The sequence below is a fragment of the Pseudomassariella vexata genome, assembly GCF_002105095.1.
Source record: "Pseudomassariella vexata strain CBS 129021 chromosome Unknown BCR38scaffold_29, whole genome shotgun sequence".
In the NCBI taxonomy this organism is placed as follows: domain Eukaryota; kingdom Fungi; phylum Ascomycota; class Sordariomycetes; order Amphisphaeriales; family Pseudomassariaceae; genus Pseudomassariella; species Pseudomassariella vexata.
The window spans coordinates 1-257,607 of record NW_024467984.1 but is presented as its reverse complement, the minus strand read 5'-3'; the positions used below and the strand labels follow the sequence as shown (position 1 = coordinate 257,607).

The 257,607-nt window shown below is 50.7% G+C and overlaps 75 protein-coding genes and 1 non-coding gene across 76 annotated transcripts; 45 read left to right on the top strand and 31 right to left on the bottom strand.

Moving 5' to 3' along the window:
* Positions 1-10,290: 10,290 nt before the first annotated feature.
* BCR38DRAFT_357276 (hydroxymethylglutaryl-CoA lyase) lies at positions 10,291-11,458 on the top strand (the record flags this gene model as incomplete). Its single annotated transcript, XM_040857092.1, has 2 exons — positions 10,291-10,560; positions 10,619-11,458. 2 exons carry the CDS (start codon positions 10,291-10,293, stop codon positions 11,456-11,458), a joined length of 1,110 nt encoding a protein of 369 aa, XP_040709509.1.
* Positions 11,459-13,486: 2,028 nt separating this feature from the next.
* Positions 13,487-15,177, top strand: BCR38DRAFT_357305 (P-loop containing nucleoside triphosphate hydrolase protein; the record flags this gene model as incomplete). Its single annotated transcript, XM_040857094.1, has 4 exons — positions 13,487-13,670; positions 13,730-13,947; positions 13,997-14,331; positions 14,382-15,177. 4 exons carry the CDS (start codon positions 13,487-13,489, stop codon positions 15,175-15,177), a joined length of 1,533 nt encoding a protein of 510 aa, XP_040709508.1.
* Positions 15,178-16,846: 1,669 nt separating this feature from the next.
* BCR38DRAFT_469844 (aldose 1-epimerase) lies at positions 16,847-18,445 on the top strand. The gene is made up of 2 exons (XM_040862821.1): positions 16,847-17,905; positions 17,967-18,445. Exons 1-2 carry the CDS (start codon positions 17,038-17,040, stop codon positions 18,338-18,340), a joined length of 1,242 nt encoding a protein of 413 aa, XP_040709507.1. The 5' UTR covers positions 16,847-17,037; the 3' UTR covers positions 18,341-18,445.
* Positions 18,446-18,627: 182 nt separating this feature from the next.
* BCR38DRAFT_403608 (diphthamide biosynthesis protein) lies at positions 18,628-20,298 on the top strand. The gene is made up of 2 exons (XM_040857800.1): positions 18,628-19,018; positions 19,073-20,298. The coding sequence occupies exons 1-2, from the start codon at positions 18,838-18,840 to the stop codon at positions 20,218-20,220; spliced, it is 1,329 nt and encodes a 442-aa protein (XP_040709506.1). The 5' UTR covers positions 18,628-18,837; the 3' UTR covers positions 20,221-20,298.
* Positions 20,299-23,128: 2,830 nt separating this feature from the next.
* Positions 23,129-23,671, top strand: BCR38DRAFT_491282 (uncharacterized protein; the record flags this gene model as incomplete). Its single annotated transcript, XM_040864642.1, has 1 exon — positions 23,129-23,671. The coding sequence occupies one exon, from the start codon at positions 23,129-23,131 to the stop codon at positions 23,669-23,671; it is 543 nt and encodes a 180-aa protein (XP_040709505.1).
* Positions 23,672-24,389: 718 nt separating this feature from the next.
* BCR38DRAFT_380561 (uncharacterized protein) lies at positions 24,390-25,078 on the top strand (the record flags this gene model as incomplete). The annotated part of the gene is made up of 2 exons (XM_040857401.1): positions 24,390-24,826; positions 24,876-25,078. The coding sequence occupies one exon, from the start codon at positions 24,390-24,392 to the stop codon at positions 24,798-24,800; it is 411 nt and encodes a 136-aa protein (XP_040709504.1). The 3' UTR covers positions 24,801-24,826; positions 24,876-25,078.
* A 1,416-nt stretch (positions 25,079-26,494) lies between these two features.
* Positions 26,495-28,677, bottom strand: BCR38DRAFT_462107 (major facilitator superfamily transporter; the record flags this gene model as incomplete). Its single annotated transcript, XM_040862603.1, has 6 exons — positions 26,495-26,579; positions 26,888-27,123; positions 27,186-27,929; positions 27,983-28,234; positions 28,292-28,533; positions 28,596-28,677. The coding sequence occupies 6 exons, from the start codon at positions 28,675-28,677 to the stop codon at positions 26,495-26,497; spliced, it is 1,641 nt and encodes a 546-aa protein (XP_040709503.1).
* Positions 28,678-33,931: 5,254 nt separating this feature from the next.
* On the top strand, positions 33,932-35,678 carry BCR38DRAFT_357215 (MFS transporter; the record flags this gene model as incomplete). Its single annotated transcript, XM_040857086.1, has 4 exons — positions 33,932-34,120; positions 34,173-34,533; positions 34,583-35,273; positions 35,327-35,678. The coding sequence occupies 4 exons, from the start codon at positions 33,932-33,934 to the stop codon at positions 35,676-35,678; spliced, it is 1,593 nt and encodes a 530-aa protein (XP_040709502.1).
* A 3,010-nt stretch (positions 35,679-38,688) lies between these two features.
* On the top strand, positions 38,689-39,452 carry BCR38DRAFT_415085 (uncharacterized protein; the record flags this gene model as incomplete). Its single annotated transcript, XM_040858998.1, has 3 exons — positions 38,689-38,859; positions 38,926-39,141; positions 39,246-39,452. The coding sequence occupies 3 exons, from the start codon at positions 38,689-38,691 to the stop codon at positions 39,450-39,452; spliced, it is 594 nt and encodes a 197-aa protein (XP_040709501.1).
* Positions 39,453-39,881: 429 nt separating this feature from the next.
* BCR38DRAFT_357152 (uncharacterized protein) lies at positions 39,882-41,179 on the top strand (the record flags this gene model as incomplete). The annotated part of the gene is made up of 2 exons (XM_040857081.1): positions 39,882-40,955; positions 41,054-41,179. 2 exons carry the CDS (start codon positions 39,882-39,884, stop codon positions 41,177-41,179), a joined length of 1,200 nt encoding a protein of 399 aa, XP_040709500.1.
* Positions 41,180-42,942: 1,763 nt separating this feature from the next.
* Positions 42,943-44,695, bottom strand: BCR38DRAFT_357270 (uncharacterized protein; the record flags this gene model as incomplete). The annotated part of the gene is made up of 2 exons (XM_040857091.1): positions 42,943-44,510; positions 44,560-44,695. 2 exons carry the CDS (start codon positions 44,693-44,695, stop codon positions 42,943-42,945), a joined length of 1,704 nt encoding a protein of 567 aa, XP_040709499.1.
* Positions 44,696-52,858: 8,163 nt separating this feature from the next.
* On the top strand, positions 52,859-53,545 carry BCR38DRAFT_127824 (uncharacterized protein). The gene is made up of 2 exons (XM_040853535.1): positions 52,859-53,400; positions 53,465-53,545. Exon 1 carries the CDS (start codon positions 53,012-53,014, stop codon positions 53,342-53,344), a length of 333 nt encoding a protein of 110 aa, XP_040709498.1. The 5' UTR covers positions 52,859-53,011; the 3' UTR covers positions 53,345-53,400; positions 53,465-53,545.
* Positions 53,546-55,393: 1,848 nt separating this feature from the next.
* Positions 55,394-57,371, top strand: BCR38DRAFT_452925 (uncharacterized protein). Its single transcript, XM_040861556.1, has one exon. The coding sequence runs from the start codon at positions 55,528-55,530 to the stop codon at positions 57,277-57,279; it is 1,752 nt and encodes a 583-aa protein (XP_040709497.1). The 5' UTR covers positions 55,394-55,527; the 3' UTR covers positions 57,280-57,371.
* A 6,325-nt stretch (positions 57,372-63,696) lies between these two features.
* Positions 63,697-65,708, top strand: BCR38DRAFT_127791 (family 31 glycosyltransferase). The gene has a single exon (XM_040853534.1). It carries the CDS (start codon positions 63,940-63,942, stop codon positions 65,590-65,592), a length of 1,653 nt encoding a protein of 550 aa, XP_040709496.1. The 5' UTR covers positions 63,697-63,939; the 3' UTR covers positions 65,593-65,708.
* Positions 65,709-67,056: 1,348 nt separating this feature from the next.
* BCR38DRAFT_491273 (BRO1-like domain-containing protein) lies at positions 67,057-69,772 on the top strand (the record flags this gene model as incomplete). The annotated part of the gene is made up of 2 exons (XM_040864641.1): positions 67,057-68,008; positions 68,070-69,772. 2 exons carry the CDS (start codon positions 67,057-67,059, stop codon positions 69,770-69,772), a joined length of 2,655 nt encoding a protein of 884 aa, XP_040709495.1.
* A 307-nt stretch (positions 69,773-70,079) lies between these two features.
* Positions 70,080-70,976, bottom strand: BCR38DRAFT_479247 (uncharacterized protein; the record flags this gene model as incomplete). The annotated part of the gene is made up of 3 exons (XM_040863139.1): positions 70,080-70,514; positions 70,595-70,748; positions 70,840-70,976. 3 exons carry the CDS (start codon positions 70,974-70,976, stop codon positions 70,176-70,178), a joined length of 630 nt encoding a protein of 209 aa, XP_040709494.1. The 3' UTR covers positions 70,080-70,175.
* An 849-nt stretch (positions 70,977-71,825) lies between these two features.
* On the top strand, positions 71,826-72,874 carry BCR38DRAFT_491272 (uncharacterized protein; the record flags this gene model as incomplete). Its single annotated transcript, XM_040864640.1, has 3 exons — positions 71,826-71,945; positions 72,003-72,486; positions 72,546-72,874. 3 exons carry the CDS (start codon positions 71,826-71,828, stop codon positions 72,872-72,874), a joined length of 933 nt encoding a protein of 310 aa, XP_040709493.1.
* A 982-nt stretch (positions 72,875-73,856) lies between these two features.
* BCR38DRAFT_452913 (flotillin domain-containing protein) lies at positions 73,857-76,389 on the bottom strand. The gene is made up of 4 exons (XM_040861555.1): positions 75,951-76,389; positions 75,322-75,808; positions 75,062-75,155; positions 73,857-74,931 (listed from the first exon to the last, which is right to left on the bottom strand). Exons 1-4 carry the CDS (start codon positions 76,077-76,079, stop codon positions 74,142-74,144), a joined length of 1,500 nt encoding a protein of 499 aa, XP_040709492.1. The 5' UTR covers positions 76,080-76,389; the 3' UTR covers positions 73,857-74,141.
* On the bottom strand, positions 76,361-76,878 carry BCR38DRAFT_452911 (uncharacterized protein). Its single transcript, XM_040861554.1, has 2 exons — positions 76,807-76,878; positions 76,361-76,748 (listed from the first exon to the last, which is right to left on the bottom strand). Exons 1-2 carry the CDS (start codon positions 76,846-76,848, stop codon positions 76,461-76,463), a joined length of 330 nt encoding a protein of 109 aa, XP_040709491.1. The 5' UTR covers positions 76,849-76,878; the 3' UTR covers positions 76,361-76,460.
* A 1,376-nt stretch (positions 76,879-78,254) lies between these two features.
* BCR38DRAFT_452909 (uncharacterized protein) lies at positions 78,255-79,843 on the top strand. The gene has a single exon (XM_040861553.1). The coding sequence runs from the start codon at positions 78,697-78,699 to the stop codon at positions 79,699-79,701; it is 1,005 nt and encodes a 334-aa protein (XP_040709490.1). The 5' UTR covers positions 78,255-78,696; the 3' UTR covers positions 79,702-79,843.
* Positions 79,844-82,026, bottom strand: BCR38DRAFT_452908 (uncharacterized protein). The gene has a single exon (XM_040861552.1). It carries the CDS (start codon positions 81,525-81,527, stop codon positions 80,271-80,273), a length of 1,257 nt encoding a protein of 418 aa, XP_040709489.1. The 5' UTR covers positions 81,528-82,026; the 3' UTR covers positions 79,844-80,270.
* A 148-nt stretch (positions 82,027-82,174) lies between these two features.
* On the top strand, positions 82,175-83,006 carry BCR38DRAFT_452906 (actin-related protein 2/3 complex subunit 3). The gene is made up of 2 exons (XM_040861551.1): positions 82,175-82,374; positions 82,485-83,006. The coding sequence occupies exons 1-2, from the start codon at positions 82,369-82,371 to the stop codon at positions 82,941-82,943; spliced, it is 465 nt and encodes a 154-aa protein (XP_040709488.1). The 5' UTR covers positions 82,175-82,368; the 3' UTR covers positions 82,944-83,006.
* Positions 83,007-83,147: 141 nt separating this feature from the next.
* Positions 83,148-85,522, bottom strand: BCR38DRAFT_127726 (Gcd10p family-domain-containing protein). The gene is made up of 2 exons (XM_040853533.1): positions 85,373-85,522; positions 83,148-85,267 (listed from the first exon to the last, which is right to left on the bottom strand). The coding sequence occupies exons 1-2, from the start codon at positions 85,456-85,458 to the stop codon at positions 83,353-83,355; spliced, it is 2,001 nt and encodes a 666-aa protein (XP_040709487.1). The 5' UTR covers positions 85,459-85,522; the 3' UTR covers positions 83,148-83,352.
* Positions 85,523-86,044: 522 nt separating this feature from the next.
* BCR38DRAFT_452902 (uncharacterized protein) lies at positions 86,045-86,378 on the bottom strand. The gene has a single exon (XM_040861550.1). The coding sequence runs from the start codon at positions 86,212-86,214 to the stop codon at positions 86,050-86,052; it is 165 nt and encodes a 54-aa protein (XP_040709486.1). The 5' UTR covers positions 86,215-86,378; the 3' UTR covers positions 86,045-86,049.
* Positions 86,379-87,212: 834 nt separating this feature from the next.
* Positions 87,213-89,135, top strand: BCR38DRAFT_357200 (endonuclease/exonuclease/phosphatase family protein; the record flags this gene model as incomplete). Its single annotated transcript, XM_040857085.1, has 2 exons — positions 87,213-88,718; positions 88,800-89,135. 2 exons carry the CDS (start codon positions 87,213-87,215, stop codon positions 89,133-89,135), a joined length of 1,842 nt encoding a protein of 613 aa, XP_040709485.1.
* Positions 89,136-89,257: 122 nt separating this feature from the next.
* Positions 89,258-89,576, top strand: BCR38DRAFT_452900 (uncharacterized protein; the record flags this gene model as incomplete). Its single annotated transcript, XM_040861549.1, has 1 exon — positions 89,258-89,576. A coding segment is annotated over one exon (221 nt), but the record flags the coding sequence as incomplete, so codon positions are not given.
* Positions 89,577-90,674: 1,098 nt separating this feature from the next.
* On the bottom strand, positions 90,675-92,702 carry BCR38DRAFT_415071 (T-complex protein 11; the record flags this gene model as incomplete). The annotated part of the gene is made up of 1 exon (XM_040858997.1): positions 90,675-92,702. One exon carries the CDS (start codon positions 92,700-92,702, stop codon positions 90,675-90,677), a length of 2,028 nt encoding a protein of 675 aa, XP_040709483.1.
* Positions 92,703-98,256: 5,554 nt separating this feature from the next.
* On the bottom strand, positions 98,257-98,848 carry BCR38DRAFT_127617 (uncharacterized protein). The gene is made up of 3 exons (XM_040853532.1): positions 98,644-98,848; positions 98,472-98,581; positions 98,257-98,411 (listed from the first exon to the last, which is right to left on the bottom strand). Exons 1-3 carry the CDS (start codon positions 98,644-98,646, stop codon positions 98,282-98,284), a joined length of 243 nt encoding a protein of 80 aa, XP_040709482.1. The 5' UTR covers positions 98,647-98,848; the 3' UTR covers positions 98,257-98,281.
* A 442-nt stretch (positions 98,849-99,290) lies between these two features.
* Positions 99,291-99,845, top strand: BCR38DRAFT_357315 (transcription initiation factor IID, 18kD subunit-domain-containing protein; the record flags this gene model as incomplete). Its single annotated transcript, XM_040857097.1, has 2 exons — positions 99,291-99,351; positions 99,412-99,845. 2 exons carry the CDS (start codon positions 99,291-99,293, stop codon positions 99,843-99,845), a joined length of 495 nt encoding a protein of 164 aa, XP_040709481.1.
* A 335-nt stretch (positions 99,846-100,180) lies between these two features.
* On the bottom strand, positions 100,181-102,007 carry BCR38DRAFT_127606 (uncharacterized protein). Its single transcript, XM_040853531.1, has 2 exons — positions 101,956-102,007; positions 100,181-101,899 (listed from the first exon to the last, which is right to left on the bottom strand). Exon 2 carries the CDS (start codon positions 101,860-101,862, stop codon positions 100,468-100,470), a length of 1,395 nt encoding a protein of 464 aa, XP_040709480.1. The 5' UTR covers positions 101,863-101,899; positions 101,956-102,007; the 3' UTR covers positions 100,181-100,467.
* A 3,158-nt stretch (positions 102,008-105,165) lies between these two features.
* Positions 105,166-107,252, top strand: BCR38DRAFT_127580 (TIP49 C-terminus-domain-containing protein). The gene is made up of 4 exons (XM_040853530.1): positions 105,166-105,508; positions 105,578-106,345; positions 106,398-106,729; positions 106,799-107,252. The coding sequence occupies exons 1-4, from the start codon at positions 105,365-105,367 to the stop codon at positions 106,929-106,931; spliced, it is 1,377 nt and encodes a 458-aa protein (XP_040709479.1). The 5' UTR covers positions 105,166-105,364; the 3' UTR covers positions 106,932-107,252.
* Positions 107,253-107,942: 690 nt separating this feature from the next.
* BCR38DRAFT_357179 (uncharacterized protein) lies at positions 107,943-110,295 on the top strand (the record flags this gene model as incomplete). Its single annotated transcript, XM_040857084.1, has 3 exons — positions 107,943-108,165; positions 108,386-109,163; positions 109,215-110,295. The coding sequence occupies 3 exons, from the start codon at positions 107,943-107,945 to the stop codon at positions 110,293-110,295; spliced, it is 2,082 nt and encodes a 693-aa protein (XP_040709478.1).
* Positions 110,296-111,111: 816 nt separating this feature from the next.
* BCR38DRAFT_491260 (CAP-Gly domain-containing protein) lies at positions 111,112-115,181 on the top strand (the record flags this gene model as incomplete). The annotated part of the gene is made up of 2 exons (XM_040864639.1): positions 111,112-111,522; positions 111,579-115,181. The coding sequence occupies 2 exons, from the start codon at positions 111,112-111,114 to the stop codon at positions 115,179-115,181; spliced, it is 4,014 nt and encodes a 1,337-aa protein (XP_040709477.1).
* Positions 115,182-115,471: 290 nt separating this feature from the next.
* On the bottom strand, positions 115,472-116,556 carry BCR38DRAFT_491259 (signal recognition particle, SRP19 subunit; the record flags this gene model as incomplete). Its single annotated transcript, XM_040864638.1, has 2 exons — positions 115,472-115,602; positions 115,659-116,556. 2 exons carry the CDS (start codon positions 116,554-116,556, stop codon positions 115,472-115,474), a joined length of 1,029 nt encoding a protein of 342 aa, XP_040709476.1.
* Positions 116,557-117,660: 1,104 nt separating this feature from the next.
* Positions 117,661-118,724, top strand: BCR38DRAFT_491258 (uncharacterized protein; the record flags this gene model as incomplete). Its single annotated transcript, XM_040864637.1, has 2 exons — positions 117,661-117,950; positions 118,340-118,724. The coding sequence occupies 2 exons, from the start codon at positions 117,661-117,663 to the stop codon at positions 118,722-118,724; spliced, it is 675 nt and encodes a 224-aa protein (XP_040709475.1).
* An 826-nt stretch (positions 118,725-119,550) lies between these two features.
* On the top strand, positions 119,551-120,971 carry BCR38DRAFT_357312 (uncharacterized protein; the record flags this gene model as incomplete). Its single annotated transcript, XM_040857095.1, has 2 exons — positions 119,551-120,561; positions 120,633-120,971. 2 exons carry the CDS (start codon positions 119,551-119,553, stop codon positions 120,969-120,971), a joined length of 1,350 nt encoding a protein of 449 aa, XP_040709474.1.
* Positions 120,972-124,229: 3,258 nt separating this feature from the next.
* Positions 124,230-125,926, top strand: BCR38DRAFT_529007 (putative UbiE/COQ5 family methyltransferase). Its single transcript, XM_040865440.1, has 4 exons — positions 124,230-124,951; positions 125,018-125,105; positions 125,210-125,418; positions 125,474-125,926. The coding sequence occupies exons 1-4, from the start codon at positions 124,571-124,573 to the stop codon at positions 125,663-125,665; spliced, it is 870 nt and encodes a 289-aa protein (XP_040709473.1). The 5' UTR covers positions 124,230-124,570; the 3' UTR covers positions 125,666-125,926.
* Positions 125,927-125,986: 60 nt separating this feature from the next.
* Positions 125,987-127,862, bottom strand: BCR38DRAFT_452878 (CDP-alcohol phosphatidyltransferase-domain-containing protein). Its single transcript, XM_040861548.1, has 3 exons — positions 127,307-127,862; positions 126,829-127,205; positions 125,987-126,767 (listed from the first exon to the last, which is right to left on the bottom strand). Exons 1-3 carry the CDS (start codon positions 127,509-127,511, stop codon positions 126,369-126,371), a joined length of 981 nt encoding a protein of 326 aa, XP_040709472.1. The 5' UTR covers positions 127,512-127,862; the 3' UTR covers positions 125,987-126,368.
* A 6,653-nt stretch (positions 127,863-134,515) lies between these two features.
* BCR38DRAFT_469826 (orotidine 5'-monophosphate decarboxylase) lies at positions 134,516-137,452 on the top strand (the record flags this gene model as incomplete). Its single annotated transcript, XM_040862820.1, has 2 exons — positions 134,516-134,539; positions 135,967-137,452. 2 exons carry the CDS (start codon positions 134,516-134,518, stop codon positions 137,065-137,067), a joined length of 1,125 nt encoding a protein of 374 aa, XP_040709471.1. The 3' UTR covers positions 137,068-137,452.
* Positions 137,453-137,867: 415 nt separating this feature from the next.
* BCR38DRAFT_357171 (uncharacterized protein) lies at positions 137,868-140,262 on the top strand (the record flags this gene model as incomplete). The annotated part of the gene is made up of 2 exons (XM_040857083.1): positions 137,868-138,770; positions 138,826-140,262. The coding sequence occupies 2 exons, from the start codon at positions 137,868-137,870 to the stop codon at positions 140,260-140,262; spliced, it is 2,340 nt and encodes a 779-aa protein (XP_040709470.1).
* Positions 140,263-140,731: 469 nt separating this feature from the next.
* Positions 140,732-141,327, top strand: BCR38DRAFT_127486 (uncharacterized protein). The gene has a single exon (XM_040853529.1). The coding sequence runs from the start codon at positions 140,829-140,831 to the stop codon at positions 141,234-141,236; it is 408 nt and encodes a 135-aa protein (XP_040709469.1). The 5' UTR covers positions 140,732-140,828; the 3' UTR covers positions 141,237-141,327.
* Positions 141,328-146,786: 5,459 nt separating this feature from the next.
* On the bottom strand, positions 146,787-147,558 carry BCR38DRAFT_127419 (uncharacterized protein). Its single transcript, XM_040853528.1, has one exon. It carries the CDS (start codon positions 147,300-147,302, stop codon positions 146,829-146,831), a length of 474 nt encoding a protein of 157 aa, XP_040709468.1. The 5' UTR covers positions 147,303-147,558; the 3' UTR covers positions 146,787-146,828.
* A 277-nt stretch (positions 147,559-147,835) lies between these two features.
* Positions 147,836-149,234, top strand: BCR38DRAFT_415059 (uncharacterized protein; the record flags this gene model as incomplete). Its single annotated transcript, XM_040858996.1, has 2 exons — positions 147,836-147,922; positions 147,978-149,234. The coding sequence occupies 2 exons, from the start codon at positions 147,836-147,838 to the stop codon at positions 149,232-149,234; spliced, it is 1,344 nt and encodes a 447-aa protein (XP_040709467.1).
* Positions 149,235-150,182: 948 nt separating this feature from the next.
* On the bottom strand, positions 150,183-152,790 carry BCR38DRAFT_127408 (Cupredoxin). Its single transcript, XM_040853527.1, has 6 exons — positions 152,618-152,790; positions 152,065-152,462; positions 151,521-152,015; positions 151,237-151,463; positions 150,814-151,169; positions 150,183-150,746 (listed from the first exon to the last, which is right to left on the bottom strand). Exons 2-6 carry the CDS (start codon positions 152,410-152,412, stop codon positions 150,277-150,279), a joined length of 1,896 nt encoding a protein of 631 aa, XP_040709466.1. The 5' UTR covers positions 152,413-152,462; positions 152,618-152,790; the 3' UTR covers positions 150,183-150,276.
* Positions 152,791-154,099: 1,309 nt separating this feature from the next.
* Positions 154,100-155,356, top strand: BCR38DRAFT_415057 (iron permease FTR1/Fip1/EfeU; the record flags this gene model as incomplete). Its single annotated transcript, XM_040858995.1, has 3 exons — positions 154,100-154,770; positions 154,823-155,021; positions 155,078-155,356. The coding sequence occupies 3 exons, from the start codon at positions 154,100-154,102 to the stop codon at positions 155,354-155,356; spliced, it is 1,149 nt and encodes a 382-aa protein (XP_040709465.1).
* A 563-nt stretch (positions 155,357-155,919) lies between these two features.
* Positions 155,920-157,369, top strand: BCR38DRAFT_357137 (uncharacterized protein; the record flags this gene model as incomplete). The annotated part of the gene is made up of 2 exons (XM_040857079.1): positions 155,920-156,718; positions 156,780-157,369. 2 exons carry the CDS (start codon positions 155,920-155,922, stop codon positions 157,367-157,369), a joined length of 1,389 nt encoding a protein of 462 aa, XP_040709464.1.
* Positions 157,370-158,696: 1,327 nt separating this feature from the next.
* On the top strand, positions 158,697-159,651 carry BCR38DRAFT_506393 (uncharacterized protein; the record flags this gene model as incomplete). The annotated part of the gene is made up of 1 exon (XM_040864940.1): positions 158,697-159,651. Exon 1 carries the CDS (start codon positions 158,713-158,715, stop codon positions 159,649-159,651), a length of 939 nt encoding a protein of 312 aa, XP_040709463.1. The 5' UTR covers positions 158,697-158,712.
* A 2,683-nt stretch (positions 159,652-162,334) lies between these two features.
* Positions 162,335-163,223, bottom strand: BCR38DRAFT_127327 (HSP20-like chaperone). The gene is made up of 2 exons (XM_040853526.1): positions 162,680-163,223; positions 162,335-162,626 (listed from the first exon to the last, which is right to left on the bottom strand). Exons 1-2 carry the CDS (start codon positions 163,092-163,094, stop codon positions 162,601-162,603), a joined length of 441 nt encoding a protein of 146 aa, XP_040709462.1. The 5' UTR covers positions 163,095-163,223; the 3' UTR covers positions 162,335-162,600.
* A 1,701-nt stretch (positions 163,224-164,924) lies between these two features.
* Positions 164,925-165,027, bottom strand: BCR38DRAFT_t377. Its single transcript has one exon. It is a non-coding gene; the product is annotated as a tRNA-Thr (tRNA).
* On the top strand, positions 165,011-166,355 carry BCR38DRAFT_452795 (Snf7-domain-containing protein). The gene is made up of 2 exons (XM_040861547.1): positions 165,011-165,425; positions 165,543-166,355. Exons 1-2 carry the CDS (start codon positions 165,378-165,380, stop codon positions 166,179-166,181), a joined length of 687 nt encoding a protein of 228 aa, XP_040709461.1. The 5' UTR covers positions 165,011-165,377; the 3' UTR covers positions 166,182-166,355.
* Positions 166,356-166,678: 323 nt separating this feature from the next.
* Positions 166,679-167,368, bottom strand: BCR38DRAFT_415052 (GPI-GlcNAc transferase complex, PIG-H component-domain-containing protein; the record flags this gene model as incomplete). The annotated part of the gene is made up of 1 exon (XM_040858994.1): positions 166,679-167,368. The coding sequence occupies one exon, from the start codon at positions 167,366-167,368 to the stop codon at positions 166,679-166,681; it is 690 nt and encodes a 229-aa protein (XP_040709460.1).
* Positions 167,369-168,496: 1,128 nt separating this feature from the next.
* Positions 168,497-169,259, top strand: BCR38DRAFT_127269 (uncharacterized protein). The gene has a single exon (XM_040853525.1). The coding sequence runs from the start codon at positions 168,674-168,676 to the stop codon at positions 169,070-169,072; it is 399 nt and encodes a 132-aa protein (XP_040709459.1). The 5' UTR covers positions 168,497-168,673; the 3' UTR covers positions 169,073-169,259.
* A 186-nt stretch (positions 169,260-169,445) lies between these two features.
* Positions 169,446-174,608, bottom strand: BCR38DRAFT_357144 (uncharacterized protein; the record flags this gene model as incomplete). Its single annotated transcript, XM_040857080.1, has 6 exons — positions 169,446-172,314; positions 172,379-173,635; positions 173,694-174,005; positions 174,064-174,190; positions 174,249-174,503; positions 174,557-174,608. The coding sequence occupies 6 exons, from the start codon at positions 174,606-174,608 to the stop codon at positions 169,446-169,448; spliced, it is 4,872 nt and encodes a 1,623-aa protein (XP_040709458.1).
* Positions 174,609-179,992: 5,384 nt separating this feature from the next.
* BCR38DRAFT_357264 (uncharacterized protein) lies at positions 179,993-180,496 on the bottom strand (the record flags this gene model as incomplete). The annotated part of the gene is made up of 1 exon (XM_040857090.1): positions 179,993-180,496. A coding segment is annotated over one exon (504 nt), but the record flags the coding sequence as incomplete, so codon positions are not given.
* An 8,481-nt stretch (positions 180,497-188,977) lies between these two features.
* BCR38DRAFT_357259 (phosphoribosyltransferase-like protein) lies at positions 188,978-190,325 on the bottom strand (the record flags this gene model as incomplete). The annotated part of the gene is made up of 2 exons (XM_040857089.1): positions 188,978-189,358; positions 189,408-190,325. 2 exons carry the CDS (start codon positions 190,323-190,325, stop codon positions 188,978-188,980), a joined length of 1,299 nt encoding a protein of 432 aa, XP_040709456.1.
* A 1,455-nt stretch (positions 190,326-191,780) lies between these two features.
* BCR38DRAFT_357169 (RNA polymerase III subunit C17) lies at positions 191,781-192,263 on the top strand (the record flags this gene model as incomplete). Its single annotated transcript, XM_040857082.1, has 2 exons — positions 191,781-191,894; positions 191,946-192,263. 2 exons carry the CDS (start codon positions 191,781-191,783, stop codon positions 192,261-192,263), a joined length of 432 nt encoding a protein of 143 aa, XP_040709455.1.
* Positions 192,264-192,317: 54 nt separating this feature from the next.
* Positions 192,318-193,264, bottom strand: BCR38DRAFT_127139 (P-loop containing nucleoside triphosphate hydrolase protein). The gene is made up of 4 exons (XM_040853524.1): positions 193,147-193,264; positions 192,996-193,089; positions 192,718-192,943; positions 192,318-192,654 (listed from the first exon to the last, which is right to left on the bottom strand). Exons 2-4 carry the CDS (start codon positions 193,061-193,063, stop codon positions 192,373-192,375), a joined length of 576 nt encoding a protein of 191 aa, XP_040709454.1. The 5' UTR covers positions 193,064-193,089; positions 193,147-193,264; the 3' UTR covers positions 192,318-192,372.
* A 288-nt stretch (positions 193,265-193,552) lies between these two features.
* BCR38DRAFT_462076 (pseudouridine synthase) lies at positions 193,553-195,220 on the top strand (the record flags this gene model as incomplete). Its single annotated transcript, XM_040862602.1, has 1 exon — positions 193,553-195,220. One exon carries the CDS (start codon positions 193,553-193,555, stop codon positions 195,218-195,220), a length of 1,668 nt encoding a protein of 555 aa, XP_040709453.1.
* Positions 195,221-197,215: 1,995 nt separating this feature from the next.
* On the bottom strand, positions 197,216-198,355 carry BCR38DRAFT_357294 (uncharacterized protein; the record flags this gene model as incomplete). The annotated part of the gene is made up of 1 exon (XM_040857093.1): positions 197,216-198,355. The coding sequence occupies one exon, from the start codon at positions 198,353-198,355 to the stop codon at positions 197,216-197,218; it is 1,140 nt and encodes a 379-aa protein (XP_040709452.1).
* Positions 198,356-199,370: 1,015 nt separating this feature from the next.
* On the top strand, positions 199,371-203,575 carry BCR38DRAFT_127127 (uncharacterized protein). Its single transcript, XM_040853523.1, has 2 exons — positions 199,371-199,421; positions 199,565-203,575. The coding sequence occupies exon 2, from the start codon at positions 199,638-199,640 to the stop codon at positions 203,247-203,249; it is 3,612 nt and encodes a 1,203-aa protein (XP_040709451.1). The 5' UTR covers positions 199,371-199,421; positions 199,565-199,637; the 3' UTR covers positions 203,250-203,575.
* Positions 203,576-204,225: 650 nt separating this feature from the next.
* BCR38DRAFT_127107 (Sds3-like-domain-containing protein) lies at positions 204,226-206,238 on the top strand. Its single transcript, XM_040853522.1, has one exon. The coding sequence runs from the start codon at positions 204,365-204,367 to the stop codon at positions 206,000-206,002; it is 1,638 nt and encodes a 545-aa protein (XP_040709450.1). The 5' UTR covers positions 204,226-204,364; the 3' UTR covers positions 206,003-206,238.
* Positions 206,239-206,473: 235 nt separating this feature from the next.
* Positions 206,474-207,328, bottom strand: BCR38DRAFT_462073 (uncharacterized protein; the record flags this gene model as incomplete). The annotated part of the gene is made up of 1 exon (XM_040862601.1): positions 206,474-207,328. One exon carries the CDS (start codon positions 207,326-207,328, stop codon positions 206,474-206,476), a length of 855 nt encoding a protein of 284 aa, XP_040709449.1.
* An 893-nt stretch (positions 207,329-208,221) lies between these two features.
* BCR38DRAFT_491232 (uncharacterized protein) lies at positions 208,222-213,336 on the top strand (the record flags this gene model as incomplete). The annotated part of the gene is made up of 1 exon (XM_040864636.1): positions 208,222-213,336. The coding sequence occupies one exon, from the start codon at positions 208,222-208,224 to the stop codon at positions 213,334-213,336; it is 5,115 nt and encodes a 1,704-aa protein (XP_040709448.1).
* Positions 213,337-213,812: 476 nt separating this feature from the next.
* BCR38DRAFT_491231 (uncharacterized protein) lies at positions 213,813-215,195 on the bottom strand (the record flags this gene model as incomplete). Its single annotated transcript, XM_040864635.1, has 3 exons — positions 213,813-214,819; positions 214,876-214,958; positions 215,017-215,195. The coding sequence occupies 3 exons, from the start codon at positions 215,193-215,195 to the stop codon at positions 213,813-213,815; spliced, it is 1,269 nt and encodes a 422-aa protein (XP_040709447.1).
* A 322-nt stretch (positions 215,196-215,517) lies between these two features.
* BCR38DRAFT_452763 (U3 small nucleolar RNA associated protein) lies at positions 215,518-217,955 on the top strand. Its single transcript, XM_040861546.1, has 9 exons — positions 215,518-215,817; positions 215,977-216,047; positions 216,106-216,223; positions 216,273-216,500; positions 216,563-216,667; positions 216,725-216,911; positions 216,973-217,078; positions 217,139-217,211; positions 217,298-217,955. Exons 1-9 carry the CDS (start codon positions 215,670-215,672, stop codon positions 217,594-217,596), a joined length of 1,335 nt encoding a protein of 444 aa, XP_040709446.1. The 5' UTR covers positions 215,518-215,669; the 3' UTR covers positions 217,597-217,955.
* A 75-nt stretch (positions 217,956-218,030) lies between these two features.
* Positions 218,031-219,579, bottom strand: BCR38DRAFT_357246 (regulator of G protein-like protein; the record flags this gene model as incomplete). Its single annotated transcript, XM_040857087.1, has 3 exons — positions 218,031-218,902; positions 218,965-219,358; positions 219,418-219,579. 3 exons carry the CDS (start codon positions 219,577-219,579, stop codon positions 218,031-218,033), a joined length of 1,428 nt encoding a protein of 475 aa, XP_040709445.1.
* A 1,011-nt stretch (positions 219,580-220,590) lies between these two features.
* On the bottom strand, positions 220,591-221,848 carry BCR38DRAFT_127061 (uncharacterized protein). Its single transcript, XM_040853521.1, has 2 exons — positions 221,428-221,848; positions 220,591-221,369 (listed from the first exon to the last, which is right to left on the bottom strand). Exons 1-2 carry the CDS (start codon positions 221,734-221,736, stop codon positions 220,845-220,847), a joined length of 834 nt encoding a protein of 277 aa, XP_040709444.1. The 5' UTR covers positions 221,737-221,848; the 3' UTR covers positions 220,591-220,844.
* A 2,377-nt stretch (positions 221,849-224,225) lies between these two features.
* Positions 224,226-225,585, top strand: BCR38DRAFT_491227 (Glucanosyltransferase-domain-containing protein; the record flags this gene model as incomplete). The annotated part of the gene is made up of 2 exons (XM_040864634.1): positions 224,226-224,373; positions 224,453-225,585. The coding sequence occupies 2 exons, from the start codon at positions 224,226-224,228 to the stop codon at positions 225,583-225,585; spliced, it is 1,281 nt and encodes a 426-aa protein (XP_040709443.1).
* A 1,263-nt stretch (positions 225,586-226,848) lies between these two features.
* On the bottom strand, positions 226,849-228,816 carry BCR38DRAFT_462068 (protein kinase; the record flags this gene model as incomplete). The annotated part of the gene is made up of 2 exons (XM_040862600.1): positions 226,849-226,880; positions 227,208-228,816. The coding sequence occupies 2 exons, from the start codon at positions 228,814-228,816 to the stop codon at positions 226,849-226,851; spliced, it is 1,641 nt and encodes a 546-aa protein (XP_040709442.1).
* Positions 228,817-231,546: 2,730 nt separating this feature from the next.
* On the bottom strand, positions 231,547-233,310 carry BCR38DRAFT_452751 (short-chain dehydrogenase). Its single transcript, XM_040861545.1, has one exon. The coding sequence runs from the start codon at positions 233,062-233,064 to the stop codon at positions 231,991-231,993; it is 1,074 nt and encodes a 357-aa protein (XP_040709441.1). The 5' UTR covers positions 233,065-233,310; the 3' UTR covers positions 231,547-231,990.
* A 597-nt stretch (positions 233,311-233,907) lies between these two features.
* On the bottom strand, positions 233,908-234,320 carry BCR38DRAFT_317410 (uncharacterized protein; the record flags this gene model as incomplete). The annotated part of the gene is given in 3 exon segments (XM_040854726.1): positions 233,908-233,960; positions 234,031-234,148; positions 234,165-234,320. Coding segments are annotated over 3 exon segments (327 nt in total), but the record flags the coding sequence as incomplete, so codon positions are not given.
* Positions 234,321-237,486: 3,166 nt separating this feature from the next.
* On the top strand, positions 237,487-239,063 carry BCR38DRAFT_357253 (Arabinosidase C; the record flags this gene model as incomplete). Its single annotated transcript, XM_040857088.1, has 2 exons — positions 237,487-237,593; positions 237,656-239,063. The coding sequence occupies 2 exons, from the start codon at positions 237,487-237,489 to the stop codon at positions 239,061-239,063; spliced, it is 1,515 nt and encodes a 504-aa protein (XP_040709439.1).
* A 710-nt stretch (positions 239,064-239,773) lies between these two features.
* BCR38DRAFT_491223 (WD domain-containing protein) lies at positions 239,774-242,150 on the bottom strand (the record flags this gene model as incomplete). Its single annotated transcript, XM_040864633.1, has 6 exons — positions 239,774-239,797; positions 239,850-240,281; positions 240,335-241,543; positions 241,695-241,858; positions 241,957-241,973; positions 242,104-242,150. 6 exons carry the CDS (start codon positions 242,148-242,150, stop codon positions 239,774-239,776), a joined length of 1,893 nt encoding a protein of 630 aa, XP_040709438.1.
* Positions 242,151-245,069: 2,919 nt separating this feature from the next.
* BCR38DRAFT_357314 (eukaryotic integral membrane protein-domain-containing protein) lies at positions 245,070-246,261 on the top strand (the record flags this gene model as incomplete). The annotated part of the gene is made up of 2 exons (XM_040857096.1): positions 245,070-245,446; positions 245,517-246,261. 2 exons carry the CDS (start codon positions 245,070-245,072, stop codon positions 246,259-246,261), a joined length of 1,122 nt encoding a protein of 373 aa, XP_040709437.1.
* A 5,186-nt stretch (positions 246,262-251,447) lies between these two features.
* BCR38DRAFT_491221 (uncharacterized protein) lies at positions 251,448-254,499 on the top strand (the record flags this gene model as incomplete). Its single annotated transcript, XM_040864632.1, has 8 exons — positions 251,448-251,592; positions 251,650-251,853; positions 251,913-251,995; positions 252,053-252,232; positions 252,290-252,382; positions 252,437-252,593; positions 252,653-252,897; positions 252,952-254,499. The coding sequence occupies 8 exons, from the start codon at positions 251,448-251,450 to the stop codon at positions 254,497-254,499; spliced, it is 2,655 nt and encodes an 884-aa protein (XP_040709436.1).
* A 2,549-nt stretch (positions 254,500-257,048) lies between these two features.
* Positions 257,049-257,503, top strand: BCR38DRAFT_403463 (translation protein; the record flags this gene model as incomplete). The annotated part of the gene is made up of 2 exons (XM_040857799.1): positions 257,049-257,140; positions 257,305-257,503. The coding sequence occupies 2 exons, from the start codon at positions 257,049-257,051 to the stop codon at positions 257,501-257,503; spliced, it is 291 nt and encodes a 96-aa protein (XP_040709435.1).
* Positions 257,504-257,607: the final 104 nt, after the last annotated feature.

The window sequence follows — 257,607 nt, the reverse complement described above, 5'->3', positions numbered from 1 at the left end:
ACGAGCTTGACCATCATTGACAACGACACTTACGCCAATAAGTGTTACCTTGCTTCATACCTAGGGATTCATACTAGCTGTAAATACCGTTACAGAAAATAAAGAGGATAGAGATTAATAAACTACTTTAGACCCCCTACCTGTATTCCTAGTAATGGCCAAAAATATACCTAAGACTTCTTTTTAAAGCTTAGAGCTAATAAAGATTTCCTAAAACTTTAGAATATTAATAAGAAAATACTAACGTGAATGTACACCGAGCTGGCCACTTTCATGCGCCAACGCGACCGGCCAACTTAATGTTTGATTTTCTCAACAACCAATTATGGCAAAGTCATACAACGAAGCAGACTTAATGCTAGCCCTTCAAGCTCTCAAAAATGACCAAAAACTTAGTCTCCGACAAGCGGCAAAAACGTACCAAGTCCCCCGAAGCACCCTCCAAACGCGTAAAAACGCGCCCGAGGCGCTGTGGTATTTGCAACGGGACTGGGCATAATGCGCGAACTTGTAACATGCATTGCCATCTTCTGGAGAAGGAAGATTCAGAGTAGTTTCAATTGATTTACCGCGTTGTGGTTTTACTATCAGTAAATTTCTATGCGAGGTTATGTAAGGGTGGCCAGCTCGGTGTACATTCACGTTACTGAAAGACGTAAGCCTTATTTACGCCAAGGCTTAGAGTAGAGGCCCCTTTAGCAAGTATCCAACCCTTATAGTGTCTCTATTAAGTTAAATAGACGGTAGTACTTTCTACTTACTCCTATTTGTGTACTTAATATGTTGAGGGACACACAATAGAAGTGATGTATTGTGGTGAGGAAAGAAAGCTAGGCTAGTGTTGTTGGTCTGGAAATAAGTAGTGGTGCTGCGCAGGTACCACCTCTGACACACCCCCCCAGGCCAATAGAGCTAGTCATCTAAAAAGAGCTACGTACACGTACAGAATATCCGTTTTTCATCAACTTGACTTCCAATTTTATATGCGTTTCTGCCACCTGACACCGCCTCAATCAGAATCACCAAGGACACGGCGTCAGACGGAGTTGACGGACGAATTTCAGATGATTCTCTTTCGTTAACGGCTTCGTGAGACCGTCTGCAATCATCTCTCCTGTTCTGGCGTATTGAATATCGAAATCTCCTCGTTGGACGCGATCTATGATCCACTTGTACCTTGTGTCAATATGTCTGGTTCTGGCTGCATTGTTTGGGTTAAGTACGATTGACTTGGCATTGAGACTGTCAGTCATGAGAAGAGTTGGAGTGTCTTGGGGAAACCCAAGTTGTTGTAGTAAGCGTAAGATCCAAACAGCGGATAAACCAGCTGGTGTGAGATTGATGAATTCAGCTTCGGTGCTTGAAATGACCACGAGGGTCTGCTTCTTGGACTTCCAATATATCGGACCACCGCAGAGGAATACAACATGAGCTCCTGTTGACGCTCGAGTAGCCAGGTCATCAGCGTGTGCCGCATCAGCCCAGACATTGAGTTTCAGATCATGAATGGGATACTTTCCGCCGAGAACAATACCGAGATTAGGCTGTCCTTTGAGATATCTCCAGAGATGTTGAAGCAAGTCCATATGAACCTTGGTTGGCTTGCTTTGCGCCTCAGAGAGTGCCTTGTTGGTGTTGGTCATATCTGGTCTGCTGCCAATACTGAGATAGTTGAGCGAGGCCGTCTGTTTGAGGTAGTTTGATTGGTCATCCAGCTGAATCTTAGGCCATACAGCTGGTATTTTGATATCTGATGGCCAGGGCACAGCAGAAGGTTTGAGGTCTAATTTGCCGAATTTGGTGAGAATCTTCATCGCATACTTCTCTTGTGAGATAAAAACCTTGTTTTCATCTTGATTTCTTGAAATCTGCATGCCGAGAAACTCTCGCACATCTCCCAGCTCCTTGAGGCGGAAATAAGCAGCGAGTTTCTGCTTAGCGATCGTAATGTCTGACTTGTGATGACCCGCAAGCAGAAGATCATCTACATAGACAAGTACCATAACTCCAGTCTTATCATTCTTGAAAAGACAGAGGTCGGCTTCGACAGGTTCATATCCAATCTCCTTCATTGCGGTAACAAGGGTATTGAACCACCAGATTGGTGCTCGCTTGAGACCGTAGAGAGCGGCTTTCAGGCGCCAAACGCGTCCACTGCCGTCATCATATCCTTCTGGTTGGCGAACATAGATGTCTGGAGTGTCCTGAGGCTTCTTAGCATTTAAGAAGGCTGTTACTACATCACAGTGCTCGGCGTGTAGACCTAGAGTGGCCATAAGAGCGAGAAACACTTTGAGAGATGTAAGGCTAGCGACTGCAGCATACATTTCTTCGACCGAAAAGCTGCTTGAGTCTTCGAAGTTCCCCATAGCTACAAGCCTCGCTCTGTTTCTCAAATGTTGATTGGTAACTGGATGGAACTTCTGGTCCGTTACCCACTTCGTCGGCAAGGCCTTCGCTCCAGGAGGGAGATCTGAAAGCTCAAAGACTTTACGAGATACCAGTTCGTTTATCTGATCGTCGAAAGCTGACTTCCAAGTCGGCCATTTCTCTTGCTTTCGAGCATCCTTGTATGACTTGGCTGAAGGGAAGTCTGATGCGGTTTTGGATTGATTCAAGAGTTTTTCAACCTTGATTGCAGACAGACATAGATGTGTGGAATCACTAATCTTGGCGTCGAGCTCAAGATAGCGAGTTTTGTTGATAGATTTGGAGAAATTGACCGAAGATAATGACAACTGGTCTGCCTTTCTCTTGTTGTATGTGCGTATGCCAGCGAGATGTCGATAATCTGCAACTGATCTGGCCGCAGCACGACGAGGGCGTGAATTTGAGGTTGTCGATGATTTAGGATTCGGTTCGGGATTCGGCTCAGGATTCGGCTCAGGACTCTGGGGACCTAAGGGATGTTCGGCATCGATGTCATCTAAATCAGTATCATCGGAATCGAAGCTTAATTCTTCGCGTGTTCGAGTCAATGGCGCTGGACTGGCCATCTGCTCAGGCCCAGGTGTGGGATAGAGTGGATCATTTTCAACTTCGCGCTGCATATTTCCTTTTGTCTCTTGATTTTCCCTATCATCGGCCGGTTGAGAGGATGGAAAAGTAGATGGTTGGGTTATTGTGTGCGTGACGACTCCGTAGTCAACGGGGTTAGCTATCAGATCAGAAAATTCAACGTCAGCATTCTCATCTTCGAATTCAACGATGAAGTCAGCGTCAGCGTCGTGATCTTGTTGCGTATCATCCAAAGTCTCCGCAAAACGAACGTCACGCACTCGCATCACGCGGTGCTTCTCGGGAACCCAGATCTTGTAGAGTTTGGTACGAAGGTCAGCATAGCCGACGAGCTTGCCCTTCCATGCCCTGTGCTCCACCTTGTCAGCTTTGGCAAGATCAGCTGGTGTTTTCTTGTGGACATAAGCTACAGCTCCGTATTTGATGAGATTGGAAATATTGCCATTAATGACCTGTGCTGTCATGTTGAGATAGAATCCAAGACGCTGGCGAGGTGACAGGCTGTCTTTTCCATTTGGTAGGAGATTATGTATCGTATCCGCTGTCTCTTCAGCCCACGGCCAGAGAAACTTGGGCAAGTTACCGCCGATGATGCCGCTACGAGCTGGTGTGATGAGAGTCTGGACTGAGCGCTCTGCTCTTCCATTTGGTTCGTGAGTGTTAGCAGGAGATCGATGCCATTGAATGCCCTTCTTGGTGACGAATGTGTCCATTTGCTTTGCATCGCCAAGAAATTCCTTGCCATTATCCGAGTGGAATATTTGGACTTTCAGACCAGTTTGAAGCTCGACCTGAGTAACGAAGGCAATGATCTCCGCATGTATATCACCCAATTTGCGAGTGAAGCGAGTCCACTGCATGTCAGTAAACCCATCTGTAAAGTGAACGCTGTAACGCCAGCCAGTAAGGCCTAGCGGTTGATGATGAATAGTGTCGAAATAGATGATCTCAAGTGGTCTACTCGGTTGAATAGCCGGATCTCTGTGGATGATTTGTTTTGCTTTCGAGAGCATACAAGTCTCGCAGGGTTTGATTGGTTTTGTGACTTTTAGACCAGCGGCTTCGCAGGCCTTTTTGACTGTCTTGTAGTTCGCATGCATAAGTCGCTCGTGCATCAATTGTATGTCAATTGTTGCTGAGAAGAGTGGAAGGTGCTCTGCGGGAGCTGTTGGCTTGCAGACGAGAGGAATAACCTTCACGTTTTTGAGCCAGTTGATCTTACCAAGTTCAACATTCGATTCCCGAATGCGAAGAGTTGATGTATGTCCATCTTCAATGATGCCATCTTCCCTCAGTAAGCCAGGGCTGATGATGTTAACTGGGGAAGATTCGTTATAGAGAACACTACCGATAGTCCAATTAACCTGTTTACTATCAGTTCTTTGAGGATGAATCTTAATGGTGCCAACAGCTGTGGCAGCAGCAACGCCACCATTAGCTGTGTCCATGTAGATTGGTTCAGGAAGTTGACGTAGTGAGGTAAACCACTTCAAATCATTGACTACGTGTCCTCCAGCACCAGAGTCATTGATGAAGCTGTCACGAGTCAGGTAATCTGTTCCATCACCATCAGTTGAGATTGTGTTGGCTGGCAAACACATTAGATTGCCGAAGAGACCCAGATTGGTTGGACGCTTCGCTACTGAATCTGGTTGAAGACAAAGTTGGCCAAGATTCGTATTGACATCAAGTGCGTCTTTTGAGGCATTTTCATTCGATGAAGGCTTCCAGTCTGGCATATTACGTTTGCGCCATTGTTCAGATGCCTTTTCTGGGAATTGTCGAAAACAGTCGCCGGTGTGGTGCAACTTGCAATAGTTACAGAGAGGCCAAGTGGTTGGATGTTTGCGTTTGCAAGTATTGCAGTGTTCCGTCTTGCCTTTCTTGTCTTGGTTGTCGTTTGTCTTTTCCTTCTCTTTATTTGCCTGTGAGCCTAGAGTTGAATTACCTTGGTTATTTTTGATCTGTAACATGATCTCGGGGTTGTGTGCTTCTTCATTTGCCTTGCGAGTGATCTCTTCTTGCATTTTCTTCCACGTCAAATTACCCTCTTCGAAAGATCTGGTAAGAAAACCATGGACCAAGGGATAACGTTGTTGAAATGCTTTGAGCGCGATCAGTGTCAGAGCTTTGTCGGACATGCCACATTGTAGGGCAGTGAGACGATTGATAAGATAGTTGAGTCGAGATGACCATTTCTCGAGCTTCTGGCCTTCAGGAATTTTCATAAGGCCAACGAGCTCATAGAACATTGCTGGTACATTGTTCTCGGACTCTTTGGGAATGGTTCTGAGAATCAAACTGTAGAGAACAGAGGGATCTTTTTCAGTAAGCATGTCCCATCCTGCTGATTCCAGCTTTTCATGAACCTTGACGATGCTTGAAGTAAGCAATGACATAGCGTGGATCTGCTTTTGCTTGTATCTGAGTTTCTCTTCAGAAGGCGCGCTTTCATGTGGTGCTGTTGATGTGCCATCGAGGAAGGCTTCGAGGCCAAAGTATTCGGCATGTTGAGTTACTTGCACTTGCCAGAGTTTGAGGTTCTTCTCGCCTTCCAGCTGAGGAATTGGCGCCAGCCGTACAGATGCTTCAGTCGCCATGATGCGATCGTGAAGTCACTGCGTTATCAGATGGACGCAATTTTGTGTGATGTTAAGTAGTGTTGAAGCTTGAGGCAGGCACGAAGTTTTTCGTGACCCACTTCAAGGTAATGACGTCGGATACGCGTTCCTTCCAACAAAGTGGAAAAACTGCAGAAATCAACGAATCCGAGGAAAGTGTGTAGTGATGAGCTGCAAGGCCAGAATCAATGATTTAGGCTCGTGCAGTCACTGTTCTCAATGCTGTTGTTGTGATCAAGCCGTGAAGTTGGAGAGTGACCACGCTGCTGCAGGTTGCAGCAGATTCGTGCACCTACCGTAGCGGACCTTCGAAGGCCAACTTCGCGAAATAAAGGTCGAATCAGATGCCGAAAATTGTGCAAATGATCGAAATGATGATGATGACGAATAATGCTTCAGAAATGCAATTATTCGTGATGCGCGTGAGCGTGAGGGCTCATAACCTGTTGAGGGACACACAATAGAAGTGATGTATTGTGGTGAGGAAAGAAAGCTAGGCTAGTGTTGTTGGTCTGGAAATAAGTAGTGGTGGCTGCGCAGGTACCACCTCTGACATAAACTTTCTCCTAGCCCCGTAACCTATTTCCCTGATGTCCGGCCTTACCCCGTTACACTATCCTCCGGACTTTGGTTATTAATACTAACCTTACCGGAGACACTAGTTAGACAACTGTCAGAGAACAGAATGCCATAGGCACCCGTGGGTGTCAGGACACTGAACGCAGGACACCGGTGGGCCGCCGGAGGGGTGTTTCGGACAAAAGACTCCCGAGTCATGATTACAATCTATGTGAAGCTTTGGGATGACGAGAGTCAAGATCCTTGGCATCGCCGACCCTGCTGTTATGCCGGGTCCAAGCGGCGGCCTAGCTATCTATATAAGGACCATCTCGAAGTAGGATAGGGAAGGAGTTGTCAGAGCCACAAGTGTCATCCGAGGCGGGCCGGCTTCCACCAGGTAGGAAGCCGTTTGTGGCGAATGAGGAGCCGGGAAGCCGTTTGTGGCGGCTAGAGAGCCGTTGAAGCCGTTTGCAACGGATAGGGAATCGCTTGGTTGCAGATAAGGAGCCGCTGTCCAAGATATTGGCCGAAGTCGGAGGAACACAGACATACGGAAGCAAACATCCAGAATCCAAGAGAGAACCTCGGCTGGCTATAAGTAAGGAGTCGAGACGAAGGAAGATAGAGAGGGCAGAGATCAATGCATCACCGTTGGCACCCCTGCCTGAGACCGCCAGTGACCACCCGGTATTACGTAGGAGGGACGCCCGTTACTCCCCATCACTCTGTACTATTGCCTTCGGCCTAGCCGTACCCTGACATCAGCGTGCCGATATGTGGGATTCGGCCTGATAGTATTGCTGTACGCAACTATATCCTGTTCGATTTCAATAGTTTAGCTAGATGTGGTAGCTATGCCAGTCTATAGTCGATGATTGGCTCCAATTATTTATTGTCCTTGGAAACGGGATTTCCTGCAGTTTGGGCTTCAGCCAGCTCAAAGAATCCCGGTGCATCCAAATGTGCTAGTCGAATCCCGGACGAGATGGACCATTACTCTATATAGCCTTTCACTCCCAGCTCTATGTTCTGATTGAGCCACTGATTTCTCGTGAGTGGCGAGGTCTGATGCTAAATCACGCGGGAGGTGCATGGTACCACACGCTTCTTATCCAGTTCTTCATCGACCCTGGCGCCAAGCCCAGTCCGTTATATGGGTTTAAATCTTCTACCATGACTTCGGCTAGGGTTTTCCTCCGGTTCTCCGGTTTTCCATAACGACCAATAAGTCTACATAATGAGATCCTCTACGATGGAGTCCCCACTTAGTTAGCTCACAGTAGAAGAAAACAAACTGTCACTCCTCTTCATCCATCTCACAGACGCCGGGGAAGATAAGCCCAGTCAAGGCCAGCATGCGGAGAGGGTCCCATTCACTGCTTGTGGAGTTCCTGACCAAGTCGTTGCGGTGCCTCAAGCCTACAATCAAGTAGCACTCATACGCGGGTGATTGGTGGACTAGCATGCGATGCCAGGAGGCATCGCTCGGCCGAAAGCTTCTCGGTTTGCTAGAAAGTGGTCGATAGGGAAAAGTGTTTCGTGGGCCAAAGCTAATCAGTCCCCTGGACAAGTGAGCAGCGGTAACGGCTCCTCCGCACTGAGGTGGAGATGTTGGAAGCAGAAGGGGGGACTATGTCCACTAATAGGGGGTCATGGTGGTTCTCGGCGGTAGGTTCGACCTAGAAGAAGAAAGCGCGCTAAATTCGAGTTGATCAGGCGTTGACATCGTGCCAAAATGTGTTAATTCGTTTGGCGGGTACGAGCCGACTGCGCAGGTCCAGATCTAATAGAATGGCTTCGAAGACCTCGAAGATTCAGAAAACGCAAGACTTGTTAGGCACCTCGACGAAGCTACGAAGATCATGAAAATTACGCGCTGTTCTTACTTCTGATGTGTTGATACTGAAGAGTTTATAGGAAGAACAAAAGATAGGAACTCAACAACAGGCAGAGCTGTCCATTTATATATATCCCCACCTTGGATCCTGCTATGAAACCTTTTAACATTCGCTTCATGCATAACGTGACAAGAGAACCAGTCCTGATGCAACGAGTAATCTCATGTTACGGCGACTTGAGATAGAATCAGTGTGTCCGAAAGAGTAAATCTTCTAATCTACTGAAACCATTCATCATATTAAGACGAGATCATGATTTAGATTAATTTTCGATTATGTTTTCCCGAAATGTTATGAAACCTCTCATTGGATAGTAGCATACAAATCCTGTTCGGGTTATGTGCTGTGTGCCAGAGCCATACTTTCCCCGGGCATATTTCAAAACGTCGTAGGTATTCTCAGTCTTGATCCCATAACCCAATGCGAACCCTCGGTCAACATTTCCTGATTTTAACAATGAGCTGTCATACGGGAATGCGGATCAATGTATGCCGCCCCTTGTGCTATCTCCTCTTCGCTTTCGTTATCGATCGTAGTCCAGCCAAGATCGCGACGAATTTGGGTTTGTCTAGCTTTTATGTCCAGTATTGAGTGTTGATGGGCTCCCTGCCGTTATCACTATCGCCGTGAGATGAAATCAGGAATCGTTCAAAGCATATTCGAGTCTGATTCCGCTACCTTCGCTAGGAAGTTGATCAACAGAATGCCGAGCTGTTGTTCAAGCCAGGCTCTGATATGATGGCTGGCAGACTTACAAAGCCATTAACTTATTTAGGAATGTCATCGAGTCGTTGGGGATGAGGTACGTGAAAGTGTCGACTAGGCTGTAAGAGAGACAACGACAAGGTTGGGAATAGCTTCAATTTAGCCCCAAGAGGGCAAGAGGGCTTGTCAAGGTTGTGTTTATGGGACCAAACCTTCGCAATCGGTCTGAAGATCTCAATAGTTATAAGGGTTCGTTAAGTGATCTGTTGGACAGGCTGCATGATCACGCTACAATTATTTGCCCTTCAACGTCATATTTTGCAGTCTATTTAACCGTATGTGGTTTTTTCGGTAAATATAAAAAGGCAAGCAGTCATTCATTCATTCACTTCAAACATTCTTAACAGCAACACCATTTGTAGCTTCTTCAGGCCCTGGCTGACTTAATATTGGTCCTCCTAACTCAACTCTAAATTATGTATGAAGAATAACATAGAAGCCAATATTTGCATCCACTTAACCGCATCGACCATCTTTTGGTATACCACCCCATTTTACAGAGTTCGACGGAACTGACTGTAGTACTTTATGCTCAACCAATATGTGTAAACAACCCTAATTTAAGAGCTCGAAGGCTGAAATACATTCTTTCGACTAACCCAAGCAGTCTTTCGAGAGAATGATTAATTTCTTGACTGCTCCTCTAATAGTATAGGCCGTAGTTGCTTATTTCGCTTATCCTAGGATGTTCGGATAGCTGATGTTTGATAAATACTTTATTCGGGTAAGGCCGATAGTCTAGTATACTTAATGTAACGTGAATGTACACCGAGCTGGCCACCCTTACATAACCTCGCATAGAAATTTTACGATAGTAAAACCACAACGCCGTAAATCAATTGAAACTACTCTGAATCTTCCTCTCCAGATGATGGCAATGGGATCTTACAAGTTCGCGCATTATGCCCAGTCCCGTTGCAAATACCACAGCGCCTCGGGCGCGTTTTTACGCGTTTGGAGGGTGCTTCGGGGGACTTGGTACGTTTTTGCCGCTTGTCGGAGACTAAGTTTTTGGTCATTTTTGAGAGCTTGAAGGGCTAGCATTAAGTCTGCTTCGTTGTATGACTTTGCCATGATTGGTTGTTGAGAAAATCAAAGATTAAGTTGGCCGGTCGCGTTGGCGCATGAAAATGGCCAGCTCGGTGTACATTCACGTTAAAACAAAGTGACTACATCAATAGTACTTGTCGCCTGGCCCCCAGTGTTATCACTAGCGGAGCCGATGGAAACCGCACATTATGCATATAAACAGTATTATCAAACTTATGCAATCGTGAGCTATAGAGCTACAAGGATCATGATCGAACCTCTTACGGTTCGACGCCGGTCGCCCTGTCGACTTCAAAGACAATTGCTTGCAATGACAAAAGGGCATTGCGTTCCCGCCCGGACGAGATGAGCACAAAATGGCGTCGCTACGACCAATGATGCCGCTGGCTCGCCAGCGACTTGCCTGCGCCCCTAGCATTCGGAACCAAGCCCTGCGAACATATGCGACAGCTTCAGCCGTCAGGAACCCCCACCCCATATCCAATAACCATGTAAGACTGGTGGAAGTTGGTCCAAGGGATGGATTGCAGAACGAAAAGAAGGCGATAACTCTGGCGACCAAGATCGAGTTGATTGAGAGATTGGCGAAGACGGGCTTGTCATCCATTGAGGCCGGGTCGTTCGTCTCGCCAAAATGGGTGCCGCAAGTATGCTCCTCTTCAGCAGACAATAAGATTCTGGGCGACTGACCGATGATGCAAACAGATGAACAATTCCAGCGAGATCTTAGAACACATTTTGAAGCAGAAAATACCATCACCGGTACCTATCACGTATTCCTTCCTGGCGCCCAATGCGAAAGGCCTCGAAAATGCCACGGCTCTACTCCAGCAGAACCCAGGCGCATACCTAACCGAAGCCGAATCACTTGCACGGACTGATACCTGCGGAAGACCGGGGATTGAGCTGGCGGTATTCGCTGCGGCCACTGAGACATTCTCCAAAAGAAATCTGAACTGTGACATCGCCACCTCGCTCGAGAAGTTCAGGGATGTTATTCAGGGCTCGAAAGAGATGGGCGTGCGAGTTCGAGCGTACATCTCGGTTGTTCTGGGCTGTCCCTTCGAAGGCTACGATGTCGATCCGCACAAAGTTGCGGAGATTGCTACGACTCTACTTGAGATGGGGGCTGATGAGATATCGCTTGGCGACACCACTGGCATGGGTACTGCTCCTCGTACAAAGGAGCTTCTGCGATGTATGTCGGCGGCAGGAATCCGCAACGAGGACATTGCCATGCATTTCCATGACACCTATGGCCAAGCTATCGTCAATACGGCCATCTCTCTAGAACACGGCATCAGAACGTTTGACAGCGCCGTTGGTGGGTTGGGAGGCTGCCCGTACAGTCCAGGGGCCACCGGAAATGTGGCCACGGAGAACATGGTCTACTTTTTGGAGAGCCTGGGTATGGAGACAGGCGTCGACTTGGACGGTGTGTCAGATATAGGTGCATGGATCACGGGAGAGATTGGCAAGCCGAATGACTCTGCAGTGGGCAAAGCTGTCCTAGGTGTGCGCAGGGCGGCATCGACACCGAAATAAGAGGTCAGAATCTTTTCCTCAATGTGTCACCGACTGGCAATAGTACTGTGCGAAATTCGAAGAGAACAGTATGTAAATCAGATTGCTTGTGTATATATGACATGTGAAAATAGCTATAACCACGCCGCATGTCATTGTCTGGGCTATCTACTTGACAGCGCAAATACGAACAATACATGCAGAGGTGAGGGGTCATGGGATTGGTCAGCTAATCCTCCTTTGCATGGGTCCAAGATGCTTCATACCAACAAAGGCGTAAGTCTTCTACGCTTTTGTCTACTTTGTTCGGTAGCGAAGCCCAACGACCTGCGCTGCCTACGACCAAAACGCCCCTTCACAGTGTCAATGGCTTGCTTTACGGGATTTTCCGCCAAAGATTTGAAAACTCTGGGTGTTCATGGCCAACCCCAACGAAGTCTGCCAGAGGCACCCAGAAGAGCAACATCATTGCTACCGTCCCCCAATAATCACACAAGCTTGTCGGAGTTCCCGCGTTGTTGCATTGAAGAGTGGTGGTTACATCTAACGAATTCACCCCGACCAAGACCGAGAACCCCGATTGCAGTGGACTTGATTCAACCATGAAGAACGATTTGCATTACGTTGACGCCACAGAACGGCACATTTCTGGGATACGAAGACAGCGTAACTAGGAACAGGGAGCGTAGTTACTTTGGCGGGGATGCGACTATCTGACGGCACCCAATTCTTGGGGTGAACATAGGGGTCAACTTGACGAGACAACTTCTCGTGTAGGACGCCACTGCGTCGGATTATCTCCTATTTTTACAACGCAGCGTCTCATGAAGTGCAAGATTTGAGACGGGCTACGGTTTCTGCGGTCGGAGTGCATCGATATTATCATGTCAGCGCCGTGTTTAGCCCGGAGCTTTACCACAGACTGGGAACTCGGTCTCGGTTACAATTTGTTCCGGGCAGAACCAACCTTGTTCATACCTCTAGAGGATGCCACAGAGGTCCAGATTGTTATCCAGATCCTCGGATGCGAGCCGGTGTCAGCGGGAAAACGAATTATTGTGAAGGCCAGGTTAAGGTCTACATTCTGTTTCTCTGCCGCATGTTGCGGGACTTGGTGAATTGTGTGATGTACGGTGATTGCGTTGCCGTAAGGAGGGATTTCGATAAAGCGCATGTGGAAGCTATTGAGGCGGTGATGGACGGTGGGAAGTGCATGTTTCGCGAAATCGCTGGGCCCGGGAGGTTTCAACTTGTCCGGCAAACATATTTCATATTTGAGGACGATTTGAAGGATTCTATCTGTAGAACTCAAGTCAAATGATATGTCTGGTCATGAGATAGACATATTGAAGTTGAGAATGACTGCCAAGCTGCAGTCTTATACTTGAAAGTTATTGCATCCGTTGACGTCTAATCTCATCTCTTGAGCACTGAGTAGACTGCAGGAATAGGATTGTTTGGGAATTACATCATGAAACCCGCTTAATTCAACTTCGCCATTTCCTGATTACTCGGTAGCTGCGTTGCTATAATAGAGGCCTAGTGGGTACCCTGAGGTTTATGTATATGTGCGGGTCTAGCCTTGGTGGCTCTTTCCTGTGGAACTGGTCTACGGGTGTGCATTTGTCTTGGTTTGGCTGCATGTCAGTTTCCCGAAAGTCTCCCGGTCATTCTGAAATCTTAGGAACCTATGTCTTCCAAATCTCAGTTCGCTCCATTATTAATTTTACATTTTGCGAAAATTTCACCTCTAAGATAAAAACTTAGCGTAGATATGTCGTCGTCCCAGGTAAGAGCAGAAGGATGTCATGTGATTTGCCGATTGCACTTGGCGGGGCCTTTATCGTAGCTGATTTCCCAAATCAGAAGTAGCGCGCTCAGGGCTTGGCCAAGCAATGTCAATGCTCTTTGGAGCCCCAAAGACCAGCTTCATACTAACATTCTAGCCTACGACATCTTGGAATTGCCGCAGCCGCCTCCTACGACGACACCAAAGAGCCTCGAGCTCCACCATCACTCCAAATACCTACAAATACACTAAGTGCAGCCATGGCGGACCCTCGAGAGTCGTCGTCATATTCCATCATACCCAGAATCCGATACAACACCGTCGGTGGTGTCAACGGACCTCTGGTCATTCTTGACAATGTCAAGTTCCCCCGATACAATGAGATCGTGACCCTCACTCTCCCTGATGGGACAGAGAGATCTGGGCAGGTCCTGGAGGCTCGAGGTACGACGTCTTCCTCTTGACGACGCTTAGTCTCACCCCGCTGATGAGGTATGATGCAGGCAACCGCGCCGTCGTGCAGGTGTTTGAAGGTACATCCGGTATCGATGTCAAGAAGACAAAGGTCGAGTTCACAGGAGAAAGTTTGAAGCTTGGTGTCTCAGAGGACATGTTGGGGCGTATCTTCGATGGATCAGGACGGGCCATTGACAAGGGCCCCAAGGTCTTGGCCGAGGACTACCTTGACATCAACGGCAGTCCCATTAACCCCTTCTCGAGAGTATGTGCCTTTTTAGCCCTCCTGTATTGCTGAGGCTGACTCCCTCTAGGTCTACCCCGAAGAAATGATCTCGACCGGTATCTCGACCATCGACACCATGAACTCGATTGCCCGTGGCCAAAAGATCCCCATCTTCTCTGCCGCCGGTCTACCACACAACGAAATCGCTGCCCAGATTTGCCGACAGGCCGGTCTCGTCAAGCAGCACCAGAAACAGGGTGTGACGAACAAGGGTGTACATGATAACCACGAGGAGAACTTCTCCATCGTCTTTGCCGCCATGGGTGTCAACTTGGAAACTGCGAGATTCTTCACTCGCGACTTTGAGGAGAACGGCAGTTTGGAGCGTGTTACGCTATTTCTCAACCTTGCAAACGACCCCACGTACGTTTTCTTCCTGCACTCGGTGATAGGATCCTGCTAACACCATTCAGTATCGAACGTATTATCACTCCTCGTCTCGCTCTTACCACCGCCGAGTACTATGCCTACCAGCTCGAGAAGCATGTGTTGGTTATCCTTACTGATCTGTCTGCCTACTGTGATGCTCTACGAGAAGTTTCGGCAGCACGAGAAGAAGTCCCTGGTCGGCGTGGTTTCCCCGGTTACATGTACACTGATTTGTCCACCATCTACGAACGAGCTGGCCGTGTCGAAGGAAGAAATGGCTCCATCACCCAGATTCCTATTCTGACCATGCCCAATGATGACATCACGCACCCCATCCCTGATTTGACGGGCTACATCACGGAGGGTCAAATCTTCGTCGACCGACAACTTCACAATCGTGGCATCTACCCGCCTGTCAATGTCCTTCCGTCGCTTTCTCGTCTCATGAAGTCTGCCATCGGTGAGGGCATGACCCGAAAGGACCACGGAGATGTATCGAACCAGCTGTACGCCAAGTACGCTATTGGACGTGATGCTGCAGCCATGAAGGCTGTCGTTGGTGAGGAGGCCTTGTCTGCTGAGGACAAGTTGTCCCTCGAATTCTTAGAAAAATTCGAGCGCAGCTTCGTCACTCAGGGTGCATACGAGTCGAGAACCATCATCGAATCTCTCGACCTGGCTTGGAGCCTGCTCAGAATCTACCCCAAGGAACTGCTGAACCGTATCCCCGCCAAGATCATCCAGGAGTTCTACCAAAGAAAGGGTAAGGAGGCTGAGAGTACAGCGAAGCCGAAGACGACACACCCGGAGGATCGAGAGGAGAACCTCATCGATGCGTAAAGGACAAACCATTGAGTATACGTTATTTCGTTGGCGAGACTGGTAGCAACAACCTTCTGATTACTGCAATGGGAGATAGTGAAGCAATTCTATACGTTGTTCCCTGTTAATATTGTTCGCTCGAGTATCCTTGTGAAGCAACAATTGACAAGTGCGATTATGATGATGTTCTGGTATTGCCTCCGTGTGACAACAGGGCCGAGGTGATATCACAAGGTGCCCAAGCCACAGCTGCTGGCCTTGTAGAGCCCTTGTGTTTCTATGGGCCCCCAACCTCGGTATTCATTGCACCTTTCGTCCTCTTTGTATTCATACAAACGGACTACACCCAACAAGGCGAAATCGCATGTATTATTCCATTAGTTGATCCATTGCCTGACGTCCAATGTCGAGACTCTCGGGTACATGGCTAGCTCCGGCGAAATCCACGGCTCTACACCACATGAGCCATCCACCTGCATATAACAACCTGCAATCGACAGCAATTCGGCTCAGCCTTGTTGCGGAAACATGTGTGTACCATGTTTTGTGCTCTTGCCAGGTGCGGGCACAAGCTCTGGATTGGTGTTCCGACTTGTAGACAAATACCGAACAATTTTCTCTCCACAAAAGTCAATGGGACAAACAATCCTGAGTGGGTGAATTACAGCCGTCTTGGTCTTCTCGCATCACAATTCCCCCGCCTGTCCCCAGCCACGCTGGTTTATTCCCAACCCGAGAAGATGGGGAAGCTCGAAGGATTCTGGGGTTGGGGTGAAGCCGCCAATTGGGTGTCATGGCTCTACCCCGCACTGGAGGGGATATCCCCCCGGTGCCAGTTTTACAGGGGCCCTTGCTCAGCTTCCATAGGCATGGGTTGGTGGGCGAATGTAACTTCTCCCGCTCCAATTACGGTGCTTGCTTGTTTGCGTGCCGAGTGTGACGACATGTTTGATTCGAAGTTCCCCTCGTCAGTCTTCGTTCTCGGGTTTCTCCGCATGGAAACAACACACGTCGACTCCTCCCTGGCTTTGACGCTTATTTCTTTTTTATTTATTTTTCTCGAATGACCCTCTGAACGTCTCTTCGTGGCCCTAGAAATACCATTGGACCCAAGCGGTGCATTATGGCACAGCGTAGGAATGCGTCGTTTCTTTATGTAAGGCACACGAACACGGTAGAGCTAATGTTCAATGACGATCGTCATTGTCTCACCTCAGCCGAGGACTCCTGAGATGAGGATTGTGACCAACGACAAATATCCGGGAAGACCGTCACATCCTGGCGACGAGCCATTGGGACCAGTGTTAGCTGCAGGGTTTACGCAACCGGTCATTTGGTCCCATCAAGCATTCGCCCTGCAAGCAAGGCATCGAGTGCGACTGATCATGGGAACCAGACGGTACAGTCGCACAGCACTTTGCGAGCGAATCAGCGCTTGGTTTTTAAGTGGAAGTCCTCCAAGTTCAAGCCGACCTTCTGTATCTGTCAAGTTACGCCAAATATTCTCCAATTTAAACCAAACACTCACCGACTATCGCTTGCTTACCAGATGCATATGATGTGTCTTTGTTATGTCGTTACCCCAACTTCGAACTTCGCGAAGCGGGGTAGCTTGCCGATCCACTTGTATCCATTTTCTAGACCTGTGAGCTTAAGCTAATATTATTTTCCGCATTCCCTTGTTTGCGGTTATGGCTGCTTATTTTCGTTGTCAAACTGTTCCAAGCTGTGGCTGACTAGGGGTTCTGCCCACGGTTCCTTCATATAAGTAGTGTCGTTGTTGCATGCAATCTTGGATATTTGCGATTCTCAGTGAATTATTTTAACTATCAAATACTGTTCTACTGCTCTAGCGCAACCGACCACACCTTCACTACAATGCGTGTGAAAGCTTGTCTTGCTGCATTGGGAACGTTTCTGCTCCCAATTACTGCCGCTCAGTCGTATGGAGGCACAGGAAGCAGCAATGCCTCCTCAAGTCTCGCCCCGGATGAGCATGGCTTCTACTGGATCTACAGCGAGGGGCTCGCCGCCGCCTTCATTCCTTATGGCGCGTCAATTGCCAAACTCCTGATCAACGATGCATGGGGGATTCAACGAGATATTGTTGCTGGCTTTGACAATGCCAGTTACTACGAAATCGACAAGCAGCACCCCCACTTCGGCAGTGTCCCGGGTCGATACGCCAACCGCATCAAGAACAGTACCTTCGAAATTGATGGAGTTTCATACAAAGTGAATGCCAACGAGAACCCCACAGCTGAGGCTCCGGATGGCGCAGATACTCTTCACGGTGGCCACAACGGTTGGGACTACCGGAACTTCACCGTCGTTGCTCATGCCAACGACAGCATCACATTCTCGATCGTCGACCCTGATGGCGAGCAAGGCTTCCCGGGAGAAGTGGTTTCATACGTCACTTACACCGTCCACGACTGGACTTGGGACTTCAAGATGGTGGCTCTTGCAACGACCAAGAAAACTCCCATCATGCTTAGCAGTCACACATACTGGAACCTCGATGGGTTTAGTAACAACGAGACCAACACGGCTCTGAATCACACCTTCTATATGCCCTACAGTGGTCAGCGAGTTGGGGTCGACAACATCCTTATTCCGACGGGGGACATCCTTGCCAACCAGCCAGGGTCTGTGAACGACTTCTGGAGCGGACCCAAACAAATTGGTGCCAGTTTTGGCAACCCAGAACTCGACGGCAATTGCGGCTTCAACTGTACAGGTTATGGTGCGTTCAACCCCCCTGTCCTAATATCATGAATCTCCTGCATGCTAACTTTCTGGACTAGACACTTGCTGGCTCGTCAACCGCGCCCAGAACGGCCCCTACGACTGGCGAACTGACGGCTTCGTCGCCCGCCTGCAGTCGGCCTGGTCAGGCATCCAAGTTGACGTATACTCCGACCAAGAAGCCTTCCAGATGTACTCTTGCAACGGACAGAACGGGTCCATGGCGCTCAAGACGAGTCAGGGCCTTGATGATAAGGAATATTTCCCGCGCATCATTCCCCAGTATGGCTGTGTCGTCATGGAGGTTGAAGACTGGATTGACGCCATCAATCAGCCGGAATGGGGACGCTCTAGCAAGCAAATTTACGAACCTGGTGGTGACCCGTATATCCTTCAGGCTAGTTATCGCTTTAGCCACAACACCACGGCATGAAGCTGCGTGAAGATTTGTACTGTGCGATGAACAACTTTTACAAATACCTTCCCGAGCTGAATATAGCTCCATAGTATCTAATTTAATGCAAAATTACTTGATTTAACAATCACTCTAACCTGCGTGTGGCTGTTGTTCTTTAAGCTCAATGTGAACATGATTGGAGTGTAACTGGGTTTCATTCGTGAGTAGCTTTGGTTCATGCTAACGTAATAACGGGGCTTATGCAAGCAACGGTCTTACTCCACCAATATGAATTTTTACCACCCAACAGCACAGCTTCACAGAGACAGACAACCTGACATCTGACATCCGAAGCCAGCACCCTTCAAATTACCCATTCAGATTCTCTGAAATACCCTTATCATAATCTCGACGCATTTTGCGCACCGCTCATAGCGAATAGGGCTCAGCGCAAATCGGACTACATTATTGGTCAGGGTCTCGATATTCGCGAAGCGGGGTGAAGAGCATCAGTCCGAGTGCCTTCAGCAGCCATGGAGGAAGACAGAGCACAGACAGATCTTGGGATTGCAGCCGACATAGAAGAGGCGCAAACACCCCCGTCACCGCCACTCTATAAACAGCCCAAAAAAAGGTTTGTAGGGCGAAGAGCAGCCAAGGCGGCGAGAGATGGTGCGGGTGGTCCGTCGGTCGAGGATAGCGGGGCGATTCAAGGTAGCTTCCCTCCCCCCTCGCGGATTGCATCATGAGATTTCTAAGGAGTCGCAGTCGCACAGCCACGGAGAGCACCCCGGCTCCTGAACTCAGTACCGCCTGAGATCTTGGAGGACCCAAGTCTCAAAGAGGCCATGACGCTGCTGCCGGCCAACTACTCGTTTGAAATTCCCAAGACCATACATCGCATCCGGTCGGCAGGCGCGAAGAAGGTTGCTCTGCAGATGCCAGAGGGCCTACTCATGTTTGCAACGACCGTTTCAGACATTCTCACGCAGTTTTGTCCCGGCATCGAGACGCTCATCATGGGAGATGTCACCTATGGTGCTTGCTGCATCGACGACTACACGGCGAGGGCACTGGGCTGCGATATCCTGATCCATTATGCTCACAGCTGCCTGATACCAGTCGACGTGACCAAGATCAAGACGCTGTATGTCTTCGTAGACATCAGCATAGACTCGTCGCATCTGTTGGCGACGCTGGAGCGCAACTTTGCGCCTCCCAAAACTATCGCCATGGTCGGGACGATCCAGTTCAATGCGACCATCCACGGAGTAAAGTCGACTCTAGAGAGGGCTGGCTTCAAAGTACTCGTCCCGCAGATTTCACCTCTGTCCAAGGGTGAGATTCTCGGATGCACGTCACCGCGCCTTCTCGACTCGGAAAATGTCGATCTGATCCTGTATCTTGGTGATGGCCGTTTCCACCTCGAAAGTATCATGATACACAACCCTTCGATACCGGCGTATCGCTATGATCCCTACTCACGGAAGCTGACAAAAGAGACTTATGGACATGAGGAGATGCAGTCTTTACGACGAGACGCCATCAGCACGGCGAAGGGTGCCAAGAAATGGGGCCTCATCTTGGGGTCGCTTGGGCGGCAGGGGAACCCCCACACGATGAGCTTGATAGAAAGCAAGTTGGAGAAAATGGGCATTCCTTGGGTTAACCTCCTATTAAGCGAGATATTCCCGGGGAAGCTAGCTCTGATGGATGATGTTGAATGTTGGGTACAGGTGGCCTGCCCGCGGCTGAGCATTGATTGGGGTTACGCGTTTCCGAGGCCGCTCTTGACTCCGTATGAGGCGCTCGTGGCTCTTGAAGAGCGTGAGGACTGGGGCAAGGGGCCATATCCTATGGATTACTATGCGAGGGAAGGTTTGGGGAGAACGAAGGTTATTCCCGTTGGTAGTTGAATACACATTTGAGTCGGCACAACCAGACCTGTCATACACAATTTCATTCATTCATGGATGCTTATTTTCGAATATGAGTGAATATTTCTTGTGTAGCTATCTTCTTTTATATCATCTTGATTATCTTATGATTCTGGAGTGACAACAGCATAAGCGATCTCAGTCTCGCAATTACATAGGGCATGCCTTCAGTCTGGGCAGGGTTTAAGGCTTTCCCATGCGCTCGCATTCTCGTCGAAGCTGCTTCTGGTCCACCATCACTCCATCAATATATTTATGTCTAAGAATGATCGAGTGCGAACCATGTAGGCCTCCCATTATTTCTGATTTACTCGAATCATATCTAGGGTTATGTTGGCGCGAGCAACTTGAGAAGGAACGGCGTCGTTGACAACTGTGAGTGATGGTGCCGTGGGCGGGTGCGATCTTTGTGACAGCACCGTGAAAGCTGATATTGGTCTTATGGGTGTTGGTAATGCCACGAGTTGTTATCCTGGTGCTTGCGAACGGGGGCCAGGGAAGATGCCTTGGGAGTGGTCGCGGGTGCGGAGAGAGGAACCCCGGCGCTGGCAGCGCGCTCGGTGAGCGTCTATTCAGGTTACTTTTATGGGCCAGACCATCGCGATCAGCCTCGAAAGGCCTCAAAAAGACAGGATCGTCGAAGTGGCCTATTGGACGGCCCGTATGATCGGCCCTCAGGGTCGTATTCGGAGTCTATTTAACCATAGGTCGTCTCCTTCATGGAATCAACATGGCAAGCAGCGACTCATTCTTCTATTTATAACAGCTCCTTGAGGATATCTGGTAGTGTTGGATGGAAATATCTAAGTAAGGCTTGCCGTCGTGTCTTGAAAAATCCATGTTGCTTGTGGTGTTGTCTGGTTGTAGATCGGTGTGAATCCTTGATTGCTGTGTGCAAATCAAGATTTCTGTGGTTTAGTGCTTGGAAGATGAAGATGGGTCCCATTGATTTAACTCTGAATGTAGGTGGGCTTGAATAATAAATGGTATTCAGTGTGGCAACCGAAGCTTCAATCAACTTCGGGTGAGCAATCTGCGCCGAAAAGGGTGAAGGGTCAACTCAGACTGGGGGATCTTTGTATAAAACACGATGCATCGGTTCTTGATAATAGCACATAATACCGTAACTCAACTAGACAAACATGATTGATTGAGTGTAACCAACCAGCCTTGTTATCCAATCAATTTCAACGACATTCTCATCAATATATCTGTTATAGCAGCTAGGGACACTAGAAAACAATTAGCAGAGCTGATAAAGAGATTTTGCAAGTTTAACTAATATTTATAATCTAACGTTTCCTTATGTAACAGGACAAAGAGCTCTGTATAAGTGAGCTTATAGGCTTCAGGGGGTTCTTAACTCGTGGAGCACGGCGTGAAATATATCGGTTAAAACGAGGCTTACAGCTTCGTATAATAGTAATTCGAGCTTAATTACGCTTTAATCGCCTATATAACTACTAGAGGGGCTTATACAAAGATCCCAAGATTTAGGAATAGTTCAACCTTGTACGGAATATATTGTCAGAGAACAGAATGCCATAGGCACCGGTGGGACACCGGTGGGGCTCTGGTGTAGGGACGTGCGAGTCATGACACGATATGGAAGTCTTGGTTTGCGGAACAATCGGAGAAACTAGTGCTCCGCGGCTCCGACGCCGGGTTCTAGCTATCTATGTAAGGGGCGGAGGCCCGGGAAGAAGATAGAGAGAGTAGAGATCAATGCATCATCGTGGGCACCCCTACCTGAGACCGCCAGTGACCACCCGGTGCTACGTAGGAGGGACGCCCGTTACTCCCCATCACTCTGTACTATTGCCTTCGGCCTAGCCGTACCCTGACACAGTGCGATCCCACAGTTATTAGCTCGAAGAGCTTATAAAGTACTATATTAGTTATATAATAAAACCTTTTTGAAGAAAATAAAGGTTTAACTGAAACAGCACTGAACCATGGCTACCGAGCCCTCTAGCCTATGCCTCCTAGATGGCATTCTAAATCACTGTGCCACTTAGAGGGAAAGAATTATCAACTACTTGCACAAGGGAAAGACCAAATGTCTTCAGTTCCCCTTAGACATACCTAATTGTAGGCGCGCGGAGGGTGTAGCCCTGGAATAACCTTTACAGCTTGTATGTACTGATACAGTCGGCACCATAGCCGGTATAAGCTTATAGTGGGCCACAGTCCGGTTCGACTTTTAGGCTTGAAGTTGCAATCTGGGCTAAGACGATGATTATCAGCCCGGCGCAACAACTGGTACCATGGGCGACTTTCAACTATGCATCTTTGGAGAGTTTGTTTAATAGTTCGCGCCAAACACACCAATCTATTGGAAAACCCAATGCTGCATGGAATGAGTCTAAATGGACATAATGCCAGTCGCACTTTTGACGCAGCTTGGCCACTTCTGAACTATGTTTCTATGTACGTATCAATTATGATGCAATGAGCCCAAAGTGCTGGGACCGATACCAAAGTTAGCCTACTCCTGTATTCACGCCACAAGATAGCTGAGCCATACAGAGAACCCGATGCCGACAGATGAAGGTGTCGGGATCAGATGGTCCCAAACGTACACTTCAGAAAGACAAATTCGGTTTGGCCCAAGGAGAACTTGACCCTGGTGTGAGACACGTCATCACTGAAATGGTCCGCGAAGCATATTGATGAAAACAAGTTTATGTGTCTAGATTAGTCGAGCACCCTTAAACTAATTTGTATATAAGATATATGATGCTCTACGCATTTCAAGAGACGTTCGTCGGCCACACACGCCAACAATTAACAACCGCAACGCTTCAAAACAATACACCTAATTCGAAACATTTGGGCATCTCTCTTATCAGTGTGACTCAGTCGTAACTACATTACAACCGCAACTATGGGTCTTATTTCTAGTGCGTGTTTCAAATATTTCACCTTCGTCACTCTTTCCTCCATCCCGGAATACAAATTTACTGACAATATTGTCCAAACAGAGTTCGAGCAGAAGGTCGACGAGAAGGTACACGGCAAGCAGCACGAACGAGAAAGACAAGAGAAAGAGATGCGTGAACAGAAAAAACGCGATGAAGAGAGACGGTATCACGACAGGCGCGAGGATGAGAAACGTGACGATGAACGTCGGTATCAACAAAGACGTGATGAAGAAAGACGTGAGCAGGAGAAGCGTGACGAGGAGAGGAAACAACAAGAGGCAAAGCACGAACAGGAGAAACGTGACGAGGAGCGGAAAGAACAGGCAAAGCATGAACAGGAGAAGCATGATGAGCAGCATCAGCAAACGTCCACGAGTGACGGACAGGGTTTTAACAGAGGTATGAGAGGCGGTATGGGTGGTATGAGGGGTGGAATGAGGGGAGGTATGCGTGGGGGGATGATGGGAGGTATGAGAGGTGGTATGGGTGGTCCGGGTGGTTTCTAAGCCATTTAAGAGAACTATTTGTGGGAACTGATCTGTGGGAACTGATTTTGCTACATTTAGAATATTCAGTTTGGTTATCAACGTTTACGTCGTCAGGGCACATAGGAGACAATATTGGGCAAATTAAGCGGAGCCATTCCAACTCTGTGAATTCCACGTTTATACTGAATGCCAAGGTTGCCCACTCTTTGTTATCCCAACTTTTACGTACCTATTGGATCAATATGCTTCTTAACCTGCCTTACGCTATTCCTACAGTGAGAATCAGCAGGTCCCATCACCTTAGCTCCATTCACGCACGCAGCTCAGCACCCACACTAGCCAAGTGTATTGGTATTTGTTGCGGCTCTTGCAACGCTACTGCATAGAACATCCTTCTTCATCAAAACCGAGTTATAAAAAGAACACAAATAGAATTGCACTAGGCATCTGGTTTCAGGAGTCCATCAGGGGGACATCGTAGCAGTCGGCGGAAATAACGAAACTTGAAACCGTCCGAATCGGGGTCAGGTTGTGGCCACCATACCCAAATTCGTGATGATTGGCCAGCATAGGCGGCATCTGATCCCATAAATGCCCATGACATCACCGAAGTATTATTAGATGAACATCACCAACATCCATTGCGTTACATTCGGGGCTAGCTTTTCTCTTCCATACGAAATCAATAACCTTCACACTCGAATCGCACGTATTATCTATCTACACATTCCACAAGATGGGCATCCCCTATTCCAAGGAAATCAACCATGCATTCGACCAAGTCACGCCACTGGTAGCCGCGGGGTTTGAAGTTCTCCAAACGACGAAAAATATCGCCATCTTGCTGGCTTGCGTCCAAGTCTTCACCACCATCATCCTGGGCTTGATCCTAGTCGCTTTGATGGGTGTTATTTTCACGGTCAATCCGGATCTTGACTATGAGCGACAGCAGCTGGTGACACCAATGATGCAGTGGCTGGCTAGCTGGATATTCAAATATGGGCGCATTGCTAGCTGGTTTCTCAGGGTCTTCCTCGTCGTTGGAATTGCAAGCTTGGGCTTGTTTCTAGGGCAAGGCTCAATGGCCGGCTCGAAACCCCCGTCGTCTGGCGAGGAAGATCCTGGTGAAACACCGGAGAACAAGTAGTATGTAATTGATGGAAAGGGACGAGAGTAAGTACAATTGCACTGGCGATGAATTCAACTGGGTAAAAAGATACAGATATTCTTGTTGTCGGCACTGAGGGAGAAAATGCCCTCAATAATTTCACGAGGAAGCTTTGTTGACTTGGCTCGGTTAGGCAATGAAGACTGGTATGATTTATTACGTGGTATCTTTTCTAAGATACTAGGTTTCATGAGAGAAAGAGAGCGAGTCGAACGAGAGAAAATTTGGACATTAAACTTGCTATCAGAATATACGGTGTGTATGCTGTGGAGGAGAACTCAAAGATCTTCCCCCTTTACTTTGTAATTTTCTTGAGCGAATATGAGTTGGGGTTTATTATAGGATAATCTTCTGACAACGATATTTTCGAAATTCAACCAATGAATCAATACAATCGCATAAATGTACAAGCGGTAGAGCCTAAACCGAGTCCTAACCCTGATACTTTCCATGTAAGTCAGGGAGTGTAAGAAATCTTAACCAATTTATTAGGGAAAAACGCCGCAGCCCTGGAACTCTTCAACAAATACTTATACAGTAAAAACAGAAGATATTTCTAGAAATTGTAACTTGAGCTGTAAGTAGAAAAGTTCGGTTTATTTGTAGGATGTCTCGTTATTTCTTTAGTTTAACGTTTATAAGAAGTCAAATATTAAATAATAGCCTAGTTTACTTCGTTTATCATTATTAAGAATAGTCTTCAGCTTAAAAGGAAAAGATTGCGATAATATTTAAATATTTAAATATTTAACCTATTTAATACGAAAAGAGTACTTTGATAGCTCTTATTTCTGTTTAGATAACCTATAACGAAGTTGACCAATTTATCTAAGGTTCGTAATATTTACCTGAGCGAAAGGGTGGGATGCTATGGTAGCCATTTCCGGCGAACCCTACTGTCTACCCTTCTGTTAACTGTTTATAACGGAACCAAACCAAGGCCCCCCTAGCTTAAACCCTCTATGTATTTGGATTTATCCCTTTGCATTTTCCACGGCGCAGCAAGCACTTAACCTCTACATGTCATGAGTAACGTATCTTAAAGTGCCAACCCTGGTTACAATAATTCAGCCCGAATAGTCAACCTCTAACGTGAACGTACACCGAGCTGGCTACCCTTACATAACCTCGCATAGAAATTTTACGATAGTAAAACCACAACGCCGTAAACCAGTTGAAACTACTCTGAATCTTCCTCTCCAGAAGATGGCAATGCGATGTTACAAGTTCGCGCATTATGCCCAGTCCCGTTGCAAATACCACAGCGCCTCGGGCGCGTTTTTACGCGTTTGGAGGGTGCTTCGGGGGACTTGGTACGTTTTTGCCGCTTGTCGGAGACTAAGTTTTTGGTCACTTTTGAGAGCTTGAAGGGCTAGCATTAAGTCTGCTTCGTTGTATGACTTTGCCATAATTGGTTGTTGAGAAAATCAAAGATTAAGTTGGCCGGTCGCGTTGGCGCATGAAAGTGGCCAGCTCGGTGTCATGGCCAGCTCGGTGTACATTCACGTTAGTCTTAAAATATGTGCGAATATGTACGAATACGAGCGAAATTCTCTCTCAGTAATGGGAAAGGATTAGGATGTTTCACTGTCAAGAAGATAGTTGATTGCGACTCTGTTTGACTACTTCTCCAAGGGTTTGAAGACTAGGGATAGGAAGGATATGAGTGAGGCTTAATACGACTGCATGGCGGTAGCGTCCCAGAAGTAGAAGGATAGAAGCTCCCAGGGGGACTCCCAGGGGGACACAGAACGAAAGCTGAGATCAGGTTCAGGCACTGTCAACTATGAAGTGTTGGTCTCAGGCAAATATGATTTTACTGGTAAACTATCATCAGATGCCTTCGATATTTGGGCTGTTCTTGTCCAATTTTATCACTCGTGCACAGAAAATCGTGACAAACTCGGCGCATTGCATGCTCCTGCACTCCACCATCATCTCCTTGCCTGCTGTATCTAGAAAATCAACACGACCATCGGCCATTTCGATATGTAGCTGGGAACGTAGCATGCAAGCTAACTGCCCCAATGTCCAGGGAACTTTGGACCGTTCCACGCTTCTCATACTCGCGAGTTATCAACCGAGCGGTCGCGATTCTGCATCTCTTTCCCCATATAATCAGTGGGATGGTCAGCAGAGAGAACGTACCCAGAATCGCTGCGAAGACTCCAAACGGCAGGGCGTATCCGGCGTGACTCGTCCACTCTCCAACGAAGAATGTCCATGAGAAGCCTATGATGGCTCGCAGCACGCAGACCATGACGAAGCAGTCTCCAGCCACCACTGAGTATGCATCGATAAGCTGGGAGTTTGTGTTAGATAAAAACAACCATGCATAGAATACCACGACACCAGCACACTCACATAGCCGAAACCAACTGAAGGTACCTGGGCATTCCCGTACGCAGCCATCCCACTGCCAAAGCTGAGTCCAACCCACATATTCGGTCCGGGATACTGAGCACAGAAACCGAACACTAGTAATCCTCCTGTAGCGATGAGAAGAGCCGGGAGCATCAGGTATAACCTCGTCTCCGGTTCGGCATAACCGTGATTCTCACGCTTCGCGCCCCTCTCGAGCAGCCAATCCGTGCAGAGGTGAGTGACGAAACCAGCTATGATGATTCCAACCAACGATCCCACAAAAATAAGCCCGGCATTTTGCCCCCATCTGTACGGCGGCTGAATCAGAAGCTGAGGGCCGACGGTCGTCATGACAACGACACCGCCCACAATGCCGCCATACTGCAACATGATGACCCAAGTTCCAGGCAATCGCAAGGTTAGCCAAGGTTTGACGAAGTGACGCACAATATTACCCTCGTACCGCCCGATTCTCAGAGAGCGCAGGGAGGTGTAAGGCTTGTACTCGTCTTTCACTGAATCTGCGTGCTTGAAGATGACAGCATCGTGCAGCGTCGGCTGCGGCGAGGCAATCTCGCGAGCGAAGAGCGTTTCTGGGACCAGGAATAGTGTACCAAGGAACACGGTGCTAGTGAGCGCCGTCTGGACCCAAAATATGTAAGTCCAACCCAGTTGATGGGCAATGTACCCACCAGAAATGCCACCGACAATGGCACCGCTGGCGAGGGAAGCAGTGAAAGCCCCCTATATCTGATATCAGTTGGGGCGGTTACAGTACGATGTTCTTTGGAGCATACCATAGCGCGCCCACGTTGGTTCGCAAAGAAGACATCTCCTACTACGCCAGGAGCTATTGTCTCTGATGCCGCACCCCCTATTCCTTGAAATACCCTGATCACTAGGAGATTCTCAAAAGATGATGTTAGGCCACCGCAGAAAGTCGAGATGACTAGCATCAGAGTCGCGGCGATGAGTATGGCTCGTTTGCCGAAGACGTTTGCCAATGGAACCCAGAAAATATTCCCTAGACCCATCATTAAAACTTGGATCTGGGAAGCATTAGCTTAGTGAGGGGACTCCACTGCTGTACGTTGTGGAGAACGAACTGCAATGAGTTGATTCAGCTGTGCAAGCGGCTTTGGATGTTGGGGGAACGTCTTATTCCATAGTGGCAACGCCGGGACAAGAGATGTCCCCGTGAAGTTGGCTACACAGGCATACAGCGATACGACTGAGAGACAGGCTGTCTTCCGCCAAAGGTCCCAGTTCAGAGGGTCCGCAGGGTCGGCGGAAGGAACGGGGAACTTGATAATCCGGCCATCTTGAGTCCTGGTCTGACTCAAGCGTTCTGTATGTTCTGATTAGACACCTGGTGACCGAGTCGATTTTGGGATTAGGTTGATTGCTCACCTACGAGTCGCATCGTTCCAGGTGGAGCTTGGTTCTTCACTTCGCTATGCGGCAACGAAAGTGCATATTTCCAATCAGTCATATTGAAGTCGCAAGGTTCGCGTATTTCAGAATTTTATGTGCCCCCTGATTGTTACGTGTGGGAAACAGCTTCGATTTATACTTCATAATGGACATTCCTTAAGTGCGCAAAGGTTCCTGGGAGTTTTCTTGCATTAACACACGTAGCTTACTCATGGTCGAAATGCTCGTAGTCACGATAGAGTCAAGCATACATGGGGGAACAGAGACGTTATCTCCAATTTTAGACCGAGTTCAATAGCAGGTCAGTAACCTCCTAGTTCCGATAGAGTTCGGCTTATGGATGGTTTTCAGCTCCAATCTTATTTTCACGGGCGTCCGCTACTTGCAAGGTTATACCTGCTTTTTTGAACATATTAAACCTAGCGATTATCAGCTCTTCACAAGGTTGAAGTTCGCTGCGTATCTCGTCTCTTTCTATTTTTACTGATCTTCATGGCGACAAGAGCCTCTTACTGAAATTGGCAGTGCACGAACACTGAATATTCCGCTTCCCACTCAATATCTAGCCCCAGCCTGGATAATCGAAGTGTGCAGGTTATTGACCTCTTAAGCTTCCACGTGCGGAATGTCAAAATGATGCTCTGCTTGGCATACGGCTTTCCCCAATTTCTTCCGATAAATAGACTAAACACGGCCAAGCTGCCTTTCGAAAATGCAATTACGGTGAATTTTCATGTGCTAGGTACTTGTGCCATGTAGGAATGGTGTGACACTGCTCAAGCACAACATATACTGATATGCCTATGGATAAAGTCATCCGAAGCATCATTAAAATCAAACATGTCTCTTCCGAGTGCATGTCATTTCCCGACATATTCGTCCTTCAGATCTGTGTCCCGTAAAATTCATTGCACACTTAGGCACACTTAGGCAATATCATCAGAACCATCGTGATACATATATACATCATCGTTTCACATAATGATCCTCTTCAAGTCCGAAACTTGCTGATTGTGGAATAGCCACCTTAACCACCATATGTTGCGTCTACCATGGTCTCCCTCATCTACTATCGTCCGCCTCTTGCCTTATTTCATCTTTGTCTTCACCCCTTTGGCAAATTCTACCCCCGTGAACAGCATCAAAGCCCCTTATCCCGTTCCATACCCACCCCTACGTAGGACAAGCAAATCCAAACAAGATACATAGGTCTGCGCGCGAGTGTCTGCGGCTCACTTGTTCCTCGTTACATTTGGAATCCCTAAATAGGCTGTAATTGCCCTGCTCACACGACTCCTTAACCCTAGGAGAATACATTGGTGGTTCCTCTGGGTCGTGGGTGCCCTTGGTCAATTGACGCTATTGGCGAAAGTGGGCGTTTTGCTCGGTGAAGGAAATCCATTTCTCTTGAGCTGTGCTCTAGGCTTTGGCTCAATGTAGTTAGCATCTATAAGGAGATCCCTGTAGCCAGTCTGAAATCAATAGTTCTGGCGTCGTAGCCATCTATAAGTCAACTCTGATACCTTCTCTAGACAGTTCTTGCTTCTGTGAAATAACTTTGCTCCACTTTGTGGATGCTATGGACTGATAGTAGACGTCTAGGTGATACAGCTGACCTGGTGTTCTGGAATGTGTGAGAAATACCTCCTATTATCATGCTGAAACCCATTTCTATGCGTGGATAGCTGAAATTTATTCATTAGCATTGAAGGGAGCACAATGATCGTCTCATCCATCATACCAAGGCTTTAACCGCTTGTCAAACTTATTTTCGGTCGTACTATATTTAAAAATAGTTGAAAGGGATCAAAGGGGACCAGACAAGGGCGCTACGACGAGTAAACCAGCAAGAAAAGCGAACATATGCCATCCACTATGCGAAGCAAGTCGAGGACATACACGGTGCATGACGACCTGGGGATGAAAATTCAAGACCTAGCCGGAAGCCAGGAACCACTTAAAGGACATGTCGTTAGGTTGCTATCTGAGTGAATGATTCTGGAATCACGTACAATCCTCCAGTAGTGTATCAATAATATCTTAATGCAGAAATCTGCGACATGTCACCAGAAATGACATAGGGCTGTTTCGTTCATGTTCCGGTGATAGTTGTTGCGGAACTGTACTGATGTTATGCCAAGATTCATTGCCTCAAAGCGGATAGATAGTTTTGACTTCTGAAATCCGTGCAATTTGGGCTGCTTTCTGAAAGGATGGCCATTTTTGATCGCCTCGAGCACTAGCTGGATATTATTTTCGCTATAAGAGGCACTCTAGTGTCGTGGTAGTAAAAGTGTCCACCAGGGATGTCACTAATGTTAGTCAAGTGCAGGGACCATAAAGCAACCAAGGGAAAGGAATTCAGTATATCCTCTTAGGACCATATGTCACAAGGATATGATTCTCGGGCCATGAAGAGATTAAACTCGTACACCCCAAGAAGACAAATTCCGGAAGAAAGCATGGTATATTGAACATGCCATGTTATATTTTCGTTCCTTGTTGCTTCGCTCATGCTTGCTTTGCTCGTCATCCCGTCGCTTGTCCCCCATTCCGTTCATCGCTTTTCTACTCATCGTTATTCATCCTATAGTTTATATGGTGTAACTTGTGCCCATTTAGCTGAATTTTGTTGTTTCAAAGCTTCCCTGACAGCCTTATGTCTACCTAAGGCTCTTCTTGTAATGCTAAGAGTTATTAATCTTTCCATCGGGACTACTTGGATTTGATACACCTAAATGCCTCTCTTTTCTTCTTTGCCTTGATTTTTGAGAATTTGCGCACCTAACGTCTACATGTTCAATGGTTCCCACATCTTCATGTACTGAAAAGGCCAACCGAAGCATTGCATATTTTGGTCATGCTTTCCTTGAGCCAGCAGCCAACATTTACAATACCTTGGTTTATGCTATAGCTTCGCAGATTCGCCCAAGATCACCCGTACCAGTGCAGCTAAAGGTTCAAACATCTGCTAACGTAGTCCACGGTCCAATTGCACACTTTGGCAGACCTTATACGACAATGTATAAGTTAATTCAACCACAACGCCTATCATCAATTGAAACTACTCAGAATCGTTATCTTCAGACGTCTCTACATCATTTCCACAAGTGCGCGCATTATGTCCGGGCACGCCGCAGATTCTACAGCGCCGTACACGCGCAATTCGCCGCCTCGTACGACCACCAATTTGACGAAATTCGTCATGTAACTGCCCATCAACTCTCGTTGAGACTGTAGGTCCTGTCCAGCTTGTATACGAAGTGACCCTCCACTCTGTAACTGTTTTTTCTTCGCACGGCGACGTCGACTTAAGGTCTCATTTGCCTTTCGAAGTGATTCGACCTCGCCTTCTAAAAGGGCAAGCCGATGCATAACCTTCGTTGTACCTCGCGCAATCTGATCTATTCCAGCAAAAATTGACGTTGGTGAGCTATTTTTATGTCGTACAATCCTATTTTTCACATAATCGGTTTGTGATTGGGCTTCGGTTGGGTTGTTCGGAGTCTTTGATTCCCAAGGGATGGGGAGACCAGCCGAGCTACCCGGAGGTGTTGGCGTATGTAATTTCACATCGAGCTGTGATATGACATAATCTGCATCGTACGGAAATATTCCTACCCCTCGAAAACCTCCTTAGATATTTGAAACCGTGAAAGTTGCGTTGTACGCGTTTAAAAACGCCGGTAAAAAGTCTTCTTTCGAGATATGACTTATATGTGCTCGCATGAGATCTTCGATTTCTTTTCCGTATGCTCTTTTTAACCCGCGAAAACAACCAACATCAAGAGTCTGGAGCTTATGCGACGAACGAGGAGGCATACAAAGCGTGACGATATTGTTAGCTTTGCAATATACCTTGAAATCGGTCGAGTGATGGCTTTCGTGACCGTCGAGGATCAATAGGCGATGAGTACCTTTCGTACGAGACTTGATGTGATGATCGAAGTTTTTTATCCAATCTTCGCCTCTCTCGTTCGTAGTCCAGCCATTTTTAGTAACTGCGATAACCCAATCAGGCGGTAATGGGCTGTTTTCGTACCATGACGAGAGGTGGGTTTTGCCGGCGAAAATGATGTACGGAGGGAGGGCATAACCGGACGACCCAACGCCTTGAATAACTGTAACCCATTCCCGATTTCCTTGCTGGGCTGCTCTAGGCCTTCCGCGCCGATCAGAAGTCGTCACGACCATTTCGGACGAGATTTGGCCCATCACAAAACCGGTCTCGTCGAAGTTGTAGATATCCTCCTCCTGAATCGCGTATTTCGCAATTGTATTCCGTAACAGGTAAAACCACGCGCTATGCGCGTCGGGGTCTTCGCAGAGGACTCTCTGATAGTCGATCCTTCGATTTAAACGCGTCCGGAGGTCTGGTTGTCGTCTTACGAAGCTCGAGGCCCAGTTGACGCCGACGCGACTTCGAAGTAATCGGTTGGCCATATCTTCAACACCACTCAATCGGGGAGGAAATGCTCGCGAATCTAGGTCGGTTATATGCCGTACGATTGCCTCTTCTTTGGAAGGAGTCAACTTTTGCGTTGGCGATCGTATAATCGCTCGAGCGGTTTTACCGTCGCGTCGATACGCAAGGGTTCTAAAAGGTACGTTATAGATCTGACCAGCGCGACGTACACTTAATTTTGGATCAGATTGAAGCGCATGTAATGCTAGAAACATATCACTTTCATTCCAAGAACCAACCATAGTTATGTGGTGAAAAACCGCAGGTCAAAGTGGTAGCGTACGAAAATCTGCCGAAGTGTGCAATTGGACCGTGGACTACGTTAGTAAGTATAGAATACTGAGATTGACCCTATCATACTTAGAGCACTTAGACTTCCTCCACGACATAACCATCACCGTCACCCCATCGCCCTAAGCGGCAGCATTGGCGTGTGACTTGCCAGTGGATATAGGGGTGGCATTACTCGGCATTCGGCCTTTGGAAATCGATTTCCCTGTCAACCAAGGAAGATACAAAAGTAGCCGCGGGTCTTTTGGATAGGCTGAATGCGTTTGAGTCCTACCCCAACTTCCCCGCGAATCCCCATGTCTATAGATCGCTGGCTATGCTCTGTTGTTCCACAGGAGATGCGGGGGGTCGACTCGTACGTGCATTACAACGTCATCTGACAGTGGAATTCCCGAAATAACTGATATGTGGATCATCTCGAGTCGCAATTGTAGTGATCAAGCACTTCAAAACTCGAGGTTTACCAAAGAATGATACTCTGTAACAGTGTCTAAATATCGAGTCCCCCCAACTCCTGATTTCTGCTACTTTACACACCTTTCCAGAATTCTTAGAAATGGGTAGCCGTTACTTGGGTGGCTCGGGTCCGAGACTGACTGTGTGGATCTCCATAGCAGCATCGACAGTCCTGGTCTTCTATGGTTATGACCAAGGTGTCTTCGGCAATGTTCTTATCAATGAGGATTTCTTACGTACTGTCGGTTATCCATCAGCTACGGCTAAGGGAACAATGACCAGTGTATACGTAAAAATTCCTACCTAGTATGATTCAAATGCCGAGCTGACTAAATCAACAGAACCTGGGATGCTTCGGCGGTGCCCTCTCAACGCTCTACACAGGAGACAAGCTGGGCCGACCACGGACATTAATGCTGGGCAGTGTCACTATTGCACTCGGCGCAATTGTACAGGCAGCTTGTTACAACGCGGAGATGCAGTATGCGGGTAGAGTCATCTCTGGGCTAGGAACCGGCATGAATACCGCCACAGCTGGTGTTTGGCAATCCGAGACGAGCAAGATATCAAGCCGGGGCAAACTGGTCATCATCCAAATGGCCAACTGTATCACCGGCTTCGCCATTTCGAATTGGCTTACTCTAGGGTTTAGCTTCGTGGAAAACTCAAGCTCGTGGAGATTTCCGCTGGCATTTCAACTTTGTGAGTCACTTCGAGGAACGTGTGGACCTTGGAACTAACACTTGCGCAGTTTTTTCTGTACTTGTTTGCCTGATGTGCCCCTTTCTTCCCGACTCGCCCCGCCTCCTCATCCGTAAAGGGAAATACGACGAAGCGTACGGCGTGTTGGCTGCCCTCCATGGCAATGGAGCTACGGTCAATTCGCCTGAAGTCCGGACGCAGTTTGCCATTATCAAGGAGGTCCTCGACAAGGAATACTCCGTCGAGTATTCTTGGTGGCAACTTATCACTGGAAGAGGTCCGGCCGGAGTGCTTCGGCGGATGATACTGGGAGCTTGGATGCAAGCCAGCAACCAAATCTCCGGCATTAATGTGACAAGTTACTATATGACATACGTCTTCATTAACGCCATTGGGCTGAATGAACTGACGGCGCGTATCTTGGCCGCCGCCGGATCGATGGATTATCTCTTCTTCGCCTTCATGGCATATTTCGTCATAGAGAGATTCGGACGGCGCAAGGTCATGATGTGTTCGGCGGCAGCATGCTCAACTTGCTGGACCATCATCGCCATCTGCATGGGGCTGTCCGAGACAGGTCGGGCTGATTCGTACAAAACGGGCGCTGTGGCTGTCACATTCTTCTTCGTCTTCTTCGCCGCGTTCGCAATGGGTGTGCTCGGGGTTCCCTGGGTTTACCCTACCGAGGTCAATGCTTTAGCATTCAGGGCGAAGGGTGCGAGTCTCGCCATGTCCACCAAGTAGGCATTCTCTCCCCAGCCACATGACTTCGTCCTGACTAACGAGGGTGTAGTTGGATCTTCAATTATATGGTCTCTCAGGTCACGCCTCCCGGTATTGCCAACTTGGGTTACCGCTTTTGGATCATTTGGGCCGTGATATGCGCCGCATTTCTTCCAATCACTTACTTGTTCTATCCAGAAACCGCCCACCGATCTCTGGAGGATATCGATCGCTTTTTCTTTGACAACAGGAGTGTCTTGGTGTTCAACAATAAGCTAGCAGTGCAGCTACAAAGACCCTCCATTTACGAGGAAGTCGACAGGCAGATCGCACAGACGAACGAGAAATTAGGCACTACCGATCAGAAATATGTTGGAACTAGACTCATTGAGAATGGCGGCAAGGGGCAGGGCGACCACTAAACACAACCCAATAGTTCTGTCACTCCACAAATCAATTCCTGAAAGATACGATGCAGATTTATTTTCTCTATTGAATGAAGTATATTATTACAGGTATCCTAATTCAAGGTAGCTAGATGATCAAATATTACATAATAACGAGGGTAAAAGCAGTTTTCGGAACCGTACTCTATAACTATTACTTCCAGGCTGTATCTCATACATCTGTCTATCGAGTCTTCTTAGCGCCAATTCCAGGCACGGAAGGGTCAAGGGAAAAAATCAGTCACAGCTAGCGCCGCTTGTCTACAGTAACCAACCAAAACCCCCACGCGATCTACACCCCGCCACCAAATACGATATCGTATAAGTCTGACATGTCTTTGCAGAAGGTCGCCGGCAAGCGAACGTGCCAGGCATTCCGTGGGATTTCGTTTTGACATTTCGTATTGGTTAGAAGACATGGTGGAGCGTAGTCAACGCCAGGTACCCTTGAGTAGACTTTGAGTCGAACTGGGTTACAAAATCTGTCTGCTTACCTGGCAGTAGATGGTACGGAGCTCAAATATGTTCTGGTTATTGTTTAGAGTGTGGTGCCATTCATTAATAATACTCCTTCGCAACAGGGTGTGTTAGACTATGACCCTGTTAGAAAACAAAGGACAAGAATTTAAGTACATTGTCTGCTGCAAGTGAGTGTGGGGTCTAAAGCTTAAAAGGGATTGTTCTAGGAATCACAAAGTCGGGTACGGTTAAAGAACATTCTTTATCGTTTCCTAAACATGTAGGTTTATACTCAATCTCGAGAAGTGGGCTTTGTTATAATTATTTTGTTTACATTGTCGATACTCGGATGTCTTCTCCTGTTCTGGAAGAGACTGCGCTTCACTATATTATAGTTCGCATAGAAGAAACTTCTGCACCTGACATTTATCGGAGTTATTGCAATCTATAACAAAGCATAGAACTGATTATGTCTGTCCTTCCAAGTCCCAAGAGCGAAGGTGGCCACAAGGGCCTTGAGTACAGAAAAATGTGCTTTTGGCTGCACATTTAGGTTGACAGAGCAGATGAAGAAACTAACAAGATGGTGCGGTCCGACACCTTGGCTCCCAACGATATTGAGGCTGTCCAGAGACTCAAAGCGATCAGAGCGGATGCTGGCTCCTTAGAGGGTGGTGATGAAGCACGCCACAATATGCTGCTGAAAGCCTGAGCTCTGGTCCAGGCTTTGGAGACAACGCGAGAGACAATGATCAAACACTGCTGGGGCCAGGTATACTCCGCATACAAAACCAACATGGGTTGTGAGAGCCCAGAATTCGAAAGCTACTCCGAAAGCGTATATCGTATCTTTCACACTGACTGTGTGAGATAGGTACTTATTGTGTGTTAACTTACTAACATAGTACCTAGCTTACTGCAAATAATCGGCAGCGGGTTACGTTCGGACCTTACGGTACATTTGGCCACTTATACGACCGACATAATTTCAGGCTATAACTACCGAATGCTCAATGGACTATCTATATAACTGCGATACTCAAGTCCCAGATCAGTTCTTTCGACATAGCCTTGGGATCAACCGCAACTTCGATTCGAATCATGCCCTGATCCAGTATTGCAGACGTATCCTAGTCCCTGCTATTATTACTCATCTTATACCTTGGACAACATCGTCAAAATTACACCGTGTAGTGAGCGTGGCGAAAGCATCGGTCGGTGCCAAATTATTTGAATGATAGTTCATTATGGAGATGGTAGCCAAGCCTGTGTAGGGATGTGCCGCCTGGACTGGATGGACACCCCGCTTCAGATTTGCGGTACGTATTTGAGCATGGCTGCTGTGTGGTGTGAGGGCAGAAGGCAGGTGGTGAAACTAATCATGGATGCTGTGTTATTACCACAAGATCAGTCAGATCAATGGGTGCGTATCCCCTGGCCTGGGACTTTAGACTGGTGGTATGTCCGATCGGCTGCGGTGATTAGGCATCGCCCTTCGATATCCGCACCTCTAGGCTCACTATGAGCGCTTGGGGACGATTCCCGCGATGAGCCGCCAATCAAGGGAGTCAGGGTGTATTACGTGCACTCGGTTCTCCACAAATAGCCTGACAATGTCTACCAGATCATCTTAAGTCGTATCACATCTACAATAAAACCTGTCATCCTGCGAACTTCAGCTCATTGGGAGACCGCGACACTTGACATAGTCATGTTGACGCTGTTTTCTTCGAGGGAGCGCACACTGGATGGTTGGCAGATCTTGCTTGGTTCAACTGGGTTGAAGACCATCAAGATCTGGGTGGTGGAAAGGGTGTCCAGAGTCTGATTGAATGTGAGTTTGCATAAGGGACCGTTGGAGACTTTGGCATAATTGCAGGAGATTAGCCAGGCGTGTAGACCTTTCATATCACTTCCCCACATCGGTTCTTTTCAGCATCAATTAGTGCATAACACGAGTGGCAAAGGTTCTTCAATAGCATGACAATAGAAGTTATGAAGTATCCAAAGATGTAGTGTAAGACTCAAAGGGAGGCTTGTGACCAGCGTCGTCTATGAACTGCCGATGAAGATAGTAGAATGCATTGCAATCTTTTGAATGATGTGGTTTCTCGACCTAGCTGCACGAAGGTCAGCGAAGCATTGCTTTATAGTAATAGTTAAGGGTTTCTTCCGAGTCATGGCACCTTTTGCGATGTGACCCTGTAACTTCAATACTATGGTTGTTCATCTGAGTGCCATAGGTGAAAAATAAAAAATAACTATAGGAGGTACCAAAAATTAGGCTTTTTATATGTATCACAATGGCAAATACACATGGGAACCCGAAAAAGATCTCAAGGAAACTATTGCATGCATTAACCACACCAGATGTATGCTAGGTGCAGTGCTCGGGTCCGCTACCCGTAGATAGCCCATCATCATCACCAATACAACTCTCTTAACTGTATTACCCAAGGAAAATTTTCTATTCGGTCGTCCTTCAATTTTTTCTCAACTTATGTTCAACTATCTCCACTTCCATGCAATGTTTCACTTGCCAGACTACGCCCGACAGGTCTTTCTCGTCTCCCCAACTAGAATTGACCGCTATCTTGGCAAACTTGTCTATTCCATCACCTCACATCATGTCACGGGTACTTTCAAGTACAGAGTTAAGGACGAGATTGCTAGAGAGAACTCGGTTGCTCTTCATCAGGTAGGTAGTGGCAGTGTAGTGTAGGGGACTCAACAACGACAAGTGAATCGCTGCTCCCCCCTCAAGAGGTGGGGTCACAGCAGCCAAGTCGCAAGAGAGAAGACTGGAGAAGATCCACGAGAGGTGCTAGATCTGACAGCCGTGGCCATCGTAACAAACACAGCCATAAAATTTGCGTACAGGATCGAGCAAGATGCTCAAGCCACCCTGGAAAAACCAGCTGCTGCATTCAAGGTCGACACAAGCGCAATTACAAAGCAACCCCAAGCAGAGCACAGCATTGTGAGGAGTTTGCAGCTTTACACGGGAACATAGCTGGCCGTCAAGCCCCCTTTGACACTTGTCTGCGAGTAGAAGATAATCATATGCTTAAGACCGATTTTCAGGCATTAGAGAGCCACTTCATCCCTGCTTATACCACGCTCTCCACATTCCATTATTTCTATGCCATAAAAAAGTTGCTGACTGGCAGCAGTATCAAGATTGATTGTGTAGACTCTTGTGGAAATCAACGTCCGTCCAAGGTTTCCGAAGGCTACCCTGCCATCGACGAACTGATTCGGAGTATCAAGATCTTGTTTGACACGAGATAAACTATAACTTATAAGTAAATAATCGCGCTTGCCTATTTCTTCTAAATAAAAGGCTAAGTTTTTTATATCGCGTTGAATAGATTATGTAGGATAGAACCAGTGGAAGCTTCGTGACGAGGCGACTAGCCGAGTAGATCGCGTGCCTTCCTACTTTAGTTTAGTGCACTGCCTGCTGGTCGCCTAATTAGCCCATGGTGTTGGTCATGTTATGCAACAACACTGGCCGGTAGGGGTGTTATGAATAAGTGCATATATACTTAGCGGCACTTCATATTGCATAGGCTAACCCATACGAATGACGCTTAGATGCCCCTCAAACAACGCGTTCTGTACACAACGTCACTTCCCGAAGAGGTTGGAAATGTAAGCACCCGACGACCCTTGCATCTGGAAGACCTTTTTTCAGATGATCTTCACCAGAGGAAATCCATGTCTGCCTCTTGTCCAGATACCCTGGCCAACTACATATTTAGAATTGCCGCGGAGCCATTCACACCTAAGCCCCTCATTGCAGACATCCTGCGCACAGAGTACTGCCCACTGGGCTCTATATTTCTGGTCGAGGGGATTGATATTATACATACTTCGAGGTCAAAGAGATGGCGCGTCGTCCGCTTACTTCTAGGTGATGGACAGCTGTGTATCCAGGCCGTCTTGTCGGCTGAGATGCATCGGTATGTCGATGCTGGAGATGTCGCTGTCGGGTCTTACATCAAGTTGGGTGTCTTTCGGGTGGGAACTAACAGACAAGATGCAAGATCGACTATTGCAGGCAACTTAAGGGAAAAGGCGGCACTGAAACAGGGAAGGCCGATGGTTTATCTAGTGGTGGAGGACCTTGTTATGGTTGGCTGGGATAACAGACTCCTCGAGGAACCAAACGAGGCTGATGTTACGTCTGCCACTGAAGGTACCTTGATCCAAAAAGACGAAAGGCGCAAGGGGGCCAAGGATGCCGAGGGACAGCCATCAGGTGCGCCAAATTTGGCAACACCAGCCAAGGTTCACAGTGTTACAATGGCGCCAGCGTCAAGTATCCCCAAGACAACTGCAGACGCCGACCTCTTGAAAGAAGTTGTCAAAGCCGATGATGACTTCGAATCGAATACCATAACATATCACAAAACGACACAGAAACAACTCGAGATTACAGCTCAGACGTCAGGCTATGTGGCATCACTAGATTCAAGACATCTGCCCTGGTCAAGCACCGACCCCACCAAACCCTTGAAACTCACGCCCCTACGAAACATACCTCATCTTCCCTACAAGCAGAACTGGTCTGTCAACCTGCTCGCCATTGTGTCGGCCATTTCTGACCTAGAACCATCGGCTCTGCCGCCGTTCAGCCAGAGGCAAGCTCGAATCGCTGATCCGTCGACGTCGAAACATGTACACCTGACTGTCTTCTTGGACGCGGAGGAGTTCCACCCTGAGGTTGGTAGCGTGGTGTTGCTGCTCGGGGTTAAGAATCATCGGTTTGATGGAGGAAGTGTGAAGAAGGTGAGTACCCTCGAGAGTTTCCACGCCAAGATCTAGCTTTGATTTCTCAATCTTCATCTTTGATTCCCTGAATCGATTAATATTAACTGTAGATGTAGTATGTTAGTGACCGGCCGAAAGATGGGTCAAGCTGGTGGTATGAGAACCCGACCCAGTTCTTATGGTGCGACGTGGAGGGCTTGAGGCGCTGGTGGGACGAAGTTGGCACAGAGAGACACACTTGACGTCCTCATGGGACCGAAGTACCATTGCCATAAGTCATCATCCTCCGAACTCTATTAGAGTGCTCGCATATGTTTAATCATAGAGGAAGCCCGACCAGAGGTCTCGACCCATTCGTGAAACCGTATATGATTGTGTAACTCGCCTTCGTCCATCTTCTCATCCTGTTTTATCATATCTTTCATCCAGTCCTTGCTCTTCATTCCACTCATAGATACCCCCAGACAAGCCGCGGGGAACGACCAGGGTCTTGCCGTTCATCATGTTTGTGTCCTCAACGCCGGGATGAGTACGGCCCTGGGTGGAGGGGCTCTGGTGCTCCAGTTCGTGTCATACGTAAAAATGATGAAGAAAAAGAAAAATGAGGTAAGATAATACCTGCAGCTTGCTCTTTCTCCAAAAATGCAACAACAGTGCGCGTCTTGCCCTTGCCCTTGTGCTTCGCAATCTATCTATCAGGCTGGGGCTAGGTCGTCTCTGCCTCAGGGAAGAGCGCGCGGCGCGAGGTAGTATGGGGAAGACAAACCTCTAGTCGCCAGCTTCAGCGTAGCCTAAAGACTGATTATCTGTGGTAGGATGATCCTCGTTCTTTGAAATTATTTTGATGTTGGCATTGGCGTTGAGAAAGTTGAACGTGGCGCACGGCGCGAGGGACGGACGTGCTGTTTACGGACTCTGCAATCGTTCACTGGTACTTGGGTTGGCAAAATACCGGCCAAAGAGGGCAAATTTTCATTTATTGAAAGAATCGTGATGGTATTTGGCAGCTCGAGCGTTGGAGGATGAGTTGCCGGATAGTTGGCAGGCAGCACGTCTGAAGGATAGATTGTGCGCTTCTAGTTGCCGTGGGCCCCAGGGCGATGGCAATCGATTGAACCATAGTTGATAAGTTATATCATCTAGATTCTTCATTAGAAATAATTATTGCCTGGCAGCATCGATTATGGAGTTCCTGGGGGTCATTTACGTCCTTCAGACATGGATGTTTCCGAGACCTAAAAGCCCTACCGTTCTCTTTATACACTCTATTCAATACTAAACTAGGTAGATAGGGACTACTTAGCTGCCTAGATAGTATGAAAATCGCTACGAGGAATAGGTATTTACTCTAATAATAGCTAGACTGCGAGGGAAAGGTTTTTGGTATTTACGTAGGAAGAAATGAGACGGGATTTACCCTTCTTTCTAGGCCTCAACAGCCTGGGAGAGACTATAGGAGCATAGTCCCCTATTACCTTTTTCCCATATTTAGTAGCTAGTCTAATTCACTGCCTTCATAAGCCGTAGGCTTCTACAAGGCAGCACAATAGACGAGATTTACTAAAAAGAAAAAAAAGACACTTAGGGCGTCTCTTTTCTCGTTAATGCTATTAGTAAGCGGGCTATCTTAGAGTATCCTCTAATAAATCAGCGATGTAAGTTTACTGACGCGAGTGCATATGGGGTGAAGTTGTATGAACTGGGAAGGATGCCCAGGTCAGTTATTCTGGCAGAGCTTATTTGTACCCTTTGTCTATAGCAACAGGTAATCCCTCATGGGGTTACGTATCATTTACGAAGCCTAAAAACGCTAGAGTTCCTTAAGCTTATTACCACCGTATAAGTTAGGTAAAGCCTAATTGATAATTATTTTAATTTTCTTGGAGTCTATTCGGCTACCCTTATTAGAGATCAGGCTAAGGTATTCAGTTTTAGAGACGCTAAACATATTCTTATTAATATCGATATATAGGCCTAGTCCCCTTAAACGCCGCTGTGAGCAACGTCATGTGCGTTCATCATCGCTGTCATCCTCCACTGGAACGTCCCCCGCTGGCTCAAACTGGACGACCACGTTTAACATAAGCGCCTTCCGGTTGCTGCCGATGACCGGCATCCAATTACACTCGGCAGTCTTAACGCACCACGGGTCCTGCATCATCGGAAGGATCTTGCCCGTTTGCATGTTTTCAAATTCGAATGACAGCAGACGTTCCTTTTGATTCTTCTGTAGCCTCACAAAGGGGCCTCCCACAATCCTCATTCGATCGTCAAGCCTGTACTTATCGAGGCACCAGAAACGAAGCACTCGCGACACGACTAAGCAGGTCTTCCATGTATCGTAATCGACAAAGTCTAGAATCATGCGGTACAGTTCCTGCGGCAGAATGCCTTCCGACTTGGATGCTGCGCGGCGGCTCGCAGCGACCTCGAAGAAGTTGACGAGCGCTGCGAGTCCGGGGAACATATTTCGTAGTCTTCGCGCGGTGCCCTTCCAGTTCGACTGCATGATGTACTGACCGCGCTGACGCTGGATCTTCATCCCGTCCTTTAGCTCTGGTCGCTCGCGCGGATGTGTGCTCACACAATATCCTGCGCGCAGAGGCGAGAGAGCGACAGCTGAGCTGACTCTAACGAATGGCTTCTCGTCATCGTCCAAAGACACTTCCGAAAAGGATACTTTGAAAAGTGACAAGACTACTATCTGAAAGTTAGTGCGTCCCTGTTCGATGCCCCAGCTAACGGCCTTCGAGATGGCCTCGCCATCAACCACTAGCGTAAGGCTGACAAGCACGTCATCGAGCCAGTACATCGTCTCGATAGGTGACGCCCCTGGGGGCTCCCCCGGTCGATGAGACATGGAGCCAAATTCCAGCAACGGAGCGCTGTTGCCAACCCACTCTTCGTCAAGCCATCCAGGCGACTTTGGGAGGTGTTGCGAGTTGCAATTCCACAAGCAGTCATGTCGAGGGTTACACTGCTGAGCAGGAAAGGAATGAAATTTGGCCTGGCCAGAGGCAATCGAAACGAGGGCAAAGGCCAGCTCGCGAAAGGGAAACGAGTCCGGGCTCCACTCCCTCCCAAATCCAATAATGTCATTCTTGCAATCAATAAGCACCGTGGCCAGAACGAATATAAGGAACACGTTGTGCGCCTCTCGGATGTTCGTCCGTGGAGTTACGATGCGGAAGGCATAGTCGATCACCTTGTTCGGCTTGGGAAGCTCCAAAGCCAGTGATGCCATATGCTTTTCTGGGCAGATGTCGAGGGAGATGGTGGGCTTGCGCAGGTAGATACTCTCGACGATTGCCCGAAGCCATAGATCGTCCTGGCGCGGGATGTTCCCTAGCACCCAGTGTATGCCGTTGTCCATTGTGAGAACCTCGTCGTCAATGTTGATGATGTACGAGTATTGGAGGCTGCTGTCATGTAGCTGCGGTAGCTCGGATGGCAGCGCTATGAACTCGCGAAACTGCGAATAGTCTGGCTCGGACAGGTCGTGGATCTCATAGACATGCTGTTCAAGTGCGCGTTCCCTGGCGGCATACCTTTCTCGCATCGACTTGAGCCACTCTGCGAATCGTTAGCATGACATAATGCACGGGTTGTTCTCCATACGTACTCAGGTACCCCTCGGGGTCGGGGGGAATGCTCGCTACAATTTGGGCGCCGAGACCCTCGAAGTAGCCGTCTAACTGATGATGACGAATGTAGTAGCGCTTGTTGTAGCGTACTATCTCGAGAGCTGGAGTTCCCATTTCGATCTTTCGGAAGAATCCGATGTTCCTTCGCGCCGCTCCCTTTAACAGAAAGAAAATTCGTATTAAGAGGATTGTGGGTGGTAGACAGTTGACTTGACGCGACGCAGGTGCAATATGTCAGAAATAAAGGTCCCCTGATTATGAGGGCAAGACTGTAAGCCACTGAACCTAGCTAAGGTCTCTCTACAAAAGATCACACACAACAGCAAAGAAAAAGAGAAAAATATAGATCATAACACGCAACAATCAAACCATCACACAGAACGGTCACATTACCGTCACATCAAGGTCACACCGCAAGATATATGAATATCTGACACAATATTTCTTCCAGTCTAGCTTGCCACGACCACTAACCCTGTGCGCTACTAGTTATGTCGCCTCGGCGGGTAATCTTAGGTGGTTAAAAAAGCTTTAATAGCCACTACGAGTGCCCCGCTAAGGGTACTGCTGACGACACTGTGGCTAAGCGGCCTTATAGTTGTGATGCGTCTCCTTTATGTGTACGAATACTTTTTAGTCTAGTCTGTTCGACTTACGATATCAAATATAAATATGCAAATTATTCAACTCGTGCCTTCCGAACGTCCCCATTATCATCACCATCTGCTAAGTACGTCACTAGACCCCCTTTTATGCCGCGCCTGGGGTCTTGGAGGGTCATTCTTAGACTCTGGTGGTCCGAAATAAACAAGGGGTTTCGGCATTGATCTTTCCGCTGTAGCATATTCGCCTTAGCATATTTAGACACATTACGACCGTTCTCATGAACTTCGCTCTTGGTCGTCCCTTTGATGCACCGTAGGCTGGGGGAGCGGGCTAGATCGTAAGTTGAAGGCAAGTCCGGTTACCTCTCCAAATTGTTCCAACCTTCTTTAACTATCGGTGATTGAATTCTGTTCACTTATCTGTAAACTATAATTAACTAATCGCAATGGCGGGAAAGAAATGTCAGGGTACGTGCGTAGATGATACAGTGGTATAGGTCGTGCCGAGAAATCTGCTATTTACGTACGAATAGATGGATAGCGCCGTTTCGGTCGACGAGCCTCTAGATGTGGCTTAAGACATTGGGTTTTTTTCATTAGCCCTGGAGCAGCTCAAGCCATCGATAGGGAAATTCTCTAATCTTTAAAGTGTTGAGTACTGCAAAAGGCTGAGCGTGTGAAGGTCAACCCTCGCAGACTCACTACAACCAGGTGACTTACAGCTGGAACACCTGCCATGGCAGTGCCAGATGGGAAGCCAATCATAACCCCTGTAGGAGCCCCGCCAAGCGTGGACGACTTAGTCGCGCTCCCTCAAACCTAAGTTGTCATCTTCTTTCCTTCGCTCCTTAGAGTGGAATCTTCGTCGATAGCACCTAATCGAGGTCTCTACCAATGCGATTCAACCCAGGTCGTGACAGAGCGCACCACAGGCATGTTTGCACTAAGAGGGTTAAGGGATGGAATATGTATGCTGTCAGAAAACCACCTGCAATTTCGTTAGGTTGGCTATATATTATATTGTGTTACGTTACACGTGTGTCTGACCGAATAGTTGTTCCGCTAATTTAGTAGTGTTGAATGGATTCAGCCTAGATCCGGTGCAAGGAGTGACTTAAAAGAAACGCATGGAACCCTTGGTGTATTCACCGCCTAAGATCTGGCGAGTAGCGCCTTCTTCTACCTTAAACAGACTTCATCCTAAGGCCTAATAGTAAATAATTTTCTACCCATAGAGCGCTGTACATAGCTTCTAACAGTTGTATGTGTTATATTCTTCGTTATCTCCTGCACAAAGTCAACAACCTCCGTATAAGAGCTAATTATAAAAAGGAGTGTGTAGTTGTATAGCTAAATCGAAGGCGCTTTAGTTTCTGCTACCTTTCAGAGGGTCGGTCTTGTAACGAGGCAGAAGCACATAGGTACGAATCAAGGTTGCATATCAGTGCATCTCTATTGTTGAATACTAAACTAGGAAGAAAGAGAAGGAAAGGGTTACAAGTATGTCTGGCCGTTCTCCTATTATAAGGGGAACGCGCTCGTCCAGATCAGGGCAGGCCATGTCAGAATGTCCCTGCTTATCGTCCATGTGTCAGTCGTCACATCACCCCCCCCCCCTTCGAAGAGGGTCGCCCGCGAGCCTCTTCCGTTTCCCGCATTCTCACTTCTTCGATCTTCGCCGACGCTGTCGGTCGATTCCCCCTTGTAGAGGTTTATCATCCTCGGGGTGATCAGGGTCGTCGTACCCCGTTTCTAAGGCCTTCTGCCACTGTGCTAGCCGTGCTGGTGGTCCAGCGTTCTCTGGGTATTCCGTATGGAACTCACGGAGTTTCGATACGGCATTCTCGAACCCCCTGGCATTATACCATGTATCATCCGGGTCCGCCCCTAGCCAATCTACCATGTACTGGAGTTTGCCCCGATGGATTCGTGACGAAATGATCTTCGACACGTACCACTCGTGTTCCCCATTAACTACTACTGGTAACGGCGGCTGTCGGCGTTGGCCGGGAACCGGGTTATCTGGATCCTTCCGGAGACGGTCTGCTGGGAACTGGTTATGGACCTTGAGCCGATCAGGCAACTTTAGCTTGTAGGAATGCCCTATCCGAGCCTCTACCTCGAAAGGACCATCATTCGGGAAATCTAGCTTTTCAGATGGTCGATCCGTATTCCAGCCTTTCTTAGATAGCCAGACTCGATCACCAATGTCCCAATCAGGCTCCCGCCGTTTCTTGTTTGCCTGTCGGGCTTGACGTTCCTGGGCTTTGGCCATTGCTCGTTTCGCAAACTCCCATCCTTCATGCATGCGCCCTGCCATCGCAGCCGCTTCGTTACGAGTAAGGCGCTCTTTAGGCTTCATCTTGCTTTGATCTAGCCTAGCCGTTACATCGAAATGCATTCGCGGTTCATATCCTAGTTCCAGTCGGAACGGGGAGAGTCCCGTTGACTCGTGTGGCATTGTTGCCTGGGCCAAATCCAGTGCCGGCAACATATGGGCCCAGTTGTCTTGGTACCTATTCACATACGGCCTCAGACGCTGATCGATGTATTCGTTCATAATCTCTACCTGTCCCGATGTCTGACCATGGTAGGCTGATGCTAAGTGGTGCTTTACGCCGGCCAGGCGACAAAGCTCATCCCAAAAGGCCGATATGAACTGGGGCCCTCGATCAGATGTAATCAAGTCGGGCCAGGCATAGATTCGCCACACATGGTCGTAATACAGTAAGGCTGTCTCCGTGGCTGTTACCGTTCGGTGGCACGGTAATGAGAAGGCCCTTTTGCCTAGGCGGTCTATTACCACAAAGACGTTGTCAAATCCACCCTGATCAGGGGGAAACTCCTTGAAATCCATTACGACATGTTGCCACGGCCGATCTGGTATAGAGAGGGGGCGTAGCAACCCCGGCGTCTTGTCGCGAGGGACCTTACTGGCTCGGCAGGTCCAACAATTCGCACAGAACCGATCCACGAATCCATGGAGCCCCGGCCAATAGTACTGTCTGGCGAGTAGGCGGCGGACCTTGTTCTGGCCCGGGTGTGCCATGACTAAGGGGTCGTGGTGTTCCGATACTAGACGAGTTCGTAAGTCGTCCTTGTCGGGAACGAAAATACGGTTCTGGTACGTTAGGTACCCATCTTGTAGTCTCCAGTCCTTGTCGTTGTCCTGATCAGACCGAGCCCGTATCCTCCAGGTTTCCAGCTCTGGCAGAGTCCGGTTATATTGCAAGATCTTCTCGACCACCTCGTATCCTTGTGGTCCTCCTACTCCGTCGCTGGTTGTCTCGTCGCGGTCCAAGGCGTTAATCCATAGCCGTCTTATAGGACCAATCGGGCATATAGGGGTAAACAATGCCCTATGGCGGTCTGCTTCCTTTATAGCCTGTGCTGTGCGAAGGTCTTCCGCTTTTCGTGATAAGCCATCTGCGGCTTGATTCAATCGTCCCGGCCGATAGATCAGGTTGAAGTCAAATTTGAACATCAGGTCTACCCATCCTATTTGCCGGAAGTTCAACATCCTTTTCGTACTAAAGTATTCGAGGGCCTCGTGGTCGGTTACGATCAGGAACTTCTGCGGTAAGAGCATGTACTCCCACTGCCGCAGAGCCTCCATAAACGCCAGTAGCTCCTTGTCGTGAATCGGGTATCGGGTTTGTTCTGATCTGGTCGAGAGTTTCCCTGGTCAAGGCCAGATCCGTAATCCTAGTGGCGATTCGTCGTAGAAGGGCCTCTCGACCCAGGTTCACACTAGCTCCGTGAATTGGGGCCATTCTTGCTCTGATCAGACGTAGATCAGTTACGCTTGCCGGGAGGGCGAGCGTTCGTCTTCAATTTTCTTAAGATGATTTGAGTCTCTCCATACTATAGGTTTGAGTTTAGTATTATGTAACGAGGCAGAGGCACATAGGTACGAATCAAGGTTGCATATCAGTGCATCTCTATTGTTGAATACTAAACTAGGGAAGAAAGAGAAGGAAAGGGTTACAAGTATGTCTGGCCGTTCTCCTATTATAAGGGGAACGCGCTCGTCCAGATCAGGGCAGGCCATGTCAGGATGTCCCTGCTTATCGTCCATGTGTCAGTTGTCACAGGTCTGTTACATACGGAATTATAGGCACCTAGTAGGGGTTAAAATGCAAATTTCACTGCTAGCCCCTAAGACACCTTTCCTGAAGAACTACTCCATCAAAAATGCCTCTTCTGACTCTATATAAGTTTACAGAGGCTCAGAAGGTTAATACTATCTTTTTAGTTGCCGATAATAGCCTCTTACATCGCTAATCGGCTTAGAAGAATGGTATACCGTAGAGGACCTTAGCAGATAGACTTAATTGTAACGGAGTGCTATACTATGAGTTGTCACGACCTGGGTTGCATCGCATTGGTAGAGACCTCGATTAGGTGCTATCGACGAAGATTCTACTCTAAGGAGCGAAGGAAAGAAGATCACAAACTTAGGTTGAGGGAGCGCGACTAAGTCGTCCACGCTTGGCGGGGCTCCTGCAGGGGTTATGATTGGCTTCCCATCTGGCACTGCCATGGCAAGTGTTCCAGCTGTAAGTCACCTGGTTGTAGTGAGTCTGCGAGGGTTGACCTTCACATGAGTAAACTTAGCCTGGATAGCGACTATCTTCAGATTTTGAACACCGTATAGTCGAGTAGTGAAACGGGGTCAGGCGGTCAGTAGGATATACCTACCACCTAACACACTGAACAGACGGCTCCAGTACCAACAGATCCCATCTGTTGGTCTGATCAGACGAAGATCGTGGTACTGGTTATAAGAGCGAAGCTCTTATACGTCTGGTGCGCGAGTTGGTCGGATGTGCCTCTGATACTCGTATCGTGATAATAGGATCTCAAACGTAAAGATAGCTGAATAACTAAAATAACTAAATAACTGACTGAAAAGCGAAGGTGAAGATATAGATAAGAAGAGGATGATGATGCGTGAAGATGGGGGACTCGTGTCCTACTCTGCCTCTGTGCCTCTTAAAGAAGAGAAAATAAACTTTCTCCTAGCCCCGTAACCTATTTCCCTGATGTCCGGCCTTACCCCGTTACAGTAGATACTGAGATAAGAGTCTAGTAGCTATGCCCTGATGTATAATCAACACCGGCGGCCATGATAGCGCTACTCGGAACTCAGTTACTAGTAAGGTAAAATATTTACCTATCCTATAGACTGAAGCGGTTACACTGGAGGAGGCGGAGAGACACCTGGTAGGTATATCCTCTACGTCACTGGGGATAGACGGAGTAATAGCTAGGGTTATAAAATCGTGCTGGAGCTCCGTCGGGGAATACCTACGCCAGTCGCTAGAGGCATGTGTACAGCAAAGTATTTTCACGGAGACCTAGAAGTACGCGTACATTATGATGATGCCGAAGGATAGTAAAACTAACCTATCGACGTTTCGCTTTTAGAGGCCAATCGCTCTTCTCTCGATATTCGGGAAAGGACTTGAAAGAATGGTCGCCCGGAATATGACCTGGACGGCACTCCAATATAGACTTATGAACCCACAACACTAAGGCGCGCTCCATAAGGTCTCAGCTATGAATCAAACGGTAAGCATAAGATTACTTTGGCGCCGGATAGGATGGAGGCGATGCACTTCGCGAGGGGAAATGATCGTGACGATTGAAAGGTTATTACACACCAGGGATATTACACTAGTACTGGACAAGAACGAGAACCTGGGAGAGCGACCGAAAGAACTATAGAAGGCACCACGGCGCTCCGCTAGCTCGGAGTGTGATTCGACCGGAAGCTCTGGTTTGGCCGACACGTCGGAATCAGGGCCAGCAAAGTGATTAAGGTCTTAAACCACCTGAAGGGGTGGCAAATTTCACCAGGGGCCCTCCAGCGAGCACGCTACATAAAGCAGCCCAGGCTTTCGTATTACCAGTTACGCTATACGGACACGAAGCATAGTACAGGAGACATATACAGCCGGTACAGAACCTCACGCAATAGAGAGTGCTAGGCAAACCGGATACCGTTCGCACAAAATTGGGAAATCACGTAACGGCTATACAAAGGGCACTTGTTACGGAGGCTAGGGCGATCCTACCCGTCTAGAAGACCACGCCAAAGGACTACCGACGAGCTTACACTTAAACCTATTAGAGCGAAATTGACTTTTGAACATTAAAGTAGGACGAAGATAGAAAGCGATAGAGGCCTATATAAGGTGAGTACTTATCAATACTTTAATAGATATTCCTCGCACTTCTATAATAGTAATAAGAATAAGAAGAAAACTATTCATGCAAAAAGATAAATTTTCTATAATTATTGATATAATCTAAGAAAGCTGGATAAGAATATTATTCCGAGCTATTAGTTTAATATAACCTACTACAGAAAGGAAGAACTATTGTTGGATCTTCAAGGCCACTACATCAAGACTGCCAGTCTTGGAAGGACATATGGCCACGCACCGTACGTTATGGGCCAATATGACCACCACCCATCGAACCACACAAGTCCTGCCTGTGGGACAGGCATCGTTCATTCCTGTCTATATAAGGCCCTTATGGCCGGCGTCCACTTCGTTCAAGACTTTCCAGAGATCATGACACTTTCAATACAAGACCATTTGCCCACAATTCAACAACTATATCTGGATCTAGATGCGACACCTCTTATAAGATAAGATAAGTATGAACTAACGACCTAGCTAACGTGAATGTACACCGAGCTGGCCACTTTCATGCGCCAACGCGACCGGCCAACTTAATGTTTGATTTTCTCAACAACCAATTATGGCAAAGTCATACAACGAAGCAGACTTAATGCTAGCCCTTCAAGCTCTCAAAAATGACCAAAAACTTAGTCTCCGACAAGCGGCAAAAACGTACCAAGTCCCCCGAAGCACCCTCCAAACGCGTAAAAACGCGCCCGAGGCGCTGTGGTATTTGCAACGGGACTGGGCATAATGCGTGAACTTGTAAGATCGCATTGCCATCTTCTGGAGAGGAATATTCAGAGTAGTTTCAATTGATTTACGGCGTTGTGGTTTTACTATCGTAAAATTTCTATGCGAGGTTATGTAGGGGTGGCCAGCTCGGTGTACATTCACGTTAACCCCTATTAAGCGTAAATATAAGAGATCTGAGAAAGACCGATAGAAACGGAAGGACGTCTACGATAGGGAGAAAGTAGAAAAGCGGGCAGCTCTAATATCGGAGGGTTATATAATAGATTACTAAGGATTAATACTAAGAATTAGTAATCTAAGCGTAAGCGTTACTAAGGGATTAATATACTAGAATTAATCTAGCGGAATTAGTAGAGCAAAAAATAGTGTAGTGGGGCAAGGCCGGTCATCAGTGTAATTAGGTGACAGGGACTGGGGGATTTCCTTTTCTCTTCTTCAAGAGGCACGTAGCAGTAGCTTTTCTTGATCATCATCTTTATCTTCTTCTTGCAGTCAACAGTCATCATCTTCTTTTCTTAGTGTGTCACTTAGACTTCAGTTCATTCATTGACTTATACATTCAGACATAGCTTTCAAGAATCCATTCTTTTGCCTTCATCTTAGCCTTGAAAACTACAGAAGGTTTTACTTCGTCCTAATCAGACCAATCCAGTGCCAGTGACAGCTTTATTTCAACTCCTAGAGTCAAGAGTCCTATTCTGAGAATCGTCCCGTCGCCAATACAGAGGACACACCAACTTGCGCACTCAGAGTCACGAGACCTGTAAAAGCTTCGTGTCAGGTTACGGCCTGGACCGAAGGCGATAGTACAGAGTGAAGGGGAGAAATAGGCGTGTCCCCCTGGTGGTCACCTGGTGGTCACTGGTGGTCACTTGATGATGGCAGGTAGGGGTGTCCACAGTAGTTCATTGATCTCTGCCCTCCCTATCTTCCTCCGTCTCGACTCCTTACTTATAGCCAGCCGAGGTTCTCTCTTGGATTCTGGATGTTTGCTTCCGTATGTCTGTGTTCCTCCGACTTCGGCCAATATCTTGGATAGCGGCTTCTTATCTGCAACCAAGCGATTCCCTATCCGCTGCAAACGGCTTCAACGGCTCTCATTCGCCACAAGCGGCTCTCTAGCCGCCACAAACGGCTTCCTTCCTGGTGGAAGCCGGCCCGCCTCGGATGACACTTGTGGCTCTGACACTTCGCTCCTACAACCCTGATCAGATCTCAGATGGATTGCGTTAGTGCTGGAGCCGTCTCAACCGTGTGTTCCGTGGTGGGTATATCCTACTGACCGCCTGACCCCGTTTCAATATCCTCCCTAGTTAACTTACGAATAGGTAACAACGCGGTATCGGAGCACCTATACGTAGGCCTCTGTGAAATAGAGAGTTTATACTCCTACTAATACTTAGGGCTAAAGAAGCTAGTAACTTTATACTTCAACTCCTAGAAGAAGGCTTATTTGGCTGTATACTAAGACCTATACAACATGTTCCCGTAGATAGACTGTAAAAGGAGTCTCGCCTTCTAGGCCGAGATTTCCTTTTATACCTACTAAAGAAGAAGAGTTAGTAGAATACAGACGAAACGATGACGTAAAGAGAGGAATACATATAGCGCGCTTGACTCCGAGAGTTTAAATGAAGACATCATTGGCAGTAGGTTAGTCTCATCAGGACAAAATAAAACCTTCTGTAGTCGACAAGGCTAAGGTGAAGGCGAAAGAATAGATTCTTGAAAGGCTTCGTCTGAATGTATCTATCAATGAATCGAAACTAAGTGATTGACTGAAAAGAGAAGATGATGGTCGATGAAAACTGCCGCTGCGCGCTTCTTGAAGAAAAGAATGTCTCCCAGTCCCTGTCACCTCATTACACTGAAGACCGGCCTTGCTCCACTACAGTATTCACTCTCTTAAGAAGAAGAGAAGAAGTAAGCGGCCAAGCAAGTAGCAATTGAATTTAATTCCCTTCGCCTGCTGAGGCTCTAGTTGTTTGATGACCTGCTGAGGTCTTATTCTGTTTCTCGTGCCTGTTGAGGCCATTATTCGTACCTATTGAGGTACTTCTGTTGTTCTAAGTTAGACGATCTATTCCAGCCTGCTGAGGCTTCATTCTGTTGTTCATCTGTTGAGGTACTTCTGTTGATCCGATCAGGGAAAGAAGGCTCTCGATCTTGTATTCTTTCATCCTCCCAGATAGTAAGGTCTTGTTAAGGATCTTGTTGTCCACGGCCATCATCTTCACCTTAAACCTGCGGGCACTTATTGCCCGTCGTCAATATAACGATGTTTTCTAAAGAACCTTAATATACATTCAAGCGATAAAAAGTACATTAATATAGGATACCTGGATATGGCGCTCGGGCCTATAAACTATTACTAGTAGAGTAATAGCAGGGTAACTATCACTTCCTTTGAGAACATATCCTAACTATACTGATTATATTTAAGTAACAGTTACGGTTAACTTTACGAGTAGGAGAGATACCATTAATATAAAAATTAGTAGTTTAATTAGGTCTACTACCGGAGGTGCTAAAACCGTAATGGGCCGTCGACATTTTAGGAAAACCTCGGTGTTTGTAAATATGGTGTTTTGGCTGTAAAACACGTATCTTCGCACATTGTACAAGCGCGTCGGTCCTAGATTATTTCCCTCTCCTCTATTAATAGGTGGCTCGCCAGAACCGCTTGAGCCACCAAGTAGTTCAAGTCGATATTCAACTGTCGATATCATCGATACCGAGTTCAATATGCGCTTTTCTAAAGTAAAGTTCCTAGCCATCAATGGCATCTTACGCCTCGTCCTTGAGGCTGCCCGGCATCGCCGAGAAGGATGACCACTGCGACTTCCTTGCATGACCTAAGGACACATTCCCACGGTGAAATATCACGTGCAAAGTGCCCGAGGGGCTCTTTGCATAATGGGATCAATCGTTGGGTCTCGTTCTTGAAATCAGGGCAATCGAAACTTGGACATCAACTTCAAGCCTACTGTCTCCAAACCTCAAGGCCTATTTATAGTTGTCTACTATATATTTAGTGTCCTTCATCTCAGCCCAGTAATAAATACTGATAGGAACTAACAGGCCATGCGGTCCGGGATGAAGCGCGCTTACAACGTTTTCATTACGAAGCTTCAGGACCAATCATTGCCAAATTCATCATGGCTGTGTTTGGAGGATTGAGTGGGCATGAAGCATGGCTGCGGCGTGGTATGATGGTGTATTCGGTCTGTTCCCCCTTGCCGCCGTACAGCCGGTGACACTGCCTCGCCAGCTTTCGACCCTGCCCTTAGGGGGGCTGACAACCCCAAGGATTTCAAGGTCGAGGACATTACCATATGTCCGTTCCTGACCTTATCCTCTTTTCCATCATAGCGGACATTAACTCTGAATCATGGATTCAACCAATTCGGCATACAGCAACGACCCAGAAGTCATGTCACCACCGACTACGGGAGACTACGATCGGCCAATCTACCAAGATGCGGCGAAGGTGCTGGTGTCATGGGATCATCAGCACAAAGCCTCAGGCTCCAATGTCAGAAGCCACGCCCAACATGCAACCACACCGTCGCCAAAAGCGATAAGACCGGATCCGAGGAGCAGATACGGTGATGCTCCGGAGGTGACTGTGACGCAACCGCAATCAGGACCACATGGTTACTATCCAGTTTACCAGTACAGCGATGCACCGCAGTTGCTCCAGTCTTTAATTCCTGGGACAGTAGCCTCTTCCTCCTATGAGAGCAATGGCCCCGAGGTCGTTTCATTGGACGGTCATTCTGGCTCGACCCTACTGGGTTCGCAAGGCCTAGAACAGCCAGATCCATTGTCCCTCAAGGAGTCTGCACCGATACAAGTGCACTCTTCATGGTTTAGATGGCGAAATAAATGGATAGTAGTAGGGCTGGTCACCTTCATTATCGTGGTAGCACTAGTCATTGGCCTCGTGGTGGGTCTGAAACACACGACACAAACGACACAAACCCAACCTGTGGGCGTACCGGCAAACAACACCAGTCCAGCAAACATTAAATGTAAAGGCACGATTTGTCGGCAGATATTCAGTGCTGCTGCTCTCATGGGCGATAGGTACGTCTTCGGCATTGGAAACGATCAGAGCATGTGGTACACGAGGACCGTCGCGGGCAACTGGACGAACCAATGGTCTAGCCTAGGAAACCAGTTCCAAGGCCAACCCTCCAGCGTAGTCTGGAACTCTTCGGGGGCCCTCAGTCTCTTCGCCGTGAGCTCAGCCGGCGGCGTCGTAGCCAAGTCACTGACGGATGAGGGCAACCCCAATCCTTCCGAAAGCGAGTGGGCCAACCTTAATGCCGCGGCCGGTAGCGCAATAGGAGCATGCCATAGCACCTACGGGATCGACCGGGCAGATATATGGATGGTCAGCAAAGACGCAACTTCGAGAGGTGTGACACACAATTACTGGGATTTCGAGGGCGGAGGTTGGGCCGGCAATCTCTACCGGTGGGACACGACCGTTGCGGAGAACCCGGCCAAGGGGTCGGGCGCGACGCCCGCAGTTGTGTGTCGAGATGACAACATGATGCACGACATCGTCATATACGACAAGGATACATCGACAGTACTGCACCGGCAGTACGCGAAGTCAAGGAATGCATGGGAGGATTGGAACGACCGCGGCGGCTCGTTCGTAGGCGACCCAGTGGTGATAGCACCTTCCAACGACAGGATCGATTTCTTTGGTATTGGGGCTGTTGATAAGGATATGAGGCACTTTTCTTGGACGTCTTCGTCGAATTACTCAGACATGGAGCACCTTGGGGGTAGCTGGGCAAGCGTGCCTTCAGTCGTTGCATCGGGAGATGACCGGCTTGATGTTGTCGCTGTGGGGACCGACGGCAAGGTAAAGCACCGGGCTTTTTACGGGCAAATATGGAGTGCTGACTGGCTCGACCTGGGCGATGTGGTCGCTAATAGTGCCCCGCTGATCGTGAACTTGGATCCAAATGAACAGCCTGCTAGGCTTGGCGTTTTTGCTTTGGGCACGGGTGGGGATTTATTGTATTCGAGCTGGCAGACTCGTACGACTGATCCGGGGATACTTGAGATAAATGCTTTCAGAAGCATCGGTGGAAATCTGACGAGCAGTTGGATGAAGACATAGTTGGGCTTGCCAGTTGAAATGGCTGAAACGGTGTAACGTTAGCACTAGCAATCATATGTATAATTATACCAATTCGACAGCTTTTAAGATGACCTTTCTACTAAACGAGTACGTCTAGGTTCTATCCAATTCCATCCCAGCTTGAAGAATACTTCATGGCTTGATAGACACTCCTTAGGACGTATCCCGAATGGTACGTCTCCGGTGTAGCAGTGGGCTGCGAGTGATTTTGATACCGACATCCAGCGCGGTATTTGCTATGAATTGCCTTCCTGGTTAATGCACACTGTAAGGTCTTCTTTCTCTTGAGTCCAGCCCTGAGCCACGCAATATCCCATTTTCGTTCAAGCCTAGGCCCAGCCCGTGGCTTCAAAGTGCGTAGTTATCTGTTCAACCCAATTTGGAACATAGCCGTTGGATATAAGTCAAAGACGGCATGTCACCCCTATGCAGAAGTGACCACCGAACAAGAAGGACAGTTACCTGGTGACTTAGTGATCTGGCTCATGAATGGCGAACGGGTTCTGCTCCACGCGACCTACAAATATAACGTAAAATGCTCTGTGCTAGCACTACCCAGAGAACATATTGACACAACAGCTTCGTCTTTCAACCGACAACCCAACGGACTGGCAAAAATTAGTGGGACTTTTTGATAGTATGTCCTAATAGGGGGGTATGCCTGAGTATGTCGTGTACCCGACTCAGTGGTACTAACCACACGCTCAATCTCGACCAACATCTGCCAGGGTACTCCTAATATCTCTGCATGCATCTGCTGCCACCCAGTGTCTTGGTTTCACACGGTGTCGGAAATTCGAGAAAGGATCAATTGCTTCCGATGAACTAAGCTCAGAAGTGGTGTCCCGCAGAGCCCAATCTCATCCGCGACCTCACGAATTCCATTTACAACCTAAACAACTACTCTTCTCCGAAATGCCCCCCAAAATGTATTTGCTGCGACCTACTCAAGGATTTAGGCACGAGGCTCGAAGCCTCATGCTTCTGCGATGAGCGTAGGGCTGAGTTTGTCCTATCAAGCCGACAAGGTACCTCACCCCTGACCGTCGCATTGCGCAGTCGAAATGCATCCGCTGGCTTGGTTAAATGTTTCCCATATCTCAGAGGTCAGTCCAATCGACATGCAACTGTTCGCGAATCCCCCATACGGTGAATCATAGCGTTGGCTGAACAACAAGCAAGTTCAAACCCCCTTTTCAAGCAAGGTGTAACCAGGTCACCCTGATGGCGTCAGAAGTAAATGAAGCTTGCTCATCCCCATATCATGTCAGGTCTTCAGCTTTGAAGGACCGCACTTTGGAATGGCCCAAACCCTACAGACGTGAAGTACTAATACAACTTCGTAACTATGCATCTGAGACAGCCGGTAGAGGACTTCTTGTAGACAAATGGGCTCGTTGCAGACAGATAACATCGCAGCAAATTCAGCTATAGAACATGCCCTCATGAAGTGCTAGCGCATCGAACGGGAACTAACTGGGCATGTCTTGGATATTCGCATCCCAGATCTTCGAGATGTGATAGTTCATTAGAGTGGAACTGTGGTGTGGTGAATGGTACCATTCATAATGACAAATAAACGGGTCAGGTCGAAACACTCATTGCCAATATCCATGGCCAGCAGTAGGAATACATGCCACAATTATTTGTTTGATACGTCAGCGTGTGGTGGAAACATCTGCTGCGCAGTAGCTTGAATTAACAAGCATCAAAGGATAGAGATTAACGATATGCAAGCAGAAAGCTTGTAGATATGCGAGACAACAACGGTCTCCGGCGGACGAGATACCCGACTACCAACGGGTCCGCGGAAGTGGAACCACGTGTGTCGGTTGACAAACAATCCGGCAGTGTCGCCGTTGCCCCAATGAGGAAATTCCCAGAGGCCAGAGGCTGTGCCACTGCTTTTGGACTCAACCGGACTGGATCCTGCCCTGCGTGGTGTTTCGGAGAGTGAAGTCGGTTATCTCTTCAGGTGTGCCAGGAGTGAAATGTTCCGTTGAAGGGAAAAGCAATCTTCAACCATCCGCCGTGTTTGGCAATTGGCGGAAAGTGTAAGGAGCCTGCGGACTCTCTAATTTCCAGGATACCGCTCGAGTAAAACGAAGGATCGCTAGGACTCTCGCGAGACCGCCTCCGATGTCGTGGGCGGCTCGAGACAAGATGCCTTAGTATTGCAAGTACACAGAGTAAATAGCCAATAAAAAAGCCAACTAATCAATGAACCAGCGCTCTGGCCCCTGTGCGGAGTGGGCAATGTTTCACACTTGATATTTCTTCTTTGTATTCTTCTACAAACCAGCCTTGGAAGCAAGCCATCCGAGCGCCGTGCGCAGATCGGCCATTGGTACCCGGCGATCTGGCAGATCCCTACTGGCTTCGTTTTGTGGATCCACGGTGTGAACATGTCCGTTCCGCGGCTCGGGAGCTTGGCTTGCTCTTGGAGCTTCGCTTGCCCTGTTGTTGTGGTATTTTAGGGAAAAATTCGGACATCAAATCGGCAGATCCGCAATGCAAGTCGTGCGCCCCCTATTTGGTTCCAGGGGGGAACAGCACTTGCCGACAAACGCCCATGCCTCCCGAACGATGTGTAATTGTTTCAGTTCGTCGACCATCCTAGAGAGGCTTGATGTTGAAGACCGCGTCGACGCTGAAACCAAGCCGGCAGAGACCTAGACTGTGCTCGAAACTAGCACTATAGTAGAAGGCCGCCCAGTGTCCAAACGAAAATTTCCTGCGTCTTGGTGAGCTTGCGCGGCTTTTTGCATACTAGTTAAAAGCAAGGCAATCGTAACCCTTCCATAATGACCGACGCGCCGTCGCTATTGGCCAATTTTGGCGCCGTTTTATTACTAGCGTTCCACTCCGGAATGAGCACGATTTTCATTAGCCTTCTCGCGCGCAACTATCAGTTTGCAGAATGGATTGTCTGCCGTCCCATCATATGCCATTCCATTCACATGCGTAGTGCCCTTCTGGTTCAAGTTCTGGAACATCAAAGTTGACTGTAAACCCGCAGCAATCGGCAATTGATAACAGGTTCAGGGTTGTCTAAGAGGTTCGAAAGGTCTTCCTATTTAAATCGCGATGCCATTCAATGTTACGTGTAAATGAACAGTGGTTTGAGATGACGCAGCTAACCGTGCGGCCGTGATTGGTTGGCGCGGGCGCCTTCAAGTAGGAACACTGATCCCATCACCCGAATCATGTCCTAATCTGAGCAAACTCAAGCAGCCAATCCGTCGTGGCGGTCACGCCTTCTCCGGTAGTTAAGCCATCTGTACTAGGCACATGTTGAGACGATCTTGATGTTTTAAGATTAGGCGTGGAACAAGCCGCTGCAAGCTGATTTCAAAGATGCAGCGATGCCACGCTTTCAGGGAATTACCGTTGTACAGAAGCGGATGAACAGTGCCATTTTCGTGGGATTTCCGCGGGCTCAATGTGACTACTGGTAGAGCCAAGGTGTCCGGGTGAACTGGGGTAGCAACGGACGGCAATCGATGACAGTCAGTCAAGACTCAACTCCAGCTTTGGGGTTCCTCTCCAGGTGTCTCCAGGCCTTTGACCTCTAGATGCGCCCAGCAGTTCGGCGGTTGGGCGGCGTCGTCACCGTCGTCGACTTTTGCACCAACAACCAGAGGCCCCTCAAGATCGCCCGGCATCGTCCCGCCTAAGAAGGTTCAGTACGACACGATAACCTCGCAATCCGAGGCAGGTCACAAGTAGACTGCCGTTATACGACGAGGCCATTCCCATTCCAGATGCGGAGACGGGCCTTTTACGTTTTGTCGAACCCTCCGGCAGTGGCAGGCTTCTTTCAGTGGGTTGGCGGGTATGGACATGGGCAGCATGGCTGTGGCATGGTCATCGCTCCACCAATGGACCAGCTTCTCCTCTGTTTCTGAAAGTTCTGACAAAAGACGTCATCGTGGAGAAGAAGAGCTTGGAGTCTGAAACGCCATGGACACACCTTGCCCGGGCTCAGTGCTTGAGAGCGACGATCTCGACCCCAAGTCCCTGAAAGAATTGAGCGAACCCACCGTTAAATTTGCCAACTTGCTTGCTTGCTCTGCTACGAAATAGTCGTCATGATTGAAGTCCGCATTTCACTGTGTGTTTCAGCGAATAGGGACAGCCGACAGCCAAGCACGCAGCCAAGAACACCCGTCCTGCGGCGGATGCAGGGTCGGTCTGCCTGATAATTCGGATTTACTACTTGGTTCATTGGGTGTTTTCTTGTTATCAGCCAAGTGATGACACCAGCGAGCACGGAGTAAACAACATATCAGATAATCAGACGGCCTGCATCATCGGATTGACTTTTGTTGTTGTTGTTGTTGTTGTTGTTAACCAGCATCATGCCAGGGATGGCCTGACCAAGGATGTGTTTGGACACGTAACGTCTCTTTCTAAAACTTGCCTGGTTTGCCTCCCAGTTCTTAAAGTTGCTTGATTCGCGGCGACTCGGCATGCAATAGTGCGGCGGTACACAGGCTACCGTCGGGATGCACCCATTTGGCGAGTCGGATGTACCCATCTGCAGGACAGCTGTAGATCTGCTGCACCCAACCTCCTGTGAGGTGGATTTTGTCCAGTTCCAGTGGCCTGAATGTCGTCTGCATGGCAAAATGGGGCAAAACGGGAACATCCATATTGCTCACAATTCAAAATGTATGCTTCCACCTTGTTGGTGCAGTGGTTGGAAGGCCGTAGTGGCGTCGTCGGACTTTGCATGTATGCTGCAAAATATTGAATTCACTCGACCTGCGAATTGCCCTTGGAACGGGCCGCTCTCATATTGAGTTTCATTGATGTGGCGGCTTCAATTATTACATCTAACCGAGAAAATTCAGAAAATTACATGAGACGATTTCTTTTGTCTGGAACCTTTCAACCAACCAAGTGCCGCAAGCTTCCCAACGGTGCATACCCAGTATTTCCATCCGACCTCGCCAATGTAAGAGAGATCGTAATAATGATGGCTCAGCACCCGTACTCTGCTGAATATAACTGTGGTAACGTATTCAGCATGGAACACGAGAAAATGTGGCAACGAGAAACCTGGAAGTTCCCACACATGTTGTCTCGCCGCCTCTGCTCAAACTCAAGCCGACACAGACACGAGTCGCTCTGGATGGCATGGCGCTTTCACGGCATCATGAGCAAGTGAGCAAAGAATTCGAGTCACGACAGCCCCTTCGTGCCACCTACTAGCAGCAGTATTGTATTGTCGTTCTTGATACTGTTGGCTGTATTCCCCAGGTGTCAACCAAGTCTGACACGGCCAACGGAACTCTGTGCTCCACTTGAGTCTCCAAAGTCGGTTGACAACTTGACTACTACTTGTCGTCGCAGCTCTTCAACATGCAGCCATGCAGCTTTGAAGTCTCCTGACAACGCCAGGTGCATCGAACGGTTTGTCGTTTTGGAATGGTACTTTCGAGCATGTTGTTTCGGCAGCTGAAGAGGAAGGCACTTTATTTGCCACCCATTCGTTCGTTCCTTCTATGCATTTTCTACGAGATAGATGAGAGTGGGGTTTTATTTCCATGCAATGGTAACCCCCACCAGTTTTAATGATCCTCTTCAATCGTCGGTGCGACGCGGTTCTATTTCAGTCGAGGTTATCAATGCTTTGTTGGTGTTACGAGTGGAATTTGCAACATGAAGAAGGCACCCACAGCTGGCTGGTACATGATATAGTACTGATCCTTTGCAGGATTTGGGGGGGCTTTAGGAAGCTAGGAAAAGCATGAGAGCCACTGGCGCCAGTCGTGTCACCCACCAACCCTCCAATTGCCTCACGGGCGTCCACAGCCGCCGCATTTCATTGATGGATGGGGTCCCCTTTCTCCCGGTGGGCCATCTGGTCCAAGCCAACCTTGGGAGTGCCTGGCACACACCTGGACCCAATCATGGCGCGTCCGCGACCGACCACGTCTCGCACGTGAACTGTTGGTTTTGGCATCCACCCCCATTTTCCCTCGCCCTCTCCTTTTTCTTCACTGTGTGTGTTGCGCGTCCCACTGGCTGAGGCCCACGATTTGACGGAGGGACCAAGGACGACAACCAAGGACTAAAGAGCCAACCCCCTGCCAGACCAATTTAAATCTGCTATCGAAACCTGCCAGGGCCACCACAGTCGCCATCTCGCTACTGTATCTTTATTAGCCATTCGTCGGACTACTACTATTATCAGCCCCTCCCATCCCTTTTCGTCCTGACCTCTCCCCCCTTCTTCTGCACACGCGGATTCCTGCACCACCACCAATTGACACGTCTCGACAAGGCGGAAGGTCTATATTTTTTTTCTTTCTTTCTCATCCCATCTTTCTTCCTCTCTTTGCATGTGAGGTGTCGTTCGTTACCCGGTACGAGCTAAGTCGCATCGTCCCATTATCCACCATAGGCATTCCTACATTCCAAGCTCGCGCGTGCCAAGCTATTAGTTGGGACGAATATTGTTCGACTATCGCCGCACATAGTTCCCACGCATCACCGCGTCCGTCCCTTGTGGCAGCGCTTCGAGGTGGGAACGCGCCGGCACTGGCTGCAACACACAGCAAATCAAAGGACAATCCCCTCCCCATCACGACGGTTCACTCTTTTGATCTGGTCGGCCTGGTAAGGAAAACGATGGGAGCCAAAATGCCAGCACCACACCAGCGGTTTTTCAGCATGCGGAACCCTTTCTCGAGATGCGTGCTATTCGCTGTCGCACTGCTCTTCCTCCTGGCCCTGACCTGGAAATCAGACAGGATAGACGATGTCACCACACAGATCATGAAGGCGGCAGCGACAAAGAGCAAGACATCTACATCTACGTACCAGCAACCCATTGGTGGCGATCTACCGGTGGCCACCGAGGCTGATGTTGTCCCCGTCTCGGACCATGTCATGGACTGCAGCGTGAACACGACGCACATGGAAGAACTGAAGACAAAGTATGAGCTTCAAGATGGGTTCCAGTACATGAAGCGCTACGTCAAGATTAACCGTGAGCCCATTGCGCGGAAGTCGATCACGAAGCTGAAGCAGGAGTTCCTGCCCGACAGCTTCAAGACCATCGACTCCAACTACGCAAACAACTACGGCCAGGAGCGGTGCATGGAGCCCCTGCAGGTTCCGGTCCCCGAGTCCCCTTACCCTGCCACCGGCAACCTCACCGACTTCATGTTCGGTGTTTCCACCACCTTCAAGCGATTCAATGCGAGCAAGACCAGTCCCGTCAATGAGTGGACCTACTGGATGACGGATGGCAAGGGCAACTCGAACGGTGCCAAGCTGGTTCTCCTGCTGCTGGATGCGACCGAGGACCAGATCCTCGAGGCCAAGACTATTTTGGACGCTCGGGGCATCGACGTCGACGTTTACCACTCCGACTCGCGCATGGAAATGGCGGTTCGATATCTCACCTTGGTGCCGACTTTGTACAACCACCCCGAACGACCGAACAAGAAGTGGCTCGTCACCTGCGACGATGACACTTTCTTCCCCAGCGTACACTTGCTCACCAGGAAGTTTGAGCAATACGACCCTACCCAGCAGCTTTACATTGGTACCCTGTCGGAAGATGTTAACAACATTGATCGGCACGGGTCCCAAGCATTTGGCGGCGCGGGTGTCTTCCTCTCGGTGCCCATGGCCGAGCAAATCACTAACGACTACGAGAGCTGCAAGACCGACGAGAAGGTCCGCGAATCCAACTCCGGTTGGGGTCCTCAGGGTGACATTCTGCTCCGAAAGTGCATTTACGAGAACACTGACGTGCGATTGTCGCTGCTGCGTGGTCTCTACCAGCTTGATCTCTACGGAGACCCGTCAGGCTTCTACGAGTCCGGCATTAAGCCCATCTCTCTGCACCACTACAAGGGCGGAGGCTGGCATTTGGCCCTCCCTTGGCAATACACCAAGATTGCTCACATCTGTGGCGAAGACTGTACTCTGATGCGTTTCCAGACCGCTGACGACTTCATCATCTCGACCAGTTTCAGTGTGGTCCAATACCCCAAGGGCATCAACTTTAACCTCGCTCAGATGGAACGGACTTTCGCCGCTGCCCCTCAAGACAAGGGCTGGAACTTGGACTACATTTTCGACCCTCAGCGCCCTAGCCTGCTGAAGACAGGCCGCAAAATCAGTTGGGATCTCCAGGATGCCAATGTAAACGATGACAATACTGTCAGTCAGATCTATGTACGCAAGGCCAACGACTGGAGATGGGTCGACAAGAACGACGTGCCGATGTCTAAGTACGACGGCGTCATTGAGCTCATCTGGGTTCCATGAACTCTCTTCATCCGCGACGATATTACGATGACGCTATGATGGGCTAGAGGTGACGGGGAATTTTCTATATACAGTCGACTCTTCGCATGTTTTGGAAAGCAAAGCAATCTCGCAACGAACCACGTCGAAGGCATCATCTTCAAACACGATCAAGCTGAATTCCCAAGTCCAACGATTTTCCCAGCCCCAAATAGTGTCAAGCATTTGACGCTGCGTTTTTGGCCAAGGTCAAATGGCCGGCTCCAAATGCTTTGTCAGATATTCGATGGGGAATGTGAAACACAGCCTCATCGAATGTGGCATCCCCGTTTCACAGTCCGTAGGCACCGGCCTCCGATACGCACCCTTCGACACAACACCAATGATAATGCATAATTCCGACCTTTCGACCATAGCCGGCCACCATTTCTTTTTTTTTCCTTTTTTTTTTCGTCTTCACTCGTCACCATCGACCCTCTGGACTTGCCACCGTCGTAGGTTTATCAGCTAAAGATGACTTTACCTCATCGACAACCAATGGCGGACCCGGCGTTCAGAGGTGACAACAGATGCAAACCATGCACAACCCACATTCGCACGCAAGTCTCGAGGGCGGGTTCGATCGCACGAAGCATTTCAATTCTGTCCATACCATCCTGTTGTACACATAGACTTACCGAGGGGGGAAGATAAGGGAAGAGTTTTGCGCAACATAGACCGTGTTTGGTGGGATTTCGATAGGTTATTTGTGCAAAAGTTTGGGTCGGCGATCTAAGTGGGCTTTGGAGGAGGGGGCCACATAGGGGAGGAATTACTGCTCTTATGGAGGACCTAACCCCGACATCGAAGTGCTCGAGACGGGAATATGATCCTTGGAAACCGAGCGTGTGTATATATAAGCATGCTGAATCAAAAACATTGGAAAATAAACAACTCGAAATGTTGCGATGGATCGAGTGATCTGATAACCCTGCCGACTGGGAGAGATGGGATGCCAACCCACAACCCAATAGCCCATCTCAACTTTGACTGCTCGAGTCCTGGACCAGTAATCTTCATGAATAAACCCAACCTTTGATACGAGGAGTCCAGAAGAACACAAATAGGTCTCAGTACGCAGGTACCAAACCCAGCGTGGTAGGTCAAACGGCGGTCAGCCAGGTTTCTGTATATTCCAGATGCCTTTCTGATGGATTGGGGTTCGAACAATTGAACGCCACTTGCTCGGGACCTGCCTGGCCCGCGGCCCCCACTTGGCTTAGGCTGCGTAGGGTGGGCATTCGACGTCGTGCAACTTGAATCCTTGCGGATGAAGTCATTCCTTCCTTCCTTCATTGTTTGCAGTTGCGACCTCCAGTTTCTTTGGCACAAAGGGCTTGTGCTTCATTCGGCCCCCAGTCGCGCAAGACCTTCGACATGCGACGATAGACTTGAGATATCCATAGAATCGGTTCGTCCATCTCCGTAGCATCCCCCTCCCTCGCAATGCAGAGCAACATTCTTTCGGTTCCCTTCCGCAAGGGAGCGCAGCTGTCGTTATCGATTGCGGTACGGCAGTACATCTCGACCAAATATGACCAACACCCGGACATGTTTCGGCAGGACCTGGACGTCATCGATACCCTCCGCCGCGACGCCGTCAACATCCGCGAAGGCCACCCTAGCGGCGTCAAGAAGCTCCAGGCATATGCCGCGCAACTGGTGTGGATGTGCGGCAAGTTTCCCGTGGACATCGGCGCCGATTTTACGTGGTATCCCTCGCTGGGGTACAACACTGAACGACCCATCGTGCACAACAACCTACACTTCGAGCTGGCCAACGTCCTGTATAACCTTGCGGCGCTGTACTCGCACCTCGCCATGACGAGCAACAGGTCGGATACCGAGGGGCTCAAGACGGCCGCTAGTTTCTACAGCCAGTCGGCCGGCGTGCTCAAGCACATGAAGGACGAGATATTGCCCGACTTGCACACCATGCCGCCCGAGGACATGGACGAGAACACGCTGGAATCCCTCATGCAGCTACAACTGGCCCAAAGTCAAGAATGCTTCTGGCAAAAGGCCGTTATGGACGGCTACAAGGATGCATCCATTGCCAAGCTGGCCGCACGGGTTAGCGATCTGTACAACATAGCTGGCGAGGCAGCCATGCAGTCCGAGGCGATCAGCAGCAGCTGGATTCACCACATGAGCGCTAAGCACCATCATTTCGCCGCGGCAGCGCAGTACCGGGCTGCTTGCGACTGTCTGGAGAAGAGAAAGTATGGCGAGGAAGTAGCGCGGCTGCGGGACGCTGTTGCGTGTGTAGCCGAAGGGCTTAAGGAAAGCAGAGGCGGGTATCTGAACAAGGTGGTAGTTGATGACTTGAATGGGCTGAAGAAGCGTGTCGAGGAGGATCTGAAGAGAGCGGAGAAGGACAACGACGTCATATATCTAAGTATGTTTCCCCGTGCGTCCACCACTCTGCTTCAAGACATAGGGAGTGCTAATGCGTACAGATGTGGTGCCGTCTAAATCAGAACTCAAGACGCTCGACCGTGCAAACATGGCAATAGCCCGCGTACCTCCTGCTGTTGCAGCACCGCTCGATTTTCTAGGCGACAAGGGCGAGTTTGGCCCTGCGCTTTTCACTAAGCTGGTACCTTACTCGGTTCACATCGCCGTCTCCATCTACGAAGAGCGCCGCGATCGCTTGGTGAATCAGAACATTATTTCCGAGCTCGAAGTTTTGAATGAGAGGATTCATGAGATCCTCTCTTCTCTAAATCTACCTGGCTCCATTCAAGCTTTCGAAAAGCCCCTGGGGCTGCCGGGGACGCTGGTCCAGCATGCAGAAGAGATCAGGCAAGCGGATGCCATCAGCCGACTACAGAGGAGCTTTGCAGACATAGATAAGCTTCGAGCGGCGGACATCGCTGTCTTTGAAGAGGGGAAGGAGCTCTTGCAAGCAGAAGAAGAGGAGGATATGCGCCTCCGGCGTCGACATGGCACGGAGCGCTGGAGCCGCCCCGAAAGCCGAACGGAGCCTTCGCAAGGCGCCAAGCTGTGGAGTCAAGTTGGTGAGGCCGAGGGCTGGTTCGGCAATAGCGCCAGCAGTGATCAAGTGGTACGCGACAAATTCCGCGGCACCGAACCCGTACTCGCCGTGCTTGCCGGTCCAGACAGGGGCATGATGGACTTTGTCCCCTTATCCCGGCGCACCGAAATCCCCGAAACCCTCCGACCAGCTATTGGTCGGTTGCGGGGAGCGTATAACGACATCACCCGGCTGGAAAGTCGACGTCGGCGCAAAGCCGAGGCTCTGCGGGAGAAAGCCAAAAGCGACGACATAAAATCAGATATCCTGACCGAAGCAGCGCGGCTCGAGCGGACCCAAGCCGTCGCGACCGCAATCGTCCCGGCGCACTTCGAGGATTTCTTTGAGAAGCGACTTAACGCCCTGTTCGCGCCGGACCTAGAGCTCGTTCGAAAAGAGGGGATAGAGCAAGAGAAAGTGATTGACGACCTCGTGCGCGTGAACCGCGAGTTCGAGAGCCAGAAGAAGGTCGTCGGCGACAAGGGCAACCGAGAGCGGGAGCAGGCGTTGCAGAAACTGGAGAATGCATACTACAAATACAAGGAACTCGTGTCCAACGTGGAAGTCGGGCGTAAGTTTTACAACGACCTCAGCCGGATCGTGGGTGGTTTCCGAGATGGGGCGCGGAGCTATGTCACGGAACGCAGGAGGGAGGCGAGGATGCTGGAGGATGAATTGAACATGCCTTCGCTCCACGGGCTGAGCCTGGGCCAGCCCGATCAGATGGGAGGTAGACAGGCGGTTCTGCAGAGTCCAGGGGGTGCAGAGTGGCATGGCGGCGGTGGCGGTGGAGGGGGTACTGCCACGGGACAACAGAGCTATACGCCGCAGGGCCAGCAAGGTTACTTCGCCCAGCAGCAGCAGCAGCAGCAACAGCAAGCCCCAAGACAACAGGTGCACAGTCCGGCTGAGGCGCACATCCAGTCGTGGGTGCCGGCCGGTGAGACGGTGGCGCCGCAGCCGCAACAACCGAGGGCGAACCCGATGCAGGCGATGTGGAATCCTGAGATCGGTATCAAATTTGCGGGCGGTTCAGGGGGTAGAGGCACGCCGGCGGCGAATCAGGGGCCGAGCAAGCCTGCGCCGGGGACGTGGGATCCTAATTCGGGGATTCGCTTTGGTTAAGGTGTGGGTGGTTGAAAGGGAGTGGCATGAGATACGCAATACATATTGAATGAACGAGATGATCACAAGCTGCTGCACAAATATCAGTCAGTTCATCAAGGGTGTAGTTTAATCCTAACTGTACAGCTCCTGAGCAGTTCCCCGTAGTGTGTTCTCTTTGCAACGCTGTCTCCCCTGCCCATGCCGTCAAACCATAGTCTGTCACCACGTTTTCTCCTTTCAGTAATGATTATCTATCCCACGAGAACCAGCCATATGTAGCGTCGAAGGGTCATTTCCCGCACCCCCACCCCCTCTAAGTTCCATTCCCCTTCTTCACCCGCCTCATCCATCACCGCCCCTGACCCCCTTGACCCACTCTCCGCGCGAGTCTAAAGAGCGTCTGGGCCGTATTCGTAATCCTTCACGTTATGCCGAACAACCCGCCTAGACGATCGCTTATGTGCTGCAAAGAGTCGACGGCCGAAGCCACTAGTTCTAGTTCGTCCCCTGCGGCATCATCACCGGCATGGTTGTCTTCAGGGTGCTTCTGGACAGCACGGCGTAACCGGACGATAGAAGGGGTAAGGGGGTAATATCTCGTCTTACCTATGCTGCTCATGGGATGAAGCCATGGATGCACCCGACAGCGAGAGTGGGTGCTCCATCCAGGAGTTCTTGCAGGCCCAGCCGTTGGGAAAGGAGACAAGCGGTTGACAAAATAAATGCCAGGTGCAGGTGGGATAATTAGGTTATACCGGGTCTGCTATAGTAGAATACCGATTTACCCTATGTATTATTCCACGCGATTCCACTTGTTTCGCCCTTTATTCTGACACATACTTGGGAGGGGATAAAAAGGGCCATTTTAGCCATTATATACGGTCTTTCGGCGGTCAGGAACGCAGATGTGACTTGGTTTAATGTTATGCAGGCTGGCCGGGGTTTGAATGCAGGAATCCATGAGGAGTTGGTGGAAACGAGGACGTTTGTTGGACTGTAGTTAGCTCTTCCCTTCCGTCGGGGTTGAAGACCCTGTTGACATGTGATGCAGTGTCGTGTAACTAAGCTTGGTAACTAGGACCTACCAAAGGCTGGGAACAGACGATGGAAGGTCACTCTGCCCGCCGTTGTAATGATTGGGAAGCCATGTGGGGGCAAGCAGCTTCGGCCAGCATGCCTGTCTCAAGCCAGTGATTACATCATTGATATAGTAAGTGCTCATGTAGATTGAGATTCGCAAGGAAAGCGCGTTCTGGATACTGAGCTGTTGGGAGTTCCCAGTGACCCACGCTGCCTACGATGAGGATGAGGAATACCATTTCCAGCTCTGGCATATGAAATCACAAGCATCTGTTTTCAAAGGTCAAATGCCTGTACATACTTGGAATGATATCGCGGTCGTGCTGTTTTGACCTGCAATGGGTGGATATGGCACACAACTGCGGCCACGGCTGTGACTGATGCAAGTGGTGGGCCAGTCAGGACAACTGTTACTTCGAAGTTGAAATATCAACCGGCCTTTCCTGGCCTCCAGAAGTTTTCTGTTAGATACTGTATGAGTGAATGTATCTCACACAATTCTGGATACTTCTTTGGATCATGTCATTGCTGCGTTGATGTCCAACAGAAATACAAGGTGAGATGACACTGTGCCGGTGAGCCCTTCTGGATGAAGCCAGAACCCGGTACATTTGGCAATGGCAAGAGCTCTCGACACTTTCTGCGCTGCCAACAAGCCAATGACGCCATGAATGTGTGGTTGCGCTTGTCATGTTCACCTCTACTGGCAGCTCCTTCTGTTTACGTACTGGGACGCTTCGAGGTCCCCTACAAATCTCAACCAGAGTCCAGCTCGGATCTCAACTCTTCCAACTTCTCCATCCCACATCAACACCAACTTACAGATATCACGATAGTTTTTTTTGGTTCGCTTTGCTGAGCATTCTTTCATCAGATTTCTTATTTCTCTTTATCACTACTTGGCCCCTGGGCATCCAACGGGTCGCCTCCCTTGTCAAACACAAATTCAACGTGGCCATCATCGCCCCAAACATCCAAGCACGTCGCCACAATGGCGTCCTCTTTCCTCAAGCACTCCATTGCCGCAGTCGCCCTCGCACACGCAGTCAGCTCCTCGGACTTTAGGCCAGGCGAAAATTCACCCGCTCCCTATGATATCCCCTTTGACACTGTGAGTACCAACCCAACAGCACTTGTTCGATGTATGGTATTGACCATGCCTCGCCAGTGGAAAACCTACATGGACTTCCCCGACATCACCAACAACATCGACATGACTGGCCCAAAACTTTCCAACTCGACCAGCCTCGGCACTCAAAAGTGGAATCTGTCTATTCTTATCTCAGATGATGTCCCCTTGAGAGACAGTCCCGTGGAGCCCGACAAGGCGCAGAAAGTCTTCACTGGAACAAAGATCGGCATCGCACCGCCTTCTGGGGGCCAGAATGTCCCTGATGATACTCAGTGGAACGCTTGCGCCTTGATCATCCGACCGGGGTTCAAAACCAGTTCCGAGATGACTAAGCAAATCGGAAGTGATGGCTGGAAACATTGCCAGTTCGTGTCTGAGGAATGCAAAACGGCCTTGAAGCGAGTCACTCTTGACGCTTACCGGCTCATCAACAGCAGAACCGACCCATGCGCAATCGGTAATTGGGCACTACCATCCTCTTGCAATGACTACTTCACCTGGTACAGTTACACACAACTCGGTGAGTTTCCCTCTCGTTTCCTCTCTGCAGCCCTCCACTAACACTGGATGTAATCGCAGTTGTCAATCAGTCGACTCTTGTCAACGGTGGACATGTGCTCGCTTATGGCGACGATCCTCACAATCCTACGAATCAGGCATTTCTTTCGGCCGCCCGTGACAAGGTTTGGCCGGTGATTTTGACCTGGAGGCAAGCCACCTTGGACAAGGACAAGAACACTGTCAAACATCAATACGTACAAAGCACCTTGGAGTGCATCAGCGGTTCCAGCTCTCGCGGCTCCCGCACCGACCGTACCGACCGTACCTCACCTAACTCTGCTCCCGGCAAGGTCCGGTCCCTTTCGATGCTTGCTGTAACCGTTGCGACAGGTCTCGCCCTGATATAATTGGAGGATGTGAGCGAGTTGTGATGGTGGTTGGTTTACTCAGGTCCTCGTTGGTGGTGTTTCGTCTTCAAAGGATAATGTTGTGGTGACTGCTGTCTGTTTAAAATGGGGGGTTGTGTTTGGTCTTCAACGACTGGAGCTCCATGCTACAAAATGTTGCCTGTCAACGCTGTGTGGGGATCCCTTCCCTAACCTAGAATAGTAATGCTTTATCAATTTTCACTAGTTGTATTCTCCTTTTGACCTGTCCTTCCAATCCGGATGTATCTCCTCAGACGAGTCACTATTCTTGGCTCCTGACATTTTCCAAGAGCAAGGAAACATTCCTACAGACTGCAGAGAGTCCCAACATTGCGGAAATGCTATGCTCAAGGCGTCACTTTGAGAGTAGCATCCTGTATCACTATTACTTGTCTTGCGGAATAGTTTCGTTTACAGCTTTGATTACCGACTTCTACTGTTACAGTGTATCTGACGGTCCTAGGGCTTTCATGCCCAGGGAACGTTTCGATACATTCTGCACGTGTTCGTGGTTGCTCTTCGACTTGAACAGAGACTTCTGGTCCTGATTCCGAAGAGAGATATACACAGTACCCTCGAGCCCCTCCCGAAACGGGCCGGAAGCACCAACTAGCCTTCCAGCTGCATCATGAGTTGAACGTCAAAAGGAACCATCAGTCGCATTGGAGATCATGTTCCCTTTGGAAAGCTTTGTATATGGAGCCGTTTCGTGTATCTGTTGTCATCCTCCAATATTCGTGATTTGTAAGTATGCATTGATCGGACTGAGGTGGGTAGCGAGTGCATGTCAATGGTCCAGCACAGTTTCTCCAAGCTGGACTTTGATTAGCTTGGACATATACGGCATCCATGCAATCCAGGGGGAATGTGAGATTCATAATATTTTACCCCTGAGGGGCCTACAGTCGGGTAGCGGGCGGCTACTTCATTAGTCACTTTCACGTTTACTTTTCATGTATGTAGGAAGCAAAGGAGACTGCGTTTGTGCATGTAACTACCATAAATGCGGGATATCAAGTGCGGAAACTCAACGTAACGCCCCATCCACGTCTGCGTCGTCTCATCCAACGCTGGCCATGCAAAAGAGGGCGAAGAGGCCAAATTTATGAGCCCCTAAATACAAAGGAAATCGAAAATGATGGCACACCGAGGGTAAAAAGCAATATGCCCGTAAATTTGCTGTGCGTCCGGTGGGTGGTTCTGCAGTGAGCCTCCCACTGCCTCTTTTCACAATAAATGGCGGCATTTACTTCTGGCCATTAGCCATGTCGACGTTCTTCCCGCCGCCGTTGGACATCTCGCCCGCTAAGCGACCGAATTGCCACTCAGGGAGAGTAATACCAGTCTGCTCATTAATAGTTGTCATCAGCGGTGGCAGCATCTGGTACACATTGCGCATGGTAGCCGTGCCGTCAACGGTGCTATTGGCACCACCAGCCTCAGCCCCAGTGTTCCACACGCTGATCTTGGGCTGCAGGCCACGAATAGCCTCAGCATTTGCCTTAGCAAGCTCGATGTACGTGCCCTTCTCGATCATCATGTACTGCAATAGACCTGCGGGGCCTCCGAGTGCTTGGCTCATCTTGGCTAGCGCCTTGGCCTGTGCCATCATACCCTCGGCTTCCTTGAGCTTCTTCTGCAAACTTGCGTTGGCATTTATGATGGCAGCTTGCGACCACGCTTCAGCATCCGTTTTGGTCTTGTAAGCGGCGGCATCGGTAGACTTGTTGGATTTCTCGAGGTTAGCCTTAGCCTCGATCTCCACTTCGTATGCCTTGGCATCGGCGGCTTGCTGCTTAGATTCTCTCTGGATAGTGGCCTTCACGAGATCGGTGGCACGAAGACGCTCGAGTTCAGCCCCTGCACGCTTCACTTCAACCTCTTTCTTAAGGTCCTCGTCCCTGGCCTGAGTTGCTCTCGAGGCTTCAATTCTCGCAACCTCGACTTCCCTGTTCAGTTGAGTCTTTTGCGTTTCAAGACTAGCCTGGGCTCGCTCGCGCTCAATGTCTCTCTGGGTCTTCTTTACTGCGGTTTCGCTGCAACGAGAGTTAGTAAACAGGAGTTTGTAGGTCCAGGAGCTGACGAGGGGCAAAGCCCTAAACACGCTCTTCCAGGCAATCTCGGGTCTTGAGGGCTACACCATGGTGAAGTAGAGGTTTTACTTACGCATTGATACGCGCGACTTCCTGCTCCTGCGTGCCATGTCGTTCTGCCTCGCCGACATTACCTTTCAGTTGCGCATCGGCCACATCGATTCTCGCTAGGAACGTGTTAGCAGATACTGGTCCAGTTATCTTTGACACCGTTGGAATAGTTGAAGTCCGGTCTCAGCAGCAGCGCAGCAGCAGCTTTTTCAATACATCGACGACGAAATGAACTCCGCTGAACCGCCGTAGCAAAGATACCAAAGACGCCGGAAGTCTTACCTTGATTGGTGGCACCCTCATGCGCCTTCTGAGACAGAGATTGAAAGTAAGTACTGCCAACCGCATCCTTGAGTTCCTTGACGTTTGCGTTGTAGATCTTGAGACCAAACTGGTCCAACTCGCCCTGGATGTTTCTGAAAATCCGACGCTTAAACTCCTCGCGCTCAGTGAAGATCTCCTCCATTGTCATGGACGACACAAGGACTCGGGTCTCTCCTTCGATGATGCCTTTGACAATCTGCTCAAGACCGTGTGCGCCTTTCTTGGCCTTCTCACTAGACTCGGCGAGAAGCATGGCGTACTTCATCAAGGCATCGCCGCGGTCCTCGGCATAGAGTAGATCTTGGGGCGAACTCCCTGGCCGAGCACTTTGAGCGATGCCATTCGCTCCACGGGCATTGACATCAGGACCGATAGTGAAGACGACTGGCAACAAGAACTGAAGCTTCTCCTTTGTCATTGCTTGCAAATTCATGCCATAATCAGACTTTTTCACGTTAGTGCATGCCATAGGCGAACGCTTGGGACGGTTACTGTGTTTCGTTTCTAGGGATTGGGATAGCGGGTAGGCAGCGCTCTTGGCCGTTCTCATGCGTTAGGAAATGCTGGTTGGAGATGAGGAAACCTACCGGCTGGACGGAAAACCGGGTGCATCGCTGGAACGGCCACACCCAGGCCGCTTTGGTGATGCGAACCAACTTAACTCCCATGCCGGTGACGGCGAGATACTCGTCGGGGCCGGCGATTTTGTACGACATGTTGGCGGTCTCGTAGTCGATACTAGTAATCTGCAGTTTATATTGATGCTGAGGTATTGCTGCTGGATGACGTGAAAATGTATGGATGTAGTCCTTGTGGTTGCGAGAAGCGGCAAATATTAGTCGACGTGTATCGCAACGCCTCCTTGTAGGCAGGTAAAAGACTAACTGAGAAACGGGACATGCTAGGAGATATCAGAACAGATGGCGCACCAAGGGTGGAATAACATGGGATGGCCCGTTATTCCAGTGTAGTAGGCCAAGTATAACTTGATGATCCCACCTGAGTGTGCCGTTTGTTTTGTCATCCAGTTGCCAGGAGGCCCTCGCTACTTTAAGTAGTAGAGAAGTATGCCAAGAGATTCGGAGAACATCGGAAACTTACCATGGTTGAAGCAGCTGTATATCTTCTGTGCCGCCCAGGACTACAAGATGTGGCAAGTACCAAGGCAAAGTCGCGCGCAAAGACCCTATCCGTATGGGGAACGCTCGGAGTAGTAGGCTGACAGAACGTGATTGCCAAGTATTGCTTTGCTGGAGATATTCATTCCAAGATTGGTTTCGAAGTATGCCCATCTTACGTACATAAGACTGTAAATGACAAAGGAGTGTCCCCGTGATGTGACATTCTGACTCTCCCTCATCTCCAAGCATAACAAACAACCTATGGTGTTTCCGTTCGTATCGCATACCTTAGCTGTCAAAGCCCGTGTTGTGGTGAGTTCAGCCTTACAATTGGTAGATGAACTGGCTCAAGAATGATCAGCATTATTAGACGCAGGTCCAGGTGGCAGTGTCTATGTTGGCTGAAAAAGAGCACGTTCTACACAATGCATAGGAAGAAGCCTTCTGGAAACCTTTTGCATCTGCACTAATCGACCCCACAAATCCCACTGATCAGCATGCCAGTGGGGCCTGAATCACCCTGGGCGATCGTACTCCATACCTTCATGCAGTGGACTTTCTTTCCCGAGGTCGCCTTATACCAAGCACTTCCATCTTGGCTTCAAAAGCGCACATGCAAGACTACGGAATATGAAGAGAAGAAGCCAAATTTTCAGTTTCTGCATTGAAAGATTGGAAATGCCTCGGGCTTGTACTTTCCAGCACTTGACTGCGTGCTGCCTGGAGTTCCTCAGTGGCTCATGGTGGCACAAACGCGGCAAAGTTCAAATCCCATTCTATGAAAACGACGCATGCGGTTATGACTTGCGTCCGATGAAGTCTGCCTTGCTGATGCTGTTGCCTGGATTGTCTACCCCTCCGGAATGGTGGTGTGTACAATATCAGCCTGAGCAAACGTGTCGGTTTGTGGTGCCGCATCTTCATGTTTTCCGTCGAAAAGTGCCACAAACCAAGATTCAATAACGCCGATTATGCGGCGGGTCTTCGAAGCCATACCATTCCATTGTTGCTTCCACGACCCAAGGAACGAACAACACTACAACTCAGCCACCTAGGAAGAGGTCACACGTGTCGTTAGGGACTTCAGTAACGTATACCGAGAGAAGTTCCTGTGAGAACCCTTCCTAAGTCGCTATTCTTTGAATACTGATTTACAACATACTTGGTTACCCTGAATTATCTCAGCCTAAAGACCCGACTGATCCGGAACCGGCAAAAACGATGCGGCGCCGGCCTTGCAAGAGGTGCTACCGGCATCCCTACAATTACGGCACCGACGGGAACGTGGCGCACGTATTAGTCGCAGAAGATCCCGTTTCGCCACCACGCGTGACTTGCTGCAAGTCATTTTCAATTCTGATATCCATTTTAAGAAATAGTTAAAATAGGAAAAAAAAAAGTGTAAACTTGCATCTGGCCACTCACCACAGCTTGCCTCCTTCAATCTATCTAGGTAGGATTTTACGACAACATTGGATCGTCAGCTGCGCATCACTCAATTCGGCAGCACCGATACTCTAGTGAATGGATCATCTATTTACGATCGAGGCATCAGGAACGGCTCACAAATCGTGGTGTAAGCGTATGGTTGACCAATAAGATAAACAGTCACCAAACCGTCCAATGCTAGTGCAAGGCGCAAGGCTAGGCACATAGTTTCAACAAGACGAGTGGACAATCGATCCTGCGTGTGACTATCTTGCCGAGTCGATATTCATTAGGTGGATGGGCTAATCGGAACACCAATTCATTCCTTGTCAAAGCACTCGACGTACATGGACCTAAATGCATTAACTCTGCCGACCATACCACGGTCGAATCATCTTGGCAACTGAATTCTGATCAACAATTGTGTTGACCGAGCTTGTCTCCAAAATAACTCTCATTGTTGGTTTCGCGGCTTCCATGCTGAGTCTGTCAGACTTCTAGAACGTTTCTGTGCATTACTCGACCTCGGAATGTGTACTTTGGGTTCCGGGGATTTTGTGTGGACCGCAAATTCAAGAACTTGGTTCTCACTATTCCACATAGTCACAACCAAGTAAGCTTCACGGACAATTCACAATAGACGATACCTGGCAAGGTACCAGCACCGTCGGGAAGAGGTGTAGTCCAACTCATTCCTCGGTCACAACCAATGCTTGCCCTCTTCACCTACCCCATCAAGTCAGCACCGAGAACTTCATTACACATCTGAACCAAATTATCCTCTATGGACATGGAAACACCACTAGAAGACGGCGACCAGCCGCCCCCCTACTCCCCCCCATCCTTGAACAATCAATATCAACCAGCCCCATCTACTCCGCAGTTCCACCCCAACTCCCTAACCTCACATCTACATGACCACCTCTCCTCGCTCCCATACCGCATCAGACAAACCCAACAACACCGCAACGCCCAGCAAACCTCAAGCGACGTCGCCCTCCTCGACCACCTGGTCCCCATCATAGAATCCTTCCTCAGGGACCTAGGCGCCCAATCCATCGCCCCTCCCCTGGCAACCCTGACCCTCGTCCCCGAAGCCGCAGTGCCCGAAGATGCGGTTCTTAGTGGACTTGACGACATGCTACGGCGCGGGGAAATAGGGCGCGTATTCCGGGTCTCCATCCTTACCGCGAGGAAGGATAGCAAGGGTGAAACGAAACCTAGCTCCACAGGACCTCCAACCACAACCACAGGATCGCGCGAGTTCACCGACTGGGGACGCTGGGGCTCTTCCGGTGGCTCGTTTGGCAGCACGGAGCCTTCCAAACTATTCTGGTGGCGGGACGAGGATCTTGCGAAGCGGCTGGCATTGTACTTACAGCCACAGCCGCAGCCGCAGCAGGAGAAACCAAGCAGTACGCCTTCTCCCGCAGCTCAGATAAGCGCGGTACAGACTGCGGTGGAGCAGAGGATACCGGCTGACAAGGAGAAGAAAGGGGGCAGGGGGTTTGGATGGGGGAAGTGGCGGAGCGTCAGCACGGGGTCACCGGCAGCTGGCACGTCATCTAAACCCCCTACTATGTCCGAATCGTCGCGGAGCGGGAGGGGGTCCGTTGCTGGCGGGTTTGTGTCGGGGCTTAGCGAAGAAAGGGTTGGTGTGGGTGATGGTGAGCGGACGGAGATGAGAGTCACCGCCGAGGAGGTTGCGTTCCGCCGGCAAAACGACTTTGGGATATATGAGAGCATGAGTGGGGTTGCTGTCGTTGTTACTGTCAGGGTTAGACCATAGGGGACACAAGGGGACAACGTGCAAGCCTCGACCAACACGCATGCCACATTCAAGACGTCGGGGCAATACCGTAAAGCGCCCACTACCCAACGACTTGTAAAATTACCAGTATCCGGGCCACACTCTGACGATCCTCTCGGGCATTTTTATGCATTGTCTGCCCGTATACCGCGGCGTCATAAACGAAAGCTAATTGAATCATAAGCTGCTATAAACAAGCACAAAATTCCATTTCTCGCAGAACCCGTAATTTCTAGCTCAAAGTTTTCAAATGTGTGCGTCGCCATGCAATGCAATGCCGCGCCTCGTTTGAGGTGTCGAGCATTTCCCACCGATGCCATGATATGCATAAAAACGCCATCGTGAATGGTATAGCCTCCCTTAACCCATCATGCTTGCCATGTCTTAAGTTTTGTCATCAACAAATCTAAATCTCGTGTCGTCATCCGCTGGCCATTCAGACTCCTCAGCCTACAATGGCCTCAACGCCTTTCGCCTGCTCATCTGATACCCCCAAACGCAGCAACTGTCTCCCCAAAACGCAGCTTCCGACAAAGGGCACCGCGAAGTCATCGAACAACGCCAACCCTACCTTCGAGACACCTTCGCTTCCCCAAGGGATCATCGCAGTTTGAGTCTTCTGAGAAGCTCGCGTTAAGAACTTCCGACAGAGCCTCGCGCCTGCGCTTGGGCGAAGTGGTCACCTGGGGAATGGATGTCAACTCTTCCTCTTCTTCCTCGTCGTACGTCTCAATGTTGAGCTCATCGAAGCCGCCCACAACTTCCTCACCAAGCGCCTTCCCCAATCTTTCCTTGAGACCAAGTACTGGCCAAACAGGTACCGACGTGAACTCGATGTCGAATTTTGCATTCTCCTGAGGCGCTTTATGCGGCTCGTGGAACATCATCAGGAAAGCCGCGGGTACGGTGGCCGTGTAGACGAGGAATGTGTTTTCCTCCTCCGACACTGTGAATAACCTAACCTTGACATCCCGGGGTGAGATGATGTTACTCCTCAGTCCATCCGCATAAACTGTCTTCTGTGCCATAGCGATCATGGCCGCAATGAAGTACTGGTCTTCGTCGGGGTTGCTGGGTATCAGATGCTTCGATCGCAGCTTTTGTAATTGATGAACCGGGCCGTTGTAGGATTTCATAGGCCCGGGTGCAATGCGGAAGCAGTTATTCCTGATACAGTCGAGGTTACTGCGACTGACATAGGCCAGTATTGGCGCGTCGTTTGCAGCAACAGTGACGTTCATTGAGGCGAGGAGTTGGTTTGTAGATCGACTCGATGTCCAGGTGGTGGCCGAATCAAAGGACAAGCATGCGTCGGGGTGTTTCCAGAGAACCTGGCATCTGACTGCCTTTTGGTACAAACGACCCCCGAACCGCAAGTCCAGCTCTGCAAGTCCTGCCTTTGGCTTCGATAGGTGATCTGGAAATAGAGTCATCATGATGTTTCTTAACGCGCGGTTCTTCATCATGATGTTGCGCGACGTCTCAGTAGTCATCAATGTGTCCAGGTATCGTCCAATTTCCACAACCGTCGGCGATGTTCGTGCAGGCGATCTGCGCGGGGAATTCGATGACGACGGCGTCGGAGTGTTTTGCGGCGGCAGTTGGACGAAGCGACAGCCAAGCAGTCGCGTGTGAAGATCGGTCCAGCAGATCGGTAGGACGAAGAGCGAAAGGCCCTGGTGCTCATGCATGACGTCGTAAAGTGACCCAGACTCGGGTACGATGTGATTTCGACGCGGTCTCCTCGGGCGCTTCTTCTCCGTTGTGGACGTCATTGTCGTGGTTGCCATGTCCCCGGGTCGCATCGGTTGAAGAGTAGTGTTTCGAACGCACTTGAATAATTACGTTGGGGATGGCTTTTCGTAGTCGTCAATTGACCGCCGTTCTGTGCGTGCGCCCAAAGTGGCAAGGATGTGTTGTCTCGGGTTGAAATCTTGGAAAGCCCGCCCCAAATACCACTGCAAAGGCCTAAGTATACTGTAAAATGATGTTTATTGGTGTCGATAGAGCGAATCATCAAAAAAGTTCCAAAAATTCAAAATATTCGAGGTCTGGTGATGCGACGAGAGTGAGACACCCGTACCCGGCGGCAAAGAAAGACAGGGTAGTCCGGGTTTGGGGAAGAATTGGGAGAGGAATCAGGGGAGAGCGCGACGAGGGGCAAATGGACAACGCGCCTCTTTTGTGTATGAATGCTGCGAGCGGATCGCGCTGTCACTTGATTCTGATCCCTGCTAGCCTGCCTGCTAAGCTCCGACCTACCCAGACCGGCAAGCACCGGTTGGAGCAGGAATTTGTCAATCGTGATGCCAAGAAGTTGGAAGCTGCGACTCATGGGGACAGGAGTGACGATTGTCCGAAGGAGGTTGCAGGGATGGAGCCTGTGGCTGCCTAATTCAAGTTCAACTCCGACCTCAGACGTGGCTGAGTGGCTCATTGCAACCGCCTGCAACGGCCCTGGAAGCTATCAAGTGGCACCGTGGTTTAGCCGACAAAGACGAGAAGAACGTCACTCGTCAAGGGTGCCCCTCTAATTGGACAGCTCTACAGAACGATAGGAGGGAGCAGACACCGAAAGCCTCATCTCCACGAACGTCATCCACTTCAGAGCAGTATTGTAGTGCAGAGCATTATCGACCCGCCACGATGCCGGTGAGTCTTGGTCTATTGCCCTTCTATCTACCAACCCGCGCCCCAACCAATAACTACGCTCAGCCCTCGCAGAGGACTCACCGTAGCCTATTATTCTGACGGACTCCCAGGCCTACAACTCTATGTTCAACAACGACCCCAACGTGCCCCGTCTAGTCGGCAACTTCCCTCTCCTCCCCCTGCGCACGAAGACCCGAGGTCCAGCCTACGTGCTGCCCTTTCCCTCGCCTCCCCTCCCCGCCAACGAGTCACCCGACCCGGACGCCGAGTCGTACGACATCCTCGACGAGGTGCTGTCGCTCTTCCGCGCCAACTCCTTCTTCCGCAATTTTGAGATCCAGGGCCCCGCCGACAGGCTGCTCATCTACGGCATCCTGTTCGTGAGCGAGGTGCTTGGCAAAATCCGGCCGCACCATGGCGTTCGGGACGCCCAGAAGGAAGTCTTGAACACGGCGTTGGATCTCAACTTTGCGATCCCGGGAGACCCAGGGTTTCCCTTGAATCAGGTGAGTCACGGATTGCAGTACAAGTCTCGGGGCCTGGGTGATGTGAACGGGCGAGGACTGTAGGGGAGTTGGGATCTTGCGGACTGGTGACTAATTCATGAATAGATGTATGAGCCGCCACGAGACCGACAAGATGCCGAACAGCTAAGACAGTACTTGTCCCAAGTGCGACAAGAATTGGCGACGCGGTTATTAGCGAGGGTGTACGAAGACGGTGGCGATGGAAAGCCGAGCAAGTGGTGGTTGAGTTTTACGAAGCGAAAGTTTATGGGCAAGAGCCTGTGAGGAGTTACACGGGGTGGTTGTGTATGAGAAATATGGCGGCGAAGGAGCGAGTTAATCCCTGGGGATCGCGCTTGACAGAAAAGCTCTATACACGGGGGTATCATGAGGCTATGACGATCCAGGTGCCGGTCTCTCTATGTGAAGTCGAGGCTACCGACCAGTAAAGTCTATTCCATCCTCAAGCGGCTCAGCTGACCTGCTCGTCAGCCTTCCGTTTTCTCTGCTTGCCTTTTCCTCTAGCTTCCACCTTGCCCTCTGCAGGCCTAACTCTCCATGCAGTGAAAATGTAACCCTCAGAACCTCCCTTACTCGTCATTAATGGATGTGTTCTTCCGGGCAAAACTTGCCATTTCCTGACCCGGCTTGTTTGTACCGCAGCTCCCAGCAATAATGTGGGGTTTAAAGGGAATTCTTCGGTTCCAGCCCATTGCTCCAGTTCCTCTGGGGTTTTGCCTTCGGCCTCCTCGGGTGGGTTGGATATCCACGCCGCCCGTCGTCCGATACTATAGCTGTCGACAAGAGCGGTGAGTGGTTCGATGGACTGTGAGTAAATTGCAATTGGCGCACCGCCTGCAAGCAACGGAATAGCATGTCGCAAGATAGATACGGGATCCATTGTGCTCGCCACAACTAAACCCGAAAACCCGCCTTTCTTTGTCGTGTCTACAATATGACGAATGCGTGCCCAGCGGCGCCTCTTGCGATGGTAGTTCCCGCGACGGTTTGGTTTCCATGTTTTCAACTCCTCTGCGTCAACCACTGCTGGTTCTGCGCTGTATGTTGTATCAGCGGAAGGGTCCAGCAGCTGTAGCCAAGAGAGCGTCATGAGATTTGTTGCAAGTGGGTGCGCCACCGTCTGTGTAGGACTCGCGATGTCGAAATCGTAGTATCGAAGGTAAGTGAGGTTCGGCTGCGAGTTGGCGTGGATCAAAGTTAAAGTATTGGAATCCGCATACGGGACCTTCATATCATCGCCGCGGTGTCTGCCATCTGGATGTCTCTTAGGCTTTCCTTCTGAGCTTTGACAGACCGCAGTGTCTGTTTTCGCCGAAAATGCTGCCGCATTCGAAGTAGACTCCTGTTTCACCAGAGAAGCCGATTCTGCCTCAGGCAACGATGGATTTGACGCCAGCTTCATATCAGTATCCGCGTTTGCCTTGGTGGCGATTCGGTCGGGTAACGATTCCAGTTTACCCGGAGATTCTCTTTTCGCGGCGGAGGCGCTTGGATTCGAAGATGCATCTTGTTTTCCCGCGCCACCATCGGTTACAGAAGCTTTTGGGCGAGTTGCTGGCTGCTGGGACCCCAAATACTTCTGCAGTGACTCTCCGTTATCAGACGGGTACAAAATGCCCATCCTCTCTGCCATGGCTGCTACAAGTAAGCCGCCCGTGTCATCCAAGACAAGCCAGCGCCCAGTACCGGGCTCGGAATCCTCAGCTATTTGTGCGTCATCAACGTGAGAGACTTCCTTCTCACACCGATGCCGCCCCCCATAGTGCACGTTCGCCCAGCAGCCAAGTAACGCGATCATCTCATCCCTCATATCCAAGATTTTGAGCGGGTCCTTCTCTTCCAGTAGAAAGTGGTCCAATAGTGGTACGTCCATGGGTAGCACACTGAATCTCCGGATATACTTCTTGGTCTTAAGCAGCTTGTATTTGGCCAGCGAATACTCCGTCTTCTGGTCCAGCGCCGTATGTGAAAGCATCAATTTCGCAATCAAGTCCTTCCCTGCGCCAGTAGCGTCTTTTTTTAATGCCTCGATCTCGTCCATACTGAGCTTCTGGCGGGCTGAAGCGTCCAGCTCTGCGCGGTTGGTCTTAGCCAACACGACGCCAGAGTCCGGGTCCACGAGCGAATACTCAACCCCGGTCGGAATGACGGTCCCTGCATCTTCTTCAGGTACTGGCGTTGCCGCATCTGAAGATGTCGAGGATTCGGCTGGAATTATGTCGCTGTAGAGTTCCGAGGCGGGGACGATGCGTAAACGGTTGAAGATTTCGGGTTCGCGTCTGTCTTCTAACTCGTAGGTAAGATGGTATGGTCTATGTATAATCAAGTTGCTTGGGAAGGAACCGTATTTCCCTAGGGAAATAGTGCTGTAAGTCGAGGATTAGTAAGGACGCAACACAGGATGGACATGTCGATAAATGGATTGCGCAGTGATTGATTGCCCTTGGTAGGTTCTATTTAGGAGAACTTACGTATTGGGAGTGACCTGGAGCACTTTTAAATCCCCCGAAGGAAGCTTGATTGCTACCCAAGCATTGGGTTGGATGAGTGAGTGCATCCTGCACTGACTGTCCTGAAGCAACGTTGAATGCGCCGGGCTCTGATGGGAGATGAAATTTTCTGGAGATCGGATTCTCAAAATAACCTTTCCTGCATAGAACCCCACCAACGATGCTCAAGTGTGGGGTACCCTGGCCGCTAGATGGAGAAGAGGCATACTGTTCGTGCAGTGTCTCCTCCGCTATACACGTCGTAATATGCCAGGGACTAATTCTTCTTATAAACCCAGAATCCAGCATACTATGGTGCATGAGTATTATGCAAGATACTGAGGCTTTGGGACACTGGCTTGTAATGCGCAGGGAAACGGGAGCTTGTAATTCAGCAGCTGCTTCTTTCTCTTAGTGAGGTGACCACACTTGTACTAGAGGTAGAGATAATAGCTTCATGTCAATGTATCCTGATCATGCGAAACGGTCAGTACTATACGGACACCTTTGGTATCAAAATCCGTACAGTTCTTCGGCATATCCGTTGGCTGTTTGCGTAATATCTATATAGGATACCTTCGTGATATCCGGGAACAGCATGTCACCTGCTCTTCTAGTTTAACGGGAGAAACACACCCACTTCTTGTTTCTTTCTGCTTCTATAATACTAGACGCTCACTGAGCTGGCAATTAGCCCTTGTGTAAATTGCATTCTCGATTTGACGGCATAAGAATGGGAATGACCACAAGAGAGACCGAATCCTTATAAACTTCTCATACAAGTATGGCTGCAGGCCATGGTGCGGATCCTCTACAACAAACATGCTTCTGGTTTAGACCAAGTTGAGACCCCATGTAAACGTATAAAAAGTTGTAAAAACAGAGTTGCGGCTCAATATAGCTGCTTTCTATCTTACATCGTCTATTGATCGCAGGCACAGTATAACTTTCGTTTTGCCAATCCCATTAAACTTCTTTTATGACGGACCCTCCAGTTAAAGCCGGCGTCGTTCCAATGTGGCGATCTCGGTTGCTACCATGTGGATGCTTAGAGGGCATAACCTTATCAACATGTTCAGCTTACCTTTACTCGGATCTTCAACCGTGGCGCTACCGGCGGTTACCGGCGCTCCACCGTTAACTCGGGGCCGAGCGGGGACTTGCTCTCCGTGTTGGGTTACATGCATTCAGCTTGGCGGTGATGGTGAACAATGTTATTTCCGCAGCAATGCGAGCACGTGTATTTCAACCATGAAGCTCAACCGCATGCAGCATCAGAATTACACGCTCAAAGGACCCGTGCCGACAGTACCAGCTTTCTCAATCGCATCTAAGGAAGTTTCCCCTCAAATTGGCAGTCGGTCAATCACACAGGGAAGCTGAACCTCCTGCGATTAGAGGCGTCCCGCATCGAAGCATCTCGCCAAGCCGCTTGCCTTCAGGGTGCGGCCAAAAAGATGCCGGACACCTTCGCTTTCAGGCAAGGCCTGAACGGGCACGATCTGGGTATGTTGAAGTGGATTGGTCAATTCCTCCAGCTGTCTATTTCCTGATCGAGACCTGGGCGGTCCTTAATCTATACTACCATCACCCGTATTGCCCGGGCTGTCTGACAGCAACCTATCATTGATTATCAGTTGCGATAGCTGAGCGCGATGCCATCCACTTTTCATCTCGGCTGCGGCCACCTAGGCAGAAATATGGAAAACGGACGAACGCTACAAATATGACACTCTCGCACTTCTACTCTAGAAAGATGGAGGGATACGGCGGCTTCTTTCCTCGATCCTAGTTGACCACCCCAGAGTGAGTCCCAGACAACATGAAGGTCACCTCCCTGTGCGGGTGGCTCACCAGCTCTCTCCTTGTTGGTGCCGCTTCAGCGCTAACGGTAGCCGAAATCAATGGGAAGAACTTCCTGTCGCCCTACAACGGCGCGACCTTTACGAACCTTACGGGTATCGTCACGGCGAAAGGCCCGAGCGGCATCTGGATCCGAGATGTCACGCCTACGAGCGACGAGCGTATGTCGGACGCCATTTACGTCTTTGGGTCTGCGCTCGCACAGAACGCGTCGATTCTCACTGGTGATGTCATCGTTCTGAGTGGGAAAGTGAGCGAGTACAGATCGACCTCTTCGTACCTGTACCTCACGGAAATCGCATCACCCGTGGTCTCGGCGATCCTGGAGCACGGAGTCGAGGTAGCGCCTCGTGTGATTGGGGTGGACACTCTAAGCCCGCCGACGGAGCAATACACCAGCCTTGACGCGGGCGATGTGTTCGGAGTGCCGAACAACCAGAACTTGATCTCCGTCATCAACCCGGTGCTGGAGCCGACCAAGTACGGCCTCGACTTCTGGGAGAGTCTTGTGGGACAACTGGTGACGGTGAAAAGCCCGCACGCCGTGTCGCGACCCAACTCGTACGGCGAGACCTGGGTTGTGGGTGCCTGGAACACCACAGGTGACAACAATCGCGACGGCGTGACACTCACGAGCAAAGATGGAAACCCCGAGGCTATTATCATCGGCGACCCCCTCGACGGGACCAACAGCCCCACGACCATCAAGCTGGGCGACACGCTCGAAGACATAACAGGAGTGGTTACTTACACCTTTGGCTTCTACTACATCCTGCCACTTACCAAAGTCACCGTAACCTCGTCCTTGACCCCATCGCTGCCCCCGCCCACGACACTCACCAGCGCCGGCTCCTGCTCCGGCCTCACCGTAGGCGACTACAACGTTGAGAACTTCGCGCCCTCCAACACGGCGCACACCCAGGCCGTCGCCGCCCACATCGTGAACTACCTTCTTTCCCCCGACCTCCTCTTTATCCAGGAAATCCAAGACAACAACGGCGAGACCAACGACGGAACCGTCGCCTCGGACTTATCCCTCTCTGCGCTGACGGCTGCCATAGCATCCCTCGACGGCGAGGTGAACTACAATTACACCTACATCTCCCCCGTCGATGGGGCCGACGGTGGCGCTCCTGGTGGTAACATTCGGGTTGCGTACCTATTCAATCCGTCCGTCGTCCAGCTGCGCAACCCCAAACCGGGAAACTCTACAACAGCGACTGAGGTGCTCCCCGGCCCGGAACTGAGCTACAACCCAGGGCGGATCGACCCTGCTAACGCCGCGTGGACGGCAAGCCGGAAGCCGCTTGTAGCGGCGTGGGAGACGGTCGATGGTAATAATATTTTTTTCACGGTGAATGTACATTGGAGCTCCAAGGGGGGCGGCTCTTCGATGCATGGTGACGCCCGTCCGCCCGTGAATGGTGCTCTGGCTGCGAGGCAGGCGCAGGCGGAGGTAACTGCTGTAAGTCCAAGACCCCTTTTTCCAAAGAATTACCAGAGTGAACAAGAAACGAAAGAAAAAGATTCCTAACATCATATCCAGTCCTTCATCGCCCAAATCCTCGCCGAAGACCCGTCAGCCTACATCATCTCCGCCGGCGACTTCAACGAGTACCCCGTGACGAAGCCCATCCTGGACTTCCTGTCGCTGTCCAAGATGCAGGACCTCGATGAGGTCGCGGGCATCGATGTCCTGGAGCGATATAGTTACCTGTACGACATGAACTCGCAGGAGCTCGACCACATGTTCGTGAGCCCCGCCCTGGCTAACACGGAGCCTGAGTTTGAGCATGTACATGTCAATACGTGGGCGGCTTATAACGACCAGGTATCAGATCATGATCCGAGTGTGGCGAGATTTAATGTGTGTAGGCAGTAACGTGAGTGGGGCTTCTAGGGAATAAGTGTGTTATGATAGACGTTAATGACAAACCCTAATTTTTTGATGATGTCGGTTCATGGTTCGGTTTCCTTGTGTGGGACTTGACTACAAAGAGGTAGGAATGCCGTTGAAATCGAACCGCATGTTTACCAGACAGGAGTGTCGAGGGAGTTTGCGTTGTGTACCTCGTATTGTATTCCATGGCGATGAGATTAGTGGCAAGTATCTCCAAGTACTAGCCAAAGGGAGGCCACAACGTTTTGAGGCATCAGCAGTGGGTTTGCGGCTCACAAAGCATCACTATCCATTAGCTGTCCGTGTTGCATCCGACCTGCCCTAAACGCAAACGCTGCTTCTTGCAGCTGGCAAGTCATCCGGCCATGTCACAGGTGACGCATACGCAGCTCCGTTACAACTGACATATCGAACAATTATGATAGGATTAAACGAGGGATCATTGTGAAGACCAACCAATCATAGCTACCTGTAGATATGAATGTCTCGCAGCACACAAAAAGAGGAGATTTGAGGCGGCGCCTCAGCTGAGACAGCTTGCACCATAAGTCCGGTTTCAGCAGCCCTCCCCTCGCGCCTGAAGCGACACTCACCACCGTGCCTTCTGGGTAACACGGAATTATTACAAGCTACCCTTTTCGGGCGCCCCAATCTGCTGCCACCGAACCACACCACATCTAGGAGAACTTGTACAGGGGGGGGTTGTTTTAGTGAAAAGTTCACTGAGCGAATTTCGGAAAACAAGCAATCGCGAATGCAGGGGAGTTTTGTTTGATTTTCTCTATTGGACTACCCTATCTACATCTGCCCTTTCGTGTCCTGCATGGCCCTGCCCGCCTTACCTTGCTGGCGCGCCGCCACCAAGGAAGGGCAACAAAAAAGTCTACCACCCAATTCTGATGCGCCATCCCAATGTTGCGTGTGTAAGAAATAAATTCCTTCCTCCCCTTGATGAAAAGCCAAGAAAAAGTGTGTTGCCCTTTCAGGGCAACGAAACAGAACATATGCTCAATTCCCCCAAAAACGCCGGAACGGGAGAGGAGGGGTATTAGAGCAAGACACACCAAAAACACCCTCAAGCGTTGCTTTGCGTTGCTTTGCGTTGCTTCCCTCGTTCAAAAAAATAAAATAAGGAATTCAACTTTCTAAAGCTTGTTGTTGACCTGGTTTACTCCTGAACCCCGTGTGAATGCCGATGAATATGGAAAAGCTGGATCTTTTCTCAGACTGGTAACAAGACCAGTAATGTGTGATTAGAAGTGTTTATGTCGGGGGTATTGATGTGTGATGATGAATCGTGGAAGAGGTAAGTGGGAGAACGCCGACCAGGGTGTGCTGAATGAATGGAACATCGCCAGGACAAGAGCCTTGGTGGCTCGGATTACGCAGTATTAGTAATGCCATCTTGTTCTCCCCGGCAGTGCTCGAATGATATAACGGTCAGTGAGCGCGTTGCTGTGGTAGCAAAAGTGTATTCCGCAAGGGTTGGCTGCAAGTGGCTGATGGTGATCCCATCAGAGCTCAAGGCGCGTTGTCCAAAGTCATCTCGGTGTCGATTTGCTCTCCCTGGTAGACCAACTGCGACCACACTCTCCAGTGGAGGAGACCAAGGTGTGTCAGCCTGGTGGCCATGTCCTCCATGCCGGTATCTTCCCGGACTTCCCGGCTACAGCTCTCGTGTGAATCGCGCTCGGGGACCCTGTCCCTCGGTCCATCCGATGTACGGCTTGATGTGTGAACCCGGCCGCCAGTAGCGACCGAGAAGAGTCCGACGCCCGTCAGGGGTTTCAGCTCCCTTGCACGTTGTTGAAGCTCGGTAACCAGGCGGGTGTGGTAGTGCTGTTCAACTTCCTGGAAGAGGTAGGAATCGGGCTCGCAAAGATGCTGATCGAGCTGCTCTTCCAGTCGAAGCAGCGCCTCGGCAGGCGCATCTGTAAATCGGAAGATCTGGACAGCCAACGAATCCTTCATCGCTTTCCATCGCTGACTCGAGCGAGAACTAGGCGGTGACGTTTGAAGCAGTGCCACCAGAGAGTTGTAGAGTTCACGTGACTTTGCCTTGGTGTCCACTCTCGGCGGTGGGTTTGCAGGCAGTATCATAGAGGAGCGCGGCGATGAGTGAGCTGAGCCTGCTGACGAGAAAATCAGACTCGAGGGCCGTGAAGGTGGTGGGTCGTTGAAGTTGAACTCCGAGATTTCGTCATCCGAGCCCGAGGTCAAGAACCCGGAAGCATCCGAAAAAGGCATTGCCAAAAAAGATGTTCCGATGGCACTCAAAGTAGGTGTTGCGTGAAATCGGTACTCCCTTTCGAATCTTTCGTACAACCGCATACATATTTCCAGGTTGACAGCGTCGAGCATGTCGGTGCGGAGCTTCAACAAGCGCTCCTCATCGAAGAGGAATGTCTGAGGAAACTGATCCGAGTTTGACGGCAAAATGAGTCTCGACAGGGCCTCGAAGAAGATAGCCATCTCCCCAAAAGCGATCCTGGATGCATGGCTCGGAGAGATCTCGTGTCGGGCCAGAACATACCAGTGTTCTGCGGATTGGGGGTCCAGTTTCCCGGTTTGAATCTTCTTCCAGAAGAAACGCTTTTCGAAATGGACTGTGTCTTCGATCAAGATGGGTCGCAGACAGCGGATCTGATGGTTGGCCACGTCCAGCTTCATCGCCTCGAGGACGCTCAACAAGCTCCGCATCCCCTGCACCAGCTCTTCCATGTCATTTGTTCGGTTGCCATTGGTCAATTGGTTGTACATTTCGTCCACCCACTCATCTCTCATCGGCGCACAGTGAGATTTGAGGACATTGGACAGCCACGAGGCGAGTTTTTCTAAATCGGCGATTCCCTTGTGGAATTGTTGCATGATCAGATCAACATTCAGCCCCTCGTCGAGATAGGCACGGTCTCTAGCAGGCACCAGCGTTTGGATGATTTCCTTGACTGATCTCAGCAATATTGGCAGACACCACTCCTTGCCGCTGTATTGGCTCTGAAATGTCACCGGGTCCGTCACAAACTGCTGCAGCTGCTCGCTGAGTGTGGTCCAGAATTGGTTGGCCTTGTCCTGCTTCCTCCGTCCCTTCTCTCCGTCCAGGTTGGGTCTGAAGTGCAGTTCCGGGTCGAAGTTAATATCGTGCCGTAACTTTGGGTTGTGGATGATTTTGTTCACATCCAGCTCGCTCAGGGTGGTTTTTGTGACGGGAGGCTCTAATGGCCTGCGGCCGCGGCTGTCCACTAGCAATTCATTTCTACGCGGATGGGCGCTGCTTCTTTGCGGCCTACTTGACCACTCCTCGGATGTGTTTGAGCTCGTAGACGGGTTTCTTGATAGTGCGCTCGCGGGAGGCGGAGGTGTGAATAAGTGGCGGGGTGAGTTGACTTGGTGAAACTCGGTTTGCTTTTCGGGCTCCGGACTGGGCGTTTCTGGTTGGTTGCTCTGTTTCTGCATCTGGTCTTCATGCGTATTTGGGTTCGCTTCTGAAATCGAGCGTCTCGCAGATCTCTCCATCCTGCCCTCGATACCACCTGTGCCTTGGTCGCCCATCTTGCGAATCCTTCTATTTTGGGTTTCCTTCTTTCTCTCCTCACCCCAGTTGAAATTGATTCACCACAAGATGTAGCTGGTAATTTTATGTTGCACAAGCACAAACGGAGCAATTAGTGGATATGTCCAAAAGATAACCGGTTTCGGAAAGTCCAGATCGGCGGGTTGGCTACGGAAGACCGAAGGAGTGCGTGTGGCTAATTTTCCCCAAGGCGGGTCAGCGAGGTTTCTATATGACGAGACGAATTGCAAACAGCTGCTGCTTTTGATGTTGGACAGTCTGGTGGTCTCGTGAACCGGGAGCTTGCAGGTTGGTAACAGCAAAGCCCGGCTCTGATTCGAGAGGACGTCGAGTTGCTTTGTGATATGTAGGAAAGCGGCTTGGGCTAACGGGGCTTACACGTACATCAATCAATGTTAGGTGTGAGTTGGGCAGTGACAGCAAGTCAAACCTAGCCAACTGGCAACCGCTAGCTATGGATGTTTGCAGGAATCCTCAAGGAAGGACTAGACAAGGACTGGCTTTCCCAAAGGAGTGTGCTATGTAACGAAGTAGGAATGGCCCAACCAGCAGCAGCAACAAAGGAAGGTAACTGCGGACGACAATGCAAGATGTTTTTGCTGCAGACGGCCAGGAACGACAATTGGCATGTGTGAATAGTCTTGTGTCGAAAGGGGAAGGAAAAGAGAAGAAGAGAGAGAAATACATTGAAGACTCAGGTCCCTTTCTCCCAGAAGGAGTAATCAATCCGGGCAAAGCCAAATTAGAAAGGTACCCACGGGTCAAGTGGTAAGGGGGCACAGACATGGGAGTTCGGGGCAAATGAGAAAGAAATATGAAGCATTGAAACTTCAATGCGCCATCGCACCCACACCTTGGACGATCGTACCGTGGCTCTTAAAGTATGCCTTGCCGGCTTGGCCTTTGGGGCGAGTGTGCTTTGGCGGCATCGCGCAACTGGAACGCGCGCTGCATCCAGTCAATCCCTGGGAAAACGGGCCCTTTTGGCGCCTCCTCTCGCGGACAGATACATCAAATCCTATGCGCCAGCGCGAAAATGGCTGGTAGCAGGCACACATCTCAGGGGACGGATTCCTCCCAAATTTGCATTGGAGGGAGTCGGGGCAAGGTGAACGAGAACGGCGACTCAGACGTCGGTTTCGCGCTCGACACGAGGGAAGGGCCCAAGGGCGACGGTTCCATTCTCCATTGCCGTGGGTGGTCACTTGAGGATCAGCGGTGACTACAGGCAATACCCGTTGATGGGACGATACATGAAAGCTAGGGACCCCCTGTCATCCTCCACTAAAATATCTACGGTACTCACAATGTACACAAGTCATGGTCAGTCGTGTTGGGTGCCTGCTTGTGCTTAGCTTTGGGAGAGTTGAGATGAAAAATCGACGTGTATGAAAATGTTGGTAGTGCCCGTCCTTCGGGTCAGATCCGCCCCAATCTCGGCCACCACAGCTGACAATTACTGGCTTGGGGAGATTATTATTAGGAACTCTAATGTACATCGCACTACAATTGTACTTGGGACGGCTGCGGGAAATGGGAATTGTGACGCCCCTGTTCCAAGCCAGAAGGGAAAAAAGAACAAAGTGGATGCCTCGAGATGTTTTGTAGGCATTGAGAATCCTGGAGACGGCCGTTTGGGCTCCCATTGAAGTGGATTTGATTTGATGGGAGTCCGGATTCATTCCCTTCTCGAGCAGGAAAAAAAAGAGGGTTTCCAATACGCTGGTACATTATCAAGGGTAGCCCAGCTGCCATTCAGGGGGTTGAGCCAATGGTCTATTCGCGGAAGCCGCAGAGTCCTTGCATGCAATAAATGCCAGGTGCGTGCGTATTAGCTAGCCCAGCTGCCATTCAGGGGGATGAGCCAATGGTCTATTCGGCGGAAGCCGCAATTCCCTGCATGCAATAAATGCCAGGTGCGTGCGTATTAGCTGGCTTGCTGGCCTTGCGCTTTAAGCGACTAGCCTCGCCCAAGGATTGCAGTCATTGTTCACAAACGCAACGCCGGCTGCGGCCAAGCTTGAATCGCTTGATGACTATCGTATGTGCCAATGCAAATGCCGGGGTATTGACACACTTATCACCACCTTGCACCTGTTAAATTGAGTCAATAGCTAGCAGACAAGATGTGGGAGGCGTGCGAGATAGGAGCGCCGAGATTTGCAGGCTCCGTCTGGTCCGCGAAAATACAATCGGCGTCATCACACTTGGATTGCCTGTCACGCAATACGGATTATCGCCCTTCAGTGCTAACATCGTCGATTCGTCGTCGTGGTGGTATGCATTAATCAACAACCGGCCTTGCATGTGCATTTGACTACATTGACTACACTACCCACAACCCTAGCCTCAATGCAAGCCCATTACGAGGAGAGAACGGCGTTGAGGCTTTAAAGGCCGGTGACCGGAGCCGACATACTCGTCCAGTCTTGAGCAGATTATTAGCCAAGTCATGAAATTAATAGTACGCTGCAAAGCACAGACGTCATGGTGCGAAAGCCTCGAGCTGCTGCAGGACGTTGAACTGCAAGGTCTACATATCTTAGAAGGCATGAGTGTGGTGGGCCCCCGGTAAAGACAAGCTGGCATGAGTCAAGGCGTGTTTGAAAGGTGACCGTTCAAACCTTTGCTCGACGAAACATCGGGGTAAGTGAGAGAGAGGAGGCGGCCAGAGACATACGATACGGCGTGTTTTGACACTGCCGTAGGTCCGTGGCGGCATTCACCCGGTCGCTGTCTTGCAACATGGAGCCGCGACGGGCTACTCTACTTACGTATTGCAGACCCACTTCAGCACGAGGCTGATCGTAAGGTGGGAGGAAAGTAGTGGCCCATGGTCCAGCTCGAGGCTTTCCTGACTTCTCCCTAGCGGTGAGGCGAAGCGAATGCTGGTTTCCATCAATCTTGATGGCGGTACGCTTGTTCGCAAGGTGATGGCGGCCGGACCAATTATGGAGTGAATCCAATACCTAAATCAGACGACTGAATGCGTGGCACCACAACTATGAAAAAAGACCAAGTCCCTCTGCAGGGCTGACCTCTGCACCAACCGACAGTCAGCTGCACGGTGGGTTTTCTCAACGGATGGCCGGAGGACACCCGACGGAGATCCAAAATTATCATGCATGACCGGCGGAGTGTGTGGCGACCACGAAGTGCGGTGGCAAGGTTTGGTGGTTGCTTCCGGTATCTGGAACGCCACTGTCGATGCAACCGTTATCTTCATCGCTGTCAACTGTTTGTGTTTGCTCCGCATTCATTGCATGGAAATAAGCGGTGTCACACAGTCCATCGTGTCGGCTGTCTGCAGCTCGATATCGAGAGACACGAACTTCAACTAGGCATTTAACCCACCCCAGGCTTATGCGCCAAGGAGCTAGAAGATCGATAGGGTTCTTCTATTTCATGACTCAGCCTCCGCACTCTGACGACGGTGACAACAACGACACACCGTAGCATGTGCGCTTTAGTGTGCCAAACTCAGTTGACTCAGTTGACTCGGTGTGATTCTCTTATTTTTCACTGCAGCGAAGTGGTCAGAGCAATCATTATGAAGATATCCGAAGGACACTCCCGTCTGGTAAACGGCATGTGCTAGCACAGCTTCCGCGTCCCGAGGTGTAAGCTGCTAGGAGCCGTTGCTTGGAGGCACATGATACTATGTATGCGTGCCTTCGCGACACCAAGCTGCCTGCAAGCATCGGGCATCAGCTCAGTGCAGCGTCGCTAGCCTTCCCGCCCACGCAAGAAAATTATTCGATCATTTGCGACCGTTGTATTCAATCTCGACTTTTGACCGGTTCAAATACCCGATTCGACGATGTCCAGCCGTCCACGGCAGCAACCGATTGTTTCCCCAGTCCGGAGCCCAACCTAAGGCTCACCATGTCGTCGTCCTAATGTACGTTACACCTCAGATAGAGTAGTGCTGGGCAGTAGTGTCTCGCGCCGCGTGTCATCTATCTCCGGCCAGCCTGCGGCAAGCAAGCGTTGTTGCGACTTCAGTAGTAGTCGGAGGATATCCCGCTCCTGAGTGGCTCAAACGAGCGAGGCGCCTGTTTCATCACAGCCGTTTTCTCGTCACCACAGAAATGCGCAAGTGTGAAACTCGAACCAGCAGCCCCGGCGCTGAGATGAATTTAGTAACAATCTCATCCAAACCCAGCCATTACATGATCACCCATATCGCGCTGCGTCGGGGTCAAAGAAACGGCCTGAGCAAGATCCCCTGTCAGCCGGACCGGTGTGGTCGGACCCCTTCGGACAATTTCCCAAATCTCATCCTTTATTACGGAGGACTCCGAACATAGAGGGTAATAGATAGTGACTTGAGATTCAGCACTCCCCATTTTCAGATCTTGAAAGAGGGTATTGACCTCATTTCGCTTATAGGTTGGCTGCCTCTTTTGAATTCCCTTCTGGTTTAATGTAGGGAACATTGCTGTGAAACTAATGCCTTTGTAGGCACCACCTGCAACGTCAAGATGCCGCTTTTCGGGCACCTGGACAGGAGCACATGAAGAAGGCACGACCAACGGCCCGCAAAGTAGTACAATTCGTTTAACTGTGGTCAGCACAGCTGCTTCCCAGTGTGCTAGGTGCTGACCAGATCCCAAAGAGTGGTGACCAATTCTGACATGAAAAGGTGCCGAATTTAGACGGGCATTATTTGCAGTTCATTCCGCCACTAATAGAAAACATGATAGATGAAGATACGACCCGACGCAGGGGGGCTACCTCTATTTTCGTCTTTCAATAGTAGTGAATCCCGCAGTTCGACGACAAAATGTTGAGATATTATATGTATAGAGGCAGGTCAGGGCAGTCGTCCAGATTCGGCATAAGGTTGATTGCATATTAAGCGCGTGGTGGTTATCGGCATTCCACAGCTCTCCTTTGACTCCGCTCGACTTTGTAACTCGAGCTCTTCGTGCGCCCATTTGAAGTTCGGCCCTACAATAGACATATGTTTCTGTCGGGGATTGAGGTGTCTAGATTGGGTATCTTGCAAGGACTGAAAACAAGGCTGGGTGTTGAAATTGGCAGCCTCGTGGCATCACAGAGCTGCTGGTGTCAAACGCTGTGCGAGCGGCACCCGATTGCGTTTTCAGCCCCATTGCTTTGAGACACATCGGTCAAGTATCAAAATGAGACATGTTGCTCCCTCCAACCCAACTTCCACCGCCCACATTCCTCATTTGTCGTAAGCCGAGACAGTTTCACCTGACTCAGGCTACGTCGCCTTGCCAACCATGCCCAATCCTTTTCAGCCATTCCCGCCTAAGGGATCCGACAACACGAGGAATGCCGTGCAGTTTAGAGTATACCGTCCATCCTGGCGATTTAAACCAACTGCCCGCCTAATATTAGATGTAGACTCGGGGTGTACACCCCGCGCGGCATGTGCAAACAATCCAGGTTCGCTGTCCGTAGACGATGACGCATTCGATCGACGTCGGAAATCCCAGGATATTTCCATACTCCTCCCATATACATCGCGTCGATAAAGTTCTTCGACCGCTCTAACGGACTAACAAACTGATCTAGATGAAGAATGTCAATAGGATAGCATGATGGGTAGACTATAGAAAGAAAGCCGACATACTGCCATGGCCGTGCAACACAGCGCTATGTACGGACTCAGTCGTTCTCCTATCCTCGCGGCTTTCCAGAACGGTCCCATGAACCTGCAAACATGATTAGCTATCAGCTCGTTACAAGTCCCAGGTACTGCGAGGGCCGCCTACCCCTGCTTGTTGTTGTTCATGAACTTCGGGGCCAAACCGTGCACATAAGTGCTCGTGCAGATGAAGAGGAGGATGACGAGAAGGAGGGACTGAAAGTTGAAGAGGGCGGACTAGTATTTGGTGATTAGCGATAGACCTGAAGAGACGAGGCACGACCAGCAGCATGACTAACCATTTCGCGGAATGACGTGAGAGAATTGCGCAGTTGGTGTCGTAGGTTCGGTCAAGGTATTGCAGCTTCGTTCAATATACGAAGCTCTGGCTGTCTATAATATTTCGTGAAGTCTGAAATCGATATGCCTGCCAAATTTGAGCTGATGATTATGTGTTGGGCAAGCGTTGCAGCGATCAGACGTCAAGTTGACAGTTGTTCAGCCTTCCCAATGACCGAGTTGTCGCAAGCGATTCTTTCCCTGCACTAAAATTGGGGCGCCTGCCTGGGCCCACATCCCGATAAGTGCCTACCAGGTACGGAGTACTTGAATCATCGACCGTGACGACCTACCTTCACCATCTTCAACCACAAACTGCCGCTTCGACATTATCACTTCAGTGTTTGCCATCGAAAGCGATTCACTTCTGTTTTTCTCACTAGCACTCTAGTCGACTTCAAAACCTTCGTCGGCCTTCTTCTCAAACGTATGGTTGACTGCGCAAGCTGCTTCCTTTTCAACTGGCCCCACCTGCGCTCAAGTACCTCATACTTGAGACCTTGGGGTACAATTGGATCAGCTCTCCACCACAGAACAACCCCTGCTCGATACATCATTCTGCTACGTCCTCAACCTCGTCAACGCTGATTCAACATCATTCTTCACCATGGAGCCTCGTGCGCGCGCTGGAAAGAACGTGGGCAAGGAGACGTTCCCAGCCAAGGACAGTGAGTTATACCCTCTTACAATCATCCTATCCTCTGAAATGCATCTAATGCCGTGCGCAGTTTCCAATCTCCTCTACGCTTACGGCGACGTTCCCGACCCGCTCCCAGAGACCGTCAAGGTTATGGACGAGATTCTCTCCGAATTTGTTACAGGAATAAGTTTTGAGGCATGCGCGCACGCGAACACTGCCAAGCGCCAGAAGCTCAAATTCGACGATTTCGAGTTCGCCCTGCGCCGGAATCCAGAGTACCTCGGTAAAGTTCGTACCATGGTGGACAAGAGAATCGAGATTAGCAAAATGCGAAAGGCATTCCATCATGATGATGATGCCGTGATCAAGGATACGAGACCGAATGCTGCCGCCGCTGCTGCCGCTGCCGCCGGCGTCTCTGAGGATCTGCTTGACGACTTCGAGGATGATGCCGATGTCATGGACACAGTCAGGAACGCAGGCAAGCATAACAAGAAGAAGCGCAAGAATGCTCCGGCCTAGAGTCTGCGACACGTGTCCTTGCAACAGAGAAAACCGGTGCGACACCATCAAGTGCAGCAATGGAAAAACGTAACGCGGTAGAACCACCTGTCACCACCGATCAGAATATTATGACAGAAGCTCCTGGGTCAACAGTATCGGTGCAGCCGCGGAAGCGGCATCTATTTGAACTCAAGACTGAAAGGTTGAGATTTGCTGGAAGAACCCCAACTTCAGTTGGGCGCCGGTACAGAATTCTCGAGGGGTGGTGCAAGTCGCCCAAGGATCATACACTTATAAACAGAAGTGGCCACCTCTAAGCATCAGATAGACTGACTAGAACGATGAGCTGGGTGGTTCTTTACAGTTGGTCAGTTCAGCTCGACTTGGTGTGGCATAAGCTGTGAAGTGACGAATCCTTCTTGTTTACTCCTCTGGCCTCTGATGAAACGGCATACATAATGAGCCAGTTCCCTTCAGGTGGAGAAGGCCAGCTTGTGTCTGCCCAGCCCCCGTCTTCTGATAACATGAGAAAAGGCATACGCTGCGGGGTCTCGTTGGAAGTTGAGTGATTTTTATAGGGGAATGTTCCAAAAAAAAAAAGCATGTATATATCATATGTATACGCAATGAGGAGCTTATCTCAACGTAAATTCTCTAACTGTACAGTATTGTCATCGTCTTCATTAGATTCCGCCAACATCGCTATGGCTTCCGAGTCCAGCATTGCGCCTGACTCTACGTCTCTCGTACTTATCTCTTGTTTCTTGCTCAGTGCTACCCAGAGCGCACTGCCGACAATGAGCCCACACCCCGTCAAGCTCATCCAGCCCATCTCATGTCCGAAGACCCAACGGTCGAACCCCGCGGCGAATAGCATGTGCGTATATATCATGGCCGTAGCCCGGTTGCTCTTTTCCCCAGCCAAACCAGCCGTCATGGTGAGCTGCGCCATGAACCCACAGAAAGCAATGATGATGAGCATCAACCACTTAATCCAAGAGGAAGGCAGCGCGAAGCGAAGGGCCGGTTGATTGTAGTCGAAAACGGGGGCGACGGAAAGCGTGGTTGTAGCCACGACGGTGCACCAAGTACTGAAGTAGGTCATGCTGATAAGCGGATGTGCCCGTTTTCCAATACAGCGCAGGACAGTTATTGAGATTGAGGAGCCGAGCACGCCCAGGAGTGCCATTCCCACGGCACCGAGACGCTCTGACGACGTCGGGACGTGGTTGAACCCAGACTGGGAGCTCGTTTCCCTGCTGATAATCTCGACAATCCCATCGGCTGTTGTTGGAGTCTCCGGACTTGAGAACAAGGAGACAGGTCGTGTGATGAGCAATACTCCCCCCAAAGCCAGAAAAGAGGCAAACTGTTCCAGCCTCGTGAACGGCTCATGTATAAGGATATGACACAGATACCCAGCCAGGTTCGGCGCGAGAAATGATATGACGGTCGCGTCCGCGAGCGGGAGGTACATAACGGAATACCACATGCCGTAGATACCGAAGAAACCGGAAAGTCCGCGAACGACGAGCAGCCAACGGACGTCGCGGGGGCCGAAGGGCGCCGAGGGAACCGTCATCCACCACATATAGATGCCACTCAATATCACCGTTCCCGACATTCGGCCGCTGAGAACCAGCATGGGGTGCATGGCGTCGTCGCCTATTTCCAGGAGTCTCGTGAGGAGGTTCATGACAGCACCGAAGAGCTGGGAGAGAGCTACTAGGATGGGACCTCTGTTCCTGATCCAGGTCGGTTTGCAATAAAATTTGAAGCCTTTTTCTTGAGAAGGTTGCCTCCAGGGAGCTGGAGATGAACCCCTCGTGCTCCGTCGTACGTCTTGGGAGAAGGGACTGACGGACAATGGACGAAAGTCATTTGGGTCCAGCCGTGTTGCTATCTCCCCTCTAGTCTGATAAATTTTCTTGTCAATGTCCCTCGACGACGAAACACAAACAATATCGTTATGTTCATCGATGTCGAAGATCTTCTTCGTCGAAGGGGTCTGGGTTATTGACAATGGCGTGGACATGATGATTAACTGCTGTCAAAAACGTTTCGACAAAATGCTTCCAACGTCACGAGTGAATCGAAGAACAAATATTGCAGAGTTGAATTAACACACTTTGAGTGAATAAAGACGTAGACGTAAGCTGTAGGACATATCGATAACTCTGAAGCGAGGGGACTCGGAACCAAGGTCTCTTCAACTCAACTCTATATACGAGTTGAACCATGAAACATAATAACAAAAGAACACAACAGTAATGACAGAATCCAGCAATGGAAATTCGGCACGTTTATCTACTTACCAATTTTACATCCATTCTCTCAACTCAAGCGGGGTTGTTGAAAGTCCGGGGGGAGTGGAGCCTCAACCTCTCACTCGCTCTTTCAATGGAGCCAGCCTGATGCAAGGTGAAAGCTGTATCGTGGAATCCCAGTCAACATCCAACCACTCAGGGCAGCTCGTCATAAGCCATCCGACATGTCCGGTTCCAGAACCCCCGTTGTTGATAGGTTGCTAGGTTGTGAGTGGGCAGGGCCTGGCCGGCTGAGAGCCGGCGGACATTACCCCGACCGATATCGCGGAATTGGTCAGCGAATCGGAGTGGATGGCAAATGCCTGCCGGTTGCCGTTGGACTGGCGGTGGTATCCATGGATGGGGTTAAAGTTGGCAGGGGTCTTTAATGACCTTCTTGAATCTCTATTGCATCTTATCTTTATTAATCAAAGAGTTTGGTTCACGTATCTGTGTTAAGTTGTGCCTTACTCTTGAGTTTGGATATCAATGATACTGCCCCAGCCGTGACCCTCGATTAGTACAGAAAATTGATTCAAACGGGCTGAGTAATTAGTGGTTGACATGTGAAGTACTTCTAGGATCGCATGCTCGCACCATAGCAGCTCGTAAGTGACCGCCGGGATCAACTCAGACCTCGCACGCATAACCTACACCTTGGGATTATGCAGACTGCCACATTCTAACGACTCACCTCGAGAGATTTTGCAGCCATTGGTTCAGGGTTGGGGTTAGGGTCAGGCTGCGACCAATACTGAGTATTCAAGATAAAATAATCAGGCAATCTACCACCATGAGACACTCCTCATAAGCAGCTTCATTCAGCACTCGGGCATCATCGTGCCTAAAGAACCAGTGGAAATCAATCATCAGATACCTTAACCGACCCGCAAGAAGCACATGACTCGACTGAGAGGATCGTGTGTGCCATTATCTATGGCCCAGTATTGTGCATACTGAAAAGTGTGCCGCCAGCCAACGTGTGTTGTGTTGATTTTGCTGTAAATGGCCTCTTAACACGTATAAGTGTGAATAGGAAACCGGCCTCGAGTTACATCTTTCAGGCAACCAGTATATTTGACAATCACTGTCCATTTACTTAGGTTGAGCATCTACAAAAGAGCACTACAGGGTCCCGGAGGACTTATTCCTTTACATGAACCATACCGGCCTTTCAACCTTTACCATATTAATTAGATTCCCATATTGCGTCTTGCTCAAGGGTCCGCACTTCGACACTTCATGGGCATGTGTCTGATCCCCTAAATGTAACATTTGTCAATGTTAACGACGTCCAGGTAATTGATTAATCTCAGATTTATGTCCCCCAAAGCCAATTATACCCACCCAGCCCCCTTAAAGGCTGGTCTGAGTCTACTACTGCCGACTTGTGATTATGTAGCCATAAATTTATTCAGCACCATATCCTGTGTGCAAATACACGCTACCAGCAGGCACCTGGGAAGCTTGCGACCAGATGCGTACTCTGATGTGATAGTAATCTTGGATGTTGATAATTTTCCCTCAGGGTTGCAATCGTAGTCATTCCCCTCTGTCCCCCTCATGCTCACAAGAATACAGAAATAAGCTGCTTATTTAAAGAGGGTCTGAACCTTACATGCATACAACTTTAGAATTGTGAACCATTCCTTTGCCAGAACGCCTCCACGACCACGACACTCCCTGGACCGACCTACGATTGCAATATGATGCTGCCATTGCTATCGCCTGTGGCCTCTCCAACCTGAGGAAGAAGAGTTGAACGGCCCAAACGAAGCAGGAGGATCCAGTCCAAAGTTGGTTTGTTACCCCAACTCACTGAGCCCGACTCTCAATCCGAGATGATCTTCTCACCCAGGTCCTTCAACGACCAGCGGCAAGTTGACGGTGAGCCCCACACTGGGCTTTTGCTCCTACCAGCAGCGGGCGACAAATGGAACCCAATCTGCACCAAATAGTCTGGCAACCCATTTCTAGACCTTTCGTACTGCGCCGTATGGACAGTTCAATTTGGTTTACAAATCCCGTCCCAGAACTACTTAGGAGGGTCAATAGCATTATCGAGACCAAAACTTGGGAGTTCTCAGGAATAGCTTTCCGTGTCCCTCGAACGTACTGCAAATGGTGAGCTCAACCCCTCGTAGAACAACCGCTTTGGTGAATGTTGAACAATTCGGAGAGCCCTTCAGGGGAAATTGATAGCATGGAAGATTATCTCAAACGCGGCACACGTTATTTTGAGCCCGCAACGATTGCTTCAGGAGTGACAGATAAAATCTATGTAAGTTTTACGCCAGCACTATTCATGTGCTTAAGTATGTGTTCCATGTTATGGACCAGCAGGTCAGTATTATCCAGCTTATGGTTCCTGATAGATCATGTAAATAATGCTAACAAGAGCCAACAGGGCCATTAAACGTATTAAATTGACTCCTTGTTGATATGAGTGTATATATTGATAATCATGTTGCGAGCTGGAGCTAGTGCAATTGATATGGCTGTTTCGATTCACTCGAAGTGATGGCGGGATACAGCTACAATTATATATTTGCCTTGGTCCCCGAGTTGCAACTGCCCTTTTTGACAGAAGGCAGGATTCTGTGTAGTATTTCGTCCTGTGACCGATAGAGTATGGTAGCGATCGCTCACCCCCAACAAGGCTTTTCTGGGGATTCCGTGGAGGCATCAGTTTGAATTTGGAGTTCTTTGCAGAGCTAATAGAACACTTTGGGGCTCCAGGTACTTGTACATAAGATACTTCTAGTGAAAGGGCTATTTATTTCACTGTGATTTCGTAGAATAACATATGGAACAATAATTGATGTAGCTTATTCTGCTCCAATATACTTTCGCCATGTTCCCATTTAGCCATCTTGTTTTCGTCTTTTCCAAGTCTGAACTTGTTAAATTGCAGCGGAATCCATTCAATTTGGGCGCAGATCATTGGGGCTTGAATTTGTGGCGCAGTTGAGCTCTATCAGCGTTCGAGGCTTAGGCGCGTCTAGATTGCCAATCGCATCAAAAGTTCGCGAGAGCTCCCTGTCATCGAATTTCCGAATTTGTACGACAGCCTTCTTCAAGCTTGGTTTGTTCATAGGCGACCACCACGATTTTCCAAATCACCCATAAAATTCGAAACTAACACGAAGTCGGTCACCCTTATTCCCTTTGAGCTTGTGATCGCAGACCAACCAACTTTTGCCGACAGTCTCGAGACCCGACTCCGTCAAGATGGTTCAAATCAGTGAGGTCAAGGGAAACAATCGCGAGAATCGCACAGCGGTCCACACCCACATCAAGGGGCTGGGGTTAAAATCCGATGACACTGCCGAAAGACAAGCCGGCGGTTTCGTCGGTCAAGTTGCGGCGCGAGAAGTAAGCTCTCCTATGGCGATGCAAAGGTCTCCTTTGAAGAAGGTGCTGACGGTGATGCACCAAAAATAGGCTGCTGGTGTTGTTGTAGACCTCATCCGGGCCCAAAAGATGGCAGGTCGCGGCGTGCTTTTGGCGGGAGGGCCCGGTACTGGCAAGACAGCTCTCGCACTAGCCCTCAGTCACGAACTCGGAACGAAAATACCCTTCTGCCCCATCGTCGGCAGCGAAATCTACTCAACTGAGGTGAAGAAGACTGAAGTCTTGATGGAGAACTTCCGGAGAGCCATCGGCCTCAAAGTTCGTGAGACGAAAGAGGTTTACGAAGGAGAAGTCACAGAGCTCACGCCCGAGGAGGCTGAGAACCCGCTTGGTGGGTACGGCAAGACAATCAGCACGCTGTTGATCGGATTAAAGAGCGCGAAGGGCCAGAAGAAGCTTCGGCTAGATCCTAGCATATACGAAGCCATCCAGAAGGAGAGAGTCACTGTTGGCGACGTTGTATACATTGAAGCCAACACTGGTGCTTGCAAGCGTGTAGGACGGTCAGATGCTTATGCCACTGAGTTCGATCTCGAGGCGGAGGAGTACGTGCCTATCCCCAAGGGTGAGGTGCACAAGAAGAAGGAGATCGTACAAGACGTCACACTGCACGACCTGGATGTGGCCAACGCTCGGCCGCAAGGAGGTCAGGACATCATGAGTATGATGGGCCAGCTGATGAAGCCGAAGATGACGGAAATCACCGAGAAGCTGCGTGGCGAGATCAACAAGGTTGTCAGCAAGTACATTGACCAAGGCGTCGCCGAGCTTGTTCCCGGCGTGCTGTTCATTGACGAGGTAACAACCCCACCAACCCCCGATTCATTGGCGAGACGGCTAACAATGATAGGCGCATATGCTTGATATCGAGTGCTTTACATATCTGAACCGCGCATTGGAGTCATCCATCTCTCCCATCGTGGTCCTTGCATCGAATCGAGGCATGTGCTCCATTCGCGGCACGGATGGTGTTGTTGCTGCGCACGGCATTCCTCCGGACTTTCTGGCCCGCTTGCTCATCATCCCCACCACCCCGTACGACGCCGATGAAATCAAACGTATTGTGCGCATCCGAGCAACCACGGAGGGTGTCGCCATTACCGATGGCGCTGTCGACAAGATTTCCGAGCATGGGGTTCGGATCAGCCTCCGATACTGCCTCCAACTGCTCACCCCAGCAAGGTATATACTACCAATCTTATCCCCCCTCAAACTCTTCTGTTATAAGTGGACTAACACAACGAAACACAGCATTCTTGCTCGAGTCAACGGTCGCAGTCAAATCGACATCAAGGATGTTGCCGAGTGCGAAGAGCTCTTCCTTGATGCGCGTCGCAGCGCCAACTTGTTGAGCGGTGAGACAGGCCGGGGCTACATTTCATGATGCTTAGATGTTAGACGGATAGCCTGAGACAACGGACGGGAGTCGTCGTATTTATTAATCACACAAGGCTACTACATTATTGTGTAAAAAAGGGATTGGCTGGCGGGAGTTTTGGCTGGTGTTTGGCGTCCCATGTCCTGGTGGTCGCCAGCAGGACGCAACTTGGTTGGTTGGTTGCGTGTCAAAAAAGACATTCAAAACGACAACTTCCTTGGTCAGAACAATGAAAATGTGAGGACACGTGGAGGGTAGCTAAGCCAATTTCGGCTGATACCGGGCTGGTTGCCAGCAACAAGCGAGAGCGCGAGAGAGAGCATACCGGCGGTCATTCCTGGGGGTTTAGCATTCCTCAGGCCTTTTTGGCCCACAGCGAGTTCTACATCCCCTTTACTGAACCAAGTTGGCCGCTGTGAGAGCTTGGACTTTGTTTACTTGTCATTTTGTTGAAGACTGCGAACGGAAACGTTGTGCAAACGCTGAACAAAGAAAGTCTCATCCGCAACAGCTTGGGCCTCAGTATATTCCCGAGACATCCCAGAGGTCTACCACGGGGGGCGCCCCTACCACTACCCCATAAAGGCCAACACCAATTTTCAGCATAAGGTCATTGACCGGCCAAGATCATTGTCTAGTTGCCCATGAATGAGAATAATACATGACAAAGAGACAATCCCAACAAGCTCATGGTCCATCATTTATTATTGTCTGTGTCTCTGCTCTCAAGATTATCCCATCGTCCCCGTCCCAGGCCTCTCCAGATGCCAGGCCCCTGAGACTTTGTGTGGACTGATTCCGCCTATCCCATCGGCTCTCGTGCGTTTGCCAGCTCCATCATTCAGCATGACGGACATTGCCAGCAGCAACTCACCGCGGCAGCAGCAGCACTGTTACAACCCATCCTCCTTTCCACATACACACCCACAACCACACACAGCGCCACTTACAAGACCCATGAGCCAGCCTGTGATAGCAATAAGATCTTACGATGAAGAAGTAGCCAGACCAAGTCCCATGAACCACCTCCACCACCAGGGCCCTGTGCCACCCGATGCCAGGCTTAAAAGAAAACGAGCGGATTCCATTGACATCAACGAGGCAAACAGGCATCCGCGGTATGATGAGCTCAGTCTCTACACCCCGAGCAACTCGAAATTGAGGACACTCCCAACCGATAGCCCACGAGAACTGATATGCCTCTGCACCAAGGCGCCTAAAGTCCCAAGACCTCGCAACGGTATGCATTTTTCTCGTCTTCCCTCAGAAGGTTATTTTGGTTCCCTTCCCCCTCGGTGGAGATGGCCTTAGGGGGACATCTGCATGCTGAGACGATAAACTCGGACCCCGTTTCTTTGGCTGCCAGCACCAAAGACGGTAGGTTGTCAAAGGGAGATGAGGTATCCCTTATGCGCATATATCACTGTCAGAAGCTGACCTTGAATCGCCCTTTGATGCAGCATTCATCCTTTATCGACAGCATTACCAGGCCCAAGTGGCCGCCCAGAATCCAGGACTCGCCAACCCGGAGATCTCCAAGCTCATCGGCGAACAGTGGCGAGAGCAGCCCGAGGAGATGAAAAACAGCTGGAAGAGACTGGCCGAAGAGGAGAAACTCAGACACCAACGCCAATATCCCGATTATAGATACCAGCCCCGACGTGGCGGGAAGGGAGCCCCAGGCAAACCGACGTCGACCAACGGAGACGACCCCGGTCATTGTCCCAAGTGTGGTGGAAGATCAATTGCAACACCTCGAACGCCCTCGACACCTTTCATGGCTGCGTCACCTTCGTCTTCGAAACTGAGTATGCCTTCATACATGAATGCCAATTCGCGTGTCATCGAGCCGGACCACATGCGCCGTGGCTCGACGGCCAGCATGATGTCGGCAGACAGCCATGGCCGCAGATATACACAGCCTCATCTTCGAGGCTTCGATGAAGAGTCTGGCATGTCGCCCACAGCAATACACGATGCCAAATGTCGGCGTTTTAACGGCGCCAACGGCTACATGCCCGGCTCGCCGCAAATGGGATATCTCCCTTACCATATTCAAGGCAGCGACCCTCGATTACAACGGCCATCCATAAGCGGACCTCACGTTTCGACTAGTCCTTTGCCCAGACCAGGAATGCAGCAGTTCCGCCAACGTACCGCTTCGGGAATGCAACCTCCACCCCCTCCCCCACCCCATCCCCATCCTCAGTCCCAGCCCCAGCATCGGCCGTCTGTTTCGTATCAACCAACACCGGTGGCCCCTCGGCCTGAGTGCGGCTTTGATGATAGAGAATCGCTTCGTCTACCACCGCTGCAAACGCAGATGCCCAACTCACCCACCGCGAATTCAGAGGCTAGCAACAGCCAGGCGCCAGCAGCTCCTCCTCCAAATACGACATATGCGGGCACAGGTTTGGGCATCACGAATGCCAGTGCTGGACCGCCCGTCTTCAGACAACAGATATGTCAAAGATACCCGCAATTCATGTATAAGCTTGACATGCTGCGTGCCATCCACAGAGACCCTCCTAAGCCCTCTAGTCCTAGTGCTGAAGTATTTGAGGCCCGAGGAATCATCATCGCAGTCGAAGGCGTCAATCCTGCCGTCTTGAAAGAGGTTACTGCCGTGGTTGAGAAGGCACTGTCCATCTCGGGAGAATGCGCTGTGAAGATCTGGTCCGAGGATGACCAACCGACCGTCATTGAAGCGGAGGACGACGAGACCAGTAACGCACCCACAAATGGAAATGCCACGAAGAAGCCAACAGACAAGTTAGCCAGTCCACTGGCCAACTACGTGGCCAAGATGGTGAATTGGCACCGCACATCCGAAGACCTGATCAACTACATTACCCACCACCCTGCTTCTCCTAATTCCCCGAAGAACAGCAGTGACAGCAGCAGTAAAGAGCCCAGCGCAGATCAGGACCTAAATCTAAGCCAAGTCCTTCCTTTCCCACTTCACATCAACAACAACCCCCAACAAATACAAAAACAAAAACAACTGCCCGTGGCGGTGCTCTCAACGGGCTACAGTCTAAGCATCAGCGACAAGTACGCGGCGGCGGTGCCTATTAATGACACGTACAGCCGTGAGGACCACTGGCGGTGGGTGGCGACACTGTGGCGGGGCATTGTGGGTGCGGACCTGACCATCTACGTCACGAAGGCGAGCGAGGACGAGATCATGGACAATAACTGCGTTGAGTTTGCTAACCGGCACGTCGTCATCCTGCGGCTTGTTGAGGGACGCGGGGTTGACGAGAAGCTTGAGCGGAGGTTGGGGTTTGAGATTATGGAGTGGATGAGGAGTGGGAGTTTGAACAAAAGGTTGGGGGATGGGAAGAAGAGTGATTGCTGGTTGATGTGAGATCTGGCTTGGTAGGGGAGGGATTGGAGGTGAGACAGAGGGCCGTGGAAGATTGAAACATGGGACGGATGGATGGATACGATTGACTGAAAAGAAAACAGAGTGCTGTAACTCCCAACTCAGACGCCAAAAACCGGAGCTTGTATGTAAGGGATGACGAGACTTGACGGCGTTGATAGTATTGACAGCCAAAGTCCAGGGACCTACTTGTCTTTCACCATCCAGGCTAAGTTATAACGCACGCACACATACGACACACTTGATATTTTCTTTTTGACATGATGTCGTCTAAGTCAGTGCTCCTCGGCTGCGCGTATCGTGTAGTGAGACCCGCCGGTTGGGCGCGAGACTGGCGGGCTGGCTTGCTGGAATGCTGGTTCTCGGTTGCGGATTCGCTTCCCATGGAATACAAGCACTCGCTTGGTTGTTAGAGCGACGAATGTAAATACCAAGTGCGGCTTCCCATTTTGTTGCACAGGTGACTGAAATATTGGTTGTTGGCGGTTAATAGACGTCATGCGGCCGTTCATGTGCTACCCCGGTGGGTGCACACAGTTTGTGACCAGGATAGTTTACACTATATACTGTGTAAGCTTGGGCCTTACGTTACCTCTGATTTCTGGGGCCACCCGCGTCCACTACCCCTGACAGTCCACAAAGACGCGTTTAGCCCAATCCGGTTGACGGCGACAACATTACAGCTTTCCACGACGGCCACGACGACATCAATTACAGTCTCTCAACACGACACACCACAAATAGACATATCCGACCGCGGCCCATAATGAATTAAATGACCCGGGTCTCCTGCCCATAATGTCGGAGATCGCAGTTGGGCAGCCGGTCGAGCTCAGCGACGGGCAGAAGGGCGTCGTCCGCTTTGTCGGGCGCACCAACTTCGCCGCCGGCGACTGGGTCGGCGTTGAGCTTGACGAGGAAAATGGCAAGAATGATGGCTCTGTTCAAGGGGAACGCTACTTCGACTGCGCTATGCGGAAGGGCATGTTCGTGCGCCCGCTCGCCGTCACTGTCCTTCAAGCCGCTCCGAGATCTGCGGCGCCCCCTAGGAGGAGGCCCAGCAGCGTCAATGTGCCAGGCTCCGGGCGGTCTAATTCGCGGTCTAATTCCACGAGCGATCCGTCAATGAGCAAGCGCATGAGTTTGAATACTGCTAGTCCCAGTCCGGGACCTAGGGTTTCCCGGCCGGCAAGCATGAGTATACCGAGGGTGCGTTGATCTTTTTCAGTTTGTCTATACAACAACCAACTGACCTGGGGTTTCAGTCACCCAACAAGTCACCGGTAAAACAACTCGGTTCAACCGCTGCATCGAGCGCATCTAACTCTCGAACGGGCACGCCGGCCAACACTAGGGCCAGAGGAGGAAGACCTTCGTTTAGTGGCACACAGAGGACGTCCATGGGACCACCAGCTCTGCCTTCAGCATCTCGGGGAGTTCAAAGAACCACATCCACATCGTCGAGTTCTGCGACTAGAAGTGCTGGAGCTTCGAGGCCACTCAGTGGACGCTTGTCCACGACAGGTCGAGGCGGTTTTACTCGCACAGGTGGCAGGGTTATGTCAGGGGATTCGTTGTCGGGCAATGAAGCTGGGTTTGGATCCAGGAACAGGTCGGAGATTGCCTCGCCCGTCAAAAGCGACGACGAGCAAGTTACCAGCCCAGTTCGCTCCCGAACCAATGCCCTGGAGAAGCTCACATCCGGCGCCAAACCCAACCCAAGTCCCACAACAGTTCGAGCGGGTGCTGCATCAACTCGGGTTTCTTTAGGCACTACTAGACCGGCAGCTAATAACGCCCTCGGTAGGGAAAATGAAGACTTAAAGGCGAAGTTGAAGGTACTCGAACGGAAGAGGCTGGAGGACCGGGAAAGGATGAAGGAGCTGGAGAAAACACAAGAGCAAAAGGAAAAATTCGAGCTTATCAACAAGAAAATTGAGCAGAAGTTTCAGGACACGAAAGAGGAAAATCTTAATCTTCGGAAACAGGTCAAAGAGGCTGAGGATAGGCTCGAGAGCATTGAAGCTCTGCAAGCTGAGCATGACTCTATAATGGAACTGGCGACTTTGGACCGAGAGATGGCCGAGGAAACCGCCGAGGTCTTGAAAGTCGAGCTAGATGCGCTCAAGGAGAAGACAGAGGAGCTGGAGCTGGAAGTCGAGGTCCTACGTGAAGAGAATGCCGAGTATGAAAAGGGTATGACCGCCGAAGATCTCGCCAACACGAATTGGATCCAGCTGGAGAGGAATAATGAGCGGTTGCGCGAGGCGCTTATCAGGCTCCGAGATATATCGCGAGAACAAGACGAGGACGCGAAGGCCCAGATCAAGACTTTGCAAAAGGACCTGGAAGCTTTCGACGCAATCAAGGAGGAGTTCCAAATATCCAAGGAGAAGGTGATTCAGGGAGAGTTGCAGATTGAGGATCTGAGGGAACAGCTTAACAATGCTCTGGGCTCTGAGGAGATGATTGAGCAGCTTTCGGAAGAGAAGATGAACCATGAGGAGCACATCAAGGAGCTCAAGGCAGCCATCGCCGATCTCGAAGCTCTCAGGGATATCAACGATGAAATCGAGATTAACCGTGATCAAAATGAGAGGGAGATGCAGGATGAAATCGATCACAAGGACGGTATCATTGCCGAGCTACATCGAAAGGCTCGGGAGCGGGAGAAGATCATCGAGGATCGAGAGTATGATCTGTCCCGGTTCGGAGCGCTCCTCGTGAATTTGCAGACGGATCTGGAAGACATGCGGTCATCACACGCCGTCAATGAGGCCGAATCCGAGCAACTCAACAGCAAGTCCAGAGCCATGATGGACTTGAACCTCAAGCTCCAATTGTCGGCTGCCAAGACCCAGGTCAAGACAATTGAGTTGGAGCTTCAGAAGATGGACGCCGCAGAGGCGCAACAGCATCTCAAGATCGTCAAGCTTTTCTTGCCAGAGACGTATGAAACCGACAAGAACTCGGTGCTCGCTTTGCTGCGATTTGGCCGACTTGCGTTCAAGGCCAACCTTCTCCACGGGTTCATCAAGGAGCGTGTCGCCAAACATTCCCATCCCGGTCACGAGGACGACACAATTGCCGGATGCGATGCTATGGACAAGCTGACCTGGGTATCGTCCATGTGTGACCGGTTCGTCAATGTCATCAGCCACTGTTCGTTGGATGAATTTGCGAAGTACGATGGTGCACTGTTTGAGCTGGAGCCAGTGGAGAGAGCGCTCAATGGCTGGATAGATGGGCTGAGACGTGATGAGCTGAAGGAGAAGCAATGTGCGGCCGAGCTGTCGCGTACTATCGCTCTGATGTCACATCTTGGAGAAGTCCACATCTCGGATGGTTTGGAAAGCTTCGCCGACAACGTCCAGATGAAGACACTTCTGATGCAAAGCCACCTCGAATCGGCGGCGACCACATTCGGCGTCATCAAAGACTTGGTTACTCGCGCCGTGCCAGTCAGCGACGAAGACGGCGAGCTGGCAGACCATTTTTCCAAGAAGTCGGATGCCGTCATCAGTCAGACTCGCAGTGCCAAGGTCATTGTCGGCAAGGCTGTACGGTCGTTGGAGGAGCTGAAGGCGAGATCTCTGTGTCTCATGCCTGAGACTGGAGAAGTCTTTGAGCAGTGCGAGGCTGCGTCCCTGGACCTCGCAGACATGTCCCGCAAGATCGGCATTGATTTACACGCTCTCACGTCTGAAGAAGGCCGTGCCGAAGCGATCACGTATTCCGATGTGCAAAGCACTGTGAGAAATACGGCTATGACTTCTTTCTCTTCGAGCGAGACCGACTTATTCTCCACGTACCTATCAAAGCTACGTGTACTCACTGGCCAGATTGCCGATCTCGCCGCCGTCTGCGCAGATCTTTCCCAGACACAAGAATTCGAGCGCAGCGAAGCGCCGTGGAGGCTCCGCGCCGAGGAGCTCAAGGCCATCAAGGTCGTGCCAGTTGATGCTGAAGAGGAGCTGCGTCTGCTGAAGGAACACTACAGCGAAGCCCGTCGTGAGATTGCCGTGCGCGAGGACAGTCTTAGCACGGCTACCCTTCGCATCGAGACACTCGAGGCCCGTATGAAGGACGCCAGTGCCAAAGCCTCGCTCATCACAAGCCTGGAGGCCCAGATCGCCGAGGCCCAGAGCATTGTGGCTCAACACAAGGAGGACATTGACAAGCAGGATCGCGAGCTGAAGACGCTCGAGACCGACCGCGACAAGTGGAAGAAGCTGGCGGGCGACAATCAAGCGTTTGGCAATGCTGCCGGCACCGCCGGTGCCAAGGCGGGACAAGAACGTGCCGTTGCTACAGCTCGCGAGATGGACGCTCTCAAGAACGACATTGCGAGCCTGCAAGCCGCCGTGCGGTACCTGAGAGAGGACAACCGCCGGGCGAGATTGACGGAGCAACACAAGTTCGACTGGCTTGCTGAGCCACTCAAGAAACCGGCCCCCGTCACCGAACAGCGCAAGGCTCTCGTGGTGGCTGAAGGCAAGGACGCACTGGGCGAGCTGCTCAAGATGGCCATCTCGGCCAAGGTGTACGACCTAAAGGCTCTGCCCGAAGACAAAATGGCGTGGCGTCCGGCGAAGATCACACCTCAGTACCATGCCGCGAAGCAGGCCGAGGACTTTGCCACATGGAAGAGTTGGCACAACTCGGTTTTGCAGAAGGCGCAGGTGGTGCTTAATGCGCAGAGCGGGCGGAGACCTGAGTACCAAAACGAAGAGATGAGGAAAGCTGCCGCGAAGTTACGTATCAGACTGCCAGACATGGACGGCAAGGTCGTCCCCGGGGGCAGCGATGTGCAGATTGTAGGATCGAGGGAATGGGAGGGGTTGCAGGGACGACTTGCTACGGTATGACAGAAGTGTAATACCACACACGTCCAAGGCCGTGCATGCGTGTGGAAGAGACAGATATCGATACCCTTTTTGTTGTAACATCAGCTCCAAGTAGCCTTGTAGAAAAGCAAACACCAATTCTTTTTATGCGGTCTGGATTGATTGTTTTCTAGGAGCGTTATCTTGACCTCGTTTCCGAAGGTTATGGTATCATAACCCCTATACCATCATCCATCGACAGACACGTGCAGAATTTGCTTCCCTCCAACGCAGCGAAAGCAAGCCCACTTGTTCTGCTATACTTCCTTCGCTCAGGCCTTGCCCTTGCCCTTTTTGTTCTTCTTCCCACCACCTCCTCCCTCACTACCATCTGCCACACCTCCACCCAAGCCAGGCATTCCCCCCCACTCGGCCCCCCCATACCAGGCATCCCACCCATCGCCTGCAACATGCTCATCATATCCGCCCCGGGCGCCCCTCCCCCACCCCCAGGCGCACCTCCCATCTCCTTCATGATGTCCTTCAACGCATTCTCACTAACCCCACCCCCCGTCATAGCCGCGCTATACGCCGGCAACAACTCATTAATCTTCCATCCCCGCGGCACCGCCGGTCTTGGCCAGCTCTCCCCCGGTTCCGGGGTAGGCAGTCCCGGGATCCTAACTCTTCTCAACGCATCGCTGTGCTCCGTCGTCGGGTTCTCTTTCAAGTGTTTCGCGACCAAGATGTATAAATGGTGCTTGTTCTTGATTTGCCCGATGTACGGGTTTTTTCCTGACGTGTCTTTGAGATGCACCCGCACGCGCCCTGGGTTCGCCCAGTCTTTGGGGTGGAGCTTGTGTGCTTCGAAGACGGGCTGGATGCGTAGCGCGGCGCAGGCGTTAGCGATTTCGCGGGCGAGGGGGTTTTTCACGGCTAGGGAGGCCGGGACGCGTCGGCCTTCGGCGCGCGTGCGAGAGGCGTCGAAGTAGATTGGGTACAGGCATTGGTAGCTGGCGATGTCTTGGGGCGCGATGGGGCCACCTGAGGTGCCGGGAAAGGAGGGGCCAGCGGAGGGGTTGTAGAGCTGAGGTTGAGAGGCAGGGGGAGGTGCGCTGGCTTTGGGAGCGGCGGCACTACTGCGTTGTAGCATGATGTCGGATTCGGCAAAGTCGTCGATGTCGCCTTCGGAGGGGTCGGACAGGTTGCTGTCTTCGCTGTCGGACACTTCTTCTATTCTGGGGTGCGACATCTTGGCTGGCTTGGGCAAGGGCTTTTCCTTTCGGTCCTTGGTGTAAGGTGGTGGTGGTCCAAAGATGCAGGTGAGGTTGATTGCAGTGAGTATGGAAGTTGTGGTGGGGGAGAATGTGGCCAGCTTCAGTTGATGTGGGGCAGCTGGGCAGCTCTGGAGGGACATTCTTGCAGGTAGCTGACGCAAGTACGTTGTATCCTTGTTTACCCCAAGCTAACCCTCGTGGTCAATTCAACATTTTTTGAACTTCCTATTTTCCTGAAAAGCAGAGAGAAGCTATACGGTCGACTCGTTACCAGCTCAGTTGCAATGTTTTTACATAGAACTGGTTTCTTCTCTTCGAAAGATCAAAACTCAGATTCACTGACATATTTGTTACTCATCCATACGGAGGTGAAGCATAATCTGCCCATAGGTAGACCCGTATTCGTGCATCTGCATGGGCTCTGGGACAACTATAACAAACTAGTATCATACCCGTTCAGTCGTTGGAGTATCGGTGGAAGTGGAACATACTACCTAGGAACATGGGGGCTACACGAAACCACCTTTAGGTTGCAGCTTGAAACTTCTCTACCCTTGACGTAACCTACAAACCTTATATCAAGCAAATAGCGAACACTTACGAAAGCGATTAAGCCAATAGTCGAGGAGTTTGGGGACGAGAACTGTCATTAAGCAAGTATCTGAAGGTAGGCAGGTTCAGACAGGAAATGATATGAGTCCGTTTTCAGCAAAACAATAGTAGATCCATTTCATTACAGCCTGCGTGGGGTATCATTTGGTCTCATTTGATCATTGTTCATTACCAGACGTGTCTTCTGTGCTGGGATTTACCTGGATATAGAATTGAAGACCTGGATACTCATTTGCCTAGTCTTGATGCCACGTTTTGTCCCACCCCGGTATGCATAACGAGCAAGCGTTGTGTAGCACCCAACCCAAAGAGCCTCAAAGGTGTCGACGTACAACAATGAGCTTCCCTTCAACATCTATGGAAGACCTCTGATCCGTGCTGAGAAAACCACGAGGTTTCTGTAATGCCGTTACCTGTTTCTGCGGAGCCACTGCTGATTCTCGATCTATACAGCCATGCATCTGCAATGTCGAGTTTGAGTTTTCTCCACCATGTGAAGGCCTATCGCTGCCGATGCATCCACGGCATCTACATAAGAACTTCGGCTTTTCCATAATCATTGCCTAGTTGATCGATCCCCATTCTTGCTCCTTGCAAACTCAAAACTTCAAGACAACTCCTTTCCCGCGTCCATGCGTAAGAGTATCTCGATCGATTGTATCCTCACAGCGATTCGACGCCCCAAAGCCGAAGGGCTGAAGATCACAATCTACGAACGACAGGATGGACCTGGTGGTGTCTGGGACTTCACCGCGAATCCCGATGACCCCCTGTCATCGCCCATGTACGGCAGCTTCGAGGCCAAACTTACCTGCGAGTTGATGGCACTCTGTGCTTTTCCGTATGCTGGAGGCTTGTTGTTTCCAGAACGTGATGACGTTGAGCAGTGTCTTGGAGATCACAGCGAGGGTCTCGAGGTGGAGTTCGACACGGAAGCCATTTGACTAGTACGGTTTGAGCCATCAACAGCCATGTGAGTGGGATGTAATGATAAGTAAGCTCAAGCCAGAGGAGGGGGGAAACATTAAAAGATTTTGATGCCGTGGTGGTTTGCGCGTGGCACTTTCGACAAACCTTTTGAGCCGGACTACCCTCGCCTGATGGACTGGAAGGAAACGCCGCATGTATAGGAGCTACAGAAATACAGAGGATTTTCGAGGAGGGGGAAATGATCCGAAAGCCATGAACATATAATTATGCGCTAACGCTCTCACTAAACGTTGTCAACGAAGGTAATTCAGCATGTGGATAGGACATATCTTGGCAGCTGCCAACGTCGCCAGCGAATCATGGGTCTCATCCAACACAAAGCGCATTCTGGCCTCCAAACGATGAGCTCGTTGGCCCCGTTAAGACCCTTCACCGCAAGCAGAGACGAGTCCAGCTCGGCGCCACGGGGGCCGCAGAGGTTGGCCACATCATCTTCTGTACCGGGTTTCAGTACACAACACCATTTCTGTGCGAGGGAAAGCTTGTTGGAACACATCTCTTTCCCGACGGCTCCCACGTCGAGGATCTGGACGAGCACATGTTCTATACCAAGCGAGCCAGTCTGATCTCCCTGGGGGTTCCCAGGACCACGCCGGCTTTCATCGTCTCTACGTCGGCCAACTCGAGGAACGGTGTCTGGAGGCAGATGTCGCAAATGCAGATGTGCCTGCTGGAAATGAACCCTTCAGGTGGAATGACAGAATGAGCTGGATGTTCATGCATGCCCCAAACACTAACAGGGCCGTTGTTGAGAGAAGGGACACACGTCATAATGCGTACAACCCGCAATCTCTTGGTATTACGAGCCAAGAAGCTTGGTTTGCTCTTGGAGTCCCTGTGAAGCAAAAGACCGACATACACAGCCTGGGACGCGGGTTGTTCGGAACCATTTATACCCAGGCGAGGAAATGAAACATTGAAATACCAATAGCCCGGAACGGCAGAGCCAGTAAGCTCGTAACCAATCAGCGATTTGCATGGGTGCAAGCAGACGCTCAGGGGTTGCGGATTACTTTGTTGGACTGAAATTCGCAACCACATTGGTACTTTATCTAAGTCATGTTCAAGTTTCAGAATTCAACTAATTACGGGAGGGCCCCGATCGGCCAGCCACCCTCCCGGTTTATGACTGGCTCAACAACCTTCCCATTCCCAAAACCCTGGCCAAGACATGCTAACTAGGGCAGAACTGGGGACTCGGCTGGGCAAGGTTACTATGGTAGGCGTTACGTGCTGAGTGGAGTTACAGAACACGACGCGATCTACGTCTCGGCATTAATGAGAGCGTATCCATCAAATCAAAAGTGGCACAGGCACTTGCACATATGTCACCGGTGGTTGCGGTCCCGTGGATACTCATCATCATCGTTAGATGTCAGCGACGTTCTCGCTGTGCTTTTTCCTCTGTTTGTAGCCAACCAACATCTTCTCCCGATTTCTCTTCATCTTTACTTTTTAAACCCACGTCACTCCTTTGTCGATGTCTTTGCTGTGCTTTCACGGTATCCTTAAGTTTTAATAGGGCCTTTACCATGTTCACTCTTTTCCCTCTCAAGTCTTTTCATCGGCGCCGCACATTCATTCGAATCTTGGGCCTCGTGTTGGCCTGGATTCTGTTCCTCGAGGTCCTCCAACTCCGCCAAACCTTTTATCTCCAGCAAGACGACGTGGACAGCTGGATTGGGTCTGACCCGTGCGAGGGTCTGGAGGGACTCAGCGATGTCTTCGTCGTCCTGAAGACCGGGGCAACGGAAGCTTTTGAGAAGGTCCCCGTGCATCTCAGCACGACCCTGCGCTGTGTTCCGCATTACGATATTTTCTCCGACTACAAAGAGCAGATTGCCGGCCATCAGGTCCACGACGCGCTGGACGGCGTGAACCCCGATATTGTCGCATCGCATCCGGATTTTGAGTACTACCGCCGTCTTCAACAGCACGGCAAGGACGGGTTTTCGGCCCAAGAAGTAGGCCAGTGGCTCCAGGCCAAAAACACCAACAGCGGGCGGGATAGCCCGGGGTGGAAACTCGACAAGTGGAAGTTCCTGCCGCTCGCCGAGAAGGCGCTCCAGCTGCGGCCCGAAGCCAAGTGGTACGCCTTCGTCGAGACGGATACGTACGTACTCTGGCGCAACGTCCTCGAGTGGCTGCTGGAATTCGATGAATCCAAGCCGCAGTACCTGGGCATGCAGATGCAGATCGGCGACGTAGTATTCGCCTATGGTGGCGCCGGCTTTTTCATCTCGAAGCCGGCGTTGACCAAAGTGGTGGAGCATCGCAGGGCACACCTCAAAAACTACGATGAATTTACTGCTGCCCACTGGGCCGGCGACTGTGTCCTCGGCAAAGCCCTCGCGGATGCAGGCGTGCCCCTGTTCTGGTCCTGGCCCAACCTGGTCAACGAACAGCCGTCAAACATGGACTTCAACGCGTCCTTTGGGAATATGTACAAGAAGTTGTGGTGTCACAACGCTGCGAGTTACCACCACCTCTCGCCCGCAGATATTGATCATTTCTCCGCCTTTGAGCGGAGATGGAATCGAATGGTACGTCTAATCCGATATAGTTTCATCTCCCCCACTGGCTTTGGTTTTAACAGTTGGTGCCTTCTTTCAAGAATCCCGATGTTTTGATGCGTCATGCCGACGTCTTCCGGCAGTACATCCTACCACGCATTGTACCGGAACACGCGGACTGGGACAACCTGTCGGAACATGACCATGGATTCTCGAACTCCCTCGACGATTGCCGCAGAATCTGCGAACTCGAGGATGATTGTGTACAGTTCTCGCGCTCCGGTCGGACTTGCAAGACGTCATCCGTCTTGAGACTAGGGCACGAGCGTTCAGAAACGGCTGTCGAGCGAGTAACCTCCGGCTGGCTCATGGATCGTGTCTATGCTTTTGTCGAAGATATGGAGTCGACATGCACCAACGAAGATTGGGTATTGCCTTGATATTCGCCTGTGTTATCTATTAGGACCACTTTGCTACTGCACCAGACATCTGGCCAAAGCACGAACACACCTTTGTGGAAACATCACCCACGCAGGGTCCACGCGACCGATTCGGGATGAACCCTACAGTCTGTTATCGGATGATCCAACCTCATTGCGAATGACACGCGGTCCATGACGTCCCCTGTGAGCGATTTCGAGCTGCGTGGGAGCTGCGTGGGAAAAGAGCGAATCGAGGATATCGCCCAGCCGAGAGGTGTGACCCAACTCATCACATCACACACATTCGCCGTGCTACGGAAGCTGTCAGCTGGGCCCACCAAGTATGGTGATACGAACCACCGTCGCTGTGGAAAAGCAGTCACTGGGCCGTGGATTGCGCAGGGTGACGGCGGCCGGAGTCCAAGCGAGGCACTTCAGTGAGATGGAAGTAAAGCAGCTCGAGGGGACGGAAGGCGACGCACCCTCATTGAGCGTGCTTTCATACGAGGTAGTGGCAGCGAGAAAACCCAGAGCTCGAGCCGAGCTGGGTATTCTATCGCAATCTAGCTAGGCTCAACCGAGCAGTCCTCGTCCCACTGCATCATACTACTCGTGCCATATAAAATGGTCAAGATTATTCTTGAATGGAATCAGACTATGCTATAACTACATTGCTTGGCGTGTGACAACTAATCCGCGTTTCCAGTACAGGGTACTTTCCGTTCATGCCAACGCTTTGAATTGGGCCTTTGCATTTGTATGTTGCTGGCGAATGGCCATGCTCCGCCCTATCCCTACGCCAACTCTTTTAGAACATTGGCCTGTTTACTCAGCCTCGCTGCTGTGTAATAGACAGGTAATTTGTAGAACAAGATCACCATTGTCGAATAATTCCAGACTACACATTAGACCGTAGTGTACTGTCCTTTTGTAATCCGACATACGATCCAACACGTTCGCGATGCATTGCGTGAGGTTGTGAAAGTCAGATAATTTGCTGGCGATTGTGTGCCATCTGAAAGATCTTTAAGCCCATGTTTTTGGATCCCTGAGACGGAAAGGTCCTCTCCCAAGGCCTGCGTTTGAGACTCGTGCCGGCTGGGTTCCACGGAGGACGTTGAAGATTTGCAAAAGTCCACACTAGCGAATTGCTCTGAGGATGTTCCCTCGGTCCGAAAAAGACTACTGTGGGCTTTCATGAAGCGCAAGAACTCTGAGAGAAATATGCAGCGTATCAGACACTCGAAGACGATTTTGACAGAGATTATGCCAGTACTGAGTTCTCCGGCTTGCCAGCCTACCAGACGGTGAAATTGGATTCAATGTACTGTCAGGGCAGATTCGCCTACTGAACCGTGTCCTCATTGTTTCCCCATCCATGGCGGCTTGCACGAGAGGGGACGCCCCTTCAACGTCAACCTGGCTAAGCGAGCCTCACAGGAATCTGTGCGGCCACAGCTTGCTATGCAGGATAAGAGCATAGATGCCATCAAGTTCCTCCTCGGACAAGGGGCTGACCCTAACGCAGTCGACGACGACCAAGTGTGCGCACTCTGAACATATTCGTATATATGAATAAAGCTCTAATTAACCACCCAACAGATCACCAAGCATTGCTGTCGTGGGTATAAGACCCTGATTTAGCAAACACTTGGCTAGAAGCTCTAAGGCTTCTACTGTTCCACAGCGCGTCAACAAACGAGAGTATCTACGGCAAGACTGTTGGTATGGTTGACATCAGCTCCAAAACTGATGTCGATAACTGGGCACTGGAGTAACTCAGTTTGCTGCATTCACGAAATTCTGGGGGGTTCGAGACGGTCAAATTACGGGAGCCCCAATGCTTACAGCGATACGTAGCCACAACGGTGCCGATGCCATTCGAATGCTGATCAAGCTCGACGTCAATACTACCAGCATTCTGGATAGCGGTGGCTCCTATCTCCATTGGGCCGCCAGTGCGGCTCCCAACTCTCAGTCGTGGGTGTTTCCACTCCACAACTGCTGCGCTCAATTTCTCAACCGACAAGACACCTGAGCTGCGACCCTTAAACCACGCCGCCAGCACACCCGGCTGCTCAAGGCCCCAAGATCTTTATCAAGAAAACTAGTCTGTCGATTGCTTTTATTCTACGTCTAAAAATAGATCAAGATGAAGGGGTCACAACGTTCGACCTAGGTAAAGCTATCTCAAGTGCACCGAATATGTAGAGGATTCGCTAACCAAATCTGTGGACTGTCGGGTCAGGCCAAAATTATATGATGCAGTCAAAGTTCCAGGAGACTCAAAGCTGTTACTCCCATCAGAGACGAACTCGTGACGCATTAAGGATCACTACCACCTAATCCTCCGATCTAATATAAACTAGAGCGTCAAAATTGCAAAACCATGGGTTACTCTTTTTGTTTTATTGCGGTCAAAATTCCAGGGATTATATCACTTAAGGTTAATCTGAATGGCAGGTAATTTTGACTCCTGTACCGCTTTTCCTGCGGTGCGAACTTTCACAACGCAGAGTAGTCACTTGACTGCACATTGATGATTTACAACATTACTTACTGTATTTGTATTGAAGACACTATTCCTGTAGCTCCAGTAAATAATTCCGCGTTACCAAAATCTGGACTGATGTAGCAGGGCATTACCTTAAACTAGCAACCCAGGAACCCAAAAGGCCTCTGTCTCAGCCCCAAACTCTCATATGCATGCCTTGGTATCCATCTACCACAAGTCACATACACTAGGAAGTGAGCGGTGGGAGTGGCCTAGAAACTATATGGTTTGCTGCCTGAAGATCGATAACATTTATCCCATTTATCCTATGCGGAGCGTAACTAGATGATCAAACACAAAATAAAAGAAGGGTTCAGCAAAGAGCATTCTCCCAAACTCTGTGTGCAATTCTAACTGATTTTCGACTCATATTATGTAATGGAAATTCGCGAAAACGATATATGCCAATCAGAAAGAAACCGAAGGAGAGCTTCGAAGCTTAAAAGACAAGGCCATGGGTATACCCTGATATAGACTTCCACCAATATGCATGGAGTTCGGGCTAGGTTCATGTTTCATCTCATCGGATCAGTCAGTCCAACTACATTAGTGGCCATTTAGTGCTATGCTGGTAATCTTTGCGCCAACGAAGGATACCAAGCCGCTTGATTGACAAGCAGAGCCCCATGATGTCATGCAAATGATGGAATAAAACCGCTTGCCAACGTACAGCTTCACTTGCCATATTAAGTATATATTTGGCGGCTTGGTAAGCCTACGGAGCTAAGTCCGTTCCCTTGCCTTGTTGGAGAATATAGCAATATGTTGCACTTGTTTCACTGTTGTGCATGGCTCAAAACTTTGATAACCTGGTCTCGTCCCTCGATGAACCCCTCAGCTAACTGCGACCATTTTCAGCGACTTTCACCCATCCGTTCAGCTCATGTTCTTGCGAACTAGAGAGCATTTCGACGTCTGGAATGGACCATAAATTGCCGTAGACATCCACCACACTTCACGACCTGTCTCCCTTTTTCCTTCGGGTAGATTAGTTTCAACCAAAATACACACACAATCATCACCAGCACACAAAGCTGCATCACTTGTTCCAACCCCTATCAATATGGCAACCATGACCACCTTACCCAGCGGAGGAAGCACCCTCAATATCAAGTCCCGTATCGGCATGCCTGAGTTCTTCGGCACCAGTGAAGCCAGCAACATCTACTCGAGTGCGGAGCACCTGACGGGCCCCGTAGCCACACCGCTCCTCGAGCACGCGGGTCTGAACCAGGATATCAAAACGCCCATCGAAGTTTTGGACCTGGCATGCGGCACGGGTGTGGTCTCAGCCCACCTGCATCAGATCCTCAAAGAACACAACACGCAGGAGCTGGTGAAGCTGACGTGCGCCGACCTGTCCGATTCTCAGATTGCGCATGTGCGCCGCCGTATGCAGGAGAATGGGTGGCCCAATACCGAGGCGGTGGTTGTGGATGCTTCTGTGAGTGTTTATTGGGCTGTGTCCCTTGTAAGGGGAACAAAGTCGGGTCGCTGATGATGTTCCCAGCAATCGAGCCTCCCGTCTGACAACTACGACGTGGTTATAATTGGTATGGCGCTCATGCTCATTCCTGATTCACGAGGGGCCGTCAAAGGTATGCCCCTCCCCACCCCCTTCTCCACCCCCTTTTTTGTTGTCCCGCCTCCCCCGCCCTCCGGGCCAAACCATGAAGAACCGCTCGGCTAACGTCCGCCTCAGAGTGTTACCGCATGCTCAAACCCAACGGCTGCTTCGCTGTCTCACTCTGGCACATCGAAGGCTGGATATACGATGTTCGGGACGCACTCTCCAACCTGCCCGGCTCTCCTCCGTGGCCCCAAGACTCCGACGAGCTCATTTCGGCATGGGCAATGGGACCCTGGCACAACGTCCGCTTCGTCAAGGCGACCTTCCAAGCCGCAGGGTTCGTCGACATCAACTGAAATCGTCACGCGCCACATTGTGATGAACAATGCCGACCAGTTCTGCTACATCTTCCGGGCCTTCATGCGCTGCGTCACTGACGACTACTGGACCCCCGAGCAGCGGGCACAGTGCATGCCCCTGATCGAGCCGGCATTGAAGGATTTCTTCAATAAGAAGTATGGGCTTGGGCAGCCGTTTACGGTGGAGAGGACTGCCATCATGGCGTCTGGACGGAAGCCAGCGAAGTGAGATGAAATGCGCGGAAATTAGCAGCTTGATGTTTGCTCGTGTTACTGAGTTTGGTCCTCTTCATCTCAGTTTCCGTATCGTGTCACAAAATGGTCCCAGGCTCGCGTAGGCTTATCCGTGCCCTCAGCTTGGTGTCGAGCGGACGGTCGTCCGAGGATTGGTGTCTTCAGTCGCCTGCGGGAAGTTTACAGCCAGTAGAAAATGGAAAGCAGGACAGTTCGTCAACAACGCTCAGCAAGATATTGTGAATTAGGATTGCCCAGCAAATCAGAACAAGTGATATCAGTCCAGCGTAGTGCGTCACGTCAATTGGGCAGGCAGCAGGAAAACCTTGACCTATTCTGAACTATTCGTATGCTCAGTGCATGCAAGAAGGCAGCATTACAATATATACAGCGAACAGAAAGCCTCCGCCTCGAACGTGGTGGCACGACCATACATCGTCAGGCATAGTCAGCCAGCGAAGCAGCGTCTAAAACCCATTGCCAGTAACAGATTCCGTACGAAACTCCATATCGATGTCTGCTAATCCTACTACGCCGGTCCCATGCAAATCTCAATGACGCGAACCGCGCCACAAGATGTGTCGTCCATTCTCGTACAACTTCTACACCCTCCGCACGGCCTATGGTCATGAAGTGGCCATCACCTGCCATCAGGACTTAGCCAAGCCCACACATCATCTCGTCTCCCTGACTCGATCTTACGCCGTCTTCTTGCTCTTGCTCCGCTTAGGCAAGCCTGCAGCCCTGCGAGCTGCCACATCACCCTCGGCGATCCACTTGCTGGCCTTGACCATCTGGATCACGTTGAGAATCTGCTTCGCTGCCATGACAGGGAAGCTGACACCGGTGATGACCCACGGCCAGAACGAGTCCATCTTGTTTGCGCGCGCGAGCTCGAGGGCGCCGGCGCTGTAAGGATTCGTGAACAGTTGGCGGAGCATCGAGCTATTAACCTGAGCACCGCTCTGAATAGCCGCGGCCTTGGACGCGCCGACCGTGGACAGGAGCTGTGGTGACAGCAGAGGCGAGGAAAAGGAGAGCAGATAGAGACCAATGAAGAAGACTTCGTTCAGGGCGCAGATGAGGAAGAGGACTGTCTGCTGGCTTGTTAGCTTCTCTCCAATTGCCAGACCGGCCCTGGGCTAGAATTTTGCGCACCTTGTTGGTGTAGTAGAGGCTCAACAACCAACTCCTAGACTTATCCACCTTCTTATGACTCGAATCAGCGCCACCCATGGACAAGGTCGCGTACATGTGCATGTAGTGACTCGCCAGATCCAGTGAGATCAGACTCTGGAACACGATGGACCACCGTGGAAAGGCGGATGACAGGAACACAATCAGACACGATGTTGTGCATCGGTCCGTCACCATATCAAGCACCGCGCCGAATTTCGTCGACTGTTCGAAGTACCTTGCCGCATAGCCGTCGAGGGCATCGAGTAGGCAGGACACGCTGTAGAGCACAGAACAAGTCCTCGGGTGCAAGGGCATATAGTAAAGGGAAGCGATTGCGAGCACAATTCGCGAGTAGCCTAAAGATTCGAATCGGCATTGTCAATGCGAGCTTCCACGAGATGTACAAGAGAGCTTCGAGGAGCTAGCTTGCAGCGACCGAGACAGACGGGGGCGGTACCTATGAGATTGGGCCAGAAAAGGAATATGTTTTCTGAAGGTGGGCTGGCGTCGTCGTCGAGGACCGACTGGGGCGCCTCGGCAGCACCGTTGCTATTACCATTGCCGTTGCTGTTGGCGTTGGTAAGAAGATCTGATGTTGGTTTGGTCTGGGTGTCATTCGCAGCAGCCAGTGCTGCTTGACGTCGGGTCTGTCGAACGGACATGCTTGCAGATAAAGGCTCCCGGCCCCGGCGTGTGCTCTTGCGCAATAATCACTGGATGGAATCGCGTTTGATCGTGCGTTACCCACGCGTCGGCGAAGATGCTGCTTGGCCTTTTCTCGACTTGGAGGGTTGGCTGGTTGTGCTGCTGACGAGACGAGCTGCTTTAGGCGGTCGCAGAAATTACGTAGATCCCAGAATTGGGGTAGGGAGCTTATCGGGCACAGACACTCAGCGACGGAAAGAACAGATTGAAGCAGCACTGCACATGCGATGATGCCTTGTCGTGGCAACTATCGAAGGAGGAGAAGATAAGGCAACCGAGAGACCAATATTCGGCCGGATTTGACGGAAGCTCTTAAAGATGACGAGCAACTTCCCGAACGGGTCGTCGGCTCCAGCCATACTGCGGAGACCCGCAAAAAACAGCATGTTGACATAAGCTGATCAAATAGGAGAAGGCAACATTATTTGGCCTTGAGCTCATGGGGACATGGTTCACAGGATTCTCGACGTTTACTTATCTCGTCTCACACACGAGTAACTGTCACTTGAACATGCATGTTCGCTTGCAGAGTTGCGGCGACAGGCTTAAATGCATTGGTCGTCAAGACCCTGCAATCCATCGTAACATCGCAGAGCGAATCTGTAGCCCCACCGCTGTAGATCTATTATTGTTCTAGAAAGCGGCCTCGCACTTGTAGGCGTATACTAGGATAGCTTACCTGACATATACAGGTGTCTGAAGAACCAAGGTGTAAATACAAACCAAAAGATGCCTCGATCGATGCGGCCTAGATTGCATACATCATTAGTCTCGCATAGCAGATAGATATGATGACCATAGACGGTAACTGAGTGGCGCGGTATACTGTGATCGGCAGCCAGGGTTCGATATTTCTGATGCTTAATATTACCAAGCGAACAAGAGCTTCAGCTCCAGCTCCAGCTCCAGGCTTACCAGTCGTACTCCAAGTCCGGAGGGAAGCTGTGACGGGCTCACTGCGAAACTATACAGCTCAACATGGCCAAATACTGTTAATTATCTAACTGAGGAGGAAAGTAAAATATGCGAGCTGTCCCGGGAACACGGACTATGTTTTGTGTGCCCTCGATGGTTCCTTTGGTGGATCCGGACGCACGGTCCTTGCAGCTCCGGATCCCATATCAGGCACAGCCTGTCACAGAAGCAGTGCCGAGAAGGCCTTTTCATATTGCTACGTTTATAGATGCCCAATTGTACCCATGTCTCATCCATCATCAATACTTGCGGACGTCGAATTCGGTCGTCGATGTAGCGGAATTCCGCAGCGGAATTGAGTTTCACTACTCGGGGCCATGTAAACGAACATATGCCCGTTCCTATTGGACGAGAGCTTCGATTAGAATTGGGTAGACCTTGTGATTCGGTGGTGGTGAGACGGCGCTCAGCCGGGTAACTAAATCATGGCAGCTATCGTTGATACTCGAGACATCGGATACAAAATATCAGCTTTTGTGATATGTTCTAGTCTCACCCCTCATCATGCGCATCTTTGGATCTAGACGAAGACTTTCCGGTTCTGGATTTACTCCAGTCAGGTACAGGGAAAATCAAACCCAGTAATCTCACGTACCCTGATGATCGTCTGTTCGATAGTTGCGTTCATGCATGGAGATAAGCGAGGGCTTAAGAAGGATCCTGATACATTTCATGGAAACTGGCATTCTCTACTACAGAAAGCTATGTCCGTCAACGATGATAGGAAGCAGGCAGTGTGACAGTCCGGCCGAGGCACTTACCTAGGTAAATCATCTTATCAAAAACGCTCTCCGAGTTGCAGAATCTCGGTTGTTGAGCGGCCGTAGCAACACTGAATCGCTAATACGTGACTCCATGGGGGATTACCCTGTAGCTATAGATAAGATAGATAAGATAAGAGCTATAAAAGAGCTCTGCCAGGCCAGAATAGCTGATCTGGCCATCCTTTCCCAATACAACAATTCACACCCCATATGCACTCGCATCAATCGCGTTAAATCTAAAAATTACACACCACTTCGATTACTACGTGAAGGAGCAACTGATACTTAGGTTAAGTGATCTACGGTACACAGTCATCATTTGTTACGTTTCCTTAGCAGCGCTATTGCTTATCGAGAAAACAGTTCATATAGGCTGTAAATACTTTTATCGTTTCTCTTCTATACTCCTTATGTTAGATATGTTTGTAGACATATAATTATAGCCTTTTTAGATATTCTACTATACCGCCAGCTATGTCAGGGTCGTGTATGGGGGTACCAGTAGTTTATTGTTGTAGCACGAAGAATGGAACATCAGCCAGCTCGTGCAGTACCAATATACATGCGGTGTGTGAAGGTCAACCCTCGCAGACTCACTACAACCAGGTGACTTACAGCTGGAACACCTGCCATGGCAGTGCCAGATGGGAAGCCAATCATAACCCTTGTAGGAGCCCCGCCAAGCGTGGACGACTTAGTCGCGCTCCCTCAAACCTAAGTTGTCATCTTCTTTCCTTCGCTCCTTAGAGTAGAATCTTCGTCGATAGCACCTAATCGAGGTCTCTACCAATGCGATGCAACCCAGGTCGTGACATTAAACAGGTAAAAGATAGTACGATCGCTTCCCTATGCGATACTAGAAGATTCGTACTGAAGTTAGTCGTTATATACATTTTTAAACTAAATATTCAATTCGCCTAGCGTGAACAACTTGCTTATCTAAAAGATGCATACGTTGAAAGTATCATGTTTAGGAGGAAAACAAGTACTGTAGTGGGGCCAGGCCGGCCGTCAGGGCAAATAGGTGACAGGAGGCAGGAAGTACTCCCTTTTCTTCGCTTCAAGACGTACACTGGGACTGAGGACCATCTTCCTCGAGATTGTCACGGTGAGCACAATTGAAGAGTCAAACCACTCTAATGCACTGTATTGACTTAACGATTCTCGACAAGGAAAGAAAGAGAAACTAAAACAGGCTGGCTCACATCTGAGGATCTTAAATCCCGCCTTCAGATGGCCAGTGCTCCTACAGGTCCACAGCTAGTGGGTTTCGTGGCATCGTGACACCGGCCGTCACAGAGATCATCCTCATCATCACCTTCTCAATTTTGCTTTCATGGTCAGTCAGTCAATCTTGAAGATTATTTATTTTCACACATACATGCACTCAGACGTAGCTTTCACGAATCCGTTACTCTGCTCTTATCTCAATCTCGACAACTACAGGAGCCTTCATCTTGTCCTGATCGACCAATTCAGTGCCAGTGACAGCCTCAATTCGACTCCCAGGGCCAGGCGTCGTACCAGTGAATTGTCCTGTCGCCAGTTACAGAGGCGCATCCGACCAACTTGCGCACGAGACCTGAAGACGAATAATACAATAATGTAGTACTTATAATATACAATTTGCTTAATTACTAGTCTAATAGGCCTTACTAGACTATATTAGTAGTAACAAGCTCGACGAGATATTGAATATCTAGCATTAAATTCGACATAAGTATAACGAGACTAGCGCTATTGATCGCGATGTGTCAGGGTACGGCTAGGCCGAAGGCAATAGTACAGAGTGATAGGGAGTAACGGGCGTCCCTCCTACGTAGCACCGGGTGGTCACTGGCGGTCTCAGGTAGGGGTGCCCACGGTGATGCATTGATCTCTGCCCTCTCTATCTTCCTCCGTCTCGACTCCTTACTTATAGCCAGCCGAGGTTCTCTCTTGGATTCTGGATGTTTGCTTCCGTATGTCTGTGTTCCTCCGACTTCGGCCAATATCTTGGACAGCGGCTCCTTATCTGCAACCAAGCGATTCCCTATCCGCTGCAAACGGCTTCAACGGCTCTCATTCGCCACAAACGGCTTCCTACCTGGTGGAAGCCGGCCCGCCTCGGATGACACTTGTGGCTCTGACAACTCCTTCCCTATCCTACTTCGAGATGGTCCTTATATAGATAGCTAGGCCGCCGCTTGGACCCGGCATAACAGCAGGGTCGGCGATGCCAAGGATATTGACTCTCGTCATCCCAAAGCTTCACATAGATTGTAATCATGACTCGGGAGTCTTTTGTCCGAAACACCCCTCCGGCGGCCCACCGGTGTCCTGCGTTCAGTGTCCTGACACCCACTGGTGCATATGGCATTCTGTTCTCTGACACGATGTTTCTAATATACTAATAAACACTAATAAGGGACTCGATTCTTAACTCTTGTACCGCTTGTTATGTGAATAACCAAGAATAGTCTAGACAGATTGGTTGATAAGTGATTACATGATAGCGTAACATATTTTTACTATAATCGTTCTAGACTAGAAATTTTATAATTAAAGGCTAAGCTTAGGAAGTTGTAGCTTGTCACGGGGCTAGGCCCGTGCACCGTGTCACGACCTGGGTTGCATCGCATTGGTAGAGACCTCGATTAGGTGCTATCGACGAAGATTCTACTCTAAGGAGCGAAGGAAAGAAGATGACAACTTAGGTTTGAGGGAGCGCGACTAAGTCGTCCACGCTTGGCGGGGCTCCTACAAGGGTTATGATTGGCTTCCCATCTGACACTGCCATGGCAGGTGTTCCAGCTGTACGTCACCTGGTTGTAGTGAGTCTGCGAGGGTTGACCTTCACATTTAATTATATCTTCTAAGGATAGTAACATTGACTTTATAAATATAGTTACGAAACGCTTTGATAAAGCCCTTTCGTAAAGCTCTTCGTACATAATTCAGTCCTTAGTGAGGCGCTCTTTATATGCCGACAGTCGCTAGTTTACTTCGTATGCTTATTATAGCAGTAGGATTGGATTTGTCTCGTTCGCGCGTCTAGATTGCGCAGAGGACTATACCTTGTAGAGTTGGACGCGTCGTATGACTTTATGCCATTTTCATAGCAAATTGGTATCTCTGATCTTGTAATTCAATTCTGGCTGTGACTTCCGTCTTCTGGACATTACGTAGGTTGATTAACTGAAAAACGCGTGCTAAATGTAGGCCTGCGTCGCGTCTGAAATTAGGCTGGTTTTTGGAATCGCTAAGGCCGGTCAGCACGGTTAATGCCTACATGGATACATATAACTTTGAGGTGACGACAGGGCTGCCTCGCTTTGGTGAGGTGCATTAAGCTGAGTGCAATAGCTATCAAGTGCCAAGCTTCATTGAAGCTACCCAGAGCTCGCATCCTCTGGCCGCAACTCCACACGGCTATATCTCAATCTTCCAGAAGAACTTCCAGAAGACGACGTGGTAACTCAGGATTGCTTAGCATGATGACTTGTACGCCCAATGGTTCACCCATCCAAGTCTTTCCAGGGTGCCTTCACTTTGGGTCGGGCCTTTTCGTCGCGGGGTATCGTTCAAATCATGGAGGTGTTGTTGGGGAAATTTGGGCGGCTTCAGGCATTTAGTAATACGCGATTCAAATCACGCCAGCCGAAGACGTGATACCTCTTCGACAGTTGCATAGTATGCAAGTCGCAAGGCGTGGTCACATAAATTTATACCGCTCGGGCGAGAAAAAGGAGGGGCGCAAAAGTTTGTGGTGGAACGACTCGCAGACTAGCAAGTGATAAGAAAACATCACATCTGATTGGAGACACCGGGCTTTCCGGAAAGAGCTAACGAGGAGTCTGCAAGCTGGCTGTCGAAGGTGGCAAGTGGGAAAGAGAATGAAAAGAAGTATTTGTCATTGCAAGGCAGAGAATAAGTCAAGTACTTCAATTCGCATGCGATTAATTGACTCATTGATTGATGAATGCATGAGCCGAGATGGAAGACACAAGTCGTTCTGAGAAGCACGAAGGTGAGACCTGAGGTGAACAGAGACCAAATTGAAAATAAGGCCATCACTTTCTTTAAAGACATTCAATGTGGTGATCAAGCGGCTGAGCCATTCAGTCTACCCGTGCCACACCCCACTTATTTCGGATTCGCTTGAGCTCACCAACTTGGCCAGTTTTTCGACACTTTCAACTTCAACCTATCCTATCTTCGTCAATTCATTAGCTTTTTCCAATCGCAATGGACTCACAGCTACAGGAAGCCGTCCTCTACATGCAAGAGCATCCTCAAGCCAAAATTGCCAAGATTGCGCGAGAAAGCGGCGTAAAACGCGAGACCCTCCGATACCGCGTCAAGCAAGCTGGGAAGACTAAGAACCACGGAGGACTCAACAAACTACTATCTGAAGCCGAAGAAAAGGCCCTCTGTAATTACATCGACCGCCTTAATAGGATCAATCTTGCGGTTCGCGTAGAATTCGTTACCGACGCTGCAAATACGATATTACGTGAGAGAGTCGAGGTTCTACCAAATCAGCCACCACCAACAATTGGATCAAACTGGACTACACGTTTCCTCAAGCGCCATAGCTACTTCCACACTTCCCAGCGGAAGCTCCATTCAAACCGCCAGACTGCTGAAAACCTTGACACTATACGAGAGTATTTTACACGGCTCGAGAGAGTCCTCCGGGAAGAAGGAATCGATCCCTCTGATCTCTGGAATATGGACGAGACTGGCTTCTGGATTGGTGTTGGTAAGGATCAACTTATCATCACTAAGCGCAAGAGGGCCCATTACTTCGGCCTACCAGAAAATAGAGAGACAGCGACAGCTATTGAAGCTATCTCTGCTGCTGGTGACGTAATACCAGCTTTCCTCATACTCACGGGGACTATCCACTCGGCTCAGTGGTACGCGCAAGACCTTCATCCAGATACGAAGCTACGGCCGGTCGATACAGGCTATTCGAATGACGAGATCTCTCTCGAGTGGCTTATGCACTTCGAACAAAACTCTAAGAAAACGCAGAAAGGTCGAAAGCGACTATTGATCTTAGGTGGCCACGGCAGCCACCATACGAAGCAGTTTATCCAGTACTGCAACGACCACGATATTATACCCTTCGGCTTGCCCCCCAATCTTACTCATCTCTTACAGCCACTAGATGTGGTTGTTTTTCAGCCATATAAGCACTGGCATGCGAAGTCCCTCGATCAGCTGGTACGGGTTGGATGTACCAATATAACCAAGCTAGAGTTCCTCTCAATTATCGAAGATGTACGCAAAAAGACCTTCAAAGCGAGTACTATCCAGTCAGCCTTCAAGAAAACCGGTATATATCCATTTTACCCTCATCCAATACTACAAGAGATTGAAGAACGTATATCAAAGACGCCATCACCACCACCAGCCCCTTCATCTTCGTCATATGAAGGCACACCTACTACTTTTCGACAAATTAATAAAGTAGCTAGCAAGATTACGAACTGTCTTACTGATCCAGAGCTTGGTATTAGTCCAGATCTAGCTTATCGACTTAGTCACTTTGTTAAAGGGTCCCTCGTTAATGCGACCGAGCTTATACAGACTAAGCGCGATCTTAGCCGTACAAAGTACGCCGAACGTATATCAAAACAAAGCCGCGCTATGAAGAACTATCATCTTCAATCTGGTGGAGTTTTATCCGTTGCAGAAGGTAGAGAGATGGTGAAGAGGAAGGTTGAAGATGAGGTAGCTAAAGCACAGAGAGTTCTCGCCAAGTATCATGAAGGACTACGTAGAGTAGCCAAAAAGAGCTTTTATGATGCCGCAAAAGAAGCTAGAAGACGTCGATTGACAGGCCAATTACAGCCTACAGATGTCTTCGAGACAGGCCTTGGTTGGCGGTTATTACGTAGATTCTAATTGAAGGTTGAAATCTGTCGAAAAACTGGCCAAGTTGGTGAGCTCAAGCGAATCCGAAATAAGTGGGGTGTGGCACGGGTAATAGGTGTATATGCTAGCTTTTGATCGGAAGTTTTTGCGCCTCCTGCACAATACCCCATCCCTCTTACCTGACCGCGACTAGCGGACTGCAGCTGCGAAATTCGGGTCGCCTCTTCTCGTCCTGAACCGCGCCACTGGGGTCATGCTGTGCTGTGCACATGTCCATACCCTAACACCCGTAACTCCTCGTTAAGTTTCCCTTTTTGCATGCATCCCCCAATTGATCTCCTCTTACACCGCATTTGTCTTAATGTCTACAATCTTCAAACTGGCAAGCCTCGACCGACTTCATATCTGACGGGACGACCAAAACGACTCCTTACTTGCCCCTATCGCCAAAATTTTGAACAGGGACACTGACGACAGCCGAACCCACCAACGATCGAGCCACACTTCTCCTATTTTGTTGGAGCCAACACGGGAAGAATAAATTGACATCATTCAGCTCCACCCTTTACTCGACTTGCAGATCATCACCGCCCTCTCGACAATCGTCACGCCGACCTGACCTCGAACCCCTTTAAGGTCCTGCACTACGTCTCTCCAAAACCTTCTGTCTCAGCGTGGTCCACGATCGCATACTCTCCCTTGACTCGTCCGACGACGAACCCAACTCGACCACTTGCAATACTCCACAAATTTTGTTTCGTGTCTCATCGCAATGTCCGCCGACCTACCTCGTCATGCCACTCTCAAGGCGAGCTTCGCCCACAGAGCCAATGATGTTTCCCATCCCCTGTCCAACTACCTGTTGCGATTGATGGAATTGAAGAAGTCCAACCTGTGCCTCGGCGCCGATGTTGCATCGGCACGAGAGTTGGTGCACCTGGCCGACAAAATTGGTCCTTCCATCGTGGTTCTCAAGACACACTACGATCTTGTCGCAGGATGGGACTACAACCCGCAAACTGGCACCGGCGCTAAGCTGGGCGCTCTGGCAAGGAAACACGGCTTCCTCATTTTTGAAGACCGCAAGTTTGGCGATATTGGCAGCACAGTCCAGATGCAGTACACCGCCGGCTCGGCCCGCATCATCGACTGGGCACACATTGTCAACGTGAACATGGTCCCGGGCAAGGCCGCAGTGGATGCCCTGGCGGAGGCTGCTGCTAAGTGGCGATCCCGTGTCAACTACGAAGTGAAGACGTCTGTCACTGTTGGCACTCCACTTGCCGACAACTACGAGGAAAACGCTGTTGACGAGGAAGACGACCGTCTCGCGCCAATGGAACCTAGCTCTTCGGGCAACTACGCCGCGAGACAACAGGAAAGCAGGAAAGGGAGCATCGTCTCCATCACTACGGTTACGCAATCTTTTGAACCGGTTGACTCGCCTCGATTTTCCAACGGAAACCATGATGGGCACGATGTTGTGTACGCTGGCATTGAAGAGCCCCCATGGGATCGTGGCCTCCTCATCTTGGCGCAAATGTCCAGTAAGGGCAACTTCATGAACAAGGAGTACACGCAGGCTTGCGTTGAGGCGGCGAGAGAGCACAAGGACTTTGTCATGGGCTTTATTTCACAAGAAAGTCTGAACTCTGATCCCGCTGACACCTTCCTTCACATGACACCCGGATGCCAATTGCCACCAGAGGGAGAGAGTGAGGAGAATGGTGTAGTCGAAGGTGACGGTCTCGGTCAACAGTACAACACGCCGTCAAAACTCGTGGGTCTCTGTGGAACGGACATCATCATTGTTGGACGCGGCATCCTCAATGCGGGCGACCAGCAGGCCGAGGCCGAGCGTTACCGAAGACGAGCATGGAAGGCGTATATGCAAAGAACAGGGCGGTGAAGGGTTAGTTACAGTGGCAGAAGGAAATTTCCCCAAGCATTTCGCAGTATTTGACTTTTGAGCTTGGAGTTTTGGCTCTGCAATGGATGCTGCTATTGGTTGGGCAGTCGGGCCTAAACCAAACAAACGAGTGAATGCTCTGGGGATCGGGGGATTATACACTTGCCAACATCGTGGGACATTGTGTTTGTTCTGTAGAAGTTTTGAGACCGAGCAAACATCAGGTTCTAGTGCCAGGATGTATGTACCATTACTCACAACAGCCACGCGAAGAGTTAATCATAGTACCACCCTCAGTGAAAGTTCTAGTATACGGGGTCGTATTCCAGGCTCTGGGCCCGGGCAATAACACCTATTTAATAAGAACTCAAGCAGTAACCACCGGCCTCGATTCATGATGGATGTGTCACACACGAAGCCTCCAACGACATGACCTGAGCTTAGAACGACCGAGTTGCCAATGCCATTTCGCTTCCCCACAGACCTAAATGGAGAAAACCAGGTGCACATTTGCTTCCGTCCACAAGGCACCGGCTCTAACCTGTCTAAACAGGGGTTCTCGGACTTGGGGCCGGTGTTAGCAGACTTCTCCCCCTGCTAGCCTCCGCGGCAGGTGGGGTTTATCCTTCCAAGCTACTCCTCTACCTAGCCAGGTTCTTCTATTTTAAAGCTGTCAACGCAAGCAACTTAAAGCTCGCAAGAGAAGTCGAGTAAGCAGGACCTTAGTTATTGCGTGGAGTCGAGACCTGGTTCGAATTTCGTCGAATTCCCTCAGCTTTTATTCGCCGATTGCCGTGCAGATGCGAGCAGCCGTGTCAGAGCCCCCAAAGGTGGTCGAGGATGGCGACCATGGTGTTGCTGCTGAGGGTCTCGGGGATGAAGAACACTCGTCCAAACCACCACCTCGTAAGCGCAGACGCATTGTCATCTCCTGCATAGAATGCCACAGGCGAAAACAGAAGTGCGATCGAAAGCTGCCGTGCACGAATTGTACGCAGCGTGGAAAGGTTTCAGCCTGCCGTTACGAGACGGGCACGCCTCTTGCAAGCACCCGCAAAGGCTCGTCCCGGTCTGGTCGTGAGCGCTCGCCTGAGCCTGTAGAGAAAATGCCCATCAAAGCAGCTGACTTCGGGTATTCTCACGCCGGGACGACGCCCTCGACCTTGGGATTCTTAAAGAAGATTGAGGGCGTTGGACAGCCGTTGGCTGACGTTGCCGCTGAGGCGCAGGAGTCTGATCACTTTGGTACCAGGGAACGATACAAAAGTCTCATTCGACATTTGCCGGCCAGGACATTCGTGGAAAGGCTGGTGGACGTCTATTTTTATGAATTCAACTGGCAGTACTACGGCATTGATGAGCCGGTATTTCGGGACTACTTGGACCAGTGGTACAATTTGCCCTTCAACTTGTTATCTTCAGCTGGACCGCAGGGAATCGAACCGACACTAAGGTCTTTCCCTGCGTTGTTATTTCAGGTTCTGGCGACGGGGCTGGTGGGTTCTACCGATGAAGACGATGAGAGATTCGCCTCGTTAAAATATGCGGGAAATATGACTTTCGAGGACCTGGCACTCGAGTACAGTGAGACAGGCGTATCACTACTTTCGCTTCTGGGGAAGCGACAGATGTCAATGACGACGGTCCTCGCGGGATGGGTTCGAGCTGCTTTCCTCAAATATACTGGACAAGTCACAGAAGCCGTAAGTAGGGTGGCCTGGTCTTCTGGCTGTACTTCAAGACTAAACATTCATACAGTGGCATCAAGTGGGGACAGCCATAAGGGATGCGCAAGAAATCGGGCTTCATTGTGATGATTTCGATCCGAAACCCAATCCTAACGACCCGGCAGAAACGACGCTGGAAAACATGTGGAACGCGCAGAGTCGAAGAAGGCTCTGGTACACTTTGGTCGGGTGTGATCTTCATACGGGAGCCGTCTTGGGGAGGCCCACGAGCGTGGACTACCGGACCTTGGAGAGAATTGCCCCAGTAGACGCACCCATACCGAAGGACAGAAAGAAGACGCCAGTTTTTCCACGGGGCGAGAGCGATCCTCCAACCCCGCTGACTAGGGCATTGTGGGCGTTTGAGGCGATGAAGCCACTCAGGGAGATCCTGGACTTGGAGAAAGAAGGCCCATTCCCAAAGGATTTCTCCGAGGTTGAAAAGATTCATCAAGATTTACTAGCTCTGAAAGCACGCACACCTCCATGCTTCCGCCTCGAAAATCCTGACACTCGCTTCGACCATCTCCCCGAATGCTGGTGGTTGCCATACGTTCGGACCAGCTTGCCCCAGCTCACTGCCTTCAACTTAATGGCCCTACACCGACCATACATATTCACCCACGCCAAGAGCAGGGAAGAGGCGCTCAAAGCCAGCCTCGATATGCTCGAGGCGCACCGCGTCCATTTCGCCGTGCTAAAGCCTAATCAGTACAAGACCTTCAACTTGTTCTTTGGAACCTTCGATGCAGTTGTCATGATTGCGAGTATCTTCATCTTGTTCCCGAAGGAACATCAGGAGTTCCTAGATAGTGCTCTTCAGCACTTCCAGTGGGCTGTGGAGAGATTCGAGACCATGGCTGCCCGCAACAGGCTCGCGCATGCGGCACTTGGCGTCTTGCACGCGGTCTGGATCCGACTGAAGAAGGCCGTTGGACACGGATTCTTAGACAAAAAGGGCGCCGATTTTGTGCGCGAAAGGGGGAAGTTGGTCAACTGTACGACGGGAGAAAATGGGATTACTCCCAATAGAACCGATAACACAACACCCGCAACTGACAGTTCCGCCTCAAATCAACACACCATGGCATCAGAATCGGAATCGTCTATGCTGCAGTCGTCCGAGCCGACAAGTGCAATAGCATCTAGCGGGACTGGCCTCACTCCAACGCCCGACATTTTCAATCAGGCTGCCTGGCCTTTCCCGGCGGACTTTGATTTCAGTTCCCTGCCTCCGATGTATCCTATGGGCGATGTTGTGTACAACGATCTGACCGGCATCAGTGATGAAGGATTATCGGCGCCAAACATCTGGTCAGGCATGGCAACTCTTGATGATGCAGGAAATCCGGGATTGCAGGTGGGCGCAACAGCGGGGACCGTGGACAGTAACCAAGCGTGGCAGTTTGGTGGCGACTTCGGAAACGATACGATTTGGAGTCTGTTGAACCAGTTTCCGCCATACTGATGGGTCACGGCAACATCGGTATTTTTGTGGAATTAACAGAGCTTGGGAACTGGGAGATTAAATACATCCTCCTCCTCCCCCTTGACACGCCTTTCTGGGATGACGGCCTGGCGCGCAACGTCCATTCGATCATGTACTGGAAACTTTAATCTGATATGTATTGCTACTTGTAGCGCCATATGGTACAGCCCAGAGAGACGCCGTTCAGAGTGGCCGTCACGACGGATCGAAACATTGTCGGTGAGATGTCACGGAGATGGGAGTCACGGCAGATACGTCTGGAAAGAGATGAGTTCCAATTCGATAACATAGACGAGTCACAGATAGGAGTCATTTCGACCAAAAACATCTTCGCTCGCTATGGTAGATAGACAAAGATCAACACCATGTCAGAACAGCACAGCGTGGCTGATTAATCTCAAAGGCGCATACGACGCTTATGTCTAGGAACGGGGGGTGTATGCGAGCTGGCTTCAAGTTGCATATCAGCCGCCGAGCTCGACAACCTCCTCGGCCACTGCAGAGCCGTCACGGACGTAGCGGGGAGCGGTTTCGCAGCGGAGCTAATGGCGGCGTACCTGCGGGCCAGAGTGGTGCTGAATGTGCGGCGGAATGAAGACGAATGGCTGGAGAGCATTGAGGAGACCATGCTGAAGGTGATTTATGATCGCTGGGGTTTCTGGGTCACGAGGTGCTTCGGTAAAGATGTGTTTTGGGATGGCATGCGTTTCATCGATTTCTGTGGCCGTGGCTGTTTCGGGTTGGGGAGGATGCCGACTCTAGAAGTAGAGGGTTTAACGCAAAGAGGAGCAGATCACGAAGTTGTGGCTGGGGATAGCTACTCGAAACATGGCCATACCGTTGGAGGCTCTTGTTGCTGGTGGAGCCGTGTTTTACAAGTATCGATTTTGATACTGTTTCATGAGGTGCGCAATGTCGCAAGTATGTTACTGGGCCGTCCCTCGAGGCTATAGTCGAAGCACCGTTCTTGATATGCGACTTCTTATGTTACATTCCGGATGGCGTCCAAAAGAAGAGAACTTGATGCATAACGTACAACCCCACCTTTCCGGCCACCTAATCTGCCAATTACAACAACCTTCGGCACAACAGATTATCGTCGGTATTGGCTATTATTATACAATGCCTCGATATTCAGAAAATTCGATTCAAGGCGCTCTCAACGATATCAATCAAGGGATATCCCAGCGCCAGGCTTCCCTCCGATGGGGCGTTCCACGCTCTACCCTCCAATTACGACTCGGCGATGGCCTCAGCCATTCTGACGCGTCAATCGCGTCGATGAAGCTATCTAGGGAAATGGTTTAACGATTGCGACGATATACCTGATTGGCAATATACTTATTCGTCTAACGGTTGGATCAGTACAGATATCGCCGTTCGATGGCTTCGTGATATCTTTATACCTCGTACACAACCAGTTGATCCCGACGAGCAGCGGCTCTTGATATTAGATGGTCATATCGCTCACGACAACGTCGAGTTTATGTGGTTAGCCTATTGTAACAAGATCTCGTTACTATTTTTGCCAGCACACTGTTCTCACGGGCTCCAACCTCTCGACGTCGCCGTATTTGCTCCATTAAAGCGGTACTATCGCTCGTTAGCGACCTCTCTCTCGATCGAGTACTGTTCTATTCCATTTAAAAAGTCGACGTTCCTCTCGCTATACATCGAGGCATATACGAAGTCGTTCACGATCAGTAATATACAATCAGGCTTCTCTGCAACTGGAATATACCCATTAGATCCATCGCGACCTCAGCCGACGATAGCCCCCCTATCAGAACGACCAACTACACCACCAACAGCTGGTAATTGGCTTGATCTGACAATAATAGCGACGCCAGTGACTAGCTTAGTAGCTAGGGAGAGTCTGGCAGCGATTACGCCATTGCGATCGTCGCAACGGCTATTGTTTCGGAAGCTGACTCGTCGGCTAGATGTACAGAGCGTCGAGGTCGCTACTTTGACCCAACGTGTACACGCATTAGAAGCCGAGATAATTTCGTTACGCCCCAAACCACGTAAGAAGGTACGATTTGGTAACATTGTACAGATTAAGGAAGCGATGGATCGAGCCCTTGAAGTAGAACGGCAACGAGACCAGGTACAACATCGGAATCAGGTAATACTGGACCCAGCTAAGGCGTCAGAATCTATCAGATCTATACCTCAGGAAGCCCTAGAGCACAGCTTTCTATTAGAGCTGGTTGTACCTGAATAGCTATAATAGTACATTGAATACACTGTTTCGAATACCTTCAATTGGATTGCAATATGTGGCCGGAAAGGTGGGGTTGTACGTTATTATGTTGTCCTTAATTCAAGGCAGTTATAGTTTGATGGTTTAGTACTATGGTATCATGGGTAAGTTTTCTATTGCGTGATTGTACCGTGCCCCACCTAGGCACGCGCCAACTCTTCGCTACCTGGCTTGAAGGGACCTTCATAGCTGTCTGAATATGATTAAGAGAAAACGTTGTAGTAGTGTGAATTTCGGCTTTCGATTTACCACCGTCGAAATATAGGGTTCGAATTCGTTGGCGATCCGCTTCTGTAAGGTGTTTAGTCCCCATTGTAGTTGCTGAATACGCGATAATTAGGACGCGTTAACAGCAAGTTGGAATCAGAGGTGGAAGTACCTTTTCGTTACCATGAGTAGGCTAGGCAAGAATCAGTATAGCGTTACCTTGACAGTGGTCCACTGGTACTTGTCAAGGGGGTGAAAACTTTGGCCTGATACCGTAGTACAAAGTACCTAATTTAACTTTTTATAGCTGCAGACCAAAGAGTCTACAGTTAAGGTGACCATAGAACCCCCCAGTTGAGCCGACCATGACCTCACAAGATGTTAAAACACTGGGTACAGGTGACCATAGTGGGGTAGATAATACCTCTATTCTTATTAGTTGAAAATATGTGAAAATTGGGTCTAGCTGACCATAGAATCGAATTTGAATTGAATTTGAATTCCGATTTCGATTCGATTCTGCTTTCCCTAGTAATAACCCGTTATCCGCTACTTCTTCCTCGTAATTCAGCTAATCGTTCTACGTAACGATACCGTCATACAAGGATATAGTAAGTACATTTCTAAATTAACTTCGAATCGATTTTAAGTTAATTCTTTTTTAGCCCTAATATTACTTCTATAAGGATAGTATTACTTACGTCGACGGCTGTGACCGTTGTCACGTGATTGACCCATACTGGTCTGAACAGATTGATAAGTGGTTGCAGATAGCAAGTCCTGACTTTGGTATTGGTCTCTTTTGGTGAAGACATCTGGTACGGTGGCGTAGTGGCAAGGATTGCAACCCCTAGCACCTAGCACGGCGTGACGACGACACACACTACTGGCTACTTAGTATACTACTATTCGAGTTTAACGGCGTAAGTACTTCTAAATCGGTTCTTAATCGATTCTTAATCGATTCAAAACTAATTCTATATAATCTAGGAAGATAAAGTCGTACTAGCTATTAGTAAGCTCTATATTACCGTATAACTACTACTTCCGGTAGTATATATATAACTATAAGTACGTACCTCTAAATATAGAGCGGGTATTTTAGATAATAGGGAAGATATTTGTAGTAGCTATAGTAAATATAATATAGTAGAATCGATTTAGAACTAATTGTCACGACCTGGGTTGCATCGCATTGGTATAGACCTCGATTAGGTGCTATCGACGAAGATTCTACTCTAAGGAGCGAAGGAAAGAAGATGACAACTTAGGTTTGAGGGAGCGCGACTAAGTCATCCACGCTTGGCGGGGCTCCTACAAGGGTTATGATTGGCTTCCCATCTCACACTGCCACGGCAGGTGTTCCAGCTGTAAGTCACCTGGTTGTAGGGAGTCTGCGAGGGTTGACCGTCACACTAATTATAGAACAATTTCGTTATATTTGGACTAGAGTTACTAGGAAAAATCTCTACGGATTTAAAAAGAAAAGTGTAGTCGGTGACAAAGGCCGACCATGGTCGGCTTTTATCACGAGCGCCCCATAAATATTTGATTAAAGTGGGGGTTGGTCGGCTGAACTAGGGGGGTCTATGGTCACCTTAACTACAACCACAGACCAAAGATTGTCGTTACGCTAAGACGTGGCTTTGTGACAAGTCTGACCGATCCGCGGATTGGCCGACTTCTAGAATCTGGATCCTTTGGAATGGAGGGCGGCCTCAAGATCTCACGACTAATTCATGACTAATCCATGACTAATTTGCGACAGTTGCTACTGATAGTCATATCAATAGGCTTACTATGGTGTTATGGGTAAGTTTTCAATTGTGTGTTTGTACCGTGCCCCACCTTGGCACGCGCTAACTCTTGGCATATGCATCCAATACATTTTACTAGTACTTTGTATGCATTCCGTTGGCCGCGATCACCGCTTCGCACCTCTCTGGCATTGATTTCAAAAGCTCCTGTAAGTAGCTCTCAGGTAATTCATCCCAAGCCTCCTTTACCCATATCCGAAGACGATCATAGCTAGGCTTTTCTGTAATACCGAATTTATCTTCAATGTAGTCCTTCATCCAGTTCCAGCACATCTCTATCGGGTTTAGATCAGGGGAATAAGGTGGCCACTGGACTATATTAATGCCCCTATCCGTAAGATCTGTGACTGTATCAATTGCCGAGTGAGCGGGAGCGCCGTCCTGCATTAATGTAAGGTGTGTACCGAGGTCTCGTTGACAGTTGTATCCAGCCATCGATAATAGGAATTGTGTGGGATCGATGTCTCGGCAGTAATAGAACCCCAATCCTTTTCCCAGAAGATTCCCGGTCCTTTTCCAAGGCCTGAGAAACAGCCCCAGAACATCCAGCCTTGTTTATGTTGGTGTCGTTCGATAATACAGGTCGGGTCCCATTCCTCTCCTGGTCGTCGTGTAACGTACTGTTTTCGATGGTGTCCTCCTGTAATCCATGTCTCGTCGGTACAAAGTACCTGAGCCCATTGCTCTGGTGTCCAGCTAACATGTTCGAGGGCCCAGGCGGGGCGCTTTTGTCGGTTAACTTCTGAGATAGGAGGCTTTCGGCGCGCAGTATGTCTCTTGAATCCGAGCCGGCGGAGGGTAGTTCGTATAACGTAAACTCCGAAGAGGGACTGGAAAAGGATGATTGACAACTGGAGGAATGAGGCTCTACGGCCTTGCTTAGAACAAGTTACATATGTAACGAGCTCTTCTTGCTCACGAGATAAAGTCCGGGGTCTACCAGATCTCTTAGCTACCTGGCTTGAAGAGGCCTTAATAGCTGTCTTGATCTGATTAAGAGAAAATGTTGTAATAGTATGAATTTCGGCTTTTGATTACACCATCGCAATAGAGGGTTCGAATTCGTTGGCGATCGGCTTCCGTAAGGTGTTTAGTCCCCATTGTGGTTACTGAAACGCGATAATGAGGACGCGTTATTGACAGCAAGTTGGAATCAGAGGTGGAAGTACCTTTTCGTTGGCATGAGTAGGCTAGGCCAGAATTAGTATAGCGTTGTCTGGCAGTGTCCACTGGTACTTGTCAGGGGGGTGAAAACTTTGGCCTGATACCGTAGTATATTGCTGGAACTTATCTCAGCATGCAAGGTTACATTGTGAGCGTTTTCGGTCACAAATTCTGCAATGTGGCAATGCAAGACGAGTTCCACTGCCTTGCAATGCGGGGGCGAACCGGCCCTTTATTGAAACGCAATGTCAAAGTATATGTCATACTCCCAACTCGTGCATTTTTCGCGTGGTTTCGCTTATACAGTCTACTAGGAGACACTGTATTTTCTCACATCCGATCAAGCCGAGGGCCTGACAAGAGACCGCCATCATCAATTGATGCCCGAACAGGGCTGTGAATGCGGCTACCTGCTGTGCTTCCATTCGCAAAGGCCAATGAACATTGTGTTCACATCTGCCTTATCGTACTTCATGAGTGCAACAGACCACAAGTACGTTGAGATTCCTGTGCAACATCTCACGGGTCGTCAGGCACTCTCACAGGACACATTATTGGGAGGCATTCTCGGGAGACATTCTTGGGAGACAGGCCACGTAGCAACTTTAGGCTGTGCTTAACCACGTCCATCAAATAGAACTATGTTGGCGGCCTGGCCTCCCTCCCAAGACCAGTCACAGAGGACGTGTGGTTGCCCAAAGCGCCACTGCAACAGGGCTTGACATTGACAGGCGCCAGCAAGCGACTCACTGTTGCGTGCTTTGACACTCATGAAAGTCGCATAATCCCTAACAGGGTCATGGGCGCTGATTAGATAGCTCTGCTCGGCAACTTTGTGCTTAGCTGCATCTCGGCAACTTTGTGCTTAGCTGCATCTCGGCAACTTTGTGCTTAGCTGCATCTCGGCCCCCTGGCAATTGGTTGGACCTGGAGATGATGGCAAGGAAGGGCTTGCCCCAGGATTGTCGCTGGCGTGAAATGTGGAGAGCTGCTTGAAATGTGGATGCTGGGCTTGCTGGACATCATCGTGATCTAGCAAGCAAGCAAGCAAGCAAACAAGCCGGAGCGGCCATTGTGGCCCACAAATCGGTTTAAAGCCCCAATTCGAGGCTGGCTGGGTTGTACTCTGTGTGAATAAGGACTGATTTGCCCGACAGAAGACGATGCGAGAACCGAGTTGCTTCGTTTCTTGGAGCTAGCGAATGTCGGGGAAGATTCGACTCGTCTCGTATGCACCCAATGTGCTGAACCCGCCCGCTGGAATTCGGAATCGGAGCGCCAACGGAGTGGGTGCATAGTAGGTAGATTATTGCGAGATTCAATCTAAAGCGGAACTCGCTAATGAGCGCTGGCCCCAAAGTTCCCACAGCTTGGTAAATACTCGAGAAAGTCTGTGCACATTGGGCGCCTACAATAAACGCTGAAGTCGCAGCAGGAAACAACAATTGTACGTCTGTTCCCAACTGTCTTTTTCCCCGGGACTTCAGGGCTTTACCCTCGACTTGTCCCCGTCGAGATCGGCATCGGCGCTCGTCGTCTGTATTCGTGTTTGCGGTTGGTGCCATTTTATTTTCGTACCCGCCGGCCCATGTTGAATTGGGGCACTTTTCGCGTCCGCAACTCCAGATCGGCCAACCCTGCAAGGGAAATCAGTGGATCGGTGCGTCGTTCTAAGAGCGCGGCTCTCCACTTTATTTTCCCTCGTGTCGTCCTGCTGTATCTCGACATTTGCCCGATGCCCCAAGGAAGAAGAGCACTGAAGAGCGGTGGGCCGAAGGCATGTTTACGATTGCCAGTTATTATTCGTCAAGTTTTTGGACATCTCCAGATACTGCTACCATTCGTCTGCGATTTGTTCTCTTTGCGACGTTTGCTCGGCGTACGGCCCCAGTAAACTGGAACCACAAACCTCGAAAGCTCTCCTTGTACCATATATTTGTTTAGGAAGCCACCGCCCGCTCGACTTGATTTCTGTGTCCACCTCCGTTGATAACTCTACCCGACTGTATAAGCATCATATCGGGCACGACGGTAGCCTTGCCTCCTTCAACGCCACTGTCTCTCCTGCACCTGGCTGATGACCTCGAAACTCGGCAAGATGGCTGTGGAAGCTACCATCATGGATTTCATTCCGCGATACACAGAGTATCAGCAGACTCGAGATCACACCGAGTCTTTGATTCGCGTACGTAGCACCCTGCATGCTGTAGCATCTGAAGCTAACATTATTGTACCTACAGGACCTCATGATTCATTGCGAAGAAATGGAAACGAAGCTTCGCCAGGAAAATCGCGCCCTCATTGCCCAACTGAACAATGCCCGGCTAGATTACGAAGATTCTGTCACGTCACGCCGAGAGCTCCAGCAACGTATCAAGGAACTGCAAGACAAGTACGACTTTGTTTCGCAAGATAACACCGTGCTAAAACATCGTAACCCATATGTATTGGTTCTCATTGACGGCGATGGGTTGATTTTCAAGGAGCATTTGATCAAGCAAGGCCTCGAGGGCGGAAAGAAAGCTGCCTACACCCTCCGAGAGTCGGTCGTTGCACTATGCGACAACCCGGACGAGACGGAGATTATCACCAGGATCTACGCCAATTTGACCGGCCTCAACAAAGCCATGAAACGCGACGGGTCGGTCGACAGCGAGAACGACCTTAAGGACTTCATGTTGGGATTTACGCAAGCCAAAGCCTCGTTTGATTTTGTTGACGTCGGCCACGGTAAGGAACGGGCCGATACCAAGATTAAAGAAAGCGCTCGTTGGAACCTCCGCAACTACAACTGCAAGCAGATCCTGTTGGGTGTGTCCCATGACGCTGGATACGCTCCTTTCCTCGACGAGGTTCTTCGAGATGATAGCACTAGGAGACGCGTCACCATCCTCGAGGGGTATCCCACCGTCCGAGAGATTATCTCCACCGGTGTGGGCGTTTTGAATTTTGACAGCATCTTCCGAAACGACAAGTTGATTAGTCGAACTCCGCCACCTGCCTACTCAACGCCGCACAGTGCCTCGTATGCTACAGTAACCCAGAAGGCCAGCCCTCCCCCAACGATTATCCTCCCATTAGCTCCCAAAGCCACCACTCCGACTGTTCGCGCTGCCAGTAAGGTGGCTCCGGTGCAGCAGCCGCCCTGGACCCCCGGTCCCCGTGGTCTGGATCCCCCCATTCCGATCAACCAGTCGGTCCTTGACCAAATCAAGAAACGAAAAGAGAACGATAAATTATGCAACAACCATTACCTGCGAGGACCATGCGCCAAGGGGGACTCTTGCTGTTTTGAGCACGACTACAAGCCCAATGCAGACGAGCTCAAGGCAATTTCGTTCCTCGCTCGCTTGAATCCTTGCACCAATGGGCAGGACTGTGAAGTGGACAACTGCATCTATGGCCATCACGTAAGATCAGCCCCATTTTACCCTCCCCCAGCACTCGGCGGCCATCAGGCACGAATGTGCCATGGATGTCCCGACTGCGTCGACTGATTATCCTCGACAGTGCCCTAGCGTAGTGAACGGAGCCTGCACGCATCCTTACTGCAAGTTCCATGCTCATGAGCATCCCCCTGGGACCAAACTCAAGAATACCAAGAAAACGTACGACGCTTATTAGTCGCCCATCCCGAATCATTCTGTTGAGTAAAACATATTGGGTTGTCGGGTGGCAATAATACCAAATAATTTGACTGCTGGGGAAATTGACCAGTGAGCGGGAGACGGTCGCGATCGTGGGCTATTATGGGCCGTACTCCTTATTTGAGTATATTGAGTACGTTCTCAGGGGCTTGTATCCAACTCTCTCGGTATCAGGAGATCATACATGACTAGTGAGTATGTGAATATGCTATACTCCCGTCAGTAATCTTCGCCTACATCTTCGTGAGGTGATCTACATGTCTCTGGCATATGAGGTAATCGGTTTAAACCAACCCTGGGTCTCTACAACTTTGTCGTTTGATTGCGGTGAGACTTGCCCAACCTGAGTTTCAGACCCTTTCCACAAAGATGAAAACTGGTCTTTGCCAGATGAGCATGTCGGTGCATGAGTCTTACGGGAACACTTCGTGGAACAAAGGCATTGTCCCCTCTTGTTCGGGGGGATCATGCAGCCTCCCATCATCCCGGAAATTACCTAGAGAAGCAGTCACGGATTCTCGTACAAGAATTTGGGGGAGGGAGGGAGAGAGAAAGATCAGTCGCCTGACATTAGAAATCTTCGGCAAGGCGTTCCGTATTGTCGTCCCAAAGTAGGGGGTAAAGAAATTGGTCTCATGATCGGCGCACGCATATCTAGGCCCTATTCGATCTCGCGTTGTCGATGATAAGAAAAGGCTCAGCATGACTTACTTGGTTGAGCATGCCGCTTTTATGGGTGCAATTATGTAAGGTGACGCAACAGCTACCAGCTCGCTTGTTTATGAGTTGACAGGGAAGGACTTGTATCTAGTCTTGGATACGGTACTTGAATTTGCATATCGCTCGTCATGACTGTATTTTTGTGACGCTAATACGACCACCACGAGGAAGCTCAAGCCCTGGCACCTCTATTACCATCACCCGAACTGCTCGCCATCACAAATTCCCTAGCCGTGGACGGCCCCGCGCCTATGTCTCCGACACTAGAATCAACGACGTCGGCCTCTGCAACCCTTTTCTCCACCCCCGCATGCGCAGCGGGATCAGGAGCAAGACCATACCACGCGACCACGGCAATCCCCAAAATGCCCGATAAACAACTAAAAGCCAGTGCCACTTTCCCCCGGGTGGTGAAGCCATCGGGCAGCGGATCTGGCGCGCGGTTCTCGCCGGATAGGTCGAGCAGGTTGTGCGTATTGGCCGCTGCGTTACCTACTGTCGGGACGTTGCCAGCGACACAGACTTCATAGTGGTCCTTGGGGATGGTGAGGGTATTTTGCAAGTCCAGGGGCGATTCGACGAAGGTCGCGATTAAGCCAGACGCGACGTGCCATTCGATGTGGCAGTGAAAAAGCCATATGCCTGCGAGTTTTAACTGTTGTCAGCATGTCCTGGTTGGCTTACTTCTAGGGTGGGGAGACTATCATACCAGGGTTGTCGGCTCGAAACCGCAAAACAACATTGCCGCTGGGGTATAGCACGAACGTGTCACGGCGCATGGGAACAGAAGGAAAATCGGCTTCGGTGACGTTGGAATCCTCGAAGGTGCCCGCATCTTCCGCAGACCGGTACACGGCCTGGAAATTCCTACCGTGCAAATGGAATGGATGGCGACCGGTGTCCAAGTTATTCACGATTAGCTGGACAATTTGGCCTTTCTCGAGGACGAAAGTATTGGTATAACCGCCGTAGACTGCAGGGTTGGTGGCCAGCTTACCCGTGCTGAGGGCCGTGTACAGCGTCGGGACCTTTGGGGCTCTGTAGGTAATATTATTGAAGAATGCACTAGAGAGGCCAGTTAGCACACTGGACTCATCAATAAAACTATTCGATCAGAGCGGATTCGACGAACTAGTTTGCCCCGTCTCCAAGATTGTCCATGATCACATTAAGCTCTACCGTTTTGTCAGGCTCTCCCAGGAGGGTCTGATTGTCCCATGGGACAAGGGTCATGTCGTCGAAAGTATTACCATCCAGATCGTCCACAAAAGCGGGATGAGGAAGCGGCTTCCCATCATCATAAACAAGCCAGCCCGTGACGTTGTAGTTCAGGTCGTCTGGGAGGACATCAAATAGAGTCTGCGTGTCGTTATTAGAACAATGTCGGACGAAAGAGTGAGCTGTCTGTGGACTCACCGTGTCCATACTCCCGACGAAGGCATAGTTCGCAGTTGTCTCATTCCTGGTAGTCAGCAAGAAGCTACAGCGTTGTGCAGCTGAAAGATAGATCATCTCAGCCTCGGCAGGCTGGGTGTACACGCCGTCCACTTCGACGATGGTCATATTGTGGCCTTCGAACCACACGTATTGGCTAGCAAAAGCACCCATGTTGATCATTCTGAACAGGTAAGTTTTTCCCGGCTCGACTTTGACCTTCAGATTCTGCGTCTCGTTGAAGAGTGCATTCTGGGGAACCGGCTCGGCGCCAGTGGGGTTGCCTTTACTGATGAAGCCAGGGAGAAGGTCGGTCATGAGGTCATGGTACCAATCGGATAGCGTGAGAACCAACTCTTCGTCGTATTGTCCGAGGAATGGAGAGTCGGGGTCATGGATTATCAGTGGTCCCCGCAACCCATCGGGGTATTGGCCATGTGTGTGGGAGTGGTACCAATAGGTGCCTGGCTGATCAATCTTGCCGGTGTTAGTATCATAAAACAGAGTCTACCTGAGTGATACATACTGTGAAGTTGTAAGTAAAGCTCGAGCCTGGTGGGATGGCACACTGAGAGACCTGCTCAGGACCATCCATATGAGCCGTGCCATTCATGTAGAGGCCATGGAAGTGGAGAGACGTCGATTCGTTGCCGAGAAGATTTTGAACGTTCACTACGACGTTGTCTCCTACGTTGGCAGTGATTTGAGGAATGGGCCATTTCCCGTTGATACCAATCACAGGCCGGTCAAAATCACCGTCCGGATTTGCTGTGACCCATGTCACGTTGAAGTCGTACGTGACAGTGGCCGCTTCAGCGAAACTAAAGAGGACGAGTTCCCAGACAGACAGGAGGCCTGGGACGGAGGACTTCATCTTTTCAATGCCGTACGAAGACTAATGTTCGCGAGAAGACAAAGAGATTGCTTCATCGCATGGTCAGCGAGTGTCCAGAACAAGGCAAAGATATCAAGCCCAGGAGAAATGCTTGAGCTTCATAACGCACTTGCCCGAGTAACCTGATTTCGGAACGCGCCGTGGAATCCAAACGCGGCAATAGGAAGTGGTGGCGACAACTTACTCGACTAGAACCAGTGCCTTGACGCGGAGCTTAACAAGTTATCTTATCAAGTGTCTCGTCGTGTAGGGGCGGCACAGGAGCTTCACTTATCTGCTGTGACCTAGTGTTGAACCAGTTCACCGACCTAATGAGCCTGGCCTCCTTTCTGCGTCGCTTGCCTTGAGGTGTGGAAGACGAAATTGCGCAAGACGTCGGAGACAAGCGATTATCTCGACGTTCGTCGAGTTTGTTAGCCGACTCATGTAAAGTCTAGATCGAACAGACCAGCAGACGGTGCAATCTGTCGCTGGGCGATAAATATAGCGCAATGGAAAAGCTAGCAACAGGATGGTCACTCGAGCGAGTTGTTTGGTTCCCATAAAATGCCGAACAAAGGTTCGACCTCCATTTCAGCCTTTCAGATATCTAGTCTACCACATCGGTCGCAGCGGAATTCGCCTGGGGTGGGAAATGCAACGGTGAAGTCGAACATCATTAACCGGACAAATCGCATCTGTATCCTTAGCTCTGAGCCGAAGACACGCACATAGCTTGGCTGAATCCACAGTCGCCTTCCTGAACCGTGCGACTTGGATGGTTTGATCGCCCAAATCTCTAAAATATTCCAGGTAGATGACCGCAAGTTCATATCGTGGCCGAGATCACACTTCAAGCGCCGGACTTCAAAGCTTGAGCACAGAGCTTGAGCACAGAGCTTGAGCATATATGACCCTAGCGAATAGAGTTCATCCCTGCTGAAGATCGCATCCGCATTTGCTCTAGATGTCTCCGCTCATAGGGTGGATAGGGTGGGAGTCAAGGTAGGAAACCCCTGCCAGTCTTTTGAGCGAGCTAGGCTTGCCAAGTGAAAGCTTATTTGCGACAGCGACAAGAAGAAACTTTGATACTACCACACGAGAATATAGGCACATTCTAGAACTCATGGCCGGCATCATCCAGTAGCACCGTTTTCCCGCTAAATGCCGCAGCTTCTGTGCTGGGACGCCACGTCCAATCTGGCAACCAGGATTCTCTGGGCGACTCCTGCTCGATAAGGTATCCGCCGTCATGGTATCAGTCTCGTGTGATCAAGCCGCCATAAGCCATCAGTACTGAAGCTTATCTTTTCCTTTTGAACGATTCTTAGCTACCGTTCAACCGATTGGTAAACATCTCAGCCGGAGAAAGGCCTCACCTGATCATCCCAAACAACCACCCATCTGTGTGGAACGACATTCAGCGCCCCGCTGGATCGGTTATATCGCGAGTAGACGCTGAGCCGTCATCGGATCCTCCAGTCTGCCAATTCCGACTTCAACTGACGTGATAATCAACCCGCCTTGGGATATCGCACCGTTTTCTCTTTTATCTGATTTTGATCGTATTGGTCAGCCGCTGATCTGAAACTTCTTTTATGCTGCGAACCATCTGCCCACTTTCAAGCAGACCATCCCACCAGACTTTTTCCTCCCTGAATCTAGGACTCCTACGTGATACGTGAAGATGCCAAATGTTTTTGCCGTTCCAGTGTTCTTGATCGTATTTCGCGAGACGCTCGAGACGGTCATCATTGTCTCCGTCTTGCTGGCTTTCCTCAAACAAACCCTCGGTGGACCGGATCATGATGCGGTAGTCTACAAGAAGCTGGTGAAGCAGGTGAGAATTCAAAGAAAACAGAACACAACTCAATCGCTCACGGTCCCCGTACTAATCATCCGTGTGTTGCAGGTCTGGCTGGGGGTTGGGTTAGGCCTCCTCATCTGTGTCATCGTGGCTGGAGGCTTGATCGGTGCATTCTACACCCTCGGAAAGAACGCGTGGGAATCCAGCGAGTACAATTACGAAGGCGCATTTGCCCTGGTTGCTGCCGTCATCATCACCGTTGTCGGCGCAGGGCTTCTTCGTATCGGCAAGATGCAGGAGAAGTGGCGGGTCAAGCTCGCAACAGCCTTTGAGGGCCCCGTCCAAACCGGGGGGGCCAGGGGCGGGGCGTTCAAGCGGTTCGCCGAGAAGTACGCAATGTTCTATTTGCCTTTCATCACCGTACTCCGCGAGGGGATAGAAGCGATTGTGTTCCTTGCGGGCGTTACCTTCTCGGCTCCGGCCACGGCTGTTCCCCTCCCCGTTGTTGTGGGGTTGGCTGTCGGGATAATCGTGGGATACATCCTGTACAAGTAAGTCTGCTGCCAATGTGGTTGTGTCGTAAGTTTGCTCATGAACGACTAGGGGAGGAGCTTCGGCCAAGCTGAAATACTTCCTCATCGCATCCACTTGCCTGCTGTACCTCGTCGCCGCAGGGTTGTTCTCCCGTTCAGTGTGGTACTTCGAGCAACAGAAGTGGAACAACATCATCGGTGGCGATGCAGCTGAGTTGGGAACCGGGCCAGGTTCTTACGATATCGACAAGAGCGTGTGGCATGTGAACGTACGTTCTGAATATCGACTTGACAGGTCCAAGCTCGAGACTAACGGCAATTCTAGTGCTGCAGTCCCGAATTGAATGGTGGCGAAGGTTGGGGCATCTTCAATGCCATACTCGGCTGGACCAACTCGGCGACATACGGGTCTGTCATCTCGTATAACGTCTACTGGATATTCGTCATTGCGGCCTTCTTTATTATGAGGTACAGGGAGGTGAAGGGACATTGGCCGCTCAAGAAGTCCAAGCACGAGAACTCATCTGAGCCCGTCGAAATTTCCAGTGGGGCCAGGGGCAATGGTATTGTTGAGTACACGGCAGTTGCGACCGAAAAGACCTGACAAGCCTGAAGCGGTGGTTATGGCCTCCATCAGGGCATTTTGAACGGCGGTGATGGCCGGTTCTGGTATCTTTGCATGTAAATAAACCAGCATAGAACTATTTTCACATTCTGGCCTTTCAAAGCATCTCTACGGTTACCCAATACCTTTATCCAGAAACCACTGTATATCAGCAACACCATTGATCATCATGAGTGCTGGAGGGTCGAGTGACGGCCGATTGGCGGGGTGTTCTGATTGGCCGACAGTCTAGCCGTTTCCACATTTGGCTGGAGCAGTCACCTGCACCAAGCCCAGGTGACCCGATAGAGCCGTCCCAGATTCCGTCTCAAGCCCAACCCGAAGAAGTGTGCCACTGAGACCACGATCCCGGGAAACCGCCTTTTCCGTCGTCGTTGCAGAATATTGCACCGCCTAGTTACATCGTTCGCTCGAGGCCTTTTCTCAGAATCACGACTTGAAATCTCGGAATCTCGAGCACAGGCGCCTTGCCACTTCTGGGCTGATGACTGCCTCGCACGCCTGCATTTTGAAGGTACTTCCGCACACCGGAGATAGGCCAGATGGACGATTCAGCCGGGGCATCAGAGGGCGACTCGTCGGAAGCGCTGCGTGAAGCCGATCTACCCACAGTTATTGAAATTGTATCCACCGGGGATTTGGTCTTGGACGTGACCTTTGAGAACTCCAAGGCGACGCTGAAATCCGCCCGGAAGGCAGTCCCCAGAATAGTCGTCGCCCCTGCAGCAATGACTCGCCTGGGCTTTCGTGTCGATGTGGCAACACTGAAACGGCAGTCCAAGTATTTTGAGAAGCTTTTGACCGATACTCGGTTCAGAGAGGCCAAGGCCATCACCGCGGCCCTCGCTGCCCTGTCCTTGAGGAACGTGAAGCCCGCCGTCGCAGAGTTCAAGGATCTTCCGTGGATTCAGATCACCGATGATGATGAGGCGACTCTGTACGCTCATCGCGACGCTGCCTTCGCCGATCTGCTAAGAATCCTCCACGGCAAGGCGGCAACGACATCGCCCGTCACCATGCAGTTCGTTGCCACCTTGGCAGTGCTTGCGGATCGCTTTGACTGTGCCGCTTCCATCTCCAGGTTCATGTCCTCTGGCTTGAAGTTCAAGTGGCCCATCACACAACGCAAACCACTTCCCGGCGAGGATGCAAGCATGAGTCGTAACACTGAGAATGTGCTGCGGCAGAAAATTCTTGTCGCCTGGCTTTTGAACCAGCCGGTCAAGTTCGCGGCCGCAACCCGCGAGCTGATCATGAACGGATCCTGCAAATGGACTTCCTTTCCTGAAAGCGATGGGCAGGACGAGCCAACTTGGTGGTATCTGCAAGATGGTCTTGAGGGTGAGTATCCTTCTCTGCTTGGACCCCCCCAACAGCTCGGTCCAATTGACCGTCACTTTAGAAGAGCTCCAGCACCGCCGGGAGTGTATCCTCAACACCATCGCTTCGGTGCAGCGGCATTTCCTCAAGCTGTACACATCTCGAACACGACAGTGCAAACTGGGATACGACTCAAGTGCGGCATGTGACTCTTACCAGCTCGGTGAGATGCTGAAATTTCTGACTAACAAGAACCTCATGTTTCTTGTCGATTTTTCCCCCGCCTCCCTAGACTCCATCGCGGACACGTCGCTTCTACAGATAGATCCAGTCTTGGCAACCCTGAGGCAATGTCCGAGTTACCAGATAGACAAGAACCATACCAACTGTGGTCTGAGGACGAGGATCCTCTCTATTGTGGATTTTCTGCAGGCCTTGCTCTCTGCGAACTCCATACCCATTGCCCGTATGCAGTGGAAGACCAGCAGGCACACAGCAACTTGGATACCAACCGACAACGAGAAGGACAAGGAGGGCGTCCCAAAGCTGTTTCGTTTTACCAGAGCTGTTGCCGGGGACCAGAGACTGCGGTTTGAACACGCTATTGGTGCGGATAAGTTCGCTAGGGATGTGTTTACGGCGCCGGATTGGAACTGGACTGCGGAAGAGTAGGCCTTCTCAGGGGGCTGGCTATGCGTCCAATGCCGCTTATTGGATACAATCATTGACAATGGATCTACTGTGCTCAATTATGCAGTTATACCACGACTGGCGTTATTCGAGGTCTTGGGCCACCCTTGTCGCAGCGGTGTTGGTGGTATAGCGTCGCCGTTACGTGTTTTATTCGTCCTCGCGAGTTGCGACGCCACGCTGCGGCCACACCCACTGCCGGTTCAGAGACGAGTATTCCGGTGATGCCATCAAACCCCTCCATGTAAGACTGTAGCTGGTCTTTCCGCGGCTGTGACTGCGCACAACATTCAACCTACCGATGGAATTGATGATAGCACATGAGAGAGCCCAAAGTTGCTCTACGACAACCTTCTACTTCCGAAACACTGTTATGACGGTAGGTAAATCCCAACATGAGCTACTGCGGGGCCTGTTTTGATACGTTCTGCAAGACAAGGACATCACTGGTGCCAAAGGTATGTCTCAGTCCTGTCTCTACTAGGGGGGTAGGCCAGCGAGTTTGCTCCAGGATAGGAATGGGAGGAGACTCTACGAGAGAGCGTTCCTATGAAGTCCCCCGAATCCTTAAGTTACTGGCGCATTTTCTTCAAGGCGTAGGTGTAGAAAAAATGGAAGTGGTGCGCAAGACATCATGGTAGCGGGCTTTTGAGGCAGTTGCGGGTTATAAGTCATTTACACATGGGGTATAGATGGAGTGACCCTTGGCGGCAAGTTTTAATAAATAACCAAGGTTCGTTTCTCGTCTCATGAGATTGGAGTTGTGTTGCTAAAATTATAACATGAAAGTTTGATAAGTAGGTACCACGGGTGTTTACAATGTTACGGCTGAACCCAGCCCTGGCGCTGTGATGGATCTTCTAAACTCAAATCGGTCATCGAAGATATTGAATTGCACATACTCAAACGTTGACCTGCGAGACATCATATTTCAGGGTCTGGTGAATAAGTGAATCGATGTCAGGCCGTTTCTCAGGTTATCAAACACGGGACGAGCGAAATGAGCATACCGTCCCTGGACCTTTCCTGCGGCGCCTTCCTTGGAAAGGTCTGTTTTCGAATGATTCAACGATCCTTATCAGATTGGTTCATTCACCAATACTTTGGTAACTATTCGACCGTTACTGGAAATGTCGAAGTTTGTTGTAATTGGGAGGTAATGTAGCTAGAAATTTTCTCCCATCGTGCCAGGAAATCTACAAGAAACCTATGTCGCCCACAACCAGTGAATTTATAACGTCAAACGGCAGCTGAATCCTTGAAACCAACGTGGTTTTCTCGAGACTACTTTACACGACTGTGTGGTGTTGCCCCCCTCAGCAACCATGTCGCCCGTGAACACCACCCGCAGCATAGAAACTGGCTTCCCCCAGTTCCCTCGCCTCCCCCAAGAAATCCAAGACATGGTATGGGCCTTCGCCAACGAGTCCTACATCCAAAACCTCTACTTCCACCCGAAGCACCAGCCTTTCTGGTCTAAAAGTCGTATCGTCCGCCTCATCAAAAATACTTTCTCCTGCAACCGAAGCCCACAAGAAGAAATGATCCATCACGTCTCCCACGCCTGCTCCGCCTCGCACGCCCAAGCTGCACGCCACTGCCTGTTCTCCGTCACGGACCCCCGTGTTGACCCTCAACTCCTGCAAAGTCCCCACTTCCGCCAGTTCTGTGGCGAGATCCGCGAAGTCATCATGAACGCGCGGGAGATCATGGCGTACGAGGATGCGTATCAGGGCGTCATCGATACTATGAGGGATCGATCCCTGTTCCCGCAGTTAAGGAGAGTGCATCTGGGCGAGACAGTGCGGTACTGGGACAGTGGGGACATGTTCCAGTCGCGGCTGGACGAATGTGGAGGAGAGGAGGATTATGGACCGTATCTTATAGGCTGGAAGGATTTCACTAGGTTGATTAACTCCAAGGCAAATGATTCGAGGTATTTCAAGTTGAAGCTCCGGGAAATGAGGGATGGGATTGCCGGGGACTTGGGGTGGTTGCAGTATAAGTGGTTGGAGGGATCGTACCAGGGTGCGGTTTTGCAGGATGAGGAGGATGAGGACGATTCCCAGAGGAGGAGGGAAGAGCAACAACATATACTGGAAACCATGCCTAAGTTCGTCGAGGATATTTTCTATCTTCCGACTCCTCCGACACAGCCTGTTAACACAAGTTGCTTCGGGAAGATAGCTCAAGTTGGTAAACAGGTGTGGGATAAGACCTTGGCAATGTACACCAACTATCTAGAATATGGGAGCTTTTACTGACTTTCATATGCCGTATTTGTTCTCGTGAGCTATGAGGTATCTGATACGCTCCGTTAGCGTGGGCAGTTTGTCCTTACAATTGAAATACTCCTTCGCCGTCACTATAATAACATGGAACCAGTAAATTGTGTTTCCTAGTAGTTATCACTGCGTCTAAAAGCTAGAGAGGGGCCTTAAACTGCAGTATTTTAATTAGGTAATCAATAATTCTAGTGTTCTGACATTAGAAGGGACTAATAAAAAAACTCGAAAGTTCACTTTGTAAGTTAGAGTTGTCTTGGAATATCGGGACGGAGAAGGGCAGCCGAATGGAGCCTTTCCCTACACTTCGCGAAACTCACCACGGCGATATGCAGTAGCTAGATGACCAAAAATCAACCACAGGAACATAACAAATGTTGGAGTGACCAGATACCATGCTCCTCCGCTGTTCAGTATGTCATGTGTCAAGTATGTTGATCGTTGTGGTAATGAAGAAGCAACGATGCTTCGCAAAAACCATTGACACTCCACAACTAACCACATTTTGCTGCCATACGATGATGCATGTTATACTTGTTATAATATACCATGCCGTGACCTCGTTCAACTTTAGTATTATAGTTACACTGCTTCTACCGAAGCGATTTCGTTAACGCCTCACAAACAATACAACCTAATTTCAATCAGACACAGGGGGATATTCTGGAGTGCAACCTGATGAACAAGAACTGCTACTAGAGCTTGCTCTATCAATACAGGTATTGGAATGGGTATGCACCGGGAAAGAAAGTAAACACTAAAATGTCTCTGGCCTCTCGGAGGTCTATCCGAAGTACACCAGGATCCCCCTTATCAGCGCAAACTTGAGGCTACTGTCGCTACGTAGATTCTTGGCACATAGCAAGCTTGAGCCTAACAGGATGTTCTTTCCCCAACTTTCGAGAGTCTTCATGATCAATATCGTAAAAAGCACTCCTAGTCCAGGTGATGAAAGTAACGACGTTCGTAATTTCCAAGCTCGACAAAATCAAGTTCAGATTAACTCCATTCTGTTCCAGACGCCCTACTCCTGACCTGTCTTCACCCTGTCCCCAACCCCTGTATTACAACCGGATAAGTCTCTCCCAAACATCTGGGGAAACTAATCCATCATACGATCTCATCACGAACCCCCAAACCCAGCAGCTCCCCTCCCACAACCCCCGCCACTCCCATTCCCCACCCTAGGCGTCGTGTACGGCTCATCACCCGGCCAAGCAGTAATGGAAGCCCCGTTCCTCGCCGCCTTGGCCGCGTCGTACGCCGTGTACATCTGGCCGCCGCTGCCTGCTTGAGTTTGGTACTGTTGGCTGTTGCCCCTCGAGGTTGAGCTGGTAAGGCGGCGGGGCGAGGGTGTTGCGTGAGGCATGATCTCGGCGATCCTAGCCCGTACTTGGTGCCGTGTGTACTGTCGAAGTAACTGTGAGGTCTTGTTTTGGGCCGTCTATATAAATACAGATGTTTTCTTTTCTTTTGTAGTTTTCGGGCAGGCAGTTAGTTGCCTCGAAGGGTGCGGAGTCTTATTACTGAGATGTCTGGATAAAAGCGAGTGGAAATGACAAGCGAGCCGGGCCAATTCGGCTTAACTGTTTTGATATCTTTTCGGAGGAGAATAGTATCGAGCTTTCTGTCTGCGGTGACAGGACTCGAAGAAGAAGAAGAAGAAGCAGCAGCAACGCGATCCACACAACGTCGCAATGCCTGGCACCAGAGGTATGAGTCGTTTGGGGAGGAGCAGAGCAGTCAAAGCCAGGAGAGCCCGCACCCAAAGCAGGCAGGCATAAATACCTCATATCCTTGGTGTACGTAAATTACGCGTGAGACGAGCGATATCACAAAATAGAGTTGACACATGTATATGTCGTCCTCCGCGTGTGTGCATAGGTAGTACCCGTGCCGCAACCACTCACTCGGGTCCATCCTACATGCTTCATTGGCAGTGTCGGTAAAATTGTCCGAAGGGACATGTTTGTTTTCTTCTTATTGATGAGCGAGAGCCATCACCTCCTCCCGTGGTTCGGCCACACCAAGGCAAGTGTACCGGCCACTGGCATATTGACAAGCTTGACATCGGTCAATTTGGGCAAGTAGCCGCGGTGGCGTCGGAGGCTTGCCTTGAAAGGAAGCGAGGATGCGGTAAAGAACGCAGAGGTATACGAGAAGTCAAGCAGCTTGACGTAAGGGTAAATAAGTCAAAGTTGAGATCAAACCTGACGGGGTGTGACCACATATGAAAGCATTCTCAGCGGCAACCGACACGTCACACCAATATGACGACTCAGATTCGGATGGTGGAAACGAAGACAGATTCGTCAGACATTCTGAGACAGTGGCTTGATGTGACAACTTTGTCGAGACCAGAACAAATGTACGCAGTAGCGCGATTGAGGAGTTCATCAGAAACGTGACGTAACATGCACCAAAGGTTGAATTGATTACCTAACGAGTCTCAACTGGAGTCCATCTGTGGCTCCTAACTTGCCAGCATCTCGCCAGCGATCCGAAACCATCAACGTACGTTGACTCCGTGAGGAAATGGTTGCCTTTTGCCACTTATTCTCTAGAGACGCCAAAGTAAATCATCTGCTCGGGAACTGACATGACATGAGGTAACCTCGTGAGTGGTAGATGAGTGCGGGTGGTGGATTCCGCTGACGAATCGGTATTTCGACGGGGTTTGTTTAGGCCGCGGCGGGCGTCTTGCTGTCCTTCGCATCAGTCGCATCAGCCGCATTATCACCCTCGAGAGCAGGCATGTCGTCATCGTCCTCCTCTTCCTCCTCATCATCGCCGCCCATCGGTGCAGCGCCACCAAGCTTGGAGAAGTCAATGCCTCCGAAGTCGCCGCCACCTAGAATCAGCATCGTCAGTATTGTTCCCAAAACATCAACAACTAGATGTCCTAGAGTTGGACCTGAAGGGTGCACTTCAAGTATCCATACCTGGCATGCCTCCTAGATATTGATGTTAGTTGTGACGTCTGTGATTTGTGAGACCATTTACGTACCCATACCACCAAATTGGGACATGTCCTCCTCGGGAACCTCGTTCTGTTCGTCCTCGTCGACCCACTTGTCGAAGTCGGTCTTAAGGAACTGCAGTTTTTTGGCTTCCTTCAACAGGCGGGGCCAGTACTCCTCCTTGAGGTCCTGCTTGCGCAGTCTCATCTCGACGTTGCGTGAGGTGTGGTTGATCTTGGAGTGATCGGGGTCGATCTTGTCGTAGAAGGACAGCTCCAGGTGGTAGGAGCGCTTCAGCGAGTCGGAGCGGCCCTCGAAGGTGAGGCCCTCGGGCTTGAGGTCCAGCTTGATGTTGGACGCGGGAACATCGGGAACGCTGATGGTCAGATAGACGAAGTTCTTCTCGGGGTCCGACTTGGACGAGCGTTGGGCCCAAAGGACTATTCGCAGCAGATCGAGCATCAGCCGTAGTACAAACCAAAGCAGCAGTCGCAGTTGCCTGCGCAGCAGGGCTCAGCACGGTAGCATGACGGCAACCAAGCAGAATACTGGTGCCGCATAGCTAGCCAGCTGATCGCAAAATAAAGCTTACTCACCTTCGGGAGTCAACATATCTGTCGACATTGTAAAGTTTGTGTTGGTGGGGGAGTGTAAAGTGGAGGGTTGAAAAAGCAGTGACGCGGGAAGTGGTGCGTAGACGCTGTGTGCTTGGGTCTGAGGTCTGGCTCTTCGCCAACGGAGTGAATTTGAACGAAACGAAGTTGTCCAAAATTCAATTATTTTGGAGGTGAGGTTGAAGATGAGAGAGGTCGGTCTTTTTTTTCTTGGTTATGCTGAGGCTGCAGAATTCTGAAATCAGGCACAGCAGCGCATACAAAAGGCGCCAAAAATGTCCGCGACTACATCACCCCTCACAAACGAACCTTCTAGCAGAAGTGGCAGGGCCAACCAAGATCCAAGGCTGAACGGCAACAACCCCATCGGCTTCTGGATGCCTGCCCGACTTGGCTTAGCTCCGTAGATATGATCTCTTTTCCAGACTGCTAAGCGGTCATGATTTCGATCAAACGCGTTAGCCTTCGCACTGTGGTCTTCGCATTGAATTCAATTGAATGTTGCTGAAATATAGAGAATATGCAAGTACCCCAGTGTGCTCCTGTCTCATGTTTTGCATCTCCATGGCCGTGGCAGTGGTGCTTCATCTCATCTTGCAGTTGACACCGCCACCTGGAGGCCTTGATACTCGTTTAGACCCTTTGAGCCCAGGCACCATGCAACGTCCAAGCTGCGTGCTTGCCTGTAGTCACGATCCGAATAAAGTATGGAAGATGTGGGCAAGGAGGTGATAGAACAAAAGGCGCGCCAATGGTACGATAATATGGGATGTCTAAATACTCAGCGTGTTAGACCTTATATATTTAAAAGCCTTAGCTAAGTCTGCCGCTCGTTTTGTCGACTAGTTGAAAGGTCTTCCAGGTTGAGGTCGTTGGTTTTCGCCGCGCCGTTTGCTTAGCCATTCAGGTTAGGACAAAAATCTGATCTCACACCACTGAGAGTGGCCTTGATGCTTGCATGTGGTGGAATGCGATAAATGCTGTCTACGTTGTGCCGCAGCGGAAATGGCTAATCCAGCCAGAGGAGTTGAAGACGAATTGCCAAATCGCAAAGAGACAGACGCAATTCTCGACCGACATATAGAAATATAAAAATAATATTAAATACGCCGTAGGTGTTAACCCTCGGTACCTCTACAAGTACTCCCTTAAGGGGCTATAGATGATATAGCGGGCCCTTAAGCCGCGTCGGGCGGTTATACAGGTAAACTTGTAGCCAAACGACTACTAAACCTCCTGTCCCTCCCTAAGTCTGTGCTACAACCCCTGCCTAAACTACCGATAAGCGTGGTAATGTGGCACTTAAATTCATCCTCAGGGGTGGGATGCTGCTGATGTGCAGAAGATGCTCGACTATTTTTTGTCGCGACAAGTCATAGTATCTGCTAATTGGGGTTCTCGTCGAGCGTATACATCTCAACCATACGCTCAAGTGGATAGACCGTAACGTGGTCTAGACGCTCGCAAGAATCGCGGCGAGAGGGGGTCCGATAAGGGGTCGGATTAACGATTCGAATTCTGGACCGGCTGTCGAGTTATATTCCGCCGACGTAGTGCTTGACGGTCGACTGGCTAGGATGCTCGTAATCCTAAAATGCACCAATCTCCCTATTATCGCTAGGTAGGCGAAGTCAACAAGGTGGGCAGCGCGCCGTAAGGGTTGACTAAACCCCTTGTGTGTCAGCTGCGGGATTCGAACCCGCGACTCGTCACCGACCCAAGTGGGCGAGGCTCAAATCGGGACTTATCTACCAGCGAAGTGACCAACTACACCAGCCGACTATAGAAATATAATAAATAGTTGACCTTGTCTAGCCGCCTAAGTTGTGGGGTAGCTGCCCATCAACTAACTACACTGGAGCCTTGCCCAAGCAGCTCTCCACCTGATTGCGCTTGGACGTCTCCGTGTGGGCTGCACATGTCATCATCAGTGCAGCCGCCTTAACAGCCCAGACGCCAAACGCCTTTCCGAGATCCGCATCAAACGTCAGACGGTAGATCCATTCATGATTTCCAGGTACCCGCGAAAGAGCCGCCTTTCCAACGAGCCCCAGATTCCCAAGCGCCACCGACCTTCGCCATAGGAAAGGCCGTTGTCCACTTTGAAATCTAGCATCCATAGTCGTTCAAGATGGAGAGCCTCAAGGCGCTCTTCGTCAAGCCCGATCCCAATGCCCAGGTATGCGCCGCCACGCCCTGACCGGAGAGATGCTGCTGCTTCTGTTGCCGCTGCCTTCCTCCTCCTCCTCGTCTTGTTGAGTCCAATTCGCTCATTGCCCACCTACTCTCTTACCAGTTACGAAAATGCAACGCGCTGATCCGGTCCAACATCCGGAAACTCGACCGCGACATCAACCAAGTGAAGCAAGTGGAGATGAAGACGAAGAACCTGATCGTAGCGGCCGACAAGCGCGCACAGAAGAACCCGAACCAGCAGAAGCAGGCGGCGCGAGAGGCGCGCGATTTCGCCAAGGAGCTGATCCGCGCGCGCAAGACGTCGTCGAGGCTCGTCACCTCCAAAGCCCAGCTCAACAGCGTCCAGATGCAGGTCAACGAGGCATTTGCCGTGCGCAAGATTGAGGGTAGCATTCGGGCAAGCGTCGGCATAATGAAGGACGTCAACACGTTGATCCGGCTGCCAGAGCTGGCGGGGACGATGCGCGAGCTAAGCGTCGAACTCATGAAGGCGGGTGTCATCGAGGAGATGGTTGGGGAGAGCTTGCCTGAGGAGGAAATGTTTGAGGACGAGGAGATGGAGGCTGAAGGGGAGGTCGAAAAGGTGCTGGGCGAGATATTGAAGGGGCGTATGGAGAAGACGGGGCCAATGCCCAGCGCGCCCGTGGCACAGGAGCCGGTGGCTGCGGAAGAGGAGGAAGAAGACCAGGAGGCGATGATGGATCAGATGAGGAACAGGCTAGAGGCTTTAAGGAGTTAGAATGCGTTCATATCAGTTGGCTGGCCTGGCGTTCAGGGTAGGTTTTTATAACATGGCGGTGATTCTTCCTCGACACCGACCGCTACGAGATATGGGAATTGCATAGCTCGGTTTGATTTTGACGAAGAATACCTTCGTCAAATCTCTTCAAACTAGGAATAAATTCTGGCTACATGTCCCTTCTGATCATGCTATGAAATCCAATACGACAGTGTGTATGTTCGCTCTGAGCTCTCGCAGAAAGCTCCCTGAAGAGCCTGGAGATTCAGACTTTACAGCGGCCTGCTCCCGCCTTCTGCTATCATGTTTTCGTCAGAGCCCATTGATCATCAGATTACGGAGACTGTCAAAGGACTTGCCCAGCAGCTTTCGTGATCATCCAGACCGACTCCGAATAGTCTATTCCCTCCCCTTTAAGGCAACACATATTGATAGCGTAGTTTGACGACCTCGTAGCGTGCCGCTAGTAATTTCCATTTACTTCACCATCTAACCCATCACTCCTCCCTCTCATACCCCTTCCCCTCCCTCAAACACCCCCTTACCCCCCTCCAAACCTCCTCCACCACCTTTCGTCTCGGCAACAACTTCGGAAATACCACCACGACCTCCGCGTCATCCTCCACCACCACAACCAAGTAATACCTAACTTCGAACCCCAAAAACGCCTCGTTCACCAACACATCCAATATCTTCTCGGTGGGGATAAATCGCGTGACCGGGCTCCCCAGCACCGTATTCGCCGACGAGCTCGTCTGGATCCCCAGGCCCCTGAGTACTAGCAGGCTTTCCTCGGTGTATATGCGCAGCAGGATAAAATATAGGCCCGCGGCTGTGGCGGGGAGTAGGATCCATAATGGTGTTGCGTCTGCAAGACGGATAGAAAGCTGTGCGGGGGTGGTGGTGAGGAAGATGAAGATGGTTTTCTGGATGAAGCCGTCGGAGAAGAAAAGGGGCGGTGGGGAGAAGTGGTCGGAGGAAGGGAACGGTCTCGAGTAAGACGAGAGGAGCCATTTGGAGTAGAGGAGCAGGAGGATGGTCAGGCCGAAGAGGACGCGGATTCCATTCAATGCAAGGAGAATGACACGTCGGGGGAGATTGAGGGGGAGTGGGAGGGTCGAGAGGGTGAACTCAGCGGCTGTGGGCGAGGGGCGCCGGGTATGGAGGTAGGGGGATGTGGTAAGCATTGTGTATGGATGGTTGTCGATGTCGGTCTTGATTAGAGTGAGTCGGTCTCCTGGAGGCACCAGGCTCACCGACAGTGCAATACTTGGTAGTTGTCCACTAACCCCCTAGTAACTCGACACTGACAGTAATGTGATTTGGAGAATTGATCTCTACAAGATTAGAGGCGCATCGAGAGCTGTCCCACTGATCTTATGGGTAATATGAAAATATTCAAACTAGCGATATGCTGGCACAAGGAGGGCGCGGACTTGGCCAACCTCGCTGTCGCGTCAACCAAAGAGTTGATGAGGCAAATCGCGATTTATACACCTACGAGCCGGCTGATAATGTTCAACCTGAAGCTTCACCTGTGGCGTCGCGGATCCGCGAATCACTTAATTGCAACCTCTTCCCTGCAATATCCTTATCTTATCATTCAACCCCACTTACATTCACCCCATAGCCGTTCTACTTGAACCCTAATATTGCGGTATATTTCCGACTGTGATGGTCAAATTGGTTAGAAGGCACTTGTAATGCTTTACCGACTAGAATCCAATTCCGTCAGATCCCCCGACGCGGCGCCCAGTGCGAATACCGCGGTGGTCCCCTATCCACTCGGGTAACCAGTGATGATTAGAGGGACCCTAGGAAATGGAGAGTATGCTTCAGGGAGGTTTCACTCTGCAGAGTATCTCCCCCGTCGCATGGCGTGTTGGATTACGCTTCGCTCGGGGACTTGGACTAGGTGGTTGAGATGGAGATGTCAACTCCACTATTTTGCTATTTTTGCAGTTTTTTCCAAATGAACTTCTTTCTTCCTTCATATTAATTAAGTAACTAATTTATGTTAAAAACACGGAGTGTTTTTTTTTTTCAAAAAAAAATCTTTAAACCTCGATCTGCAGTCGTTTCGAATTCCAAACCTCTAATGTCTTGAGTATAGTCAGATTACACGAACAAGTCAGCATACACAGTGCGGTGTGTGTGGACTTCTACTTTTTTTGGATGATGCAGCAGAGCATAATCTGAACCATGCAGCTCTGTCACATCGATGCTAACAACCTCAATTCTCCTCATACATACATGCGCTTGGGCAGTTCACACACAAACGGTTGTTCCATAGTACTCCAAGTAACAATTCAACTACCTGACTTTATTTGATCCATCGAATACACGTACTGGGGATCCATTCATTGACAAGGCTGACACAAAGAACTCTCATATTTCCGAATAGCAGTAGCTAAAGACTATAACACAACTACTACGATGCCGTGAGGCAGCATTTGTAAAGGTAGAGAGACCAAAAAAGAAAATTCCCCAGCATGAGATTCTTTTGGTCGAGACCTCGTTTCCAGCTCTCATCTTTTTTCTTTTTGGCTCTCTCCACCATGTCTCCGCATTGTTCTGCATTCTGTACAAACCGTCGCCCCAAGCCGTATCAGCCCTTTCCTTCCCCACTGAGCCGAGCCGCGTGGCTTGTCGTCCTGTTGTGTGGGAACAAGGTAAAGAAAGATGAAAATAATCCGAGTAACCCCCATCATTTGTTATTGTCCTTCATTTCCATTATGCGGCCCATCCACATCCATTCCAGATGCCTCTCTTATATGCCCCGAAAATGTCCAGCAGTTTGTCGTGATATCATGAAGAGTATGTCTGGAGAGGAAAAAAAACCAAAAAAAAACCGTGGTTTTCCTGAGAAAAATGAATTTGAAACGAGCTGAGCTGAAAAATGTATCTTGTTTCTGCTCCCAGTGCTGTGAATCTTTGGGTCAAGCAGGGTTGCTGAAGAGTACAAGGCGTCTAAGTAAGAAGTGAACAACAATCGGCCGTTATCTGAGAGAAATGCGAAGTGGTGAAAATGCCAGTCTGCCAAAAGAGTCAAAAGCGGCAGAAGGTGTATAGCGGACTTTGAAGTCGAGAGAAATGGTATCAAGTGTGGAATGAAACGCCGGCGCCATGCAGAGAATCAAATAAAGGTGTTGTGTGGGTGTGAAGGGTAAGTTTTAAGAATGATGGGACGTTGTAAACCACGAGCGTTTTTGGGGTAATTGCATTTGAAAAGGAGAGGGACGGCGGGTGGGGGTGTGGCTGAGCTCAAATCATCTCGCTCTTGATTAGGCCAGTTCCATAGCCCTGCTGTTGCTGTTGCTGGTATGCTGCGCGGACTTCACGAGGGTGTCGCTCCGTTTGCTGCTGGCCGTTGTTCATGGAAACCGGAGGTCCGTTGTAGCTGACTGGTGACAGCACGCTCTCGTAAGGCGATGTGGTTTCGGGGGATTTGGTTCGAGATCCAAGAACTGAGCTGTTGCGACCGCGGCTGCCAGATCGCATGCGCTCGGCGGCTCGACTCATTCGACCAGCGATGCTGTTATCCTTCTCATTCTTCTCCGTGACGCTGCGACCTCGGGCATGGCTACTACGTGAGCCAGGAGGGTTTGGAGCGGCAATGATTGGCACGGTGGAATCGACCAGTGGAGCAGCGGTAGGGTAGTAGTTGTCGTCTTCGTCCATGACGATCTCTATGGTACCCTGACCGCCAGCGACGTTTGATCTCACGCCAGGAAAAGGTGCAGGGGGCGGCGGCGGCGGACTAGCCAGGTGCTGTAGTTCCCTCAGGACCGGCGGGGGAGGCGGAGGAGGTGGCGGTGGGATCTGGTGGTCCCTCGATGCTCTTCTCGAGTGTCTCCCACCATCAATGATCAGCGAGCCCTGGGTGTGGGCCTCAGGACTGCTCAGCTTCCTCGAAACGGAACCTCTCCGCGTAGGGGTGTTGGCAGTCTGAAAACCTGGGTGGCTACCGAGATTCGTTGGCACCCGAGGCTCCTCGGGGGGCGCAGACATGCACCGAGGAGGTGGACGAGAAGGTGGTGAGTAGACAGTCGCCGGAAGCAGGGTTAGTAAGCTTGGAACCTCCTGTTCTTGCTCCTTCACCGGCGATCTATCAGCAGGCTTGTTGGGTGATGCAGGGCCAGACGACGACGGCGACCGCTTGGTATACGCTGAAGGGATATGTGGGACTGCAGGCTGGCCCCTGGTGAGGTCTGTGTCGAATTGAAGCCTCATGGCCTTGGGGGTTGCTGGAAGGCCTATGACTGGCTTGTTGCCGCTTCGCATATACGACGAGGTCTTGGTGAAGTCGGCAGTCTGGCTTCGCTGCGGAGGCTCCTGGGCAGGTACAAACGTTGTCTTGGGAAGCTCGAAGGCTGTGGGGGGACGAGAGCTTATGGGAGACAGGACATCAGGATGCGGAATGGACGGAGCTGATGGGCGGCGGGCCAGAGACTTGCGACGTTCCTCAAGCTCACGAGCAGCCTGTTCCTTCTTCAGTTGTCTGTCGGTCAGAATCTGCTTCAAGTCCCCAGCGCGTGCGGGCTCCGACGGTGTCTGAGACATTTGCCGCACAGGAGCTTCGGGATCAAGTTCTAGCTCCCCTGGGGCCTTGTTCTGTCTGTGTCGACTCTCGGATCGGTCGCGGCGCTTCTTGGCGACAGCAGGAGACGCAGGCTCCCTGAGACCACGGCTCTTGTTGTGGCGCACCCTGAAAGACTCCTGAGCCTCCAAAGCGGCCTTGAGGTCCTCATCATCATCGGACCCGTAGAAGTGACGGGTAGCCGACATGGGCACCGGCGACGAAGGAGATCGACCTCGGCTCTTGCTTCTGGTGCGGATTTCCAAGACGGGTCTTCCCTCGCGGCGGTTGCGGCTGGATGCACGGCTGGATATCTGCGAAGCGTGTCTGATCTGGCTGGCTTTACGAATCGTCGAGGGCTCCACCATGTCGAGATGCATGGGTACAACAGAGTCGTCGCTCAGTTTGATGTCGGCAACCTTGGGAGTGCTTAGATTGATGAGATCTTCGGGGGACATGGGCACTGGTGAAGTTGGGGAACGCTTCGCCGGTTTGGGTGTCCACTGCCTCGCAACCGAGCGACCCCTGTCGGAAGCAGTCTCGCTGATGTTGTCCTTATGCGACCGGCTATTGTCGCGGCTGCGAGTGTGATGCTTGTCTGTACGATGACGGCTCCTCTCGCGACTTCGGCCCTTCTTGGCATAGTTTTGGGCCGAGTCTAGGCTGTGTATATAATCGTCGAGCGTCCTACCGGCCGTGTGGCTTCGTTGGCTGCGTCCTCCTACGCTCGAAGTGGACGTGACGGAACTGGCCGTGACGGAACTGGCGATGGAGCCCGGTCCGCGGCGTTTGGGCCAGTGAAAGCGAGCAGCCGACGTGACAGACTGCTCAGGCGACGTAATATCAGCAGACGCCATTTGGGCATCGAGGGAACGAAGCTTCAGGTCGATACCGTCCGGCACACGATCCCGAGCGCCGTTGCGGCTGGTGCGGCCTTGCGTCATCAGCACAGCAAAGGACTCCGGCGACGGCGACGGAGGCGGAGGGTCCCTCTTGCGGTGGTTTTCTCTCATCATCATGGGACTTGCAGTGGCCGCTCTTGCGAGTAACAAGCCCGCATTGTACTGCTCCTCCGCAGACGACTTGCGCGAGTGACCTCGCGGTGCCCGGCGTGGTTCCGCCGGTTGCACCACCGGCATTATTTCACCACGCACCTCACCAATCGAAGGCAGACGGTTCCGGCCAGTAAAGCCGCCGCCTGGTCTAGCCGACGCAGGCGTGTTCAACGCGCTCCGAGATGAGGGTTTGAGGAACGCAGTCGTTGGATCACCGACAGCTGACTCGGCAATAGGGGTAACACCCGCCGCAATCGGCGTCTGCCCATCATCACCAGCAGCGAAGAATTTGGACTTCTGAGAATGGTCGCCAAAAGACGTGATGAGTTTCAATGCCGAAGACTTTGCAATGCTTCGTTGAGGTCCGCGATTGAGACCAGGCGGAGACAATGGCGGGCTCAAGATCTCAGGGATGCTTGCATTCAGGCTCTGGAATGTAACTTGGGCAGCCGAAGGAGACGCCCAGGGTTCACTTGACTCTGCTCCGGTGCAGGCAAAACTGTTCTCCTTGTTAGTCGCTTCTACTACGGCACACACATTGTAGTGGCTTCAATATGACTTACCATCTAATTGCCAATTGCTGTTGGCCGTGCTGGATGGCGAATTCTCCCCACTTCTTAATGACTTGGCGTTGACGTTCCCACACTGAGGGGAAGAACAGACAAAGCAAGATCAAGGCTTCCATGTATCGTTTGTGCGAGACGTAGATCTCGATGGCATCATTGTGGTCTCCCATGCCAATCATGATGGTCGCTGCATGGTGTACATCGCCGCTCTCCAAAAGGCGTTGCACATAAGCCCGCCCAAGCTTGTGCTGAGAAGCCTGACCGCCGATCCCGCTCAAAGCCAGCAACATCCAGTCTGACGATGTCATATTCTCCGACGAAGCTTCCATGACATCCGACTCAATATCCCCCAGCCACTTTGCCAAGAGAATACGACTGGGAGAACCAGTGGGATGGCGCGACATCTCATCCCGTACGAGGTCCCCAATTTCCTTGTTCCACCCGAAGATAATGCTGAGCATCTGCCGTCGTAGGTCATCGTTGGTCAGACGGGTCTGATCGACCAGGGGTACTCGCTTATAGGGTATATCATGCAGACGGCTTCGGGTGAATTTGAACAAGTCTTGGACCTTGTTGTCCTCTGGGCTCCGCGGAACTTCATTCCTTAGCCGGGAAGGACGGCGTCGTGAAGCCCGCGAGGAAGAGGTTATTGACGCAGAGCTGACGCTGCTGATTGAGTATGCATCCTTGTCACCATAAGGCGGCAACGCAGACGACCGCAGGGAAGACCCAGCAGATATGTAAGTGTTCTCAGTCATGCCACGTGAGATGACTGAAGGTTGGTAGCGTCCATGTGTGCCCGAGTCGGCAGTAGATCTCGACACGGTCGATGATCTTGTAGACGCAGGGCTTGCCGTCAAGTACCTATCTTGATCGACTGAATCTCCAACCGACGAGCCTGAGCCCCGAGCAATCCTGGCCAATGGCGACATGTGGTCATCATCGCTCTCGGACACCTCAGAGTTGATTGGGACGGACACAGAGTCGGAGTCGGCGGCAATGACAACGATACCTTGCTCGGATTGTTCTTCGATAGACACTGGAGGAGACGGTGGCAATAGGTTGGCAGGGTGCTGCACGTTCGCCACCATCATGGAAGGGGTGTTAAGATCGAATTGCTGCACCGTGTTGTTGGCACCGAGGGTAAACAAGGTGGCGCCGGGCCCGTAGACGGCGAGGCCTCTCACATGATCGAGGGTCGGTATGCTGTCATATGTGACGTGCTTTGTGCGGACATCCCAGGAGAGGGTCTCACTGTGGCAAGTCATCAGCCACTATATCTTTGTGTTAGGCGCGCGCGTATAGGACTCACTTTTCCGAGTACTGAATGATGCGGCCATTCTTCGACCAGCCCATCCAGTTGGGACCATTCTCATATTTTTCTGTCCGCTTTAGTATCCTTACCACCTTTGCGGGATCGTTGCTGTTTGAGGATTTTGCCACACTCCAAACCCGAAGATCACCGTCGTTGGTCTGCACTGCCAGCATATCTGCTTTCTGGCGTGCCGATGAAGCGTGCCAGGCCAAATTGACGATTGGCGATGGTGATCTTGAGGTGCTCAAATTGTGCAGAATGGTAAATCTTGGTTGAAGAGTTGCAATTAATAGAGATCCATTTTGATAACTAAGAAGTTGTTAGCAGGGACGCCGATCAGACTGGTGTTCAGTCCTCAACGACTCACCCGATGGCGAATGTTCTGCAGTCTGCCGCGGGAGCAAGTGCCGTGACAGTGATCTGGTCTATCGTTCTGGCAGAAATATGCTCCGAAGTTGTTGGTTCAAATAGAATAATGTTTCCTTGGGAATTGCCTGAGTTGACGTTAGTTCTCGAACCTCCCACGTGTGGCCAGGGGCCAAACAAACTTACCAAAGGCAACATTTCCATTTTTCATCCAGGCTGCACAAGTCAAGTTCTCGTAGGAGGCAAAGCGAGCCACTTCGTCGCCTGTCAACAAGTCCCAAACGATCGCGGTCATATCCACATCATAGCTCACAACCAAGCGCCCTGCTCCAATGTCGCTTTGTGTATCAACCGCCAGCAACTGTATCTCGGCGGCATGCCGCGAAAAGCGCCTTTCTATCGTTAGACTATCATGGTGTGCGACAACAACCGAATTGCCCTCTGCATTTTGGTCAATTTCGCAACATTCCAAAAGGGGCATGGCTTGTACATACGTCCGTATAATAGCATGGAAGCCGTAGCTGAACAGGGTTCGAAGTATCTCATGAGCGAAGTCGAGGATGTAAAGTCTCTAGGCTCCGCCACCACCTTTCCTGTTCTCGTCGATGACTTCCCAGTTGACTTTCCGGCAGAACTGACTGATTTGTTGCGATGGCGAGGCATCGCCGGGTGACTCGTGGACGACATCGGAACGGTAATGCCCTGAACGAACGAGTAAGCATATTGAGCCGTCATGCACACCAGCGAAAGGCATTGGACCCGTGAGGTTCCCGAAACAGTCTTATAGATCCGAGGGCACCGTGGTACGAGGGCCGCAACTAACCTCGGCGAGCGAGTGTCTCCTCGAAATACGTCTTCCAAGTGACCTGGACAAGCGGGGACGCTACACAATTCGGGTCCCGTACATCACACGCAACACTTGGCTGTCCGTTCCCGGACGACTCTTCCTCCCCCCAGACTCAGTGTACCAGAGTTACCCGGTCCAATGCGTAAACGCGGGAAGGGTGAGTGAGCTGCAACTGTTGTCAGGTTCCACGATAGAGTGCTGCTTCGGTGCGCGGAGTCGACGGGTTTACTGATGTCTTGCTTCTGCGTATACAAGTTGCTCTGGAAGAGAATTAGAATGTTGGGGCAGAGACAGAAGACGGGGGCAATAGAGTAGGTCGCACAAGGGTCTGACTGTCGGTTATCGCCTCGTGGGAGCTGGTGCATTAGTGGTGGTGACACTATATTTGAATCAGAATTGGTTTGCGGGCGCTTGTGTCGCAGCAGACGTCGTGGGTATCAAGCTGTATCAAATGCAACAATGTAGCGTGCGCAGTAGCAAAGAGGCAAAGGAGTAAGAAAAGGCTACGAAATGCAGCTTGGGGGTGCGAGAGAGCAAATAAGTCCATGTATCGCACTCGAGTAGGCCAGCGCCTAAGATGAGGAATCCTGAGCTGTCAATGGCTCAAGTCGCATATAAAAGCGACCGGCCAAATCTAGAGCGGATACGGTCCGGCTAAGCCAAGGTCTGCAAGGTCAAGCATAGGGCAGGGGTATGATCAGCCATTGCATGCCGAATAGACAGGGAATAAGTCAAGGTATCGAGGTGATCGAGTTGACTTAGAGTGTGGTGGTTGAGGTGACTGGCTGGTTCTGCAGTAGCTTCAGACAAGGGAACCCAAAGAGTACATCAATATTTGATATAATTAGCCTCACTTCGCATCATAGCTCCTCCGTCTCTGGCGGTTTTCAATTCCTCTAGTACTAGCTTCGTCACTTGACGGGGAAGGCGTAACAGCGAGATACTGCGACCATACCAGAGTGTTCAGGGAGAAGAAGAGGTGAAAAACAAGGAGTCAAGCGGGCCTGCTGATCTATGAGGCTTACCGCCGACTGTTGGCTCTGAAAGAATTAAACACGCATGGTGTCTCCGCTGGTTTTATCCCAGGTTCTCTCTTCGCGGTTATCCGTAGCGTCTCGCAGGCGAGGAATGATGATGTGGAGGTTCTTAGCGGTCCACAACCCAGTATTTCTGCTATTGCTGCCAGGTACCGAACAGTACCTCTTCCGACTTCGCTAATTGTCTGGCCTGTCCGAGGCAAGTGACTACGAGGCGTGCTCGCCTGACAATGGCTTTGAAGAGATGAATGGTTGAAAGGGGCCTTGTTGCCCTGCTAGCAACCCCATTTCTGAATCAACGGCCGTTAGCTGTGTTAATTGTTCATTCCGACGAAAGCTAGCTTTCGATGCGTGGTTGGGCAGGAGATGGCTGGTTGGAGAGAGAAATGTTAACGGACGTCGTTGCTCACATAGCGCTAAAGTCGTGAGAGGGTCATCTCGGCCGCGGATTGGCTGGCTGCTCATCGACAGGGACAGGGAGCCCTGGGGGCGGATGGCACGATTGGTTTAACGCAAGTGTTAAGTCTCCCGGGCGGCTAGAGAAGATCCTTGGCCTGGGCATTTGGACCAACGAAAAGGCTCATCACCACCTCCTCCTTTGGACCCCCAGTGACTCTTTAATATACGGATATGTAGGCTTCGAGTGCACAGCATTTTCAGTGCCCAAGCCAGCTAGGCCTTGCATCGCGCAGCAGCCAGGTACCCCGCCGAAGAAACCCATCAATGATCGTGAGCTCCGTGCTCACCGATGGGTACCAGCATTTGGTCCACGTTACGGATACCTCCCGCGTGGAACTGAACACGACCTCGGAGCGTGTTGTCGAGAACTGTGTTGGCGGCTCGAGTGCCATGGAATGTACAGATTGCAATGCCAATTCTTTATTCATTGTCATGAGAGCCTGCGGGTAATGCCGGAACCCGAGCGAGCGGAGCAAGATAGATTGTTCATGTTGTCAAGTAAACAACCGTCGACAAACCTATGCGTTTTATCGACAGTCAGGCCAGGTCATTTGCGCTGGAGCTGCTGGGACCTGACGAACAATGTCCGAGCAAGCTTCTGCGGGTTACCCTAATGGGTCCAGGGCCTTTTGGTTGATGATTGTCTGCATGTCATTTTGTGACAGAAGTTTGCGGGCGGGCATTGCATGTGGGTTTAGGATGTCAAATCGAGCAGGAGGAGCCCTGACAAGCGAGGATTAAGACTTCAAATGCACGGGCCTATCAAATAAAGGTCTGACCTCTCAAAGTGTCTTTACTTACTCGACTTGATCAGCGACATGCACCGTTAAATTCAACGTCGAGTTGAATAGCTGCCACAGCTAGCTCCCAAGCTCGTGTAGGTGGCGTCCCTATGGCCGATTCCCCGTACCTTTGCATATCCCACCAGGCTTGTTCAACATTGCAGACTCTCTACTTTCATCAAAGGCTGCAACAGCATTGGCGGTCTGAAGAATATGTACATGGCTCATCTGTGGGGTATCTGAGCATCATCCATCAGGTCCTTACCCCGCGACCGCCTCTGCAAGTCTGGATACTTGTACTTTCTGCAAGGCGAGCAACCGCCCAAGAATATCGGATTGTGCCCCTTGCATTGGGCCTTACTTCGTCCCACCTTGAAAAACGCTATCATTGTCCCAGGGTCATTGGGCATCTGTTGAGACTGGCTCAGCTCGGGTCCTGTTGCCCTCTCACCGTTCATTGCGGATCATGATTTCAAGGACGTTAGAGATCTCATTTTTGCGAGGTCGGTCATTACGAATCCTGGAGGTCAATCGTCAATTCCTATGTGTCCACACCACTGCACTTTTATCCTGCAAGGCTGTTAGATTCCCGACCGCACCTGCGCCCTAAAACACACAGACCGATATTTGGCTCCCTTCCCATGCAAGCAACACGCGGGCAGCGGGCGGGAGGGAAGCAACCTTGTTGTCCGTTCCACACAACTAGACGGTTCGCGCGGTTGGTTTGCAACTAAAGAACCAACAGCATTAGATTCTTTTCCTATTTCCTGGGAGCTGCCTGGCCGACTAATCGCCAGAAAGGCGTTGAAATGTATATACACATACGCAATGCTCCTGACGTAGCCAATATTCTGGCTTTGAATTCACTGACATCAGAGCACCATCACTCGCCATATCTCTATCACAACTGATCCTGGTTCAGCGTCTGACCAGCTCCATCGACGCCCGATACCTGTAGCGCGGAAGCTCGTCAGATGAAATCAACTTGAACGTCTGTGACGAAGTTGACTTAGGGTGTGATGTGAGCGCCACACCGTTTTCATCCCCATCTCATCCCCGCTACTGCGGGGTGGACCTCTAAGTTGATGGCTGAAGATGTCGCCAATACTCACAAACCACCCTTGGAGTTGTAATTACAATCTCCTCATCCCGAAATCGGGAATAGATATCACCATCATAATCATTGCAGCTCGATACGGCCGTTGCTCTCCGGACAGGCCGACCCTTTAATGAGCGAGCTTTGAGAGCTAATCATGTCCCTGGTTAGAATTCGTCCCAGTCCGACCACCTACATCTAAGGCCAGCAAGTCGCAGTCAACCGGCAGGACATACGCATCGTCATTGGCGACCGTTCTCTCATATGCCACAAAGCATTTCTTACCCCACACTATGTGTTGCGATTTGAGCCTCTTATTGCTCGACTACCACGGGGACCCCATGTTTCGAGGAGATTATGCTATCGACAACGTTGGACAAGCACTTGATCTCGTCGTAAGTAGCACCGCTTGCTAACAGCGTCAAGTAGGTGATTCGATGGGTAGATGATCACATGAGAAAATTCATCTATTCCGTCAAGCCAACCAATCCCTCTCCCGGATAATCAGTCGAAAGGAACTGAAGTGGTCCGAGTCTGCTTGGACGTCCATCACGCCAACAAGGAATGGATTCGTCCGCGTCAAGATGCTGTCACAATCCTTCATCTATTCTACCAACCTGGGTTCGGTTACGTTTCGTGAGCAAACGCATGCCCGCTTTGAGCTATAGAAATGTGATAAGGCCGACAAATTCTCCAGTGTGCTATCGCTCACCCATACTGTCACAACGAGACCGTATACTCATTACTGCTACCCAAGTCTATCCATGCATCTGATAATCCTTCGCCTTAATCATCATAGGCCTGAGTGCGTTAGCCTGTGTTGCTTAACCTGGTTTTGAGTGCTCTCACGCATGAGCGGTCCCAAAAAAGAGCTGTCACCACGCCTTGGCCGCTGTCGGCTCGACAGGGTACCGACTTCAAGGTTGCACACAGTTTTCGCATGAGGTAAGCCTTGGGTTGATCATGCTTCTCATCCATGCAAGTCCCATATGTGGTCGCAATTTGTGTGTTGTTTCGAACCTTTGTCAATTACAAGCTACATGTTAACTAAGCAACCCTGCGGGATCATGCTTCATTCCATCACGTCATCCTCTGTATCTTGCATACTTCGCTATTGCAGAGCCAGCTATATGGCAAACTACGATTCCGTGCAACACCACCGGCACTCAGCCACTGAAGACACATCTCAAGCGAGCAGAGCTTCAATGGTTGTGACTCGCTTTCGCTCCTCTCATTGCGACCAACCAATCAACACAAATCCTCATCGCTTCCAACAGGCGCCGATGCTGCACATCCTCGCCCGGAAAGGGACCTCAGGGATGTGAAGATTTTGGAATACGGTGCCGTCGCTAGCCAGGCGGTTGAGACACAATCCACTAAGTCGCGAAACATTTCTAGCGACTCATGTCTTGGTGCTCGATGTGGTACACCTTCGACGGGACGTGAATGGTGAAAGTATGAGTGTCATTGTGACACGATGATGTTGTCCAATGGCACATCGAGTGATCATACTTCCAGGCATGCATGCAATGCTTTCGCGCCGTCCAGCGCTTCCACAACGGGCGGGGGTATCATATTGGGTATAAGGGTGTATCATCATTCAAGTCGTAACTGGAAAACCTGGTAAGTCGCTTGCTTTGGCGCAATAGGACGGCGGGGCGAACTCACAAATTCATCGCTGCGCACTTTCAAAGCCATGGTTGCATCCTTCACTCAACCGCCTCGGAGATAGGCGTCATAGCGCTTGGCTTGGATCTCGGGGTCTCTTTCTTGGAGGAGGACCCGGAACTGGACCGACGCTGCTTCTTGTAGGCCAGTTTCCGGCGCTCCTTCTCTATCAGCAGGAACCGCAGCGCCTCCCGTTGCATGTGAGCCTTCTCGCGCTGAATCTCCAGAAGCTCCTCCGAGGTCATGTGCAGCGAGCCCGAGGTAGCGCTGCTGGCGCTCGAGATGCTGTGCGCGTCATCCTCCAAGTCCTGCGGGAAGAGGTCATCATCCGAGAGATAAGATGTTGCCCTCTCGTCTCGCGCCGACTCGGCAAGTGACGAACGTTGTGGCCATGAAGGAAATGCGCAGGAGCCGGCGCCGTGTGAGGGACTGGACAGGTAGGTGCCCTGGGTGATGTTCATGGGTTGAGCGAGCTCGCTCATGGAGCTATATGACCCGTACGAATTGTACATTTTCAACGATGTACTCTGTGATGTTGTTTGTGCAGGTATGATGAAAAGGGTTGTGGAATAAGTCGTAGTCGTGGTTGGGACGCGTCTCTTTGAACAGCGCAGCGCGGTGGGATTTTCGGCGTGTAAGCGGAATGCTCTCACGTATTGGTGTGGGAACAGTATGCTGTGTAGGAACCAGGGATTTTTCCCAATAGCTTTCAAACAAGAGCTCGAGTATTACGGGGTTGTGTGTTAGTAGTGGACTAGTTTGAACGTATAGGGAAAACCGGAGCCTGGTGGATATGCACCAAGAGAAGGCAGCAAGATATATGAAAAACATGAATCGTCATGGTGTTGCCTTGACACGGGGGAGCGTCGGAATGGTGGTCGGTCCAGTCCACCCCAGTCCACCCCATCCCATCCGGCTTTCATTCCCACCAGTGCCACCCCACGAAAACTAGCGGTCGGTGTTGGGCCGTTGTGTGGTGGGACTGCTGCTAGCACTGACTAAAAGCTAGGGGAACCGTGACAAGCCCAGACCGCCTCGTTCGAGTCAGCAAACCCTTTTAGGTTCACCGACCAATGACGGCCCTCCATTTCGCCTTTTTGGGGGATTCTTTTTCACCCTCGGTCCTCTCTCTCTCTTCCTCCTTCGGGCCAACCCATGAAGCCTCCCGGCTATTCGGTTAAGGGGTCAACTCGCGCTTGCTAAGGTGCTAATCCATGCCCGGGGGACGGCAAGGCGGACAAAGAGAGAAACAAATTTCGGCTTGTTTGCTTCTCGCCCTCACATTATTAATGGGGCTTTTTTTTTTTTTTTTACTGTTTGCTTCTAATCTCCTGTGCCCCCTTTCACCCCGACACTGTTGTTACTATTCACATCCCATGGCGAGAGGAGTTTTTTTTGTTGGCGTTGACGTCAGCGGCCGCAGCCTAATGACAATAAATAATCAATTTGTTGGCAAGTTGGCTGGCTGTAAGGACGGGACGATATCAATAGCCAACACCCAAAAAAGCGAAGTTGCGAGTCGGTTGGTTAGGGGGCGGCCAATTGTCCGCCGCGCACCCTCAGACCGCCTTGGCAATCAACGACTCGCGTCGCTGCATCGGAGTCTTTCTGGCCACTGGGAATGTTGCGCGAGCAACAGCGTGCGCATACGAATATATTAGGTTAGTTGGTCATTATTCGTTTGTCGTCTCGTTTCGGCTCGACTCAGCTCAGCAATTACGAGCAGTGCGTCTGAATCCTCCGCTGCATCGCTGACTTGACTCATCACACCTTTTCGCACCGCCTTTCGTGTTGTATGCTACACTTTGTGATGTGGTTCGGTTGCGACCCAGTGAATGTCAGTGTTGCTGACTCCTTCCGTATGTCCACGTAATAAAAGCTCAGCATCCATCCATACGACGCGCTGGATATTGTGCCCTTGGCCCGTCCTTCCTCTAGGGAGGTTGCTAATAAGGCTGCTCGCGATATGATGCCGCCGTTGCCTGTTTGACCTTCGAATCTGGAAATGATGCTCAAAAAGGGCTCAGAATCCAGACAGCCAAGAATTCAGGAGCAACGGACCACAATGCACGATGATGGGTCGTGCTTAGAAATCTGGACTGTTTGAGATCTGCCAACTTGTTGCTCAAGGAGTTGCTAAATCGGTCTGGTTTGCCCCGGGGAACGTTTTAACCGGAGGGTCTTGCCTGCAGCAGGAAGCCTTGGAAGTATTCTGGAAAGGAAAAGTGCAGGCCTGACCGCCTAAACCATCATGCAGTGTGCAGTTCTCCCGTAACCGCAACGGGAATCTGGTAAATGCTGTGTCGCAGTTGGCCCATAGTCTAGCCCCTTGTCGCGGAAGGGTCCTCTCCACTCCAAATTCCACGATCACCAACTCGCCGCAGTTTTGCCCGAATTCAAGATATTAGGCCCGGCTAGTTCGCCGTGTAGCCGAGCTTCCGACGACACTAAAACAACGGCTATACGAGATGGAGAAAACGGCATAAACATGGTTCTTCACTTGAATCTGTTTTGACTAGATTACAACTGTGTCAAGAAATAAGTCAGCGATGGAAGAACGAGGCCTATTCCTGCCCCCGACAGGCCCGACAGGGCCGACTCACTCCTTGCAGCTTCGGTGGTTGCCCGCAGCTTCCACGTTTGGTAGAAAAAGCGGCCACCCCCAAGCCTTGTTGCGACACGAGAACGTGGCGGCAGCGGAGCTGATGAAAGACACTCCGCCACTGCCCAAGGGTGTCTCGGACCTTCCCAAGGTTGGGTGTTTCTGAGAAACCGCGGGGTTGAAACATGGAGTCGAATGCGTACGGGCCAACGAAGCTTAGGATGAAAGGCGTGAAATTTCCAGAACGAGACGATTGTCCATCCCATCTCTGCAAACTGGCCTTCGGTGCTGTCTACGAGTCGGTTGACCACCAACCTGACAGAAATATGGCCTGTAGACGAGTCGTACCGAGTTCGTTTGCATTCACGTCTCCATTGGAACCCGACATATCAACGTAAAGCTGCTGTACCCTTGATCTTAGGACTCGATTGGGTTGCAGATTAAAGTTGATATATGATTTCTCAAGAGAAACCACCAACCAGAATTCACCACCGCCGTCTAGTGGTCAATATTTTTTTTAACAAGCAGCGTCAAATCCAAGGAATGAGAGGGAAACTTGTACCTCCTCTAGTTTCCAGCACTCAAGGAAATTTGTCACCAGCTTCGAGTTCCATGCATTCCGAGGGAGCCCAAGATTAGATTTCGCGGATTCCTCGCTATCCTCCGGAATTTCTGACCACCCTCGGCAATGGCAGCGATAACGAGAGAAGCCATTCTGACCGGTCCGACGCAACTACCGCTTCGTCACCCCACATACATTGTACGGAAATATGACAGCAGCTGACTCAAACAGGTCGCATCCCGAACCTTGTCCGCCCCGCGTCATTTTCGTCCCCTTCGGAATTCTCGCAATCTTCATCCCACCGGAGATTACCAGATCAGAAACAGCTCTACGCAGATAAGGAAAGCAGAAGGTGCTGTTGACTCCATTATACCCCATTCTTCGACGTGATGAGTTCACAGTTGAAAGTACATTCACTTCCCACGGCCCGATGACCAACTAAACCCCATCGTAGACAATAGTTGTTTGTCGTCGCAACTGCTCTCAGTTGCGACATTTGGCTTCCAGAGAGGCCTGGCATTTGTGCGTTCGATACGCGAAACAGGTCAAATGAAACCCCTGCGCCTCATGGGAGCCTGCGTGATAACACTTGGACCCAACTGCTAAATCCTTCCGACCCAACGCCAGCAATCTCTGTACTTTGTAAAAGCAAGACCAGTCGGCACATGGGGAATGGTCCGCGGAAGGTCGCATCACACAAAGTGCTCACAGGTATGTGCTTTGGCCGCGAGAGTGTGCATCTCCTAGGGAGCTGCGCAACATTGCGATGAGCAGGTCATCAGAAGCAGTGGCAGATCGACAAGGGAGGCCGCATTTGCGAGAGTACGGAGTTAGCGACTTTGGATTTGTTCGTTGCAAAAACCCTTCTTCTATCTGAACCAATACCAGGACCCATCTGCTAAGCAAAGCCGTCGCCAATTTGGTACCAATTTGGTCGTCACGTTCTTATCACAACAGCTGGCTTTGAACAATTCGGCATAACATGGCATGCCTAGCACAGCTTCGATAAGTGGAATACTGCACAGTCTAGACGCGTGATGAAGTGTGCAAGTCACACAGTCGTGGCTCTCCGAAAATTTACTGCTATGGCAGCGGTGGAAGATACTGTGTTTGGTTGATAGTAAGGGGTATGTAGGGTGGTCGACTACTGTGCGGCCGTTGGGTATGGCTACAGCCCCCACGCTGCTTTGGGGCAGGGGATTCGCATTTCCCGGCAGGGTCTCTTGGACACCTCTGGGATGCGTTCATGATTTGCCCCGGATCCTGGCTTGTCACATTTCTCGAGGCCCTATCACAATCCTGAGAAATCAGTCTTCGCTGTACGCTATGCACAGGGAATCTGCACGCAATGAAGTGGTTTCCTATTGCGAAAACTCGCTTTGACCACCTCGAATTTGCACTAAGGACAGCTTCTTATGGCGGTTATGCGATATTGACTGATCTGTGTTGTTGAGAGGTGAATGCGTGAACATCATTTGCACGCACTGAACAGGTGTGGTTTAATGGGGTTTCCGCGATTGGTCGGCGATGGTTGAATCACATACAACAGCATTAGTTGCAACCATCCTCTCGAGTTCATCATCAGACATTTATCATGATTCTTCGCAATGTCACATTTTTGAAGTGAGTCTAGACCCTTTTTTCCTGAGGATCCATCCCGTATCACCATCATCACCCGCGTGTGGATACCGGAAAGGGAGTTAGGGCCCAGTAACTGCAGCAGCTTTCAGCGCCGATAGATAGCCCTAGCTCTGCGGGTGACGTGCCGTCATTCTTAGCTTTGCACAAGGAACATGTGGTTTCGTCCGTCAGCCAGTAGCGAGTTCGGCACGGACTTCTGATGTGATGAGCGGCGCCTGCGTCCAGATCACTTGTCAGCGGGTTCCGATTTGCAGACCCGCCCTACTAGACTAACGTTGAAGTCTAGTGTAGAAGAAATCCCAACTTATACAATCAGTGTGATATAAGTTCAGGATTCGTTTCTGGAAATCTCGGTTATGTGACTTTTCCCGCCGGCAGGCATTTCTGTGACAGTTGACAAGCTGCATTGCATGCCAGTGAAGAATGCTGAACCTGGTTATATAGTCGCACGGGTAATGCTGTTGATTGGCAAGACCCTTGTTGCACTCAACAACAAGCGGGTTCGTAAATTATAGCTGAACAATGAGTTTGATATTTAATGATACTCAAACTTACAGGCTACGAATCTTCTCTGTGGCGTCGTCTGTCTCGGCTATCAACCTTCTTCATCGCTTCTGATATCGACCGGAATTGTTCGTCCCAGTAGTATTCTTCGTGGCTGGCGACGTACAAAGTGCAGCAGGCTATTTGCAGTACTATGAGCACGAGAACCAGGGCAGCTAACAGATTGGACATCGTAATGCTTGATTCCTGGAAACAGGGACGGTTCGCAAAGTCAGGGGTGGGGGTACGCAGTTACGAATCGGGTTAGCAGGAGGAAGTGCTCTGGCATCTATAGAATCCTCAAGATCCAAGGTGAATGCCACATAGTCATTTTTAGAAGAGTGAATGAAAGCGAAGTGCTCAACCACGCCAGCAGCCTCATGACCATGGAAGACAGTTCATCCGATATCTTGCTCTTGATGGCTTCCATATTTTATATTAATTAGTTCGCAATAAAGAAGCCACAGCTGCACATCGTCTTCTACGGTGTCCATTTTGCACCAGATTGAGTAAATCCAATGTCTTGGCGGCTACTTATGCTCCCGGCATGGGTCGGGAAATAACGGTGCTGATGGTACTCAAACGGAAAGCCATCCTACGGTGTGTCATAGCCCTATCTGCAAGGTACGGCCGTACTAGATGCATTCGGGGTTTAGACGGCTTGATAATTCAAGCGCCGAGCTGTATGGCAGCACATGATGTGGACTCCTGGCCACAAGGGGTTTGGGGATAAGCAGCTCTTAGGGTCCTGGTTATCTCCCGGTTTCGGTTTAGAATTCGTAAAGTTGACCTCGTGTCATTGCTGGAATCTGCCCGATTGAGATTTCGATCATACCTTGCGTTCGTCCTCGAAGCACATCCGTCCCGTAGGCTTCTAGTCTTTTCCATATCACCCTTTTCGATGAAATCTTCTAGCCAATGGAACATGTCAACCACAAAGGCTTGCAATAAACAAATAACGTGCAATTAACTCATTTCGTTCGCTTCAATACGCCACAGGATCGATCTTCACTAACCATCAGGACAAGACAGGCATGCAGAAATGTACAAAACCATCATGTAAGTTTCCTTAAGTACCGGTGTCTAAATAACTAGCATAACGCCTAACCTCAGAGCGGATGATCTATCTTCTGGCTTGCAAACGAATGCCGGGTCTCTCCGGATCCTTGTGGGATGTCCGGCGAAGCAGTAAACTTACATCCGAGACATGACGTCGGTGTGCTTCAAGGTAGGTTCCTAAAGTCACCGCCAGTTCGGTATCTGGGGGAGTTCACGCCCTCTACATTATAGTGATCAGGAAAAGCCTACCAGGAAACATCTCCTGGAGCCTTCTGATCATCAATACATGAATTTCGAATTGAACTCGGAGGATTTCAAAAACCAACCAGTCGCACTCTGCTTTTCAATTTTAACGTCGTTAGATGCTGGACTCATTCACTGCCTCCAGCCCCTGGTTGAATGAACCTGACAAGACGATTTGAGGTAAACCAGAAGTGTCATTATCTTATCTGATTCCAGTGGATAATCCAACTCTCTTTGCTTGAACTATTTTCCGCTCGTCCTTTCCAGAGTGAAGATAGCATCCAAGCCGTCGAGTTTAGACTCGGTCATTACGTACATAATAAGTTTCTTCCTGTGTATGCCACGAATTCTCGTCGTGTATATCTCCTTGTGCAGCTCAAGTAAGCATACCTGCCAGCCAACAGTTGCCACATCACATGATAATGGCGGATATCCGTGTCGTGCTTGCATTCGAAGTCATCGAAATCAAATCCCACCTACACAACGGTGTCCAGGACTCCTTTCTCATGTTTTCTCGGGAAGTATTGATACGCTGCTCCTTCTGGCTGAAGTTTCTTCTCACATTCAGCGCCGAGTCAAGCGGCTCAAGTCACAACGCTCGTTCAATACTGGCCACGTCTATAGATAGTTCCATTGATCCGCGTTTGGTCTGGTGTGGGACTTAATGCCTTCAAGCATCCAAGATGCCATTCGCCCGGTCTAGTTACTTTACCAGCAAGTTGGCAAATATGTACCAGGAGACACACTTATGCCTTAATGCTACTAGTTTGTTTGGAAAGGGGAAACTGAGATCTAATATGTGGGGCTGCAGTGTATGGGTACACCAGTAAGCACTTACAGGCACTGCTCATATTCGTTACCCAGAGATAAGGTTCTTACATGATTTTAACAACATTCGGCTCGTCCTAAGGTGCCGGTCGGGCAGTCAATGTCGATATATTAGCTAGCTTGAATACCGGATCACTTCAATCGAAGTATAAGGACAGATAATACTGTATCAAGCCCATGCATAAGCTTCATGGTTTTGTTCTTTTTAGTCTTAAGACTAGTCGATCTATAAGTCCAAAGCAGGTTTCCCACCTTCGCCTCGAGACAGCGGTAATATATAGTGAATAATCTTCTGAATTGAGTGCTCTCCCACACAGCTCGTACCTTTCCATCATGAGACAGGTTCATTCTCGTCGCTGAAAGTATGAAACCGGAAAAAGTAGCACTAGGAGCCCTTGATATACAGCTGCACGGCCTTTCCCTGAATGTGGCAGAGCAGCTCGTAAAACTGATGCCCTACAGCAATTCAAGATGAAGATGACCTAAACAGATGTTGCAAATCGGAAGATGCGCTCTAGTGGGCAGTGATAAAAGTTGTCAGTAACTCATACTCGACCTGGCTCAGAGTGCAAGAACGACATAGAATCACGAAAGGGGCTGCCTACTTTCTGATTCTCAGAAACCATTGGTCCGAGATTAACAAGCATAGGACCACTACTTCGAGGATCTGGCTGGTAGCGAGTTATGAAGAAAGCTGTGAGACTTCAAAGTATACATGCTATGTTCACTCACGAAGAACCACAGACACGAAACATGATAGTAATCTGAACCCACAAATGTGTAAGATTTTGGTTTCTTTCATTTACACTGGTTTTTCGTTATTCATGGGATGCTAATCAACTGTTAATTGCACATAGACAACGACAACTCTTCGATGTCTACCACTTTCCACCTATTAAGACAAGCAGGACACTACCGCATAGCCATCGTGTATGTCAGTCACCACCTGGCCAAGCTCAGTCTTGTGGTGCGACTTCATAGCCCAGACATTACTGTTGGTAAAGCAAAAGACCTTTAAGAGATCCGCTTCTATTGTAATTAAAATCACGCATGCAAAAAACTCAAACCAAAAGGCCTTTCTCTTACATCTAGTTTAGTATCCAATACCGCACCTGTCTTTTTGAAAAGTTTTCGCCCCAAGCGAGAGGCTCAATGAATAACAACTCGAGGCCTTCTGATGCTCTGAACGCCGTTGGGAAAAATTATCCAACTGATGGTAGTATAGCAAGACCAATAGCCACCTATGCAAATGTCCTGATTTCGCTCTGCAGAACAAAATGCCAATCCCGGATGTTCAAAATGCGAATTAACGAGTCGCATGCTCTAGAGGTAGTCGCATGCTCTAGAGGTAGTCGACGGAAGAAACTCCTCAATCTCCATAATAAAGAAAGCCTAATTTCCTGATCATTCCACCCACTGAGATTGGAATAATCGACATTCGTGGCATTCCAACTGGGACCCCGGTGGCAAGATCTATAGAGAACCGCGGGCGTAATACCTCAGTTTGACCGTAACCACTTGTTCATGGCGGCTGAGCCGCTTGTGGCTTTAGTCATACTGAAACAGTGTGCTGATAGACTCGCCATGATGGACACGACGTATAGCTTCCGCAAAAGCTGGGGATATATCCAATACGTCCATCTTAGGGCAAAGACGCCTGTGTTCCTCTTGAGGCACCGAATTCGTCACCACAAGCTTGTCAATGGCTGACGCATTGATGCGGGCAATGGCATCTCCGCTGAGGACACCGTGGGTGAGGAGGGCATACACCATCGTTGCGCCCTCCTTCTTTAAGAGCTTCGCAGCTCGAGTAATCGTATTCGAAGTATCTGCTAGGTCGTCCACCAAGACGCAGACCCGATTCGCCACATCACCCACAAGCATCATGGTGGCATTTTGTCGATCCATGATTTTCGTTGGACGGCGTTCCTAATGGGGTTTCAGGAGTGAAACGTTTGAAGAAAAGTGAGCACTTTACCTTGTGAATCAATGCGAAATCCATGTTTAAGCTGTCGGCAATTGCAGTTGCTCTCTTAGCTCCACCAGCATCAGGACTGACAACCACTGCTTCCCTGAAGCTTGGAATGTTTTGTTGGATGTATCGTTTCAACAGAGGACGGCCGTAGAGGTTGTCAACCGGAATGTCGAAGAATCCCTGATACTGCGCGTCGTGCAAATCAAGCGTAATGATGTGATCAGCCCCGGAGCACGTCAATAAGTCGGCGACCAGCGTTCCCGCCTGAGCTACCCATTGCTTGTATCCGGGCTTGGCTTGGAAGGTGTTGAGTAAGGAGTGGTTTTCGTAGTCGTGAGTAGTGAAGGTGCGAGTTGAATCACTGCGTTTCAGTTGCCCGTCCCCATTCGTGGTCTTCGTTGGGGAGTCCCCATTGACGGAGCTGTCTGCAACACGGGCCTTGCTGAGCTTCTTGCTGAGTACATCGATGCCGTTGCCGTTGAGGCCGTTGCCGTTCACGAAGCCAGCACTCCTGGGACCTCCTGGGCCAGGAGTTGGTGGGACACTTTCGAAGGTATACGTGCTCTTGTTCGGGTTGGTGGGCTGCTTTGATAGCGGGGCGCCAACTTTATTATATGGAAGGTCAGGTTGTCGTGAATATGGGAACAGGGGCAGAACGGCTGTAACCCTCTTCGCCGACCCAGTCTTGCAAGCTGAGATCATGATACAAAGGTCCATGAAATGATCATTGACCTTGCCTCCACCAGACTGAATGATGTAGACATCCTTTCCTCGAACCGAATCCTTGATCTCGCACCTGCTTTCTCCCACCGAGAAGCTGGAAAGAATCCGATCGCAGGAGGGCACACCTAGCATATTGCAGACCCTGTCTACAAGCTGGGGGTGGGAATTGCCCCCGAGAATTACTATATTCCTAACCATGGTCGCTGTCGTGTAGTTCCCTGCGAGGAAAGCCGATCGAGAGGCAATTTTAGGGAGCGGTCACGGAGGCTGGCAGCCGAGGATAGCCTTTGTCGGGAGAGAGCGGCTCCCGATGATGCAACGCGGTCGGTCGGTGGGGTGTAAGCCGTAATCCGGAGTAAAGGCGGTATTATCCTGGAGCTATCGTTGATATGTGCGACAGGTTGTTCTTCAAGGGCTCGTACTCGAAGGAGGATGTGATGCGTTACGCCGTGAAATTTGCAGAGGAATGACAAAAGTGATTGTATTTGGGATTCTGAAGCTGAAGGCAATAGCTTCGTATCGTTCTGTTAGAGGGCCATGGCGTCAAAGGGGATAGGTTCACAAATATCTAAATAGAGATCTGTGGAGTTGGAAGAGAGAAAACTGGATGGAAAAAATCTACCACCGATCTAAGAGGAACCGTTCTCCAGATATGGTGAGATGAATGCGCCGCTGTTGGTTCGCGGCCTGCCTGACTCTTGCTTGACACTGGCGGCAGAAAACTTTTTGAGGTGGGGTGCAGCACAACAGCCTGTGGAAGGAGGGGAGAAAGCGAATTGGCGAATGCCTTTGCTGGGATTTGGGATCTATCAAGAGGTTCCTGATACATGGTAATGATGCAATGAGCCAAAGGACAAGCACAGCCAACAGCCATTGATTGCTTAATTTTGAATGCGGTACTTCTAAAGTACCTACGGTTGTTTTGGGTCATGAAGACATATTCTGGGGAGTAAACCTGTTCCAAGGTGGTGTTTTTTCCTGGGATTGTTCATTCGATGGAAACGTTGTGGGAGTTCTTTGTACAAATTAGCTGCGAACCTGGGCCCAAAACACAGTTTCACTGCATGGCGGGGCAAAAAGCTTGTGGGGGATATGGCGCGCTGTAGGACAAGACAAAAGTTCGTTCAATTTTTGCATGTGGAACAATACAGTCATCAAGATGAGTGAGCCTCCAAATCTTGAAGTATCAGGGCTATCGGATGAATGGCTTGGTGATCTGAGAAAATGCGTGTAGAGAACGGAATTCCCGGGTTACCTTGGGTAATGACTGTTGGATGAGTTCCGCCCAGCATCTCCGCGACAGAGTGAGAAAGAAAAACCAGAAGCCACTCCGACAGAAGATTTCGACAGAAGATCAGCCGCACCGCGGCCGCGGACCAAACTCGGCTGTCAGCAACCTTATTAATCCCGCTACATTTCGGCATTGTCTTCCTGAGGCTCTGGCAACAAATTCAGCGAAGTTAGATTGGCACACGATAGGATTTGGCTGCTGCATACACTTCTTTCCCCGTTTTTACTAGCCAAGTGATCACCAATTGATTTGACTACAGTGCAATTATAATTGCTTCGGAGAAGTCGGAGAAGAGAGATCCAGCTTTACCATCATTTGTATCTCCACCCGACTTCCACCCGACTTCCACCCGAACAGCCACCATGAAGATCCTAGAAGCTCAGTCAGCCGTTCTTACTAATTTCGAGGTGTACTCCTTCATTAAACGTCAGAGCAAGAAGTCAGGACCTCCTAGTCTGCAAACATTGCGTGAAGAGGTAAGGCTCCGGAGCTACACAACCATGAAGCTTTGCTAATGCCCAGTCTAGCTGATCAAATATTTTGAATCTCACCCGGGTCCTCTGAGCCAGAGGCCAATCACTTACAAAGACAGCTCCATCCCAAAGTTGCTCGAGAGACTTCGCAAGTATGAGATCACCAAGGGAGAGATGATTATGATCTTCAACCTACGACCAACCACCATAATCACCCTCAACACCGTCATTGAGGATATGGAGGACCGATTCACCGAGGAGCAGCAACAGGATATTGTTGAGGGCATTGTTGAGGTGCTTGGGGAATTCCCGCCAACCGAGGAAGCGGAAGAGGAAGGTGATGCAATGGACATGACTGAAGCCGCCCAGTAATGGACATGCGACAATCACTGCACAACACGCGATCTTGTCACTATAGCCCATTCGAGAAGTTAAGCAAGGTGAAATCAAGGTTCAGCTCCTTCTCATATCAAGCAATTGCTCACATAATTACACAGCCTCCATCACTCTGACCACCACCAAGCGTTGTGGTCTTCATTGCCGTGCTACAAATCTCTTCAAAGGCCAGTTTGAGGAGGTCGCCAGTGACAGCCGAGCACTCCACGTACTTGTCTGCCCTTATCTCTTGAGAGATCCGATATGCCTCTTGCGGATAGATAATACCATTCGGGTCATCCTCTGATCTCAAATCTCGCTTTAGCCCGAGCACCACAACCGGAAGACTTGCTTCGGCCTTGAAGTTCGCACGCACTTCTTTGATCCACTGAGGGGAATCAGCATAAGAAATGTGCTGTAATCCGCAGATCGAGTTTAGGGAGATGCTTACGACTCTTTGCATGTTGATGAGGCTAAGCCTTTGGCTGATATCATAGCATATAATGACCAAGTCTGGCTCGAGCAACCGCCAGTTCTCTGGAGCGGACGTGTCGTAGAATTCGAGGCGATATTGATGTTTCCTGTTTCGCATCTCAAAGATGAATGGCTGATCTAAGTTACGCAAAGGAGTAATTTCTACCGTGCCGTCGAGCGCATTGCTTCCTTGGCTGGTGCGTCTAGATGGGCATAAGCAGCCCGTTCACCTTCTCATGAGTATTATGAACCTACGCAAGGAAGGTGGACTTCCCAACCTTATCATCCCCTAACAACAGAACTTTGACTGGCATAGTGTCCATCGAGACCTTGCAGGGGATTCACCCTGCTGATGTGGTATGAGTAAAATAGGTTCGGTCAAGAATCTGCAATTAAAGGGATTTACCAGGTGGTATGATGACGACGACACGGATTTATGTTTCGCGCCAAATGTCAACTCGAAATAGGCCACCCGACAATGAGACTTGGACTGCGTTAATGACGCAAGCCACATATTGCTTGCCCACCTCATCACAGAATGGCTTGGCGGGTTCAACGCTGTTATCGATAAGTCGACAAGCCACACATTTGTGCGCTTTCTGAACTTGAAGCAGTCACTCAGCTGAGTCACTAGCAGTGGAAAAAGGGCACTTCATGAAGAAGCTTGTATGAAGTCCTTCGGCAGTCGAATTTTTGGTTGGCGGCATCCACAAATTCATGCGGGGACCGTATTTTGCTGCGGACGAAAACTCACCCAACGCAACATTTCAACTCAGCGTCTTGCTCAGCCAAAGCAGCTGAGCAGGCTCAAAATGGACCGCCCCCCAGAATATAAAAAATGGACCAAAGAAGCTCTCATAAGGAAAATCCAAATATTAGAGACTGCAGCCCAGGCAAGGAGCGATCCGAATGCCGCCAATTCATCTTCCATCCAAAAACAGGCCACGGGCGGGGATGAGAGCCCGCCGCCAAGAGAGGCCAAAAAGAAGCCGGACAAGAAAATTGATCCATCAAAATTTTCGACGAGGCTGGTAGCCTTTAAACTCGCATACATCGGAAAGAACTACGGCGGTTTCGAGTTTCAGGTGAGCGCACAGCTACCAACTATCGAGGAGGAGCTCTGGAAGGCACTGGTCAGGGCTTGTCTGATTTTCCCCGAAAACCCGGACGAAGTCAAATGGGAGGAATGGGAGTACTCGAAATGCGGCCGGACGGATCGTGGTGTGAGCGCTTTCGGCCAGGTCATTGGCATCAAAGTCAGGAGTAATCGACCCTTGCCCAAAAAGCCCGTGGAGGAGACCAAGCCGGATGGTGGTGCTACGAGTGCGTCAGAAAACGAGATGGGAATGGCCGTTGAGAAGGAATCTGATATTCAGCTTGTGGAGGAGAAACCTTTCGACGACTTCTCGGACGAAATACAATATTGCAGAGTATTAAACCGGCTGCTCCCTCCGGATATCAGGATGCTTGCTTGGTGCCCGACGACGCCGGCAGAATTCTCGGCTCGACATCACTGTCGTGAAAGGCAGTACCGATATTTCTTCACCCAACCCGCCTATTCCCCGATACCCCGAGGCTTAGAAAACCCGAAGGCTAGCAGTGCCGTCAAGGACGGATGGCTCGATGTTGACGCAATGCGCCAAGCGGCGAAGAAGTTTGAAGGCACCCATGACTTCCGCAATTTCTGCAAAATCGACCCCGGAAAGCTGATTACCAACTTCAATCGAAACATTTTCGAGTGTGACGTGGTCCAGGTCAAAGATGTCGAAACAGCGATGCCATACTTGGGCAAAGATGAGTTCAGGCCAGCGAATATGGCCGCAAATACAGAGCCGTTTCCAAAGGTCTATTACTTCCACGTCAGGGGGTCTGCATTCCTATGGCATCAAATCCGCTGTATGGTAGCCATCATTTTTATGGTTGGCCAAGGATTAGAGGCTCCTTCCATCATCGACGAGCTTCTCGACCACGAGAAGCAGCCCCAAAGGCCGAATTACACGCTGGCAAGCGAGTATCCTTTGGTACTGTGGGACTGCATCTTCCCCAATCTGGAAGCCACCGAAGACAACGAGCGGATAAACTCGATAGACTGGGCTTACATGGGCGAAGACAGCCCGCTAAACCAGCACGGCGCCACGGGGCTGGTAGACCAGATGTGGGGATACTGGCGTGAGAGAAAGATTGACGAGATTTTGTCTGGCCAGCTGTTGAATATTGTGACTGCCCAGGCTGATATCAGTCTGAGGAGGGACCGCAAGGCGCCTGAGTTCGCACCACTTAGCCAGAGGACGTTTGAGGGCGGAAACAGGGAGCGATTGGTCGGGAAATATCAGTCGGTATTGAAGAAGGCGAAATTAGCTGCTCCGGAGGACACTTATGACAAAGAAGCAAGGCGCAAAGGGTATGCGAATGCCAACGAGTGGAGGGAGGCAAGGGCAAAGAAGCATGAGGCGGCTATGGAGGCGATTGAGGACAGCTAAGCCTGCGGATTGATGTGTACACTCTAGCCATGCTTTACATCTTCGGAAAGGAGTTAACTGAAGACAATGAGAGGTACATGCTCTATTGTGAGGATGAGCACATAAAAGTACCATGGCACACGTCAATTTGGCACATTGAATTCTTCCAAGGCAATAGGTCACAGGAAATATCTTGCCCGGCAGGGCTGGCATAGCCAACACCATTTCTGTAGACTGACCTTTACATACTGTGACAGATTAGAGTAGATAGTCTCTACGACTAGGTCTATCACTTACAACTTAGGCAAATGATGTCATAACGCGCTCTCAGAAACGGTGAATGAATGGTTTAGTGGCACCATCTGGGATTTAGGAGATCTCGATAATGAGCATGATCTTGCGTAATCCATATTTGGGCTGCTTGGGAAATTCCCATGAACAGTACTAGAACTTGTTCTGTCGGAACTAATGCCACTTTAATGAACATTCTTTCGTTCGACTTTATACCCCCCCTACTTATTGATCCCGAGAGGGCCCCATATTACCATTATTCCTTTATTTTACTGATTTCACGACTATGCTAGAAGGCTCCGACATTCTACTCACCTAGGTATTCTGAGATTGACTTGAGTACGTCAGTACCATATAGCCACTCTTCACCGTATTTCAGGTCGTTGATTCGACTGAAGGGTCTGGGGATTCTTGACTTCTAGGTTGTAGAAACCCACGTCCTGCAGATGGCTGACGTACATAAAGGGGCATCGCATACAGCCTACCAATGCTAAGACTTCAGAGGCGTAGTATGGTAGGAGCTGGAGTGGTTTCAGTGTAGAGACGTAGATGCATGGATGGTCCTAACCCTGCTTTCTCGTATCTAACCTCGTAAATATGGTATATCGCACTCATTTATTGAGATAGTCAGAAGTACAGTGCGACAAGGAAAACGAAGATCCAAAGGAAACAACAAAGAGTGGATAAGAGCAATGCGTTCCTTTTTTGGTGTAGTGTAGTAGTGTAACAGTCCATGAAAGTGAGGTTGGTGTACAGTAGCAGAACCACCTTCGCATATTTCCCTGATATTCAAGGGTCAGATCGTTATCATTTTCATTGAGTCCAGGCTGTCAGCCCGATGCTGTATTGTGTCATTCCCAACGTTTCCGCTATAAACACCACCGAGTCGCCATTGAATAAAATCAAGTTCAATCAAGTTCATGATCTCTCCCGTCCTACCTCCCTCCTCCCCCCTCCTCTCTCCTCAAAAACCCATTGTAATCCAACCAGTCACATAAGCCCAGCTGCACCACTACACCAGGAGACCCGTTAGCCGTCTCTTCATGTATATATCCTTGCCACAACAACCTGGGATTTATTTTGCTTCGTGACATGCTAGGATCTCACAACAACTGTGGTTGGTATGTCATTAGCTGCATTCCAACGAGTCAGCATGTCCCACGACTTTCTCCGAGCGAAGGTTCTGACGAACAAGTTGCCGACGCATCCCCAGGAATAGACCAAGGGACAGAAGAATCATGATGAAAGTCAACACCCGGGTCCAGATGTTATATGTAATTGCGATATCGCGCGGTGTGTGCGATTTCTCAGGAGATGAGCTTTCGCTGGGATAGCTCATTGTGGCACTTGGAATGGATAGCCGACTGCCATTGATAAGATACAGGAAGCCAGAATGTCGTTGTAACTGAGGATATTGGATTTTTGTGTGATGCTATTTAACAAATATTTGAGGTCGGATGTGCGGAAACATCCAACGTTGGGATGCGGTGTGAGGGATGAACTCAATTTTGACAGCTTGTCTCATATGCCAGTGTCATCCACGACTCCTGATAATATGCAATTGTGGAGAAAATCTTTTCTATTGTTTCGTCTATTTGACGTGTCAGAGGACGTGCCGGGCCTGGACTGATGCAACTCCTTGGCATTGTGTGCGCCCAGCCAGAACCTGAACAACCTGAACAGAAGCCTCATTGGCATTCAGCATCATTTGAGTAGGCCATGGTTTTATAATCCACTTCGTAGTTTTTGCAGCTGGCTCATGATTCCATACCCAGACAAAGGTTTGTTCTCAGCCGCCTCCTCGGTGCTCCTCCGCGGCATATGTCCGACCTCAGGTCGTTTGTCACCTTGTTCCACCTCCCGCATGAGATCTCTGTGTCTGTCCTCGACCATCTTTGCCAGGCCGTCGATGAACTTTGTCCTGCCCTTTTCTTCCGCCGTGCCAGCCCATACCTTCGTCAGCTCTTTGAGCTCCTCAATCCGGCGGGCTGCCTTCTCTATGCCGTCGACTGGATCTTTACTTTTTACTAGTAGCTCGGATATCTCGTCTCGGTACCGCTTGAGTACTTGCTGCCCCTTCTCCTCTGTGCTGTGCTCTTTACTTCCAGCATCAGGTGCCGATACCGACAAGAAGGAGGAACTAACAGATAGCTCCGACGGCGGAAAGACGAACTCCATTGCATCGCCGAACGTGTGAACGACAGAGTCCAGCTTTGCGCGTACCAACGTCAGAGTGCGCAGCTGTGTGATGTATGCCGGGTCCTCGATCGTGCCATCCTGCGGAGTAGAGTTGTCCTCGCTGGTCGAAGCTGCCACTCCCGACGGGCGTCGCAAAATCCCATCAATCGCGCTGACACCGTTCGCTTTGCCCTCCATTTGGTCCTGTACGCCATTCGGCACAAACTTCACAATGTCTCCATGTAGGCCATCCGCCAAAGCTTCGGACAGACTCAAGGTCTCGCCTCGAAGCAACTCCACCTCGTACGCCAGCCGGCTACCACTTCGCAATATATCGTCCGTAAGCTGCGTCAGGGTGTTGGTTAGACGAGTGGTTTGGGCGCTTAGTTGTGATAATAACGTCTGGGCTTGCGATGATAGTTCGGCAAAAGGGACAGCGCCTTCCTGACTTGGCGTTATCGAGGACACATGGGCTTGCAACGGAGGCAAAGACGAGTTGAGGTAGTCGGTGGCATCGAAAGCCGGGGCGAGGAAGCTCTGCAGGAAGGGGTCGGCTACGTGAACTGATTTAGGTTCAATGGGTGTGGATTGCTTTGACTGCTGCCGGTTATGTTGTGGCGATGCTCTGGAAGAGCTCACTGAGCTGTTCTGCCGTCGCCGCACGGCTGTCTTTGTATCCCACGACATGGCCAGCTGCACACTTCGGAAACCAGAGCTGGCTGGTATTGGATCGTAGTCCTGATATCGGGTCTCTGCCAAAGACAAGGGGATTAGCACCTTTGTTCCAGTGCCTCAAGCTCGTTGTTCTGCCACCCAAATATCCCAAGCAACTTGGAAGAGACGACGTTTGGCAAGTTGTGTAACGCGTTGCTTCAATTGGGTCAATTGAGGGCTGCTGTTCTGACTCGACAACATGGACATTTTCTGGAGCGGCTTTACCCCAGCCAGCGAGCAGGGGTTGCTGTCCACCGATCATGCACCTTGCCCGCAACCCACCAACCTGATCGACCCCACGGCGGTTCAAGGCGCCCAAAGCTTCGCCCTACAGGTACGGTAGCCGCCCCATTCGCGATTGCTAAATTTGGCGTAGCATCTACACCGACGTCTCGAGACTTTTTTGTGTTTCTTTCCGTTGCAGATTCCTGGCTTGTTTTGTGAAACATTCCGCAATGTATGCATTAGCAGGCGTTGGTCCAGCTGTTTATGCTCAAGTGGAAATTCCGGGCAATTGCTGCGTGGGGTTTCTAGGCAGTATTCAAAGTCAACATCGAAGCTCGATGAACTCGCCCTGCTCTCTACCTAGCAGCCCTGGGGGAAGAAGTAGTAGGACTGACACCTGCAGCTCTGCACATAGGGCGGTCGTGGTTTCCTGTAGTAGCCTAGTCCTAATTACAACTACATGCCTTACGAACTTCCTGGTTTCTGTGACCCAGCGAGTTTGCAAACGCTGGCGGCAACACTTCATTCACATACAGGTCACATCATGATTTTAAGTACAGGCGACGTAGGTATTCTGGAAGCTGGAAGCACCAAAAACCCAGCTACTCCACATGCTGTGGGACACGTTTGAATTCCCAGGTTGACATATTTCAAGCAGATATTTGTACCATCGAGCCTCGCGAGGCAATCCACACCATCGGTTTGCGTAGTCATCACCCCCCAGGCAGACATATAGCCAAGTGAAGGATCAAACCCGCATCGTCCAGATCAGGCCCTATCATCATCACCGCCAAGTGATTTTGATCAGAACCTGGTGAGTTTGGCTTTCATATATACTATCTAGATTCTTAACAACCTCTATCGCCTGCTGGTAACGGAAACATATCGACCAGACTTAATCCATCCTCTCGTACATCAATCTCTCCACTGTCATGTCCAGTCTCTAACATGAAATAGGCCTGGCTGTATAGCACAGCGTCAACGCCACAAATTCACAAATAACCTCTTGGGTTGACAACAGTTGCCAATCATGACTTCAAGAACCAGGGAGTACCGCACCAGTTACCAAGCAGACCTGTCATCTGTTATTGACAATGGCATTCGGGGTGTCTCCCACCTAAGAGTCGAGGATGACGGAGAGTTCATTTTCAGATTCAACGACACCCGCCTCCCGTCATCTCACCTAGACATTCGTTTCATCCCTGAAGAATGGTCCAGCTACCCTAACGGCCATTACTTCACCATCTATGCCGTCAACGATGTCCCTGCTCCTATTTCGAAACCGCTAGAGGATTTCGTGCCGGTCTCAGCGGGATTGAGGGTTTCCGAGGCCATCGCAGGTGTCTGTTACAAGCTCAGCGATGTGCTCAAAAGGTCTGCCTCCACTTCGGATGACGAAGATACAATCATAACCGATGTGGACGAAGAGGATGGCGAAGCCGCAAGTGATGAGGACAACGAAGAATTCGAAGATTTTGAATTCAACGAAGATAACGACGACATATTCGGATTGGCTGCTGCGCAAGATGAGCGGCCGGCCACCGATATACTGCGTCAAAAGAAAATCAAACCAGACATCGTCAGTCGAATTCGTCGTGACTTCCGTGCTGTTCGTAAGGCCGGCTTCAAAGTGGGACGGCTATGTGGCTTTGATGTGGCTACCGAGTATAGCATTGTCTCTTTATCAGTACGCGTCGACAAACTGTGTTTGTCCGCAGAAACCCTTCAGGCTTGGGACCTCAGCTCAAACGGCTTCGTCGTTCTTCTGATCCGATACGAGGGAGACTACTCGACAACGGAAGAAGCTCTCGATCGGGCTTCGGGGCAATCCAACCTCTCCTTCCGCCTCCGCAAGTGCTCTGCATACAAGCCGACAATCGACCAGGCTGTCCGAGCATTCACATCAGAAACCGCTGCCAACGTCCAAACGAGCGATTCTCAAGCAAGTACAGGTGATGTCGGTCTTAGCCTGCTGGGCATAGGTGAAACTATCGACCAATTCATGGGCTCTGATTTCATTTCTATGCTCAAACTGAAGCTGACTCTTGCCTTGTCCTGGGACGCGGCCAAGAAAAGACTTGCAAGCATGCTGAACAATTCGTCACATGTCGTGCAACAGTCAGGGGGGGATCACGAACAAGCCAATGATCACGAGAAGCTTCCTAGTTTTCTTGCTCGACATCACGCCCATGAAGACGGTGAGAAGTCGCTGCCCCTCATTGCTGCCCAATTCGCCATGCGATACTTCGTCCGATGTATGGATTACTGCATGGTTTGTCACCAGCTGATCGAGGGCAACTTTGAGGCGCTGAAGCCTTATGTCTGCGGCAATGCGCTTTGTCTCTTCCAGTACATGAATATGGGCTGTGGGCCTAGCATCGATCACGAAATCATCAGCCAGCCTAACGTGGTCGACCTTCTCATCAGCTTCTGCTATGCATCTCTGAAGCGCCCCGGTGATCGACAGAAAGAAAGCGGCATACGTGAATTTCCAACGGGAATCCACTTACAAGTGCCGAATATTCGTCGAGCCGAGACTTCTCTCGCTCGACCTGGCACATGCCTTCGTATTGGGCCGATTGTCTTAATCGACCCTTTGAAAGTACAATTCGACAGGCAGGCGAGCACTGTCGTGGTTGATGTATTTGATACTGCCAAGGTCAGAGAGGGACAGTGGGTTGCTGTTGTAACTTCGTCGTCTAACGGTCAGCCTACAAGCAGCGCTGGAGTGGCCGGTGGAGTTCACATCGCCCATCATGCTCGAATCGAAGGAATTATTGGCTGCACGCTCACATTGCGAGTGGTATCACGGCATGTTTTGCCGTCACAATCATCCCCCGGACAACTAGCTCCAGTTGAGCGCCTTGACATTGAATCGATACCCGGAGCTGCTGATACTGGATCCATGACAGCTAATATGGTTTTTTATAACCAGAACCTAGACGACATTTCCGATGTCAGAGACAAGGCCTTTTCCATGACTATACTCTTGTCGACTGTCCCCCCGATCGCCACCATGAGAGCACATCTGATGACCGACCGTAGTCGTCAGATTGAACGATGGAAAGGACTTAGTCCTTCGGCTGCGAAGCTCTTGAGGTGGATCATCGCTTCGAACCGCTCTTACATTGTGCAAGTCGGGGAATGCCCGGGACCAGATGCGCAAAGCGAGCTCAATTTAAGCCGGCAAGACGAGAAGATATCTGGCGTTGATGGATGGGTCCAGTTCAGATTTGCACAAGGATCTCCAGAGAAGGAAATGCTGTTTCAGGAAGCATTGAAGCACGTCGGCACGCCGCAACGAACCCTTGTGGCTTGGCACGGTAGTCCTCTTTACAACTGGCATAGCATCATCCGCCAGGGTTTGGATTTCAAATATATTCACCACGGGCGCGCTTACGGACACGGAGTCTATTTCGCCAAAGACTTTAACACCAGCGCTCTCAGCTACACAGGTAGTGCGCATACTTACAGCTCCGGCTCCACTGGGGATATTGTGTGGCCTAATTCCGCACTCGGCATTAGTGCTGCGTTGAGTCTCAACGAGTTGATCAACAAACCTGGCCAGTTTACCAGCGCTCAGCATTTTTTTGTGGTACAGCACATTCACTGGATTCAGTGCCGGTACCTCTTTGTCAAAACAACGAGATCGACAGCCATGAGCCCGTCTGACATCAATGCTCACACCCCTGGGTCTGCCAATACTGCCCCGATTCGAAGAACAGACCCCGAATTCGTGCAAGATCCTGCACATGTGGCGACAGGACCCAGCGGGCCCATATTCATTCCACGAAAAGCCATCCCATCAGCCCAAGTATCAAAGCAGCCTGTCGAGCTGAAGCAGGAAGCGGTGGGGCACTCGGGAAATAGTGGTGATGAGGATGAATCAGATCTTGAGTTCCTCTCCTCGGAGGGAGAAGATCAGCTGACAACACCAAGATTGAATACACCTTACAGCCTGTCTGAGCATCAGACGGACTTTCGCCCTGGCGCTCTGGATCTTTCTACTTTGCCTCAGCTCAACCCCCCCTCGTATGCCACAGATAATGCCCAGAAGATTATTGGGAAGGAGATTGCAAAATTACAGAAAATCCAGTCACAAACGCGCATTCATGAGCTTGGTTGGTTCATCGACTTCGAGAAGATTACCAACATGTTCCGTTGGATCGTTGAGTTGCACTCGTTTGACCCAAAGCTGCCACTTGCACAGGACATGAAGAAGGTCGGGGTGAAAAGCATCGTGCTGGAAATCCGCTTTGGCCGAGATTATCCTCTATCGCCGCCCTTTGTGCGAGTTATCCGGCCGCGCTTCCTCCCGTTCATGCAGGGCGGTGGTGGGCACGTTACTGCGGGAGGGGCCATGTGTATGGAACTTTTGACGAATTCGGGTTGGTCACCGGTCAGCAGCTTGGAAGGTGTTTTATTGCAAGTCCGTATGGCGATGTCGAGCACTGATCCCAAGCCCGCGCGACTGGAGAATAGTGAGCATGCCAATCGCATGGATTACGGAATTGGCGAAGCCTTTGAGGCCTTTACCCGTGCTGCGAATGTCCATGGCTGGAAGGTATCGGACGACTTGAGAGAGAGCACGGTGGACATGGTGGAGTTGGCCCTTACCGCAGTCGACTTTCCCAAGCAATGAGAAGCAGAAGGACGAAAATGAATGGACGAGGATACGATGATTGAGGGCAAATGCCTCTGCACATCAGCCCGAAATATGCACATCTGGCACTTGCATAATAAACCACATACAGAATCGATGGATAGCTTGCCACTGGCGACCTGCTAAACGACGCTTGGTCCTCGTGATTGCCGACTGACTGACTGACTGACTGACTGACTGCGATGTAAAACTTTTGAAACATTTACCTCTTGGTAGGCCATGGACATGAATGCAGCTAGTGCTGATCACGAGGATGCTATTTTGAGAGGGTTGAAACGACCATGACGATGCACGCTAGAACCTGTGACTATAGTTATACTCGTTTATACTCGTATGTACTTACATTTGTGCGCTGCTGTTATAGCCAATTTGCCACACAATCGGATGTATTAGGGTTTTTTGAGCTTGATGATTGAAAATTTAAAGTATGATAATTGTAGCTGGATGATATTAGTCACGCCTTGATGCTTTTGTTGACATATGAATCTTATCACTCATTCACTGAGTGTGATGGATTGTGGTAGGTTGATTGCTGTTGTGCCTGGATATGGGAGCTGCAGGGGTACGTCAACCAATCATAGTAGGTGTCGGGATTACGGAGAAAGACTTATTGCCGCAAGAAGGCTGAAATGAGAACTGCGAAAAAGTGGGTCCCAAGTCCCAAGTCGGACAGGGCTTGTAACTCTAGAATAGTTCGGCTTCTGACCTCTTCTGTACGGTTGAAGCGCCCTGGCCTTGCATTGCTCAAACAATCAAATCATCCTCTCCAGGGCTTTAACCGACACCACAACAATACTATTCTCTCGGAACAATAGCAAGAGCTGGCCTGGAATAGCTCCTTACACTAAGTGACGACAACTCAGTCACAACTCAGTCTAGCGACATACACCAGACACTCTATCCTGGCGTCTCTTGGTTACTCTGCCTCGACTATCCCACTGAACATCTTGGTTTTATTAAACGTTCAACATATTTTTCCTGTTCCATTGGGCGCAACTACTCCTCCGTCAAACCACAGTTCGGGGTGCGGTCGAGGCGACTTGGCAACCCATTGACGATTATTCTCCAGTCACCAACACATCACAGAACACACCATGGCGACGGCTGAGACGGCGCAGGCTTTGAAGCTGACCAGAGGACAGTCGCCGCCTCAATCGAAGCGCGACAAGAAAAGACAGCAGTTGAGCGATAAGTTGGCAGTTCTCTCGGATCAATTCAGCCGCGATCGTGACCGTCACTACCGGGAAGAACTCCAAAAGATCCAAGTCGACGTCAACCTTGTTTCACGAGTCGACCCCTACGCCGACCGTCCCCTGGACGTGATCGAGCGCGAGTACCGAGAGCTCTCGCAAGCCACTGCGAATGGTGGCGACCGACCCAACCGCAGCCTTCTCGAGATGGCTGGCCCCAGTTTCCAGGATTGGGCACACCAAGTTGAGGATCTCGTGGAACATCGTGATTACGAGATGACAACCCACAAGTTTGAGTACGAGCGAAAGATGCAAGAGCACTACAACACCCATGCCTACAAGATCGAAGTCGCAAAGCGGGAACACAAGGCTCTGTCGAGCACGCTCAAGGATCGGTTGATCAACACCATCACATCTAAGAAGTTTCGCTTGAGCAAAGAGAAGGAGGCTCTCGAGATCAACGACAGCTCGGCTCTGCTCCTCCACCCCAACCAGTTCAGTCTGACGAACCCCGCAAGCCCGGGCGGTACACATGGAAAGCGAACAACTCGACTGCGTAGAGAGATGGAGGAGATGCCCGGCTTCTCCGAGAACAAGAAGAGAAAGCGAAATGGCGTTGACGACGACGGCTCTCCGGCCCCCATGCGCAGAGCACTCGACACCTCCAACACCACGCCCCTCTGGCAGAACGATAGAATCCGAGCCATGCGCAAGGAAACGGGCCCTGTCTACAGCATTGACAAGCTGTTTACAGACAAGGAACTCTCCATGACTTACAACACAGCTGCTGTTGCGGCTCACAAGCACCTACTCACCCGCCGGGATGCCAACGGCAATGTGATCCCGTCCCCTGATGAGAGCGAAACAGGAAATGGCGAGGCCAATGAGGAGGACAAAGACGATGATCTATCGGCACCTACCATGGAACGCCAGCCGTCGCACGCAACCCGCAGCACGCGCGGCGGCCAGAACAACACGCAGAACTTCTATGACGACAAGGTGCTGGGCATGGAAGCCCTGGCTAATTTCGAGCATGCTGGTAATCTGGATCGAATGTGTACGCAGGAACCCAAGTTGCCGCCCCTCATCCACTCCCAATACTCCAAGGCGTACGTAAAGTCGGAGTCCAACACCCCCACATCCTTATCACAGGACGATGCACAGCACGATCTCATGGTCATGAGGGTCTTCAAGCTCCATCAACGAGACCACGGTGTTGGCTCAAACCTGGAGGTACCTCATGGAGGACGCAGCCTGCTGGAGGCCATGGCGCAGCCGCGGCGGCCTGGCAGATACGTTGCCTACATCCAAGGCCAGAGACCTTCTGTCGACCGGCTATCAGAACAGCTCGGCGTACCTAATGGCACGCTACGGGAGGAACCAGGAGGTGTTCTGAGCGCCTTGGCTGGAGTTCCTGGTGTTGCTGCTGCAGGTGCCAACCACTCGTCACCTTCAGCGCCGCCCATGAGCCGGCAAAGTTCCTTTGGAGGTGGAGCCGCCATGACAAGGACTAGCAGTGGCCGGGGTCGACGAAGGGGGTAATGGGCTAACGACGTGATGACATGGTACTGTTTGCTTGATTTGAAGAGCGGAACAACCCGTTCTACTACGCGGTGTCAAGGATGCTACCCCACCAGAACTGCTTGACTCTCTCCTAGCGTTTGGGTTGCCAGGAAAGGCTCATTACAAGAGGAATGGCCAAGCGGACGGACGCTTTACATGGCAGGTTTGCTTAGTGTTTCATGATATCCCGGCTGGAGCCTAACAGCGCAGCCTCGCAAATCTTTTGATTGCATGCATCGGATACAGCAAAGGCATCCGTAACATGTCAGTAGTCGCATTTAGCAGCTATTATGAAACAAATTGGCATTACACAGTAAAAGTACTTGATCCAATGCTTGGATCCTGTCAAAGCAGTGGTTATGTGATCATGATCCCACCTATGAGCTGAAGTGAAGAATGTAAATGCCCACGACTTAGCGCAATGAACCTATGCCTGCCGCCCTTACGGCCTCACGGCCCAAACACCAGAGCCCGAACTTCGATACTTTCCCTCCCTTCAGCATCTTGCCTCGTCCTCGGGTCATCAAAGGCCGTATGCGGCACCCTTCCCCCCTTGACCCCACTCCCCTCCTTACGCCCCTCGCTGTCAAAACACTCCAGCAGCAACCTCTCATCTCCCGCCATCCCGCTCCAGTAATGCCACCTCTGCTCCGAACTATAGGAAATGGCGGCAGTCTGCCCCGTATACCCATTCGGATAAATATGATCGACCGGGATAGCGTCTTCATCAGCAAAACTCGCCGACGATGCAAACGCCAAAGGGTTTGCTTCGACGGGGTCTTTGTTCAGAGTTCGCCATACGTTCACAATACGGTACCGGCCCTTGAGAAGCTTCTCGGCATCCTCTCCCATGTGGCGCCGCACGCGCTGCGGCGCAGATTTGGGCGTCTGGTCAATGTGCGTGTATAACACTGGGGCGCGTTTGGAGTCCGGATTGGAGCGGCGGATCGTGTGGTCGAAGATGAATACGCGCGTGCTTCCCGGGATGTGATCTAGCAGAAGTTTTTCGACTTCCGGGTAGTATTTTTGCTGGATGGAGACGTCGTCCTCGAAGGCGGTTTCCTTTGATGGAGGGACGGAGGAAATAGCTTGGAAGGCGTCGTGGTCGAGGGTGTAGGAGGATTCGTGGCCGCGGATGTCAGTTAGCTGGACGGCTTGTGGGTTCACAATTAGGTTACGCTTGGGTTGGCCGACTGCGGGTTCCTCGACGTAATTTATGGCTTTTTCACCTGCCGGGGGCGGGTGGGAGAAGTTGAGGGTTGTGGTTACGGGCCCGCGGGGGATAGAGGATGGAGAGATAACCATCGTACCGGGTTTGAGTTTGAGTATGCCTTGTTGGGTGAGGTGAGGGAGAGCCGGTAGGATATGAGGGTATAGAGGAGAGAGCTCTAAACTTGTCACTTTAAGACCAATGGTGGACTATGAGGTTCGAAACAGCCAAATACTTGTTCGGCTTTTATACCATCTCAAGTCTTGCTAGATTTCAAATCAAAGAACCTACGGAGAAATTCGTGAATGTCGGTTGGGTATATTTTGCATTGGAGGTGGTCACTGGTAATCACGCCATCCCATTCGTGCGACAACTAGGTCATTATGGTTGGAAAGTGCAGTGACGCGGCTGGTCCGGGGGGTGCAGAGAACATGACTTGGCTCATCTCATGTAATCAACTTTCAAGAGCGACATTTCCAATCCAGTTATGCGAGTTCTGTTGCCTACCAGAGGCCAGTGCAAGTATTCCCGAGGCTGGGTTTCGGGAAGCCTCAGGATGACTCGAGTCCCCCTGTCTTTAGAGACTTTACTAATCGTGGCAAAATGCGGGGGATCATTGCCCCTCTTAATTGGACCGAGCGGTTCACAATATCAAATTTGGGGTCCGGACTCTGCCCCACCTAATTCGGCTCGGTTGGCCTGATCTTTTTCCCAGAGGTCACACTAGACCAGATTAGATGGTGAGTAAACAACAATTGGCCGCAACTGTGCCTCGCCGTAGTATCTCGATACCTCGATACCTACCTACTTACGATTACACGTGTACGTATATCCCTTTGCGACGTACACTCTGTTGGAATTTAATGCGCTCGCGCTGCATTGCCACCCTGCATGCACTCTCGGATTATCCCCATTGTCAACTTCCGATAGTTCCCCCCCGTCTCACGTCGGTCGGTCGGTCGCGCGCATCGCCAAAACCTAACATACGATGGCGAGCTTCATCGACCTCATGTCGTCGCCAGACCCCCTGATAGACGAAGAGATACCGAGCTCCATGCGCCGATCCACCCGCCGTACAGCCAACAGCTCGGCACGTTCGCAATACTCGTCACTGTTCGTGCCGGAGACCACACCCCGGACCCGCGTTTCGTCCACCGGCAAGTCGCCCCGGAAACAGACGTTTGAGCTTGATGTCGGCAATGAGCTGGCGCCGCAGAGGATACTCGTTACCGTCGAAGCCGAAGATTTTGCCAAGAGCCAGGGCGCCACAAGCCGCCGTCTCTTTACTTCGTCACCATCGCGCAGCGTTAGCCGCAGGAGGGAAACGGGTACGACAACAACAACAACAACAACAGTTCCGCTACGAGGCTTGACAGACGATGAAGGGGGTGATAATGGTGAGGAGGCACCGACACCGCGACGCCGTGGACGTCCGCCGGGGAGCAAAAATGCGACGCCAAATCCTAGGGGGAAGAAGCGTGCGGGCACCCCCATGCGCAAGACTCCGGCACAAAGACAACAGCGCCACGGCGATGCTGAGTCCGAGGCCAGCATTTTCGGCGATGCGCTGATGGAGACGGATGGGAATGTTGGTACGGAGGCTATGTCCAAGCTCAAGAGCACGGCGAAAAGACCCAAGAAAGCAGCCACTCCGGTGGTGCCATCGAGTCAGCCGACTGGGAGGAAACGAGGACGACCGAGGAAGGCGTCGATGCCCCAAGAGGTGGCCATTCTGACGGATGCTATCAGCGAAGCTGAAGATAAAGGCGTGGGTCCGAATATGTTGCAGGAGCAAACGGGCGGCGAAGGACCTTCTGAGGCTAGCACTACAAGAACTAAACGGCCCGAAGGTGAAACCCATGCGACAGAGGAAATGGATGCTCCTACGTTACCATCCTTTGATTCACCGCCACAGCCGGACATCAATTACACCTTTACAGAACATGACGGACAGCGACCAGAATCCGGGCAAGAACCTGAGCCGAACGAAGCATCGGGGCATGAGGCTCGGTGGGACGGTGGAGACGCAGATTTGTTCGAGGATTTTATGACGGAGCCTCACAGTGACCTGGAATCCTTATCGGGCCAAGCTAGAGAAGGGACTTACAATGGTCAAGATAATAATACTCTGGATCATGCCTCGGACTTCAGTATGATTGCAGTCGAGTCTCTACCATCCTTTCAAGCTTCATTTCAGAGCAACCAGAGTGGTCTCATTCCGGGCTACCACGATGCCGACAACGCCGGGGATGAGACGAATATGATGATAAATCAGACTATGGCATCTTTGAGAAACAGCACCCATAGCCAGTCAGAAATGAGAGCAAGTACCCAGAGCCAATCAGCCCTCAGAAGCAGCACTCGGAGCCAATCAGGCCAGGAGACGGGAGACACAGTTAGCAGAGGGCGAATACCAGCGTACCAAAGCTCTCCCATGCTACCAGGGAACATGGCCGCGCCAGACTCGGTTGTGTCAAGTCGTCAAGCATGGTCGAGAAGTCCATCACGAAGTCCAAGAAGGCAAAAGCAAACGCCCTTGCCATTGAGCAGACAAGTGTTCGTTAGCAAAGCACCCGCCACAGACCCTCGAACAGAGGACTCCTTTTCGAGTGTTCCGGACAGCGTCCTCAAGGCAGCTACACCCCGAAGATTGACAATGAAGCCCACAGACCCCACTACGGAAAACAAGGACACCAGCATGTACGACGACTCTTTTTCAGAAATACCGGATGAGGTGCTCGAGGCAGCTACCCCTCGACCACGTCCACGCCCGGCAATCCAGCAACTATCAAGCCAAGACGAAAGTCCTGCTAGCTCAACAGCTGGAAGAGAAGCTACATCGGCCAGTAAGACAGCCAACTCGTTCGGATCTAGTAGACTACCCACTCCTGACGATACGTCCTCTTCGGCCGCAGGTTCTAAGAACACCACCCAAGACGGCATGACGCAACATGTGGACGAATCACAAGCAGCTATTCCAAACACATCTGATCTTAATATCCGGTCATCCCCGCCGGCAATCAAGCAAACCATTTCTAAACCCATACAAACAGAGCAAGACCTGGCAGGGACTCCGTCGCCTCCTGCCTCATCTCCCCCCCTACCTGCTGCCAGATCAGAATCTCCAGACCTAGCACAAGCCCAAGGTCCGCTGCTCCAGCCGCCGGCGCCTGTCAGACGCCCAACTCTGTCCCCGATTGTCCGGGTGGGCAGAACACTACAAAGCGTCATGACGGACCGATCGTCTCCTGACGGCCGTGAGAGCAGCTTGGGAAGTCCGTTTCGAGGATCATCAGTGGTCAACGAGTCGCGCCAATCCTCGGTTGCTAAATCACCAAACAGCGATGGTCAAACCTTGTTGTCCCAAAATGGCACCCACTCGACCTTCAATGCCATAGCGTCATTTGCGCAAAGCATCAAATCCAACTTTAGCCAAAGCCAAAGCCAACTACAAGCAACTGGTCCTCGTGACATACTAGGCAATGTGGAGGATCCCTTCGGCCCGGACATGCATGGCCATTCCCAAACGGAATCGTTGCGAATGTCGGCTTATGACCAAAGAAACCAGGGCGAGACTCCTCGACCTGGACAGCCAATCAAGTTTCCTTTGGTGACGAGTTCTACCAGAGCTGCGCCGGCGACAAGTGATGATATGGGCTCTGCGGCGAACGAGAGTAGTCCGGCGCAACAGAAGGGGAGGCGCTTGTCCATATCAAGACCTTTTCATTCCATAAACTCGAGTCTCTTTGGTACTCGAGGATCCAATGGTACCCAAGTTATGGACTTTGGGGTTGCAGAGGACTCACAGGGAGCGCAGCATATCGAGGAGCGAGGGGATCCCGAGACGAACATGGAGGATGCGAATGATCTAGAGAGACAAGACGAAGTTGCGTATGAAGCTGAAGATGACAGCGGCAACCGGTCTGATGACGAGGGAGAAGAAGAAGAGGTCGACCTTTGGGATATTGAAGCTTCCCGGTCGACGCCTCGGCCTGCCGAAGTTGTTCGGGCGGAAGCACAAGCCCGCAGGCAGTCGCAAGGTAAACCGCAAGGACAAGTGCAGACAAAAGTACCCCCTCCGCGCCGCAGCAAACTTCCGAGCCCCTGGAGAAAGAGCACGAGACGTCTGATTTACCAAGACGAAGTTCGGAGCCCTGCCCAGATCGAGATCGAGGCTGAATACAGTCCTGAAAGCGTGGGTGACGACGAGTTTTTCTTGCTGAAGGAAATCGCCAACCCCACTGCTCAACCGAAGGCACAGGAAGCCATGGAGGCTGCGCGGGCGGCTGAGTATGAACCTGAGGACTATCCAATAGAAGCTCGGCATGATGAAGAGATCCCTGAATCTGAGGGCCATGAAATGGTGCATCAACAGGAGGAGGATATCCCCGAACCTGCGGACTATAGAACCGCAGTTGAGCAAGATGAGGATACCCCTGAACCTGCGGACTATGGAATCGCAGTTGAGCAAGATGAGGATACCCCTGAACCTGAGAATTATTCCAAGGTATATGAACAGTATGATGTCATGCCCGAACCTAAGGATCATCCCATGCCACATCAGCAGGATGACGACTTGCCCGGATTTGAAGATCACCTCATGTCACCTCAGCAGGATGACATCCCCGAACCCGAAAATTATTCCAAAGTGTCTCGGCATCAGGACCGGGCAAAGCCGCAGCAGGAAGCCCGCGAGAGAAGTGATATTACCCAGTATTCCATGCTATCAGAACGGGAGGGAGACACTGAGGAATACTCCATGGTGCCGAAGCAGAAGGAAAAGGTACCAACAACACAAGAGAAGCCGGCGTCGGCTAAGTCAAGATTCAGCGCCTTCAACATCCTGTCCTTCTTCTCCTCACCCGCACCTTTGCCACAAGGCAATGGTGAAAACGCGCCCAAGGCCGTCGCAAAACCTACACCTCGGACTCGGCCAGCACAGAACACTGAGGAACCGCGATCGGTACTACGAGCTCCCGGCCTCTTTCCATCCATTCCCCAGAAGTTCTTCAATCCCAGCCCGGAGCGCCGCGTTGACCTGTTCTCTCCTGGCAGTGCTCTCAAGTCAAACGACACAGTTGCAGACACATACGCACCGTCGCCCTCTACCCCAGAGCGGCAGGAATTCCCTCACATCCCCCAGAAACAAAACTTCACGCCGCTGTCGCGCCAATCGCGCAACACGGCTTCACTTTTCACACCTAGTAGGCAGACAACGCCCGTCAGTCCGGAGAAACCAAGTTACGATGATGACATGCACCAACCACATGGCGACCAGAATATTGGCGAGTCATCCATCCTGAGCGTCGAATCGGAGTATGAGCGCTTACCGCCGCGCGCCAAACCATCCAAGTGGGACAGGACTCTTTCCCCAACCAAGTCGTGCATGCGCTCGCCCTTGAAGCCGCGCACTCCTGGCCGCGTCGTCGAGTTCTCGGCTGCCACGCTAAACCCCCTGGCACAGGCTCAAATGCGGACTGAGCAGCGAAACGTCCCGAGTTTGTCTCTGGGTAATCGCACATTGTCGCAGAATCAACCACTGCTGTTGCCCGTCGTGCATGAGGACCAAAACAAAGAAAAAGAGAAGCGGGGTGGGACTGAGAGCCGTCTCTCCATCTCCAACTCATCCAACTCATCCAATTCATCCACTACTGACTTCACCTCTGCCCCCCCTTCTTCGGCCCCGAGTCGCAACACCCGACCCAAACCCTCTACCTCCTCCACTTCCACATCGAATTCCAAATCCTCCACCTCATCTTTCCTCAGCCCAACAACTTGGAGAAAACAGCATTGGGTCCGACTTGACGAGATGTTACAGCTCCGGCGCCGTGACCCCCTGCTCTTCCAGCAGCGCTGCCCCCTACCCACGAAGGACAAGCGCCGGACCCAGGCCATCCTGGGGAAAGAGGTCAGCGCCCAGGGCGAGCGCATGATCCTCGAGCCCTGGCACCTCGATATCGTCGAGGCGTTTCGGTTCGAGGTCGGCGGGTGGGACGAAAGAGTATTGGCGAAGAGATTGTTTGCGCTTGTGGTCGGGGAGGAGAGGAGACGGAAGGGGATTATTAAGGGTGGGGAGAGGAAGAAGCTGCAGCAGCAGCAGTAGTAGTAGTAGTAGTTGCGATTACATGAAGGAAATAACAAAAGAAAGAACGAAGAAACAACTGGATGGATGGTTGTATGTTGGTTTTTCAACTGGAAGGGTTAGTCGGTTGGGTCTGACTACTATTGGAACGGGAACGGCGTTTAGAAGGACAAGGCAAGGCTCGGCAGAGCATCACCAGACACAGGCAAACGTATTAGGCCTTGCCAGGCCAGGCGTTTGGCTTGGTTTACATTGTTTATATAAATACCCGGAGACAAGTTTTGCGCCGGCACTTTCCTATTGTTCATTTTTGCTCTCATTCAATTTGCACCGATTGCATAATTCACTCTAGGTATTTTACCTATGATGCAGCTATCGCCCAGCCTTCTCTGAATTGACGCCGTAGTCTGTGTCTGTCTACAATCCTAGTATTACAATTCCGACCGGCGCCTCCTAACCTCCGCCGCCCTTATGCCATCCTGCTTTCCGACGCAGCTTTACTCAAGCATGGAAGCCTGGTTGCTATAGAGCACATCAACCACGTTCCCCAACTTCTCAATCGTCGTCAACGCAGCATCGTAGCTCTGGTCGCGGTGCGTCTCGTCGAAGATGATCAGGCAGCCAGCACCCTGGTCCAAAACACCAATGATGACCTTGTCAAGGATCATCTGGCTAAGCTTACGCTCGATCTGCTGGGTGTCGAGACCGACCATTTTGGCAATGTGGTCGATCTCGACGCGGCTGAAGGGCTCAATGACTTTGATGAGGTTCTGCTCGAGCATGGCATCGTAGAGGCGGCGCAGGTGGTTGCGGATGAAGGCATCACTGCCGAGCTCGTACTTGTAGGCGGCGAGGGCCCGCTCGTACTCCTCGAGGGACCGGTTCGAGTGGGCGCGCGCAATGGCCTTCATGGCCTCGAGGTTCTGGCCCGCGTACTTTTGGGCCTGCTTGGACGCCATGAGGTTGTTGACGTCGTCGACGAGGTTGAGCATGATCTTGCACAACAGCATGTACTGCAGCGCGGCCGTCGCCTTGACCGTCTCTTCCTGCGTATGATACCCGTCCAGCGCCTCGATGAAGTACGAGTATGCCGTGTTGAAGTCCTGATCCATCGTGTGGAGCATCCCCGATTGCATGTCCAGGTTGGCCTGCAGCAGCGGCGGCGTGTAGACGGAGGCGGCGCTCGTGCGAGCCGACGTGAGCGCCGCCCGTGCTTTCGAGATGTTGCCCAACGCGTGGTACACCCTAGACTCAAGAAGCTGCACCTCGACCAGGACTAGCTTGTCGTCCAGTCGCTTGAGCTCGCGCAGCAAGCCGTTGATGAGCGTCAGGGCCTCGTAGTACGACTGCTTGGCCATGTAGAGCGTCACAAGCCGGGTCTCGAGGTTTTGGCGTAGGAAGGTTCGGCGCTCCGATGTCGCCCATTCTATACATGACTTGGTGATGGCGATCTGGATGTCGTTCGTGTTGGGGATGGCCTCGAACAGGTCAAGTAGCGAGCGGACTGTCGAGGGCCTTAGTCAGCTAGGCGGGCACTTGTCACGATGGGAACAAACCTACCCAACTTGGCCGTCTTGGCCTTCGCAAAGGAGGAGAGAACCGTTCTGCTGGTTATGATGAGATCTACCAACTCCTGTGGCTTCCTAAACACACTATGTCAGCCACGATGTTCGGTATGTCAACGAGGCCCAGATGACTGACTTCTCGTCCCGGTATAGCTCGCCTAAGCTGATCAAGGCCGTCTCGTACTCCTTTATGGCGGCATCTGAGTTGATTGACGGGGGCTTCGTGACAATGTCCTTGTAGATGGCTTCGGCTTTTCGGGGATCGGTGTTGGCTAGCGTTTGCGCCTCTTTCACGGCCGACTTGCCTGCAGCCATGATGACCGTTGTTTATGGGGATTGGATGGGGTGTGATTGACGTAAATGCAATATCCTGGGTTGCTATGGGTTGTTATTAGTTGTAGCAGAATCGCCGGGGTATTCGGTGGTGTATGTCGTCTCGTTGTAGATGTTAGTTCAGAATGGGGGACGCTCAAAGTACATCTGACGACTGCCAACTTGAATCGGAGCTCCAGGTGCTTCCAGCCTTGCAGAGGCTCCTAGGTTGCCGCGCAAACGCGGACGGGGCTGCATCCATACCCCCTGGCATGGCGCACGGATCTCTCTATTTCAAAGCTAGCTAGGTCAACTCAGAACTCCAAAAAAAAGTTCAGCAATCGATAACAACCCACTTCGATAACTTCGAGATCCAGCAGCCCAGCAGCTTCCTACGCCAACAATTTCCGGTCGCCAATTTCCCGACGACGACGATCTTCAAGACTATCGGAAGCATCGTGTACTAATTGCGACACCATGAAGATCAAGACCTTAAGCCGATCAATCTCGGCTCATCAGCCCCCGGGCTCTGTGCCCAAAGCTCCGAGGAACTTGGATCCCGCCCTCCATCCGTTCGAACGAGCGCGCGAATACACTCGAGCCTTGAATGCGACAAAGTTGGAACGTGAGTAGGACGGACTCGAATTCATGCATCCCGCCTGCTTCTCGTTTCAGGGATTGAAACTGTCAGAACCAGGCGGTTTGGTCCCTGAGATCTCGACGAGGACTTCACGATGCACAACGATAGATTTAGAAGAACAGAGGGCTAACTTTGACGTATCAGGCATGTTTGCGCAGCCTTTCATCGCCCAGCTTGGCCATGGACACACAGACGGAGTTTACTGTCTCGCAAAGGTGATTTCACTGGGACACGGTCAGCAGGAGAGACGACTGACGTTGGGCTACTGAACAGGATCCGAACTCCTTGGAACGTTTTGCAAGTGGCAGTGGTGACGGAATTGTCAAAGTTTGGGATCTCACCAGCAGGGAAGAGATTTGGCACGGCTCGGCACATGAAAACATCGTGAAGGGTAGGAAAACATTTTGCAATTGTCGTTCCACCCTGCTAACACTCGCTAGGGATGTCTTGGACAAGAGACCAGAAACTCCTCACATGTGCCGCAGACCGATATGTGAAGCTCTTCGACCCATACCAGACCAACAGCGATTCCGCCCCTATATCGACTTGGCTCGGCACCAACGCTTTCACAAGCTTGTCCCACCACCGCTCGCGCAATGCATTCGCTGCTGCATCCTCCGTCATTTCCATCTATGACCTCGAGCGGCATACCGCAGCGCCAGAAATACGTACGTTAATATGTCCTATGCATACACTTTCATCTATGAACACCGTACTTATACTTCTGTAGTTCAATGGCCGAACTCCACCGATACCATCACCAATGTTTCATTCAACCAGATTGAGACGAGCGTGTTGGCGTCTTGTGCTACAGACAGATCTATCGTCCTCTATGGTGAGTACTCCGAAGCCGAAGCTCTTAACACAAGTCAATGCTAATTGTCATGGCAAGATCTGAGAACGAGCATGCCTGTTGCCAAGACTGTACTGAAGTTTGCCACGAATGCCATTGCCTGGAATCCGATGGAAGCATTCAATTTCGCCTCTGCATCAGAAGATCATAACTGCTATATCTTTGATATGCGAAGAATGGACAGAGCTCTGAATGTTCTGAAGGACCATGTGGCAGCCGTAATGGAGTAAGTCAAGTCACTGGAAACCCCAGTCCTTTCAAGATGGCAATTGCTGATCCAAGACTAGCGTCGAGTTTTCTCCAACTGGAGAAGAGTTAGTAACTGCAAGTTATGACCGTACAGTTCGCCTGTGGTGCAGAGACAAAGGTCACTCTCGAGACATATACCACACAGTACGTCACCCACGGTTCTTCGTCTCCCTTGAAATACCAAACTACTAACTGCTGTGATAGAAACGCATGCAAAGAGTATTCTCGGCTAAATGGACTCCGGACTCGAAGTACATCTTGTCTGGTTCAGATGATGGTAAGTTATTCACTTGATGAGATGAGTAATCCAGGGCTTTCCCTGACTCTACCATCATCGTTGAGGATAAATACTGATTGGCATAGGCAATATTCGATTATGGCGCTCCAATGCCTCCAAGCGGGAGGGTGTGAAGTCGGCTCGACAACGCCAGGCGCTTGAGTATAATGAGGCACTTTCTGATAGATATGCTCATATGCCAGAGATAAGGCGCATCAAGCGCCATAGACACGTGCCCAAGGTGGTGAAGAAGGCCGGAACTATCAAGGCCGAGGAGATTAAGGCTCTCAAAAGACGTGAAGAGAACGAACGCAACCATTCGAAGAAGAAGTTTGAGAAGAGGAAGAGTGAGCGTGAGAAGATGATTCTGGCTCAGGAAAAGTAGTATGCCCGCATGGCGTATCTGGTTTGCATTGGGTTGGCGTTTATTTATGGAAAAGGGATACCATCAACATGGGCTGGCGTTTTGAGTTGGCAAAACTACTTCCATGCGGCCTCAAGGCACATAGGTGAAGACGTATTGCGATGTCGCATTGTAAATTTACATGCTGCATCAGCGGCACAATGTTCGTTCATACAATGCCCTGTCCGACTACGCAAATTCCATTAATATCCATGTGCACACTAGCCTCGCCTATGATGCTGGAATGGTTCTGTCCTGATCTGTCCACGTTGGGTCCTCATTCGCAGGCTCAGTCAACGAGTTCATACAGACCAGACGGAAATTACTGACTAGTAGGCACGGCTATGGACCAGCAATTTCTGTTGCTGTAAAGGGGAAGAAGTTACGCGATCTCATTAATGCGTGAGAATATCACATTAGTAGAAGTTACCAGAGGGTATAAAAACCGAACCCGTCGCCAGCCCCAACGCCAGCAGCGTCCCCCATGCCATGGCCTCAAAGGTCACCCGATCCTGCATGGCACGCAAGTGCTTGTTTTGTGTCACAATGGAAACCTCGAAGACCTTGTTCCAACCCGACCTGTTTTGGTATGAACCCACCCAAGGCTCCTCGTCAAACGCAATGGGCCCTCCCAGACACTGTAGACTGGGTTTGCCCTGGAGGTCCGCGCTGGCGATGCGACTGCTAGTACTTGGGCTCTTCTTCTTGTGCTGGCTTTTTCTGTTCTTCTCCTTTTCGGTGTTGTCTTTCTTGGCTTTCGTCTCATTGCTGCCATTATCACCACTGTCAGCTTTGTCGTTCTCGTGTAGTACGCTACCGCTGAAGTCCTCATCAGAGAACTGCTCCCAAGGCCTAAGATTCCGCTTATAATTCCAGTGCAGAATAATACACAACCCATGCCGCGACGCCACGAGGAATGAGAAACCAATACACCACAGCGGCAGGGCCGTCATCCGTATGAAGCGGTTCAAGCCGGAGAGAACCAGGACCGCGTCGAGGGCGAAGCCGAGGACGATGAGTGCCGCGGCAAGCCATCGCATGAAAATGACGCGGGGCCGGTTGCTGTTTGATACACTCCAGCGGATGAAATTAGGGTGGCTCTGGCCCTTTAATAAAGCTTCGGCGGCCGCGAATGCCGGGAGCAGGGTGGAAGGGTGAGTTGTTTGCTGGACAGCTTGCATACAGGAGTTTCGGTCTGAGTGTGTGAGATTCAGCTGGCGCGGGCCAGTTGAGGAGATGTAATGACGGACTATGCGTGTCATCTCGTCTCGGAAGGGCTGTGCTGAGACTACTGCATCGAATTATCAACATCGTGTGTCCGCGAGTAGCCTCCGTAGAAGAAGAACTCACATTGCTGCCACTCACTTCCAGTTTCCTCATTGGTGCGTTTTGTATCCAACGACGAACCCCGCGGCCAGGAGAAATTGGTCGAGTTCGATTCCGTCCTTTGCGGTTTCCTCCCTGGCCGTTTTGCTCCCTCGCCATCCTTGGGATCTTTTTCCAGTATCAATAGAATCCGATTCATCCTCTCGGTCTGCTCGCTCAAGCTTCTTGACCGAGAGTGCGCTGTTGACCTGGGCTGTAGCATCTTGCTAGGATCCCATGCGGGAGAAAGTTCCTTTCGTTCCTTAGGTAGTCCGCTCCAGCGCTCGACGTAGTCGCAGTACCAGAGGAAGAATTGCAAACACTCTGCGTTGTACTCGACATACATGAGGTAGTCCATGAAGTCGTTGAGAGAGCATGGCTAGTGGCAGATCAGTACCACACCCCCTACAGGTCGAGAAGCAGCGATGGCTAACTTACCGGGAGTGTATTATTCTTGACAATCTCGTCAAAGCAAAGCTCCTTAGGTATATGAGGTTTACTCGCCTCCGCCGCTTCTAGGTAGGAGGCGCATTTCGACTCAGTCAACTGTTGTTTGTCGTGGCCCAGATAATCAGGGCGACGGTAAAATAGTAGCGACATCTTCGGGGTGTCACCGTCGTATTCGAAGTAGGATATGACTTTTGATTGCTGGGGTCTGGAAAGGTCAGACTTTCGATAGGTGGCAGACTCGCTCGCATAGGTGACATGAACCGCTCACATCTCACAGGAAATAATAATTAAACCGCAAAGACCGGGCAAGTTTTATTTCGGCTCGTTTTCCTCGTAAATGAATCCCAACCAATCTCAACGTCGAAGAGGTTCGCCGACTCTCGAGCCTTAATCTGGAGAGAGGAGGAGCCATGTGTCAGTACTTAGTCCACAATTCCGTTTTATATGTGATTGAAGCCATCGGGCTTAAAATGCCAATAGCATGACTATTTAGATGCCCAGCTGCAACACTTGACAAAGGAGGATCCTGGTTTCATCCGATCTTGATACATGATGACCCGTGGCAATGGTTGACGGCTGAGTAAGAGATAAAGAAGGATGGAGAAATGTCAAACGAGCTGATTTCATGCAAGCAGAGAATCGTCAGCTGGCCGATGACGAGAGAGAAACACAAACAGGAGCGGTTGGAGGTTCATTCTACGACTAGTCTCCACCCGTGACGAACGACAAAACGGGATTTTGACTGTTTTTTCGATCCTAGCATAGGATCTGCGAGACATAACACATAGCATGAAACTGTTGGTTCGGTAGACAATGAACTTGACGAAATTATGAGTAAGCGGCTTCACTGCAACATATTGCCAGGTCCTCCTGTGCACAAATCCAGCCGGTGACTTGGGGGCGAGCATGCTTGGGTTTTTGACAATAAATCTTTTGAGGCTTTTGAAGCCGTCGGATGCTGCACAAATTGTTGATACCTCTTCAGCGACTCCCCGCAATTTGGATGCCGGTCGGCGATCAATGTCTGAAGCACCCAGCTTTCCGCACTTGTGAAACGTCTAAACCGCAAGCCTAGCCTCGGTTTGCTCGCATTCCGGTTGAGACAAGGCGATATAGGGTCAAGTCTCACCAGACTGGAAGATAAGAAAGCACGCGGGATATTGGATTGTCGGCCCTGTCGGGGCCCTTTTGCAACATCACTTGACAACCATGTTCTAGAGGCAGGGGGCCGTTGGATCAATCTTGCATTTCTTCCCCTCGATGCCAGAACGATGAGCCAGTTCTGTGCATTCCGACTGCCTGATCTCTTGCGTCGGAAATGAAGTCCTTGGCAGTATCGCTTCCATTGGCGGATTATGGCGTGATGATTGAGAGCTGACTTCTGTGGCGGCAAATGGTGTGGTAAAGGGGACAACTCAAGTCCAGCCCAGGAAAACCATTGTAAAAGCAGATAACGTTGTAGTCCATAGTGACGACGCCTCAAAATGAGAAGTGCCCGACGTAGCGGATGGAGACGCGGTGGCCTGCGTGCTGGAGCCGAATTGAGACGTCTGGGATGGACCGGACGAAGACGAAGTGTCCTCTGAGCCAGTAGTAGATGATGATAAGGTGCTGCTCGTGGCAGAGTTGGACGTAGTCGCCGTGGCCTGTACACTGGAACTCGGTGTGCTGGAAGTCTTCCAAGTGACCGAAGTTGGAACCTCGCCGATTTTGTATACAGTGGTGGTAGCCGAGTTGGCTACCTTCAGACACCCATCGCGTGAGCACTGCATACCGACTCCACAACAACCCCCCCCTTGTTCGCTGTCGCACTGCGTCGTTCCCTCCATACATACCGGGGAGAGGTCGTCAGCACATTGCAATGTGCTACGGCAGCATGCGATCTTGGAATTGCTTAACCCGTGCGGATAGCAAGCCATGCCCAGTGGACAGCAGATGTTCTTCGGTCATATCAGCTTATACATTCTTTCATGACAATCTAGACGGAGGTAGACTTACTGGCTGGCCTTGCTTTGAGCAGGTGAGACTGCCACATGCGACCAACGGAGGGTTCAATCCGTCGTTCTCCATTCCGTACTGTGCTTTTCTTGCCCTGATATCCACCCTAGCTCTGGTTTCAACGGTCTGCAACGTCGCGGCTGACTCCATGCCATCCACATCTGGAGTCTGGATGTCGGCAGCCACCTCCATCGCAGTGCCACTCTCCCCCTTCTGTAGCAGCCAGACACCAGAAGCGTAGTAAGCGGCATAGTAGTTGGCAGTCATGACAATGCCTATGATCAAGATGGCGATGACAATAAGCCCCATGCCAATCAAAACTATCCACCTCAGCTAGGGGCGGTCTTTGAAGGGCAGCTTGTTGCGCCAGTCGATGCGCAACTTGTCCGTATTGCATTTCCACCATGGTCCTTCTTGGTGTGTGGTGTGTTTAGGCTCTTCGACGTTCGCGGACATGATGGGCAGAGGGTTTCTAGGGCGACAGCGCCGATAATTGGCTGACGTGAGTGGTCAAGCAGTGATTTTAAATGTTACTAGGGCAGGTATATATAGGAGTCATAGGATGAAGTTGTACGAATGTTTGGCAGGCTTGTCGAAGGTGGGAGATTGAATATAGTAGGAGTCTGTCGTGGACCGCGCTGAAGAGTTCCATTGGTTCGTTGGTAAGTCGAGGCGGAGGAAGTGACGACGGGCATCCGGGTTCTCTTGCACTCATACGTTCTCCGTATAATCGAAGGAGCACTCCAGGCTCCAGCTCCAGAGCCACCGACCTTGCGCAAGGGCCTGCAACTAAATGAAGAAATGACTTTGCAGTCGAAGATGGCTGACGTTGAATATTTTCTTTTCAGAAAAACTGTTTCCATGCCCGTCACTCTGCTCGCCCAATACACTTCCTCGGTGGAAGTGGCTGCAAGCATTAGAGGTATTCTGAATGAAGGCCATTGGCCCGAGACAACGGCCATCATTCATTTTGTGCGCCAAATTGCAGTCAAGACGGCGTGATATTGTCAGTGCGCGCCCCCGATTGGAGACTGGAGTCGAGCTTTAGAATGAAGTATGGAATGCTGTGTTCGCAAACCTTGGAACTGTTTTTGTAGCTTAAAAGCTTTTGAGATAGGAGCTGTCAAAACGCTGGCACTCAGCTCTGTCTGTAAGTCGTCTTCAAGCCCGCAGTTAGTCAGGTGCACAGCCACAGAGCAGCACAGTGGCTCTTTTGGAGCGGAGAGGCGGGGGCTTTGTGGAGCCTTCTTCGGAAAAACAGAGACACACCTATTTCTGGTTCATTCATTCCCGCAGCTGCTCTGCTAGAACATGCGTTTTGCGGGACACGCTAAACTCTCATGTCCAGAAATGATTACTTTCAATCTTGGGTGTTGCCCGGATACGCATATGCTGCGTGCCTCGAGACGAAAATATCCTACAAGAATGGCTTGGCTTTGCCTCAATAGAACAACAGATACACCAACACCAAACTGGCAGTCACGCGGAGGATTGATAGGATCTCCCATGTTCGAGACACAGTGTCTCGCAATGCTGCAGCTTCCTTGCTTCCCCATCTCACCCGCACGATAGAAGAGAAATCCCCAGTCACCACTGCAGATCTCCGTCAAATGGTGTGCTGCGTCATTGAAACGAAACCCCTGCCGGCTAATCCCAAACGGAAATCGTTATCAATGGTCTACATGGTAGTCGAGATTGGTCCATTTCGCAGACACACGGTTTTCAGTGCTGCTGGGGTGGTACAAATGGTCCCTAATGTCCGCGCGACGGCTCCCGCCAAGCTGAAGCAAGCATTTTCCGCCGAGACGACAAGAAAAATGCCGCTTGATCGCAGCCCTGACAGACGGGAGACCGGGCATGGGCTTAAGCCAAGAATGTCGCTTGCGCTTGCAAACAGTTTGAATCCCCTCTGCTGTGTATACCAAACTGCACAGTCGATCGACGCAGCTAAGGTAAGATGATAGCCAATGCGAGAGCTGCACCTCTGCACTGTACCACCGATTTGGGAGCAAAGTGGTAAAATCAAGGAAGAGCTTGCCGCATCTGCGCGCATCTGTGGCCTGCTTCGAGACTCTAGCTCCATTCTGGGATAACTAAAAGTGCCCCTGTCCGGAGCTATCTGCCTGCCGTCCTATCACATCGTCGACATGCAAAAAGGCCGCATGATCAAGTCCACTTGAGCGAGGCAATGGGTTAAGCTGTTGATATTTACAAGGATGATTTAACAGCTAGTAACAGCCGGTAAGAAACGATTGTTGAATGTGTAACTTAGCGAAAAGCGCGTGCTTGATTAAGACGGGTGCAATGACCGGGTTTAATTGATCTCGATATGCTCGTTTCTCTGGAACTTTTGATCTTCCCGTCGCTCTCCACTCCCTATCCCGCCAACACTACTCACGGAGCGGTTTGTTTGCGGAGAAGGACGACAGCACCGTCTTGGCTTGGAACACTAACCGACAGGAAGGGACCTTCGTTTGCTTGTTTGCTGCCAAGTCAGTCGCTACCAGCACTGGAACTTTGAAGACACGGCTGCTCCTCCCGTTTGCTCGTCCCACCTCACGATACCTCATCCGACCTTGGACAGAAATAAATGAGCAGGTGCTCCAGATAAGTTGTTGATCTTGCTCGAGCTCGACTGTCCCTCCTCTCATCCCCTCGCCAACACCCCTCGACGGTCTTGTTCGCATAAAAACTTGCTTGATCACCTTGGATTCCTGCGTACTTGGGTATTCGTAGCAATTTTTGGGTCAGCTCGACATCAGTGCTTGATCACTCGAGCCGCTCAACAACCAACCACCATGCGCTTCTTGGCCAGTGTACTGGCGGCTGCCACCTTCTACGGCGCCGCCACAGCCATCCAGACTATCGAGGCCGTCGGCAACAAGTTTTTCACTAGCGACGGCAAGCAGTGGTTCATGAAAGGCATCGCATATCAGCTAGTCCCAGGTGAGCTGAGCTTTTGCCCATGGTCTACTTTATTCAACGCTTTGCCCAATGAAGCATCTGTAGCTAACCTTGTGAACAGACGACCCGCTAGTTGACACGGAGCAGTGCATGAGGGATGCCGACCTCATGAAGACTCTGGGAGCCAACACCATTCGCGTCTACCACGTGGATCCCGACGCGGATCACGATGGCTGCATGTCGGCTTTCGCCGAGGCTGGCATCTACACCATGATCGACATGGATACATTCGCCACGTACATTATTCCTACTGCCCCTGCGTGGAACCAGACGCAGTTCGACGCGTACAAGAAAGTCATGGATGCATTTCAGGGATACGACAACCTTCTCGGTTTGTTCGTTGGAAACGAGATCATCTCCCAATCCAACCACTCACTCGCTGCCCCCTTCATCAAGGCCGCTGCGCGAGACTTGAAGGCTTACCGAAGCTCCATGGGCTACCGCGAGATCCCTGTCGGGTACTCGGCGGCTGATATTGCTGAGTTGCGACCTATGCTGCAGAATTATCTGACGTGCGGTGGCAATGCCTCGGAGAACATCGACTTCTTCGGCTTGAACTCGTACGAATGGTGCGACCCTTCGACTTACGAGACAAGTGGATACGCCGTCCTCGAAGCCCAAGCTAAGAATTTCCCTGTTCCCATCTTCTTCTCCGAGACTGGATGCAACACGGGCGAAGGAGGCCGCACTTTCGAAGACCAAGCAGCCATCTTCGGACCCCACATGGTCGACGACTGGAGCGGCTCCATGATCTACGAGTGGATAGCCGAGGCCAACGACTACGGTTTGATCTCATACGGGCCCGCGGTCGATCCCACTGCGACGGGCGAGAATGTCGTCGGTGGGTTCACCGTCAAGGGCACGCCGACTCCCGTTGCCCCTGACTTCGACAACCTAAAGAGTCAATGGGCGACTATCTCTCCGACCGGCGTCTCCAAATCCGCCTATGATGCCAAGAAGGTTTCAACGCGCGATTGCCCTCAACCCACGAGTGGGTGGCTCGTTAACGGCAACGTCGCCCTACCCAGTCTAGGCGCCACGTTGAGCTCTAGTGGCTACGAGGCCGTTCCATCTGCAACTGGAAGCGCCGCCGATGCTTCCTCGACGCAGAACGCAGTTTCGGGTTCTAACGAAATCGCTGGCATGGCTGTGGGTCTCGTCGGCGTTTCGATGATCTTCACGTTCTGGCTATGATTGGATTGATGTCTGGGTTGGATTCGACCAAAAAATAATTAAGCCGTTTCATTTCTGGCTTCTAACGGTTCTTTCCTTTCTTCATACCCCCCGCTCCCTTTTCACCACTTAATTGGATCGTGGCTGGCATCGTTCAAAGATTCCTCTGATGATACCCCGCCAAGTCGCGCTGGAACCTACCAAGACGAAATGACATGAAACGGGCAACACGCACACACGCACACACACACAACATTCACGACCATGATATCACACAAGGCATCGTACAAGGCGTTCTTGTCTTGCGCATATAAACCCCCTCCCCGTACATAGATATATGCGAGCATGGAAGCATCGCAGGAGCAACTGTACATTGATAATCGCATTCCTCGTCCTTAATTTGAACGAGTTTGTTAATGACTTTGGGAGCACGGGGATATCTGAGAGAACCGCATCTCTCAGACTGAAATAATAGATGGAAGATGGCAGTCGCCGAGAACAGACGATGTTTTCTTTGTTTGTAAATAAACACTAATATCCAATCTATCGACTTCAAAGCAGACTTGAGCCCGGCCCATGGCGGTGTAACTTAACATGTGTCCCTGCCAGGAAGCCTATCGAGAAGCTTTGTCTTTATACGACGAGTATGTATTTACCGTCTTGAAGAAGTCTACGTCGTCACCCCTACACAGCGACACCATACGCTAATGCAGCGTTACGGATAGTGACCGATGTCCCAAGTAGCCGAACCAGGGTCTTCAAGATCGGATGAGTGCAGGTGTCATGTAGTTGTCGGCAAGCGGCATGGCCCTGGCATGACACAGAAACGGTCGCCACCTATCAGAAAGCCGGCTGGCCATATTCGATAAACAGTAGCAAAACGTCGAGTCTTCGATACTAGGAATGGCGTTTGATTGCAGTGGAATCGAGAACAAGTGGTTAAGTGCAAGAGAGATCGTAGTCCTCGGCGGATGATGGTCCCGCCTGCAACGAAGCCTTGTTGTGGGCGTCATGGCTCTCCTTTTTTTTCTGCCTGGTTATCCTTGCGGGGAGTTATGGTTGGTTTATGGCGGGAATTCAAAGTCATGTCGCGCATGGTTTGAGTGGGAACGAGACGGTATTCAGACGAACACGATGCAGAAGATATCAAGCAACTCAAAATTAATGGTCTTGAATGAGCTTGGACCGATTCTTGTACATGGTCTCTCATCTCCGGTGATAGGTTCTGCGTCGAGTGCACCTTTATATATATCAACGTACAACTCTGCGGTGTACTGCAACCAATTAGTCCCTTCTATAAGCTGTTGAGCCACTGCCTGGTGAAACAGAAGTCACGGCACCGAACTCCAAACATGGTATCACAAAGACTATCCCTTCCCACTTGCTTCGAACCAATCTTATCTCATACCCACAATCAATGCCATCAACATATCATCACCGTTCTAATCACCCAACGCTGGTCTCTGCAGGGGTTCAAACCAAAAAGTCAGCTTGCTTCGCTCTGGGGTGCAAACCAGAAGGTAGGAGGTTTAGGTTATGGTTACCTGCATAGACGGGAGCCTCCCAAGTCCTCACCTTACTCACCCTTAAGCTTTGAAAGGTCGGAGAGCCAACACTGCTGGAAATGCTCTCGCGGTCTTTACCACTGCTATTCGTCCGCCTGTACTCGAGGGACTTCAATGTCCCGCCGCTGTGTCTCTTCGTTGCGATGGTCAACTTCTCGCTCTCCTGGCCTATGCGAAGATTACCGAAACCAAAGTCCCAGCCGTACTGATGTACGCAATGGGGCTCTTCGATTTGGCAGCATTCCTTCAGAATATTGTATATCCGTTGCTCCACTTCTTGGGCGGTTGGTCGATCATGAGGTGCCGCCGACAGCATTCGAGCTACAACCTTCAGCATAGGTGCTATACCACGAAAGACCTGGTCATCCTTCTTGCTGGCATCTTTAGCAAGCCCTGCCATCCACGATTCGACCTGACTCAGATTCTTGTGAAAGGACGAGTCCAAGACGGCACCGCCACGGCCCGGAGTTTTGTGTTTGGCAGCTCGGTGGGAAGCAAAGGAGCGAGTCTGTCGCTTCATCTGCATGCTGAGTAGTTCAAGGATTACACATCCAAGAGAGAAGATATCAGCGGCTTGAGGGTTGAGATGCGGGTTGGGCGTGCTCAGAATTGAAGCAGGGCTGGGCATGTCGGTATTTCGGTTGATTGAAAAGGAGCCATTTTCTGGTGAAGCCGGTACAGGTGAGTAAAGGATGCTTTTGCGATGTGGTGCTGAGCTGCATGCGGTTGGTCGAAACCATTGTTCAGGGGCAGCATAGTCGTAAGATTCCTTGTCGAAGGCGGCCTTGTCAGACGAGTTTGCCAGTGCTTCGGAACGAAGGCGCGATATGTCGGTGAAGAAAACGTGGTTTTCCGTGTTGAAAAGTATTGTCGAAGGTCTGATGTTGCCGTGTGAGCGGCCTCGGTTATGAAGGTAGCATAAGGTATCGGCGAGACAGTGGACCCAGTTCATGACACGCAGCCGTCGGTTGTTTTTGGGCAGGGCCTTGAGGGGTGCTGGCAAGGATGCCAGTATGGACTTCAGACTATAGTCGCTTGCGGGGGTAAACAAGACATATCCAAAGCCTTGATGCGTATAGGACGCAAAGTACGACTTGAGATGGTCATTCTGTACGTTCTTGGTGCTGTTGACCTCGTACAGGAACTCCTCATACGGTAAAACGCCGTTGCCAGTGCCTACAGGAATCCGGCGGCGGGAGAAGATCTCGCCCGGCCTATTAGGCAACTGGACTTTGTCGACCGAATGGCTGGCATTCAACCCAGCTCCGGGTCGCCTGTCCACCACTTCGATGGGCACCACTTCCACGTCATGATAGACTGCATGTTGGCCCTTTTCCACATAGTGGAGGAGATATTGGAACTGGCGATAATAAAACCTCCTGTCGACCCTATCGTCTCTGGTGGCAGTCAGGGCCAGACGCTCGACTTGATCAAGTGCGATGGGCAGATCGGTGTCATCCCAAGCATCGTCGATGACACCAAAGATCTGATCCGGAACTCCAAGATCAACCAGGATGAGGAATATCTTTTTGGCCTTATCTTGGATCCATTCCCAGTAAGTGCCGTCTGTCAAACCGCCGCCAAACCCAAGGGCTCTGTCCAGACGCTCAATCTCCTCGGGAAGAAGGTGCGAACAGACGAACTGTCGAGTCACAGTAGCCTCGATAAGAGATGTGTCCCACCACATGGCTTGGCTACTGTGGAACCAGTGCCAGTATCATTACTCCTGATACAGGTTGCGATTCAAATACGGCAAGTAGACGAGGTCAAGATGTCGTCCGAGCGCTGTGATCACGACTTGCCGTGGAGAGTCAAGGTGGTATCTGTATCTGGAAACCGGAGTGTACATATTATGCAAGACAGTTCAGGTAAATATGCTTGATATATAACGGAGTAGCGTGGCGGCCGTTGTCCTGCGAGATTTCCGGTTGGGGACACAGCAAAAAAAGAAAGGACATAACCAATGCGTGTGGTCTCCGCTTTGTCATGGTACAGAGCAGCTGCCCAGAAAGCGAGGCTAGATGCATTTGGATAACATTCAGCGTCTCGGTTGATATTGCGTCGTTCTTGTGAGTCTCGAACATCGTGATTGGCTCAGAATAAGCAAAAGATAAGGGTGTCTGGGCGAGCTGGGATATCTCGATGGTGGACCGAGTCGGAACTTATGGACCACACCTCGCCCCGCGTACGCGGGATGTGCATCGAGGGCCCTTGTTCTACCACCTGGGGGGCCTGCAGCTGTGCAATGCTTTTCTCGCGTGTTCATTATGCAAGCGGACGTAGGTGGGCAAAATCTCGAATTCGTCAGCTCGCCGCAGGGCGCTTGGGGGCACGATCTACAGATCTTGATGGCCCCAAAACGACTCCGTTATGCTGTTATCGTCGAAGGTTGTTCAGGACCGGTGTACTGGAACCAGATGGAAGTGCACCTTGTTCCCCCGTTTCTCCCCGACGTACTATGATATGGCCAGTATCCACTGCAGACTGCAAACCCATCACGAATAGGAAATGCCTCTCGGCGTGAGACGATGGTGCCGAATTGGCTCAAATGAGATCGGCCCGCCCTTAGAAAGATCGCAATGGAGTCCCACCTTGCATCTGACTCTAGTGTGACGAAAGTTGTGTGCTAACTTACGATGAAGACTCGGCAATTGCTGGATGTGGACGGAAAAAGCGGGAGGCTTTTATCGCAGTCCCGAGAGGTGTTGATGTGTCAGGCACAATGCTGGGGGACTGCGGCCGGCAGCAGCCGAAAGTCTAACCTCGGAACCTATAGTTCGCCTTCGACTTGACACCGAAAAGCAATAGACAAGCGCTCTGATAACAAAAATTACTTCCAAATCTTACTACGACTTGAGCATATTAGCAGTCGATCACGCTTCCGAGCCTTCCATTCGGCGTCAACTGCAACAATTATGGATCTGATCATCGGGTGGGGGGCATCCTAGGGCTGAGAAGCGCTTATGTCATAAGTAGTATCTGAAGGTCAACTATGCACACTTCAGGGATCAGTACGGTTGCAACGCGGTTGCAACACTTGCTGCTCACGCAGGACGACACCAGTGTGAGACAAACTGGGGATTTCAACACTGTTTACTTTGGGGCCACGTACATAATTGGCACAAGCATCCCTATTATTTTCATCTCTTCTGCTGCTTGTTCAGTCTGGCAGCTTTCGTCAAGCTGGATTGGATGAAGAGCCGACCACTGGGTGATTTCTCAGTTTCGGTAGCACATTCTGTACCGCGTTAAGCTAGTACGCCTGGAAAAGTCTTTAAACGGTCTCAAGGTGCGTCGAGGACAGGCTGAAGAACGTTGCACGGCGTGGTATCAATCAATTTTGAAAACCGCAACTCATGAGTCTCCATCAGATCGCCGTATCATAAGCCGAGATTATGCACAAAACTGCAAATGGAAATTGCATGATCTACTTCCATGCCAAATCGGTTGGCATGTTCCCTCAAGACAACGAGCTCTCAAGATGCACTCCCTGCCAGGATCCACTCTTGCTCGCTAGCTATCTTATGCATATGGCTTCAGGGGTTGGATAGCAAGTCGCAACGTATCCCATCTGGATCATTTAGATCGTGTTCCACTTACTACCATGTAATCGTGGTATGGTTGATATCAGTCCATTGTCCGTCATATACTGCTTCCGTATGAATAACGTAACCCCCCTATCTTAGCTAACCACTGCCAGGTCTGCTTTTGCAAATTCGACCCGTGAGTCGGTTTCATCGGTAGCAGAGCACCCCTCAAACACTACTGACAACCATCCATCGGCTACGCCAATCCGTAATCCAAATCGCTAACTGTCCACGCATCCTGCCTCACTGATTTACATCTCCAAAAACGCGATGCTCCGCTTGGGAACCATCTATGATTCGCAAATGACCAGCTCGACAAATTCCAAATTTGCATGTCGTCGTATCCAAATCTGCATGAGTCACAATGAGCCTCAAAACGGTCGACACAGAAGCCGATCACTGATGAAACTTACGTCGGCTTTCAACTTTATCTACTATTTGTCTTCTAGCATAGCCTCTCACTTCCATTTTTAGACATTACAATGCTGCGTTGTCTCGGCTCTTGAATTTCGAATCTCAACTCGGTCTCGGACTCTTCAGCAATCAAGCTGGGATTCCCGCATGGGTGAGCACGAATTTGGTGTCGTCTCCTACTATAGTGCCGCGGCCACCTGCAAGCCTACGTTACCAGGGTCACATCGGCCTCCGGGGGGAGGGTGGGCGGCTTACGCAAATGCTGTGCATTATCACGGGCCGGAAGATACCATCGAGCAATGATTGTGCATAGTTGCTACTGTTTTATTGTGTGTACCGTCCCGTTGAGGAAGGACCCAAAAGCTCAGATTACGTCACTCTGCCTCGGGTAGCCTTCGATACTTATTTGATCACAGACGGGATATCTATCAAATCTGTTCGAGTTTCCACTCTTGGGGAGCGGGTGCAATGTTCGAAATCTGATCGTCACCATGTTTCTAGGCAATGTAGGTCGCTCGTGCCAACGTCTTCTGTCCCTAGCTGCTATATCAAGGAAGTTCGCCGAGCGAGTATGAATCTACTTAAGTAGGTACGGTTTTCATCCACCAATCCGAGCGCCGAACCAGAAAGAAGACCGGCACGTGTTGGCATGGTTGGGGGAAATAGAGTAATCTTGCATACAACTGTCCAGTAAATGATCAACCTCGCTCATGGTCATCCGGCTCTAACAGTCTAGATACTTGAAGATGTTGGATCCTCCAAGCTGCTCCAAACAAGCGCGCAGCAGCCCGCGCCACGATCTTTGCGATGCAGTTTGCTCTGGATGAGTCTTTGGTCCTGGTTTACCCTGAAAATCCGTATCATATTAAAGTCCCGTTCTTTTCGCTCAACTCACTGCCCTTCCGCCCAATAAAGCCCTGCATGCCCTTGTCAACGCCGGACAGCTTTCGTGCTATCCCTTGGATGCCGACAGGCAATACGTTATACCAGTCGATCCATCGTGCATACAGTGGCATCGCAATGTGGTCGCTCAACCCCATGTCGATAGCGGCCATAATCTCCTTGGCTACATCTACGGGCTCAACCACGGGGGCAAAGAAGGAGCTTGGCGACTGAACTCCGTAGAAGAGCGGCGTACTGAGTTGGCCAGGGGTAACAAGAATGGTCTTGATTTCGGGGAACGCCTTTAGCTCGGCCTGTAGTGATTTGTGCAAAGCCGTGACGCCAGCCTTTGCCGCTGCGTAATCGCTAAGTTGCGCGGCGCCGAGCTGGCCGATGACGCTGGAAACAGTGACAATGGTGCCGCCGGTCTCGTTGCGTAGCATGCCCGGGAGGAATTGCTTGATGGTGTAGAAGTGGCTCAGGAGGTTCGTTGATAGACTGCGCTCGACGTCCTCGATGTCCATATCAAGCAATTTCTTGCCCACAACCTCAGCAGCGTTGTTGATCAAAACAGTAACGGCTCCAAGATCCTTTTCTATTTCGCCTGCCACCCGCGCAATTTGTGCTTTGTCCGTGATGTCGCACTTGTAGTAGGTTATTCCTCTCGCATCGTTGCTCTCCAGCTCGGCCTTGTCCAGCACAGCAACCGTGGCTCCGCGCATGCCGTAGACCTCGGCGACCAGCAGCCCCAGCCCGCTGGCGCCGCCCGTCACGACAATGACCTCCTCGCTTAGGTCCACCTCGCGGTGCATGCCGTATGCGATCTTGTGGCTCATCATGTTGCCCATCCAGACGAGCGTGACTGCGACGGCCCAGGCGCTGGTGGCCATCATGGGCTTGGCCGTGTAGGCCATGTGCTCGGCGCGGAAGCATAATGGGATCAGCCATGCGATGAAAGGGTGGAAGATGGTGACATTGAGGACTTTGAGGAGAAGGTCGATCGACAGCGGCGCAAACCACGAGTCGCGCATCGGGGGTGTTGGGTGATTCATGGCGGGCGTGAATTACTAGTATTACTACTATCCGTTGTAGAGCGTTTGTAGTCGTCAATGGCTGCCCAGCAGGTAGATATTAGAAGAATGGAAAAAAGTCAATTAGCACCCGGCAGAGCTGGATTGAGGAAAAGAAAAGCTTTGAGCGAGGTCGGAAAAGATGGGATGACAAGAAGTTGATCATTCGAAAGTCGTCTTAACAGAATCTCGAGTTGCCCGTCGGGGCTGTAGCAACGAGGCCGCAACTTCTCAGCTCGTGAAACAAGTGGCAGGGTACCCCTGACCCCGTTTCACTACAGCGGGTCATGCCTTCCCATTCTTCAGTCGGCGCGTGCCGAAGCTCAGCAAGTAGCGGACAACACAAACTGCGCACTCAGGTGGAATAACCAAGTTACGCCTTTTTACTACACCAGGATATCGGCCTATTCCATCTGTAGTGCACCGTTTGTTTCGTCTTTTACTTCCCAGGCTATCAGGCTTTAGTACTGATATTTAATCATCACAGGATCATTTCCTAATTTAAATTAGCTTGCCTCTGAAAGCTACTCCTCAAACCAAGCACGGTCGCCGGCAATACCTGCCCTGAGCAATCCAGTGGAGATATAGGGGGCGTACAGCTAGCCACGTTTCAACTCATGCATACAGTCTTCGCGCCGACTCAGACATCTCAAATCTAGTAGCTGCCGCCATGCCGTGCTTCTCATCCAGTGCCGTTGAACTGGCCTCTGCTACATGCTCGATTAGCTCCGCCTTGAGCTGCAGCCCATTAAACCTAAGAGAAATCTTCTCAAGTACCGATCCACGCGTCTCGATGAATAGGAAGCATACGACAATCAGCTAAAAAAAATAAACAAATAAAAAAAACCAAACCAGCCACATACCGTATACAATGTAGTCTTTTCCGAACGTTCAGTGAGTATCCTAAGGTGCTCTTTCATTCGGGTTTTGGTGGTGTCTGGTACTTACACTTCTCTGTGATTGCGGTAAGTGCAATGGGTTTGACGTATTGATTGAAGATCAGAGCGATGGTCACGGCGAAAATATACAGGACGAGGCTCTTGCATCTATCTGTTAATGGTAGGTTCTTACCGGGAAGAAACAACGACATAGACCCTCCGAGATGGCGTCCTGCCAACATTGAAGGAAGTGTTGTACAGCACAATCATGGTGAGTACCCCCTTGACAATATCTGAATTGACAGTGCCACCCCCTTCCATCTGCCTTTCATAGGTTGCCTGGAGTGCACTCCAAGCTACGCACGAGTGTCAGCCGGATCAAGTATAACACTGACTGCTAACATGGATATTCACCAACTAGGAAATGAACATCCCAGTAATAGATGCCAGGAATAGAGTTCGTCTGCCAAACCAGTCTACCACGAAGAATGCCGCAAAACCTGTAGAAATCAAAGACAAGGCAAGCACGGCGTTGATACACACCTGTGTTCCCTGTGAGGTGTACCCGATAGAGTCCATGATGAGGGTCAAGTAGGACTACAAACTCAAGTCAGCTCGGATTTCAAGCCCATGTTACATCAGACACTCGTTCACTCACCGATGTAAGTCCAGGCGGCTACGATAGCGCCCAAATTCCACGGGACTTTGAAGAAGCTGACAACCACCGACTGTAGAGGGGTTTTGTGGTCTACTCTAGTCTGGCCACAGCCCGTTTATGTAGAGACTAGATGCCTTCTTGGCTCCACAGCTCCCAAAGTAACAATAGCTGGACTATTCGTCTATCTCCACATTGCAGGGGTTACGTTAGGGTTCAGGTTCGTGGTTCATGGAGTATATGATGGGGTACCGTGCCCGATGTTTGTAAATAAGTAGCTTGGTTCCTGTTCATTTCTATTGGAATAGTCAGTCTTATGTCGCGTACCCGGGTCTGGAACCTATACTATCGCCATGTCTATGCCTTTGACGGTAGAAGATGCCCTCAAAGGACGAAAGACGGGCTGGTTCGCCAGCAAAAGCATCGTAAAGCTCAATGCTATTCAAATGCCACCTCGTATCCTCGTATACCAATGGGTACGATGGTATGATGATGAATGGCCTTCAGGGCCTGGACGAGTGGAAGGCTTACTTTGAGCATGCCAGACTGAGCACATTGGCTTTGTCAGTGCAAATCATCAGTTAGCAAGGCTATCTACTGTGTCGTATTCACACAATCTCACGACTGAACACCGTCCAACATGCTGGGCAGCTGATCGCTCTGCCTTTTGTTCCCACTGTATCCCATCGGTTCGGTCGAGGAAACACCCTCGTGGCGTCGGCAGGATATGAGAGTTGCACTTCAAGCGGCAGCTCAAAGCGGTACTAATATACTTACACAGGCTCTTCGTCCATGCGAACCCGGGTATCTGACAGGACCCAGCTGCCATGTTCACACTCACTCGAGGGCTCATCGGCTTCGGAATCGCCCTCGACTTCGTGGCTGCTCCTTTGCTCACCACGGAACTCGCATTACCTAACCAAAAGGTAACCATGTCTACTGTGTCAATTTATCTCAAGGCCCGGCGGACTCGGGTATTGATACCCCGACGCTCTGACTTGAACTAGGAAGCGTCATTTCTCAACCTATCCTGTACTTCGCAGTGGTTTTTATTAACCAATCACCACAAAGTATTTCTCTGCCACATTACAAGTACAACACTGGCCTCATTGGTAACTATGTGCAGTATGCAGCCCCCTTAGTGATTTTACCAACATGTGTTCTAGCTTGCTATATGTTACGACTTATTGCCGGGGTCCAAACTGGCGTGTGCTACGATATCCCGCATCGCCCATTCCATTGGGAATGATCATGGATTCGTATCTAAGCAGGGTACGGGTCTAGAGTCTCGCTGACTCCACAGCGCCCTTGCAAGGTAGCGTCAAGGCATATCGTGACAGTCTTGGAAATCTCACCGCAACACCTGCAGATCCAAGGTCGGAACCATCTGGCTGGGCCGTCCAGGTCTACTACTGAGTAGTTCCAGAGCGCAGTCCAATGCAGGCAGCTCGTCATGATTTGCAGCAGGTCCGCATTTAGCTCGCTAAATATGCGCGCCTGAATAGTTCCATTTGGTAGGCACTATAGTCTCGGCTTATCTGGCAGCTCAATATTAGGTCTCGTCTCTCAACCCTCGTGGCTGCTTACTAGACGGGGACCGATAACCGAGCTACTATCAAGTATTGACACCTGATAGTGAGAAACCCGACAAATCAACCGGGATATTTGGGCATAGGTTGCTCTCTTGGGTTCCCAGACCAGGTGGAGGGTATCTGTTCGCGGGGGCTTACGAGGCTGTCCACACATCCAGTCTTCGAGAAGAGGATCGCACGCGTTGTTGTATATCCAAATTAAAACACCCCCAATAGATTTAAAAGCTACTGCCTGCTTCTCAACAATGCTGTCTCAAAATCAAATAATCGAGTTATCACATTACCTACCAGCTGTGGATCGAGTGGGAATAGGTGCTGAAATGCACCATGTGGATCCCCCTTAGAATCGATAGAGCCGCCAGAGCCGCCCGAGCCGCCAAACAGGTGACAAAATAAACTACGCAACAGGGTAGAATAGCGTGGATTAAGATATAGCATAGCTCTGTATTTAAGGTTATAAGACCCGGTACAAACTAGTTATTCCAACCCAAAACCGAGCGAAGATGATAAAGAGTAGCGGGGCTATGAGCGGGGAAGCAATAACAGACGATGAATGTCAGTCCCAATATCGAAACTAAGGCAAAGTTTATTACCATCTTTTAATCTGCATAGGCAGCTACTGAGAAAGAGAACTGTCAGGACTACTCGGTACGTGTCTAATCATGCGATCTATATTGTCCGCCTGCCAGTCCTGTTGTGAAGCGAAGTCATGGTTACCAGCATATACACGTACGATTGACAACCCCACGAATGGGACGAGGAGTGGATCACACATGTTCACTAACTTTATAAGCGCCATCTCGCATCTGTTCTCTATTGTATCCCGCTCGGCGCCCACTTCAACTGTGTGGCCCCTCCCCACAATTGGTCACCATTCCATTTGGTGTGGCGAAGACCGGGGTTATCAAGTCACGGGCGATTGAATAAACCTCGAAACGGCGGCAACTATACATAGGTTGTTTGCACCAGCGAAGCCGAGCCGAGCATAGCGGGCTTGGCCGGAGAGATCCGAAAGCGGGCACAACGGGGTTCCTGCAGATGAACCACCATTATGCGCGCCAATCCCGGGGCGCAGGCGGGTGAGCTGCGTCCGAGTCGGCTGGAGAATAGACCGGTGTTAGTACTGAACAACCACCAGCATCGTGACCTTTCCCGAATTCATGACGGACAGAAGAGGAACAAATGATTGTGCTCTTTTCATTCACAAGTTCTTCTATCGTTCACCCAATTCGATACTGGGCATATATCTGGGGTAAACTTTGCAAGTAGGCTAACAACCATGACGACCTTCACCAAGCTCGCTGCCGGGGAGACGCCCCTAATCGAGGTGGATGCCAGGAAGAAGCTGTCCAAGATAGATCCCATGACGTATGGCGGGTTCACCGAGTGAGTCCCATCCTCCCAGCCAACTTGTTCCAAACCCCCTCTCAAAACTAACAAACTAAAAGACACATGGGCCGCTGCATCTACGGCGGCATCTACGACCCAGGCAACCCGCTCTCAGATTCCAAAGGCTTCCGCAAGGACGTCATCTCCGCACTCAAGGACCTCGACATCCCCGTGATCCGGTATCCAGGCGGCAACTTCGTCGCCACGTACCACTGGCAAGAGGGGATCGGGCCACGGGAAGACCGCCCCAAGCGTCCCGAGCTGGCCTGGCTGGGCGTCGAGTCGAACCAATTCGGCACCGACGAGTTCATGCAATGGCTCGACGTGTTGAGCGAGGGCAAAGAGCAGCGCGTCGAGCCGTACATCTGCCTTAACTTTGGCACTGGGACGTTGGACGAGGCGCTCGCGTGGGTCGAGTACTGCAACGGGATGCGGGACACATATTGGGCCAATCTCCGCCGCAAGAATGGTCATCCGGAGCCGTATAATGTCAAATACTGGGCGCTGGGTAATGAGGTGTGGGGGGATTGGCAGGTGTTGCAGATGACGAAGGAGGACTACGCCAAGAAGGCCATCCAGTGGGCTAAGGCGTTGCGGCTGTTGGATCCGTCGCTGTGTCTCATTCTCTGCGGACAGGACGGGCAGTCGTCATGGGACCATTACGTGCTGCACGAGTGTATTGGCTGGGTCGATATGCACAGCATCCACATCTATACGGCCAGCGAGGACCACATGAAGAACGTGACGGCGCCGCTGTCGGCCGAGCGGTCTATTGAGATCACGGCGTCGCTCATCGACCTTGCCCGCATCGAGAAGAAGATCGCGCCGACGAAGCCGCCGGTCAAGATATGCTTCGACGAATGGAACGTCTGGGACCCGGAGCGAGCCCCTGGCGACAAGGGCGCCGAGGAGTCGTACACGCTGTCCGATGCATTGGCGGTCGCCGTGTGGCTGAACGTCTTCGTCCGGCAGAGCAAGTACATTGGCATGGCCAACATCGCCCAGTCTGTCAACGTCATCAGCCCCTTGATGACCACCAAGGACGGCATCATCAAGCAGTCGATCTGGTGGCCGTTGCAGCTATTCAGCCAGTTTATGCGGGGGTGGACTATTGCTTGCCATGTGAGTGGCGGTGCGTATGATGGACCGACCCAGCCGGCCTGGCTGCAGGGCACCTTGGGCGAAGGCGCCCCTTGGTTGGATGTAAGCGCGACTGTCGATGATAAAGGTTATGTGAGCTTGGCTGTGGTGAACACCAACGAAATCGATGATTTCCAGGTTGAGCTGAAGGGCGTGGGCAAGAACGTTACCGTATACAAGGTGTCTGGCGAGGGCGTAACTTCGGGTAATATGGACGGAAAGGAGAATGTCGGCTTGAAAGAGGAGAGCTGGGATGGCACGGGCAAGTTTACCTTTCCTAAACACTCTCTGACAGTTTTGAGGTGGAAGGCTGTGTACTCTGGCTAGATGACAGTAACTGGTAATCGACATATAAATATAACCATTCGCCTTCTTCACCAAGTCCATCCACGACCCATCTGTACGCAGCCTCCACCATTCATCATGATAATGTTTATTCGATATTTGTACAGTTCGAGTACTTGCTATGTATAGCAATATAGCCCTTTCCGCTCTGTTTGGTTGCACAATTCCCCGACCGTCTCCCGGTGAATGATATCCAAGTTTCCCCTAATGTGACACCTGTGATCATTCGTCATGTTCCTCATTGCCGGACCCAAAACCAATGCTGAAAGATGAATCGGACCAGCCGCTGCCCGGACCGGCTCCGTGCGCAGCATGACCGGTTCTCACGATGATATGCCCGCCCCATAACGCCATTGCCCCGGGCGTCGCCTTTTGGCGAGAAGGTAATGTTCATCAGTGGCGAAGCACCGGAAATTGTACTGTTGAAATGTTCAGACCCGTCATCTATAATAGTTTTGTGACAGCAGATCTTCCGATACTTCGAATGCGCCCCCAAATTTCAGCCACGGGTGTGTCGGTGTGTCCAAGTGTGATTCCTTCGTTGATACGCAACGTAAGTCGACGTGGCCGCGCTTCGTTGACGCTGAGTGGAACCGAAACGTCTCAGGCATCCCGCAACCAATTTCGAGATCTGTTGCTCGAGAGGTCCTTCGCTCATTCTATGTCTAACAAATGAAAGTTTCACGAGCTTGTCATCGGAAGTTTATAACAGCCAACTGCAAATTTGATTAGCATATTGCGGGTACAGACGGGGTCGGACAAACTCACTCGACTATTTACACCGTATGCCAGTTTCTGCCCTGTCGAGTCCCAACAAAGGCAATGTTCGTCTTCTTCGTCCGACTCGGCATTCATTCGAGGGCTGAGCCACCCGGGATGAGGCATACGACTCCAACTGGCTCGTGGGATGCTGTGGTCGCCGACTTTCCAGATGAGAATCCGCTCGTTTGTCGCACCAGCGATGAAGGCTCCGTCAGGCGTGAACGCCAAGGCCACAATTGGGGGTCCCATAGTCATGGAGCATTTAGGTTTGCCATCAGAAGATCGGGCATTCCAGATGAAAATTGCCCCGTCTTCGCCGCCTGACGCAAGTAGACGCTCGTCGGGTGCCGGTTCGGACTGTAACGGCTGCCATGCCAATGCGGTGACAGCATCGTCGTGCGCCTTGATTTCACGTCGCTTCCCCGAAGCATCCCAGATCTGAGGATATGCAGGTTAGAACACAGTACGGACGCAAAGTCGGAAGATCTTACATCGACGTAGCCCTTTTCTCCACACGTTGCGGCCATTGATGAGCGCCAGTCAAATTGAACTTGCGTCAAGCTGTCGCCTTCGTGTGTTTCCAATTTCCTGGTTTCGATGATGTTCCCATCTATACAGCTCAATGAAACTAGCAACTCGCCACCACATAACAAGAATTCAGTTTCGCTGATCCAGGCGGCGTCCAGGGGATCGGCTTCAATATCATGGCGTGGAAGGAAATATGACATGGAGTTCGACGTTGTTGCGTGGTAGACAGTCACAAGTGTACCTCCATTGTCGGGCGCTATCGCCAGGATGGCGGCGTTGTTGGGGTTCCACCGTATTTTGATGATGGGCGGCTCTGGAACTTCAAAGTGATGGAGATGACTGCCGTCGGCACTCCATAGGCTGATGCGAGCCCTCGTTTCTGAGTCAGTGGCTACGGCGATTGCGGACCCATCCCAGTTCCAGGCCATGGCCGTCACCGTCGCCTTGGGCGCTATGTCATCCTCAATGAGGCTGTGGAAAGGTGGGACGACGACGCCGTTCACGTGACCAGGAGCAGGGTCCAGGTCGGCGGTCGTTGAGCTTGCACGCGAGACAGTCCAAACGCGGGCTAGCGCATCGGTGCCAGCAGCCGCCAAGATTGTGGGATCTCGGGGACTCCATTGGCAATGCAGCAGGACGGGCGCCGTCTCACTGTTGATTCTCGACGTCGACGTTCCAATTGGCGACGAGATTTGTTGTGCATCGTCGGAGCCAAGAGGAATAAAGGTGGTTTCGGGCGCAAGTTCCTCAACTTTATCGACCTGCGTGCCCTGCTCTGGGCCATCAGTCCGAGGCGTCGGCGTCGGAGCTTGCTCGCCTTCCAGGGGGGACGGGTAGGCGTGGTTGTCGCCGTGGTGGCTCTGCCCGTCAAGTTCCATGGGTGTTGTGGCTGCATCCACCCCATTTGGCCCATTTTGGGTTTCATAGCCATTGCTCAGACGAGGCCGCTTGGCCGCCGGGGATCCATTAAGCTGCGGCTGCTGTGGCCTGTTGTCGACTGGACGTTTTCGGGGATTTTCGATATCTGGCTCTCCTTCTGCGTCCTCCTCCGAATCATGCTCCTCGTCGGCTGGAGGCAGAGGTGCCGCAGTTGCTGCTGCAGCGTTTGCCATCAGAGGACCAAACACTCCTAGCTGCACCCCCTCGGCCACTGCCGCTGCATTTTGAGGCACCTGCACGCAAATTGTCAGTGCCCCTGGGCTAGATCCACGCAAAAAGAATAAAACCAACCCGCCTCGCCTCGCCTCCATTCGCAATCTTCAATGTCTCGCTAAATGCGCTTGGGACGGCGAGATTGGAGGATTTTGGTAACGGTCAACTTACCTGCTGCGACTTGGCGAATTCCCTCTCCAATGCATTGTAGAGCAGGCCCCGGTTTAATGTGTTGACTAGTGCGTGACTCTTGACGTGACGCGCAAACTCGAGCTGCCGGTGCGGTTCTTCAATGTGCCACTCCTTTTGGAATTTGACCGCCGTCTCTCGATAGTCTGCAAATCCACGTTAGTTTAGCCACCCAAGTCCACAGAGCATGTCACCAGCACACATAATGCTGCGACGAGTGTCCAATTTAGTTCATGACACATACTGCCTTCTATGAGATACCTGCGACTGCGAGTTAATGGCTATGTTTCTCTGTGAGTGTGCGCGGCGAAGATATTGGAATCGGGCGATGCAACAGGCGTTGGGGCGTCATGAGCCATGAGCCGCCCGAGGGAACAGTGGGACGACCTACCTCCAGATTAAGAAATTGACACGGTTGGAGTCGAGAGGCTCCTTCATGGTGAGAAATGCGTCGTGAGATCCAGTGTATTGCCGTGTGCACGTCGAGAATTGATAGATTGATGAAAAAGAAGGATGCTGGAAAGTTTGGAAGACCGGCCGTGGAGAGCAACCTATGGATCTGTGCTAGGCACACCAAACGGGTCTAGTCCCATAAAAAGATACATCCCGACTGCGAGTCTAAATGTACCTGTCCACTGCTAGTGTGCTCAACTGCCAGCACTTCAAGACAGGTTCGTGACCGGGGCTCTCGAGCAATGTACGAAGTACAAAATGGTTGATGCACTTCCGTGTTGCAATACAAGTTAATTGCTTCTACCAGTCTTGATGACCAACAACAAGGCATCCTGAGATAAACCAGCCAGCATACCGATTTCATTCACGCACAATTGACGGGATACCCTCATATGTTCGAGACCCGGTGCGCCGTTTATTCTGCGCACCGCTTCCTGGCGAAGCTTCCTCGGCGCCGCAAGCCGTGCCATCGTCAGTCTTCCATGGTATGAAAATTGGCCTCATGGAACAACAATAAAAACAGCAGAGCCTGCATTTGCATTTGCAAGCAGCAGCAGCATCTCTTTATGACCGATCGTTCTTTCCGACGAGACAATCCCTAACTGGCCGAGGCCGCGAGGTGCCTTCAAGCGGGTTCCCGCCCGTTCGATGAAATTGATGAACCTGGAGACGACTCCAACTTGACACATCAGGGTCTTGGGATTCGCGAACGGCTACTGGGTACAATGTACCAAGTACCTTACCTCGTCAAAACTGCCCAGGTGGCCCCATCGCCAATCTGGGTTACAAGTCGCACAAAGAGTGGCCTCAAAAGCCTCCAATGCTCACTAGATCAGTGAAACGGGTATATTATGTGGATTTCATAGGGCAATGCATTTCAATAGGCGATGGCCAATCGTGCCATCTACGCAGTACGGTCTGGGGCGAGCAAGCAGGCAGGCTCGTTGTCATTGAGTCGAGAGATGCTATGAAGTGTCTGTCTGTCTGGTATTGGTTTGTTTCAGCATTACGGTTCTGACCTTCAGGTGCCGTTCTCCGTTCGTGCATCTGGGTGGTAGGGTTGATAAATGGGGTTTGCCGCCGGGGTTGTTGATAGGATGCATATCGACAAGGTGAGTGTTGGGGACAGGTCACAGGCTCGCTGCCGCCATTGCACGCATCCTCGAGCGGCGAGGGAGGCGACGCCGACGCCGCCGCGTCGCTGGGGTTCGTTCGATTTTTGGAACAAGTGAAAGCTTGGGTCTGTCAGCCTTGGCATCGTGCGTGCTATTGGCTAGCCTGGGCCATCCCGGCTGTCTGGGGTCTTCGGGCTCTTTTAACTTGTGGCACCTATCCGCGCTACTTCGGCAAGAGATTGGATCAAGTGGCCGGTTGGGCTGAAGAATCAAGAAAGGCCTCGATCGAAACGCCCTGCTGCCGCTGAGCCAATAATAGCAGAAGCGGATTCGTGGGGTTGGAAGAAGTGACAGTTGTTCCCAGGTACATTTGAACAATTGTACTATTTGCGGTCTCAATCAAGTTCATTATGCAGGCCATCCTGCCATCCAGGCACGGAGGGTGGACCGGGGAGGGGGAGTTTTTTGGTTTTTTTTTGTTCGAATAGAGAAACATTCCAGGTTGCTTCCCAGTTCATGATCGGCAGGACTCGCAGCTGATCGTTGTCAGTCCGGCTAATTCCCATATATGGCTTAGCGTTCGAAGAATGGCCCCTTTTATCGAGTCGCTCCGCATGATGCAATTTGAGATGCCACATGGTGGTTTGACTCGTGCGACACACAGCATTCTGAGTTTACGTATCCATGCCGTGAGGCTTTCGGGAAGACTCGCCTCATCAGTTATTGAGCCTGGCGCTAAGAGAGCGGTGAATGATCGAGTCCGTTAGACCCAGTGTGCAATACCTAACTGCAGCGTGGAGAAACTCAGCATAGTAATTTCTATTTGCCTGGACCCGCGTGTTCCGACTTGTCCGATCTCCATTGAACATGCTCCCCAGTTTCAGACTGAAATACGGACTGATCTCCGAAGGGGAAAAATATGCACGGTGGCCCCTTCCCGCCTCGTCAGCCGCGGCATCGTGTGTGACCGAAAAGCCTTCAGATGGGTCCAGTTTGGCATTTCACGACTCTTTCGGGGTTTTCTAGGTTTACACAATGTGAACAATTGAAAGTGGATACAATTTAACTAGACAGGGTCGCCTTCTGTCTGCTACCTTGAGCAGGCCTGTCATTCTTAAGACCATTTACCAAGCGGAGGACAGAACAATCGGCGCACCAAGGGTGGATGGAATAACATGAGATACCACGGTATTCCAGTATAATAGACAGGAATAACTTACCAGTTATATCAACTAAGATTCTTTCTGTCCTCCACTTGTGAAATATCATGCAGCATAAACAACTTGAGGGAGTTCGTCTTTCCCGGTAGAAAACCGCAAGTCATCTCGAAGTACTCTTAGCTCAATTGCACTGGCTGAGCTGTTCATTGTCAGATGTCACCCTATTCTCAATATGACATAAGCACCGCCGGTGCTTCGGTCGTTCCAGCGATACTCTGGGGATTTGAGTAGTTTAACCAGCCAGCAATGCATACCTTAAAACTATTGAACTTCAGAGCTACTGAAAATGATGGATTGAACCACGTGAAAGCTATTATATTCTATCGTCTCTTGTCACAGATGCTGGTGGTATCTCATATTTTCTACCTCTTGGCATTCATATCAACTTTGCCCACGGCGGCTTCTAGGGTTGTAGCAGACACTCGGGCCACCAGCCCCAAGAAACGGGAATCTCCGTGCTTCTGCTGGGACCGTGTCATTTGGCTACGTCTAGCAATGCAAAGTAGTGCTCCGAAAGCAAAACCAAGCTTGATGCTAGACGTCGACGACGACGACACCCAACATCCGCCATGCCACCCCGACTGAACATACCGCCAGTGACACGCATTCTGCTCGTTGCGCTGATTGCGCAGTCTACCCTGAGCGCGGCGGTGCGATACCGACAATGGTCAGCCCAGTCCGAGATCGTCGTTGAATGGCTGACCCTCGTCCCACAACTCTCACTCTTTTACCCGTGGACCTTCGTCACCACTACTCTGGTCGAGAACAATGTATTTACGGCTACGCTTGGTGGTTTTACATTGTTTCACGGCGGACGCTACCTGGAGAGAGCCTGGTCGTCGAGGGAATTTGCCAAGTTCCTTCTGGTGTCGTCCTTGATACCCAACCTGCTCTGCTTCTTATCTATGGTCATGCTATTTACTCTCTCTCGCAATGAGAGATGGACGTGAGTACTGCGCTGCCCCAATAAATCTGGCACCTGGTGCTGTAAGACTAACGCTGTGATCAACATGTAGGCTGACGACAATCAATGGCACAATACCCCTTCAGATCTCGTTTCTGGTCGCCTTTAGCCAGCTCGTGCCGGCGCACACCGTCACCCTCTTCCGCGGCCTAGTGTCTTTACGCGTGCCAAGGTTTCCTTTGATATATATTGGCCTCGTGACGGTGCTCACTCCAACCCCGTTCCTGACGACCGCCTCCCTCTTCCTCGCAGTTTTTGGGCTGCTCACGAGCTGGACGTACCTGCGGTTTTACAAGACTGTATTTCCCGACCTCGACTCGTCGCAACCGACTTCGATGCATGGAGATGCAAGCGAGACGTTCGCTTTCGCTGAGTTCTTTCCTGGGCCCGTCAAGCCGTTCGTGGCCGCCTTCTCGGAGCAAATATTCAACTTATTGGTTGCCATGCGAGTCTGCACCCCATTTTCGCAGACGGACCTCTCCGCAGCTCAGGGCGGCAACTACATACAGCGAGGCGCATCGGGTGGTGGCGTAAGAGCTGAAGCTGAAAGAAGGAGAGCTCTGGCTCTAAAGGCGTTGGACCAGAGGCTTCATGCTGCGACAGGACCGAGTGCACCCCGGAGCCATTCCCAGCCCCCAAGCCAGACTAGCGGCCCAACAGTACAGACGCAGCCACAGCCGAGTACTCAGACGGCCATGACGACGCAACCGACCAGCATGCTAGGCGAGACGAACTATGTCCCTGAACACGACCACCACGATCACCACGACCACCACCACAAGAAGGACGGAGCTTGAGCACATTAACTCACGGAAAGGGGCGTAGGAGTTTGGTGGTCTCTCGTGTATTATACCATGAGCATTTGCGAGCACGGAACAGGCCTTAGAGGACACGGAACTTACTACGGGGGTATTGTCTTTATTCGGCCTAAGGGGATTTACAAATGATTTTGAAATGGCAGATCCAACGAGATGATCTGGCTTAGTGTTTTCAATTTGAAGTGTTCATGCGAGCAAGATGTCTCTTGGGAATGTTACATTATATACTAGCATGTGGCTCATTGGGCACAACCAGAGGGAGGCGGTCTATTGCTTATTGTTTTCATGTTTACTTTACGACGAGAACTGCCGCGTCGTTATCTTCGCTTTGGAAACTATTTGGACATTGAATATGTGCTTCATACTTCAGGTATAGCATTCATTCACGAAGGGTGAACATGATGCGGTTTTCGAAGGTGTCTGAGACTGAACTGCGGAGACTGAACTGCGGATAGGATATCAAGTATGCCTACTGTTTTTTGACAACAGAAAGCCCGACAACTATCAAACCCGAAGTAACTATGAGGAGAAGAAGAAGAAGAAGAAGAAGAAGAAGAAGGAAGCCTGGACTTAGCGGATACTTGCTCTCGAGGTTGCTTATTGCCAGCTGCACTTCAGATATTGATAATATACAGCGCCAGCCACAACCGAGAGCATGCCTGAGGTGAGTAGTGGCTGACGACTCCGAAGTCGTTACACGGCGTACACCGAGAATGAAGCGATATTGTGGCTTGCCGAAAGTGTGCCAGGAGAACTGTGACGAGCCGGGTGTGACGGGCTCTTGAGAAACCTCAAACAGGGACAGATTTGTCTCATCATAACGGATCGGCTTAGCACGTAGGACACACTACAGGGTTATCGGCTTTTCGAGTGACGACGACTTGCAACCGTTGCAGCCAGTCCCACCAAGTCCCCGCTGCCGGCGTTGAGGTAACCTCGGTGCCCACAGATTGGCTCCCCCGTGGGACAGCATTACCTAGTTTCGTTCCTGCGACATTTTCCACGGTTTCTCAACAAGTGACAACAGTGCTTTTAGTGCTTGTGTACTGCTGTGTGCTGCTGTGTATGTGCATCATTATTATCATCATCATCATCATCATACAATGGGTAGCATCTCGGGAACCTGACGACATATCTGGGGCATGTTTTAGATACCCACGCTTTCTGCGCCCTTCAAACGATCCGATCTACCGTATCCCTGTGCGTCGCGGCGCCCGTTCTTGTTGGGTCACCCCGACATGGGGCTGCAGTCTGCATGCGTTGCTGTAAAAATAAAGAACGGGCTTGTTTCAACATTTCCTCCATCCCTCGCCCGTAAGCGAAAAGAGGCTCTCGCCACAACGAGTCACACAACACCTCGTCCTCATTGCTTGGGGAAATAAAAGGCCATCGGCCGCGGAATATTGAACAACGGGACCCAGGGGCTGTGCGTGCCGCCCAACACAGACGCCGAAGGAGTTTGCCGCTTAGGCAAGGATGTGACCTGGAATTGGAACCAAAGCACGTTCGTTGTTCCCATTCCCAGCAGATACGGGATCAAACTGCGGGGATCAGCCGATCAAATAGGATTTCCCATGTAATAAAATGTGTACCGAGTGACTTGTCAACAACAAGCTCAATTGTGCAAGCGTTCGGGTGTCGTTTTGGGTTGGTCGGCAACAAAACAACTGATTCGTGACGAAAAAGCCCACAGAAGCCCAGAAGCCCAGAAGCCCAGGACCCAGCCAGCTCATCTGACGCACAGGCTAGCAGAACAAGTCTCATCGAGTGGGTGGATTGAGGCAGTCAAAAGTTGTTTATTTTTTATTTTCTCTTATACGGCTTGCTCCTGGTCCGCAAGTCAAGCCGATGCAGGCAACTCGGGCTGTGTCACGCTCACGCGCCGCACGCAGCGATGATGGATCATTAAAAGACGCTGTGAAAAAAAAACGAGCGGCGGTTGCAGTTGCAGGGACGCATGGAAATGGGCCCCCGGTTACCTACTAGTATGCTCACACCAAAAGCATGCAGGCAGGCAGATGGAGGCTCTCATCTGGACTGGTGCTGCCCGTGTATATGGGGCCCTCATGGAGCTGCCGAACCCTGGGCAAATGGAGCATTTCAACCACGCTCGTCCCTCTTGCTCGCTTTTGTGCTTGTGGCACCTCGAGGCGTACCGGTTTTCTGACGGCACGGCCAATGACACGCCAAACGTCCACCCTGTGCGTCAACCGCCTGCTCATGCGTGAGATGCAGAGAGATGCAGTTCGGCCACTCAATCTGGATGGTCTTAAAGGAGGATGCAGGTGTGGGCTAAAGTAAGTAAGCTCCCACAGCCAGCCTGCCATTCCTACCCACACTTATGCACTATATTACCACACATCGTGCTCGACCGATGCGGGCGCGGAACCGGTAAAGTCTGGCTCCCACGCTTCCTCATGCTCACTTTTTTACACCCTTAATTAAAGGTAAGTTACTGCGTCAACTAAATTGCATATTCGCACTTCGGGCAAGGCTCATCTCCTTGCCTCTTGTTTAACTGGATTTCTGCGTGCAGCAGGCATAACCAGTACTCACTCTAAAGTTCCATGGTGATGCGACGGCATCACTTCCGTCTTGCTCATCCCGGCCCGCACTTGGACTGCGGGCAATCACATACCCGATTCAAACGTACTTAAATAACTAGCTGCAGATAGGTTGCGGGAAAACTCGCAACAGCGCAAGGGATGCCATATGCAGCTTCGTACAGGTAATTGATATACTGCAAGCTGGCGCCTCATCATTCACACGGCAAATCAATTTGAGTAAATTGTTGAAAGCATCTGCAGAGTTCTGGCGTTCCGTTCTCAGAGTAATACCCATTTGAATCGCTTAAAATAGAGAACCCTTCCTCCGGTCCCGTCAACTTTAACAATCAACCCATCTCTCATGGCCACGCCATCGCCGGTTAACACGCACGTGGGCAAGAGTCAAAAACAAGACTAGTCAACATAGACCCTTTCGAGATAGTCCCTTGGGCATGATCACAACTGTTGAGACCCCTTGATCGAGTTTCGCCGTGCAGACCGCCTCACCTGCTCTGGCTACAGCAACGGGGAACATCCTCGTTCCATGAAGTGAGCGCATTCCTTGAAATACCTCAGTATTGTTGCTGTCATCCCGCAATCTGCAAGCAGCGGCCAATACCAGCAAAAGCTTCTAGAACCCCTAAGTTTCAAGCAGGAGTGGGAATGCATGAACTCTGTGTACAATAAGCACAAAGTCGGTTAGCCGTTGAACCTACCCCCTGGCAGACAACCTCGGAAATAAACGTGCATCAGTTGTCTGATGAAGTTGGACCTGAAGAACTAAAAACTCAAAGACGCGGATGCTTTCTCTGTCTGATCGGTCGCAGCGGGTTTGGTATATTGAACTTGCATTAAAGACTGGATATATGTGCTGATCGCTTAAAAGCAAGATCGACAGGACGATATACGGACTTATCCTCAAGACCCCAAAATTACCGGCAATAGCGGCTAACCTGATACGATGGGAAGGATGAGATTGTGGATGTGTTCACACGTGGACGGTTCTCACCGCGTTGGAAAATATCAGATCAAACATCCGGTTCGGCGATTGACATCTGTGAAAGTCATCCACTCTCATCAGTGAGTTGAGCGACCCTTTCTTTCGTAATTCTCTGACAACGTTGAAGCCGTCTCATCTGAAGCTTACCTTCCATCGGTGAGGACGTTGTTGCTGTTCCCGCATTGGAATTGTTACCCTGGCTGCCAGTGCGATTGGGAGGGATGCGACATGGCATTAACCAAGTTGAGTAAAGGCCTTCAGTGAGTTTCGAAGAGGATAAATACTCCGATGCGATAAGCGTGCCTCAATTTTAGTGGGCTCTGTCATCATAATGGGTGGCTTGCAATCAAGTGCCACATCGCCATCCATGACGGGATACCCTTCAAACGATCTCTGGGCTGCTCTGGGGGGCCACACGGGCGACAGCCCAAATTTGGCTTGTCTCGGGAACTTCGTGTGCGTGATGCATTAAGTAGCGCCAGGTTACTGATGAGTACCCCACCTTCAGGCGGAACTATGGGGCTCACCGGCTCTGTACCGCTCACTTAAGATGGCAGGTTGGCAGCTGACAATCTGTACTGCATTTGACGACTGCCAACTTCTGCGCCTTCGGCTATTCCTCCGGCGATTCTGGTCTGAGCAGCAAGCGACTGAGTGATTTCTGTGCTGCTTGTCCCTTCTGTTGGCATCTGGGTAATCAAAGCCTTTCCAATGTTTGCTCCCTCAATACCGAAAACGCTTGTTGGGCAGGATCACTCGTCGCGTTCGTCCTACAACTCTAAGCCTCCATAGCGCCGCCCTCCGCTCGCTACCGGTGGCAGAAGAGTGACCCTGGTTGTGAGGCTGGGCCCCCATACGCGATACATCTGGTCTGAGCGTTCCAAACTTTACTAGAGGGTCCACCCTCTCCAGTACATAAGCGGTACTGCAGGAGACTTTCCGTGGGGCAGCCGCCAAAGTTCCTCTTCAGGGGTCGGTCCTGTGGAGCATGCGCCTAGAAGACATTACGCTTCCCAGCACTGGTCCTTCTACAGTCGTGGGTAAGGGTTGTTTGAGGACTTTTTGGGGAGAACGAATCTTGCTCCTCTCTCCCGATTTCCTCATTCACTCATATCCTTCCCGTCGCCTTTCTCACCCACCCACAAGCCCATTGAACCCCATCCCGTCCTCGAGGCTGGCTCACATGGGCATCTAGTTCAACCATCGTGAACGTAACTAGCGACTAGCGATCTCGGTATTGAGACACTCGTCCACGGTTATTTTAAGCTGTGAGGCGATAGGGTCTTTTACCAACCAAACGGCTTCGTCATCTTGCGGTCGCGACCGTTAGGAGCGGCTTTCTGGGGCTATCACAGACTGCACCTGCCACCATCTTCTTGAGATACCCAACCCAATACGCTGCAACCGCCCTCCTCTGGCCGAGTCGGTCTATCCTTTTTTTCCTCTGGCTATTGTTCCACTAGTTGTTTCGCGTTGATATCTTGCCGCGAGCCCAGTCCTGTCGACTTTTCAGCTGCACCACCGTGTGGACTCCACCGCTACAAACAGCTTCAGTCAGTCTTGGTCAGGTCGATGGACAGCAGTTTTCCACGAGCCAGATAGAGCAAAGTAGAGCGATCATGGCCAACCACCACCCATCGCCTCAAATGGCGATGCAGATGCATCACGGTCCGCAAGGGCCCCAGGCCCCAGGCCCTGCTCCCTATGCCGCGTCTCCGTCGCGTGCCATCCTCACCGTCAACGAACATCTATGGATGCAAATTGGTACGTACGTTCCATGATGCTGGTGATCTAGAACACATCTAAGCAACTCGTCCACAGGCAGTTTCTCGGAGCTCCTCGGCAATCTCGAAGAGGCTATGAGCGCCTACGAGCACGCCCTTCGCGCGAACCCTAATTCCGTCCCGGCGATGAATGCGATCAGTCTCATTCTACGAACTCGGGAAGAGTTCCACAAGGCGGTCGATTTTCTCCAGGCCATTCTCAAAATAGATGACAGGAATGGTGAAGTCTGGGGTAGCCTCGGTATGCTGTCCCTTGCTTCAGCTGGTGGGGCCTTATTTAAACTAACACTTCTCATTTAGGCCACTGCTTTCTCATGATGGACGACCTACAGCAAGCGTACGCGGCATACCAGAATGCATTGGTCAACTTGCCAAATCCCAAAGTTAGTAAAAACATATTCACTACAAGGTCCCCCCCGTGCATGCTAACGACAGGTCAGGAGCCTAAGTTGTGGTATGGCATCGGTATTCTCTATGACCGCTATGGGTCCTTGGAGCATGCGGAGGAGGCGTTTTCGCAAGTCATGCAGATGCAACCCGATTTCGAAAAGGCCAACGAAATATACTTCCGTCTGGGCATAATCTACAAGCAACAATCCAAGTATGGACAGAGTCTGGAGGTTAGTAATTCCTAAAGCCCCTCGCCTGAGTGCAACGGCTGTTCTAACTCGGCGCAGTGTTTCAAGTACATTGTGACATCGCCTCCGCCGCCTTTGACTGAGGAAGACATCTGGTTCCAGATCGGTCATGTACATGAACAACAGAAAGACGTAAGTTGCCTTTGCCGCCTTCGCATCCAGACCCTGGCTAACTCGCCATTCCAGTACGACAGTGCCAAAGCCGCATACAGTCGTGTTTTGGACCGCGACCCGGCCCATGCAAAGGTCTTGCAGCAGCTCGGCTGGCTTCATCACCAACAAAGTAGCAGCTTTTCGACCCAAGAACGAGCCATTGAATATCTCGAAAAGTCCGTAGCAGCCGGTAAGTAGAAGCATCCACGCTCCTCGGTGCCTGTGAGATTCCACTAACCCACTTGACAGACAACAGCGATGCGCAGAGCTGGTATCTCCTCGGCCGATGCTACATGTCACAGCAGAAATACCCCAAGGCATATGAGGCATACCAGCAAGCGGTATACCGAGATGGACGAAACCCTACATTCTGGTGCTCGATTGGCGTGCTCTACTACCAAATCAACCAATACCGCGACGCCTTGGATGCCTACTCTAGAGCTATTCGACTGAACCCGTACATTTCTGAAGTCTGGTATGACTTGGGTACTCTGGTGCGTACATCCATTCACGTGATTGGCATATGAATACAGCTAACAACTACCCAGTATGAGTCCTGCAACAACCAGATCACCGATGCACTTGATGCTTATCAGAGAGCTGCCGAGCTGGATCCTGCAAACCCGCACATCAAGGCCAGACTCACGCTACTTCGGCAAAATGGCTCGAACAATAACAACATGCCTCAGGGGCCTCCCCCGATGCCCACTGATGTGCACCCCCAAACCTACGGCGCTCAAGGGCCGCCGGCTCCGCAATGGACCGGAGCATCCGCGGCACCCCAGCAGCAGCAGAATGGACGCCCTCCTCTTGGACCTCCGGGACCAACAGGACCGGGAGGAGTCAATGGATGGAGCAATAGGTTGTCCGAGGTCAACCCTCCCCAACCGCAGCCGCCTAACCCCTATGACCAGCGAGATCCTTTCCGCGGGCCTGCACCTCCCATGGCACGAGGACCAAGTCCCCGTCAGGAGCAGCAGATGCGTCCTTATGGCGGCGATGCAAGTCGTCAAGGTCCTGGGCCGATGAGACGGGGACCTTCACCTGGACCTCCACAACACTACGGCCCGCCTCCAGGTCAATCTCAACCACCGCCCCCTTCTTCACAAGGCCCGCCTGCTAGAGTAAGCAATCCTAACTACACGCCGGCGCCATCCGCCAGCATGCCTCCCACCAACGGACCCCCTCCCAATGGCGCCCCGCCACCGCACAACCTGATGCCCTACCGTCAAGGCTCCCCTCGCTCCGATTCACGCCCGCCTATGCATGATAACCGCATGCCCTCGCCTAAGTCGGCATATCCTCAACATCAACCGCCTCCATATGCTCCGCACCACGAACCTGGTCCTAGCAGCATGGACAACGGTCTTCCCCAACCGCCATCCAAGGGCCCTATGGGTCCTGATGGTCCCGTGCATCGTGCCGATGATCGACCGCCTTCGGTTGGGCCCAAAAGACTGCGGGAGTGGGAGGATGAGCCATCAATCAAGAAGCCCGCATCGGATGAAAATCGCGCCAGGATGGACGACATGCGCCATCGACGCCCGTCCACACCTCTTCGCGGCGGCGAAGCATACCGTCGTGCTTCACCCGACGCACATCGCTTTGAGGACCAACGCCGCTTGGAGGAGCAACAACGCCGTGTGGAGGAGCAACGCCGGGTTGACGAACAGCGTCATGCTAATGAGAACTACCATCCTTCTGAAGCTGCGCATCACCCTCCAGCTCACCAGATGCCTAATCACCTACCTCCAATGCAACAAGGCCCTTCACCAATGCCGGGCATCATGCACGAGCCACCTCAGCCAGTTCTCACACCAAAGGACTACGCCCAGGACGAGCGTTCCAGAGTAGAACATCCCCCTGTCGCCCCTGCTCCTCCCCCACAGATGAGTGAGCCTGAGCGAGCTGCCAGAAAAATGGACGTTGATGAGGACTATGATGACAGTGGTGAAGAAGAGAAGAAGATAAGCATGGGCGGGCCTAACTCTGGACCGGGCTCAGCTGCCGGTGACCTGAAGAACGCGACACCCACCAGCGCTGGTGGGATGAACGGGATGATGGGAACCGCTCCAAAGACGGAGGGCGCTGCTTAGAAGGGACCCTAGTCTTTCGTCTCCAACACAGGCTTTCCCAGGGTGATGAGGAACTTACTTTAAGTGGTGGCGGCGTTCCTCCCATCACTCTCGCAAGAGCGTGGGCCATGCACGAACTTGCCCATCGTATGGCTGCGCAGCAACACATACAAGCGCACGCTAAACATGAGGCCGATAGGCGACAAACTTGAAAGTCAAGGAAATTGAAGAAGAGATTTCAAAACTCGAGGAATGGACGGCGAGGTTGGGGCATCAGTACGACTGTTATCGGCAATTACTTGCAGCGAAAAGCTTTTGGGTGATTCTCAAGATCCGTAGCTAGCATTTGTCCAAGCATGTTGTGCTGCTGGGGGAAGGGGGAGGGGGTGAGGGTGAGGGCGGGGGATGGTCGGAGGAGCAAGAAAACATTTATGGCATTGCGAAGGTTTTTTTCAAAGTGAGCAGTTTGGGCACACTGGCGACATACCCTTTCGTCTTGTTAATGGTTTCTCAATGTATATCTTTGGCTGCCAAGACGGCGTTCTCGTTTAAATACTTTGGGCAAAAAACCTATTGCGGTGGTCCATGGTTATTATTCACTTCAGTATTGCAATGACACAACAGCATGTATTTCATAATTAAAAACAACGTCTATTTGACCGGATCTCGACACTGGATATGACAGTCTCAGGAAGAGTACATGGTGGAGAAGGTAATGATATGAGGCTGTTCAGTGTAGACGGCAGTTGCGCCTAGGCTTTGATTGATACTGCAGCCCAACGATTATCCCACTAAGAATCCCCATGAGAACATAGCTTAACGTACAACCCCACCTATCCGGCCACCCACCTTTCTGGCCACCTAATCTGCCAACTACAACAACCTTCGGCACAACAGATTATCGTCGGTATTAGCTATTATTATACAATGCCTCGATATTCAGAAAATTCGATTCAAGGCGCTCTCAACGATATCAATCAAGGGATATCCCAGCGCCAGGCTTCCCTCCGATGGGGCGTTCCACGCTCTACCCTCCAATTACGACTCGGCGATGGCCTCAGCCATTCTGACGCGTCAATCGCGTCGATGAAGCTATCTAGGGAAATGGTTTAACGATTGCGACGATATACCTGATCGGCAATATACTTATTCGTCTAACGGTTGGATCAGTACAGATATCGCCGTTCGATGGCTTCGTGATATCTTTATACCTCGTACACAACCAGTTGATCCCGACGAGCAGCGGCTCTTGATATTAGATGGTCATATCGCTCACGACAACGTCGAGTTTATGTGGTTGGCCTATTGTAACAAGATCTCGTTACTATTTTTGCCAGCACACTGTTCTCACGGGCTCCAACCTCTCGACGTCGCCGTATTTGCTCCATTAAAGCGGTACTATCGCTCGTTAGCGACCTCTCTCTCGATCGAGTACTGTTCTATTCCATTTAAAAAGTCGACGTTCCTCTCGCTATACATCGAGGCATATACGAAGTCGTTCACGATCAGTAATATACAATCAGGCTTCTCTGCAACTGGAATATACCCATTAGATCCATCGCGACCTCAGCCGACGATAGCCCCCCTATCAGAACGACCAACTACACCACCAACAGCTGGTAATTGGCTTGATCCGACAATAATAGCGATGCCAGTGACTAGCTTAGTAGCTAGGGAGAGTCTGGCAGCGATTACGCCATTGCGATCGTCGCAACGGCTATTGTTTCGGAAGCTGACTCGTCGGCTAGATGTACAGAGCGTCGAGGTCGCTACTTTGACCCAACGTGTACACGCATTAGAAGCCGAGATAACTTCGTTACGCCCCAAACCACGTAAGAAGGTACGATTAGGGCCTAATGAATGATTTGGTAACATTGTACGGATTAAGGAAGCGATGGATCGAGCCCTTGAAGTAGAACGGCAACGAGACCAGGTACAACGTCGGAATCAGGTAATACTGGACCCAGCTAAGGCGTCAGAATCTATCAGATCTATACCTCAGGAAGCCCTAGAGCACAGCTTTCTATTAGAGCCGGTTGTACCTGAATAGCTATAATAGTACGTTGAATACACTGTTTCGAATACCTTCAATTGGATTGCAATATGTGGCCAGAAAGTTGGGTGGCCAGAAAGTTGGGTGGCCAGAAAGTTGGGTGGCCAGAAAGTTGGGTGGCCAGAAAGTTGGGTGGCCAGAAAGTTGGGTGGCCAGAAAGTTGGGTGGCCAGAAAGTTGGGTGGCCAGAAAGTTGGGTGGCCAGAAAGTTGGGTGGCCAGAAAGTTGGGTGGCCAGAAAGGTGGTGTTGTACGTTATCCCATCGCTTACTCCAGTGATATCAAAATGCTCTTGATTCCCACTAAAATGTCACGTTTGACCGACCGCCAAGAGGAAAGTGCCCTTTAATAAATTCGATGTCCGAGTGGGGTATATGCACGTGCCACTTAGGGCTAGAAATTTCGTCGCCAATTCCACCACCACCGAAGTTTCCCGCCGAACACTTTTGGAGACTTTCCGTGCTTCAGATTTCCTCATCTCGCCTCGACAACTAACACGAACAGGAGAATCATTGCAAGATGTCTCACCGAAAGTTCGAGGCCCCCCGTCATGGCTCTCTAGCATTCTTGCCCAGAAAGCGTGCCGCCCGCCACCGTGGCAAGGTCAAGTCGTAAGTTACCTGCAAATTTCCCAGAGTCGCAAACGCTACTCCCCGGCCGCGGGTCGACCATGATGTCGATGCGACTTCAAAGTCCTATCTGCAAATCGAGAATGGTGGTGTATCAATTGCATTCATAGACATCAGTAATGCTAACTCGCGGATTTCTCAACCAGTTTCCCCAAGGATGACCCCAAGAAGCCCGTTCACCTGACAGCCACCATGGGCTACAAGGCCGGTATGACCACCATCGTCCGAGACCTCGACCGCCCGGGTGCCAAGTCGCACAAGAAGGAAGTTGTTGAGGCTGTCACCATTATTGACACCCCACCGGTACGAACAACGCAGCCCGCTTGGCTCTGTGCCTATGGCTAACATCTTCACTTTTGCAGATGATCGTTGTTGGTATTGTGGGCTACATCGAGACTCCCCGTGGTCTGCGATCGCTTACCACCGTCTGGGCCGAACACTTGAGTGAC

What these genes read in the sequence shown, in the direction of transcription:
- BCR38DRAFT_452902 (XM_040861550.1), bottom strand. Translation starts at nt 86,214, where the DNA reads ATGTTTGTTGTAGAGGATCCGCACCATGGCCTGCAGCCATACTTGTAT.
- BCR38DRAFT_452911 (XM_040861554.1), bottom strand. Translation starts at nt 76,848, where the DNA reads ATGCTGATCATTCTTGAGCCAGTTCATCTACCAATTGTAAGG. An exon ending in TTCATCTACCAATTGTAAGG is followed by an intron (nt 76,749 to 76,806) that starts CTGAACTCACCA and finishes GAACGGAAACAC; the next exon opens with CATAGGTTGTTTGTTATGCT.
- BCR38DRAFT_127486 (XM_040853529.1), top strand. Translation starts at nt 140,829, where the DNA reads ATGGCGGCGTACCTGCGGGCCAGAGTGGTGCTGAATGTGCGGCGGAAT.
- BCR38DRAFT_452908 (XM_040861552.1), bottom strand. Translation starts at nt 81,527, where the DNA reads ATGCGACCCGGGGACATGGCAACCACGACAATGACGTCCACAACGGAG.
- BCR38DRAFT_127269 (XM_040853525.1), top strand. Translation starts at nt 168,674, where the DNA reads ATGAGATTCTTTTGGTCGAGACCTCGTTTCCAGCTCTCATCTTTTTTC.
- BCR38DRAFT_469844 (XM_040862821.1), top strand. Translation starts at nt 17,038, where the DNA reads ATGCGTGTGAAAGCTTGTCTTGCTGCATTGGGAACGTTTCTGCTCCCA. An exon ending in CTTCAACTGTACAGGTTATG is followed by an intron (nt 17,906 to 17,966) that starts GTGCGTTCAACC and finishes TTTCTGGACTAG; the next exon opens with ACACTTGCTGGCTCGTCAAC.
- BCR38DRAFT_452878 (XM_040861548.1), bottom strand. Translation starts at nt 127,511, where the DNA reads ATGTCCGTTCGACAGACCCGACGTCAAGCAGCACTGGCTGCTGCGAAT. An exon ending in TTTCTGGCCCAATCTCATAG is followed by an intron (nt 127,206 to 127,306) that starts GTACCGCCCCCG and finishes TCGAATCTTTAG; the next exon opens with GCTACTCGCGAATTGTGCTC. An exon ending in GCCTCTACTACACCAACAAG is followed by an intron (nt 126,768 to 126,828) that starts GTGCGCAAAATT and finishes ACAAGCCAGCAG; the next exon opens with ACAGTCCTCTTCCTCATCTG.
- BCR38DRAFT_127791 (XM_040853534.1), top strand. Translation starts at nt 63,940, where the DNA reads ATGGGAGCCAAAATGCCAGCACCACACCAGCGGTTTTTCAGCATGCGG.
- BCR38DRAFT_127580 (XM_040853530.1), top strand. Translation starts at nt 105,365, where the DNA reads ATGGTTCAAATCAGTGAGGTCAAGGGAAACAATCGCGAGAATCGCACA. An exon ending in GCGTGCTGTTCATTGACGAG is followed by an intron (nt 106,346 to 106,397) that starts GTAACAACCCCA and finishes TAACAATGATAG; the next exon opens with GCGCATATGCTTGATATCGA. An exon ending in CAACTGCTCACCCCAGCAAG is followed by an intron (nt 106,730 to 106,798) that starts GTATATACTACC and finishes AACGAAACACAG; the next exon opens with CATTCTTGCTCGAGTCAACG.
- BCR38DRAFT_127327 (XM_040853526.1), bottom strand. Translation starts at nt 163,094, where the DNA reads ATGCTCGATCTGCTGCGAATAGTCCTTTGGGCCCAACGCTCGTCCAAG. An exon ending in GTCCCAATTTGGTGGTATGG is followed by an intron (nt 162,627 to 162,679) that starts GTACGTAAATGG and finishes ATCAATATCTAG; the next exon opens with GAGGCATGCCAGGTATGGAT.
- BCR38DRAFT_127061 (XM_040853521.1), bottom strand. Translation starts at nt 221,736, where the DNA reads ATGGGGCTTATTGTCATCGCCATCTTGATCATAGGCATTGTCATGACT. An exon ending in GCTCAAAGCAAGGCCAGCCA is followed by an intron (nt 221,370 to 221,427) that starts GTAAGTCTACCT and finishes ATATGACCGAAG; the next exon opens with AACATCTGCTGTCCACTGGG.
- BCR38DRAFT_452925 (XM_040861556.1), top strand. Translation starts at nt 55,528, where the DNA reads ATGGATTCAACCAATTCGGCATACAGCAACGACCCAGAAGTCATGTCA.
- BCR38DRAFT_127107 (XM_040853522.1), top strand. Translation starts at nt 204,365, where the DNA reads ATGGCGACGGCTGAGACGGCGCAGGCTTTGAAGCTGACCAGAGGACAG.
- BCR38DRAFT_127408 (XM_040853527.1), bottom strand. Translation starts at nt 152,412, where the DNA reads ATGAAGTCCTCCGTCCCAGGCCTCCTGTCTGTCTGGGAACTCGTCCTC. An exon ending in GCTTTACTTACAACTTCACA is followed by an intron (nt 152,016 to 152,064) that starts GTATGTATCACT and finishes AACACCGGCAAG; the next exon opens with ATTGATCAGCCAGGCACCTA. An exon ending in TCGTCGGGAGTATGGACACG is followed by an intron (nt 151,464 to 151,520) that starts GTGAGTCCACAG and finishes AACGACACGCAG; the next exon opens with ACTCTATTTGATGTCCTCCC.
- BCR38DRAFT_127127 (XM_040853523.1), top strand. Translation starts at nt 199,638, where the DNA reads ATGACTTCAAGAACCAGGGAGTACCGCACCAGTTACCAAGCAGACCTG.
- BCR38DRAFT_127617 (XM_040853532.1), bottom strand. An exon ending in ATGAACAACAACAAGCAGGG is followed by an intron (nt 98,412 to 98,471) that starts GTAGGCGGCCCT and finishes TCATGTTTGCAG; the next exon opens with GTTCATGGGACCGTTCTGGA.
- BCR38DRAFT_452763 (XM_040861546.1), top strand. Translation starts at nt 215,670, where the DNA reads ATGAAGATCAAGACCTTAAGCCGATCAATCTCGGCTCATCAGCCCCCG. An exon ending in CTCGAGACATATACCACACA is followed by an intron (nt 217,079 to 217,138) that starts GTACGTCACCCA and finishes CTGCTGTGATAG; the next exon opens with AAACGCATGCAAAGAGTATT. An exon ending in CTTGTCTGGTTCAGATGATG is followed by an intron (nt 217,212 to 217,297) that starts GTAAGTTATTCA and finishes TGATTGGCATAG; the next exon opens with GCAATATTCGATTATGGCGC.
- BCR38DRAFT_127824 (XM_040853535.1), top strand. Translation starts at nt 53,012, where the DNA reads ATGATGGCAGGTAGGGGTGTCCACAGTAGTTCATTGATCTCTGCCCTC.
- BCR38DRAFT_127726 (XM_040853533.1), bottom strand. Translation starts at nt 85,458, where the DNA reads ATGCACTCACTCATCCAACCCAATGCTTGGGTAGCAATCAAGCTTCCT. An exon ending in CTCCAGGTCACTCCCAATAC is followed by an intron (nt 85,268 to 85,372) that starts GTAAGTTCTCCT and finishes CTCGACTTACAG; the next exon opens with CACTATTTCCCTAGGGAAAT.
- BCR38DRAFT_452913 (XM_040861555.1), bottom strand. Translation starts at nt 76,079, where the DNA reads ATGTCGTACAAAATCGCCGGCCCCGACGAGTATCTCGCCGTCACCGGC. An exon ending in CCCGGTTTTCCGTCCAGCCG is followed by an intron (nt 75,809 to 75,950) that starts GTAGGTTTCCTC and finishes AACGTGAAAAAG; the next exon opens with TCTGATTATGGCATGAATTT. An exon ending in GAAGTCGCGCGTATCAATGC is followed by an intron (nt 74,932 to 75,061) that starts GTAAGTAAAACC and finishes CTCTCGTTGCAG; the next exon opens with CGAAACCGCAGTAAAGAAGA.
- BCR38DRAFT_127606 (XM_040853531.1), bottom strand. Translation starts at nt 101,862, where the DNA reads ATGTCCACGCCATTGTCAATAACCCAGACCCCTTCGACGAAGAAGATC.
- BCR38DRAFT_452751 (XM_040861545.1), bottom strand. Translation starts at nt 233,064, where the DNA reads ATGAATCACCCAACACCCCCGATGCGCGACTCGTGGTTTGCGCCGCTG.
- BCR38DRAFT_403608 (XM_040857800.1), top strand. Translation starts at nt 18,838, where the DNA reads ATGGAGGAAGACAGAGCACAGACAGATCTTGGGATTGCAGCCGACATA. An exon ending in GGATAGCGGGGCGATTCAAG is followed by an intron (nt 19,019 to 19,072) that starts GTAGCTTCCCTC and finishes AAGGAGTCGCAG; the next exon opens with TCGCACAGCCACGGAGAGCA.
- BCR38DRAFT_452909 (XM_040861553.1), top strand. Translation starts at nt 78,697, where the DNA reads ATGGACATGGAAACACCACTAGAAGACGGCGACCAGCCGCCCCCCTAC.
- BCR38DRAFT_452795 (XM_040861547.1), top strand. Translation starts at nt 165,378, where the DNA reads ATGGAGAGCCTCAAGGCGCTCTTCGTCAAGCCCGATCCCAATGCCCAG. An exon ending in AGCCCGATCCCAATGCCCAG is followed by an intron (nt 165,426 to 165,542) that starts GTATGCGCCGCC and finishes CTCTCTTACCAG; the next exon opens with TTACGAAAATGCAACGCGCT.
- BCR38DRAFT_127419 (XM_040853528.1), bottom strand. Translation starts at nt 147,302, where the DNA reads ATGGCACCAACCGCAAACACGAATACAGACGACGAGCGCCGATGCCGA.
- BCR38DRAFT_529007 (XM_040865440.1), top strand. Translation starts at nt 124,571, where the DNA reads ATGGCAACCATGACCACCTTACCCAGCGGAGGAAGCACCCTCAATATC. An exon ending in CGGTGGTTGTGGATGCTTCT is followed by an intron (nt 124,952 to 125,017) that starts GTGAGTGTTTAT and finishes TGATGTTCCCAG; the next exon opens with CAATCGAGCCTCCCGTCTGA. An exon ending in CCTTCCAAGCCGCAGGGTTC is followed by an intron (nt 125,419 to 125,473) that starts GTCGACATCAAC and finishes AATGCCGACCAG; the next exon opens with TTCTGCTACATCTTCCGGGC.
- BCR38DRAFT_127139 (XM_040853524.1), bottom strand. Translation starts at nt 193,063, where the DNA reads ATGGACACTATGCCAGTCAAAGTTCTGTTGTTAGGGGATGATAAGGTT. An exon ending in GGGAAGTCCACCTTCCTTGC is followed by an intron (nt 192,944 to 192,995) that starts GTAGGTTCATAA and finishes ATGCCCATCTAG; the next exon opens with ACGCACCAGCCAAGGAAGCA. An exon ending in TCATCAACATGCAAAGAGTC is followed by an intron (nt 192,655 to 192,717) that starts GTAAGCATCTCC and finishes GATTCCCCTCAG; the next exon opens with TGGATCAAAGAAGTGCGTGC.